The sequence below is a fragment of the Colletotrichum abscissum genome (assembly GCF_030869225.1).
Source record: "Colletotrichum abscissum strain IMI 504890 chromosome Unknown Scaffold_33.1, whole genome shotgun sequence".
In the NCBI taxonomy this organism is placed as follows: Eukaryota; Fungi; Ascomycota; class Sordariomycetes; order Glomerellales; family Glomerellaceae; genus Colletotrichum; species Colletotrichum abscissum.
The window spans coordinates 1-288,358 of NW_026850243.1; the positions used below are offsets into that span (position 1 = coordinate 1).

General features: G+C 42.0%; 41 protein-coding genes across 41 annotated transcripts; 24 read left to right on the forward strand and 17 right to left on the reverse strand.

The window, feature by feature from the left end:
* Positions 1 to 3,421: 3,421 nt before the first annotated feature.
* Positions 3,422 to 6,321, forward strand: CABS01_11723 (uncharacterized protein; the record flags this gene model as incomplete). Its single annotated transcript, XM_060545077.1, has 14 exons — positions 3,422 to 3,490; positions 3,542 to 3,630; positions 3,687 to 3,789; positions 3,852 to 4,292; positions 4,355 to 4,497; positions 4,563 to 4,689; positions 4,743 to 5,009; positions 5,085 to 5,214; positions 5,265 to 5,359; positions 5,422 to 5,555; positions 5,608 to 5,730; positions 5,804 to 5,933; positions 5,990 to 6,147; positions 6,210 to 6,321. 14 exons carry the CDS (start codon positions 3,422 to 3,424, stop codon positions 6,319 to 6,321), a joined length of 2,121 nt encoding a protein of 706 aa, XP_060397194.1.
* A 3,491-nt stretch (positions 6,322 to 9,812) lies between these two features.
* CABS01_11724 (uncharacterized protein) lies at positions 9,813 to 12,310 on the forward strand (the record flags this gene model as incomplete). Its single annotated transcript, XM_060545078.1, has 10 exons — positions 9,813 to 9,861; positions 9,924 to 10,441; positions 10,503 to 10,547; positions 10,609 to 10,650; positions 10,734 to 11,041; positions 11,115 to 11,217; positions 11,279 to 11,629; positions 11,703 to 11,844; positions 11,904 to 12,098; positions 12,243 to 12,310. 10 exons carry the CDS (start codon positions 9,813 to 9,815, stop codon positions 12,308 to 12,310), a joined length of 1,821 nt encoding a protein of 606 aa, XP_060397195.1.
* A 145-nt stretch (positions 12,311 to 12,455) lies between these two features.
* Positions 12,456 to 13,825, reverse strand: CABS01_11725 (uncharacterized protein; the record flags this gene model as incomplete). The annotated part of the gene is made up of 2 exons (XM_060545079.1): positions 12,456 to 13,531; positions 13,621 to 13,825. 2 exons carry the CDS (start codon positions 13,823 to 13,825, stop codon positions 12,456 to 12,458), a joined length of 1,281 nt encoding a protein of 426 aa, XP_060397196.1.
* A 1,819-nt stretch (positions 13,826 to 15,644) lies between these two features.
* On the forward strand, positions 15,645 to 17,288 carry CABS01_11726 (uncharacterized protein; the record flags this gene model as incomplete). The annotated part of the gene is made up of 2 exons (XM_060545080.1): positions 15,645 to 16,044; positions 16,354 to 17,288. The coding sequence occupies 2 exons, from the start codon at positions 15,645 to 15,647 to the stop codon at positions 17,286 to 17,288; spliced, it is 1,335 nt and encodes a 444-aa protein (XP_060397197.1).
* Positions 17,289 to 24,156: 6,868 nt separating this feature from the next.
* Positions 24,157 to 25,034, reverse strand: CABS01_11727 (uncharacterized protein; the record flags this gene model as incomplete). Its single annotated transcript, XM_060545081.1, has 3 exons — positions 24,157 to 24,563; positions 24,707 to 24,791; positions 24,840 to 25,034. 3 exons carry the CDS (start codon positions 25,032 to 25,034, stop codon positions 24,157 to 24,159), a joined length of 687 nt encoding a protein of 228 aa, XP_060397198.1.
* Positions 25,035 to 26,648: 1,614 nt separating this feature from the next.
* Positions 26,649 to 29,421, reverse strand: CABS01_11728 (uncharacterized protein; the record flags this gene model as incomplete). The annotated part of the gene is made up of 4 exons (XM_060545082.1): positions 26,649 to 27,470; positions 27,556 to 28,172; positions 28,404 to 28,832; positions 28,911 to 29,421. 4 exons carry the CDS (start codon positions 29,419 to 29,421, stop codon positions 26,649 to 26,651), a joined length of 2,379 nt encoding a protein of 792 aa, XP_060397199.1.
* A 1,955-nt stretch (positions 29,422 to 31,376) lies between these two features.
* On the forward strand, positions 31,377 to 32,698 carry CABS01_11729 (uncharacterized protein; the record flags this gene model as incomplete). The annotated part of the gene is made up of 2 exons (XM_060545083.1): positions 31,377 to 31,998; positions 32,070 to 32,698. The coding sequence occupies 2 exons, from the start codon at positions 31,377 to 31,379 to the stop codon at positions 32,696 to 32,698; spliced, it is 1,251 nt and encodes a 416-aa protein (XP_060397200.1).
* Positions 32,699 to 37,707: 5,009 nt separating this feature from the next.
* CABS01_11730 (uncharacterized protein) lies at positions 37,708 to 38,241 on the forward strand (the record flags this gene model as incomplete). The annotated part of the gene is made up of 2 exons (XM_060545084.1): positions 37,708 to 37,928; positions 38,112 to 38,241. 2 exons carry the CDS (start codon positions 37,708 to 37,710, stop codon positions 38,239 to 38,241), a joined length of 351 nt encoding a protein of 116 aa, XP_060397201.1.
* Positions 38,242 to 38,541: 300 nt separating this feature from the next.
* CABS01_11731 (uncharacterized protein) lies at positions 38,542 to 39,707 on the reverse strand (the record flags this gene model as incomplete). Its single annotated transcript, XM_060545085.1, has 4 exons — positions 38,542 to 38,745; positions 38,837 to 39,099; positions 39,454 to 39,566; positions 39,640 to 39,707. The coding sequence occupies 4 exons, from the start codon at positions 39,705 to 39,707 to the stop codon at positions 38,542 to 38,544; spliced, it is 648 nt and encodes a 215-aa protein (XP_060397202.1).
* An 8,052-nt stretch (positions 39,708 to 47,759) lies between these two features.
* On the reverse strand, positions 47,760 to 48,927 carry CABS01_11732 (uncharacterized protein; the record flags this gene model as incomplete). The annotated part of the gene is made up of 3 exons (XM_060545086.1): positions 47,760 to 48,060; positions 48,153 to 48,366; positions 48,894 to 48,927. 3 exons carry the CDS (start codon positions 48,925 to 48,927, stop codon positions 47,760 to 47,762), a joined length of 549 nt encoding a protein of 182 aa, XP_060397203.1.
* A 3,747-nt stretch (positions 48,928 to 52,674) lies between these two features.
* Positions 52,675 to 53,374, forward strand: CABS01_11733 (uncharacterized protein; the record flags this gene model as incomplete). The annotated part of the gene is made up of 3 exons (XM_060545087.1): positions 52,675 to 52,748; positions 52,995 to 53,124; positions 53,318 to 53,374. The coding sequence occupies 3 exons, from the start codon at positions 52,675 to 52,677 to the stop codon at positions 53,372 to 53,374; spliced, it is 261 nt and encodes an 86-aa protein (XP_060397204.1).
* Positions 53,375 to 53,424: 50 nt separating this feature from the next.
* CABS01_11734 (uncharacterized protein) lies at positions 53,425 to 54,424 on the forward strand (the record flags this gene model as incomplete). Its single annotated transcript, XM_060545088.1, has 4 exons — positions 53,425 to 53,508; positions 53,570 to 53,659; positions 53,780 to 54,000; positions 54,091 to 54,424. 4 exons carry the CDS (start codon positions 53,425 to 53,427, stop codon positions 54,422 to 54,424), a joined length of 729 nt encoding a protein of 242 aa, XP_060397205.1.
* A 254-nt stretch (positions 54,425 to 54,678) lies between these two features.
* On the reverse strand, positions 54,679 to 58,466 carry CABS01_11735 (uncharacterized protein; the record flags this gene model as incomplete). The annotated part of the gene is made up of 12 exons (XM_060545089.1): positions 54,679 to 54,865; positions 54,942 to 55,445; positions 55,622 to 55,756; positions 55,829 to 56,058; positions 56,330 to 56,619; positions 56,894 to 57,040; positions 57,178 to 57,239; positions 57,304 to 57,442; positions 57,632 to 57,684; positions 57,760 to 57,880; positions 58,040 to 58,258; positions 58,394 to 58,466. The coding sequence occupies 12 exons, from the start codon at positions 58,464 to 58,466 to the stop codon at positions 54,679 to 54,681; spliced, it is 2,160 nt and encodes a 719-aa protein (XP_060397206.1).
* A 509-nt stretch (positions 58,467 to 58,975) lies between these two features.
* On the forward strand, positions 58,976 to 61,788 carry CABS01_11736 (sey1; the record flags this gene model as incomplete). Its single annotated transcript, XM_060545090.1, has 7 exons — positions 58,976 to 59,143; positions 59,316 to 59,448; positions 59,971 to 60,151; positions 60,764 to 60,975; positions 61,229 to 61,319; positions 61,509 to 61,645; positions 61,778 to 61,788. 7 exons carry the CDS (start codon positions 58,976 to 58,978, stop codon positions 61,786 to 61,788), a joined length of 933 nt encoding a protein of 310 aa, XP_060397207.1.
* A 1,089-nt stretch (positions 61,789 to 62,877) lies between these two features.
* On the forward strand, positions 62,878 to 63,216 carry CABS01_11737 (uncharacterized protein; the record flags this gene model as incomplete). Its single annotated transcript, XM_060545091.1, has 2 exons — positions 62,878 to 62,886; positions 63,022 to 63,216. The coding sequence occupies 2 exons, from the start codon at positions 62,878 to 62,880 to the stop codon at positions 63,214 to 63,216; spliced, it is 204 nt and encodes a 67-aa protein (XP_060397208.1).
* An 815-nt stretch (positions 63,217 to 64,031) lies between these two features.
* Positions 64,032 to 65,979, forward strand: CABS01_11738 (uncharacterized protein; the record flags this gene model as incomplete). Its single annotated transcript, XM_060545092.1, has 4 exons — positions 64,032 to 64,335; positions 64,388 to 64,428; positions 65,021 to 65,307; positions 65,484 to 65,979. 4 exons carry the CDS (start codon positions 64,032 to 64,034, stop codon positions 65,977 to 65,979), a joined length of 1,128 nt encoding a protein of 375 aa, XP_060397209.1.
* Positions 65,980 to 76,019: 10,040 nt separating this feature from the next.
* Positions 76,020 to 76,166, forward strand: CABS01_11739 (uncharacterized protein; the record flags this gene model as incomplete). The annotated part of the gene is made up of 1 exon (XM_060545093.1): positions 76,020 to 76,166. A coding segment is annotated over one exon (147 nt), but the record flags the coding sequence as incomplete, so codon positions are not given.
* A 4,006-nt stretch (positions 76,167 to 80,172) lies between these two features.
* Positions 80,173 to 80,689, reverse strand: CABS01_11740 (uncharacterized protein; the record flags this gene model as incomplete). The annotated part of the gene is made up of 2 exons (XM_060545094.1): positions 80,173 to 80,240; positions 80,425 to 80,689. The coding sequence occupies 2 exons, from the start codon at positions 80,687 to 80,689 to the stop codon at positions 80,173 to 80,175; spliced, it is 333 nt and encodes a 110-aa protein (XP_060397211.1).
* Positions 80,690 to 82,720: 2,031 nt separating this feature from the next.
* CABS01_11741 (uncharacterized protein) lies at positions 82,721 to 84,197 on the reverse strand (the record flags this gene model as incomplete). The annotated part of the gene is made up of 3 exons (XM_060545095.1): positions 82,721 to 83,254; positions 83,391 to 83,497; positions 84,182 to 84,197. 3 exons carry the CDS (start codon positions 84,195 to 84,197, stop codon positions 82,721 to 82,723), a joined length of 657 nt encoding a protein of 218 aa, XP_060397212.1.
* A 3,023-nt stretch (positions 84,198 to 87,220) lies between these two features.
* Positions 87,221 to 89,845, reverse strand: CABS01_11742 (ATP synthase F1; the record flags this gene model as incomplete). Its single annotated transcript, XM_060545096.1, has 4 exons — positions 87,221 to 88,716; positions 88,780 to 88,983; positions 89,047 to 89,580; positions 89,656 to 89,845. The coding sequence occupies 4 exons, from the start codon at positions 89,843 to 89,845 to the stop codon at positions 87,221 to 87,223; spliced, it is 2,424 nt and encodes an 807-aa protein (XP_060397213.1).
* A 5,258-nt stretch (positions 89,846 to 95,103) lies between these two features.
* CABS01_11743 (uncharacterized protein) lies at positions 95,104 to 98,546 on the reverse strand (the record flags this gene model as incomplete). Its single annotated transcript, XM_060545097.1, has 8 exons — positions 95,104 to 95,177; positions 95,398 to 96,315; positions 96,389 to 96,622; positions 96,914 to 97,216; positions 97,295 to 97,782; positions 97,980 to 98,023; positions 98,094 to 98,304; positions 98,377 to 98,546. 8 exons carry the CDS (start codon positions 98,544 to 98,546, stop codon positions 95,104 to 95,106), a joined length of 2,442 nt encoding a protein of 813 aa, XP_060397214.1.
* Positions 98,547 to 107,614: 9,068 nt separating this feature from the next.
* Positions 107,615 to 108,560, reverse strand: CABS01_11744 (uncharacterized protein; the record flags this gene model as incomplete). The annotated part of the gene is made up of 3 exons (XM_060545098.1): positions 107,615 to 107,789; positions 108,088 to 108,212; positions 108,360 to 108,560. The coding sequence occupies 3 exons, from the start codon at positions 108,558 to 108,560 to the stop codon at positions 107,615 to 107,617; spliced, it is 501 nt and encodes a 166-aa protein (XP_060397215.1).
* Positions 108,561 to 110,586: 2,026 nt separating this feature from the next.
* CABS01_11745 (uncharacterized protein) lies at positions 110,587 to 111,594 on the forward strand (the record flags this gene model as incomplete). Its single annotated transcript, XM_060545099.1, has 3 exons — positions 110,587 to 110,668; positions 110,774 to 111,062; positions 111,450 to 111,594. The coding sequence occupies 3 exons, from the start codon at positions 110,587 to 110,589 to the stop codon at positions 111,592 to 111,594; spliced, it is 516 nt and encodes a 171-aa protein (XP_060397216.1).
* Positions 111,595 to 113,671: 2,077 nt separating this feature from the next.
* CABS01_11746 (uncharacterized protein) lies at positions 113,672 to 114,195 on the reverse strand (the record flags this gene model as incomplete). The annotated part of the gene is made up of 2 exons (XM_060545100.1): positions 113,672 to 113,877; positions 114,048 to 114,195. The coding sequence occupies 2 exons, from the start codon at positions 114,193 to 114,195 to the stop codon at positions 113,672 to 113,674; spliced, it is 354 nt and encodes a 117-aa protein (XP_060397217.1).
* A 2,007-nt stretch (positions 114,196 to 116,202) lies between these two features.
* CABS01_11747 (VID27 cytoplasmic protein) lies at positions 116,203 to 116,964 on the forward strand (the record flags this gene model as incomplete). Its single annotated transcript, XM_060545101.1, has 3 exons — positions 116,203 to 116,312; positions 116,501 to 116,696; positions 116,764 to 116,964. 3 exons carry the CDS (start codon positions 116,203 to 116,205, stop codon positions 116,962 to 116,964), a joined length of 507 nt encoding a protein of 168 aa, XP_060397218.1.
* A 55-nt stretch (positions 116,965 to 117,019) lies between these two features.
* CABS01_11748 (uncharacterized protein) lies at positions 117,020 to 117,298 on the reverse strand (the record flags this gene model as incomplete). Its single annotated transcript, XM_060545102.1, has 1 exon — positions 117,020 to 117,298. One exon carries the CDS (start codon positions 117,296 to 117,298, stop codon positions 117,020 to 117,022), a length of 279 nt encoding a protein of 92 aa, XP_060397219.1.
* A 6,339-nt stretch (positions 117,299 to 123,637) lies between these two features.
* Positions 123,638 to 123,871, forward strand: CABS01_11749 (uncharacterized protein; the record flags this gene model as incomplete). Its single annotated transcript, XM_060545103.1, has 1 exon — positions 123,638 to 123,871. The coding sequence occupies one exon, from the start codon at positions 123,638 to 123,640 to the stop codon at positions 123,869 to 123,871; it is 234 nt and encodes a 77-aa protein (XP_060397220.1).
* A 30,645-nt stretch (positions 123,872 to 154,516) lies between these two features.
* On the forward strand, positions 154,517 to 155,533 carry CABS01_11750 (uncharacterized protein; the record flags this gene model as incomplete). The annotated part of the gene is made up of 3 exons (XM_060545104.1): positions 154,517 to 154,525; positions 154,737 to 155,032; positions 155,134 to 155,533. 3 exons carry the CDS (start codon positions 154,517 to 154,519, stop codon positions 155,531 to 155,533), a joined length of 705 nt encoding a protein of 234 aa, XP_060397221.1.
* Positions 155,534 to 178,231: 22,698 nt separating this feature from the next.
* Positions 178,232 to 180,788, forward strand: CABS01_11751 (VID27 cytoplasmic protein; the record flags this gene model as incomplete). Its single annotated transcript, XM_060545105.1, has 6 exons — positions 178,232 to 178,242; positions 178,303 to 178,411; positions 178,484 to 178,529; positions 178,694 to 178,891; positions 179,300 to 179,663; positions 180,584 to 180,788. 6 exons carry the CDS (start codon positions 178,232 to 178,234, stop codon positions 180,786 to 180,788), a joined length of 933 nt encoding a protein of 310 aa, XP_060397222.1.
* A 10,146-nt stretch (positions 180,789 to 190,934) lies between these two features.
* CABS01_11752 (uncharacterized protein) lies at positions 190,935 to 194,169 on the forward strand (the record flags this gene model as incomplete). The annotated part of the gene is made up of 9 exons (XM_060545106.1): positions 190,935 to 191,556; positions 191,696 to 192,095; positions 192,188 to 192,344; positions 192,489 to 192,565; positions 192,761 to 193,208; positions 193,288 to 193,383; positions 193,504 to 193,646; positions 193,905 to 193,948; positions 194,048 to 194,169. The coding sequence occupies 9 exons, from the start codon at positions 190,935 to 190,937 to the stop codon at positions 194,167 to 194,169; spliced, it is 2,109 nt and encodes a 702-aa protein (XP_060397223.1).
* Positions 194,170 to 200,547: 6,378 nt separating this feature from the next.
* On the forward strand, positions 200,548 to 201,348 carry CABS01_11753 (uncharacterized protein; the record flags this gene model as incomplete). Its single annotated transcript, XM_060545107.1, has 4 exons — positions 200,548 to 200,731; positions 200,858 to 201,015; positions 201,094 to 201,117; positions 201,322 to 201,348. 4 exons carry the CDS (start codon positions 200,548 to 200,550, stop codon positions 201,346 to 201,348), a joined length of 393 nt encoding a protein of 130 aa, XP_060397224.1.
* Positions 201,349 to 206,188: 4,840 nt separating this feature from the next.
* Positions 206,189 to 207,254, reverse strand: CABS01_11754 (uncharacterized protein; the record flags this gene model as incomplete). The annotated part of the gene is made up of 2 exons (XM_060545108.1): positions 206,189 to 206,395; positions 206,451 to 207,254. 2 exons carry the CDS (start codon positions 207,252 to 207,254, stop codon positions 206,189 to 206,191), a joined length of 1,011 nt encoding a protein of 336 aa, XP_060397225.1.
* Positions 207,255 to 209,046: 1,792 nt separating this feature from the next.
* CABS01_11755 (uncharacterized protein) lies at positions 209,047 to 210,273 on the reverse strand (the record flags this gene model as incomplete). The annotated part of the gene is made up of 4 exons (XM_060545109.1): positions 209,047 to 209,393; positions 209,555 to 209,691; positions 210,025 to 210,051; positions 210,155 to 210,273. 4 exons carry the CDS (start codon positions 210,271 to 210,273, stop codon positions 209,047 to 209,049), a joined length of 630 nt encoding a protein of 209 aa, XP_060397226.1.
* A 239-nt stretch (positions 210,274 to 210,512) lies between these two features.
* CABS01_11756 (uncharacterized protein) lies at positions 210,513 to 211,321 on the reverse strand (the record flags this gene model as incomplete). The annotated part of the gene is made up of 5 exons (XM_060545110.1): positions 210,513 to 210,534; positions 210,612 to 210,691; positions 210,760 to 210,987; positions 211,090 to 211,129; positions 211,203 to 211,321. The coding sequence occupies 5 exons, from the start codon at positions 211,319 to 211,321 to the stop codon at positions 210,513 to 210,515; spliced, it is 489 nt and encodes a 162-aa protein (XP_060397227.1).
* A 2,873-nt stretch (positions 211,322 to 214,194) lies between these two features.
* Positions 214,195 to 215,393, forward strand: CABS01_11757 (uncharacterized protein; the record flags this gene model as incomplete). The annotated part of the gene is made up of 3 exons (XM_060545111.1): positions 214,195 to 214,448; positions 214,753 to 215,006; positions 215,290 to 215,393. 3 exons carry the CDS (start codon positions 214,195 to 214,197, stop codon positions 215,391 to 215,393), a joined length of 612 nt encoding a protein of 203 aa, XP_060397228.1.
* Positions 215,394 to 220,467: 5,074 nt separating this feature from the next.
* CABS01_11758 (uncharacterized protein) lies at positions 220,468 to 221,646 on the reverse strand (the record flags this gene model as incomplete). Its single annotated transcript, XM_060545112.1, has 2 exons — positions 220,468 to 220,824; positions 220,885 to 221,646. The coding sequence occupies 2 exons, from the start codon at positions 221,644 to 221,646 to the stop codon at positions 220,468 to 220,470; spliced, it is 1,119 nt and encodes a 372-aa protein (XP_060397229.1).
* A 626-nt stretch (positions 221,647 to 222,272) lies between these two features.
* Positions 222,273 to 223,999, forward strand: CABS01_11759 (uncharacterized protein; the record flags this gene model as incomplete). Its single annotated transcript, XM_060545113.1, has 5 exons — positions 222,273 to 222,374; positions 222,465 to 222,684; positions 222,745 to 223,387; positions 223,466 to 223,659; positions 223,911 to 223,999. 5 exons carry the CDS (start codon positions 222,273 to 222,275, stop codon positions 223,997 to 223,999), a joined length of 1,248 nt encoding a protein of 415 aa, XP_060397230.1.
* An 8,480-nt stretch (positions 224,000 to 232,479) lies between these two features.
* Positions 232,480 to 232,935, forward strand: CABS01_11760 (uncharacterized protein; the record flags this gene model as incomplete). The annotated part of the gene is made up of 1 exon (XM_060545114.1): positions 232,480 to 232,935. The coding sequence occupies one exon, from the start codon at positions 232,480 to 232,482 to the stop codon at positions 232,933 to 232,935; it is 456 nt and encodes a 151-aa protein (XP_060397231.1).
* Positions 232,936 to 235,020: 2,085 nt separating this feature from the next.
* On the forward strand, positions 235,021 to 235,680 carry CABS01_11761 (AT hook domain-containing protein; the record flags this gene model as incomplete). Its single annotated transcript, XM_060545115.1, has 2 exons — positions 235,021 to 235,112; positions 235,284 to 235,680. The coding sequence occupies 2 exons, from the start codon at positions 235,021 to 235,023 to the stop codon at positions 235,678 to 235,680; spliced, it is 489 nt and encodes a 162-aa protein (XP_060397232.1).
* A 689-nt stretch (positions 235,681 to 236,369) lies between these two features.
* On the forward strand, positions 236,370 to 246,019 carry CABS01_11762 (uncharacterized protein; the record flags this gene model as incomplete). The annotated part of the gene is made up of 2 exons (XM_060545116.1): positions 236,370 to 236,497; positions 246,001 to 246,019. The coding sequence occupies 2 exons, from the start codon at positions 236,370 to 236,372 to the stop codon at positions 246,017 to 246,019; spliced, it is 147 nt and encodes a 48-aa protein (XP_060397233.1).
* Positions 246,020 to 248,050: 2,031 nt separating this feature from the next.
* CABS01_11763 (uncharacterized protein) lies at positions 248,051 to 248,200 on the forward strand (the record flags this gene model as incomplete). The annotated part of the gene is made up of 1 exon (XM_060545117.1): positions 248,051 to 248,200. A coding segment is annotated over one exon (150 nt), but the record flags the coding sequence as incomplete, so codon positions are not given.
* Between the last annotated feature and the right edge of the window lie 40,158 nt (positions 248,201 to 288,358).

Sequence of the window (288,358 nt, forward strand, 5' to 3'; positions counted from 1 at the left end):
CCCTAACCCTAACCCTAACCCTAACCCTAACCCTAACCCTAACCCTAACCCTAACCCTAACCCTAACCCTAACCCTAACCCTAACCCTAACTAACCCTAACCCTAAGTAACCCTAACCCTAACGAACTTTTCTGTTACTAAATATTTAAAAAAACTTTTAAAAATCGTTTATATTACTTATTAACTAAGTATAAAGTAGGTTCCTTTTTAATAAGTAACGGAGTTTTAAAAGTTAAAGGACTTATAGAAACGCTTATTAAATTAGAGTACTTAAAATTAGCTTCTTTAGTTAAATAATAGGAGAGTATTATAAATATATCTACTAAGATAAGGACAGCTTCTATATAAATCCGAATATATGTATAATAATATAAGTTTTAGAAATTATAAGTCGATTTAAAAAATCTTTATTTATAAAGCGGGCCTAAAGTACTACGATTATAAAGCTTTTTATAAAAAATAGTTTTATAACTAGCTAAAAGAAGGGTATTAATAGCTACTTAGCGAGCTATTTTATAAAAAAGCTAAGCTTAAAAAAGGAGCGAGGATTTTTAAATACGATTTATTAGTTTATTATACTAGGGATTCTAATTAATATATTAAGATTAAGTATTTTAATATTTTTACTAAAAAATATTAATTCGTAGTATAAATAATTAAAAACTAAAAAAATATAGGGAGGTCTTAGTTTATTAAAAAAAAAAAATAGAGTTAGTTTATAGTTTATTAATAAAAAGAGTACCGTTTATATAAAACCTATATAATATAATAAAAACGAGTATAATAAATAGGATTTTAATAAAAAAAAATCTTAAAATAATAAAGGTTTTATAGTAAATTTAAAAAGGAAAATCAAAACGAAAGGTAATAGATTTACTATTACTTTTATTTATTAAGGGGATTAGAATAAGAAATATAATTAAAGTTAACTAGGTTATAGATTCTAAACTTCTTTTACTCGCTAATAGTAAGTAAAAGGCTAGCTCGGCTAGTTAAATAAGGTATTTAATACCTAAATTCTTTTACTCGCTAATAATAAGTAAAAAACTAGCTCGGCTAGTTAAACGAGGTATTTAATACTTAAATTCTTTTACTTACTAATAATAAGTAAAAGGCTAGCTTAGCTAGTTAAACGAGGTATTTAATACCTAAATTTCTTTACTTATTAATAGTAAGTAAAAGGTTAGCCTAGGTATTTAGGGTTTATAAATCTTAAATATTTTTTTATCTCGCTAATAATATATAAAAGGTTAGTAAAAGTAGTAGGTAGTTAGGGTTGATAAATCCTAAATTATTTTTTAACTCGTTAATAGCAAGTAAAAGGTTAGCTTAAGTAGTTAATATAGGTATTTAGGATTAAACTCTTTTTATTTACTATTAGTAAGTAAAAAGCTAGCTAAGGTAGTAGGTATTTAAGATTTATAAATTTCAAATTTTTTTTTTAAGCCTAACCCTTTAGCACTTAATTAATAAATCTTAATAATAGGTCGTATACTAACCGATCGCTCGCTACTAATTTTTTATAGCTATAAATCTCGAGATAGGAGAGCTATACGCTTACTAATCGCTTACTATTAATTTTTTATAACCATAAATCTTAATAGCGAGCTATATAGTCGCTCACTATTAATTTTTTATAACTATAAATCTTAATAGCGAACTATATAGTCGCTCGTAGTTAATTTTTTATAGCTATAAATTTTAATAATAAGCTATACGGTTACTTATAATTAATTTTTTATAACTATAAATTCCGGGCAGAGGGGTTTAGTAATAGCGCACGCCGTAGATTTTTTATAGCTATAAATCTTACCTACTACCCATAATTTTTTACAACTATAAAAAATCGCACCGCTACTGCCCGCGCGCCCGCACCCTAATAAATAAAAAAAAAGAACCTAAAAACCCCTAAGTACGTACTTTAATAGAGTACGACGTTCACGCTTACCTAAGATTACATATACCTAGGCTTCCCAAGAGGTAGAAAAATTAGGCGACTTAAGTTTAGCTTAGAATAAAATCTCTAGCTCGATTTAGAAGAGGAAGTAGGAGCAAAGTTATTATCTTAAGACTATAATTAGAAAATATAATAAAGACGTGCGAGGTGCGTATTTAGGGCGCCTTAACTATATTATACTTTTAGCGCAGGTTAAACTAACTAAATTAATAATAAGCCCCTAGCTAATATAGCTAGGCGCTAGCGCTTTAGCTAGCTACTAAGTTAATTTAAGCTCTTAGTTATAAGTCTTAACTATAAGTAATATATCTAAATAATAACTTAAATATTATACTATAATAACTAGCTAATTACTATAGTATAAAGCAGACTTTAGCTAGCCACATAGTATCCCTAGTATCGCTTTTGTATAGCTAAATCCTATTTTAAGAATAGCGCGGTTTAGATAGGTCAGCCTCATAAACATAGGTCTTAGTACTTATAGCTTTTTACCCCCAGACTTCTAATTATAATCATCTTAAGCAACTTAACATATACGTCACTCAGATATATAACTCGTCTGAGACAATTTAGTTCTATCTTAATACCATAGTCCGGTTATAGATCTATGCTATTAACTAATTAGATAGTACACTCGTATTATAATAAGATTAGAAAAGTCTTAATAAGGACGTAGATTCCAGTGGACACTCATCATCTACGTCCAAGATGAGAGTATCCGCTAGCAAAGCAACTTCCTAAGAGGAATGAACTACCAGTCCATGTCGAAGCACCCTCTAACCGGAAAGATTATCCAGACTCGGAAATCTATACATAAGCACCCACAATTGTGGTCAGATCATTTCGTTCTCGTAGACAATTCATGGCCTACTCAGCCAGCCACCTAGGTCCACGAGATACGCAGTGTTGAGGGCCTCAGTGAGGCAAGCCAACGACGCACTTCGCAAAAGCATTCCTGGTTTAGGCGACTTATCCCTTTCTCGGTCAAGGCAGGTCCTTTTGCGCATGGACGACAGGAATTCTGTCCCCTCCCGGACTGATACCTAACCGGGGCCTTCACTATGACCTAGACCGTTCTATCACATCTCGGTGACAGATTGACCTCAGCCATAGTGATGATGAGGATGTAGAGATCCGGAGGACTTGACGAACATGGTTAGCATACTGAAAATGGACTTCTTGAGGTAAGTAGGGGCGACCACGCGCCGATCACGAAGACACGTTTAGACTACGATTAGGGTCCCATAACATCTTATTCCTGGGCAAGGCAATTCCCACCTGAAGACTCTTGATGAGATACGTGGGTGGAGAACTCATATTGAGGTATAAAGGCAGGCGACATCGCGGTCGCAATGCCCTACCTTTGTTTTTGGAGCAGACCCCAAGCACCACTCACATATTCTCAACCCAAATTTATTTATCTCCACCACCCTCGTATTCTCAATCGCCTCTATTATAGGCATTATGTCGGACGCGCCATCAACCGAGACCCAGGCCAAGGGGGTTTTGGCGGCCATGACTAACGCTTCTGAGGTAACGTGTAACTCCCTGTGTAACTTTATGATGGTAGGCTGATCGATGCAGACCGTTCGAGGCGCCATCGCGTCCTCCATTCCCGTTGCCAGCAACCAAGTTCTTACTGTCTCGCTACCTGGGACTGTAATTGATTGGAAGTGAGTAAATGCAGACATCACCGCATTCAACACAGGTGCACTAACCACAATTCTAGGGACTACTACTACAATGTCTCGAAGAATATTAAACCGCCGTTGGATGTCCAGGTGAAGGAGGCACGACTCGTTGATGGCATGATACCTTTGTCAAAGTATACAGTAAGTCTCCCAACCGGTCTCCAAGAAAGGCCAGCAACTGACCCAGTGGCACTGTCTTATAGGCCGGTAAAACGGGCAAGTCTGTTGCTCGAAGCTATCTCGCAGCTCTTGATCTCCTGGTACCTGTTGAGGCCTCTGTCTCTGGTGTTGTATCCAACGAGACTGGAAATATCACCGATCCGCGCCTCAAAACAATCCGAGAGCGCTACAAGTACTCAATGGGTTATTTGACTTCATCGGACGACACTCCCAGTGGTAACGGCCGAACCAAGGTTGAGACATATGTTATGAAACAGTCAGCGTGGGCAAAGGAAGTAGCTGAATACCAGAGGGCTCAAGCTGAAACCTTGAGGGGCCTCACACCACCCGCTGGCGCTACGACTGCCCAGGTCAAGGCCTCTCAGGAGAAGTACAATGAATGGATTCAAGAGCACGCGCGAGAATACAAGAACACGATCCAAACGAAGTATATGGACTGGGTAGTTCATGGTTACAAGTTCATGGTAGGGCTTTACTTGCCACAATACATTACTTGAAGCTATGCTGATGGCCGTGGGCTACCTAGGTGGATTTTCATTTTGGGATCGTTGACATCTCGTCGGGCATGAAGCGTATTGAGAACAGCAAGGAGGCCTACAGAAACCTTACTGTCATCGCTTCTGATGGGTCCAGTGAGTACAACGGCGTTGTACTTACGCCGGTCAGCTGGTACGCCTTTCACTCCTTTCACTTGTTTCCACACACAAGTACCGCCAGGATTAACATGAGCGCAGGGCAACGATGGTTGCGAAGAAGACTCTCAATTGGAAAAAGGATCATGCCAAGCCCAACCCAGCAGAGATCCGTGCGGAAATTCGTCGCTTGCAAGGTCTGCTTGTTTCACACGAAACTCTTGCAGATGTCAGTCAACCATGTACTTGGGTATTATAATCAAGAACTGATGATTGTTTCAGGCTATCGATAAAAACGCCTTCTTCCCAGTGATGTCCAGCGATTCGACGGCCGACAACAAAAAGGTTAAGGAAGCTTACGCCCATGTTTACAACGACATGGACACCAAGAATGCCAAAAGCCGGGGCCAGGACGAGAACGGGTCAAACAAGAGCCACTGGCTAAAGGAAGCATTCGATGCTGCCCCTCTTACCGAAAATGTGCTCAAGAACTTGACCGACGAGCAGAAAAAACATGATGAAGCCAGCTTGAAACGAAACAACAGATCTGTCCGTGACAATGAGGACTAGAACAAGAACAAGGCTAAGAGCTGGATCGGCGCGCGGGTCACACAGATCACACAGGATATCGAGGATCTCAAGAAACAGTTGAGCGCTGCCGAGGCTGCTCCTTTGATCAGTGCACCACCGTTATTGCCGGTCGTCAATGCTGAGGGCATTGTTGTGACAGGAGATGAGCTTCTGGCTAACCCAAGTAAGTCAAGCGCTGCCGTTCTGGAGTTCGGCCCACTGACATCATTCAAGGTCTCAAGAACCCAGGCCTTGGCAATGTGATCGATCTCGACAACGAAGAAACCTGGCGCAATGCCGCCGAGGATGGTCCTGATTCCTGGACAAAGGTTGGTTATACCAGAAAGGAAACGTTTGTGTATGTCGATATAGTTGCTGATGGGCCTTTCAGATTTCGTGCAAGGTGACAAGCAAGAGCAGCGACTCCGAGTCTTCGACATCTCAGAGTGCATCCTCCATCTGCGGCAAGGCCGGTTGGGGTTGGTGGCGCGCCTCGGCTAGTGCAAGCCATACAGAAAGCAGCGCGTAAGCTCTACAGACCCACGCTTTGTGCAATTTAATGACTAACAACTTTTAGGGAGGCTATGTCATCCATGTCAAACCTCGATGTTGAGGTTAGTATGAGCTGTATGGTTGTTGAGATTGAAAGGCCTTGGCTTCACGCAGAGCTTTTTGCTGACGCTGAGCTCGATTCTGGAGAGTAAGTTGACCAATTGCTTGCACGTGACAGCTTTTCATCGCAGCGGTGGCAAGTATTGATGAAATCGATGCAGATTCAAAATTTCTCCAGGAGAGGATGTCTTGAGAGACGCTTTCAACAATGGGAAAAACCTCGCGGGCGAATATCAGCAGTTTTCCTCTTACCCAACAGCCTTTGTTATTGCTGCTGACATTGAGCTCAGTGTAAGCATTTTCTGTTTTAACTACGCATCCTGTCTTGATTCTGACTTGAAGCATAGTTCTCGGGAGACACCACCAAGCTCGAGAGTGCAGTCTCGGCTTCTTCTACCCAGGCCAATATCTCCGTCGGGTGGGGCCCCTTCGCAGTCTCGGGATCGCACAGTTCCTCCAAGTCCAAGTCAAAGACCAAAATGGAGTCCACTGCCACCGGTTGCAGGTGAGTTCACGCTCAAGCAGTACTTACAGGTTTACTCATGGAAACTAACAGCACACTTCTAGAATCTCTGTCGAAGCGCCTCAGATCGTGGGCTGGGTTCAGACGCTCCTTCCTATGCTGCCTAAGCCCAAGAATGGTGTTTCCACGATGAGCAGTCCCTTTAGCGTAGCCTGAGCAGGTGGTCCCTCGTGGACATAGAAATCTTTTCAGGCAGCGGCTCTCTTTTCCAAGTTTCTCTATCATGCAAATCATTCTTTATCGTCTGTCGGCTTACTGCTCGACGTCTTGTCACTTACTTAGGCCTATTGGGTTTTTATTTCTTGCTCGAGTATGTTTTTGTGTTTATGTTTAGTAATACCAAATTGTTGGAGCTTTCTCCTCTACATCACACTATCGTATTAGTGCAAAAATACGTCAATCTTAGCCAAAGAGGGCGAACTTTTACTTTCCCCGATGTAATACTCTAGCAGACCTTGATGGACCTCACCCCACCAGGTCGCCCTTATCGACGATGGCGTCGACCGCGCCAACCTGAACTCATACCGAAACCAAGTCGAGGTGATGGGAATGAGCTACTGGACGTCTTTCATGGGAACTTCGCTTTAGAATCCCTCATGGTACTAATCCACCCACGGAAACGGGACGATCATGGCCAATTCCATCATTCGCCTAAACCCTTGGGTCTCACTCTACGCCATGCGGATCCAAGATGAGTCGAACATCGGGTCTCGGAACGAGGTGAATGTATGCATTCATCCTGGCAGCGCAGCAAGGGCTATAGAAGATGCGATAATCTTGAAGGTAGATATCATTTCTATTTCTTGGACAATCTACAACCTGGCCACGTCTAACACGAAACCTCCAGGTAGCCGGAACGGAGACGCTATTAAAGCGCTCAAAACGGCTATCGATCGCGCCAAAGAGCACGGTATCCTTATATTCTGTTCGGCCTCGGATGATATTAAGAAAAAAGGCGCCGATACACTGCCCTACACCTAGGCAAAAGACTATATCTTCCGCATCGGCGCGGCAGACGCCTACGGGTGGAGCGACAAATTGACCGAGGACCACCGCATAATCGATTATTTCCTGCCCGGTAACCAGGTCGCAGACGACGTTAACCCACGCCTGAACCTGGCCGAAAAGCTTAAGTACCGTGACGGCTCGTCGATCGCCACGGTGTTCGCGGACGGGCTGGCATCCCTTCTTCTCTACCTGGTCAACCTGGTGAAGATATATCACACAGGCAACGCCCAAAGACTGAAAAAGATGTCCTAGTATGGCGATTTGTTGCGGACGCGGGATGGTCTGAAAAGGGCATTTGAGAACATCATCACCGACGAGAACTACAGAGACAAGAAGTTCCTCCCTGTGTGGGATCTCTTCGGGTTGAGGGCGAAGGAGATAATAGACAAGAGCAAGGACATAGGCTCGACATGGGACTTGCTAAATGAACTCTGTACTAAATTAGCTACATAATATGGCCAACTTGCACTAGCGCTTCACTTAACTTGACTTTAATAAATACAATAATAAATAAAATAGAAGACTATTATAAATCCACTCTTCATCAACTTAACTTCGAACCTAAAATTAATTATATAAATCAACTAAACTAACTAAATTAACTCATGTTTTAGTATTATAACTTTATTAATTACGCCTTATCAAAATTTATAAAATTACTTACTTTCTATTTATTTCTTGGTTTTATAATCTTTAATAGAGTTTTCCCCTTAAGTTCTATTTACTAAAGTCTTTTTAAATTCTCTAAGGAGGAAAAGACGGCTTAACCTACCAAGTATAGTAATTCTATAAAAGCCGATTTATCCTTTTATAAAGTAATTAAGAATATAATAAACTATAATTATTTATCCTAATTTTTTACAACTTCTAAGACTCTTCTAACTACCTCGCAAAATTCTCTACTACTATTGCCGCCTAATCTTATAAACTCTAAACTAGGATAGATAATAAGTTGCTTGCTTACTTCCCTACTATCCTATACTATAATCGCTTCGTCTGGACTTTTAAAAAGTTTAAGGCCCAGAATAGCAGTGTCTCTTGCTAGCCGCTCGAGGCTGCGTCGGAATCCGTCCTGGCGGCGGTGTTGATTAGGAAGCAAAAGGGCTAGTTCGGTAGCTAAACGATCGACTATTGACCTAGCATGTTTCGTTACAGTCTCGGGAGACATGTATCCGCTAGATATCTGCCGCTAGATGTCGAGATTCTCCGCATGGTTGATCCGGTTTATTTATGCTATTCGTATTAGTGGCAAACTAAGAACCAGTGAGACCGCGTGCGATCTGACTTGGGAGAACGTACCTCTTCTATGTGCGGCTTGTCTGACTCCCTCACGGATTACGCTGTGTATATACAGAAGCTGCGGCGGAAGTAGCGGAGTGTCGACTTGAGAGTTATATCTAATGCCTCCGAATAGCATTCGTGCGACGAGTAATCGGGTTATACTTCGTTGACGGTTCCGATCGAGCAAAGTAGTCGCCCATGAGGATTGATGGTCTGGATACGGCGCTAAGAGTTGTAATCTCTCCTCCGCTTTAGCGCTGATCTGCAGATACTCTCCGTTAATGATGTAGTTGTCGACAATGCTCTTGATCGTCTCCTTGAGGTCCACCATGCGGCGAATGTAGTGATTATCTCCGAGCTGCTCTGGAAGATTTCTAAGATGGCTCGTTGCATAGGGGGGCTCATGGTCTTCTGAAATTCCCATCGTTTCTCTGAGGTCTCTTGGAGGGCGTGTGCCGGTAGCCTTAATCTTTTCCGGCTTGCGATACCTGTAGTGACGGAGGAAGAAAACTACCGCGGAGGCTAAAAGAAGAATGCCCAAGGTAGTACCTATGCTAACACCCGCGGCCCTAGTAGGAGAAAGTTTCTTATTAGAATTATCGGTTTGGTTTGTTTTTTTAGAAGCCGGAGGGTCGGTCTGAGTAGGTGTCGCGAGGCTCACCGTTACGATCGGGCCCTGAAGTGTAAGTGTCGAGTTTATTGGGTTTGTCGGTAATTGCAGACCATTTTGCACGAGAACAGTCCCAGGGAGGGTTACAAGGCTAGTGTTGGCCCCTATAGCTGAGCCAGAAGTGCTGTCTTGGGGGTTTCTTCGAGCGGCCATTGCTTGTTCAACGAGAAAAGGATACCAAAACGTTGTGGTGTTGGAGTACGGGATTGACGACAGAGAATATAAAAGTCGGATCATCCTGATTTTTTGGCTGCGAAAGGGAGTCAGGACTCGGAACTCAGGCAGCCTGCTTATGCTCGGTTAATGAGCAAAGGTAATGGAGGGTGGAGGGGTAAGGGCGACGGTGAGGGTGTGGCAGCAAGGGGTGCGAACTCTCAGTCACTCGAATTTCCCATGTCTCTGCATGAACACTAAAGAGCGCCGCTAAAATTAGGCTGAGGCTGAAGCTATGAGCTAGTCGGCTTCGATACATTCTGGGTACATCCAGGTACTTTGGCTGGGAAATTTGCGCCACCGGGCTTGTATAAACATAAGTCGGGGATGTAGTAGAGCCTGATTGGAAGCGAAAGCATAAAGGGTCCATGGGGCAACCAGCCAGTCTTCTCTCGACTTTGTAAAGTGACGCAAGATATTCCGCTTCCACGAGCCTGTTAACTAATTTGCCGTACAACTTGGGACGATCTTTAAGATGGAAGAAAAGCCCGATCTTCTATTCGGCATTGATGTGGGAATGACCTGTGAGTTCGTTGCCCCAGACATCTCGCATTTGCCAGTCAGCTCACTCCCCCTCGATGTGTAGGCACTGGAGTGTCCTTCGTCAACTTCTTGCAGGGCCCGAGAACATTGCCTTTCAAGGAATGGGGCCCGAGAAAAGTCGCCGATAAAGTCCCCACGCAGCTTCTGTTTCGACATCCGGACAGCTTCAACGTTAAGCCTCTGAACTGGGGGTTTGAGTGCACCCCGGAGAGGGATGGCCACCTCAAGACATTCTTCAAGACCAGCTTCTGCAATCCAGAAGTGGATTCCAAGGCACGGGCAGACGCTACAGTCCTATACAAGCAATTCCTGAAATGCCTGTATGAGAAGCTGGAAGGCCACTTCTCCGGCGGAACGCTGGGGGGCAAGTCGTGGACCAACTGTTGTATTCACTTCCACTTCAGCGTGCCTACTACCTGGGATGCTACTTCGAGATCCGAATTCGTGGCTATTGCCAGGCAAGCTGGTTTCGGGAGTAGTAATCGTTTCACGGTTGAGGCGAGCCTGCCAGAGCCACACGCAGTAGCAGCTTTCACTTTGTCGCAAGATGAGTTCGTCAAGGTGGGTACAAGTTCTGCAAGTCATAGGTTGATGAGCAACTTTGCTAATGCAATATTCTCAGGATGGCCAAAGCATGGTAGTCATCGATGCTGGTGGAGGCACAGTGGTAGGCTTCGGCTGACTATTTCCCCATAATTCCAGACCATAGATGTTCATTTATGTCACAGGACCTTGCCTTCTTTATCGTCGAGAGCTCTGAGCGCATGCAAGTAAGCATGGCTGAAGTCACACCTGTTCAAGGTATGCAGAGGTATCCAGTCGCTGTTGCACTCATATCAAGCATGCTGAACAGCTTCCAGGCAAGAAATGTGGATCAGCGCTGATCGACTGGGGTATTAGAGAGGAAATCCTTACTCGCCTCGAGTCTATCAAGCATAATCTCGTCCTTCCCGATAGACTCACAGGGGAGTTAGATGATACTACATTAGAGGACCTCGGAACCACGATGATGACCAGCGAGACTATCCAGTCGAAAAAGAGGGAAATGACCTCTGACACCCGCGACGACGAAGACTTCTTCTCTATTGTCATCCCTCACCTTGACAAGTCATTCAATAACTCGGACTTGGGAATTTTAAATGGAGAGATGCGGTTCACTATGTAAGCAGCCTCAGTATTCATCCTTGCTGCATTCAGCCTACATCGGCGAAGCCTGTTTTAACAATACACGCAGAGGCGGATTGAGAGCGCTCTTTGATATAAACATCAACAAAATTCTCGACTTGCTAGACCGTATAGTCAATGAACCGGTCAAGAGCGGCAGACAACCCGAGGTCGTAGGTTTGCATTCAGGTCCCTTCTGCTCGAAGTCCTACTTCTGACAAGTTTACTATCTAGAATCATATCTACCTTTCTGGTGGCCTAGGATGCTCGACATACGTCTATGACAGGATCAAGAGGCACGTTCAAGATTCCAATAATCCCAGGCTTGTCAACACAAATATGTGGCAGCCAATTGATGGCCAGATGGTAGTCTGCATGGGAATTGTCGAGTTCTTTCGCCAATCCCTGAACCACGGCAAGAATATGCTCTCCCAGCACCACTCTCGCGTCTCTCTCGGGCTCCCATGTCGGATCAAGCGCAATGGAAGCAACGTCGATTGGCTTGTGAAAGAGGCCAAGCCCTTTTCCAAACTTTCTCAGGACGGAAAGTGGATTGAAGACTATGTCCGTTGGTTTGTGCGAAAGGTGTGTCATGCCATGTCTCATTAGCGTCATTGCCAATCCAGTCTTCGCGGGTGTTCTCTGATAATTCGAATAGAACGACGTTCTAAGAGATAAAAATCCTGTCTCTGTGAACTTCAGCACAACCTTTGATGCCGATATTGAACAGAAGAAGCGTGTCGTTCGGTTGGAAATCATGAAGACCTTCACTGAGCCAATTCCGACCTTTTGGTTTCGTAGTATGTATTATCTCTTAACTTTGAATTCCTAAAGTGTGGACGGTGCCCAACGCCGACAGATGAGCTGATCCAGTTCCTAGACTCGAACTCGGTAACGCCGACCGCGAACCTCATTTTGGACCTTTCCGAGGCATCTCCGAAGAGTCATCGGAAAAAGAAGCCGTTCATGGGTATGGGAAGCAAGAAGGCCCGTGTCATCATCGATTACTGCATTGAAGCAGATGTTGGGCTGTCCACAGCGACTTTCAGATGCCGTAAGTGCAGAGTACACCATTCTATCCCCATTCGCACACGCAGTGCAAGCAGGGGAAGGCGAGAATCGTTCCATTGACGCACTCAAGGTGACCGATATACCAAAACCGTATTGAGCAATGAGGAAACTGTGGTACTGGACACAGTCAGGCGCGAAGGGGGGAAGATGCCGCTCACCAATGCGGCTATTGACTTGGAAGATTTCAAGTCTTGAAGGCATTGGTAGTTCGCGTCGGTTTGTTTTAGGGTTAAACATGTAGTAATGCCAATAGTTGAAAAGATTGATTTACTACCGTCTGAAAGTTGAAAATTCCTTTCTCATATCGTGTAAATGGTCCACGGAAGTAGAAAAGAATTCCTCAAAAAGGCCGGTCCTGCTGGAATCTGCGACCGGTTCTCTTGGGCTCTACACTATTGCCGACGTTGGGACTATCAATTCGGGGCCTGAATGAAGGCGATGAAACATGTGACCGTTCTGAGTTTGCGACACGACCGTTCTCTCCGTGATTTTGAGCCACTGGCTCGGGGGCTGCTTGCTGCGGAGGGGGCACTGGCTGAGGGGACACCCGCGGAGATACTCTCTGTGGAGAATCCTGCGCCATGTGCTTAGCGGGCTGCGATGCCTTGGAGATAGGTGCGTCAGCGTCCTGCGTATCTTGGCATGGAGCAGTTCCCGCCTGGTCGACGTCCTCGCCTTCGTCTTGGGAGGGATGGAGCGGGGTTTCAACCTCAGCAAGTTGGTCGTCTAAATCAGGAACCTTGCGCTCCGTCGCTTTCTCAATGTGCTTGATGATTGTGTCTGGATGCTCCGAAGAGTAATGCGCTAGGACATCGGAAGCATTGGAAAAGTCCCTCGAGGAGCCGGAACCGTAGCAATCGGTGCAACGGTAGCATGCATAGCCATCAGACGACGATGCGACAAGATGGCTTCGGCAAAGCATCATCATCAATTCCTCGATGAATGGCTGCGAGAACTTTGCCAAAGGCTCCTTCTTCTCCTTTTCCGGAAGAGAAATCTTCACATAACAGAACTTGCAGACGAACCATCCCTTGCCTCCCGGGATCTCTTCACTCTGGATGTAGGCAATCTGTCGCGACACCTCCTGTTGACAAATGACGGCCCCGGAGCAAAAGACACGGCTGCCACCCCTATCGGCAATGGGCGTCGGCAACATCATGGTCCCAAAGGTAGGGAAGAGCCCTTTCAAATCAACCGGACTCTGCGTTGACTTATTCTCTTCAACGGCCTCGATTTCTCTTTTGGCGCCTTTGGCATATGCTTCAAGTGCCTTGGTTTCTTTCTCCAATGCAACATAAGCTTCGTTTTTGCCGGATTTCTCGGCCGAGATGGTATTTTGAAGCAAAGCCAAGCGTCGTTTGTCAATGTCGATTGCCTTTTTGATCCACGAGGTCAAATTCCCGTCGTGGCTCCTACCTGTCATAGCAGGTTAGCTCTATCATGTTCAGACGGAAGTCGAGCAGAGCAAAGGCAAATTGTTTTTCCCCTCTGTTCCTCTCACTTACCCAAGGCGGCGTCAAGGGCACGTCTGAGGACGTTTGTTGATACTCTAGCACCATGTTTTACCTGGGCCAGCGACCGCCGAAATGTTGCCAAAAGACGCTGATCAAGCTTGTAGCGTTCGATGATTTCCAATAGCGCCTGAGTTGCGGAGATTGCAGCCGATATGATTCCCATAATAGCCATGACATCGTCGAGACCGACAACCATTGTGGCTTGCTGGGGACAAAAGGTGAGAGAGAAAAGGATAATACACCGCCTTCAAGATACTGTTGTGCATTAATTTCGCTCTTTGACTTTTGGTTCTTGATTTCAGCCAGGAACCCATCAACATATCGGCTATGAGCGAGGAAGATGAACATCAAGGCGAACCGGCGGCACAATGTGAAGGCCGATTACTATCTCTCCGGCGGCTGAAGGCTCGTCTTTGCCTAAGGCTGCTGTGTCTCATGTGCCGATCTGTAGACCGTGAAATTTTGATGTCAAAGTCATGTACAGGTACGACAAGTGCCCTTTGTGGCTTTTTTCCGAATGCAAATGTGAGGAGCTGGAGCTGAAGCTGAGCCATCCGTGCTTTTTAGTGTGTTGCAAAGCGCAAACAAGCAAGTGTGTCTCGAACGTGCATTTCTGCGGAAGCCTCAGCTAGGGGAAGAGTCCGATTGGCCTGTACTAATGTATTAAGTGGCAGCCACTGTGTGAGTAGCGGTTAGCCAACGTCCCAATGCTTCACCGGAATGGAACGCGAATGCCAAGCTGGTGAAGGGAATATGCTGAGGAAAACGACATGGCTGAGACAGGAGAATAATAACGAAACGCTTGCAGACGCTCTCGGCCCAAACTAGTGTTTCTAGCTGAAAGAAACTTTCGAGTTAGAGCCTTGTTAGATGTCGGTGGATATGTTGAGCGGCATACTTCGATGTCTAGGGAGGGCCGGTTGAGATATAGGGACTGGGTTTAACGAATGGCATTGACGGAAAGGCAAGCGAGCTGAGGCAGTCACATTCAATAGTAAGATGAAGAAGCGTCACTATCGTTCCAAGCGCTCATAACTAGAAGGATCAATGCTGTAATACATTTGGGTGATAGGTTTGGAGGCTTGCAGCTGGCGTAACTTGAGGGGCGTGTAAGTTAAGAAGCCCTTTGATCTTGTAGTGTGGATTAGCTTCCCGTGCGTACACTCTTGCTCTACTCTTTGATCGGACGGACCATGTTTGAGAGGAATAATTACCTCCTCTAAGCCTTGACGTAATGAACTATCCATAGTCAGACAGACGTGTCAGGAAGCCAGAAGTGATTAGCCTTGAGAGAGCGAACTCGTCTTGCCACTAAGCGAACCGAGTCGCCCGCAGAAAAGATGGAATACATAGGCACCTCAGCCCTGGGGCTGATAACTACTGCCCCTTGATACTGACGCGATGAGACGCAAAACTGAAGGACCCGGGTCCTCCCCCCGTGCCGGCCGTAAAGAAACTTCGCGACTAAATATTCCCTATTGCCTGTCCGATCTTTTACGCACTCTATCCTCACTTCACAATTATCGCCCTGCTATCCTGCCTTAATGTCTTCTACAGAGAACTCTGATGAAGATGTGGACGGTATCTCGGGCTCATCGCACACGAGCGTTGATACTCCTCGATTACCCAATGAGTTTCTGAAAGCTAGTGAGGATGACCTCAATCTTTCTAAACTTTTTAAAGCTCTCCGAGATGGTAATTCACACACTAAACACGACTTGGAACTCCCTTGGATCATCGTCTGTGGCAGCCAGTCCGCAGGCAAGAGCTCTGTGTTAAGAGCTATTACGAAGATCCCCTTTAAGGTCGGTAATGAGATGTGCACGCGGTTCGTCACCAAGATCATAACTCAACTATCTGAAATTACGGATAAGCTAAGAAAAAGTTAACTTCGGGCTGAGATTGAGCGAGTGGATGATAACGATAATTAACATTTATTATACTTAACCCCTGTTGTTGAGGAATGGGATGGCTAGGATTTCGACGTTGACTTTGAACGGAGGCTTAACGAAATTATGGATAATGCCTCTAAAGACATCCTTGCGGCTGTTCCCGAGGAGCAATACGGGAGATATCGTATTTCTAGCGAGATTCTTAATATTACGCTATCGATGCCTGGTATTAAGAACCTGGCTATCGTTGACCTTCCGGGTCTGATCGGCGACGACGATGATACGGGGGCCAAGGAACAGATTGAATCTATTACTAGGATGTTTATTAGGCGTCACGACTCGCTTGTTGTTACGGTTATTCCAGCCGCCTCCGACGCTGGCGGGGTGGATACGGCGGCACGGACACTGCGTGACCCAGCCGAGAAGAACTTCTACGATCGCTCCGTCTGCGTCATTACTAAGCCCGATGTTGCGAATCTACACGTGGCCACTGAGCAGGCGAAAGCTTGGAAGAATGCTTTGAGTGACTAAGATCGAGGTACTTCATAGTATAAGGGCCGGTTCCACGTGTTGATGAACTGGTCCGAGCAGGGAGTCCCCGACTCCCAAAAGGAGACCGCATGGTTCGAGAATCCGAACAACCCTTGGAGCGAAGTGCCCTATAAGAGACGTGGTGCTGAGCAATTGGCTCTATATCTTGGTACATGGCAGCAGCAAAAGTGGCGCCAGAACCTACCACGATATAGCAACGAACTACGCAGACTGCTCGATCACACTTTGCAATAGCAGAGTGGGCTCACCGCTGACGATTCATTGCAAACCCGTGTCGCAGCCTTTAGATACATGCACTCGACTTTACACAGCAAGATTGTCGAACACTTGTCAGATAACAACCGCTCGGTGAATCAGATCAAGGACGGTAAAGTTGGTCCTACGTTGCTACGGCCGGCAACTGCTCGCCAGGAACAGTTTTTTGTCGATGATTTGATACAGTATGCATTCCGAAATCGAAGCTTTATCTGCCCCGAGGAGTTCGGCCCCAGAGGTGCATCTGTACGCCCTCACGCACTTCACCGCGACGCCGCTCCCACTCCGCCAAAAGAATGGCTAAAATGGCCGGTAGATCAATGGACCACTGAGAAACAAGAGATTGATTTTTTCGTCCAAAAGCTAAAGGACCAAATGGGTCCCGAAGGTCAGGCTCAGGTCAATCATCGCTTTGTTGAGGACCTATATCGCTATATGTCGGTCAGATTCCATGATATTGCGGAGCACCATCGCCTGGTGATTATGAGTACAATCCGCCGCTACTTTGAAGAGACTATCCTGTACTTCCTCGAAAATCCGTATGGTGACACGATTCACAAGCCTTTTATCAACGCGGAAAAGTTGGCCCATAGATTTTACAGCTCTTACATTGATGGCGATGTGGTCAAACGCGGTTCGGAGGCCAAAGCAGAGCTCAAACGACTGGAGCTTGACCGCAAAGACATTATGCTCAGCATCGATGCTGAAGCCTACAAGGACAGAATTGGCTTCAGAAACCTTAAACGTTTTAAGGAGTTACACAGAGCCTCCATAGTTTTGGCTGCGACTGCATTGACAAGCCACGATCCTGAGCCAGCGGACCAGGAGAAACACGCCAGGGCAGCCGGAATGTTCGAGGAGAGGGATATTCTCGCCTCCAATGCGGAAGAAAATGCCTACGTCGCGTATAAGACTTACCAACGAGGGAGATACGTTTGGGGCCAGAACGTGATCTATTAGGTTTTTGAGAGACGCTTGATCCGCGATCTATAGAGAGCCGTCGATTTCACCGTGATAGATAAAGAAATTGAGGAGATTCTGGATGAGACTACGTAAGAGGACAAGAAGAGGAAGAATGAACTTGCTTTGAGAAGGAGATGGTTAGAGGAGCATTTGCGTATGATTGAGAAGTATGCTCCGGAGGTCAGGGGAGGCATCAAGGATGATCTCTATTTGTAATTCCTGGTTTTGATGCACTGAACTTTTGCAAATTAGTAGTGTTTCCATCAATCTCTGGTTCTTAACAGAAACGGTACTCTAGTCACATGTAATCAAAACTGTCTAACATCCTTTTTGCGATAGACTCACGCCGGATTCAATGGCATTTACTTGTCAATCTTGGTCTTTACTCGAGACACGATATGCGGAAACATGAATCACTTGTTTATTTTTTGGGAATCCACGGCTAGCTATCCAACACTAAGGTCTGCTAGCGGAAATTGGGGATTGGCGCTGGAAATCAGATGTCGTAATTAATGTGTTTGTGGGTCGTGGGAAATGAGCTGCAGTAGATCAAATCTTCCAAGGCAAAGGTGTATTAACACATCGTGATTTATAGCTTACTCTCAATTCTTTTGGAATACAGAGCCCGTCTGAGGCCAGGAACAGGTACTTCAAGAGCAGAATAATGTCGAGAATGTCATTGTGCCTCAATTAACATCTGCATATGAACGACTTCATCTCTTGGTTGGCAGGCAGCTCGCTGACGGGAGCCCCTCTTCAGTCCAAAAAAAGATTTTCCTTCGCCAGAAAGACAAAAATTGACGAGACGGCTGCTCTTCACGGATAGCCTATTCTTTCCAGTTCGTGATACGTGTTCATGGGTATTGGAGCGGCTGTCAGGCTTACCGATGCCCAAGAAGTTCACCTTCCGAAAGTTCCGAATCCGAGCATCGTCGAGGCTGTTACCCTTGAAGAAGGAGAAAGCATGATTGGGGTAAACCATGATCTCAGTGTTGACTCGCTGAAGACCACAGACAATTACGACACATCTAACTTCACCATCAACTCTTGTCTTGCCTGAAAAGGTAGTCACATCTTGTTAGCCGCGAGTTTGATTGCCGTCACTTACGGACCCAGTTCGTAGAGACCTTGTCTGCCCCTGACAGAGCCAGCTCATCTGAATAAGTTTATTGTCGATAGGTTCTACATCACGGTCCATGGGATCGGGTACGGGTACTAGACATCAAAGCCTATGGTACCATCAAGCACCATCAACTTGAGGATATAGGTGTGTAACCATCGCCAAATGATGTTATACGCTGCGCCTCTGGATTTCGTGCTCCAGATTTGCATTTGAGCGTACACGCATTGAGTGACAGGCGTCTGCGGGCTCTTCTGGTACCACATGGCATTGGCAGGATCGTACTGAGCTCTTCGGACTCCGACAACTTTTCAGAAGTTTCCAATCTCTCCGGCCAAGCCAAATCTATCTCATCCAACGCAGCAAGCGCGGGTAACAAAGCTGAAGGAGACTTCGAGTTCTTGGATCCCGAGACCCATGTCGCCATGCTAAACATCGAGAGTCTTAGTTTCAGGGAGCTTTCTCTCCCTACCATTGGCCGCTGATAACCACAAGGTGTTCTCGAAATTAAGCCTGCGTCAGCTAAGCCCCAAGGCCTTGCGACTCATATACTGGTACATCAAGTACTTCCGTGATGGCATTACTAATAAAGACAGCAAAAGCGGACTTTTTGCGATTAAGTAACAGAGTCACTTATATGAACACATACCCACCTAGGTCAAGGCTGCCCGTACCGTGTGGTATGAAGCCAAGTGGGATAAGACCGCAAAGGCTGGCTGAAAATACCGCAACTGACTTTGTGGTTAGTACTGTATTTCATGCACTTGTTCCCCTCACCTAAAGAGTCTGTGAAGCCGCCGTGGCAACCGCTGGGAATAACCAGAGCGCTTTTAACTTCATGGAAAAAGACGGCTTGCTCACCGAGCTCCACGGGGAGCCTTGGGCTATGGTGACACATACAACCATATTCAGACAATGCTCGGGCAGACCAACCACTCGTTAAATGACCTGGCAGTCCTAGAAGTCAGCAAGCTCACACTTCCCAGATCCTACATGTAATTAGATTGTCATTTGACAGGTTTGTCTTCACCGACATCTCGGGCGCTCCTTTTAGGCAGGATATCTAAGGGTTTGGAGAGAAACGCAGAGAAGATGGACTTCCGTTTAAGGTACTCGACACATGCCGCCATCCCACGGCGCAGGAGCTCAGGTCCCATTTGTGCGACTAAATCAATGCCTCGATCGTATTCCACGCAACACCAATACTAAGGGAGACTTTGAAGGATGCCCAGACTTTACCGAAGCCTCGCTGTCGCTTGATTGTCATTGAAGTTGCACGCCAGGAACACACTCAAACCGTGTTCATTCCCAGTTTGTTTGTGAATTGATAGGCTTGTTACGACGAGGGCCAGGTATGAGAGCCCTTTGTATCTTGTGATCAGCGAAGTGTTGTCCTGGAAGAGACCGAACTTGTGGCTTCGACGGGCACACTATTGATCCCTATCGTATGAATATCCAGGACGGCGTCTTCCCCGCCCACGCCGTCAACGATCTCGTCTCGCGATTTGTTTCACCGCCAACTGCTCCGGTCAAGGTTTCATATGCTCCTATCGTCGTCATCAGAAATTCTTTTTCCAAGACGGTCGCGCTCGTGAATAGGCTTGTTCGCCATCTCCCTGGCGCGCAAGCTTTTAGCCATTACTTCCGTCATGGGTATCATGGCCTTGACTATCAACCTAGGTCCACGTTCGCTGTACTCTCTGAGATGAACAGAGTCAAATTTTCTGAATGGATAACAAACAGCTTGCCGCGTTGCAAACACTCCTCAACGCCGCATGTAAAATCCTATGGGTGATGAAAGACGTCTGGGTTGAGAACCCTTCGCTGAGTATGACTATTGATTTCCTCTGCACTTCCAGGATGGATTATTCCGATGATAAATTGTCAAAAGTGGATAATGAAGTATTATGCTAAGAATCACGTGACGTACGAAGAAGCTCAAGAAACGAAAGCGCTGAAATACTGTTGGTATCCCTATTACAGGGTAGTTGGTTCGAACCGTGGGTTGACGAAGAGATCAATTGAACTATATGAATTTCTGCGTAGGTGTAAAAAGGAGGTTCCAACCGTAGGTTGGGCTAGCTACGATAATCGTAAATAGGGCCCCCAATTGGCCCCTGCGCAGTTGGCCGTATGCCGCGGTCGAATTGGACTTCCAATCCGACAAATACACATTTAGGAAGGGGAAAGGTTCTCGTGACGCTTCCCGCTTCCCGTAATCTGATGATTAGCTACTCCAAGGTTTATAAAATGTGTGACTTCAAAACTCCGGTTACAGTCGGTCAAGATAGTGCCATCGATTGTTTGGCGACTTTCAATGCTAAACTTTGAGCCACGAGACGCAAGTACATTGCCCTGGCCGCTGTTGCCTGGCGGAGGGGTTCAATTCGGTTCATCTCAGCTATTGTAGCAACTTCACATTCACTCGGATCTGACGACTTGATAGCTGAGCTCGGCAGTCATAGTGATGTCAAAGCCTTGCTTCATAGTTGTACAGTCATTCCTGAGACCATCTCGAACCGCAATGGCATTGGATAGTACGCTTGTTGCCAATAAATCACATAGGAGGATACCATTGGCCCTCTCCAGCAAGTCCGCTGGTGGTGTTCTATGCGGAGGAAACTTGAATAAATGTACACGTAGGATTTAAGTCTTCTACCTATCCAGACCTCCTCCTCACATGCAACTTGGACTCAAGACTGACCAGCCACGCAGTAGAAGAAGAAGGCGGTGGCGGAAATCCCCTTTCGTTGGAACGTTGGAACACTTGAGCTTGTAGTCAGGCATGATTCCGTCAAGACCAGCTTCAAATCGTTCAAAGCAAAGTGGCCTATGCAGGCATGCGAGCTGTGGCCGGAACTTAGATGGTCAGCACTCGTAGAGACAAAGCACGACGCGTTCTCTGTGGCTGATACCCGGTCGCTATCCACCTCAATTATGTTCACGGAGCTATCACCTTGCCACTCTACCGTGTTCTCGCAGACCTACGATACCATTGAAAGTGAGTCATGGCTGCTACCTTGGCTCCTCAAGGTAGGAATGTCTCGTCGGCGAGAATCATATCTTCCGTGACCATACGGCCTCTCGCTACGGTGATGTTCGATCTGTCAATCTCATCGCTTCATGTTTGTTTCTGTCTGGCCTGCCGAAGAACAAAAAGGGGGGCAGGGGGCTTAGACCAATCACGCTTGCAGGCACTACACATAAACCCTAGTCCGGCAGGCTGTGCATCGGCTTCAGTTTGTAGAGTGAGGTCATTTCCTAGCCGTTTGCAGCAAGCCTCGGGACAGCTTCTTCTCTCAGAGGGTCAATTTACTCGGGGTGCTTGCACAAGTCGCTCAGAACATGCCCAGAAGTTCAGAACTCCCATGGAGCGACACGATCGGAATATTAAGCTGAACGTCAACAGGGCCCATTCTTTACCCTTGGAAACTTCATGGATCCATTCGACAGTATCGTTGAGTAGGCATCTTCGCCACACCCTGCTTGGCAAGTTCAATTTGCTTCATGCGCCTCTCGAGGATAGGGGTTGGGAGTGTCGCGGCGTGACTGTACTTCTGCCATAGCTTGATACACCTGAGGAGGAGCCAGAGCAAGATGAGGCTACCCGCGTAATTAAAACAGCAGTCTCTGAGCCAGGCAGAGGTTCACCGTATACCTAGTCTATCATGACGATCAGCCATTCGTCGTCATGAGCGGCCTCCTCGCCGAGAAACGCTCTAGCTAGGAGCATCGTGGCGATCCTACGCGTAGTAGTCAGCGCGTCAAACTTCGGCTATTCCACCTCTGCAGAAAATTTAGCATGTTGATAAGCGTATTGACCTCCAGAGTTGCCCGCACTCTTGGAGTTTGAGTTCGAAATGCTTGCCGTCGTCATCGCCCGATTGTTTGGCCAAGGCATTGCGACTCTATTCCTGCAGAGCCTCTGTAAACCTGCCTATATGTGTCTGAAGTGTTTAAAACCCTTTCGCTGTTGTTACATATCAGCACGACTTCATGTTGGAGTCACTACTACTACTCGTTTAGATCATGGTTCATTGCTTAGCGGAGCACGAGAAAGAACACCTTGTGGTTTCCGTGCCCCGTCGGCTCCAGCAGATCGCCGAAGTCGGGAATGTCAATGGGAACGTACCTCTCAGAACTTTGGAAGAGCTGAGGCGGTCATCGGACTTCAAAGAATCAATCAAGTGGAGATGCAGGATTACGTGATGCCCGACTTGGCTGATAAGCTGGGATGTTTTTCCTTTGTCTCGCGTAACATTTGCGTTAATGATCCACGCTGATAGGCATGTAAATATGATGGAACGTCACATACCTCTGAGAAAGCATCTTTGACTGTTTCCATTGCGTTGATCGGAGTCCGGTCTATAGCCTCCTCGTTAGATTACTCGTCGGGCGTCTTGTTCGTAATCGGGATGTGCCTTAGCCTTCATTGCACTGCTAAATGCAGTAGATAGACGCTCACCAAGAGGCTGATCAATACCGCGGGCTTTAGAGCTCGCAAGACGACGAAGACGGTGTTGACGAGCATGACGAGGCTGGTGTGTCGATAGTAACCCGATTCCCGGCAGCAATGGGTGTGCAGTTCAAACAGTGGCCATCAAGAGATGCGAGTCGTCACCTCGACATATATGACCCACCGGGCATGTTCCTCCAAATGTGTTGTCAGTTCAGGATCTGGAGTTTCGTCCGAAACCATCCTTCTTGTGCCAGGATCGCCGAAAACTTTGGCCTTGGAACTTGGCAGACTTCATGTTGCCAACTACGCTTTTGACTGCTTGACCTGTGTAACAGGTGACAGAAAGCTCCAAGATACATTCTGCGTTTCTAAATAAGACCAGAAAGCGCCGGAATGCCAGCACCGAAGGCAGCGAACATGGTTCCATGCGACCAGACCACACAGGTGAGCGCCCGCCCAAGAAGCCCAATCGCTTGTCGGGTGTTGATATTCTAAAGCCTTTCAGAAAATAAGCTTGTGAACATAACAATTGACTGGGACGGATCACTTGCTATCAGCGGCGATCCGACCAGGATACCTGGCCCGGTTTCCCGTGTCATGCATTCGCCCTTGAGCCGGTGCCAAAACGGCCGCCTGAACAGCCTCAGAGCGCTATATGCTGCTGGTGAGATAGATTGTCGGCCATCCGACTGCCTCTGATAACAAAGAAGACGAAAAGCCACAGGAATCACGCTGATCGAGCCCAGAAACAAAGAGACGCGGTCTTTCGGCATCTTATTTCATCACAGCCGATCTATGAACCTCCCACGTCTTTCTCTGACGCATAAGGCAGGCAGACGGACGAACTCTCGGTCCAGCGGCCTTTTTCAACGATCCATTCTAACTCTCACCAAGACTCGGACATTAACTACCAAAAAAATCTTCAACGATACTGTTTTGGCCCCCGAAGTGGTGAGCCACACTCATGTGGGCGGAGGATCTTGAGATCGACCCATTATTGTTTGCGAGTTCCTACCCAACAACTTTGAAAACCCCAAAAATGGATGACCTTACGAAGATGGGCGACATGCAATGCCGCATCCGTTACAACTTTTAGAGTCTCCTCCTGCTCGTACACATACACTCGCGGTGAGGCAGAGCACATGGCTGCGTTCAGAGGTGGTCAGGATGTCGCAAACCTGGGGCTTGCGTTGTTTCTCATCGACTTCATCATCGAACCGCTGATCTGGGGCCATACGTCAGAGTTTTTTGGCCGCAGAAACCTCATGATCGATACACTTGGCCTTTCAAACACCTTTAACCTCAGCGCGGCCCAATCCAGCGGCGTTCTCGCTGTCATGATTTCTCAGCTCCTGAGCACCTTTGGGTCCTCGCCAATGAGCGAACTCCAGCTGCGCACCTGTTGATTCGTTCTCTGCTGCAGGGAAAGAGATGCAAGTCGCCTCTTTTGCGGCCGGCACTTTCATGAGATGCTTCCTCGGCCCAACTCTCGGTGGATTCGCTGACAAGTATGGAGGTTGGCGCTGGGTACGAGAGTCAGGGCCATCATCTCCAGTATCCTCTAGAATCTGGGCACTGGCCTCATCCCAGAGACGTACGTCCCGTGATCCTCGAACGACGAGCTCAGGCGCTCGAGATGGCGGGGGGTCAGGTCTTACGAACCCGGCTGCAGACGAGCGGCTCGCGGCCAAATCTGACAGTCGATCAGTATTAATCTTTTGCGTCCTTGGGCCCTCATCTTCCGCAGATTCATTGTCACGATTGTCTCCATATACATGACACTCGTATGCGGCGTGCTCTACATGATATTTGGCGCGTTTCTTATCGTCGACCAACCGAATCGCGGATTGAGCCCGAGTGGGGCGGTCTTGCACTTCTCGGCATTGCTGTCGGCATCGTCACGGTCCTCAGGCTTATAAGACTAAACGCCCGGCATAAAGGAATCGAGAAAAGGGCCTTGACACCGAACGATCTGGTAGCGGTTCCGGAAGGCCATCTTCCACCGGGTATCTTCATCGCCAGCGTCACAGTGCCAGCCAGTCTTTTCTGATTCGCATAGATCAACGGAGCCGCCGCGCTCGAGAATGGCTGAGATGCTTGATTTGGAAAACCTTTTGTCGGCACCACCCCGTGGCACGTCAAGGAAGCTCAATGTCGGATGCATCGGCACAATGAATTTGGCGAGCGAGATCGAACTCTAGGAATGCAGACGTATGAAGAGGTCGCCATGGTCCATCAGATTTGAATTGAATGCCGCATCTTGACATCGCCCAGCCTCGACGTAAGTATGGAATCTTGCCGGTGGCCTTGAGTGAAACCCGGATTTGACTGATGGAGCCATTCTGGCTCCTTATGCTCTCTGCGTGGTGCATCTAGCGCTGTAGACACACTGAGTCCCGTTTCGCTGACCTCATGGTCCACCAGCTCAGCATTGTCCAGCCCGCCGATGCAGCAGAGGTTCTGCTGATGGCGTCAGTGGCATGACTTGCGCCGTGCGAGCAAGGTCCGCACCTCGCCCAGCACGATCTTGGGGAAGTCTTCGTGGCCGCAGCTCTGGGGTCACACGGCTGTCCAGGTGCCCGTGTCTAACGCCGGATTCTGAGAATAGGTAGAGGAGACATGGTCGTCGTCCCCCGTGATCAATGCTGCCGAGAAATGTAACGAAGCGGGAGATCGAGCACGGCAGTGGGGTCGCTGGGAGTGTAGTAACAAAAATGAGCAAATTTCTCAATGAGATTCCGACATAACCTAATGTATTCAGCCAGCACAGGTACCTTGCATTGAGATATTGCTGCAATGAGTCCGTGCTGCGACCTGCTCATGACTTCAGCCGCCACATTCCTGCTCTGGCGTGCAGTGAAGTCAACATCGGTAATGTTCCTCAAACTTGCTGAAAAGCAGAATCGTGTCACACAGGGCCTACTGAAGGTGGTTCTCGCGCATGCGCTATTTACTCAAAGCCTCACAATTCGCTTATTGAGCTGGGGTCTGCTTTAAGCGCCATAGCTCGCTCGAGCACTGGCTCTTTGGAGCGATCGGTGACTCGGACGTCGTCTTGATGCCAGGCGAGGCAACGTCTGCCCATTTAACTGCCTCCTCCCTTATCATTTCCGGACCTGGCGGGGTTCTTTTCTTTTCTTTTTCAATGGCTTTGCCGAATGACATTGTCATCTTTCAAGCTACGATGGCTAGAGGGGCGAGCTTTAGAAAAGTGGCTCAACTTATCGGGTCTCACTGGCATGGGCTGGGCCTGTGAACAGAATGAACTCGAGTGACATTCTCAAGACTGCCCTGTATTGATTCTAGGATGGCCACCTTGTACGGCGCATACTAGTGGGATGGTAAAGAAAACTTTGGCATCTGGGGTATTATACTGACCTTCAACAAGGGGAGACTGAAGTTTGCAAACTGGCTGCCACGACAAACCTATACCATGTTTTGCTACTTGGGTTCGCAATCACGATCGATACTTTTAAACTGTGTTCTCAAGCTTCTGACATTGAAAGCCCGGGCAGTGAAAGTTGGCTAATGACTATTTCCCCATTATCAAGCCTTGACAAGCCATTGCTTAAGCACCGAACCACTCCAGACGCTTTGCTTTAATCATACATCATTACCATCTAACGCGTCGTACTAACCTCATCAAATTCCGCTTCCATCCTTCCCTCGTGTGGTCAAGGCATTTCTAACAATGGCCATGGCCCATTTCATTATAAACGATGCAGATGCCGTTGTCTATCGTCGTATGTAGCCATATCCACCGATGAATGGATTTCGATCAAATGTTCCTGCGCATAATTCCCATTGCCTCGGCCTCATCCCTGCTCGCGTCGACCAATTGTACATGGTTGGCATGCCACTGCTTCTGTATTCTGTGGCACAGATTTGTAGCACGCCTTGCCGTTAGCCACCAGACGACACATTTTGTCCAGAGACTCCACTCCAAGGACTGGGTTGGGGCCTGGGCGCTTGACTGAGTATGATCGGGAAACTCATTGATAGCCGTGCCAATGGCAGATCCCATCATCCGAAGAGCCACTTGCTGCTGGGCGGAAAGGTATCTGTTCTGGGTTCCAGAACATTTCGTAAGGAGATCAGCCATCTGACCCCTCATTTGTGTCACAACAGAGAGCGTCCGCCCGGCAGTGGCCGCTCTGGTTGCCTCGTCTATCGCTGTAGCATGCCAATGGTGCATATCGACGAGGCCTGCGGTACAGCAGATTGCTGAAGCCTGGATGAGCTCGGATTGCAGTTGTAGACTGGCGATTCGATTGTCATCAAAGCCTCTAATGGCTCTTAAATGACGGCATTTGTCCCATAATCGCCGTTGGAAGTTAATGACGTTGATGTCCGACCCTAGTAGATCGTTGTGTGGCCCCGGTTGTGATCGTCGAAGAGGGCGGAAGGCAAGAAGGGCCGCTGGAGGACTGGCGAGGGTAGATGTCAGTAGCATCTTTTTGTACCTTTGCCGCAAGACGGGCACGTCGACTTGGTCTTCGAGGCCTGGCGGAGGAAATGTCGTGGCCGGCGCAATCCTCATGGCAAACGCCACGGTAAAGACGCCACAATCGATGTTGTTGCCTTGTTGGGCGCACCGGATCTAGATCAAGTCAAGTCAGCGCGACAAGGCCCCTAGTAAGACGTTGGGAGTCGGGGCCTGGGCGCCCGAGGTTTTCTGTACGAACCTTCTCAACTCTTGTGGGACCGGGAGGGCCACGGATTCGCGCCACCATTGGGATCACTGTGTTGAATCCCTGCTTGTTTGGAAGATTCAGCGAGTCAAGCTCCGCAATGGAGTCTGAACCTCTCAAGTGGATAAAGAGCCGCCAATGATTGCTTTGCCGGTGGAAGCATGGCATGACAAGGATGTTCGTTTCACGCAAGGCCAACAGTCGCATCTGTAGACCCGGGGACGGTTTGAAGGGGCTAGTGAGCTGGAGACTGTCAATGACGCCAACGCTGTCACATGCGAGAGTTCCAATTAGGACATTGATGACGGCGTCGTTCAGCATGTGACCATCGTCTAGACAATGCAGGCCCGCGATCAGAGTGTCCAAAGAGGCCTGCTGAGACTTTGGATGGACGCGGGATTCGGCCGAACCTCGTTGCACGCCATTTGACCTTTCGCCATTCACCGAATCGCCCTGCGGTGGCTTAGCCTCCTTCGTGGGTACCTTGAGCATGTTTGCCACAATGGCCGCTTTGGAGCTCTCTGGCCCGGGTCCTGGCTCTGGCTGTGTATCCCGAGACGTTGGTGTCTGATGGGCGCTGCGTGTCTTTGATTCCTCGTCTCTAGCTGGCCCTATAGCGTGAGGCGACGGTTTCTGGTGAATACTGCCTGTCTGTACCATCTTATCTCCAGCCTCTGGTACTGGCGATAGTCGCGGACGTTTGATTCGGTGTTGGCTGCGGGATTGGACTGTCTCAGGGAGACTGAATTCTTCCTCGACGACTCCCCAGCTCGGTGATCCCTAGACTTTGAGCCGGTTTGCGTCGCCACTGTCGACAGCCAAGTCCTCTCCCCGGCTCTCACTGAATGTTTGCTCGTGTAGTGGGTCCCATTGCTTTCGTTTTGCGGGTGGAAGGTGTTGGTTCTGGGGCGAGTCCGGTGGAAGGAGATCGCTCATTTCGGACAGGCCTTGGTCCTCGAACCACGACCCCGCTCTTCGTCCAGATTCAGGCGAGTTGACTGGCGAGGACCGCCCGCTGCCAGCAAATGAGAATGACTCGTCCTCATTTACAGACTGGTTTGATCCGACAATGGTGTCGGCATTGTCGACAAGCGTGTGTTTGTGGGTTTCAGAAGCCGCCGGCAACGTCTCGCGGGGTGGTTGGCGTAGATTGACCATACTTCCTTTGACGATGTCGTCAGCACACCCGTCCTGGGATGGGTGACGAGCGCCGGGGGGAGGTCCAGGTCGGGCAACGGTGAGCTTCTTTGTCTTGGCAACACCCGGGTTGACTACGGTAGACATGCTGGGTCAGCAAACTGATGCGGGAGCGAGGTGCGCACCAGAAACGACAGGTCGGTAGGACTCACGAGATTCCCTCATGCGCCGTAATAAGGTGATGTCGGCGACCTGGCGCAGTCCCTTGGGGTTGTTGAGCACCTTGGCCTGCTCGTCGTAGAGGAGTTGGAGCAGGTCAGGGAGGCGGAGGTCTGGGCGGACAGAGAGGCAGTCCTGGATATGTCCGATGGCTGTCCGGCTCAAGCATATGTCGCGCCCGAGAAATTCAACAAGGACATGCGGCTGAGTTTCCAGCCCAACAGCAAGACTTTGCAGGCGATTCTTCACGTTGTCAGCCGTGGGGATTCGTTCAATTGTCGATCGATGGAGAAGTCTGCAGAGGGCTTCTACGAGATAAGGTGTGATGTTAGCGAGTGCGAAGATTCGAAAGTCGATAGACGATGTCGAGGATGTTGCCGTTGCACCACAGTAGGAGGTTTTGAAGCGCCCGTAGAGTGAGAGAAGTTGTTGATCGGAGGACTCGCATTTCGCCTCAAAGAGGTTCAGTTCCTCTAGATATTTAGCCGCGGATGGGGACAACATAACGAGAGTGACGCGGTACAAGGTACGTGGGATGAGACGGGCGTGTTGCCGCCACGTGGTGTTCAGGATTGGGGGTGATGTCCGGCCGAAAGCGAGTAGGTACGTACTTGAACGTGTTGGTGGAAAAAGGTCATGTGATTGGGAAGTTTTGCCAAAAACACCCAAAAGATTGGGAGAGTTTGGAACGTGTCTGTGTTTGGCGGAAGGTGGCTGGCTGGCCACTCAGACCATCCGCTCCTTCTGCTCCTGCCAACCACTTAGCGCCACCCCGGTTGCTGAGTCGGGGCAGCTGGGGCACCACTCACTGTTGCTTTGATGTCGTTTGGCGCCTTCAAGGCCGCCCTGGGGGCGGGCAATGGCCAAAGAAACAAAAGCGCCCACGATGAACCGCGTAATGACACAATGGGCCCGGGATCTCTGGCTGATTGGTTGCGAGAAAGGCGTACCGCAAAGCTGGGGGATGACTGGTGCTGGGAAATCCCGAGGATGCGGGTATTTTCGTGATTTGAACGAGTCGAGGATGAACGAGTCCAAGTCAAACGACCCCAAATGGAATAGTTGACATGTCAATAGGTGAAGGCTGAACTGGTGGAAATCGAACGAACGGGACTGACTGTATGCGGATTGACGGAATGGAGATTGAGAAATGAGGTTGTGAGGTGGATGACTTTGTGAGGTGTGTGGCATTGGAAGGTGAACGCGATTCGGAGGTTGGCAAGACGTGAATGTGGCGACAGATGCCTTTCGCATGAGAGAGGGGTAATGTGCAGGTACCTTCCTTAGATGTTTCCTTACGTACCTGATCATGTCGGAGGAAGGTACGGATGATCGAAGGGATACCGGGTCCTCGGTTAAGGTAAATGGGAAAGAACCTCACTCCCGTCTCAAGTTACCCAGGAGAGTAAGGCAGTTGCTGACCATACGCCTGCCCATTTAGAAAAGCCTCCAAGATGTCTTGCTTCGCTCGCACAACTCTCGCTACTTTATTGACAGCTAGAACGAAAGGAAGTAGACGCAGTGCTTCCGTGTCTCTCTCGTCGGGCGAGCAACTTCCTCTCCAACATATTTTGACGGCGGGGCACTACGGAGTACTTGCTTTTGTCTCTCGGCATAAGGTACCTCTAGGCTTTTCATTAGCGCCATTTGCCTGTTCCACCCAACTTACCTTACCCACCTCACCTCACCTTACCCAGCGATTACCTCAGCTTTTCACTTGATGCCTCTGTGGGCCAAAGCTTGTGCCGACCACTGCATTGGCGCACACATGCTTGGAAATGAGTTCTGTCTCACAGATGGCATCGAGCTCTTGAACCCGCCCCAGCTGCACCACACCGTACTGAGCAGCTGAATCAGCTGGGCGTCATAACGAGCACCTCCCAATATCAACAACTCACTGACACTTCGCAGGCATTGCCGCATGTGCTTGTAGAAGTAGTGAGACGGTTGTCGATGAGCTCGAGCAAATATTTTCCCATGTCGAACAAGGCACAGCTCAGAATTCACACTTCCGACGAGTGGACTTGAAGTTCGGCTGGCAGTCATTCCTAGAAGGAAGGAACGGATTCTGGGGTGCTTGCATTTATTTTTTCCGGCGCGCCAGCACCTGCCATTTGGCACCAGCACCTCCACTCCCATTCGGGGTCAGCACCTTCCATTCTTATGCCGCCCCACTACCAAACGGATAAACCACGGACCTTTTAGACGCATGTCACCATCCTGTACAAAATACCTTGCCTTAGTAACCTTGTAACCGGGCCATTCGCCTACACACTCCTGCCCGTTGTTACGTCATCACCACCAACTCACAACGGTACGTCCTGCCACCAACAGGCGCCCGGGCGCTCACACACACTCCGACCTCTCGGAGTGTACTCCGGTCGCGTGTCTCAACCTCGCGTCCTCAACCTGGCCCTTTTTTGACTCAGTCCTTCATTTTCGACGACGTTCTCAAGTAAATGGCGCCTAACCCACAAACAACATCCGATTCGACACTATTGCCTTTACCATCACAACAACTACCGCTTCCAGAGGACTCAAGAGCTGCAGCCACACCCTCCCAATCAGGCCCCCACGCAAACGACAATCTCGACGCGGGAATTGGACGCGCCGTAGCGAAACTCAACCGAATCGCCGTTCTGTCCAAGCAAAGCATCCTTGACGCCTGGAATCAACTTCTTCTCGCCTATTCATCCAAGATCAAACGAATTGCCACGCTACCCGCTCGTCTTGAGGCCGAACCGTTCCCCCGGTGGCTAAGGCGTGCCATCCCCCAATCCACGTTAAGCCTGGTCCTAGCATCTGTTTACCAGGACCACTGGGAAGTCCAAGTCAAGTCCAAGCGAAACGAGGTGGCGTACCGCCTCAAGGCGGTTACCCATCTGCATCTCGATTCACACTGGGATCTTTACCTTTTTTTCGGCCCTGCTGCTGTCGCTTCTCGTGCGTGCTGGCTGAAGCTTCCCCCACACATTGACGGCCACGGTCTATTTCATCGACTCGTGTCCATCCGCGGTCTCGGCCCAAGCTACCTCGACCAGTGGTTTTCAGCCCGGGAATTCACGTCCGCGAAGAAACTTGGTGAGTTTCTCTGCCTCGCTCTCCCCCGCCCTGTTGTTCTTACACTAACAACTCTTCTGCGACTTGTCTAGGCCCTGCAGGTGCCACCACTCCCTCAGCAATTCCCGCCGACACATCCTCACGCAACATGGAGAAAGCCACTGCGGCATCGTCGCGAGACCGATCGCGATCAAATAGGCGAAATACGACTCTACCTAGTAGAGGTGGACTGTCGGAGTCGGGCTCAAGCAACAATCCTCAAGACAAGCCAGATTCTACCGGTATGCCCAACCACGAGATCGATGACAGCGGTATTGGCGACATTGACGTCTCGGAAACGGATTTGGGGGAGGGTTCGGGTGCCGGTTTGAACCCCGATGTGTCTCGCCCCAGTGCTGCTGCGGAATCTGCCCACTCCACCCAGAATGCCCTCTGCGAAATAAGTCGTCAAGCCCAACAAACGGTATCGTCACACGAGGGTCTTGAGAATGCAGGTGCAAGCGCAGACATTTTGCAGTGTGTTTTGGACGACATCAAGGATGAAGGCCGTTTCCGGAAAATCCGGACACGGATTGACGCCGATGCCAAGTACGCGACCGACGCGGGTATGGACAAGACAGAATCAGAGAGCAGCATCATCCAGCTGCGCGAGAAGACCCTCGCTCGTCTATGCGCCATCGAGGAGCAGACTGACGGCTGCGTTGACAATGAGGAGGACTAGAACTCTGCCTCACAGGCTCAAGCCGACGCTATTGCGTTACAGTCGCATATCGATCAACAGCTGGCGAGTTCCGTTCGCCGAAAGAGAATGGCTGAGAGGGCGCTCCAGGCAGATAATGCAAAGAGGCCCCGAGTTTTAGCGGCTGCCAAAAAGGCACTTGAGGCCATACGGGAGCTGGAGGAGGCTGTGGACGAGGCTCTGCCTCCAGTTTTTGAGCAGGGCAACCGCCCCTTATAAGAAGCACCATTGAAAGTTTGGGGAGAAAGACCACTTGAAAGGTTCTCGATAACAAGACTCCACGCCGCGACTCATAAAGTAGGCTCGCGAGTATGGCATTCCAGGATGAGGTTCAGGTTCGGGCCAGCAGGCACAAGTTTTGGCCGCTGATTGTTGGAGGATGGTATTCGCTGGTCGAACCAGATAGCGCCTCCCTTGGTGTGCTCATAATGGCACGAAAGATTTAATGAACAACACTTCTTATTGGGCGAAAATTGAGTATTCCATACGTCTACACTGTTGGTGCCTCGAACGATGCTGTCTGGTCATGAACATGCCATGACTACCTTGTGGGCCTTGATGTACATAGACCTTTGGCTCCGTGGTATCTTATGAACAAACCAACCACATCCCACCACTCAAGAAACCTGATAGGACCACCATGATGCGTAAACTTCTTTCGTGATGGCTTAGACGATCTCCACAATCCGCACCGATGCCCTTATTGTAACTGACCATTCAACAACTCCCAGCATGCGTTCCAGACAGGATGGTCTGTCGAGTCAGTGGAGTCGTTGCTTGTTCGGCGGTTCTGGGAGGCCCACTGTATTGAAAAAGGACTGTGATGGGCAAAGGACAGCCACCATTGGGACCACTTGCATGCCCTTGGACTACTATATTCCTTGGAAAGAAGAACAGCATTACGAGATGTCTTGATCGCGGATCTTTGAGTTGCCACTGATGGCGCCTTGGGAAATGGGATCACCGCCTGAGCCGTCTGTTCCCACCAAATTAGTAGTTTGTAGCGCGGTCGGATTGGCGAGCGACAGACTCTTCGAGGATGAGCTGGGGTGATTACTTAACGGGCATCATCCAACAAGCCGGGCGACCTCTGATATTGTAAGGGTGCCGCGACTGAGTGTGCCACGAGTGAGGAAGAGAATGCAATTACATCAGCGCTGGAAAGCCATCACGAGATGCTCGGCGATCTGTTCACGTGAAGGCAGACTCGAGGTACTCGTGCCCTTCCGAGATGTGATTGTCAAGTCTTCAGAGAACCTCAAGTAAACTGTACGGAGCTTCAAGGTCGCATATGATCTGGCATGGAGGGGATAATATGGTACGAGTCCCGGCTGGCTAGAACTTGAATCTCCACTGCCGGATCATTTCTGATCCTGATCAGCTCCATATAGGAACCCTCATGTCTTGATGTGTGTCCGTGAGATGGGCTCGTCAAGTTCAACCAAGACATTAGCTGGTCCTGTCCCAGGCCGCTCGCGTGTGTGAATGAGTTACGAGGCCATCCACTCCTCCCAAATCTTAGCCCCATTCTGTGAAAGGCCCTCTACAATTAGCGCCGGCTCTCCATGTTGCTTTCAAATTGTTTTCATGGGCTTTGCGGCTCGTGATAGGCCGTCTAGGATCCACGCATATTCGCGATCCAGGGCGGCTTTGAGACCATGTGCCTGAGTTGGCGATGGACCTGTCAGTATCACGTGGCACAAGTTATTTGCTCCTCATAGGAGATTCTCCAACTCTTGATACTCCTCCGCTTACCTGCCACCCGCATCCACAGCTGCCTCGGCTTTCCTCCCCGGTGCTTCGTTACATTTTTCGTCATCTCGAATCTGGCGTAGTTGTTTCGTCGCCCAGTCGACCAGTGAGCATGTCTCGTTGTCTACATTGCACAACTTTGGGCCCTTGTGCCAGTCCCTCCGCCCATCATGTTCAGCATCGCGGCTCGTTAGTCAGCTTGCGTTCGCGAAGCTGTGGCGCTAGCTTCTGCAGCTGGTGGTATGCTGCAGCCAATGGCGCAGGCAAGGGTTACGACCAACGCAGCATCGACTAGTCCTAGACGCCGCCGAAGCTGGTGGAGAATGTAGACCGTAGTGTGCATTTCGTGTGAGTCAGGACGGCCGGAGGCAATTTCGTTCGTCAGCTGCGATAGTACCGCCTCCTCCAGCCAAACCACTCGCCATGCCGTCTACCCACCTCCTATCCAGCCTCATTATCGACTCGGCAGTATCAACGGTGTTCTGGACCACCAAGACTCCTTTCGTGGGGGCGCTGGCTGTCTTGTCGACCGTGGCGGGCGTTTCTGACCTACATGATATCTTGCCGGACTGCCCTAGCAAATGTTGCTGCTAGGGCAGTGCCAAACCGGAGTCCAAGCTGGGCCACGTTTTCAAACGCATGGGGCGGCGCTTTGCAGAGCGACAGCGAATTGAAGGAGGCGCAATGCCGGCATGGATAAACCAGAGAATGATGCTAACCACAATGATGGTGATGATGAGAATCGGCGTAGCGGCCACAAAGCAAAATCAGTTGTTGGTTCACACGTCAAAATCAGATGTTCCGGTCACGATGAGATCAATAGTGCTGTGTCGGTCTATTGCGCGTGGTGGAAGGAGGAAGTTTGTGGGCAGAGCCGGCGATTCCTCTACGGAGGTAAGGAGGTAGAAGGGTCCGTCAGCAGGACAGAGACTGCTTACCTAATCTTCACCCACCTGCCACCTACCCACTCCCTTTTCTGCCTTCTGCCTCAGCAATCCAACCTCAATGCGCATGCGGTTGAGCGGCCAAATGAACCCAAGGACCAGAAGAAATCTTACGCCAAACCCTTTTAATATAAGCTAAAGTGAAACAGACATCGGTATGCTATTAAATTATGTCCGCTCCAGCTAGTTTATTGAGACTCTTGTTCACATTCACATTGCCTTGATGGTGAGTGTCGCTCATATGCATCACGCGAACGCTTAACGTGTTGAAGGTGGCGGTGCTTATGGCGATGCTGGCGTTGCTGATAAGCGGCTGTTGGGATGCTGTCATCGACAGAGAGGCATATCCTTGAGCGGGAGCATTGAAATGGGCTCACCCGTTCGTCGGGCCTAAATGGTGGAAGCGTCATTCAGTGGCTTGGAGCCCGTCAAGAAGCGGGAGTGATGTACAATTTCTCGTGACCATGGCCCGCGACGGGCTTCAGACTGAGATGATCTCGAAGAATTGGTCCAGCAGCCGAGGATGATTTCTTGGTCGTAAATTCCAATTACGAGTAGGCCAGAAGACGGATGAACCATATGCGTGAACTGCCGTCTTTCCCGGGACTACAAGGTGCCTTTGACAAGATGATATAACCATAGAGTCTGTGGGATTCAGAAAGTCTCCATAACATGCCGCTCGAGTCTCGTATTTACAAAGTGAATTACTCGGGCAGCAAAATTCGAGCCGCCCTTATGGTGATAAGGCAACAGATTGACGTGTGTTTTGAGTTTGGCTGACCACGAGGAGAAGGTGGAGAGGGGTTAGGTAGAACGAGAATATATGACTCTGTCACAGGCATCAGAAGGTGTAGAAAGACGCAGTCTACTATCCGCACTCTCGTCCCCCCATCACGGCATCATTAGGCGCATTTGACTTGAGCCCACACTCTCTCCTCGAGGTAAGAATCCTTCCAGACAGGACAAGACAAAGTCAATCAACGAGATCGGGAGGATCTCCGCCGCCTATACATACATCAATCAATAGGGCGACTTATGGCAGAAGAGAGGGTGTTGAATTTAGGTCTGCTCCACTTATCCCAACCGTCTCTCGTCTCTTGCCGTCTCCACCATGGCAACTCGATCCGGTCCGGCAACTTACGCAGTAAGCGAACACCAACCATCTCACTCGTCCCACCCGTCTCACTCACGTCACCCGCCCTACATTCTCTCAATGATAGAAGCCCTAACCTTGCATTCGGCATCGTCGTCGTTGTACTTCATGTATGTCTGTACTACTCATCATAGATCCACGCTTCAGCACCGCATCGATATCGATGTGACGCGCGCCGTCGGATTCATTTTCTTCAGAGACCCAGGTGATGATGAGAGCACAGGCTGTGGGGAGACTGCTGCCCCCCTTTGCTCCACTTGGACAGAAGCGACCCCATCGGCGTTACCGCCTGTTCTGAATACATTGTGGAGCAGCTCATTACCATGATTCCATAAGCGTGGATCGAGAAGGTAGGCAAGGAAACCGGAGTTGCCATTAATACTTGGCCGCTGCCGACATTAGTGTGTTTGAGCGTTCACGGTTCTTCATATACAGAATGAAGGCCTTGGTACTGGGGGCCTATTATCTTGGAACGATGCTGCCAACTATAGAGAGAACCCGGGAGAAAGCAGTAGAAGAGCTTTCGAAAAGGGGGCTCAATCGCAAAAGATTTTGATGGTGTCAGGAGGAAGACCGGAAGGGGCTGGTGAGCTGGCGCAGGGAAGCCGGGCCATGGGTCTAACGAGTCATGGTTTTAATCTCTGTGGTGTGTTTGACGATATCAGCGCAAACGTACACATAATTGGACCACTTATGAAAGGCGTAGGTAAAGGAGAAGAGAGGAGAACGAGAGAGAGAAGACTACATCCTTCCTGTATCCAAGCTCATTGTCGTCGCTTTCAGGACGTCACCAAGGTCAAGCCTATTCTCGTGACAGAACAGCAATAAACAGGCCAGTTATGGCCGGGGAGTCCATCGAATCAAATATGTATGGCTCTGCAATCCTCAACAGAGTTTCGTCGCTTTGACTCATATTCTTACTGCCAAGACACAACATGATGTGAGAAGCTCAACGTTGCATGATGTTTCCCTGAAACACGAAATAAAGGCGATATCGCCAATGCCGATATGCCAGCAGAGAAGATCAAACCGAAAGACTCGACGAATAGAGCCCTTCGTGACAACAAGTTCTGCGTTCCCTCGAATTCAACGATACCGACATTAAGAAGCCCCAGACCAACGCAGAGGAGAAACCTCAAGAGATGGACTTCGGACTGGCCAAGACCAACGAGCTTGTAACCTTCGTGGGTGGCAGCGGAGGAGATGGAGGCGAAGACGAAGAGCCCTGGATGAACGACTGGGAGGCCGGTCAAGGCAAGCTTAGGAGTTGGTACAACAGGACCTTTGCGGACTGGATCGGGTGCGTGAGCGATGATGATGGCGCGGTGGACATGGGCCAGATAGACAAGCCGGGCGTCTCCTGGTAGTAAAAGCAGCATCCTTGGAAAATGGCCAGGGATGGTAGATTGGGTGGCGTACCAAATGCAGCTGTCTTGCAGTCTGGTGACACATACGATCTGCTTCTTTCGTCTTTGAACGAGCCAGATACTCCCTCAGCTACGGCTCCTTTAGTCGACGGCATCGACAATGACGGATTTATTCCTAGTGGCAGTGATCCCGCTAGCCTCGAGTTCCAGAAAGAGTACCGAGACGTTGCGGAGGGCTCGCAGCGCGCAACGAACAGCTCTACCACGGGCAGCGCTCCGCCACCAAAAGACAACATTGACGGTGACTGAGGTGCGTGGTGCCAAGGATTCCAACAGCGTAAGAAGGAGCTGACACAGGGCCATGGGAGGGATAGGAAAGAAAGGCCAAGGACAGGCGATTGAGTTGATGAGTTGGAGGAGGCTACCGATCGATGCAAGGTTATGCAGTTTGACTAGACATAGAATGAGATCAGAAGCGAAGCGTGGGGAACTGTGAGTAGAAGAGGAACGAAGAGTCTTTGTGATGCTGGCGGGGGTCATTGGGAGTCGTGGTTCCTGTATCATTGCTTGAAGGGGGTATTTCGAAGATGTAAAAGGCAGAAGAAATGATCAACTACGAGACTGTCCTCTGTGAACTGTAGACTGTCCGTTCTTCTTGTGCCTCGGACGTCTCTTATCAGCAGCCCCTGTGTTCTCGGTGACAATTTTGGCATTGTCGTCATGACCAAAGTCATCATACGAGTCAGACCGACCTTCGCTCATCACCATAAGCTCGAGGTCCATGGCGACGAATGCAGCTTCAGCCTCGATTGTCTGGTGAAGGCAAGGCCCCTAATGAGCCAACAAATCATTGAGACGCGTCCCAACTGTGTCAGCATGGGTTTCATGTCATGCGACTGATGACGAAGGAGGAGAAGGAGACATCGTCGGAGCCCTTGTGTATTTGATACCGCAAGGAGAACGTTTTGAGGATCGGCCGGATGGTATCGTGCATGATGTAGATCTCGTGTGGGATGAGTTGTTGATTTGCTCGAGAACTGCTCTGCAACCGTGCGAAGGGGTGCGGATAAAGGAGAAGGGGAGTCGATGCTAGGCTGCTGCTGCTGTTGCAATGAGGGGGGTTGTTGATGGGATGGAACTGAGCGGTCAAGGATACCGCTGTGATGGCTGTGACCACAGAGTTAGCTTCCTGGACAAGAAAGTGGAATAGGATGATATGTACACGTGCCAGCACCAGACTGATGCTGGGATGAAGCAGGCTGCTAATAAGAGGGACATATCGGATGGCCATATGAGTTTGGCATCGATGCTGTGTTCAATTTTGTTAGCTTTGAGTCGGGAAAGAACCGAACAAGAGTAGCGTACTTCATACAAGGCCCTTGGTGTATTGCTGTTGATCATTACTTCGGCCTGAATTGTAAGGGCTAGGCCTTCTTGCTGATCATGCAAATGCGTCGAAGGAGCACAGCCTTGTCAGAGGTTTTCAGGTTGTACATTTCGAGGAGAATGCCAAGGAAGTACGAATGCTGGGGCACATGCGGTGGTGAAGGCTGCTCTGGCCAGCGGTGGTACCACTACCGCCGCCACCAGCAGCGGCACCCCGCTGATTGCTGTAGGCCATGATCTCGCTGTTGCTGAGGCGGAGAAGAGCTATATTGTCAGTTCCCTCGGCTCCTCGACAAGAGTGACACATTACATGGCACGTACAAGAACCAGCTTGAGGCTGCTGCGGACGCTGCTGCGAAACGCACTATTGGTTTGACGGTTTTGACCATTGTGATGGCTGGATACCATTGTGGTTGGTAGAAAACCAGCCGGTGAAAAGTTGTCGGTTTGGCATAAGGCCGGAGTGTTTGCGGGCTTTCGCTATCGGAAGTGGCAATTGAGAGCTGCGGTGTAGGCCTCATGGAAGTTGCAACGTAAATATAGAAAGTCGGAGGAGCAGGCCTCATAGGGACCGCAAGGTAGATAAAGAGAGTCGGAGGAGCGTATGGCCGCTGCGCATGGGATAGGGATGAGGTCGGATCAGATGCGTGGAGTCCCGCTGGCAGCTTTTAGGGGATTAATAAGAGCCAAGAGCAGAGCGGGATACCTACAGAGTCCATAATCAAGCCAGCGACGGCCAAAGGACTCGCCCTTCAACCTCAGGAGCTTTTCTTTGGGTCTCTTGTGACAAAGAGATTGAAGTATGGGAGGACACAAAGCCAAAGAGCTGTGGCTTGTGATAGAGGCTGAGCGTGCGTTTTGGAAGTACTCGGTGTAGGTGTCGTTGAGTTCCTAGATGCGGTGCTTGCTTGTGTCTGGAAGGGACCTCCACGTGTCATCGGCGACGCTTTGAGGATCGGCATCGGTGGCATTTGGGACTCGGCAATGATGTCTTTGACGTATTCAGGTATGATGAGTGCGACGATGAGGTTAACGAGTGAGGATAGGGGGGACTTATTAGATCTCTGACCAGTTGGCAGGAAAGGTGGACTTGGAAGCCGGTCAGGGCCATACCTTCCACTTACACACCACTTCTGAAGAATCGCAGGTTCTGCCCACTTCCTCCTTCTTCCACCTCCAAACGTAGTAAGAAACACCACTTGTTTGACCCTTCCTGCCAATCGTGCGGGTACACTGCTGACGTTTGTGACAACAGAAAGCCTCAGTGACTTTTTTTCCAGAAGTAGAAAGCACTGCGAATTGGGAGGAAAAGGAATGGGGCGGGGGGATGCGGGAACGTGGAAAGCGGAATGCCCAGCTGCGATGGACGGTGAAGGAAGAAGGTGGTTCCACAGCAGCCAGAGAAAGCTTGAGTTGTCCCTCCCAATTCGTCCCGGGAACACTGAATAACTTTGAACAAACAACATTATCCAGATACAAACACGTGCGGCCGCGGCCTCCCTCCCCCGCGACCAAGTTTGGCCCTCACGATAACAATGAAACCGCTTTTACGATACATGCCAGCCCGAATCAACGAATCTGCTGAATTCCACGAAGTCGTCGCTTGCCCAATTGATCCATGCGACTCTACACCTGCCATTGATGGCGATAGCTAAGCTGGCAATGCATAGACTTGATAGTCAAGGTCTTTGGATTTTATCATTTGCCAGGACGACTTCAGACGGTCGATCAGAACGTCTTAATCCTACGCCACAACCTCATCGAGACCGAGTCTGAGAAGCTTGCCATGGGAGCTCACAAAATGGACTTTTTGGACTTGAGCCATTCTTGCGGCCGTCTCTCATCCATGATCTTGAATGTTAGGCTTACGTTTGAAGGCATCCTTGACGCCACCATCCTGTTATCCAGTCTGTCGAGCTCCTTGCACTAGCTGCCGTTTTCCCCAGGGTGTTGATACAGCGCCGCACTCGGCTTCACTCTACGCCTGTCATCGAGGTCTGGCTGGCGATGTTTCTCTCCTTCAAGTACTCTTTGGACAAGCGGGGCTTATTTCTCGCCTCGCCCCATATTATCATCAGTTTTCGTGTTCTGATTCCGATGCTTAGCGACCTTAGCCATGAAGGATTTGTCTCCATGCCATCTGTCAGCGTCTTCCATCTATTACCTGAGTCTTCCAGGCTTTAGCTCAGTGTTTTCACACATGAGGCCTATCCTGACTTATTTTCTGTTGCTACGGCGCCCTATTCTCAGCATAATCTGCATCAATTCTGACAGGTGACCTCAGAGCGGCTTTGATATTTGTTCCAAGTCGTCTCTCTCTTTTAGACAGGCAGAGATGGCAGATGATCCCTCAGCATGACTTTCGAATTCTGCTTCACTAACCTTGGTACAGTTTTTATGGAAGTCGCTCATTCTCTGAGCTTGCGTCAGGGTGGCTGGCTGTAGCCCGTAGTACATCTGTGTGTTTTCCATCCCAACCTTCCTGAGAAACCATTATCTTTTCAGAACCCGCTGCCTTGGATCTCGACGTACACGAGTCCTGCTTGCTGGACAGAATGTCTGGACTGATGCCGCTCCCGGCCAGTGGGTAAGAAGACCACCGTTCTGATTGAAGGCGAACATGATCAAATAGAGGATCTTCCTTGTCACGCTCAGAATGTGTCTGGAGGTACGTTCTCGCATATTTCTATTCCAACAGAAAGCTTTGCTGCCCAAAGCTGTCTGCCGTTCTTGTTCTTGTTGTTGTTCGGCAAGGCCTTGCTGGCTGCCACCTCGGTTGATTCCTGGGCAGAAGCCAGTACATGCCATTCGAGTGAGCTGGTTTCAAATCACCGGTTCCATTTTTGAAGCCTTGATACAGGCTATGCTTATGGATAGAGAGCTTTTCCTTCGGCACTTTGCCTGCGAGCTTTGCTGTCAGACTGCTTGATCGTTTCGGTTTGCCTCGCTCTGGGCATGCCATCCCTTTCTTCTCTTGTCCTTTGCATGGCCTCGAGCTGAGCGATTTATTGTCTCAACTACCCTTTTACCCCTTGCCGTGTTTGTCCTGCGGTTGGTGGTTCAGCGGGTCAGGCCAGGAAGTTTGTAAGGTCAACATTCAGCCTTCTCTAGCCATCCAAGCCAGTATGGCTTTCTCGTACGTCACATTGCTGTCCGCCCCTTGATTTCTATTTTGATGCCATGATCCGGAGTTGCTTGATGTTGATATTTGAGCTTTTAATGTCCGCTTGAGCTGCCTCTCGAATTCGCTTCTATTCTCCATGGCATTCCTTCTCTGCGTCTCATAGGTTTCCAGCCGGGAATGCAAATATTTGAGACTATCGACCAGCCTTGTCTGTTCTTTCGCCGCGATATCGGCTTGAGCCATCCGATCTTTCTATGCAACAAGTATGGTTTGACTCTTTTGCTAAGCTGTCCAGATTCTTGAGCTTTGTATTTAACCTTCAGACACATTATTTGACTCGCCTAGTGACGGTGTGTCTAGTGGTTTTGCATCATTGGCGAAGTCAACTCCTTCAGTGTGTGCCTTTGTTCGGGCCTGCAACCTTGTCTACCCTTCCAAGGATGCATCCAATCAATCAGAAAGCTACTGGAATTTGCTATCCAGTCTACCGTGAGAGTGACCGTCGGCTTCTATGCACTCTTCCAAAACAATAATCCCTTCCGTATCTTAGTTCTAATCCGCTATGAGGCCGTCATCTGACTGCTTATGATGCCATAGGTCCAAAATAATCTTGGCGATTTGTTCCAACCGAATTGCTTCATTTTGCTACCAGTTACTCATGTCACCATCCCGATCCTTGAGTTATTGCTTTATTTTTCCAATCTAATCGCGTCTGCGCGCCTGCTCGGCTTATTGACGAATCTCCGTTTCTCAATGTTCGAAAAGTTATTTCCTGAACATATTCAGCCATGACTCTAGGTCAGACAATCTTGTGGTCTTCTTCTTGTACATCCATCATGCCATCGTCACTTTCAGCAGCTTGGGAAAAATCCATCTCCATCGGGTCTGTTCGGTAGCTGATATCCACAAATCTGTTGCCATTTCTGTTTCGGGCCTTTCAACTTGTGGCAGCTCAATAAAATGATTTCGGTTCTTGAGGAAAGCAATAATGAATACTGTTATTCGTTGCGGTCGCTTAGAGGTGAGTGGTTAGTTGCTCAACCTTGCGCTGGGCTAAGCTCGGTCAGTTTTCCAGTTCTAGACTTTCTGCCATTGCCCTCGATTATCACCCATCAAACACGCTCAACCAATTCTCAACTTTGCTGCCTGCAGGCGTGACATTAGCGTCTAGCGCCCTATACGTCTCTGAGATCGCTCGAGACCACAGCATGAGACCATCAATGTCTTCGAGTGGACTCCAAGCGACTATTTGTGTGTTCTCCGATGGCCTGGCAGCAGTTTAAATATGTATCCATCGAACTTGGGAAAAGACGCGGAATAGACACATAAAGCTTCCACCTCCTTTTATCCCCCACTGGATCCGCAATCCTTCCCACTCTCACCGACCCGGTTGGGACTTGAGACTTTCATGTATCGAAGCCCAATATAAGACTCCCAGCGAGTTCAGAGTAATGTCCTGGCGAGTCTTGTCGAGAAGATAAGCCTCCGGCGATCTCGTTGTTCTTGCAATCACGGTTGTTTACGTCTTGCTCCAAGAGATGTGGGTTCTAAGCCCTGGATGTGGGCAGATTGCCTGTGCACATCAAGACCAGTCGTTCGCTTCCCTTCACCTGCTTATCATCGTCACACACATCACATACTCCGTCCTGGATGAAATTTCCCAGGCCTCATGGTCTACGAGAGGCTGGCCGGTAATTCGGGGACTGGCGGAGAGGACTTTCTCGCGGGGACGATGCAAGAGCCAAACAAGCCGCCTCATGTGTTGTCTCAATATCATGGTGGCGCCATTTTATGCTGCTGCGTACTTAAAGCATGGCAGGCACATTGATCGATGCTTCAAGCTCCACGCGAGTGTTTAAGCAACTCGCCAAAGCTGAAGTGACCTCATGGGCAATGAATCCCATCATGATTCTCAGGGATTAGTCTTGTCCTGAGATGGTGCTTACCTAAGCTGCCGCTGACATCAGAAGAGGGGCGGGAAGGACCAATCCTGAACAGAAGTGGATCCTTTGTGGAGTCAAGATGCTGGGAATCAATGGAGAAGGAACCAAGGCGGAAGACGGCCTGTAAGAAAATAGCAAACTGCCTGTGGCACGCCGAGGCACGCAGAGGCAACTAGAGGCAAATAGAGGTGAGCAGGCACGATGAGAGACAAAGTCGATTCCGCTCGACACACCCAACAAGCACTACCACCACTTTTATCACCAGAACAGGTATCTTGAGGTTCCTTCAGAAAGAGTGTATCCTTTTACGTATACGAGAAATATGTTGATGGAAAGGGTAGAGTGTCGTATTATCCGCGGGGTGTGCGCACGTAGCCGAAGGACGGTCGTTCGTGTTTGCTGTATGGTCATGGTTTCCTGGCTGTTCTGTCATCCGATTCACTCAGGAGGAGCCGAGGCGCAGTTCAGACCCCGATTGCACGGTGCCCGATCTGCCTTAGAGAGGCCTCAAAGGGGGGGGGGGGGGGGGCGGGAGAGGGGGTGTTTGTTATTTTTTTTGTGGTGGTTTTTGTTGGTGGCGTTGTTGGCCGTCAGCTTGGGGGGGTGGGGGGGGGGCGGTGTGCGGCGGCGCCGCGTGGGGTCGGAGTGGCTTGGAGGGAGGGGGGGGGGGGGGGGGGGGGGGGGGGGGGGGGGAATGTCACGCCCGGGAGAAATGAGTAGCAGCCCGTATCTTCCAGGTTAAGGTAGTTATGATAGTACCTTAGTGATGAAAGAGGTGCTTGCCCGTCTAAATGAGAGATGGCAGGAACTTGATGTTGTCACCCATCTCATTTGGCAGGTGCTCAAAGCACTCCGTAAGGTGGGCACCTGCCTGAGTACGTAGGCAGCTTGAGAAGTGAGGCAGGGATCAGGCCAGGTACTGTACGTTCCTACCGTTACGGATTGAAGATGCTCAAAGTTTTGACTGTGCTCTTTCCTGCTTGAAATTGACAAAGTCCAGCTGATGCTTGTGGCATGCTCCTGCTAGATGTTCATCTCATCCATGGAAGATTCAGGGCAGTCGGCTAAAACGGTGAATCTAGAAGGAGGCCAGGGCCACACCAATGGTCTTTCCACTCACAGACACTCTCTGGAGGACCACCTCTGGAACAATCCTTGGTTTCGCCCAACTCCCCCTCTTCGCAATTCTTCCTCTTCCCACCTCCATACCCAGCACTGCGCACCACTTTATTGGCCCTTCGTGCCAACCGTACAGTTGCGCTGCTGATGTTCACTTCTTCTTTTCTCGCTCTACCTCTCTCTCATACCTGCAACTGGCACATCGCCAATCCCGATGCGGCCAAATAAGTGGAGTAAGACGCATATGGCGTTCTTCCTGTTCCAATGCAAGGTCCTGATCATCATGTATGAGTTCCAGTTTGGAATAAATGCCGGTGTAATGCGGTTTGTCCCGAGAGGTAAACCGTTCTCGTCTGCGCCTCTAGTGTGAATGGATTAACTGAGGATCGTGGCAGGCATTCACTACAGTATTCCTATCACAGTATTCGTAACGGAGGCAAGCCTTTCCTATTTGCGTGACTGCATTTTGAGGACGAATGAATCGACTGATGATCGCGTAGACTTTGGAGATCCGTTGCCCGCTAGTTGTCGTTTTCGCAACTCGGGAACATGCGGCCAAGACATGTTGCCGACGCTCAACTGCTCCCAGTCTGACACCGTAAGTGTGCGTGCCCGTTGGTTTCGTGGCAGGCATGCTCACTGAGGGCCTCGTCGAGGACCATCGACCTTCCTTTTTCTCGCTCTACCCCTCTCACAACCATTGAGCGGATGACACCAGTGCCGATGACCTCCGACTCGACCACCACAGGACCGCAAGTCCGTATAGTGCCGTCCATTCTCTGATTTCCTCCCTTTTCTTGGAATTCACAAAACCACACAGGCCGCGCATTTTGGAGCTGCTCGTTTGCGTTGTTGTTGGAGGACGGGCCTAGGAAGTCATTTCCCTGCTTTGCGACGGCTTCCACACTTGCAGCTGGCCCATCGCCAATCATCATCGTGTTGCTTCCTCCATCAAAACTCACACGCGCAAGCACATTATCCCCAAGACGCACATATTAAGACGCAGAAGAGAGGTCTCGCACCCTGTCGAGAAGCCTAAGGTCAACGAGACGAAGTCCTGCGGACAGAACCAATCACGAGCCTTCTCGAGCAGCTCGACACCGCACCCGAGAGCACGGTTGAGACATTGGCTGTTGTCAACAATACGACAGAGGTAGCGGCAGCAACATAGACGGAGGCACTCCAGATTAGCCAGAGAGATCGCAAGCCAACTCGAGCGACTCGACACTGTCCCTAACGCAGAGGTTCAATATTATACCTAACGGTATAATCGACCCGAACTGAAGGTCAACGCGATGAGACGACGTCCTATGGGATGGAGCTCATCGCGAGGCACCTCAAGCGGCTCGATACCGCACCCAACGGCACGGTCGACGAGACGACATCCACCTTGCCCGAGCCTGTCGTGAGACCACTCCAAAGCGTAAAGCAAGTGAGATCTCAACTCCCACACTTTTTGAGGAGATAATCGAAGCGAACATAACAGCGTTGCAACCGGGGCGCAAGCAATTGCAGAACAGCCCATGATTGGTTCCATTACTTCAGAGCCCACACCGGAGGCACCTCCAAGCTGCTCGACATCGTAGCTAACCGAGCGCCTCGTTATTCTATCTAACGGTGTAATTGACCCGGACCAAAGGTCGACGATACGACGTTCTACGCGTTCGAGCCCATCGCAAGCCATCCCGAGCAGTTTCGAACTATTCTCAACGGCATAGTCGACCGGAATCGATCGAGATCATCTCAAGCTACCTCGAGAGGCTATCAGAAACATCACCAGATGAAGGATAGCTAGCTGGAACGAACTAGTTTTGTCTCACTCCCTGGTACGTCATCTCGTCGCTTTGCTAACTACTGCGGACTCTCCTGCCATCAAGTGACATCGGCTGACTTTTGTGATGGCGGACTTAGCACAAAAGCACTGATCAGTGTCGGCATACATGTCAGTAGGGCAAGCCTTTCGGTCGGTACGAAGCTCAATCATCGTGGTATTGAACTGGGTATGTGTGCTGAAAGAGGATGTTGGTGGGCAGAGCTCACGATTCCTCCATTGGGTGTAAGTGGGTGGAAGGGCCCGTTTGAAACGGCCCGAATCAAATACCACGACCATGGAGCTGCCAGAGAGTCTTAAACGGCAAGTTGATGAGTAATATTTTCTGCAACAGCCCGCTTTGCCTGTTGCACGGTGCAAGTTGTTGGCAAACCGTACTGACGAAGATGTGCTCACAAAGTCGTGCTCGATTGCAACATGCACATCAACAACAGCTGATGTAGGCGCCCTTTAGCCCTTGCGGGGTGGAACCGACGTCAAAAGATTCATCATTATCATCATCATCATCATCATCATCATCATCATCATCATCATCCACGTCATCATCATCGTCCACAACATCATCATAGTCATCATTTTCGTCATCATCAACATGCACATCAACAACCACGGTGCTACTCAAAGAACTTCTCGCGACCGAGGCCGGAGCGCAGCCGACAGCGCAAAAGGAGAAAGTAACAACGACAACATGAGGGAAGGCGAGTAACTCTTTTGCAGACTCTTGGCTGGAGCATGTCATCAGGCCTAGCGAGTTGGGCACGTTTGAGGTCCTTGCGGCTATTCAAGGGCTCATGACCTGGACAACAAAGCAACTGACCTTGGGTCAAGGCCATTGCCCACCGCGGCCGAGCCGTAATCGACAGCGCAAAAGAAGAAACGAATGACGACGACGATAGGAGGCAGGACAACCGATATAGAGCGAGGGGCCACGACCACGAGCAAGAAGGAGGAGTTGTCACCGAAGGAGAAGGCCGCGCTGGCAGCGCACATAATCAATGTTGCCCTCAAGTCACTGACCGAGGCATCTGGGTCTGCAGGAGTTGTAGTGTAAAATCAGCGCTGAAGGAACATGGTTGCAGAAACTTACCCGACCAGCAGACGATGACTTGTCCGTCTCTGACAGCTTATCCAGGTGCTTTGAGTAAACGAAGAGGAGTGGTGGAAGAGAATCCGTCGGGAGTGAGGATACTGTTACACATTCTTCTTGGTTGCTCACTTTTCTTGGTACAAGCGCTTCGTGTGAATAAAATGAGATTGGTGTTCCTGTCTACCACTGCCATTTCCATGAGTGAGTTGGTGCTTGGGGATGGGATCATTGGTTATCGCTTATCTGATCAGAGATAAGTGAGAGTCGGCTGCAGCACAGCGGCGGCACTTAATGGGCACCTCATCTTCTTCCCCGGATCCACCGGTCATCCCAGGAACAGTATGGTAGAGTACGGAGTAGGCTGGCTGTCAAGGCTGGGTAAGGTGAGTGAGCTGCGAATGTCCATCTCGGTCTCCCCCCGCTGGTGCAAGGTAATTACCTTAGCCATCACGAATCATGGCAATCACTCACAGGCATCATATCTGTCCAGGATGCTCCTGCCCATGATACCTTACGCGGTTGTGGGTCATTATCTTTGACACCGTGCTGGTTGCACCTGGTCACCTAAGGTGCTTTGTGAAGAAGTCCATGTTCCTACTCCAGTTCTAGCACATACTACTGCTCTGTGGCGCTGTTCGAGCTCGCCAACTTCTTGCACAAGTGGCAGTCATGGCAGTCGTAGCTACCTTTATCTAACGTACCTGAAGGTATTGGAATATTGATAGCAGAAAAGAGGCTTCCGGCAAGGTGCCCGGTCTGGGTCGCTTCAAACGGCCCTTCCACTCACGCACCTACTTCCACTTTTCATCCAGTCATGTCAACAAAGCCTCCTTCCACATCTGTTTTACTACGCAGTCCAATCAATCCCAGATGATTGAGCTTCGCACCGGCTGAAAGGCCTTCTCCTACTTACGTTTATCTTATACCACCAATCGTCAGTGCTTGAAATCGCACAACTTCGCATGGCCAGGGTACTCATCAGAAGAGCAAGGTGCGTCAACATTTTAGATAGAGAGACCCAATGGCAGTATCGCGACTGGCTCTGTGCCTTCGAAATCGGAAGAATCCTGCTTGAAGATCACCCAGCTTTGCCCACCATGGCACCGAGACTGCCCGCCCCCTTCGATGCTCGGATGATGGCCCAGGGGCAACTCATGAAGGCGCTATTGATACCAAGAGCAGGCCATGCATCGACGATCCCGCGTTTTGTCCACGGAGATCGCTCGCCCCCTTCGACGCTCGGACGACGCGAAAGCCAGAGGCAAGCTACGAGACGAAATCTTACCATGCGAGATTTTCTCAACCCACCAAGGAAGAATCACGTCGTCAAACCCTCCTTCATCGTCCATCACACCCCATTTTCACTAACAACTCGTAGCAGAAGTATCACTTTCACAAGACTCCAGCACGCAACGCTGGCAGCAGTCGGAAAGCATTCTGATATGCCAAATGACGTCCTTCCGCCAGAAAACCACCGACAAGTCCTCCTCCTCCAGCATTTCCCATACCATTTCCTCCGTCAAGCCAAGACTTCGACGGAGAACTGTCACGTGAACAACCTCCATCTTTTTTACCAAAGTAATCTCTCAACACCAAGTCTCCTCCATTGGCCACTCCGACGGCAAGCCTCCTCCAATCACCTCGACGATAAGGACAAGAGCCTTGCCACCTACTCGCGTGGTTGAAGTCGGAACATGATACAGGAGGCAAGTCAACCAGCGAACGTATACGCCTCTCAGGCTTCGGCTCAGGGGACATACGAGTGATTGCAGACGAGAAGTGGGCTACTCGACCAAGATCAGGGAGAACAACAGTGCGAAGGAGGTCGTAAGATGTGTCAGCATTTGGAGGGAGGGGTCAAAGCTCATGTATATCTTCATATCGCAAACAACCAGGTGTCAGCGCTGTTCAGGCACAGGGGTATCCCGATTAACATGCTCACAGAAGCAATCATTGTGTCGTTTAGGATCTCTCATTCATAATCGTGTGCGATAACACTTTCTGGTTCATTCCTCTGCCTGCCTCTGTACCGTGCACCATTTGCATGCCTGGCCTAGAGCTGCGGCGGAGCTTCTCGCCTTCAATCTCTAGTTATACAATGCCTGTCAAGTCTCGTGAACCTCACCCCACGGTACTGTGGTTGTTGGAGTTTGACGGCAGAAAAATGAATTCATCAAGTGGCCCGGCCGGTGCAAACGGCTCTTCCATCCCTCTACTTATGCCCAACGGAAGAATCGTGGCTCTGTCCACCAACGCCTTTCTTCTATACCATGTGCGCAGTCGAAATCCACTGTTGGACTTCGTACCGGCCGAAAGACTTGCCCTGCTGACGTGTATAGCAACAGTAATCGTCCTCATAGCCTCGAGATTACTTGAATAACAGTTCGAAAACCGCCTCCATGTCCTGTTGCGTATGCAGGTACAATTGTGTTCCATGTCATCCATGGGGTGCGGCAACAAAGTTATCAACGTGTTGAGGATGCGACACACAGACGCGCAAACCATGAGTGGTGGGGCTGTTGGTATCCCTATTACAGGGTAGTTGGTTCGAACCGTAGTTGACGAAGAGATCAATTGAACTATATGAATATCTGCGTAGTAGGTGTAAAAAGGAGGTTCCAACCGTAGGTTGGGCTGGCTACGATAATCGTAAATAGGGCCCCCAATTGGCCCCTGCGCAGTCGGCTGTATGCCGCGGTCGAATTGGACTTCCAATCCGACAGGGGCGGTTGGTGCTGCTCGTGACTCGGCTGGCGACGGCCATTGCCCTCGTCGACATATGGGAGGATACTTAAGTCGGAGATGGACGTCCCGACGCACGAGTCCGTCTCAACCTAGGCCTAAGACTCGGTTCAAGATCAAGGTAGGCATTTCCAGGGCGAGGACCACGCATTTGACGTTATACGGGAACGAGGGGGCATGTAGTTCCGGGTATCGCCCAAGGAGATTCCCGCCTAGTACCTAGCCTTAGTGCACATCATCAAGTCGACCATGAAGACGGAGAATATAGCAGTATGAGGTCCCTGAGGAGGATGATAACAACCTGATACAAAGTCCCTAGGGAGATAGCATAAAGATGCTCGTTCTCGTATTCTGACATCGTTTCGTAGAGAATATAGCTTTAGGACGCGACGTATGACTCACTATCCAAAAATCCGCACATTAAACCATCTGGCATCTTTATCACGGGGTACATTCCCCCGTAGGACTTCTCGGAATATTTCCCAAACGTAAAGTTGAGGTACGTTTAGTAGGCATTAGTGGCCGTAGTATCAATCTTGACGCCGTACGGGCAATGTTGCGTGCAGTTTCTGCTGTCGTGGTGACGCCGGAGCCGTAGCCGCCATAAAATCAGGCCCCTGGGCTCGACGTTGAACTTGACCTGGGCGGACGCGGTCCTGGGGCGCTCAGCCATCCACCAAAATGTACCTGCCCCTGCCCATAGATACTTGTCGGCCTCTGTGGTGACGCTTCTGTAACCGCGTCTCCGTCATCGTTCTCCTCCTCCTCTCGTCAGTCACAGTCGTTTACAAATCAGGGGCGTGGCGACATTGCATACTCGGCATGGGAGTCTTGTCAACAAGCCCTCCATATCATCTATCTGCATCTCCCGGTCAAAGGTCATATCATCTATTAAGATAATTCCGAGCGCCGGTCTACTGTCCGCAAAGAAGTTGGCCTTTTACCTGATGTCGGCTGTCGGGGTCCTGCGTCGAGGTCTCGTTCCACCTAATATCTGGCACGTGACCATGAGGCTGGCTCACGCGGCTGCGGGTAGAATCGAAAGTCGCGGAATCATGACCAAAAGTAAGCAGTGTTTAGACAGAATTTCAGACATCTCATATTTCGATTCCTACAATGACAAGGTAAAAAGAGGAGAGGATCATTGTCGATCATGAACTTGGAATGTTACCAAAGGCTAACAGGGCGTGCACAGTAGTCTTTGTCATAACGCAATGGCCTCACGCATCGTGGAGTCGTTTGGGGAAGTGGACCTGACCCAAAGGCATTGGAAGTGAGCAGTGCCCCAGCTGCCCGATCCAGCAACAGTGGTGACGCTAATTGGTTGGCAGCAGGAAGAGGTGGTCTGGGTGGCTGCCGCCACACACAGCCACAATCCAAAATCTCCCAATAATTTGGGTGTTTTTTGCAAAATCTCCCAATCTCCCGCTCGGGGCAGGAGGTTCATCCGGCGTCCACCCGGCGCGCCTGCCCCCACAAAAAAGGAGGTACGTACTACAGAGCCACACCAATGGCTAGAGGAACCCACTTTGCACCTGCAGGGCAGAGCAGGATGGTTCCCAGTGCGACCAGCGGGAAAGGAAAGTGAGAAATGGTCGGGTACCTACCTTACTGTTCATGGGAAGGGACTTCTTCACCGGCAACCGCGAAAGCACGTGATTGCGCGCTGTTCCTCTCTCCACGGAGTATTTGGTCCGGAATTGTCTTCAGCACGTTCCTCTTCCACCGCCTCGCCAAAGCGCGTCTCTGAGACTAACACGCGCGTTGCAGACCACCACGGTCAACTCCATGGGCTTGTTGACGATGGCTCTTTCAAACCTCATTGTGTAGCCCCGCTTTCTTCATCATCTCTACGGTCAACGCCATCAATGCCTCGACCGACTCGCACTTGCATAGTAGCAGCCCCGGCGTCTCGTTCAGCACGATCCTCCGTGGTTATGCTCCGCCTCCCAGCTTCACTGTATGCTCCAGACGCGACCTATTCACTATTCGCGTCATGGAAGCTTGATGCATTCAGGTGAGCCGCAGGTGTCAGGACCCGCAGATGTCGGCTACTTCGTGTGTTCAAGATGTGGACCGCGTCATCCTACGGATTGTTGCAAGTACCCGTGTGCTCCATCGTTCTAGCTGGACTAGACTGACGAGAGACACAGCACGCAGATGTCCGCAACAAAGCACAGACGAGCGCCATCATCAAAACCTTTGACTAATGACTACCACACGGACGACATCTAGTTGAACCACTTCGCCAAGTGTGAATATGATCGAGTTCTGCCCCGCGAATGGGGAGAGCCCTATCAAGAAGGCGACCGTCGGGGACTACAGAACCAAGCTCAAGCTCAACGTATCTAGGTCCATGAACTGCCGTTATCGAAGAGAACTCGCAAGGTATCTCTCTCGAGAAGTATCAAGAGAGCTGCGAGGACGTCAAGACCAAGCCGAGCGTCAGAGGCCACGATCCCAGCTTGACTGTCATCTTGGAGGAGATCCCTCCGGTACGCTGATCTGGGGGACGATTGAGGATTTGTACGACTGCGTTTCGGATAGGACGGCTCGGGCAACACGGCTATACGGAACAACGACGGGAAGGCCTTCCACAATCAAGAGTTGGACAGGACAGCGACGTCTGCAGCTACAACGAGAAAGACGTCTCCGACAACGACAAGAGCAGCTGCGACCCTTGTGAGAGCTTCTCCAGGGCCAAGGCCAAGCACAACTCGAACATGGACCTTCATGCCGTCGACCTTGTGCATGAAGATGCCCCTGAACGACTGGAGGCTCGTCACGTCGTTGACATCGTGGTCCGTGTGACGGACCTAGGAATGTTGCCGTGTCCGTGAGTTCTACCTTGCATCAGAACGAGGGCGGGTCGGGCTCTGCGTGCACCCTCGAATTGATCGTAACCTCCACTGACACGATGGTATAGCCGCAGCTTTCCGAGAGACGTTGGCCATGCGTCGGTTCTTCAAGACGTCGCCAACAAACGTGTACTCGTGCGAGACGACCGCGATCAATCCAGGTATAAATTCGCAGGTCGTAACCTCGTTCCTGACGATGTTCTCGCTTTTGACCACGTTCTCGCTGATGCCTCTCGTCCTGACCTTGACGCTCTTCCTGGAGCACTCTCTCCGCGAAGCCCCTCGACATCACCTCCCCGAACTACCACTCACTTCATGCTATCCCAGGCGTTCCTCAACATCTCTCCTTTGCGGCTGTGTGGCTGCGTGGCCTGCTTCCCGGACACGAACCTATCCGCATAAGGTGACTCTTCTTCCTAAACAGCTACCTCCTGATCGAGCTGATGATGATGGACCAGATCACCGACTAGCCCAATACTTTGGTTGCGTAGATGATGTTGAGCGAGAAACTGGCCTGCCTTGACACCCTGTCGATGGACGAAAAGGTGATTGTCAAGCAGGGGGGGGGGGGCATGTCACCTTGAGAATTACCACTTTTTCGAGGTTCGCTAATGATCGTTAGGACGTTGCGGGATAACTTTGACGACGGGTCAAAGCTAAAGAACCAGCAGAACCTGGCGCACGAGGGCCACGTGTGCATCAGCAAGAACCAGACATTGGGGGATGAAGTTGCCCACACTGGACATGGTCTCCAAGTCTGGGTTGTTGAGGACCATCGACCCGGTGATCCAGGTTTCGTACGCAAAGGCCGGTAAGTCGACAATGAAGGGCGTTGTTATCAAGCTGACCATGTCGAAGCACGAGTTCGGGAACAGCGTCACCTTGTGCAACCCTGTCCCAAGGCTCGTCAATCACAGACCCAATACCCCGGAGATGATCAGGCGCTACATCCTGGCTGCGGTCAGCAACAAGAACGTATCCACTATCCTGTACAACGTCGTGAGCACATCGATCGAGATGAGGAAGATAAGCAGCAACTGCGCAAAGAGCCAGGGGGCCTCGGGCAGGAAGGTCATCCATTGTCTGTGTGGGAATCCTAAAGTTCCAGGAGCTCAAGAACCTGGATCCGAGGAACCGCTCGTACATGGTCGTCGACTTGAATGTCAACACCTCAAGGCTGCTTGCACAGAAGACGAGGCTCAGAATCTTGAACTGCGACGCGGAAACCAGTCTATTGAAGCAGGTCAAGGCCATCATGAGGCCGTTCGGCAACATCATGATCTTTAACGGCACGTTCCAAGACTTCTTGGTGTCAGAAGGCGTGATGGAGTGCCTCATCTCGGGCAGGTTGCGCGTTGCCTTTTCAACATGTTGTACTGCTGACAGGAGATCAATACCCTGCTGTCGAAGAACGTTCCCCCGTCTACGTAGCCGACCTTTCCCACAACGACATCGAGGACGGGATGCTGGGCACGAAGCCGGTGACTTAGTGGTTTTTACCTCAAGGTCATCCCCTTCGCTATACCGCGGTCGCACTCCATTCCTCACGTCGCTGTAGCCGCTCGGCAATCTTGATCTTCTTTCTTTCAGGACACATACGCGGACGGTAACTCAGCGTTATAGTCGGGTTCGTCTTCGTGCGTCAGCGTGGTCCGGGCATCCTCGTTCCTGGTCCCCATCTTGAAGTTGATGATCCCATTGAATGGGTTTAGGTTCGCGTTCAACCCCCCTGATCTGTTCCCCAGTCTCCCGCATTAACTTATTGGTAAAGACAAAGATATTTGGCCGAAATTCGTCCCTCATAACGGGTCCTCGAGGTGCGGCATCTGCGACGTCAGAAGCGTTGAGCCAACCGTGAACGTAAGCCCATACCAGTTCGCCAACTTGTCCCTAATCTCGAGGTTCTTGTTGGAATTGATGGCAGAAGCAAACGGCCCTTCGCTCCACTTCCATACACCTAGCGGAGGATTCTTGGGCTCTGCCCACCAACCTCCTCCTTCCACGTCCCCGTCACGAAGTTCAACACCACAATTACCCTGCTGACTTGTATACCAACAGTTCTTCTTCCACACACACACACACACACACAACCGCGTTCATCACCCCCGAGCCCGTTTCCGTACGTCCTCAGGACCAACTCGGCATCTTAGGCCTCCACCACTCTTCCTAGTCAATACCATGATCCCACTGAACAGACGCCAGGAGTCGGGTAGAGGCAGTCGACTACGCCATACCACGAGACCTGCTCCGACGTAGCGACACTCATCGGAGATCATGCATTCGTCCTCGACTTTTCTGCTGCACGACGTTAAACGTCACTGCCGCATCCACCTCCAGGATAACAACTTTAGACCCCTTGGACTCGTGATGAGCCATGTTTCCCGGCAGCCATGTCATTTCCATGGGCCGACCGTGGCTGTTCGTCAACATGGTATTGTCGCCCTTGGTTGGCAAGGGGCAGGGGCGTGCTTCATCATCCCCATGTCCAAGCTGGTTTTTGGGCTCCACGGAGAACCTGCAGAATGGGATCAGCAGCGCGATTGGGGACGCCACCTGGCCCGGCTTCACGTCGTGGGTCGGGAAGAACTTGTCCAGGTCTCACTCCATCGTGTCGCATTGTTCAACGCAAGTCGTGAAACTTCTTGCCGTCGGCCAAGAGCCTGATGGGCCTGATCAGTACACCGCTGGACAACGAGATCACCAAGGCCTTTGCCTTCCCAAAGACGTGCACCATCGGCATGTTGGGCTCGCACTATATCCTCCATCTGTCAACGATCTCGGTGTGGTACATGTTGGACCCCCACGGCATCTCCCGCGCCACCTGAGATCGTCCCCAACGTTATGAACCTGACGCATACCCCGGCCACGAACATGGGGTGTTGTCTTTGAAAACGGTCCAGCCCAGCCACATAGCCTTGAGCGATAGCTTGACGGAGACAGTGGAGCCGCCAAAGACGTTGACTTCGGACTGGACCACTTGGTCGAAACACTCTTGTACTTCTCTAGCGTCGCTAGCACCTTGGTTGCGGACATGTTCTTGTATTCACCCTGCACAGAACCAAGCTGACGGTCAGGCCCACGCTGTCCACTATTGAGCCGTGACCGACTATCGAGCCCAAGTGGACGTCGCATACATCTGACCGGGCGGGACTCACTGCTGCCATTCTCGGAGATGACGGAATCCACAGCTACAATGACTCCGCCATCGTAGTACGCGCTCGCACAGGACTTGGTGACGAGCAAGAGCTCCAGGTTGGGAATAAGGACTATCCAAGCAGAACTCCGTAGGTAGCTGCTCGATCATGCACATCTCATCGTTGTATATCATGTCGCCAGTCGTATTGGCGTTCCAGGTGTCACCCCAGTCGGTATCCGTCCACCAGCACAGCACGACGATGATGGAGATCTCAACCTCGGACCCTGCTGATCCAGGCCTTCCCGGTCTCGACTACGTCTGCGGCCCCATCTGCCCTTCTGAACCCCTCGGTTCTCGCGGATATCTTTGTTCGCATATTATACACAAAGATCAGCTGCCCGACGTTATCTGTGCCCACGGACACGAGAATGAAGTCGATTCCGACACTATCTTCTACCTCACCCATTTCTTACGCATGTCAAACGGACATATCCTTAACCCGGCCTGCCTCTTCTGCTGCTTCCATCTGCTATCTTCGTAGACATGGTGCGGCTAGCCCGGGATCCTTGTCTCCGAGATGGCTCAGTCCGCGTCCACAAACCCCTCCTGGATGGCCATCATGATTGTCCTGACGATCCCCGAAAGGATATACGCCTCTTTGTTGGCGTCCGACAGATTTCTCCCCGTGGAGGACTGAAACCACTCTGCATAAGTCGCACCCTCTTTACAATCTTCATCGAAAGCCCTCGGTGTCACACATGTCGTCTCAGTTCATGTCTTTGTACTTCTTTTTGGCCGATATGCTTGTGGGCTTGTAGTTCGCCTCGACGCCCGCTCCGACCTCCGCGAAGATGGTCCCCTTTATGTCCTTGACGACGGACTGCGTGATGAGATGGGCCGTATCCTCGCAGCCGTGCTCTGTCTCCATTCGACGCGGACGAGGATCGAATCGATGTCGCCGTAAATGATGTTGAAGCCCAGCTTCCGGGCGACCTTGACCATGTCCCTCATGTAGTATCTGGCAGTGACCATAACAATTATGGCGCACATTGTGGAGTTGCTGACGCCGAAGCTGCTGGCCGCGGCGTCGAAAGCGCTCACTGTCAGTATTTTGTACCCTGCATTCCTGTTCATGTTCCCCTCCGCCTTCATCGTCGCTCTCCCTTTGGTCAAGTCATGTAAGACCTCACCGAATAACGTGGAACAGCCTTTTACAATGTACAAGTACCCTGTACCGTCCATCATCAAGACTTGGTCTCCTTGGTCGATTGTGTTGTTGGTCGTGACGTCGGGTGGGAGCTGCGGCATGTTTATGTATCAGTAGCTTCTACGCAAGACCATCTAGCGTCCTGTTGAAGACATCCTTATCGACATGTATCCCGAGCTCTAAGATGATGTAGCCGTAGACGATGGCTGTCTGAAGACGAAGGTTATCTCAAGACGCCGACTGTCTGAAGACGATGTCTGGCTTAAGACGATGGCTAGGTCAAGACGATAGCTAGCTTAAGACGAGGGCTGCCTTAAGACGATGGCTTTCTGAAGACGCCGACTGTCTCAAGACGCTGACTGTCTCAAGACGATGACTGTCTTAAGACGCTGACTGTCTGGAGGCGATGGCTGTCTCAAGGCGATGGCTAGTTAAAGACGGCGACTGTCTTAAGACGACGGCTGTCTGAAGACGATGGATGGTTTAGGACGATGGCTGTCTTAAGACGAAGTCCGTCTGAGGATATATAGCGAGTAGTTTGCCGGGCCATGTCTAGCGTTATGTTCATGGCCTTGGGCACAGGAGCGGTATAGCAAAAGGCCAAAAGGCCATGAGCTCGGAGTTGCCGGTGATGGTGTCCAGAAACGTGCTCCTCGATATCCTGGCCAGACTGTACAACCCGTCGCATGCCTTCATCTTCCCGGCTACAAGGGCGTGCAAGTCTAAGCCCCTGACGTTTGACATCATCATCTGGACCACGGCGTTAGTTGTCGTCCATGTTCGTCGTCCATGTTCGTCATCATGTTGTCGGGCCCGAGCTTCTTTCTTCTTGGGGAGCCTCAACTCGGTCGAGATGCTATCCAGATAGATGGAGGTTCGACTCGACCCCACGTCCTTGTTCACGTCGTATTTAGAGCCTACGACGACGGTGACGTTCAACGGTCTTCAAGTCGAAGCCGACCGTTGTGGATCGCGATGACATCCGGGCTCAGCATCTCGATCATTTCGTAGACCACCTTGCCGCTGGAGACAGTCCCGTAGATCGAGCACGCTCTCAGCAGCATAACTCGTTCTTAAAGCTCGGTAAGGTCCCGGTTCTGTGGTCGGGATTGTCAGCGTTCACATTTGACATAAACTTCGTTGGGATCGGGATGGTCAAGTCAGTATGAAATACGTGCAGACACAGAGCATAGAGTAAGTAAACGCCGCTCCGGTACGGTGATTCGGAGTCCGGAAAACGACACCCAGAAGTTGGCGTAGGCCCACACCAAGGAGGTCTAGAGCTGGATGCTGGATATGGTCGCGGCTTGACAGACTAGTGATTACACGATCGCGGTCCTCATTATCCACGTCAGCTTTCGCCAAAATCTCAGCCGGGGTGGGAATGGTCAAAATGGTGTGCAATACTATCCTGTTCTTTCCGCGCGCTATCCTGGACCCTACCTACCACATGACATCCAGCCATCTAAGATTCAGTCAGTTCAAGTCCAAAAATTTCTCGTTAGCAACTTAGTCTAGGGACTCTGCAAATCCCATGTCCTTGTCTCCATCCTGTTCCTGACGACTTACAAGATAACGCCGGGGATCGTCCTGCTTGTCCTATAGCTCAGTCCATCTACCTGGATGGTACTCGCACTAGCGTTCAGATCCGCGTTCTGACGCGCAGCGAGTTTTGTAGAGCTATGCGCAGAATCATGCTGAGCATGCTGCATACACAACTGAAGTACATAACCCAGCACACATCCAAGATGCAGCTCTCGGTGAGGGCCGATAAGAACGGCGCCACGTACGTCGTGGACAGCTTCCCTGCGTGGGGTGGGGACTCGTTTGCAATGTCAAACTAGGAGAAGGACCTGACGAGGTTGCCGTGCTTGAAGTTGCTGGCAGTGGCGAACAGCTTGACGTACCTACTTCATCTGATGCACGAGCTCGATGTCGTTGGCAGGTTCACTGGAAGACGGGGTCGTAAAAGCTCATGCAGCACCGCCTCCAGAAGACAAAAGCCCGCTGCAGCAAAGGAAGGGGAAGGCAATGGGATGAATGGACGTTTACGGAAGGATGAGTAACTGGCACCTTCTAAGGCAGTCTCAACCACCAAAGAGCAAAACCAAGGCAAAAAGGCAAGATAAGGTCCGATGACGCAACCACGACAATGGCAGGTACCTACCTTACCTGGAGGTGCACCTGCAGCGAGAAGGAGCAAAGATACGAACATCGCTGGCTGGCAGGTCGGCCTTCCCATCAACTGCGTACCTACCTAGAGGCCGGAAGTCATTGGTACTGTCATGTGGAGAAAATCAGCAAGAGCTCCAACCACAGCTACACCTCATGAGCTGCCCTTTCTTCCACCACCTTCTACGACAGAACCTCAACTTCAACCTCAACCCTACACACACAGACACATCAACCAGACGGCTCACAGGGAAACGTTGTTGTTGACGGAGACCAGCGACAGCATGGACAGCACTACGTTAGACCGTCGCAGTTACGGGACCTACGAGAGGGTCGCGCGCCCAACCTATTCTGACCCTTATGCTTTCCATGCCGTCGCTGGTCACCGTCAACAACAATATTTCCCTGCTGAGCATTACAATCGCTCCAAGCACATACGTCGCAACGCTGACCTTGTCCTTTGTCTTCGTCTACCTATACATCGTTCAGATCTCGTGGAAGCCGACACTGCTATCCAACACCAGCTACTTTGAGTGCTCAGCTGCATGAGTCGAACCACCAAAACCGCAGCTTCCCTTCCTTCCACCCAGGGGCCGTGACTGTGGCGAGGACCAGGATTTCGAGAGGAATGGAGTCCTCTTTGCCCGGGCACTCAGTGGGGTCCTGATTGTCAACCTTTGACCTGTGGAAGACCTGATTGGCCTGTACAACGGTGCCAACATGGGTCTGTTCAAGACCGTTTTCGAGGTCAAAAACATGCAGCTCTTCCTCAAAGACAAGGAGTAAGTTGCCCTTACACTTAGCAAGCCCCGCCGCTCGCTGATACGCGATACAGGTCGAGCCTAAGATTGCTATTCTTCTTCGTTGACCGATATTTTCGGAGCCCTTCGAGGTCCAGCTCTTCATCAGGGACAAGCGGTGAGTCGTCCTTGCATGAGGGAAATTTCACCGCTCGCTAACACGTCACACAGGTCGAGCCTAAGATCACTGCTCTTTCTCGTGATCCGAGACCACCTTGGCACGACGCCCCTTGCGAACCTGCGCAACACCCTGGTCCAGGACCTGACCAAGATCTGGTCCTCCATCTCCAAGACCAAGACCGGCAACTGTTCGTGATGAGTCTCATCATTATGTCGTCCCTCGCCATCACGCCGGTCGAGGTGGACGTACACTTCGTCTGCAAGCAGTAAGTCGCCCTTGCGTCTGGGCCAACCCTATCGCTCGCTAACACAACATACAGGTCGAGCCTGAGGTCGCTGCTCTTCTTCGTTATCCGAGACCCCCACTCATGTGCACGGTCACATGGATAAGAAGGTCATTGATAAGATTCTGTTGCCCGTCGGGGACGACCAGAAGCCCAACTTCATGTGAAGAGTAGGAAGGTCCTTGGCGAACGCCGAGGAGGGCGCTGTTGCGGTAGTGATATTTTTTGGCAGATACGTCCATGAAGGCAAGACCAATATGGTGGATACGTTTGCATTCCTGTACTGACACGTCGATCTAGCGGTCCGGGCCCGTCAATGATCCTGCCTCTCAGCAGTCTTTCGATCTGAATGGCGTGAGAGCCACGAGCCTCAAACAACTTTGATCTTATCTCCCGATGCCCAAAACGATCAGATCATCTGCCTCTGTCCGAAAACAAATACTTCATTCATCGACACGGACGACGAGAGCCAAGACAGGCATCAAGGCCGAGTCTCTGAGCTCTTAGGGCTATGCCCGATCCGACGACGTTCACAGCCTCGCTTGCATCGAGCACACAGATGACATGGCAAACTGTTGATATCCCTGTCACAGGGTAGTCGGTTCGAACTCCGGGTTCTGTGGGTGGTGAAGGGTCAATTGCTGGCTCTTGATTGATTTTGTGTGGTGTGTGAAAATGAGCTTCCAGCCGTAGGTTGGAGGGTCAATTGGAGTCTAGTTGAAGGTCGAATCGGCCGCTGCGCCGCCACTGGGAGTCGACAACTCCAGGAACATCAGCCGGCATATCCCGGCGATGAGCCTTGCGGATGTTGTTAAGGATATTTGGAGAAGGGAGTATAGGAAATATGAGGAGGATAATAAGGTGTAGGGGAACAATTTCTGTGAAGAGGGACACGTCTTATGTGGAAAATTGCCGCTGCATCTGCAAGACTTGGAAATTGGGATTAATGACATACAGGGAAGAAACTTCTCTTTGACGAGTCGAGAGACGCGTCTCTTTCCTTTGGCACCAGAGAACCCTTCCTTCCCTTCGCCTTGAAATATATACCCATTGTTCCAGCACAAACGTCAGCGCAGGGGTTATACGTCTAGGGATGGGCAGATTTCAGTAATTCATCCTTTTGAACCTAACAGCAAATGGCCTCTGTGAGCTTCTGCCCTGTGTCTTACGTCTACTAACAGCCAAGACCGTGCTGTCGGACTTGTAGGTAGTGAACAACATGTCTAGAAGAGGTTCCTGGTCTGCGACAAGTACGTCATCAGCGATGTTCTCTCTCACAGCAACATCAAGAGGTGGACGTCCGGGACGCCGGTGACCCTGGACGACCGGAGAAACGGGGTTCCTGCGACTCGCATCGTCAGCAACCAACTCCGGTCAACGATAAGCCTTTCATCGTCAACACCATCGACAGGAGGCTCGTGGTCTACCACGTGGACAGGGAAATGTCAGAGAAGATGCTCGTGTACATGGGCTAGATCACCAACACCTCCCTTGTCCAGTTCCTGTCCGCGGCTATGACGGTCTACAAGGCCAACACGACATACGCGCTTCTTCAAGAAGGCCGCGAAAAATATCACCGGGGGTTGGGCACACGACTGGATGTCGGCTAAGTTCCAGTGCAAGGCCGCGACGTGAGCGATGGTGTGAAGTGCGGCATGGACGTGAAGACGAGCGACGGCGTTCAAGGCCATGCCATCCAGCCTCTCGAAAACACCGTTAGGGTACAGAGAATACGCGAGGTATCTCGGGCCGTTGAAGACCAGGTGCTGTTGGATTCTGGGCAGTCGGCGGGTAGGGTGGGTCGGGAAGGCGGTCGGGGCCACACCAACGACCCTTCAACCTCCATACGCAGCAATGCACACCACTTTATTGACGTTTCATGCCAATCATACGGTTACCCTGCTAACGTATATGCTGATAGCTACAAAGATTACGGCCCCAATATATGCTTCGGACATGAAGAAAGCCAATTCGCCCGCCATTGACTTGAAGGTCTTCGAATGAACACACACACACGATCACAGGATCGTATAGACCGTCGTTGAGAGCTTGACGCCCGAGTTCACCATCAACTCCAAAACCAGAGATTACTATGCTATGAGGTGGTCAAGAAGAGCTCGTTTAGAAAGAATCTACAACACCCCCAGGCAGACGAATGCCAGGATAATCAACGTCAAGAAGGCTGACCAGGACGCCTCCGCAGCTAGTAACGAGGACGGACGAGATACAGGACGCCATGAGCTTGGGGTAGACGGGTAGGCGCCCGGACCCGGTCCCAGGAAAGCGGAAGATGGAGAAGCCTGTTGAAGATGGCGATGACGAAGAGGGAGAGGACAAGGGAGGATATAAGGAGGGCGAGGACGAACATGGCCATGATCACGGGGACGGTGGCGACGACGTAAGCCGCAAAGATGAGAGCCGCAAAGACGAGAGCCGCAAAGACGAGAATCGCAAAGACGAAAGCAGCGGCGATTATAACGATGACTACGAAAGCGATAATCACTCGGACAAGTTTGCGGATGCGACGTCGGAGGCGAACGGGACTACCGAAACCCTGGGGGCTGAGGAGAAGACGCTGTTACGAGCTTGGCGAAGTTATTTTAGGTCAAGGTCTAGAACATGACCTTGGCAATGCCCATGAAGCAGCCTGCAACGAGCTGAAGCGTGGAGACCGTCAGGCCCATTTAGTACGTCCTGGGCACGAACATCGGGTCGAGCGCTAACGAACCCAAGCAAATGGTGGAGCAGCTCGTCAAGATCAATCACAAATGCATTAGCAGGCCCGCAACTGTCGTCGTCGTCAATGTCATTATCACTACCAAGTGCTCGCTTCCTAACGAGGGGGCCTAAGTCACAAAAAGCCCTCACTTCCTCAAATGACATCCCGCACATGAGGTACGCAATCGGTCTTGGGAAGTTCCAGGGAACCAGAAGGTCAGCAAGGCCAGACTATTCTCCGGCATCATCACGAAGGTTAATGACGCCTGTAGGAGAGCTGCGAGAACGTCGCCATAAAGGACGTCCCAATGAAGATCTTGAACAAGGACCCGAGGATGATAGACACGGGTGTCAACTCTAAGAAGCGAGGGAAGTTAATACCATCCACCGTCAAATGTTACCAGCTAACCGCGTGCCAGCTCAGAGCCTGATACAAGCACCCGGTCGTGGCTAAGAAAGGAACAAACCCCCCCAAAGCCAAACGAAGTATTAATGATACTCGAGGTCAAGAGCTCGTGATGCTACGTAACTGTTGTCATCTCGCTCTTGATGAACGTACAGGTCACGGATTACGACAACGACTTGGAGTTCAGCATCAAGCTCTGCGATATATTCTATACGAAGGTCTTGACGTACAGGAGCCCACCGCAGTGCTCTTTCATGGGCCTTCGGTTGACTGACGAGTTCTTGGTGAACGCCGAGGTAGTCAGCAGTCAAATACAGACAGGCTTCGTTGACGGATTCTTCAGGCGGGATTATATTGCGACAACAAGCGTGGCAATGGCTACCCCAAGACTCTCTCGATCAGGCCGGCCGCCGCCGATTCCTATCCTACCCGAATACTCTCGGTAAAGAGACTAATAACATGCTGACGGAGTAGATGGGCCGATAGAAGGATGTCAGTTGGCGTCTTTTGTGTGACCTGGTCGAGGGTCTGCTCCTTACACTGGATCTAAGATGAGGGCGGGCGCTAAAGGTGGACAGACCATGCCACGAGTGTAGGCTGAGCTTGGCTTTGTCCAAGCACTGTTGGAGCGAGCTATACTGAGGCATATGTGGCGACGATCAAAGGGAAAAGCGGAATCATCACCATACGAGAGCTGCAACTGGGCGCAACTCGGGCGTCGCTGGACGTCCACAAAACCAAGTGCTCCAGGCAGTCTCAAGACTCTCAGCCCAAACTTGGTCTCGTACACCTTATGCGACTCGAGACGGGAGGTCTCCTCGACCATGTCACCAGCGTCTTCACGATCGGAATCGACGAAGATGCGGTTGGTGACGACGTTGTAGTTGACGACGTAGTTGTTGCTCTCTCCCCTTCACTCGTCCCCGAAGCTGTGGAAGATGACGGTGACCTGGTTGATGATGGGATATTCAGCTGCAGGTATCAGACATCAGACGTCAGACATCAGCTAAATCGCTTGAAAGCCCGCGAGCCGCCTTCCTATCGAAAAAACCCCTTCCCAGCCATGGTGTCGAGCATGGACCATGAAAGCAGCTTCTGGTTTTCCGATTGTTGAAATAGCCCCGAATCATGCGTCCTTGTACGTATGGAATAGTGGTTGATTCTGTTATAGGTTAGCCAGAGCACACTCAACAGAAGAGCTAGAGCTCTTTCACCTACTGTCTAGGTCGTTGAGGCTGACTGGTAGGATGACGACGGACTCTGTGTTAATAATCAATACTCGACTGCGGAACACAGATTAAAGCTTCACGAGCGCGTTACATCACGTGAGATTACTTCAGCCAGATCGCTGGCCACCGGGAAAGCTTCCTCCAACAACTCCTCAGCCCGCTGAGAAGACGGCAGTTCAATACGCCATGCGACTTCCTTCCCCCGAAAATCCACTACGGAAGGATCACTTCACAAACTCCTCAGCCTCCCCAGTAGGCTTTCCTCCGAAAGGTCACTTCAGCAAGCTCCTTTCTCCCATAGTTACTTGCGGAGACAGCTCCGCCGACAAGATCTCCACTACCAAACCGCTGGCCGTTGAGACAGGGCGTCCCAGAATGTTTACCCTCATTCCTTCCGCCAGGGCTCTTAGCAGATGGCTTTTGCCCTGATGCACAACCGCCGAGATCCAAATGTTGCCCAGATACCCAACTTCTACCAGATCTCTTTGAGAATATCCATACGAACTGAACAATGACCCTCCTCACTGCCGGTATCTTCCGCTTGCTGCGTGCTTACTGTCAGCTCTGACCCTCGACTTTTCCCCATTTGAGTACCCCGTACCCTTCATTTCGCATCCCGCTCAACGATAGACTTCCTTTCTGTCCTACGCGATCACGAACTTACCACGCCGAAACGGTCCTGTATTTGTACGAAGAGACGCTCTACTTACGGCCGGAAAGCTTCTGTTCGTCAACGGACACAACGGCATCGTTTGCGGGGCATAGCTCCTCGACGCACGCAACGATGAGTACGGTACGGCAAGTCCATCGAGCGGCTCGTCAAACGGGAAAGTGCCAGAACTTCCGTCAGTACGGCAATTTCGTGTTGTCGGGCACCTCCACTCCCACTGACTTTCTCCAGTCAATTTCATCTCCATCCAGTTCGACGGCACCTCTTTTAGCCACTTTTATAGCAAGTTACATCCTACAGCCAACTCGATAGCAGGGCACCTCGTTCTGCAGCTTCAATGGGCAAGAGCCAAGCCACCCATGCGCGTGGCTGGAACAGTATACTGAAGACCGCAGAACACCCAGCGAATTTATTTGCCTCTCAGGATTCGGCTTTGAGAGAAACGCACGTGTTCGGGGCGCAGTCAGACCGACAGAAGATATACGCGTTGGAATGTGGGAATATGAGCAACGAAAATATACGAGTTGGAGGATCAGGGGATAATTTGGAGATGATCAGGACAGTAGCATATCGAAATTTCCGTACAGCAAATATGGCGGAAGCTAAGTCGAATTTGTACCGATAGTATTTTTGGCAGTTCTTGATTTGGAAACGGTCCATTATTGAGTTTGACGGCTACACGGGGCCACGAAGTCTCCCAAATTCGAAAGTTACAACAGCGTCTAAGCCTTGTGGCAGAAAGTCGTTCTCATAATCGTCTGCCACACCCGAAGGATGATCTTTAAAACACATCACTCTCCACGAAATCAATAATTTCCGACACTCATGAGGGGTGACCGTGAGCCAATACCACACGGCAAACGACCCGTCTGATCCTGGTCAGTCCACGGTTCGCCGATCTGGCATGCTCACCAGTCGCATTCTGGCCGATAGCACCGACCTGAAATTTCTGTACTGGATGAATAGCAGCGATGTAGATGCATTGAAGCATAGGGCAGAGAATGGATAATTGGGAGGTGACAGGGTCTGTAAAACAGCCCATTCTGCGCTACCTCAATTTCCCCTCCTTCAAGGCTAGTCGACTACCCATCGTCACTCTGAGACCATCATGAGTCTCAGAACGTCGTCAGTCTCAAGACGTCGTCAGCCTGAGAACGTTGAGAGGGTGTTTTACCATGCAGGGCTTCCAGCGCTTGGAGGTCTGCCAACAAGGCCCCACCGGTCTGTTCTGTTAGGCCTCGCCGGTTAGGCCTCGTCGGTTAAGGGATAGCTCAGGGGGTATAAAAAGGGGGACTAAGTAATAAAGGAGTAGCTTAGGTATATATAAAGTATTAGTAATATACTTTAAAAAAAGGGTAAATTTTAATAATTTATTTTTTAAACCTTAATAATAATTAGCCCCTATAAGCTTTTTTTTTATATTATATATTTATTAATAGTTTAAAGATTTTATTTATAAAGGGGACTAAGTTAGAAGTTTAAAATATTAATAAGAATAAAACGTAATAAAAGAGCGTAATTAGTATTATAATAATAAAAAAAAGACGATTTTTTTTTATTAAACCCCCTATAATTACCTCTTTTTTAATAAATAGTATAAAAACGAAGCGTAATAAAATAAATAATATAATAATAATAAAAAAGAACCGTATTACTAAGAGTATTAACGAATTTTAAATAAAATAGTAAACTTTTTACCCTTATTTATTAATATTTAAACTAAATAATAAATAATAAGCTAATAGAACTATAAGAATAAGAACGATAATTAAAAAAAAAAATCCTTATTATAATATATAAAGAGTATTTATATAAAAAATAAGTAAATTTAAAATACTTATAAAGCTTTTTAAATAGCCCGGCCCTCGTACTAAGGGCTACGGTTTTAATTATAATAATTTTAAATATTAGTTTTAATATAAATAAGAACGTAAACTCCTAGACTAAGAATAGTTTAATAAATAAAGCTATATTTAAAGCGCTACTTAAGTAATAACAAAGCGACAAGTTCGTACTATTTAAGCTCTTATTTACTAATTCTTTTTTAACTTAAATAAGTATTATAAGTAGAACGTTTATATTTAAACTACTATCCCTTCTTAACTTATTATATATTAATAAATTAATACGGGATTAATAGAGCTTTTTTTTTAATTACTATTATTATTTTAATTTATAAGCTTAATAAATAAAAATAAATTATAATAAAATAGTATATATAATTAGCTATTTAAGTAGTAGTATAAAAACCTTTTAAATATATTATATTTTTAATTATTAAAGGACCCCCGGGTTTATAATAAACTAAGTTATATAAGAGGAATTAGAGACCTTTTTATAAAATAACTTATTTAATTTTATTAACTAAGGAATAGTAATAAATATATAACTAAATAATACTTTATAAAATTAAAAAAAAAAGTTAACGAGTTCGTTAGCTATATTAATAAGCTTAAAATAGAATTAGAATATATTTTAATAGAAAAATAAAGGATTTTTATATTAATAAGTAAGCTATGGCCCGAACTATACCTCGTAATAATATTATAAATAGAACTTTTATAAACTTATTTATAATTAATATTATTAATAAGACGTATTAAATAATCCTTATTATTAATAAAGAGCTTACGAACGCTCCCTAAGTAATATTTTAATATAAATTCGAACAAGTTAATAAAACGATATTAAAGTATTAATAAGTTAAATACGTAAAGAATATACTATAACTCGCTTAATAAGGATATTATATATTATAATTATAAAGAGATTAGTAATATTATAAGGGATTATTTATAATTATAGGAGTAGTATTAGTAATATTATAATTATAATAAAACTAAGTACTTTATTAATAACTACCCGAGCGTTATATATTATAAATATAACTAAAAAGGGTATAAAGTTATTAATTATTAATTAGACCTTATTCTAACTAAGTAGCGTAGATTAGTAACGAGCTTGAATACTATTTTAATAAAAAGAGTAGTTAGTAATTAATAAGGGTAGTGCTTAGATATCCTAACTTATATATACCTAAACTACGTATAAGAGAAGCTAAACGCCCTTATTAATTTAGAAATAAAAAGGAATATAATTAGTATCGGGCTGTTTAATAATTTTAATATTAATTTACGAATTTACTTATTATTATAGTTAATAAACGTTAAAAGTAAATAAATAAAAATATTAAGAAGCTATTATTTATAATTTCGAATTATTAATAATAACTACGTAACGGAAATATAGTAATATTACTTCCTAATAATTAATATTATAATACTTATACTTATTTTTAGTTTTTTTTAATTAGAGGATATTAACTTACTAATTAGTTAAAAATAAAAAAAGTAGTAGTATCTAATTTATAAACGATATATTCGCTTAGATACTTTAAAAAAGGGGCTATTAAATAACTTAGTTTTAGTAATACTTATATATATCGTAATTAACTTAGTTATAAATAGCGACGTAGTATTAATAAGCGTAGCTAAGAATTAAAAACTACGTTATTAGGATTTTAATAACTTATTTTTTAAAAAAAAAAGGCTATTTATCATTAAATAAAGTACTATATAACTATTATATTAAGCTAAATAACGCAGCGCTTATTCCCTAGGGACTTATTTATTTATTATTAAATTATAAACTCGAGATTTTATATAACTATTTAATAAAAATAGAGGCTAGGGGCTAAATATGCCCTTTTATAAGCTTAATAAGAGTACTTATCCTTTTTATATTTAAAAAAAGAGGAGAGCTACGATTTTATATTAATTATAAAATAATTAATAAGATTATATAAAAAAATAGAACGCTACTATTATTAATTAAAAAGATATTAAATAGACTATTTAATATTTTTACTTTTATAAAACTAAACTTTAAAAACGCGTACTATTATATATATATAACTAAGGGTAATAAATAAAAAACGGCTTTTTATATTAAATATAAGTAGTTCGAGTATTTAGTCGTACTTTTTAAGCTAACTAACGCGCCCGCGACGTTTTAAGTATATATTAATAACGTTTTAAGCGGCTTAGTTAATACTATTTATATTATATACTTAGATAATATTTTAATATATAATAATAATTACGTAGTATATAAAGAGTTTATACGTAGTATATTATAAAGATTATAATAATAGAACTTATATTTAAATAGTAATAAATACGAGTTTTATATATTATATATAGGATTTTTAGGGTATATTATATTTAATAAAAGCGTAGAAATAGAACCCGTACGTACTAAAGTTATAATAAATTAGCCGCTTTTAAAGAGTATTAAGGATATATAAACGTTCTTTAGATTTATAGGGTTTTATTATAAATTTATTAGTAATTATATTAAAATAATAGTATTTTTAACGGACTTATTAAAGAAGGTAAAACTAGGATAATTAGAGCTATTAATACTAGCCGTAGAGTTATTTAAAAAGCTATTAGTAATATTTATTAACGTATTAATATTATAATATTTTAACCTTACCCTACTTATATAATTATAAATAAACGCTTTAGCTCTAGTTATTAGCTTAGTAATTATATAATTATTTAAAAATAATTAGTACTTAATTATTTATAAGTTAAAGAAATTAATAAATATAGAGAGCTATTATAATATAAAAAATACGGAGTTATTAGCTATTATAAACGTATTAAAAAACTAATAATACTATTTTACTTATAATTAAGATTAGGTCGTAGTATTTATAAATTATTTTAATTTATAGTTCTTAAATATAAAAAAGAGACTAAACGGGAAATAGCTACGTTAGTTAAATAAACTCGTAGCGTTTAATATTAAAATTAAGTTTAAGTTAAGTATAAAGAACTTAGTAAATAAATTATTATAAAAACTTAATTATAATAAAAATAATAATAATAACGGAGCAGAGGAGCTATTATTAAAAATGAAAAAAAGATTTTTATAATATTAAAAATATATAAGAGCTTTTTAAAGTTATAGTAATAAGGTATATAAGGACGAGTTATAAAAGTAGTTTTTAAATAAAAAAGATAATAAGTATTTTAAAAATAGAATTAGTAATAATATAAAGAAATAAATAAAAGAGGTTAAGAGGTCTAGTTTAAAAAAACTTTAAAGAGTATTTTAAAAAGTATAATAGGGCTATAAGCTTAGGGTATTAAAATTATAATATAATATTTAAAGAGCTATTTAAGCTTATTATTAAAACTATAAATTATAAACTACTCGTTTTATAAAACTTTAATATAATAAAAGTACTTAAAATAGTATTTAATAAAAAGGGGTTATTAATAATAAGTTAACTACGGGTTATTTAATAAGAGGACGCTTTTATAAAAAATAGGTAGTAAATTAAAAAGAACTAACGGCTTTATTTAATTAAAAAATAATAATAATAAAGCTAGGTATATAACCTAAGAAGGTTATTATATTATAATAACTATACTTACGTATTATTATATAAAGGGCTAAAAAGGGAGGTTATTAAAATATATTATAATATACTTATAATAGAATATTATAATATAAAGCGGATAATAGCGTTACTAAGACGTTATTATTATTAAAATAGAGTAAGTAGGGATATAAAAAGTTATATTAATATTTATATAGTATATTAGCAAACGAAGCCTTATTATTATAAGTTATATAGTTTATTATACTTCTTATTTATTTTAATTAGGCTATAATAAGAAATATTATTAGATTTTATTACGGGCTTATTTATATTAATTATACTAATTAAGAGGCGCTTTTATAACGTAGTATTTATTATAATAAACCGATTTATAAAATATAGCGTTTATATTATTACGAGGACGACCTTTATAGCTTAGGGATTCGTAGACCTCTTATTTATAAAAATTTTTATTAAGTTTAAAATACTTAAAGGGATCGTTTTTAATAAGGGGTCGTTATTTATAAATAAGTTTTAAACTTATTTTTATTATTTTTTAGTAATAAAGAGGCATCTTATTACTACGTTCTATTCGTAAATAAATAGTTAAATAAAATAATAAAACTAATATTTAGAATAGTACTTTTATTATTTTTATATTTAAAACTAATTAAATTAAGTATAGCGTTTTTACTTAGTTAAGTTTATGTATAATAATACTTAGTATTTAGTAATTTATAAAGCGCTTACTAAGGCCTTATTTAGGTTCTTATTTACGTATTTTATATCGATTTTAATAAGGACTTAAGATAGTATATAAAATATTTTAGTTAAGGAGCGTATAGTTTAATTATAAACTAACTAAGAAGCTTTATAACTGTTTATATAAAAAATATATAAAATATATAAGTAATAAATTAATAAAACTAAAATAGATATATTATATAAAATAGGTAATTAAGTATTATTATTAAAAAAGAATATTAAAAAGTAGCGTCCTAACTAAAAGTTAGTTAATAAGTATTTAAGCTTATTTAAAATTAAATTAATAATTAAAATAGCGGGGGTTATTTATTAACTAAACGTATTAATATAATATAAAATATATAATATATTTTATATATCTTTACTTAAGCCGTATTAATGTTATAAAAAAGCCCTTTAGAAGCCCTTATTTATTAAAAATATAAATAGGGAGCTATTTTATAAAATAAAAAATATTATATAATATAGAGGGCTAAAGAGGAGGCGATAATACTTAATTTAGTAAAAGGGATATAGTAATAATAAAGATATATAAGAGCTAGTTAATTATATTAAAGACGTAGCGTTAATTAGTATATATAAAAAACGAGTTTTAATTAAATAGCGCGCCCTAGTTCTTAAAGAACTTAATAATATAACGAACTAGTTATTAATAATAAAAAAAGGGGGTTATATAGCTATAACTAAGTAATATAAACGCGCTAATTACTAACTATTTTTTTAATTTTTATAATATATAAAAAAACTATTTTTATTTATAAAAAGACTACCCTTATATATAAAAGGGCCGTCTTAGCTATTATCCTAAGGGTTATTATAAAAAAAATAATTTCCTTATTATTAACGAATTTATAAATAATTAGTTATAAATATAGAGTATAAGCGGGGTAATTATATACTAATTAGAATATTATTAGAATAATATACTTTATTATAAATAGTATAAAATAATATAATTATAGTATTATTATAGGACGAAAACGTAGTATAAGAGGAGCTTATAATTACTTTATTATTGTTATTATTAATAATAGGGGTTAAGTAGGCCTCTTTATTAGTATACTTAAGTACCCTTTATATATTATTAATAATAATTTAATAAGTTTATTAAAGTTATAAAGTAATATTAATAACCTAAATAGTAATAATAATAAAGTAATAATAAAGTAATAAATTTCTAAATTATAAACGTCGCTATTTAAAGTAAGTACGGTATTTTAAAAAGTTCGTATTATAAATTCTATAAACTTAAGGACCTAAGACGTTATTAATATAATATTTAAAAAAAGCGATAAAGTAATAACAATACTAAGTACTTATCGTATTTTTATAAAAATAGTTTTATATAATATACTTTAGATAACGTACGCTAAATTTTAAAAAAATATTAAATAAAAGAGCGAACTAGGGGTTATAAATTACTAACTTAACTAATTATAATACTTAGTTTTTAAATTAAGTACTTTATATATAATATAAGCGGGGTAGGGGAGTAGGCGTACTTAGCCGACCCCGATTTTCTTAGTATTTACTTTTTTTTTTCTAATAAGAGTTTATAATAGTTAATATAAATAGTATATAAATAGTAATATATATACGAAGTTAAGGTAAATAAAAGGGATATTAAGCTTTTTAAATAGATTATTATTATTATTATTACTAAGTATATCCGTAGTATTAATAACCGTTTTATTATTAATAATAGTAATATTATAATTAAGGGCTATGTTTATATTAAAATAAGTTAATAATAATTATAAAACGATTTTAAAAAAGACTTATTTAAATACGGGAAGTACATAAGAATAGGGATTTAAGAAATATTCGTTAGTTATAATATTTATGTAACGAGGGAGTAGTATAAACGTTAATAAAAATAAGAAATTATATATTAAAAGGATAATTATAAATAAAAAAAAGAAAAAGAATTCGGAATTATAATAATTTAAAAAGGGGTTAATATTAGCGAATAAAAATAGGGTAACGACTACTTAAGTATTAATAATCGTAAGGACGGCTTATAAATAAGAGCGACTTAAGTATAAAATTATAAAGTTATTATTTAAAATAAGGGGTTTATATTCGGGTTAATAATTACTATTTATACTTACCTTCGTACTATATATTTAAGAACCTCTTAAGTAAAAGATTAATATAGTATATACGAACTATAAATAAGTTTTAAAATAAAGCTTAAGAGAGAGAGTATTTTATTAAGCTTCGCTAATTAAGCCTCGTTAATTAAAAAATAGTTTAAGAAGTATAAAAAGGGGGATTAAATAATAAAAAAATAGTTTAAGTATATATAGAGTATTAATAATATACCTTAAGGAAAGGGTAGATTTTAATAATTTATTTTTTAGACCTTAATAGTAGTTAGCCCCTATAAGCTTTTTCCCTATATTATATACTTATTAATATATTTATATAGATTACTAAGAGAGGTCGTATAATAGTACGGCTATTCTTTTGAATTAGTTACGTAAAAGCATCCTCTAATAAGGCCTTTAGCGTTCCCCCTCAGCTTTCTTCTACCGGACGTCGAACTCGTTATAGAAAGGCCATGTTGATGACATTTTCGTCTTGCCAGAAATCCCTGCGGAAAGAGCTCCTTTGAAAAGCCCTCGGTCGTTACCAGACCCTCAGGCCCGTTATCCCATCAGGCCGTAAGGCCGTCAGCCCGTTAGAGCGCTGGACGCTTGTCACGGGCCCATGGTCGAACGAACCCCTGAGGAGGCCACTGGCCCGGCTATTATCACGTAATAAGGATAGTAATCGCACCTCACGAAGTGCCCGTTACGTGCTAAATTACGTGTCTATCTTAGATATCGTATATATAGACCTTTTCTTTTTATCTATTTCTACTTTAATAGTTAAGCTACTTTTATTATACTCCGTATACTTATTATTATATACTATAACTCGTAATAATTATAAGCCTAGCTCCTATTTACTATTATTATAATAGTTAAAGTACCGTATTATTTATAAATTATATATTTAAAAAGTTAAAAACAGCCGTTTAAGTCTCTATATAAGTAGGTTTTTCTAGTTAATCTACTACTTACGGGGCTAAGGCGTAGTATAGATACTAGGTTTTTCTAACTAGTTTACTACTTACGGGGTTAAGGCGTAGTATAGACGCCTATTATACGGATAATAGCTCTAGGCGTCTGGGGGGTGTGTCACGAGATATGGATGTGGTTAATGCTGCCCACATTGAGTGGGCCCGCTTTTTGTGACAGCTATCGATGTCGACGAGGTTTAGAATAGGCTGCAGGATGTAGCGCCGCCCCCCAGAGCGTCGCCTCTAACAAATGCAGTGCCGAGACCGCGGTGTACAAGCCCGCAAAGGCTGCTGAGACCAAGGTCGAGGAGTCCGAGGCCACTGCGAAGGAAGTTGCTGAGGAGGACATCACCTCTAACTCCACCGCCGAGATCCATCAGTTAAACATATCTCCAAAATCCACCACCAGGTCTCTTCTAGAGCAGCCGTACGGAACGAAAGCTCTGCGCACCAACTCCCTCCTTCCATACTATATTCGCAATCGAATACAATTATTGGACATCGTGCCGGCCGCCGCCAAAGCTTCTCGGGGGCGCCACAATATGCTCGGTTCTCTCAGCCGCCCTTGGGTCAAACTCAGGCCGTGCCAGTCCTGAACCAGTCTCTCGCCGAACCTTTTCCTTTCCAAGCGAGCTTTGAGCCTCACTTCGCCGACTCGCCAAATATTCAGCCGACACGATCACCCAGTATAGCTAGAAAGTCACCTACGATATATATACCCTACCCTGCCGACGTGGGCATCAGCAACAACCGTACACTATGACAGAATCTTTGCAGTGGCAGCGACGCCAACGTGATTCGCACAAGCCGGGTAAACGTTGGCCCAATGGCCAGATTCGATCAGGTAAGCCCATATCACCAGGCAGCCAAAATGTACGAGGCTGGTTTAGGGGACCTTGGAGAACATGATCCCTCACTTGGATTGCGAGATTCGAGGAGGGTCTTGAGACTCGTGGATTATCTATTGAAGATGATCAAGAAGAAGTTAGGTTCCCCACGTCAGAATGTGTCAATAGGTGTACGACACAGGGAAGAAGCTCACAGAGGCCAACTGCTGTTGGGGTCTAGAAGATGAATTACTGGAATCTGCCCCTCCCTCGAGGTGTACTCTCAGCGTTCTATATATACCTGAGCTGCTCCTTTGTTGCTTGGTCCTCCTCTTAATGCCCCTTAGGCTATCCCTTATCCGGCGAGGCCTGACAGAATGAAGCGAGTCTTCCTCTCAAACTCAGAACTTGGATGTCTTCCTGATCCATGGCCAACGAAAATGGCTCCAGACCGATCCGAGGAAGACGGAAATTCCAACTCCGAGATCATACGAACACATGTAGAGAAGTTTCAGATACCATCAGACCAGGGTATTCCGTCCTACGTTTCCATAGAGCTTTTGGTCCGCGTTGTTTCACAGAATTGTAGCATTGGACAACCTGACAAGGTCGACAGCGATGCTGTCGTTTTCGGTAATATAATACTCAAGATTCCGACATCCCCTACATTCAAATGATGCCATTCTGACACGTTTGTAAAGGAATCATTCAGTCGTAACAGAAGCTGGTCACAGCCAAACCAATCAAGAGAGGCTCGAGTGACTACATCCCGATTCCTGCCGGCATCTTTCTCCGCTTGAGACCCCATGGAAAGAATTGCCAAGAAGTTGTTGTTTCCATCAAATGAGAACCTTCAGAAAGACCAGCAACTGGACACTGACGGGAAGATGACTCGCAACACAAGCACCGATAGCTTCCCGGGGCAAGATTCGTCTCAAAGAAGTCAACTACACCTTCTGGAAGTATCAAATTGGAGACAGACAAGAGACAATAACAGCGACGAGAAGATCCCCGGAGCTGAATGGGTCAACGTTTGCCAGACGTACGCAACAAGATATCATTCCTGTCAAGACTCAACTCAAACATGAAGTGCTTCTCACTCAGTCTCGGTCTATCATTGTGCAGAGCTGGGCATAGGATTGAATTTCCTGAGCCTCTCAAAGGGTTTCCAGGTGACAACGCGCTGTTTACGGTGCTACCACTTGTTCCACCATGCTCAGTGCAAGATGCCAAGCGATGGCGAAGTAGATGATATAGAGCGGCAGAAGTGGCACAACTGGACGGCTAGCACCTATGCGGAGTGTCTGGTGCATCTGCAGTTTTCCAAGTTGAAGGAGTCAGTGATAGGGAAGCGTTGAACATGACTGGAGCCATGAGATGAGCTGTTTCGGGTTAATGTGTTCAGTTCATTACTGATTCCACATAATAGGGCATGAGAAGAAGACGGAGACATATGCCGAGATCACTGGCTGCTGAAGAGGGTCTGGTGAGTTGACCCAAGTGAAGAACTGTCAATTACGGGAGCTACAACGAAACAATCTCCCCGCGAATGCCCCTCGCGTCGAAAGAAAGCTAGAGACGATTGAACTGCTATTGAATCGTAGCTAGAATGGTCTGTTCCAATCAAGCTTCCGTCAGGTGGCCTCGCTCTCGCTTTTGGCCCATCCGTATTGATGTATCTGCCGATAAAGTGACTGAAGGGGCCGGAGGGAGCGTCATTGGGCCCAGTCGATGTCATTTGTTGACATGCCGAAACCCGAATACTTTATATTTGTCGAGGAGCTCCGAAGGCGAGGGCGAGTTAAAGATGTTTCTACGTTGTCTCTATTTTCTCTCTCTTCTTCTTCTTCTCGTTGTCAGTTTCCGAACGGCTCTCTCCATCTGACCTTCAGTCTCCAGACTGCTCTATCCTCCTATTATCTTACCTATTCACCCACGGTCTAGGTTTACCAACTCTCTTGCTTGCATTGAACAAATCGATCTTCGGCTAATCATTCAATTCTACTAGATCCAGAACGGGTTGAGTTCGATTCATTGGTTTTCTCGCACGTGTCTCTTCGCCTACTTCAATGGATAAGAAACCCGCTGCATAGCGAGGCACTGAGACATGAGAAGACCTGCAACTGCACATTGCTGCAGAAACACTTTGGGAGGAGTCCGTTCACAAACATACTTTCACGGTGCAATTTCATCTGGCAGGGCTCTGCCAATCGCAACTCCGCGACAGACATATGTCATTAATGTCATCAGAATCCTTTACCCGAATTCAATCCCATATTTTACTTCCCCCTACCACCTCAGCTGAACATCAATAACGCCGCCTGGCAAAACCACATCTAGGACGTTCACGGTGAAGGCTTTCAAGGTAGTTCTCTTGATCCTGATCTTGGCTTGCCCGCATATTGTAGTCTCAGATCAGTTGTTCCACATGTAAGACCATTACATATACTTAATGACAGCTGAAAGAGCTCCTTCGACATGGGACTTGGCACACAGCAATGCTACTGTTGACGTTGGATGCTGTCGTTGCGACTGTCACGTCAGATTAGTCACCAATACTTCACTCGGCGAATTCTCGGGAACTTGCCTTGCTCTCAATGGACCGGGGACCTGACCCACACACACTGGACTTCAGACAGACAGAACACAACAGAGACTGGACTGGCTGTACAGACCACTCATGTGTTTGGCAGGTGCGGTCCCTTCGCAGCTGATGTCAATGCTGCTGGTCGACATGGAACTTGATAGTAGCATTGTTGCTGTTAAATGAGCATTGCTCCTTCCACTCGTCAATTGCTGGCGACTGCTGCTAGTCGTTGGCTGGGTCGCAAAGTCACTCCCTCCTGCCTTTCCAACAACAAGCTCTTTCCTGTCCTCTCACTGTTGCCAATATCGACGATGCACCTTCCTTTTGCCCACTAAAAGATCTTTCCAGAGCTCAGCGCGACTTCCCAGTTCGAAGATTACCTAGGTCGCCGTGTAGTCGTCTCGACCTCCCTTCCTTCCTCAGTCTACCTCACCTAACTTTGCGTCACTCTGGCAAACATGGCTTCCTCCCCATCAACCGGGCGTTCCCTGATGGCATTCCTCGCAGTTAATGTGCTTGTTTGACGGCGCTGTTCTCACTTGCCCCGCTATTGATGATTATCGTCTACCTCTTTCTTGATGGGTGTGGCCCTAAGCGGCGCCGGCCATCGTCTTTCCATCAGCGATACCTCGCTACCATACTATACCCATACAGAAGCTACCTCACGATGCCCCCGCCTTCCCTCCCTCAAAAGGTAACAACAACATCGCACAGATACCCTCCCGAGAGATTCGCTAAATTACATGGGTGGTGGGCATTGACTGTGCTTAGAAAATGGACCGGAGGAACTGGCCCGGACGGACTCGCCAGCGAGAGGCCAGGAATTCAACAGCAGCTGCTGGTATACACGTCAGCACAGCAACCGTACGGATGGCAAGCTTCCCTTGTTCCATATTCCGTCCACACCACAACCATGCGGTGCTACCGAATCGACTTTTGAGACCGTTTCACAACCACTTCACACCAGCCTCCACACTCCAAGGACATCTCGCTGACGCTCGACATCTCCGACTACATACCCGTCAGCTCCGCCACGTCCCCCTCAACCTCATGACGCGATGTCTGGGGTCCCTCTACCCGCATCGCAGCCTCAATAGAGTGGTGGTTGTTGCTGTGTGTGGAGGTGGAATGAAGAGGAAGTGGGTGAAGCTCACGGTATCTTCCGAGGTGGTTCTCCAGAGGCTGTTTGTAAGTAGAAGAGCCGTTCATGTGACCCAGACCGCCTTCCAAGCCCACCTTTTCCGCTGAATGTCGAGAATCCAACAACAGCTGGGCATCGTTCATTTTTCTTTTGACAAGTTCTGCGGCTCTCATCACCCACCCTTGGCAAGACATCGAGTCTCAATTGGATCTATGGGAATCTTGTTGATCAGGCTCGGTCTACTTCTACGTCCGATGCCGGTACAAATGTCACGAAGTCACTATGGCGCCACCTTCGCTCGATTCCACTTGTCCTCCTAACTTCCCCCCTCGAATCGGCGCTCTCGCTTCCGCCTGTCGCCTATCTCACGCTGATAGTAACGAGCGCAGTACCAGTAGACTTGCACAGACTGATTTGTCTCCTAGCGCGCGCGTCGCTGAGTCCTTGCAACCTTCGCTAAAGAAGCATATCGTCACAACAGCGGGCTCGAACGCCTCAGTTGCTGAAGCTTTAGGCAGTGGGCCCAGGGAACGGTAGGTCTTCCAGACTGGCGTTGCAACACTAGAGAACCAATCTCCTCGAGAGGCAGAGCACCTAACATTATGTAGATGATTACCGCCTCGATTTGTCAATCAAAAGTCTTCTCGGAAGTTGTTCGAGGCTGCAAGATGTGCCCAGACGCCCAGGAAGCCGGCAGTACGGCAGGCGGCGACAGAATCTAGAGTCGGAGAGCTGGTACAGATGATATCGACCATTCTTGGATCTTCCTGCCCAACCTCTCCAACGGCGTCCTTTCATCAGCGCATCTGGACTAAAGCGAATGCGATCATTGAGCGGAACAGTAATTTCGAATCAGTGAAAGAGAGGTTAGGAGCCGCAAGCTTGCGTCGCGAAAGAGTGGACGGGACCGACTGCCGCTGCTTCACGTGACCTAAGGAGCTGCTGTTGTACCACCGGCATGGCGCGCAAACTTCAAGCCAGTTGATTGCAATGGGTAGTGAGTTGCTCCCAGCCCTGGTGACACGTTTCTAGGCACCACTTCTGATGTTGGCGAATAGTTCCAGGTCTCGAGATAACGTCAAATTAGGAGTCCGCCGCAATCGACGTTACAATACCGCCCAAGTATGCCAAACACGCTGCTACTGCGGCCGTGGGATGGAAAGGTCGGCTTCGCAGCTAGGATCGTCGTGGCGGTCGTGCTTGTCACAACCCCGGCCAAGGGTGCCTGAGCCTCGCAAGATCAAGTGCCGCAACTACGACGAGGGTCATCTCTCCAAGGATTGCGAGAAGCCCGATGGCAGTAAGTTGCCCAGCCGGCTTCATTGACTTTTAGACACTGACACATACTCGTCAACAGTTACCCGCATTAAGTGCAACAGCTGCGCTCTAGAGCTCCGAAGACGTCCGGCGCAACCCTCCTCCCAATCCCTCCTGTGGCGACGATGCTTGCGACAATTACCTCCGATTAACCTTCCTGACGGAAGCACTATTTCCGATCTCCCGCCGCCGCCACGGTCAGACGTCGAGACATGTACAGGGAGGGCGAACCCACAACCGACATTCAATTGCTTGACCAGATATGTGGGTGATATCGTTACTGACCGAGGATCTCTTCGGATCTTTGTGAGGATTCGATGATGAAAGAGCTGATGGAGAAAGATGGCAATTTACTGGTAATTGGACTATACGAAGGACGCGAGCGTCTCCTGCGCTTGTCGCCTTCTGAGCCATGTGGTACTTTTTGGCAGCCGAGACGATCTCTGCTCAGGCTCTTTCAGTGTTGTATGGTTGGGAGGCTAGGTGGGCTTGCGGCATGACGTACATCTTCCAGCCTGGCAAGGGTCCCTCTGCATCTAGAAATCAATGCACAATAGTTTGAACAGCTGACCATTTGTCGACACCACCCATCCCTCAGAACATTGTCGTGACGATAACCTCTGTAGGAGATGCATTGGGCTTGCGTCTAGTGTCCCTTCCAGTGCCCGCTCTGACCGGCCATACATCCCATCATCAAGACGCAATGCTTTCGAATAGTTAGGCGCGCGAGCACGGCACGTATCCGGTGCGAGGACGTGGTCATCTGCACGAATTCATTCGAGTGATACATGTACTACCTACTGAAAGAGAGTCAATCAACACCTCGGCCCTCGCTGTGCTTTCCCTTTCCATGATGATTAGCTGGTGAAGGTGGAGGCGCTCGCATCTGGGACGGGTGCAACCGTCATGCCGACACGTGTGCCCATGGCAGCGGCGGAGGAATAGTCTACAATGTTCCTTTCTGCCTTGTAGCGCAGCGCTTCAGATGCAAGGATCTTTCTTGGTTTGGGGGCCTCGTGGTGCCGCTTGGAAAACCTATCATTTCTGCTGAGGCAAACTTGGCAAAGCCAGTGCGGGGACGTGACTGTGCCGAGAGCAAGTGATTGTACAAATTGCATCGGTAACCTGATTGAAGAGTCTGTCACATGTGCATTATCAGGCCAGTAGTAGGTAGCAAACATGCCGCGCGCTTCGATGGCAGGCAGCTCATCGCTTTCATCAAATGGATCGGGCTTGAATGCTGTGACTCGATAAAGAAGCACGGGAGCACATGGGATGGATGGGGGCGCAATACGCCACACAAGGTGGGCCGCCTCTGTGGCGCTCTCAAGCCACCGTGCCTTAGCGGGCGCAGCAAGCTCGTCGCAAGGCGCTATGGAAATCTCACCAACCTACCCATCATTCGGGATGGTAGGACCAGAATTGGCTCACTTTTTGTTCTCTGGTCTGGACCGCGGGCTAAGATCGATCACAGCGTTCACAAACAGCCACGGTCATTCGAACTCGCAGTCTTTTCGTCACACCCACTAAGCGCCTCTCAACCCCGAGGTGGCCCGCTGCCATCTGCCATCGTATGCCCGACTGTCGTGTAGCGTAGCCTATCGTGGGCTGGTCTTTGCGACCAGAGCGAGGCCCTGGCCCGAGTTTGTTAGAGGCACATCCAGAGTGTCGGATTGGAAGTGTCATTCAACCCTCAACCAGACACCAATTGTCTCTCTAGCCTACGCTTGGAATCTCCCTGTTACGTCATCACGCAGAATCAAGCAATGGACAGCAATTGTCCCTTCATCACCCACGAACCGAACGGTTTGAACCAGCTATCCTGTGGCAGGGATACCAACAGCCCTGGCCGGAATTTGCTCAACACCATGCAGAGTGCAACCACTCAGGAGCCTCGTCTGAGCTTCTGGAACCCGAACCCTGGATATCTGATTGTTGCGGCACAGCCAGGGTGAAAGTATGATGGGCAATTTTGAGCCAAACAGTGATTAGGCGGATAGTGCACTCCACCGTGGTTCCAGTCTCAATAGACATTCTCAGTTAAGAGATTGCCTGCTGGCTTCCTTTCCACTTCCTTCATAATGAGACGGTGTTGTGCCATGCCCCCACTTCGTATCTATCAACGCAGCCATGCTCAGATCGGTCCCTTTGATTGTTGTCATCCAAATCGCATAGATCTTAGTATGTTTTCCCCTTTGATACGACAGCTTGAAGTAACCACTGGTACATCTAAAGTCTGGAGGGAGAACAATAAAGCGCTGTGCAAATAGATTCCCCTCTCCAGTCTAGCACGTTCATTTCTTCGGGCTTCAACATACGCTTAAAGCGGATCATGTTATTGTCAGGGTGTCTTGATGGGTAAGTCGAGGTAGACAAGTGCCTATGAACGCCTCAGTGGAGGTCAGAACCGAGGATTCGATGATGTGTCAACATTTACGGCGTGACCTCTCCTGCCTGGCTTGTCTCATCTCTGGCCTATTTCAAAACAGGCACCGATAACGTAGCGCCCGTTCTGCGGGGTTCCTCCAGCGCATCTACTTGCGTCATAATCTATGCGGATGGTGGAATGATGTGGCGAACAATGACACTCGAGTATCTGTTCTTCAACCCAGCCAGGCTTCTCCTCGCTTGCCTGTATGCTGCACACAATCTTTCATGACTTTCGTGACCATCGAACAAGGTACTGAGATCCTAGATACTGAAATAATCAGAGGAGAGGTTGATCTATTGGCGGTGAGGTCAAGGCATGTACTCTTATATTCCGCGAAAGAAACGCATCGTTGAATTTTCTTGAGAGTCTATTCGGGGCCCAGGTTGCACTAGAGCATGCTACACCCCTGGGACGATGCCAATACAGAAACCGATGCGAGAGCGATGATCATTACTTCCATCTTGAACTCATGCCACGCTCTTTGTCCACATCCCTCGTTGCAGAACCCACATCCCTCGTTGCAGAATGTGCCTCATGGGAGCCTCTAGGGGGTCAGGCAACCTTGTAGGAATGGCCGAAGTCTGTGGAAGAATACATCGGGCCTATGCCTTTTGTGTATCTTCCCCAAGATGTCTTGAAGCTTGTCGATATGGTCCATAAGACTCTTCAACAGTGTTTCCGCCGCTGTTCAGGCCTTTTCTTATAGATGCAAAAGATATACGGTAGTAGCGTTTATGATAAGGCCCTTTCGTAATTTCATGGCTTTGTACACCAAGATTCAAGGCTTGTCTTCAAGCTACATACCACTAGGCTCACCACTTTGGCAGTCTAACAATGTGAGGGCAGCGCAAGTCGTAGCTGGAGGTATTTTCAACATGCGCGGAAGCTGAGAGTTATGGGAGAGGCATGAATCTATAGGTTTAGAATGGGACGGTCACGACTTTGGAGAAACAGTGTATGAAGCCAGGAGGTCATGTACATCGAACATCATACAAGACCGTAGGCTCAAACTGGCGGGAGCAAAACTGAGACAGCAAGGGAAAGCTTGAGTTCGAAGAAAATGACTGTACGCCAGCGCGAGGTTAATCCTCGATAGAAGTTTCCACGCAGGTTACAATGCACGTATATATTAAGAACTAGGATGGCAATCCATGGTGAAACTTACGGGATTGTTCTATTCCAAGATACGGTTTCATCTAGTCTCTGGGAAGGGAGGGGGGAGGCACTAGAGGGCTCACACAGTACGTTTGCATCGTATGTATTAATAATCCTGCTTCTTTGATCTCAAGCTATCACTTCACTTGTAATATTGTCTTAAGAGTCAGAGGAAATCTACTTCAGGATCTTGCAGAAATGTGTAAGGTAGGATACAGTATCTTGCATATATTGCTTCGTCTTTGGCAAATTTCTCAGAACAACGTCGCGGTTCCCGACTTTTGAAAAGTGTACTTTGGTAATGACAGTTGGACTCGAGGAGGCAGCCGAGGGATTTTCGTCCCCTTTCTTATACTTTGGCTTCCCAAAGTGAGAGACGCCGTCAATCATGATGCTGAAAAATGTCAGGGATTCTCTTAGTGTAATTAGGGTCGAAGTCTGTCCCGCCACAAGAATTAAGTCACCATTTGCAAGTTCCGACTTGATCCTCGCCTTTGCCGTATGTGTGTCCAATCATCTGGTCCGATGTGGTTGCCGCATATGTGCAGGGAGTGTCCCCTGTCTTCATCTGTTGATCCAGAAGGAGGGACAAGAGAAGAGAGGAACGAATAGAACAAGGAAACAAGGAATTGCCTGACCCAGTATCCAAAACCCTAACTGGACCGGGATTCGCTACCAAACTTGAGCTTGAGCGTTGCTATGATCATGCAAGTAAAAAAATATCTGGTATGCAGGCATAGTAAGAGCTACGTCAAACAGAGAGACATATCGTACAGGACCAATGAGTCTGTGTTTGAACATCACCTGAGCGATGATGAGCAGGGCGTCAAGGACGATTTCTGCAACGATATTGACCAGTTTGGTATTACATGAGTACTTGGGATCGTGAAGCAATCGGTCCTCTCTGGCCCGGATGATTGTATTGATCTCGTCATCGTTGACATAGCCAGCTTTGTCCGTACATCTGCCCTTGTTCGTATTTGGCTCGAGACGAGTGCTGGTAAATTCGCACATTGGCCCCTAACAGCTGTCTGCTATCATTCAGCAAGATCAGCCGTAGCTTACGCGGCAAGAAAGATTTCCTCGATGAGTTTCTACAATGCGAGCAAGGATCCGACTGTCTAGTCCCGATGAGTTCTCCTCGATCTTAGAGCAGAATCGTTAATGATGCTTTTGTTGGCCGAATGACGCGGTGAGATACCGTTGGTTCCCATGGTGGCAAAACTTGAGGTAAGTCCATGAAAAATATACAAATAGGAGTGAAAACGCACCTGGATAGATTAAATCAATGTTGCGGCATTCTATGTAGACCAAAGTTTGGGCATAGAATGCAATTCAACCTGCTTGGCACTCAAATACGACAACAAAGGCTCTGTTTCCCAGCGGCCTTATCCCTTATCCAGCAAAATCAAATAAAAGAGGGGAACAGAACTATCTGAATGTAAGAATTGAGTGTGTTATTGTTTGATACATACATGTACTTGTACCACACAACTTCCACCATAACCAACTCTTGAGACACATTCGAAGCGAGTGACTAGTCAGGGCCATCAAGGTACCCTCAACACACAAAATTGAAATCAGAAAGATAGGGATAGAACTTTCGGCCGTTGAGGGTCTGAAGGTTGATCTCCTAGGAGTTCGAATGGAAGAAAGCGACACCACCTCAGCGAAACTCATTCAAAGATGAAGAATGAGAGTGGGAACATCTCAGCCATGACCATAAATCTTCTAATACCGCGAGGCCAAATGCGTTAGTGAATACCTCTGCTCATAAATATGCTTCGTTCATTGGGTACAGGCCATCCGAGTTTGAATCCCAGGACTTTCGTCCTTCGGGTGAGCGCACCCATGTGCTCTCCCGGGATGTCAAGGTTGCCTCAATGGTGGCCTGCCAAGTACGCTCGTCTTCACTCTCATAGTTGACAGGATTGTTCCTCACCTTTGCGGGCGTGTTGGACTCTTCAAAGTCACCAATGATATCCAAGATCGACTTCTGAGGTCTGACCATATGACGTTGCTTGGACAAGCGGTCGTTGCGGCCAGTATCTTGCTGAGCCTCCTGAGAACTACTTGACTTGAGCGAGCCATCGAGCTTGTTGACAGCCGCCTTAGCGAGCTGGGAGAGGGCTTCGCGGGCGGCTGTCTTTGCAATGTCGATAACAGTGGGCGCCATTCTCTGAACGCTATCCTTAATCGCATCAAAAAGTCCCTCCTCATTGCCTTCAGACTTAACGATGCGAAGACTATCCAAGTCTTTCTTCGGCAGTGCCATAAGCGTTTCGAGAGTAGCCTCAGCAGCGATGGCACGTCTGTAGACCAGACGAACATTGGTATCCCTCGAGTCGGCATTCAGGTCTTCGATGATACTCTCTGAGCCCCCGCTGAGGCTCTTGACAACGCTATGGATCGCATCAACTGCGAAAGTTTTGAGAATAGGCTTGGCAAACTGAAAGCCTTTGACGAGGACTGGTCCAAGGGAGGTGAGAAGACCTTCTTCTCCAGTGACTGGATACGTAGGCTTCATGAGATCCCTGAAGAAAGCTGACTCCTCATCCTCTCGCGAGTACGAACGTGAGTGATCAAGGTGAAGCTTTTGGCGGTGAAGAGGGACCCTGGCCGTCTCTTGAGGCCCGGCCTCCTTCTCCCGCTGAAGCCTCGATATCTCATCAGATGCGAAGTAAAGGGCGCTCTCGGTGAGATAGGGCTTGGTGATCCTGGCAATTTCATTCAAATTGGGCTTGAATGCGTCGTCTTTGTGAGCGATAGTGGCGAGAAGTTGGCGGCTTTGAGGAGTTTCTTCAAGCTTGAGGAGAACTTGAAACGAGGCCTCTGCGAGTATGGCTCTTTCGGCAGCACCTGCTTTGAGAATTTCGTCGACGTCGCGAGATAGATCTCCAGTTCCTCGGATGATTGCACTCTCGGATCCTCCAATTGCTGAGAGAGCAGTCCCAGCGACAATGCCAGCTACTGCTCCAGCAGGTCCAAAGAAGGGACCAACAGTGGAGACAACTGGCCCAGCAATCTTGGCAAGGACTTTGAAGAAGCCTTCTTCATCTCCAAAGGTAGAGGAGTCACCGTGTCCTTTGCGCTCGACGTGTCCGTTGCGTCTGTCCTTGTCGATATGCCCGTTCAACTCCTTGTGTCCCTTGAGATAGGTGTGTCCATTGCCGTTGGCTCGCGTCTTGTTGTTGCCATTGTCATCGAAGCGCTCGCCCACTTCCTCAGATTCGGTTCTCTCCGTATTTCCATTCCTGTCGTATTCCCCTTTGGCAACTTTCTCATAACGACGATGCTAATGCTTAAAGGTTCGCTCAGTAGCGCCAGTACGGACGATCTTGATGCCCTGATGCGCATGAGGGAATGAGGGAGATTGGAAGAGAACGATAAAGTTATCGTAGTCGACTCCGTAGCGACCTCCTATAGAGTTTCCGGAATTTTGCGTGCCTGGTCCAAAACCATAGCAATGAGTGCCGATTGCAATGTACATTGAACCGCCCTCGACGACTTTCAGAACCGGTCCTCCAGATTGGCCTGCGTTCGAGATTGAATCAGAATAATGATTCCTGTCAGACTAGAAGAGGGGGAATACTTCACCTCCATAGGTTGAGACTCGATATTCGATCATATGCAGAGTGCTGTCTTGGAGATCGTACTCGGTACGAGCGAACTCTTGATACATCAAGGCACCCCCTTCACCATCTTCACCCCTTGACCCGGGGAGCTCTTTGTCTCCAGGATATCCTACAACGCCGAGTCTGACTTCGTCAGAAACAGGAGTCGGGTCTTGGACAGGGAACATATTGAGATCACCCTCGAACGGACGGTCGAGCTTGATGAATGCAACATCATGCGTCCTAATTCGTGGGCCCGACTGAACCCACTCCAAGGTAGTGATCACTCGCTCACCCAGACGAGCCTGAACATCGTGCTTCTCGCTATCAACCGAAGCACGTCCAGCATACCCGATGAAGCATTTGATCTCCTTCGCACGCTGGTAGCCAAATTTCCAATCGTAGACAACGTGTCCTGCAGTGACAACAGTTTCAGGACTGATGAGCCAGCCGGAGCCCATCATCCATTCTGTTCCACCGCTACCATTGTTGAATGCGGCTAAGATTTTGACAACAGCTGGGAGACGTCAGTCAAGATACTCGAGCTATTTGTAAATGCGAAAAAGCTCCTGATGATTATTTCGCAACTTACATCGAAACTTGCCACCATCGGCAAAGTCTCCGCGATCAACAGGACGGCGATGATCCTTTTCAAGAACGGTTTCCTGGTCATCGGCTCCGGGCTTGTATGGATTGGCTACAATAGCGGACTCCACCTTGGTAGAGGACGGTCGGTAGAGACTCCAAACCGCCGCCTGAGGATGGTGGTTACGAGAATCCATTGCTTCTGTGGAAACGTCGGAAGTGGGAAGAGTAAGTGTGCTTTAGGACTATCAAAATGGTTGTGAGAGCGATGAATGCAGTGGTCGTGATTGTGATGACTTTGAATGAGCCTATGAATTGGACTATTAACCTGGATGATAGATGATGCTTTATATTCTCAGGGCTCACGGAAAGACTGTTTTTTCTTTTTTTTTTTTTTTTCTTTTTGAGAGAGAACCCTTTTATTCAAAATTCTTCTGTGAGCAAAATGCTACGATCTAGAATCTAATTCAACTTGGCTGTCGCTCTTGGCATTCTTCAACTGAGGCCATGGAGACCTATGATGGCTTGTAGCTCTCATCCCTTTTCTCTGGATTGGTTGGATTACGAAGTAAGTTTTGAGGCCTTTGTCCTGACCCTTCCGTACTGGAAGCTTACACCCAACATCACATTCTTGGCATGTGGAGGACTCACAAAGGGGAATTCCTTCTCAGAGTTAATCTTGGAGAATGTGTCAGACCGCAAGTGACCTGTCAAACTCAGCCGCACGCCGGAACTAGCAGCTATGATATATCAAAGTCACTATTTCGTGACTCGAATATCTTTTATCAGTACAGTGCATCAGAATCAGTCTGACAGGGAGTTGGGTAGCAAGACTTCTTGCATGTAGCTCACATCGCTCATGAAGAGTTCTGCAGCGCATACTCATTATCTAAAGAATTACTTTAGAATTCAATAGCCAGTGAGTCTAATGAATATAGTAAGTGGTGAAGAAGACTGTCCCAGTTGCGAAGACCCAGAGCGCGGCCGCCAGCTAGAAAAACTATGTGCTCTCGACGTCGAAGTCAAATGTTAGCATGAATTCATCAGGTGTCCCGGTTTCCCGGACACGAGAGTAAATCAACTTAAGAGACACTACTGATCTCTCAACGGAACTTATCCGCATCATACAGCGAATGACACCCCGAAGATCGTGTCGTTGAAGGTTTCTAGTTACTAGGGAGCATCGTTTACGTTCCTTCATTCGCCTACTACATCTTTGCGCAGGCGATGTTTTGAAGCATGAGAGGCGAAACTTTCGAGTCTTCCACATTGCCAAGAAATGGAAGTAGGCGCATCTGGTCTCATCTAATGCTTGGCGACATAGCAAAAGACGATAAATACCAGAGTCAGCAAAACTCTTCGGCCAATTCGCCACGACTTTTACCAGGTAACATACCTGACCTTTCAGCTGAGCCAGCCGCTAACGACTACGCTAAAAGAATGGGGTCAAAATTTCCAATACGAGCTATGCAGTGGCTTTTCTGCGTTGCATGGATAGCAAGGGCGATAATGCTGGGAAATCAATTGGTCAAAAGTTCTATGCGCGGTGTATGCGATCTTGTCATCGAGAACATGGGGAAGGCGGAACAGGGCCAAACAGCCCGCCCTCTGGTCAGTCGTGATGAACGACTGTCGGACTCAACAGACTCGGTTCCTTAGGCCGAGAGCCCCCAAGATAGGCTCTAATTGTGAGACCAAGTTCAAAAAGTAATCTCTTTGAACTTTCTGAAGATCCTTGTACTGGGTCAAGCCAGGCCCTAAAATTGAGGGACGGTTGCATACGATCATGGACTCTTCGTTAACGATGGATCGAGGCTAATTCAAGAGATAAAGCTCAGAAATCTCCACCAGAGTAGCTCATGTCTTCCAAAAGACATTGAACCTTACACCTTCCTCATCGCATTCATCAGCTCAAGGCTTCCCCCCCTCCTCCAGGTGAATGAAAGGCCTACAATAGGTCACTACGGCATCATCTTGTCCAGACATTTACTATGCTATAATTCGCATGCCTAGACCGCATCTGTCTGCTCCAACTCCTCGACTGGCTGACTTTAGTGACTAGCTTCACCCGTCAGACTAGATCCTTAGTACCGACTCACGAGCTATAAGTTTGATCGCGTCGGGGACAGAAAGTGTCTCCACTTGGAGGCCGTGCGGAGGAACATGCGCACGTTGCGCGCCAGAAATCCTCATCATCCCTTGCTTGGCTGGTGGGAATACGAAATCGGCACTCAGTTCAGCGACCCTGGGCGTGAGTCAAAAGCTGTTCAGCCGGCCCCTCCCGCAGCCCCTCCCGCCGCCCATTCCGTTGCCACTCACATTCCACATGGGGTCATCCCGTCAGCCGCAGAAGATACATCTGACAGGAATGTATGTCTTCCATCGACCGTATGGGCCGCCATTCTGGAACATATTGATCGAAACTCAACTCCCAATTTGCGGAGAAAGTGAGTCAACCTTCTCGTACGTAATATGCCATGTCTGTTTATGGCGCAAATATGTGGGAACCGAAGGTGGCCAGATTGCATGTTGGCATTGAAGTCTTGGCCACGTGAGGTGACTTCGTGAGGGAATTTGGAGGAGGCCGAACTAGTCAGGATGGATGCTACGTCAACGTGGGAAGACCTCGCAGCCTCTCGGTTTTGATTAACGTAATCTAACTTCAAAGGCTTGAATATCTTATCATCTATCCCGGGCCATTCCCATCGTCTATCAGGTGGCTGAAAGGTACACATCACATCTCTCAGCAGCAATTTTTGTGACTTAGGCTATGGGTGAGAAACAGTGATTTTATACCAAAGCTGACAGTAAGGACTGAATTCCGAGAGACAAGTCGAACTTGACCAGTGAGAGTTTCAAATTTTCAAGTCATCTAGCGGCAAACGACGATGCTTGAAATGGGGAACAGGACCCAGAGACGCCTCCATCTTGGTATGTAGTCATTCTCAAATTTGGAAGTAGATATTTAGGTAGGTCCACTTCGTGTGACATCTTAGTCCTCCAGTCTCATGCAACAATCTGTCATGGCGCTTCCATCGTATGTGGCAATAAAGGGATGAGCCCGGAATTTTGGTGGCGCACCTCCTTGAACGCTGTGTTTATGCGTCGTAATTAGCCCTTCCATGTCGTTACTTGGCATGTCTGGTTTTGCGATTGTGTAAGGGTGTGTCAGATAAGGTAGTTCGAAGTCGGCTTGTGGGGGGATTGAGTGGATTATTACCTACTGGGAGTCGAACGAGCCGAAGGCGTTCGGTTCCTCGTAGTCTCACTAGATGAGAACCGTAGGTCCTTTTGATATGGAATTAAGAATCAGTATCAAGCGACAGACTTGATTCCAATCGAGAGAGTGGGAGAAGAGGAAAACACCAAGAACGGGATGAGCCTGCTAGCGTAAGCAATGCATCGCGAGCTGCGTCGAGCAGAGTGACATATTCACGTACATGAAATATTATTGATCACCACAACACTCCTATCAAAAGGGAATACTCTCAAGTAATAGTTCGAGGCCGAGGTTGCCATTAATCAGATTTTGACGTCAGTCTCTGCTCAAGCACTGTAAGAATCTGAGAAAGACTAAAACTTCTCCTGGCTGATTTACAGGCTCGTATTATACCCCGGTAGCGGGTATCTACGAGCGTAGTTTGTCATTGTCATGAATCCCTTGTAAAAGGTGTTGAGAGACTTGAAACAGAGATTTCTAATTGATATCAACGCCACCAATACCCTAATCTTTGGCGAAATTGACCACGATTTCAGTAAAGGTCTCCCGGCTGGTGAAGTCGACCTAATAGATGATGTTCACCTTGCAGACTCGGTCAAGTAGGCCCAGCCACCGAGAGAGGCAATATTCTTAACAGTGAGCAGACTCTTCAAGGCCTGCCACTTCTTGTAAGAATCATTGATCATGACCTTCCATGTCTTTGGTTCTATGGCCGCGAAGACCCCGTGAATGTGGGTGTATGTGTCGTCAGTATTGGCGTTTTCCTAGGCCAGAGGCACTTGCGGCCGAGGTTCCACGACTCTTGACGAACGATGCGGGAGAATACGGCTGGCGGCTTAGAGTCTGCTTGATCCATACTCCGCACTTGGGGATGCAGGCGCTTGCGGTCTCGGACAATTTGGTACCCGACCAGCCAAGGATGGGAGCTTGGACGTTGCAGTGCATAGTAGCGGGCTTTGCAGAGGTTCTAGTTGCTGCACATCTTAAGTGAGGTTGGGGTCCGTCATGAGTACCGACTTGTACCAAGGCTTGCCGGGGTACGAGAATCCTACGCAGACCTTTGGCCTGACGATGGCTGATATCGATCTCTTCATCAAGAGGAAGACCTAGGACTGAATCAAAGATGGGAGCATACCGGCACCGTACAACATGTCGCCCTGGTAGGCTGCCAAGTGCGGCCTGGTGATCCTTTGTGACGCCCGTCACGCAGCTCTGCCGAGCGTTCGACTGCGGGCGTTCTGACTTCGTCTCTTCGTAGGAGATACATGCGAAGCAGCGGATATACTCCCCTGGTATGAAAGTCGGGCGGAGGCTGGGCCTTGCGCGGTGTTTGAGGACGTCCACGCCCGTTCTGCCGCACTTGGATGAGAGAGAAGCACAGCCATCCCCCGGTCTGACTCGGCGATAATAGCGGGACGTCGCGCTTTTGCCGAGGAAACCCGGCCAAGCACGGGACCTGGTTAAGCCGTTATCTGAGCCTCAGATATCACGCAAAATGCTGTTTTTTGTGGTCTTGCTTTCTTGAACCACGTTCGTCAGGGGCGCCGAGGTGATATCCTGGACCCGACTATCTAGAGTCTTGGTGGTAGGCTGGATATAGCTAGCGACAACGGGACAATGTCCTTGATTCCACACCACGGAGGTCTTTTGAATTGTAGTAGTATTGTCAAGGGTGTCAAAATAGAGACCAAAAATCATTTACTGGCCTGGTCCGCCGGGACGGATCTGGGAAATTGAGCGGTTGCATAGGAGGTCGCTGACGCCTCCAAATTGGCCTCAGTCTGTCTGTATAGCAAACTCAGTAGGTTGCTTGCTCAGAAAAATGTCATTATAGATGCTTTCAACCGACTCTCTGTGCCACGCAAGCGAGATGTTCTGTTGCAGCTGTCGTTTGAGTCGGAAGGATTCCTTTATGCTGTCAGGCTCTGCCCATATAGAGGATAGTACGAGGGCGACGAAAAGTGTCCAAGAAATAAAGGAGCAGCTCAGGTATACATAGAGCGCAGGGAGTACACTTTGAGGGAGGGGTAGATTTCAGTAATTCATCGCTTTGACCCTAACAGTAGTTGGCCTCTGTGAGCTTCTCCCCTACGTCGTATACCTATTGACACATGTCGTCCAGCAAATGATGCAATTCCCCACTGTAATGCTGCCTACTGTCAGCCATAGTCAGCCTGGGCGCAACACTGATTTCTTAGCCGTCGATAACACATATTGTAGCGACTCTATCAATGACTAAGTGGGTGCGTTCTTGGTGTCGTCCATAAGTATAGAAGTTGCATTGATGACAACCATATCTCTAGCGGAGGCTGAATTAGCACCCATTGTACAACTCCATATAAGAACTTTGGCATCAGGGGCCGTCAAAGGCACGAACAGGGCGAAGTAAAGACGCATGAGCAGCTTGCAGCACTTTAGAAGATAAACCAAGTGGTAGGATATCTACTTAATATAAGCCATGCTACCTTCTTGTATGTGCCATTACCTTGACTCCTTATTTTATTTCATGCCCAGCATCTTTCCTCTTACGCATCGCCTCCATTAACTCGCGCATGACCGTCTTCATACTCTGCATATCAAACAAAGATGCGGAATCACTCCTATCCGCTTGCCCCACAATATCTTCACCTGTTTGCTCAATGGTCGTAATATCCTCCGTGATTGTATCTTGCAAACTCGCAAGCTCGTTCCACGAGTCTGACGAGGGCCTGGGTGTGGCTGGAGGCGCTGCGTTATCTCCAGCAAAGAACTGTCTTGAATCCTGCAGAATCTCCTTGATTCCAAGCTTGATTTTGTCCATCCTGAAGCACATGCTGACACCTGGAACAAGAGCCTTGACCATTTTATGGACTCGCGGAGAGTGTGCCTGATATGCAGCCGCGGCTTTCTCCAAGTCTGCCAACTGAGGTTGAGTGTTGCATTTTCCTGATGCCTCCTGAAATCCTCTGCTGAACATAAGGATCAGATCGCATGCCAGCATCAGTATGAGTCTTGCTGTGGTTGGTACAACAAGAGGAACATTGGAACCGGCGGAAATTAGAAAGAATGGTATCCCTAAAAAGATTCCGGTCGTGATAGCTGAGACGGCAGCGATCGCTTCAGCTGTCGCTGTCGCGATACTGTTGCCTTCTTTGTCGAATATGTTCCGCCCGTAAACATCGAAAGCAGTCTTTCCATCGACTCCTGGGATCCCGAAGCAGGAGAGAATAGCTTCACAAAGCTTGATTGCGGCTAACTTTCGGTTCACGGGGGTTGCTGCGGGCAATCCGGCCGTCAAAGTGGATCTGCGTACGACGTTCTTGTAGATGGCCATAACACTCTCCAGGGCTAGATCCACCTTCAGATCAAGGCGCGCAACCTGAGCCCGAATGTATAGGAGTCTGATCTTCTCATGAGAAAAGCATTCCGCGGTATCACATACCAGGCTTTGAATCGATTTATCATCGTCTGTTGATGTGAGCTTAGGTGTCAGAGGCCTATCTGCGTGGGTACTCTTTAGAATACTCTTTAGAACACAGACCTTTTGACACTGCAACGCAAACATCGAAGCGGCCGCCATCCAAATTCATGATCAGCTTCTCGAGATCGCGGAGCCGCCTATTGACTTGGTCGCGCGCAAATTGAGCCAGATTCTCATAATCAGGCGTCTGGCCCTGGGCCAACGCTGACATCACTCCGTCACTGAAATGAATCTTTTCGAAGTCATCCTTCTTCGTGGCAATCACAATGACTGGAATATCTTTCGCATATTCGGCTATGATTCGAAAAAGTTCCTGAGTCGCTTCTTGCACTGGGCGCTGATTGTTGACTTCGAGACAAAACCTGATGCTGTATTAGAGCTCGCAACAACGGGAGGCGAAGGCATGGAAATATTACCAGATAGCATGAAGACGCTTGTTAATCTCAGTATTCCTCTGTTTCTTTCTCAAAAACTCCCTCACAGCTTGGAGCTCAGCGGTAGCAGCCGCTTCGAAGCCCCTAGAATCGTGTATGACGAGATCCGGCCTTCCAGGCCAAGTGAGTTCATCCTGGACATTATGCTCACCTCGAACGTTGTTAGAGCTTTTGGTCACCTCTTCACTATCAGGCACGCCAAATACCTTATTGATCAGTGAGGATTTCCCGACCCCAGTGTTGCCGCAAACTAAAATGCGAAGAGGTCCGAAGTCTTTGTAGTCCTGTATTGCCGCGTCGTTCCAGAACCCTTGATTCGGAAAATCCACATCCTGTCCCAAAATTTTGTACCTCCACTTTTCCAAGTTGTCATAGAAGGGGAACTTCTGCATGTCCAATCCAATGCCAATGTACCTGTCGAGAAGGAGGTAGACGGAGGGGTGAATAGTAGTGCCTTGAGGCTCTGTCAGCATCCCGTTTATCTATCACACGTGATCCTAATAGTGGAGAGATAGATTAGTTAAAAACATACCTGAAGAATAGCTCTGCAGTCCGCCACCCTTATCAAAGGGGGTCCGGATTCTCTCTTTCTGAACACCGCCCTTGGGCTTCGCTAGACCGTGTCGAACACTGTATCTTTCATCCTCATGCAACATTTGGATATCCGCCATTTCGAAACGTATCCCATTGTCCGTAGTACAACTCCAAGGATTGCCATGGCCTTCGAGAATTCTGAGCAGGATAGGATCCATAAGACTGGCCCGATCGCCGGCGAATTCAGCAGATCCAAACTTCAGACCTAGCATCTTGCTTTCGCTGACCATCCACTGAAGTGGATACAGCGACAACCCATCTCTTGCAGAGGATCCCCCGATGTCTTTATGGCTACCTACAAACCAGGCTTGCCCAGCCAGGTTCCGTTGCAGTTCCTGGTTCATATTGAATCGGGGGGTGTTGAATACGTGTTCTGCAAGCGTAAGTTCATTCAAAGCCAATGCATGGCGAAAGTTCTGAATCACGCTGTTGAAAGAGATGTCAAAGCTTTTGTCGCTACTCATATCCATTTCCATGTCGAATACTCCAACGAATTGGATTGTTGGTGCAGCCCGAGTTGTAGCTTGAAATATCTTCGAAGTCCGGGAAACCGATCAGCAACAGGAGACATGAGCAATGAAATCAACAGCTTTGCTGTTAGAATGTCAAGGCGGACTGCTTACCTGACCATCTCCAAGGCCTGCTCTCCCTTGCCTTCTGCGATACTCTCTGAGAGTTTTTTCGTAGTCGGTTTTGAACTCTCTTTCAGTGTTATCGGCTGATACCAGAGCTCGTACATGGTAAAGTAACCCCGCCACAGCCTGGACGACAAAGCCGCCCCGCCCGAAGCCAAAGAGCCATACTTCATCTTCAGGCCCGGTCAATCGACAACAGTCTCGGTAGACTTCCCTGATATTATCCGAAATCCCGGATGCGATTGCACTAGGCATCGTTAAGCCGCGGTCATGAGATTTGATCCCATTGAAGTAACGCTTCTGCTGTAGGAATCTTTCGCATAATTGATAATTAGACGTCAATTTCGAGACTCAGACTCATATATGTATTCTCGCAGCAGCGTACCTTTTCCCATTGTCATCGGTGATTTCCCCGCCGTAGACGGAGGCGAATAGACGGTACACGTTCGTCGTGTTTTGGTTGTCGCTGGCAGATAGCAAGGACTGGTCTGTATCGCACCATATGCCATCTACACAGACAACGAGACGTTGAGGAACTGGTCGCTCGCCCGCCATAATGGATGCAAGGACAGCAGCGAGATGATTCAATCTCTGGATAACGCACTGCTGTTGCTTCAAAAAGACGTAAGGGAAATTGCAGGAGAAGAAAGAGGATGGCCTTCCGATTGATAAAGACCAAACAAGACCCTGAGGACGCAAGTGCAGCAAAGTTCTGAAATCTGAGAGGTACTCTAAGAGGTATATATCCTAGAGGCGGTAGGCCTCGGCCACTCGAAGGGGCGTCGCAACAAGGCTCCTGGTAGTCGAGTCGATTAACTGCACATGGATTTCAGGCTCCCCCTCTGGACGACAATCTTGCCCAAGTATTGACAGCCAGTAGCCTGAATATATGATGAGAAAGACCATAAACAAGTTGTCTTCTAATCAGGTGCGAATCAAAAGTGCAGTTGAGAGCCCGGGCTACTGTCACGTTGCAGGTGCCGAACGTTCACCGAGTCCTACTTTTGAAAATGCTTTCCTATGATTCGCCAGCTCTGACTGATGGTGGGCAAGATTAAAGAGGAGAATTGGTTGAAAGCCTGGGAACGCGATTGGCAGGTCCATGGTTTGTCTCAGCCTGCGCCGTAGCCTGCTTTAGACACTTGCATTCCTGCGTTGCGTTACCAACTATAGAGAACCTGCACCAATCGTCAATCAATGTAGGCCTCAAGATGACTCTAATATCGTCCCACCGGCATGATACCACCGCCTATCAATCATCAACTGCAAGCTGGACTGGCGCCCGCTCTTGTGTAACTCAACTCTGGTGGTAGTTCTGGGCCCTTTGCTGCCTTGGCAATCAATTCCGGGCTTTCAATTCGCTGAAAGGCCAACGACAAACATGGCTGCAGAGAGGTGCTGGCAAAGCCATTCTTCTCTCTGAGGGTGTCGTCAATCAATGGGTCCCATCGATGAAAGGCACATCGCCACAGCTCGTATCTTTACCCCACGACCCGATCTGGCATCTATGCCTGTACCATCTTCTTATGCGCATTTTCCATTCTATCATCTTGATTGGACGGCGACGCAAGAGCCCGTCGCGCCTTGCTCGTCATGTCTGTTCATCTCTAGATTTTTGTCGGCCCACAAGCCCGAAGATGACACCTTTGGACTTCGAAATCTGTATATCTCTTCTCCGAACCAAACGTCCCTAGGCTTTCTCGCTCAAAGGTGGTTCTTGAAGCTCTCAACATTGAACATGACATGGAATCGTCACCCCCTTCCGGAAAACCCCAATCGGCCCTCAGGCGATGACCTGGAATCACAATCTATTGATCATTCAACATGCGACTACGGCGGTTGGCCATACGTCTTTTGGGTTGAGTGGCTTGGGTGACTGGTTTCGCTTTAATGAGCATGGTAAGAGTTGTCACCTGCCCCAATATTAACCAGTGATCTGTTGATTCGCATGTTAGGAGTAGTTAATTGGAGGTATTAGGTGTGGTATCGAGATCGCACTATCAACGATCTTATCATCTTTCTCGCAAAGCAATAGCACTTTCGCAACGGCTTCGGGAACACCATCCTGGGTGGCTGGATTCTCGTAAAACCGCTGCAGCTGCGGTGGAAACGATTTTGTTCCTGTCCACGGCCCTGCAGAGCCAAGCACCGCCTTTGTCTTTCTCTCCGGCGAACACCAACCTTTTGCTACTTTAGTCCACTCTCTCTTTCAGCTCCTCTTTTAATCGGTAGAGCCACGCTGCCTGATGCTTATGAAGATACCGTTCGCTCTGGTATGTCTATCACCAAGGAATACTTTCTTCAGAGGCGCTTCACGCTGACTCTAGCCCTCAATACTTCCACAGGCCTTGCTTGTGCCTTTTTGATCACCTTACGTTGGCAAGGTCGACTCAGCGACTAATCCTCCGGCTGGGAGGGCGCAATAATCGAGCATGGCTAGCATAGCAAACGCAGACAGGCCATCGCATATCAATTTTCCATAAAATAAGGAGCAACTCATATCGCGCATTGAAGATTTCCTTCCGGCCTTTCCGCGATATCCTCTGGGAGGGAGTTGGTTTGGAGTTCCGCGCACCATAGTTGACTTTGCTGCCTTATGGTTTTGCGGCATGTGACCAATTAAGACATCTGTATTACCGTCTTCGAGTTAAAATTATAGATCAGACTAGAAAACCGATAGTATCTCAGTGAGAAAGATTCTGGTGGGATGTGCGAGCGTGTACTATTTAATGCTGGGACAGAGATCCCCTACGTAAGCATTGCTTCTTTCAATGGATTCACGTATCAACCAGACTTTCGGGGCCGATTGAAGCAAATCAGACTATATTCCAGCCTGATGGCACAGGTCAAAGTCGGAGTTTGTCTTTCCCTCTTCGTTCTTTCGACCAGGAGAAGGTTTCTCTTTGTCCTAACTCCCGCCGAAGCTTTCTAACTACTCCGAAACCCTGGTGGCATCTTGTTGTGACAACGAGAGCGATCCCAGGGTGAGTAACGACATGGTGTTTGATGACCTGCAGTCTGCTGCGAAACAGCATAACACACTACGCCGCATCACATTCAACACCTCTGTTACAAAGGCCATATTGACATCCCTCCAGAGTAGTTTTGAGCTGGAAAATTCAGAAAACTATTTTTTTGCCCTTAAGGCTGATTGCCGTGGCCAGAGTCACATCGATACTCTTAATGCCGGAGCCTGTCAATAGATGTACGACGTAGGGAAGAAGCTCACAGAGACCAACTGCTGTTATGGTCAAAGAAATAAATTACTATAATCTGTACCCCCTACGAAGCGTACTCCTTGCGCTCCATATATACCTTACCTGCTCCTTTGTTGCTTGGATCTTTCCTGTCGCCCTCGTACAATCCCCTATTCGGGCAGAGCTGACAGAGCCTTTCTAGCCAGGAGACTCTGTCTATCCCCCATATCCGCTCGTGGAGTTTTGACACATGCTACAGCGCCTTGAGTCTTCGATAATTGAATCCGTCATCATTGCTGGCTCCGCCAATTCGGTATGTGGTGCCGTATATTTGTTGCTCAAGATGGTCAAGGGAATGACGTGAGTCATCACTACCAAGGGTGCTGGTTCTCTTGTCATTCTGTTTTTGATGATCCTGGGTACAGTGAACTTCATCGCCTTCACCCCTAGATGGCTCCTATCGCTCCTGAGCTACTCAAATCTCAATGCAGAGAGCAACATATTAGGATGTTCCAGAGGACCGAACCAGGTTGTTGATAAGTTGTTCAAATCTGGGACTTTCTCGATCTTGCAAGCCAGAACCACGCTGGTTAATTCGTGGCTAGTGACCACGTGAATATTCTCAGGCCCGAGATCGACAGAAATGGTATCATCCTAGGCCCATTTTATTTTAGGTGTCGTTATACTGTCCGATTTCCGGCCGATGCTCCGTGGCGATCGCTTGTCTGTGATTTACGATAAGCTCCTTGAGCCCAAAAACAGCGCGGCACTACTGAGGCTCAGCAAGCCTATCGGGAACGGCAACGGCGACCCGTCATATGCACTAGTTTGGACGACCGCTTCGGAATTTACGGTCAACACTAGAAGCCCGACCTTGGACTTCATCATTAGTCTTCTGATGACAATAGCATTATTGACCGGAAAGCTACGAGGCGGCTGCTAACGAAGACGTCAACCAAATTCTATCATTTTCTGCTTCATTGCTCTAGCTGGCTTATGAGCAACTCTCGTCCCCGGATCGACAGCAATTGTGGCGCCTTTATTGTCTCATGGTCCCTATTGAAATGGGCAACGGTGAGAATTGTCTTGCCATCATGGGACAAATCCACATGGTTCCAACGTCACTGGACTCTGCGGTTCAATCTATCTAGTCTTTATTGTATTGTCAAGGTCGAACCAAACTCCTGGATATGGTGTTAATGAACAAAGAGGCTTCACTACGAGATACGTGGATACTAAAGCGGTCTCTCAGTCAGGGACGAGAGTTTCATTACCCGCGGCATGGTTTTCTTCTGGTGAGAGTGTTCCTTCCAAGACCCATACCTAGTCTTGAGAACCGCTTGAAGTGATCATAAATGGACTCTATCGTAACAGCTCGAGCGCGGCCTTGCTGGAGTAAGATTAGTAAAAGCTAATGTAGGCGAGCTGAGTATCTTCGAACTATCCCGATGTCTCTCGCTTGGTTTTGATCATCAGCAGATCTACTCCGTTGTTCATCGTTGCCTAGGTCATCTCTTTTCATAAGGTTTGTTGCAGGAGGTGGATCCTTTGACTGGAATAAGAATCGAACATGCGGAGCGCCTGTTTGTGATGAGTCAGAGATTGTCGTCATTCATTTACCGCTTTATTTAGAAGACTCTCAGCCGCCAGGCTCTCGCGCATCATGGGCCATCTAATTCGTGGCTTAACCGAGTGATGTTAGGGCCCAGCTAGCTTGAATGAACTGTGTATAGACCGAGATGCGTGGAATGAGTTTGACGGCACGAGAAGACTGCGTAAAGCCTCGGACTCGAGGCTTGGACTCGAGGGATTTCATTAATCGGAAGTTCCATGAAATAAAAGGTATCATTCACTGCGTCTAGTACTCAAGTTCTGTTATAGATGCAGAGCGTTTGGGGTCACCTTTTAGTTTCGTAGTGGTCGGTTTATTTGTGATGGGTTCGGCTTGCGTTAAGTTGAATGGGTTGCAGCGGGCTCCAGTCAGGAGAACAAGCTAGTGGTGCACGAAATGAACAAGAAGGCTCTGGTTTGTTTTCACTATTCAGTGGTTACATATTCATCACCCAGATTAAGGATAATCTGAGGTCTTCTTGACCTTGCTCGGCCTCTATTTAGGTTGAGCTTACTAGAACGTATGAGGCGCGAGTCCGTGTCGCTTTCCTTAACTGATATTAATATGGATGACCTCTTGAGAATCTAACGAAGACCCGGTCTTATGTAAATATGCTACTCGTATTTTTTAATTCGATAAGGGTCTTGTTGCGAGAGTAGCGGGAGAAGAAGTCATTGGAAATTCAAACTGCGTTGTTGCTGGCGCTCATCCTGCAGCATTGCTTAGTTAAAATGGCCCTGATGTCAAAGAAAGGAATGATGTAACCGATGGTCCTTTTTGCTAATGTGATGAGGATAGAAATAGATAGGATAGGAATAGAAATAAGGCCTTGCACAACCGATATTCTTGCACGGGCAACTGGAACTTCATGATTTTACCTGCGCATCTCCGGGTTCCTAGCTAATGATGCGGCCTTGATAAAACCTGATTATTACGTGATATTAGCGAGCCCGAAGTTGTAATATGGAATGCGATACTGCCGTTGATCTGGGCGACTTACCTACCCTCCTTTTGGGCGCACCAGTCGTAATCTCTGCCCCGTTGCTGTTCTTATGCTTGTTAAATTGCCAAAATGCCTAGAAATGACGCTAACTCGGAAGAAAAGAATACGTTTGGCGTTTTGCGTAATTCTTGATGATCTGCTACTTCCATTGAGAGCTGGTATACTGTTCCGGTCAACGCACAGAATGCCTCAAGCCCCACTCTGTTGGGGTCTTTGATGTCTTTTGGAAAGTCTCTGCGTCTCTGGAAGCCCCCTTTTCTTCTCTTCTGGAAGGCTCCATTACGTACGGATTCTGAACTGGTTCCTGTCATCTAGTCCTGAATGGCAAGCACTTAGACGGGCTGAGCAGCGGGGAGGGCCGTTTTACTGGTAATGTCAGGTATGGTTATCTCGTTTTTATGTGGAATCCGGTGCCAAGGTTTGAAGTAATGACTCCTACAGCTGGCTTTCACCCGCTATGCTCTTAACAATGCAGATGAATCTCTCAATACTGCTGGCGGCCACCGCAAGGCCATAAGGCTGGCTCATTCCCACTTGATCCATGAACAGTACCCAAACCCGGCGCATGGTTCTCTCTCATTAAAAACCCTGTTGTTGAAATATGTGGTGGCAGAAAGCACAAAGGCGTGATGCAGCATATTAGGTGAGAAGGCTATGCAGGGAGAGCGGATGGATGTTGCGCAGCAGTCATCGAGATATTTGACTTCAAGCTTGGTGTCAAGCCTGTTTCCTCTCTCCTTGTCTTGCGTCGCTTTCTCATGCTGTTCGTGACTAGTAGAGTTCGGCTGTGCCACGGGTGATGTCTAAAAAGGTAGTCTTGGTGTCGGTAAATCCATACTTTAAGTACCTTGTTATCGAAGTAATAGATTCTTTGTAAGTCATAAGTATACTCGGTGCGTTGTGCCCAAGAATTTGGAAATCCCAACATACTCCTGCCAAAGAGACTGGAGTGAGCGCGGGCGAGTCTCGAAACCTTCGGGCGGGTTGCTGAACCCAGGAGCCTCCCGGTCATGATGATTGAAGCATGGCAACCTGTCTTGTGTTTCCTACATGCGCCCGAGGCCTCGGGATCTTGCCACTTCGCCCAATTGTGTTGAATTCCACCAACCTCGTCGACTTGATGATTGATATCGAAGATTAGATACGGCGGTATGTCGGTTCCAGGGGCGTGGCAGGCGGCCATCAAGTGAAACATCAAGCCAGACAGCGAGATTGTATTTCCGGCGGGAAAAGGGTGCTGAGGTAGGCTGGTCTTTGCAGCCGAGGAAGGAGATTAGGAGGCGGGCACCGAGATTCCAATCGTCAGGGCCGAATCATGTGAAGTTTGACATGATTCCGTAAGAGCAACGGTGAAGGAATAGCATGAGGGGGTGAGTGTATATGGATTTGGATTGAAGTCCAAAGATTCTGCGCGCTTGAAATGAGTTAGGATACGATGGCACCGAGACCGGCAAGGTGTGCTGTGAATGCGCAATGGCGACCAGTGAAGTGGGCAAGGCTGACGGTGGCGCTTGGGATGACAAGGCTGAGGAATGAGAAGGTGGAATATGTAACTGCAACGATGATGAAGGCGCGTAATCAATGTATGGCAAAGGTTGGGAGCCTGTTGCTCTGGCCTGGTCTCATTGTCAGTCGCGCGAAGCAGTAGGTACCGCGCCACGGCAACATTGATAGCCGAGCGGATACAGGTGGAGGGAGACGTAGGACCAAGCAATCCAGCACCCAGATCAAAGGAGCCCAGCATGTGCTAGAGTACTCAGCAGATGTCGGGCAGCCATTTTTCGTGATTAACTAGAAAGGAATACGCCCGGGCATTTTGCCCGTGTGCCGCTGTCAATCGCTGGCCTGAAAGCTGTCACGAGATATGGATGTGGTTAATGCTGCCCACATTGAGTGGGCCTGCTTTTTGTGACAAAAGCACTTACGAAGTTGCGCCTCTTCGACTCGCAACTTCCTCCGTAATACCGGGCGCAATCGACGACTTCTGCGACCATAATTGACAATGAACTGCGGGTTCAAGTGGCGAATTTTGAACCCGCACTTGGCCATTGCCTACAGTCGCATTTAGCTGGGCGTAATTGACAATATCTCACGGTCGCAATCGACGATTTCCTACGAGCGCAAGGTGACGGCTTTTGCGGTCGCACTTGATTGGGCGTAAGTGGGCGTTTTGCGACAGCACGCGCGATGGGTTACGTAAGCGCCCGTCCCAAGCGTTAGCAGTGGCACGCAATCAAGCTATCCGCAATCATAGAAACTCCTGCATGTGAGGTCGCAGTTGAGTTGGCGTATCCGAATATTTCCGAGACCACAAACGTTGACGGGCGCAATTGATTGATCATCCATGTGAGCCTGGAGAAAGTCGTTAATTGCGGCGAGATGCAACCGAGGTAAGCCTGGCACATGGGCAACGTAGGCCAACGACTTAACCAAGATGACCACTCGCGATTAAGAGGGGATGATAAATGATCCAGTGTACAAGAGTGGTGATAACATGCGATAGCTATTGGAGATCATGAGATGATGGCGTGCAAGTCGTCAACTGAGGTGCATTACCAATGAAATGTTATCAGTGTACTACAAAGATAAGCGATAAGAGATAAGATGAACCTGGGAGACCTTACCTAGGTAGGAGCGGGCAGAAGGGTTCTGTTGTGGCCGATGCTTATAAGTGGGGCTGTGCGCTCGGGCCATGTGTATCTCACGGATACATGCATGGTCTTGTTGCATCTTGTAACCCGACTATGCTAATGCAGGGTGTACCGTACTGAAGGGGGTCTGTGCCATACATTACATGTGCGACTGAGTCAGCGTCCTCGGACCACTTCACGATGTTGGCGATGTCCCTTTTGTCCATGTTAACGGGCTGGCACCTGGCCAACCGGCGCCAGTATATCTCTGGCCTTCCCAATAATCTCCTAATTGATGAGACAGAAACCAAAGGGTGCAAAACTTTCCTCTAATTGGCCAATTCCAGATGCCCGCAGCACCGCTAATCTGAGTTTCGCTGGGATGCATCTGCAATCTCGGATCGTTGACACGTCTAAGGTTGGACAAGTCCCAGAGATGACCCAAGCAGCCCGGGCCAGTGCATCGATATTGGTGCCATAGCTTTTCCCCTTGGCGCCGACAAAAGCAGTCGACAGCTCGGTGATCCTGATGGCCTCAAAAGTGGTGCTGCGTTCAGCTGGCATCGGGCGTACGAGACCTCAATTCTTCTAACAACGAGGGGCGCTCAGTATACAGCGGCTATGGTGGTGATGCCCTGGTGATATGATGCTTATGACGAAGATGTGGCCACGAGCGATGGATGTCTCCGATACGTCAATGTCCATAGTTCCTGCCCCCCACTGCTCATCTTCTTTTCAAGTGGCCACTGAAGTGCTGTCAGTGACAAGGACCCTGGACTGGAAAAATGGGATGTGTGGCATTGCACCCAGTGTAGCCCGCATCCAACCATGGCGTGGCCGAGACTACCAGTCTTTGTGATAGTGCTTCCTCGTCTTCAATGACACCGCATCGGCCGAGGGAAAGCGTGCCGTAATGGTCGCATTGTGATATTAGTCCATAATTGAGTTACAGAAAACCTGCTATCTCCAACTGCCTCATCAACAACAGCGACAAATTTCACAAGCCTAGTTCCAGCCTCCGCGATTGCTCTTAGCATGCCCATGTTCTCCTCTGTCTCTACTAGCCTGAGCTTGCCGTCTTGGCGACCACCTGCTCATCGCTTAACTGCACTCTGACGGCTGGTGTCCAAAAGCCCAAGCGGGATCCCGGCTGTGTTAAAGGCCCAAACCTTAGTGATCACTCAACTTCCATCAACCAGTCCGGCACGACACAGATACCGAATCAGCAGCCATGCGAACGAGCAGATCTCGCTGCCGTATTTGGTGATGATACTACTGGTGACGGCGTTCGTGATACGGTTCCTGTTCTTCTTGCCGGCCCCGCCACCGGCGTCGCAATAGAGCGCTGCAGCGGTACTACGCACGCGTGAGGCGGCGGTAGAGAGGGTGTAGCAGATGTTTTCTCAAGTGGGCCGGCGGACGATTCTGTGAGATCTACAGAGAAATAGCGGGAATATCTAGGCGACGTTTGAGAGTAATCACGCAGGACGGATCCGTCGGCTACTTGCTATCTTAGTGGCGACTTGTTCAGCGCTCGATTGCGATCTGACTGCTGGTTTTCAGGTTTTAGAATGGGATCTTGGCTGGTTTGAAGAGGCCAAGTCCGTTCTCGTGGTCCTTCATCTCTCCAACGATGAAAAGCTTATCTCCTTACAGGACTGCTGCGTGTCCTGATCGCCGCCGCTCGGCTTCGAGACCTCTGCGCCGGAACATCGTCGTAGTATTAACCAATCTCCGCTGGTGGCTGACCACATCCGGTTTGAGGACACGGTCATTTTCCTGCAGAGCCGTATTCGAGTCAATATACTTGGAAGAAAGAAAGCAAGAATGGACCTTACCTACTCTACTCGGAGTTAGCGTACGTGAGCTGGTGTCAATGTTGGCGCCTTTGCCTTGCCTACAACGTGCTTGGTCTTCTTTCCTCACTGCCATTCCCGATGGCGGACCGTTCTTCCGCTCGTTGTCGAGACCACGGGAAATCACGGTGACCTGGTTGACGTTGGGACACTTCAACTGGTTCACGTCGGTGCTGTCGAGAGGCTTCTTGTGGAGGAAGCTGTGGTACAAGAGCGAGTACTCATGCTTGCCGGTCCAGGCGCTGAAATCTTCCATGACAATACGTACCATTTTGAGCTAGGATTTGATGTTGTCTCCAACTATCGCCAGCTAATCGGCCAACCCAGACCTCGGCACGACTTTCCACAATTACATCACAATCTTCATGGCCTTCCTCTGAATCCTTTATCCGTCAGCCGATCGCGACGCACATCTTACAGCAACCCATACACCGGCATCTTAGCCAGTCAGACGGCGGCGTTTTCGCCTCAACCAGAACCCTCCCGTCCTAGGCCCAGGCCAACTTCATTGGCAGGCAATTAGCCGACAGCTTTAAGCGTCCTTGCATCGCTCATCTCACGCTGAACTACATACACGGCGGTGTGCTCACGATCTCATGCCCTTCCAACAGACACAACGCACAATCAATTTGTCCAAGCACACACATGGATGGATCGCATTAAGAGGCGTCAGGGCGGCGGATCGGATTGTTCAATGATATGCCAGGAATTCAACGGCAGGCGAGCATCAACATTTTGGTTGCCAATAGGCGTACGATACAGGGAGGGAGACCACAGAGGCCAACTGCTGTTTAGGATCAAAGAGATGGGTTACTAAATCTGCTCCTGCATAGAGGTATACTCCCTGGCTATGAATCGATCCGAGCAGCTCCTTCGTTGCTTCGACCCTCCTGTTCTCCCTGACTAACCCATGTCCGAGAGGGCTCTGACACTGGTCGACTCTACAGTTTTTCGCCTCATTGGCCCACTTCGATGCTTTCTAAGAAAGTTTTTTCAGAATTTAAACGATTGAATTTGTGATCCTCTTGATCTCCACCTACTTTCGCGTCGCCAGTCTCGATAACACAAGGTCGACCAACATCGGAACCTGCGCCACAGTGGCCTTGTGAGATCTGTACTTGCGCCAAACGTAAAAGGGGCTCGGCGAGGAAGACATTGATACTACTTGGCTCTTCCTGCCCGTTCTCTGCCATACTGTATCTAGGTCGGTATACTCTCTCGCTGGCGACGGTCGATGCACAAAGGAGCTCGACGAGGAAGACATAAATGATCCATTGGCTCTTCCTACCCAGCCCCCACGATGATGTGCTCCAACCGGTACACTCACTCGGAGAGAGAGACCGTATTTGGATCTATTTGGATCAGAGTCAAGGCAGTCCCTGAGAAGAATAGCAACATTTATGCCACCTCGTTCAATGAGAGGGAAGGAGCGGCGAGGCTGATAGCACTTACGGACTTGTATCTTAGTGGGAGTACGTGAATTGGAAGCCTTAGACTCATTACCTAGGTGGAAACAGTATGACGGCAACGATTGCAGCCATTGGCCCCGCCGGAGATATTGGCGCAGGGTGGGGGTGGCGTCAGAGAACTGGAGGGGTAGTGGGGCTAAGTAATTTATGTAGTGTGGCTAGGTAGACTGTCAGGCTTTGTCTCAATATGAAAGCGACTCGGACGATCTGGTTAGGTCACCGGCAGTGCAACTTGCTCTGCGGGTGCGGGTGGGTAGGATTACGTGAATCACATCGGCAGCAGTGCCTGCCTCAACGTACCTCAGGTCGCGTCCGGGTTCTGTTGAAGCTTCCCAGCTAGAGGTAGGTAGGTACCTGAGGTGCTAAGGTAGTTCGGGCGGGTAGTGGTGGTTGTGGCTGCCTGATGTGCGAGCCGTAGTACGTACCTACCACCCGCCCGCCGAAGTGGACCTGAGGTCGGAGGTCCAAGTAAGCTGTGGTCCAAGCTCCTTCCCGTCCAGCCCTTGCATCGGGTCCTGGCCTGCGTCTCTCGATTCGTCTTCTACACACCTCACACCTCATACCTCTTTTTCTCTCCCACTTTTCTCTATTACACAATCACCTCCCACACATACACACATACACACACACACACACACACACAATCGCACATGACCATCCACATCAGAAGTCACCCAAATTGTTGAACCTCGTCATCAAACTCAAATCATTCGACTGTGCGCTCCGCGACCGCGTGTTCCACGCCCAAATTCTTTCAACTCAAGCGTAAGCTATTTCTCCTCGATGCTACAATCACTCCCCATGTGCTAATCTAAACGCAGCGCAGAAATGTTCGCGCAATACCGTTCTCAACACCTTGATCGCCACTATGCGCGCCTTCACTGGGATGCCGAGTTGGAAGCCATGAATGGTAAGTCGCTCCGCATCTACGACACAGTACTCCTCCTGCTTGAGCACTATTTCTAACATCAGAAAATAGCCAGAGATGACAAAGCCGCTTCAGACTAGCAGTCAGGCAACGGCGATGACATCCAATTTAACCCGACAATGTCCAACCTTGTGCCTGAGTCCGACCACGACGACGACCAAAGTGCGATTCTTCGTCAGGCTGCATACTACCAGAGCCGGTTTCCAGTCAATTTCCCCTACAGAGACAACGTTTCCGACGAAGACTCCGACAGGACATCAAACCAGCGCTATGCGCCGAGCTCCCCTTACGATCTCGAACCTCCGCCTTCATTGTTGGTGGAGACAGCCATGGACAATGAGGAAAGCCTGACCGGCAGTCCGACGTTTGATTGGGTGTGCGGTTTTATAGATAATTCTTTGAACACAATCGATTACTTAATGCCAGAGCAAGTTCGGGAGGTGGTGCGCTTCGTGATCGACCATGTGTGGGCATTCTGGTGTGGGGTTGATGATAGAGAGGGCTTTTTAGTCTGACAAATGAAGAAAACGGAAACCAGTTGTCCCCATTGGGGGCTAATAAAACTTTTTGGGACCGGCAACGTCTCCTCGCCATGAGCAATGTCCAGCATGATAGTGTAATTATCCCTTGATGTCATGGTGACAAGCTTGACCGGGTGTTCAATGGCTGTCAGCGCATTAAATTATACAGTGGTCTCTCTCGTGTTGTTTGCAGATCTGTTGCATATTTACGCTGTTGGCTCTTCCGTGTGCGCTCCACACAGTCATGCATGGCATCAAAAGTCCATTGTACTTGAAGATGATGTTGCGCGGCTTGCTTGCTTCCAGAAGATGGACGCGACAATGGAGTGTCCAGAGCTCATCGCATCACGACACGCCATGATAATGTCTCTTACCTCACCTTCCTAACTTCCCCACCGATAAGACACGAGTGATGAGGAAAGTAGAGAGTGAGTGGTTCTCAATTCCTAGGGAAGACTTAACTTTCCTTGCAAGAACTTCCCGTTGGTCGCCATCTTGCCGAAATCACGAGCAAGTTGAACCACTTGCTTCTTTCATTAATCTTCATCCTCATCGGCGATCACCTGTTTTGGACTTGCCCTCCGTCACTCGAGCGGATGATCGGCTAGCTTGGCCACAAGAGCGAGCTTGCGTCGTCATTTCGCCATCAAAAGTGAGCAGCTGCTTTGTTTCCGTCTCCGTCGCGGGGCATGCAATTCTCACCACAGCTCCTTCAGGTGCCCACCTAAACCTCGAAGGCTTCCTGCCTCGTACTTTTCTGCTCGAGAATCTTGTCCCAAAGGGTCTAACAACTCCCTATGCAACATCTTTTCGAATTTGTTCAATTTGCCACTCATATCGCATATCGCCTTCATAGCATTGATTTCACGCTCAAGTTTGCAACGCGAAAGTCTCGTTTCGAGTACAACAAAGATACCGTCCTCAAACAATCGTATACCCTGTCATCAAAAACGATCGCATCTTCCTTTTCCCGGGTGCATATCCCACCATTCCTCTTGGCCCTTTTCCCAACCTCTGCGTCGCCATCAAAATCCAGAACCCTTGCGCTTCGACTTGTGTACCCGACTTCTGCGGTCGAATTTCCCGGCTAGCACCGGTGCATGAGTCAACTTTTCCATCCCGAGTTACATGGCGGTTTTGGATCGAAATCGCTATATTGAGTGTTGCGCGTGGAGTCAAAGAGTACACCATACTGTGCGATTTCATTTAAGAATCTGATCCTACTAGGGCCGATGTTTTGGAAGTATGAGGTTGGAAAGTGAAAAAGGAAAAAAGACAACCACATATCCCACCATTCAATTCACAATGGCCCTTGCTCCCCACCTTGCCCAGGGAATGGTCTCCCCGTCGTGTTTCCCGTCGTTTCCCGTCGTGTCCACACCGAGAACCTTTGTCCCGAGGACATCAGAAGCTTGTTCCAGCTTCACACTCCTGTCGACTTGTCGAAGAGAGTTCCCATTAGACCTGTCCCACTTGGACAATACTCTTTCTCTTCAGCACGTACAGAACTACTAGTAGACGACATCCAGGAATTGCATGCGTTCATTGACTGTGACCTTAAGACTATTAAGAAGAGTCCACCACGAGTGCACACGGCCGGTGGGAGCAGGACGGACTCGAATATCTTGGACAATGTGGTTCGCGTGATGTTGGATGTTGATCAAGCCGTTGATTGCTTCGCAAGGTGAGGGTTCGAAATTGGTGATGAGAAGCAACGAGTAGGAACCCAAAGGTTTGTGGCCCGCGCGCTGTGCGTGTGTGTGGGGCTCAGGCACCCGGTTGTGGCAGGACTTCGCCATCGCGTGGGAGAGTCAGGATACCGGACATGCGGCAGCAAAGACTAGTTTTGTGTAGAATCCAACACCGGGCCGCACGGGCGAACGGACGTGTCTTCTGGCAATCTGCTGAAGGCCATCATGATCAGCATTTGTGTCAAGGACAATAAGGGTAGGTCTTTTGAGTCGAAAGCTCGCAGATCCTTTCATGGATGATGACGGCGATGCAAACAAAGACGCTGCCAAGAATGAACACGCGGAGGACAAGACGTCGGAAAAATGCGGGCAGCGACAGCGAACTCAAAAGCCAGAAAATGGTGCTGAACATTGACATCAGAGACTATAAAATGCTGCATACCTGCTTCTGTTGCTATACGATCTGAGCCTCATCATCATGACTCGTCACCATTGCCGCACTTGTCGGCCTCCCGGGGCCATGTAGGTCCTTCGTCTCCGTTTCCTCATGTTCCTTCCCAGACGTGCCCCGTGATGCACTCCGAGCACCTCTGGACCCGGACCCACCGGCTAGCTGTTGTTGTTGTTGTTGTTACTGTAATAGTTTGCGCTGCTTCATCTTCTCCTTGGCAGATGCGGACGGCTGGAAATCTCGGCCCACCTTGGCTGGGTCTAGGACTGAGGGTCTCGCGAGATCTGAACTTGTGAGGGCCATATCCGAGCGCAATGGGTGCTCAGATTATCATCCTGTCGTTGGCACCTCTTAGGTCAGATTTAAGGACGTGATCGTGTAGAGTCCGCGTATCTGCATCGAGGGGGATGTCCGTCGCTCGGGCGTTGCCAGCAGCGACATCGGGGTACTTTGCAGGTCCCGATCGGGTATAGTTGACAATATTGCCCTCGACAGCGAGATGAATGTCGCGGGAAGAGCAGGGAGCAGCTACGGGCGTGACGTAGTGTGTGTGGGGGAGGTTTTCGTAGAGGGTCCAAGGGTTCGTAGCGCGGGTGTAGTAAGGAGTCGATTGTGTGCCATGTAGATTGGTATGGCGGAACAGGAGGCTGTGTAATATGTCAAATATTTGGCTTCAAAGCAAAGACAGGATTACTTACAAATGTGAGTACGCTCGGGGGTCTTCTTATTTGTGCAGCTGGGTGATGATACGACGGGCTTTCGAATCCCGGTGGGCTGCTTCGGAAGGAGGTCAGTCAAGATGATGATGACGATTGCTGTTGGCGTACACGTCAGCAGGACAAACATACGGTTGGAACGAAGTGTAACAATAGTTCTATTGGCACTGCAGCCCGGAGCCTCCGTTTCTCATCGAAGCCTTTTTGGTACTGTCGTTGTCCTATAGTGCTGTGAACCAGAGACCCATAGGGAACCGTGTGTTTCGAGTCTCTAAAGCCCCTGGTTTCTTTGTTTTGTTATCGTACTCGACGCGTATGCGAGCGGAAGGAGAATGAGTTGGGCAGGGCCCTCGACCCCGCTAAGGGAGGTAGATAGGTGAAAGAGTCGCTTGTGTAGCCTTGACCGCCTTTCAAGCCCACCTTGTCTGCCGACTGCTCAGAGAGCCAGAAATGGTGATGATGGTCAAGGCGGGAATTATAGCTAAGAGGAAAATTTAATTATGGAGACAAAATTTGGGAGAAGGATGTTGAATCTCGGGGTTCGAGAGGCTGAGGAAAGCCACGTGCCACGGTCGACTCAGTATTGATGTTGTGCACTCTCTCGACGCTCACAAGCGCTGGGTAAACGGGGTCCCAAGTCATGCCGTTGGCCAAGGTTGATGCATTTCTGTATGTGTACCGAAGACGGAAATCTAGACAGAGACTTGAGCGAAGCTCCAAGAAAATCTTGGCCCAAAATTCCAACCGCCAGCAAGAGCTTAGCGGGAAGTGGTGGGTTAGACCCTCTTTGAGATATCGTGACAGAACATGAAAATACGAAATGCTCCCCTGAATCACAAGCCGCCGTGTGCGCTTGTTTGTTGCCCCTCATCTCCAGCCCTTTTCTTATCGTCCGCTTCTGTTCGACTGACATGTTCCACCAGGCACTCATATCTACAGCGAAAGCTATATCGTGAGCCATGGGCCAAGTTAAAGGCTCCTGAAGTATTCAGACGGTCGCTATATCCATGTCAATAGGTGAAAAACACAGAGAGGAAGATCACAAAGGTCAACTGCTGTTTGTGTCAAAAGGATGGATTACTGGAATCTGCCCCCTCCTAGATATGTACACCCTGCGCTGTGTAACTGATGCATCCAAGCTACTCCTCTGTTGCTTAGAACCTTCCATATCCCCAACTAATCTCCATCCGGAAGGGCTCTGACAATCCATGTGTTGGTATACTGTCAACCGGGCGAGTCCACGATTCCCCCCGTTGGATCCAGTGCACATGGACGGTGTAAGGCGGGGAGAGGTCGGTGATTGGCTGGATGTCGATGCCAAACTTGAGAATATCGCCCTTTGTAAGCTCTTTCGAAGTATGCAGAGGCAGTTCTAGAGAGGGATCATAGGTTCCGTGTAGTGAGCCGATGTCTTTGACGAATAGTTTCTGGTCGTTGTGTTAGTATTCAGCGTAAAAATGGTCGGAGTAGAGCATATACCTTGTGGTACCAATCGACCGTGGTTTGGTCTGCTCTCGATCCATGGCGAGGCTGTCCAAGTAGCAATTGTCGGCTTCTGCTCCAAGTTGTTAAATCGCTGGCTCGCTCGCGAGTGGGAGAAACGGCCATTTGAAACCGCCCGAGCACCTTCCACATCCCTCTTCCTACCGTCAATATGAGTTGCGGGTTCGAGCTCTGTTTTCCGGCAAGAAGCGTCTTCAGTGGGCTTGACTTGTCTTTGGCGATGATTGTCTCTCCAATGGATCTCTTCGGCAACGGCATGGCCGTTTGTGCCTTCCGTAAGGTCGACATCCTTCCACGTACTTGCAGTAAGGAAAGAATCCTGGGCTCCGCCCACCAACTTCCTTCCATACCATATTCGGAGGCGAATACGATGGTTCGACTTCGTACTGACCGAAGGTGTTTGCCCTGCTGAGCGTCACCATCGCTTCAAGCCAGGCACATACATCGCAACGCTGACCTCGTACCGGCCGAAAGGCTTTGCCCTGCTGAGCATCGCAATCGCTCCAAGCACATACACTGCTGTATTCTGTAAGATACGGGGCGTTCAATCGCTGTGCTGCTTTTGTACAGCGCACTGGGGCCCCAAAGTCAGCGGAGGCCCCAGAGGCTCTCGATACTTATGCAACCGAGAGCTATGGGTAGCATAAGTATCGAGAGCCGTGAGCTTCACTTCTACGACCATGCCTCCGGCTCCTTCATCCAGCAAGCTGCCGCTGTCACTGCCACCGTCACCGAGGTCGGAAAGTGGGAGTACTACGACCGATTCTAACAAAGCTCGTTCGGCGTCGACTTCAAACTAGTTGAGGTCTTTATTATCGCGATCTCTCAACCTTTAAAGACGAAGGATATTGTCAGTGTTACACATGTAAGTCTGACGTCCTAAAGATCGCTGCAAGGACACGCTGACTGACTGTTCTCTGTGTGCGTACTAGCACCACGCTTCATACGCAGAGACAGATCCATCCAATTCAAACTCCCAAACACATCGCCGACGAAACCGCGAGCCAATTATACGGTGCTGGGCTCCAGACCCAAGCCAGTGTAGACGAGGCCGAAAGAGAAAGGAATGGCCACCTGACACATCGAATAATCACGGGGGCGAGCTTTCCGTGGGAGAAAGTTACTGTTGTGAGTTTCCTTGTTGCACTTACGCCCAAAGCGATTGACATACTGACAGACAGTCTGCCATGGTCAGGCATATGTTGCGAAACAGTCTACAAAGACCACTGCTAGTGGAAAACGCGATGACGGCCAGCAGGCGGCAAAAGAAGTTGAGACGAAGTGGGGCAAGCAGCACGAGCGGCAGAAGCAGCAGAAGCAGTACGGAACAAAAATACGCAGGTTCAACCGAAACGATTGTGGGAGATCTCAACAGACTCTGGAGTTGAAATATTGACGGCAGAGGAGGGGATTCGGAATGTGGTCGGGCCATTGTAAACAAAGTAGGGGTCCTAGCAGTCGTCATACTCATCATCGTCCGCGGTCTCGACGGAGCTCGCGTGCTGATTACAAGGCTTGATGACGCGACGAGGTTTCTCGTGCTGCTGCTGTTGTTGCTGTGCGGTGGGAGAGCGGGCAACTTGGCCAGCAGGGCCAGCAAGCTTGCTGCCCTCGTTCTTGGTATCGACCATCTGTAGAGTCTTCTTCTCTCTCTGCTTGGTATTCTGATCGACAGTCTGGTTACTCTGCCCTTCACTTTCTCGCACATCTACACTCAGCAGAGGAAACATGAGCTCTGCTCACAACGTTCTTCTCGGGCACACATACGCAGTTCAGTGCTACAATTATTCAGTCTTGCACCAACCGAAAGATCCAACATCGCTGACGTCGGGTGGACACCAACGACCGACGTCACCCGGCCAAGATGGGAGAGCTCGCCGACTTCCTCGTCGAACACGACCAAAACTTCCGCAAGTCCGTGCCTCACTCTCTTCCCCCCCCCCCCCCTCCCCCCCCCCCCCCCCCCCCCACCTCCCCCACCGCCCACCCCACCCCCCCCCCCCCCACCCCCACCCACCCACCCCCCCCCCCCCCCCCGCCCCTCCCCCCCCCCCCCCCTCCCCCCCCCCCCCCCCCCCCCCCCTCCACTCATTACCTCGTCTTCCAAGCTTTGAGCTCAATTGTATACTAACGCCCTTGCCTGCGCAGAGCCCATTTGCCCGCCCTCTACTCCGACTTCCGCCCCCAACAGACCATCAATCCAGACAGCTTCCAAGCCAACTGTTGAATTCTAGGCAGTCGGCAGAATAGGTGGATCTAGGAGGCATTCTGGGCCATGCAAACGGCCCTTCCACTGACTTACCATCTTTGGAGAAATCCTTCGCCCACTTCTTCCTCCTTCCGCTTCCATACGCAGCAATAAACCGCCATGTTATTGCCCTTCGTAACAATCTTGGATGTGTATACCAACACTAATATCGGCGCCTGGCGCCATGACCTCGTCCGCGCAGCATGGGAAGGCCGAATCGCCTCGCAGCTCTCAGCGGCGAATGTCCTGGTCATCAACGTCGACGACCAGAGAAGGATCAGATGGAGCAGCAGGAGCCTGCGAGTGAGCAATGCGTTGCGGTTCTCACTGAGCAGAACCAGCAAGATACCAAAGAAGGCAGCTACAGCGATCAGAACCAGAAATGCCAGGACTCATGTAAGATGGTGGCACCATCTAAGTCTGTCATTGCCGGCGTGCTCGCATCACTCCCGATGAACGATGTTGTAAAGATGCTCCCGTACAGCCCATCCTCCAGCTTACCCGCCTGTCCTGCAAAAGGAACCCGTCGCTGTGCGTATAAAGAGACTTTCACCTTGGGCACACCTCATGGCACGCAAGCCCTTGTATCGTGAAGTGTCTGGGCCCTCTCTCGACACGCAGCCATCCGCTGGCACTTTGTGGCATCACGGCTTTCAAGAGGTTCCATTGGAATGAAGAGACACAAATTCCACCCCGTCGGCGTCTTATGGCGGACCAAGGCTTTCTGGGAGGATAGGCACTTGAATCAAAGGTGGTGGTAATGGCGGTGGCAACGCAGACAGCCGTCAGTTCCGTGATTGCTTCCGTTCTCGTGTACTTGCTTGCAGCAGATCTAGCCCCAAAAGCAGAACTGTTGATCCGACCAATTTCTCGCAGCAGGAGCTGCAACAGTTTCGGACGGGTTGTCTCGAGGGGAGAGAAAGAAGGCCAGGGAAGCGGGTGGAAATGGTCAGGTATCGTCATCACGTGGATGACGAATGTCCGTGTCACTCAGGTTTTGAGAGCAAGCCTCACTTCTGTCCTTTGTCCGGTTGAATCTCACTGGTCATGTGCACACCGCCCCCTAGGTGGTCCTTACCTCAGTAAGGTAGACGGCAAGTAAGGTAGATAGCCTCAGTGTGGCTTCAACTTATGAGGTGATTACACATGGAAAGCACGCCGCAACGAGCAGGGCAAGTAAACACCGTAGTGGGCAGGCGCCGTACCTACTTGAAACCCAGGCAATTTCTCCTAGGTAGAAACTAAATGGCAATGGGAAAGTGCAGTTCCATTGGCAGTGGGTAGTTGCCTTTGGAAGCGAGCAAGTTCAATGGCAGGAATCTACGGTAGGCCCGCATAAAATGTACCCACTTGAACTGGCACCGGGCACCCTCTGGGCAACTGTCTACTCTCAACTGCGCTTCCGACTGCGCTTTCAGTTCCCCACCCTCGATCAGGCTAGGTACTTCCTTCCACCTGTGATCATCCGGGCACGTACTCCCCCGCTGGGCATCTTCCAATGAGATAACGCATCAGAGCTTGCCTCCGAGAGCCGCCAGCTGTGGCCCACGACATCATCCAATAAGCCAGAAGGGAAGGAGTCTCGGACATGTCCTTCCATCTCAGAGTGTCGGATTGGAGGTCCAATTCGATCCCGAGTGACCATTCAACTTACGGTTGGAATCTCTCTTTTAAATCACTACACAGAATCAATCAATCTCTCCGTCGTGGCTGGAATTCGACGCCTTGAGCTGGGGAGAGCTCATTCTCCGGCAAATGACGTTTGACATGATGAAGCTCTGGGAGGGAGATGGGACAGCCACTTCTGCCAAGAACATGGCTCTTGAACTTCTCGGTGTAATGAGTGCTGCAGTCTCCAAGCTTCGCTCACACGTTCGTAAGGTCACTTATTCCATGGATGGAAGCGATTCCAACGAGTTATCGCGGTACCTGTCTGAGCCTGAAGGTGATCCCCCCCTCTTCATCTTATATCTTGACGGGTCAGTTCAGCTAACCAGCCCACGAAAGGTAATTTCATTACGACCATTCCGCAATCATCTACTAGTCCGTCGCTCAAGATGTTCGCAACATTACTCACGTGCTGAACTACGACTACCCCAACAACTCGGATAACTATATCCATCTCGTATGCTCGTTCTTTGGTCTTGCGGCCCGCTGCTTAGGTTGCTCGATGTCTTCTGGAATCATCGTACGGTGTGTTAACATGCGCGACGCCCGTATCTGGTACCTCCCATCTTTGGATTGCCTTTATACGAATGATCTCCTGACTTAAAGGCAGACGTAGTACGGATGTTGTGGTTAACCCATAGTAACACTCGGAACGAACAATACACGGCTCGTCTGGAGCCTGCAATGCTCACTCGTCATGCCTCCATCAAGGCGACAAATCAAGTATCAGGGGTGGCATTCCCAAGGCATAGCACCCCTGGTTGTAATATTCCGAGCCTCATTTACAACACATCTTCTTTTCTCCTCTATCTTCGGCCTACGAGCAGCACAGCGCGACGTTTCCATCCCAGCACGTAATAGTGGTGTCGACTGCGCTGTAGAAAAGCAGCGCAGCCTCATGTCGCCATCTTCTACGTCACAGAAGATGTTGAGGAGGCTGTTAGAGGTACCTTGAGTGCTGCGTGGAACTTCATGCAAAGGCATGCTGTGCCTAGCATTCTCATCTCAAACGACGAGGTCTACCACCAACTTACTGCAATGTGGGACGACAGGATCAACCAGCACGCTATGAACATCTGCGTGGAGTCTTCAGGATGACAAGGGGATATCGAAGCAAGAAAGAGCAGCTCAAATGTATGTACAGTGCAGGGAGTACAGGTCGAAGCAGGGGCAAATTTTGGTAGTTCATCTCTTTGACTCAAACAGCATTTGGCCTATGTGAGCTTCCTCTGTGTCGTACGCCTACTTACAGGAGGAGTCGCTTAACCGCTCAGTCCTTCTCTTAAGCTCTCAATCAATCTGGCCTCAATCGAACGTCCCGCATCGTACAGATCAGAACGTCGTGACCTCCCAACGGGCCTTGCAGGCAATTACGTCTCGGCCGGTGGCGGCTCCTAACATTTGGACAAGTATGGAATAGGTCACGCTCGATCTCCTCCCGCAAGTGAGGGTCATTGATGGTCGAGTGGACAATGCTTCGGAGGCTTTGGTACCGGAAGTTCGGGGGGCATGGGTGTGGAAGATCAATGTTGATGAGGTTCTATACACGACGCGGAGCTTGAAGCGGGCATGGAGTGGTGTCAGTTCTGGCACAGCGTACGACAAGACTGTGTCGAAATGTTCTTTGTCAAATAGAAAGAAGGTTAGCAGCGGGAACAAGGATGAGGATGACGATGATGATAATGACCAAGAGGATAGCGACGACGATGGGACGGACGATGAGGACGCGGAAGACGATGATGGCACTAATCAGAAAGGGGAAGGAAGGCAAAAAGGAATGGCAGTGGAGGGAAGTCTGGGCTACTGAAGGTTGTGGATAATGACAAGGACACGGCAGCTATGAGGCTAGAGAACTCGGCATCGTAGGTGTTTATCAATATACCACCGACGCCTCAGCATTCAATTGTCCGGCTGCCGTGACTGCCGGGGTGGGCCTGATTCTCGCCCTGAAGCGTTGGTGGGTGCTTTGGCTGCCTAGTCGGTCGGTCGTTTGTATGGAAAAGCGAGCTGATGCCAAGCGTGGCGGCCAACCTTGTGAACTTGAGGTGGCTCATTGGGTTTTGAGAGCACGGCGTACACTGCACACGAATCAGCAAGGAGCCCAATGCGAGGAATGATCTTGTAGTTTGGTTGCTGTCTGGGTACGGCGAGAAATTGTCGAATTCTGGCACTAGTGATACAGTCTGACAATGTCATGAAATGCGAGGCGAGGCGGGATGGCGTCGAAATAGACCGGATAATTGGGACAACGGTGCCTGGAAGAGCTACAACTGATGAACAGGGCATTAGCCTGGGCGGCAGCAAAGAATTCAGGCATCTCCGAGGAAGAGATGGAGGCCTCACCACCTCCGATGGGAATGGGGGAAATCCGGAATCAATTGCTTGGAGGACTGTGTACGGGAGCCTGGCTTTGGGAGGGTAAGTCGCGACGGCTTGTGGAGATGACAGACTCTGAAAATTGATATCATTGATTATGTGTCGGGAAGAGTGGGCGATCCCTGCTTGCTTCTGGTCAGTATCTGAGTTCAATGTGCGCAGGATGGGTTTGGTCAGAGAAGTCCTATCTCGCAATTTGAAGTCGGCAAATAACTCGAGGCAAGCTCGAAGAAGCAAGTCTGTAGAAGAACCTGGTGTCTTGGATACACCTAAGGAGGAATTTACAGTGTCTCGGCTGTACGTTAGTCGATACCAAAAATGCATCGGCTCTCGATCATGGCCCAAGCCACCCGGGTCTTGTCTTCATCCTGCATTCATACCAAGGCAATTTCTACAGTCCATCATCGCCGTCAACATCGCTTTTTCGAATACCTTGACTGACCTAGTGCAGTGCATGGTCGACAAGCAAGCTGCTGGAGAGAAGCCAACGCGTAGCCGGCCAGACATTTTTCGCCCAGAACGTTCCTCGACCTAGCCGAGAAGGCCAAGGAAAAACCCCGCCAAGGCTGCCAACGTCACTGATGCCAATGTCGATGCCCGACTTGCCATCTGACGTTGCCTCATATGGTCCTGCTCGGTTTCTCTTGGATCAATGCATGCCAAGTGCGCACATTTGGCGCGCGTCTACCTTACCTACCTTGGGTAGGTACATAGATAACGGAGATGCGATACTGCAGTGGCGCTACCTAGGTAGGAGTCAGTCCAGGCCGTCAGAATGGGCCACGTCAAGTTTGGCGCGTGATGTGTGGTCCTGAGGCTGCCGCCTTGGACCCGGGCAGAACCTCGGGAGCACCTTCTCATGGGCACTTCAATCGCGCCTGACGCTTGCGAGGTTGGGATAAGGTACGCGCTAATTGAACAAGGTTCGGGGGCTGGTCGACTACCCTATCCTGCCCGAGGTGGAGTGTGCCCTGGCACCTGGTAGGTACCCATTGGAAAATGTGCCAACTGGGGCAGTTTCATGGTTGGCGCCGTGCTACGCCTCTCAGAATCTAGTGGAAGTCACCGAGGTAATACCAGAGACACCATGGTCTTGGATTCTGGGCAGTCGGAAGAAAACGTGGACCTGGAAGGCGGTCTGAGGTGGGCCACACAAACGTCCCTTCCACTTACATACTGGATACTCCTGCAGGACCACGTCAAGACGAATCGTGGGCTTTGCCTACTTCTTCCTTCTTCCACTCCCATACACAGCAAGAAACACCACTTTGTTAACCCTTCGTGCCAATCAAACGGCTGCCGTGCTGATATAGATATCGACACATAGAGTGGGTACGTCTGACATCTGAAAGTTGACTTCAGATTTGGATTCTCCCTGCTCAATGGGGCCATCTGCCCTTTTGCACTTTGCACTTCATGTTTCCTTCAGTCACGTCCTTCAATATGCATTTGTACACACATGTTTGTTATTGACAACAGGTGTCAAATATTAGTACCATTCTCCCTCGTCCCAAGAGGCTGCCTCACCGAGCGCCCAACAGCGCATTCCCCTTCTCGCGTGGTTGTCGTTCCCAGATCCAGGCGTTGCCTGTCACATCTCCTCCCGTTCATATATATCCCTCATGGACCAAAATGCATCATCATCACGATGACAGACATGGTTTTCAGGTAGGTCAGCAGCCTCCCATTTTCTCATGACAGCATCTGACAGCCTTCCAAAGAAAAACCAAATACCCCTGAATTAGTCCTGTTCAAAGAGGCATCACCCAAAAAAAGCATGATGCAGCAGCGGAGACTTGTCGAGGACAGCGTCGAGGACAGCAACGAGGACGGCGACGAGGATTCCAACGAGAATGCCAACGAGGATGCAAACGAGGACACTAACGACGACGCTCCTGTTGCCCATACTACCCAACTCAATTTGCCCCTCGTATTCTTACCACCGATTGGCCGCGAGCTTCACTCTATCTGTTTCCACTCTCCTGACGCCTTCACCTTCGTCTGCGTCTGAATTCCAGCAATATTAACAATGTCCCCCTCGACAATAATGACGATGATAATGATGGGATTCTTTCGGAGGGCAGCAGCAAGCTTTCCGGCGCCTATGTCGATACTAGCCCCAATCATAACTCTCTCGTCATGGCCACCTGCGACGCTATCGTTGTTGCATCTTTCGACACGTCTTCGGGCGCATCTGCTTCGCGCTGTGTTTTGCCCGCCGCTCTCATTCTTGTCATAATTTCTGCTCCGCGATCGTTCTCAAGTTCCCCACCTCTATACGATACTCCAGACCATTCGACACTTCCACAAAAGCAGGGATAGCAGAAATCGTCTTTCGTAATCTTGTGGATATTGTTCAACCCTATGCAAAGTTCGTTCGGCTTCTCGACAAGCTAAACAAAACGACCCTCGATGCCATCTAGCGCGACCTCTCTGAGCTCTGCCTCGCCGGCGTGGGCCTAAGCCATTGAGCCCGCATCATGTTACCGAGTCGTGCACCTTCTCGAGAATGCCAACGCCCGATTATCGCAAATGTCGCGAATTTTCGTCGGCATTTTCTCGCAAAAGGTGTCCGCAATCCCGTCTGTTCTGAATGCAACACTTCTTCCCATGGCCCCCGCCGTTGACCGGCGCCAGGAATAGTATCAGATGACACATCCCGAGGGCGAAAGCGAAGACGGCGACAGTTGGAACCAGATAGTCGAGGGTATTTTCCATCCCGTCATCTCGCAAGTACCAAACCGGTGGGACGACCACAACTCCGTCGCTACACCATCACGCACAACCACGGAGTCCCTGCTGGAGGTACGCAGTCTGGAAGACGGTGTGAGTTCAATGTTCAAGCCAGCTATGTTCCATGAAGATCTGAATATCTTGTAAGTGATGCTTATTTCACTACATTGACTGTTTGCGTCAGAGACTGACCGCAAAATTCGCTCGGCGCTAGCTTTGCCCAAGACGTACTCTGAGCCCTCGACCGACTTTTTGACCTCCTCGTTTCACGTCGCCATACCCAGTTCACTTCATGCAAAAAGAAGCCGTCATTCCGTCTTCATCCAAAACAACGGCCCAACCCACGGATACTATTCTTACCCCACCTTGCCGACCTAATCTTGCTTACCTTACTTATTAATATCCCTATTATAGGGTAGTTAGTTCGAACCGTAGGTTAATAAAAAGATTAATTAAATTATATAAATATTTATATAGTAAGTATAAAAAGGAGGTTCTAACTATAAGTTAAGTTAGCTATAATAATTATAAATAGGGCCTCTAATTAGCCCCTATATAGTCGGCTATATACCGTAGTTAAATTAAATTTCTAATCTAATACTAATTTTCTTTCTTTTTTATTAATTTAATTATTATAGTTAGAAATATAATTTAACCTCGGGCCCGTTTACTAAGTTATCTTTTTTTTTTTTTTTTTTTATATAACCTATCCCTCTATTTATATAATAACTTTTTTATTATTTATAAATTACTTTAATCCCTTATTTAGTACTACTTTTATAAAAATATTTACGAAGTTATTTTTATTATTAATCTAATAGATCTCGAGTATTTCGCGCTTTTTATATAATTACCTAAGGGCTATAATATTAATTATAAGCCTCTTTTTTTTTATTATTTTTAATTTAATAAAGTATTTATATAGCGAGTAAGAATTAGTATTAATAACCGTTAAAATAAGTAAAAAGCTAAGTTAATTAGTAATTTTTTTAGTATTATTAAAATTATATATAAGAGGTTAACGTTATTAATTATACTATAAACCTCTAATATTAGTACGCTTCTCATTATTCGCTTATTTTTAGTTAATAAGTAGTAAATTATATTATTATATATAATAAATTCGCTCTTATTTATACTTTCGTTAGCTAGGATAATAATATACTTTAATTATAAAATAAGGTTATTATTATTTATAAATAACTTATTAATAAAAACGTAAAGCTTATTAATTATAAAATTAATTAGGTAATAAACGAGGCCTTAATTAAGATTTATTTATTATTATTTAAGTTACTTATTAAGTATTTTAATATTTTATTTAGTTAGATTTATAACTTATACTACTTTAGCATAGTTAAAAATTACTTCGGGCTAATAAATATTTATAATATATACTCTTTATATAAGCTTAGTTTTATATTACTTTTTAATATTAGCTATATTTAAATTAACGAGGTTAATCTTTTTATTTTACCCTTTTTATTAAAAAATAATAGTTTTTTTTTTTAATTATAAGAATCTTATTATTAAATATTAGGGGGTTATTTATTATAAGGACCTTTTTTAGTTTTGTTATAAAGCCCGCTTTTTAGAGCTCCTTATTTTTTTTTTTATAAAGTTAATATTAAATAGGTTTAATATATTATTAGTTTATATTCTAATAATCCTAAATTAGTTATTTTTATACTTAAAGATTAATAAGTACGGGTCGTACGTAGAGGTAACTATTAATAGTTAATTAATATAGAAATCGTAATAAGTAACTTATTAATAAGTACTCGATTTTACGAGCTTATATAGTAACTTAAGTATTTTAATAATCGTACTTTTTAAGTACTTACTAGCTATTTTTTTTAGTAAATGGGCTAGGATTTCTTTTAGAAGCCCTATAACTAATTAGGTATAGGCCTAGGTAATATTATAGTTCTAAATCTTATATTCCTTTGTTTATAATAATATTATTAATATTATTATTAATCGTTAATTATAGCGCTATATAATAAGTAATTATATAAGTAGTATCGCTTTTTTAATATTATTATACCCCTAAATTATATATCTAAATTTCTTATATAGCTAGGGTATTCTTTTTTTTTTAATTTTACGAACTATTTACGATTTAAATATACGAAGGTTTATATATTTTTTAAAGTTATAGAGGATAAATCGATAGACCCCTCGATTATAAAGAGTATTTATTTTAATAAGATCTAATCCTTTATACGGCTTTTTAGTAATTATAATTACGTCTTTTTTACGTAATTTAATTACTAATTTACAATTAGCTTTTCTTTTTTATTATATAAAAAGTATTAATTACCTCGTTATTAATAATAAATTATTACGTTAGGGCTTATTATCGTAGTTTTTTATAATATCTTATTAATAGGATTAGTACCCTTTTAATATATTTTTTTTTTCGTTATTTATTAATACTATTACGATAGTTTCGTTAAGGATAATGTTTTATACTTTTATTATAGGTTATATAGTTTCCCTTAGTTCTTTTTTTTTTATAAGTTAGAAATTACCTCGTTAAGATTTATATAATACGGTTTAATTATTATAATTAATATTTTAAGTAGCTAATTACGATTTTTTATAACTACATAAGAGCGCTTATTAACGGAAATTAACTTATATAGCCCAGCTTATTATTAAGTAATTTTATATTATATTTGTATATTCGAATTTAATAGTATATTTAAATTACCTCTTATATTAGGCCTATTATACGTAATAATTACCTTATTAACTTATTTTTTTATATTTACTTTATATAGTACTTATATTATTTTTTTAATTACTCGGGCTCGTTAATTTATATTTAGTAATAATAGCGAGGCTAAGGTCGTTCTTAAATATATTTTAAATATTAATAGTTTTAGTATAAGCCCGTTAGGCCCTATAATATTATTATAATATTTAAGTACTATTTAAAAGTATTCGTTATTAATAAAATTAGGATTTTCCTTTTTAATAATTTTAAACGCCCTTTTTAGTTATTAATATACTCTTTTAACTTTTTTAATACTATAATACGCTTTAATAAGTACGACTTTTAGTTATATATTATAAGCTATTATATTTTTTCTAAATTTTACTAACTTAAAACTAATACTAGCGTCGGTTTTAATACTATTTAATAATCTCTAATATATATTAATCTATCCCTTTTATAAAGCTACTTATATTATTTTTATTTATAGATCCTAAAAGAATTACCCTATTTAAAAAAATATAGTTACGTTAATTATATATAAGACTAGCCGACTATTTAAATAGAAAATATTAATAACAATTTTTTAATTAAAATTAAGCTTATTATATAATTTAAATTTAAATCTGCGTGGGCTTTATATATTTATTTAGTATTAATAATATACTTTTATTAACTACTTTAGCGCCCCTATTTTAATATTATTATTACTTAATTATTTTAAAAGGTTATATAGTTTTATAACTAATAGGTACTTAAATCTCTAATATAATTATCTAAGCTTATTTTTTATTAAATAATTAATTAATTTTAAGTCGTTAATAAGCTTTATAAACGTATACCCCTATCGTTATTTAACTATTTTAAAATACTTATTACTAAAGATTTTATTTCTTATATTATTAAATATAATACTTAGTTAATTTATATTTTTTAAGTATAAGAGAAATAGGGTATTAATAAGTAAAATATAAAAGGTTATCGTTCCGAAGTACGTTTTTATTTTTGCTATACTTAGGGTAACGATTTTTTTACTTAGGCCGAAGCTAATTTTTATAATACTCATTATTAACGTATTAAGTATTATTAGTACGATTTTTTATAGCGCTTAGAATTACCCTTTTCCTTTTATTAATTATTATAATATTTTAGTATTTAGGATAATCTTATAGAAATTATTTAGGCCGTACCTTTTACTCGTATAAAATACTTATACGAGCTTAGTATTTAAATAATTTAAGTAGTTTAAAAAGGACCCCTCTAATTACCCCTAGATTTACTTAGTATTTTATTTCTTTTTTTTAAATATTAAAAGAAATAGCGTTTTTTTTTTAAACGTTAAAAAAATAAACTTTGGCCTTATTAGAATTACTTTTTTAACTATTTTTATATTTATTATCTAAGGGACCTTTTTTTACTATTTATAAATAAAAGCTTATTTATTAAGAGCTTTTATTACCCTTTATTTATTTAGCTTTATATATCCTCTAAAAACTAACGGAATAAAAAAAGAGTAGTTAATATTATTAATTTTATTATAATTTAATTCGTTAGTATAGGAGGTAAGATCTTTTTTATTTTCAAAATTTTTTATAGGGGGTAGATATTTTAAGCTATTATTTTAGCTATTATTACTAAGTTCTATACTCTTAAATTTATTTTTATATATAACGAGGAATTAGTTAAACCGACGAGGGCTAGTTTTATTATTTATTATTCTTAACTTTTTATACTATTTATATAATTTAATACGCTTTTTTTTTAAAATAGTTATTTAATTAATATTTATTTTTTTTATAAATATAATATTATTTTTTTTATTACTTTATTTACGAGTTAAATCTCGGCCTATTTAATAAATTTAGGCCTCTTTACTAGCGATTACTATATCTAGCTTCTTTTTTTTTATTATATATTTAATTAACTTAATATTATTAATAAGGGCCATCGTATACTTAGAAATAGGTTTAGTATAATATTTTTATTTTAATATTAAAGTTAGATCTTAGCCTTAAATAGAGCGTTTCGTAGTCTTTAAGTACTTAATATAAGGTTATTTTTATTTTTAATATATACTAAATTATAATATAAAAATATTTGATTTTTTACTTATTAATTCCCTTATTTAGCTAGGTTTTTACTAGTTTATTAATTTAATTAATAAGCTTTTTAAAGATTTTTATTTATAATTTACTTTTTATTATTTTAGTTATAGATATAAAAAAAAACGCTTATAGTTTAAATAAGAGCTCTAGGTTCTTATTATAGGTTTTAAAGCAGCTTTAAATTATATTAATAATATTAAAAAAGTCGTTTTAATTAAGATTACGTATTACTTCGTAGTAATAATTAAAAGCTTTATTTATAAATATAATATTAATTATTAAATAATATTAGTATTCCCTAATCCCGACCTTTTTATAATAGTTATAAAATATTATTAGGGTTTTTTATAAGACCTTATACTTCCCCCTAAAATATAATTTCTTTTTTAAAAAGATCTTTTTAAAGTCCGTAAATTACTTCGTATTTATTATTATATTTTTAGTATTTATATACGATCCTTACGTAGCTACGTATTATTAATAACTTCGGGTCGTTTATTTTTTTTTATTAACTAATTAGTGCCGAATTTCGTATTAATAATAATAACGAGCTATAAATTAAAATAAGTAGAATTATTAATTATTATATTTTTAGTATTATATTTTATTTTTATATATCCTTTTATAACAATAAATTGTTATTAGTAATTATAAGGAGGAAATTTACGTTATTTACCCTTTTTTTAAATTCATTAAAGTAATTATATGCCCTATTAACTTATACTTAGTTTTATAGTATAAATTCTTTTTTTATAATTATTATTATTAGGATTTTATATAGTTCTTATGATTATAATTACGCTAGTAATACCCCTTACCCATAAAAGAATTTATTAACTATTTTTATAATTTTTAAGCTTATACTTACGAACTATTTATCTAGCTAGTAATTAAGGTTATTTATAATCTTATAAAATAAGAATTATTCTTATAGCCCCTTTTTTTTATAAACCTTAGTTAAATAGATTAATACTACGTTAATTTATTTATTATTAAATTAATCTGCGATTTTATATATTTACGTCCCCTAATAGTCTAGGTTAATATTTATTTACTTATAAGGGATTAGGATTTTATTTAAGATCGGGTTTTATCCTCTTTTTTTTTACTCTAACTTACTAAGGGTCGTACTCTAGTTTATACTTATATTAATAATTATTAATATATTTAATCTTAATAAGGATATATTTAATTTACGTATTAGTTATAATAAATCCGTATTTTTATTACTTAACGAATTTATTAAAGTCTAAGAAATTCCCGCTTTTTTTTATTATCTCGCTACTACTCTTATTTTTACTATTTTTAATAATTACTACTACCCTTTTAAATTACTAATTATTATACTTATTAAGATCCTCTTTTTTATTTAATATAAAAAAATGGGTTTTAATAGTTCTTTTTTTTAATAATAATAATAAACGTTTATATTACTATAGGATAATATAATCATTAATTTTAAAATCTTTATTAATTACCGATTTTTATTATTTTATATATTTCTAGCTTCTTAAGCCTCGTGCTTTTTATAATTTCTAAATAGCTTTTTTTTTTAACTTATCTCTTTTAGAATAGTATTTTATAAAAATAGTTAAAAATAAATACTAAGTAGCTCGTAAAGGAGCTATATAGGCTATTAAGTATAGTTAACGAAGTTAAGCCCTCTTTTTTATAAAATCGTAGACTTTAAAGATTTATTAAAAATACTTACTTATTACTTATACATAATAGGGTTAGATATTTTAGAAATCTCAGTTTTTATAGTATCTTAGTACCCTATTTTATATTTTTAAAGTAGTTTTTTTTATAACTTAATTACGATTAAGTAATTATTATTTACTAATAATTCCTTTTATTATTTAGTTAATTTTTTAAAATTAATAATTTTATACTAAGAGCTAGTATAAAAAGAAGCTTTTTAATAACCTTTTAAAAAAAAAAAAAATTTTTTTTAAATCTTCGTTTTTTTAGCTTTTTCTTAGGCTAATAATAACTTTATTAAGACGTCGTAGGACTACTTTAAGGTAGCTACTTTTTTTTTAAATTAATTTTTAAAATTTATAATACTCTTAACTTAATATTATTAAGATTTCTAAATCCCCTCTTTTTTTATTAAACCGTCCTTTATATTATATTTTTAAAAAATATTTAGAGGGTAGTTAAGGGAGTTATAAAGAGGTTATTTAGATTATAAATTTAAAGTCGTATTTATAAAATCCTTATAATAATAGACTTTTTTATATATTATAAATCTCTTAGCTTAATAACTTTTATACGCTTTTTATTATACTAATTAAGAATATTTACGTTTAGAGATCCCTTTTTTAAATTATATAGTACTTTTTTATATTATATTATTAAGCTTACTTATTATATTAATTAATTATGTAAGTAGTTACTACGTAAGTATTTTCTTTTACTAATTTAACTAGTTAATTTTTAATTATAAGCTAGTTATAAAAAAGTTATTTAGTAAAAAAAACTACTTAAAATAATAATAAAAGTTTAGTTATTTAAGTAATTTTATTAATTAACGTAGTTTAATATAATAAACGTCGACTTTTTATAAATAGTAAAGGGCTATAATTACTCGATTTTATATAATATTTAAGAATTACTCCTTTTTTTATCTATTTTTATAAAGTTAATTAGTACGAATTTCTTATTTTATATAGTATTAAAAGGTCGTTTTTTTTACGTAGCGAGATACTTTACTAATTTATAATAATAGAATTTAATTATTAATTAGTATTAGTATTTTTATTATAAAATAATTAGTTTAAATTATAAATTAACGAAAAGATTAATTAAATTATATAAATATTTACGTAGTAAGTATAAAAAGGAGGTTCTAACTATAGGTTAGGCTAGTTACGATAATTATAAATAGGGCCCCTAATTGGCCCCTGCGCAGTTGGCTGTATGCTGCGGTCGAATTGGACTTCTAATCTGACATTACCTGACTATTAACTCTGTACTTTATCATCTCTAGACTTCGAACCCGGGTTTCCTTGTCTTCCATTCCGCAATCCTTCCGCGAGCTCAAAGTGTTGATCTTTAACTCCCATCTCCACAAGGTCCAGTACGCATGCTTGAGACCTTTGACGCCTTGTTGACAGGGCTTTCGAATCTAGTCGGCGAGTTGACTAGCGACCTCAAAGTCGGGAGTGTCGACAAGAGGAAGAGGCGAAGACACGCAAGGCTTTTGGAGGAGTCTAATGCTGCCTAAAAGGCTGTGGAAGAGGCCACGAGGCCGGGACACAAGAGGCCACTGGAACGGAGAAGGTAGCATGAGCCTCAACAGGCACGATGCCTTTGTTGGAAATTGGTCAACATTTTGACTATCAACTGCTCGAAGGCGTTGGTACATGCGTCTTAGTCTTTCTCAGCCTTTGTCTCTCTCTGTGTTTCTGACCTATTCACAGGCGAACATGAGGGAGACGGAAGGGGAAAGTACGCAGACATGCTTTGACGCCACCTAGCAGTCAAGAGGCGAGGTTTACTTGGCTGGTGGCATGAAATCGGATTTGAAGCGATTAAGTCACTCGCTTCTACTTCGGATGGCTGCCAGGAAGGCCTAGATTCCGCAAGATGACGCTATGCCTCTTGCTGAGTAGGCAGCAGGGAAGTGAAGATGAGTGTTTTGAAGTCATCGCACAGCTAACCAACCAACTGGTAAAGGTCAAACACTGTCCTCCTCCAACTCCTCGTCGCGCTCTCCAACGACCCTCGGCTCTTCCCTCAGCCCCCGACATTGGCTCCGTCAACGTGTCTTCAAACCCTGATTCAGACTATGCCGTGGTTTTTTCCATGTACGAGGTGTACGCAGACATCCTCTGACGTCACCGAGCAGTTGATGGGTACTGTCTGCTTGGCTGCTGGCATAGAATCGGCGCTGGAGGCGACCACGTCTATCGCTTCCACTTCAGAAGGCTGCCAGAGATATCTGGCTTTCCCAGACCACGCCCTGACTCTCGCTGGGGAAAGAGACACGACACGTCAGTCAAGAGAGGAACTGCCGGTGCGCAGGAAGGCAACAGGCCGCAGGGCCAAGTCATGTGCTTGGATGTGGTTGAGAGGATGCGTCAACATGGATTTGACTTGAAGTTGAGTTTAGTCAAATGGTCGCAATAGAGGCATCGACGAGTATTGTAGAAGACGGTTATTGGGCTCAGGAAATGGGCACAAAGCCCGCCCTGACTATAGAGGGTGCAAGCGAGTGTGGACCTCGGTGATTACGTAGACAAAGATCAGGTGAAATTCGGTGAGGCCATGGATGATTGAAGCCATCACGAAAACCTTGATATTGAGCGAAGTCACCTCGAAGCTACCTAGAGTGAAGCAGAAAAGCGTACCTGAATGGCAGGCTTGTCAGGTGGCGACATCTTCTGCGTCACAGAGAATGACGATGAATAGAAGTGTTCGGAATGGGCTGCCGGCAGGTAAAGTCGGTTAACATGTTAGATAAAACCCGAGAAAAAATAGCTTTTAGTCTATACGTGCTGTAATCTTTCGGGGAGGGCTGTCGCGGCACGGCCTACTCCTCCCCCGCCCAGCGCTTATACCTAAACAAACAAATCAAATATAAAGTTCATATTTAATTATTTAGCTAATTTCTCGCGCCATATTTAATTATTTAATTTATTTAATAAATATTTAATTAATTTAATTAATTTTTCTATAGCTTATTTAGAGGTATAAATAATATAATAAATTCTAGGCCGGAGGTGCGGAGTTTTTTTAGCTAGGTCTACTTTAATTCCGGAGGTTTAGTATTCGAATCCGGGTCTAAGCGGCCCCTTTTTTCCGGATTTTTTTAGTATATTATTAGTATATTCGGGCCTACCCTTAAATTCTAAATTTAATTAAATATACTAAATATACGGGCTAAAATATTTAATTATTTAACTTGCTGAAATTCCTATATTTGACTGTTTGTTTGACTTGTTTATTTGTTTGATTTGAATGGGTATGTGGACTGCCCCCGCCCCCGTCTCCAAGGCTCCCTCTTACTCGTGGACGGACTTCTCATCTCGATTGACTCATTTGCATGGCCACTCTGTGCTTCGCGCTTGAGGTGAGCAGTGACGACACAATGGTCATGTCAATGGAGAAAAAGAGTGTGTTCATGACCCAGTTGCCCACCAGTCTCGGAGCAATCATGCCATCCCAAGGTCGTGAAGCGCTGGCTTGCTAAAAAGGCAAACGCCTCCACCCTAGCAAGGTACCGGCGTTTTCTCATTGTTCCATATGCACATGAGCAGCCGCGCATAGACAGGCGAATGATCTATATGCAGACGGATAAGTAGGACGAAGAGGTGAAGGTAGATATGGCAACCAGGGTCGTCGAAGTTGAACCGGTGGAGGAGACCACGGTTTTTACGCGGAATTGGACCTTGGGGGGCCGGCAATTTCCGCATCAGCGGACTCGACCATGACCCTGGGACAGCAGAGACAGAATCAACAACAGATGGTGGATATTGGTTCACACGTCAGCAGGGCAAGCCTTCCAGTCGGTACGAAGCTCAATAAACGTTATGTTGAATTGCGAATGTGAATTAGGGGGGAAGAAGTTGGTGGGCAAAGCCCATGATTCCTGTGTCAGTTGCAAATGGGTGGAAGGGCGGTATGCAAGGGCTCGATCACCTACCGGATCCCCTTTCTCTGCCTCAACATTCCAATCGTGGCTGTGGTCCCCCGTGAAGACAGAAGACCAATCACCTGGGCAGTTCGCAACAGGAAGAAAGCAGAGAAAGCAGAGAAAGCAAGCCACGGTCGAAGGCAAAAGCCACTGATTCTGTTACTTGAATGGATGGGTACGGTTGCTCATGGGCCTCTGGGATGCATAGATATTCCTCCGGGAATCGCGAGGAGGGCCGCGGTACTGAACAGGTGGGCACCGGGCTAGAGCATGATACCTTGCTGCGCGAGAACGCAGGTGATGGAGAGGAGAAAGTGAGACAGAAGAACAAGTGACGATCTCCTTGGGCGCCGGGTGGATGAGTCTGATAAAGTACGTAAAGAAGGATTATGTGGTCTGATCGGTTGGCAGACTTGTCTCGCAACGGCATCGGGGGAGATTCTCTCATTCTTTCCACCATGATGACATGTCTCGACTGCCCGGAAGGCAAAAGTACTCGCTTCAGCAAGCACCTCATACAATGCTTCACGCAACGCCTCAAGCAAGGATAGATAAGGTACGCTCCAAGGATGAGGTGAAGTACGGTTGCCAGTGGACCTGAGTTCGCCTCGGGCCTGGGGCCCACTGCACTGCACTGCACTGTACCTTCTGAAGTATGAGGTGAGTCAGGTCGGTGGTGTTGTTCAACACCGGGGTGTAAATGCAAGGCAACAGGTCACTGCGGAGCTGTCGAAAGCGCGTGACAAGACATTCTCACGGCAGGGAATGAAAAAGACAGCGGCTGCAGATTTGCTGCAGTTGAATGGCATGAGATGGTGCGTGGGCAGCCCGGCAGCCGGAGGATGAAGAAATCTCTGTTGTAACCTGCCCTGGGCAGAAGGACTTGGAATGCGGACGGGGCTTTCCTTCCAGGTGGAGTACTCAGTACTTGTCGACTTTAAGGAAGGTGAGGCGGACGAGGTGGCCCTGAGATCGGCACGACTGGAACAGACCGGGAATCAGCCACATCAGCACTACGTATACGAGGTAGGTACTCGGTGACGTACATTAGTCCAGTCATGCCAGGAGCAAGTCAGTCCATGCCAAAGAACAAGGAAGCTGTGAGGTTCAATTAAGGTTGACTCCTCACCTTACCCACTTAGTGTAGACCAAATGGAAGGTAACAGTGGGTCCTGGAACGGTCAGGTAGGCACGTGCTCACGTACCGGTCGGTACGTACGCGGGAAGTGGCCCCGATCCCCCATCGTCGGAGCAGTCGATCACCTTGAACCGGAACTCAGCAGAGGCAGATGACGAAGAATCACAGAGAAAGAATACTTGATACTCGGCAAGCAAGTAATCTCAACCGTGCCCACTGATCGTCGAAGGAACCACCCTGTTGTCGCGATTGGAAGTGTTGGCCCTCGCTCAGATTCGAGAATATTTGAGCGCGAGAGGAGAAGGAAAGCAGGTTGACTAAAATCTGTCTGACAATGTCATTGTGTAATCAGTAGAGCTGTATCGCGGAGAAACCACCTCAAGCATCAATCATGGAAGGTAGCACAATTTTCCAGGTTGGAGCGCCCCTGGCACCATCAAGGTTGTTGAGCATGTCAGGTGAGTCGCAAACAATGGAACCTTAAGATTTGCCTGAAGGTACCTTATGCAGTTGACCTGGCGTGGGTGGGGCGTCGACTGCCGACTCCAAAAGCTGCCGGGCGCACGGTTGGATTTGGCCGACTCACTCTCAAACCTACCGCGGGCACGGTTGAATGTGGAGTTTGGCATGGTTATCTTTCAGGGTCCCACACTAAGGCACTCATCACCTCATTCCTTCAACCAGACCCCCTCGCCTTGTTCACGTAGCGCAGACCTTAACCCAACCTCTCAAGAGTCAGGTCCGATTGGAAGCTCGGTGTTTCGGACAAGAGCAACATCAATGGAAGCTTCCTGTTCCGGTGACATGGAAGGCGGAAACCAGGGGATGCCTTCTAATGGTTACACGGTACCTACCTTACCTTCCATTGCCTTCCATGCCGGGTAAGTAGCTGAACACTGCGTAAGGTAGGTGCGGAAATTGCACACTCTCTGATTGCTCTTTCGAAAGTTTCATCTCCCATCACACCTGCTCTTCGTGAACTGGGGAAGTCGTCACCCCTGCCCACAATCAGGCGCAGACGCAGTTCCTTCTCCATCAAGTGTTTCGGCATCTGTGCCTGCACCATGGCTTCTCACCTCGGTTTGCACCAGCTCTCACCAGCAACAGCATCACCGCCAATATCGGCGTCAACGACCACCTCACCCGCGATTACTTATCCTCTCTGGTGTTCCGGTCATGAACGAATCTCCAGTGGCAGCCGCAGCCAACCAGCATCCACGAGGCATGTTCCGGCATTGCGTCGCTCCAAGAGACAACATTGGCCCGCAGGACCTCGCACCAGCATCGTCGCTGCCATACCGCCGTCACTGCCAAGAGCGGCCTGACCGCTCAACTTTCGCCTGGACCTAGGTGATTGTGAACGAGCAGTGACGAGACGACGAGATGTCGAATTCCTTCCAAAGCGTGTTGCAGCATTGGATGCCAACACCGCGGGCACTGTATGGGCACTTACTCCCTTGGATGGCAGTCACTCCACTACCGGGATTCTACCGCCGCGGGTGGCAACTACTTGGTAACGCAACTCCTCGCGAACTGTTTCGCCATTTCCGAGCATGCGCAGACAAGCTCAAGCGGCTACGCATATTCCAAGGCCAGCCGGGATACAAATGAACAGTGCACAACCCCAAACTCGTACGAAGTGTCTCAGCAATCCCCTCGTGCTAGCAGCCAGGCTCCATTCATCCAGAGCCAGTCCATATCTGCTCGTATGGACTTCCGATCACAAGCAATCTCTGTCGCATTGGAAGACCAATTCGACCTTGAGGCCGCGGGCCCGCGCAGGGGCCACTTACAGACCATACTTATGATCATTGTAGCCTGCCCAACCTACGGTTTGAGCCTCCCTTTTCCACCTCATGCAGAGATCATATAGTTCAATTGACCTCTTCGTCAGCCCACGGTTCGAGCCAATTACTCTGTGATAGGGATACCAACAGTCTCTTTGGAGCAGTACATGATTCCTCATCCACCAAAGTCGCAGCGCAAAGCAGGACATGGTTCTCAGTCCGAAGCGGTAGCCGATTCAACTGTTCCAATCCCCACTGCAGACCAAGTCACTCTACTGCAGGAGAAGATTGAACGGCTCGAAGACGTATTTGTCGCCCAGTGGTTCATGCACCATGGTTTTTTGTATTGGCTTGCACAGTCTCGCGACATCTCCACCACCTCCACCACCACCACCATCGTCATCATTATTATCATCATCGCCGCCAATCAACATCCCACGGTAACGTCTTCCCCTTCGCCATATTTCGGCAGTCGGAGACGGAGAAGGCCCAGCCTCTCGCCATCGGCTATGCCCACACAGAGAGCGCGCCCTTGACAAACGGAAATCACTCTCAGCCTGCTGAAGCCCTCTTGTCCTTGTCAAACAAGGGCATTGCCGTGGGCCATGGCAGCAAAGCAGAGGCGTCAAGGTACGGTAACAACAACGGCAGTTTATCAGATTCTTCTCAGCGCGCACACCTGCTAATACATCTTTGTGGCCAGAACTTAGTTAGTGAGTCTCCCATCGACGACATTCCGTACCCTGAATTTCGTCTGCGCGCACTCTTCCAACGGCGAGGAGACATCGGCCCAACCACTCAGCCTTTGTCCAGAAGAACCTAAAGGCGCGGTGGCGAGATGGTGAGAAATCAGACGCTCTACCCGGCGCCTTTGGCTATGAGCATTAGTTAAGGACACCGTGTGCATGCCATGCTCCCCCAAGACACCACCAGAACCAGAAACTCCCGTCCTTTGCCCAAGTCGACGAATCTGGTCTTCCCACCTATCAGGCCTCGCCGGTCAGGCCTCGTCGGTTAAGGGATAGCTCAGGGGGCATAAAGAGGGGGACTAAGTAACAAAGGAGTAGCTCAGGTATATATAGAGCGCTAATAATATACCTTAAAAAAAAGGTAGATTTTAGTAATTTATTTTTTAAACCTTAATAATAATTAGCCCTTATAAACTTCTTTTTTACGTTATATACTTATTAATAATTTAAAATCTCTATTTATAAAAAAGACTAAGCTAAAAGCTTAAAATATTAATAAGAATAAAACGTAATAAGAGAGCGTAATTAGTATTATAATAATAAAAAAAAATAACTTTTTTTTATTAAACCCCCTAGAATTACTTTTTTTTTAATAAATAATATAAAAATAAAACGTAATAAAATAAATAATGTAATAATAATAAAAAAGGACCGTATTACTAAAATTATTAATAAATTTTAAATAAAATAACGAACCTCTTACCCTTACTTACTAATACCTAAACCGAATAATAAATAATAAGCTAATAAAACTATAAAAATAAGAATAATAATTGAAAAAAAAATCCTTATTATAATATATAAAGAGCGTTTATATAAAAAATAAGTAAATTTAAAATACTTATAGAGCTTTTTAAATAGCCCGGCCCCCGTATTAAGGGCTATAGTCTTAGTTATAATAACTTTAAATATTAATTTTAATATAAATAAGAATATAAACCCCTAGATTAAAAATAGTTTAATAAGTAAAGCTATATTTAAAGCGCTACTTAAATAATAATAAAATAATAAGTTCGTACTATTTAAGCCCTTATTTACTAACTCCTTTTTAATTTATATTATAAAAGGGATCTCGAAGTAGGTTAAAACGCTACTATATTAACTTAATTAACTAAAGACTTAACGTAAAAAAAGAAAAAATAGAATAATAAGTAAAAACTAATAAGCTAACCCTTTAGGCCTAGTAGTTTAGCTCGTTACGTAATTATTAAGAGCTTAGCTTCGTAGTTTAAAGCTAAGTTATAGGGCTTATAAAGCCCTAGTATTTATTATTATAATATTACCCCCCCCTTTATATTAAAGGGCGCTATTTATAATACTAAAAAATAAACTTCTAAATTACTTTTTATTTTAATAAATTTATAACCGTAATTATTATTATTATATTATTATTATTTTTTAGTAATAATAAATCGCTAGCCGTAGCGGCTTTTATTTATATATTTAAGTTCTATAACGAGCTTTTAATAATTAAGTATTAGTAATAAAACGCTTAGAATATTACTAATATATACTTAAAGCTCTTTATATCGTACTAAGTCGGGTCCGTATTATACCCTTTTTAATTTACTTAGTATTATAGTTTTCCCTTATATAAGCGTAATTTAATAATTTTTAAAACCTCGTACTCTAGTTTATTATTATTATTAATAATTAGTAATAGTAGGTCTTAGTTTTACCTAGGTAGTAAGTTATTAGTAGCTTTTTTTAGCTTATTTAGATAGAAAACTAGGTATATTTAATTACTTATTAGTAATTTTATAATTTATATACCCCCCTATTTAGTACTAATAATAAGCTATAGCCTAGCCTACGGCTATTATAACTTATTTATATTAGTAAACTTTTAATACGAAATATTAATAAAGACCTGGTTTCTTAGTTTTAAATTATCTAGGTACTAGTAATAGTTAATATACCTCTTATATTATACTTAAATAACCTTTATATTACCCCTAGCGGTCTCTTAAGCCTCGTATATTCCCTAAGTTATACGCTACGCATTAGTATAATTTAGCTTTTTTTTTATAAAACTAAATTAGCGGGTTTATTTAGACTAGTTAAAAAAGAGCCGTAGCTAATAACTAAATTTAACTTTATATAATAATAGCCCTATAATCTTACTAAGCTAAGTAGTATAAGTAAAGTTAACTATAGGTAATATATTACTCTAATTATTTTAGTATTAGTTAATTAGTAATCTTAATTATTATAAAATATATTAATTTAATACCTCTATTTAGCCGTTTATTTAGGGGTAGTTAGTTATTAATAATTATAGCTTAACTTTATAAATCTTATAGAGCTCTTTTTAAAAATTAAAAATAAATTAGGGGCTTCGGTTTAATATAATAGTTTTTAATAGGCCGAAGATAAGTAGTACTTATTTATAAAATATTTAGCTTATATTTTTTATTATAGTAGTTTTATAATAAAGAATAAATATTACCTTTTTACTTAGGTAGTTTATTATTATTTAAATATTATTAAAATTTTTTTAATTAGTAAGGATAGTTATAAAGTTAGTAAAAAATATATTATTATAGGTAGTTAAGTATTAAAAGTAGCCTTAGCTCCCCTAGGAGCTTATTATTATAAGAGATTAGGCTATAAGTACTTAACTAGCGAGGCTATAATATAGGTATAAGTATATTATAAGACTAAAGCTTATAAAGTCCTTCGTAAGGGCTCTGCCTCTTAGAAAGTTCTTTCGTGATGCGAACTATGTACTGGTCGCTAAGTTATCGGTATCCTATCGCTAGCCGCATCCTAAATCTATTATAATTGCTCCCCCCTCGCGTGACTTTAGTCCCCAAAGTCATCACGTAATATCCTCCTTTAATACCAAGCTTTAGAATTATAAGAGATTAGGCTATGAGCACTTAACCAGCGAGGCTACAATGTAGGTATGGGTATATTATAAGACTAAAGCTTGCAGAGTCCTTCGTAAGGGCTCTACCTCCTAGAAAATTCTTTCGTAATACGAACCGTACACTAGTCGCTAAGTCATCGGCGTCCTATCGCCAGCCGCATCCCGAATCCATTATAATTACGTAGTTTTTATAATTAATAATAAGTATAATAGTTTTATATATATTAATAAATATCCGCTATTAGGCCTAGTTAGTAATATTACTATTTAATTATTTTTATAACTTTATTATACTCTAAGTAAGCGAGGAGTTTTTACTTATAGACCTCGTAAATAATTATAATACAAAAGTTCTCTTTTTTAAGTACTATAAGCTTCTCGTTTATTATTAATAATCCGTTATTTTAAATAAATTAGCGCTCGTACCCTTTAGCTATTAGCGCTCGTATTAATATAAAGGATATTATAATAAGGTCTTTATTAAGCTTTAAAATTTCCTTTATTAATAAGTACTTTTAAAGCTCGTTTTTTAGTAAGAGCGAGCTAATTATAAACTATAATTAACTAATTATAGTACTTAATAGTACTTATAGCTTTATTATAATATTAAAAAATAGTAATCTTAATAATAAGAGGACTTAGGTCTTATTAGCCTCTTTTAGTACTTATTAAGTATAAATATTTTCTATTTTCTATAATAAGGTATTAATTAGTACGTTCTCTTTTTTTAAGTAATAATAGATCTAAAAGTTAAAGTCTATTAATATACCGGCTTAGTAAGCTTATTATAAGTTAAATAAGCGCTTAGTTATAAAAAATAGTAGTAATTAATAGTTTATAATAACGTCGAACTTATACTTATAGCTTATAAACTCCGCACGTTATTCCTCTAAATATAGTATTATTATTAATATTTTTTTATTATAAATAGTATAATTAAGCTCTATACTACTTATTATTTTTAAATAAAAGGTTACTAAGTATTATAATTTATTATCCTCTTATTATTATAGTAGCGCTTTAGTATATACTAAGTTAGAAGCGTTAGTTTTTAGCCGTATTAATAGCTCTAGCTTAAAATAATAAAAAATTAGTACCGACGTTAGTACTAGCTTTATAATTATAAAGGCCGTTTTATAATTAGTACTAAAATTAAAAAAAACTCCCTTACTTATTAGTTTTATAAGAGGCCTAGTTAAGCGGCCGTAATTTTTTATAAATCTCTTATAAAAATTATAAAACTTAAGGAAGGACTAAATACCCTTAAATAATATAAGTAGCTTCTAATCTCTAATTATAAAGACTTTTTTTTTATTAAGCTATATACTTTTTATAAAAACTATAAAACCTAGGTACTTTATAGAAGTAATATTAAATTCGTACTTCTTAATATCCGCTTATAAACTTACTTTTTATAAGTAATTTAATATTTTAATAATGTACTTTTAATACTAAAGGGGGTCGTTAAAAAAAATTAGGATATTATTTATATATACTATATAAAAATTGTTTAAATATTCTATTAATATTTCGTTTATATATTATTAATATATAATAAGCCTATTATAAAGCCCTAAGGGTACTATTTTATATTTATATACTCCGTAGCGAGTTCTAAACGTTATTAAATCTTTAGAAACTAAGTCGAGGTAAATATAATAAAAGGCTTACTTAATATTTAGTTTAATAAATACTTTTATTTTACTTAGTTACGCGAGAGTCTTATTAATAAATAGTAATAAATAGTAGTCTTTTTTTATAACTTTATTAAGCTTATAAAAGTTAACGTAAAAACGTAAATTACTATTATACTTTTTTATAAATAGTATTAATAATACGAAAAGAGTATTACTTAGTTTAATAAATCCCTTTTATAAGTACTCTAATAAATAAGCTCTTATAGCCTCTAGCTTAGGTACTAACTACTTATATAAAGGGTAATAAGTTAGCTTCTTTTTATTACTATTTAAGAACTCGATTTTATAATTATATAGCTTATAAAGTATTAGTATATTACTAACTATCTTACTAAAAACGTCGGTCTAGGGCTATAAATATTCTAATAAGTTTATTATTATAAAGTTATAAATAACTTAATTATTATTAAATAAGAGGTCTACTTCTTTTTTTTTATCTTTTATAATATAGTTAAGTTTATAAAGTAATATAGAACTTATCTCAACGTCGTTCTATTTAAAGTTCTTTTTAAAAATAAAAGCGCTAATAAAAATAATATTTATTTATATTATTATTAAGTATAGTTTTTATTACTTAGCCCTTTTTATTAAAGTAATATTAGTATTATTAAGGGCGCGCTCTATTTTTTTTATATTCTTAGCCTTATTTAACTACTATATTTAGTAAGCTATTGTTTTTAATAAGCGTAATAATACCCTAATTAATATACCCTTTACTTATTATTACTAAAGCTTTTAATTATAATAAGTTATATTTATTTTAAATAAGTCCTATTAATAATTAGTATCGATTTAGTATTATATATTAATAACTTTTAAGGTATATAGGTCCTTAATATCCCTAATAATAATAAAAAGCGTTTTTTATAATAATAGGTCCTTAGGTTATATTAGTTATTAATAGCGAATATTAAAGTTTACTCCGTAATACTCGAACTATTTTTATTTTAAAATTAGGTCGTAGTGGCCCGTATTAAGCTAAAAGAGGGGTATTTTTGAAAAAACCCGTTAATTAATATATAAGTTAATAATTTATATTATATTAATATTATTTAATTACTCTTTATTAAACTTAGTAATAGGGATTAAGTATTATAATTTATAAAATAGGGCTATATAGAACTATTATAATAGAGGGGTTATGTAGTTATTTATAAATCCGTACTTATTAATTCCCGTATTAAATAAGGCTCATAAATAAATTCTATATTTATTAAATATTAATATAAGCTCTATTTTAAGGGGCTAGCCCTTTATAAAATCTTATAGGTTTACTAAATTAATTACTAATTTTTTATCCTTTTTATACGTATCCCCTAGTTAAGAGTTTATTTTTATTAAGGGTTTTAGTTTTCTAAGCTTAACTTTATTTTAATAGGGCTTATAGTAGTATTAACTATAACTATAGTAATCTTCGGCTTTTTAAAGTAATTCTTAGAAATATATTTAGTATTATTATAAATAAAATAAGCGCTACTATCCTTAAGCTTTTAATATAAAGCTTTAAAAATCGTTTTATAAATAGAGGTATAACCTCGGTCCTATTTAGTACTTTTAGTACTTTTATTATTTCCGTTATTTTTATTATTTTTACCTAAGGCCTAGCGGGCTTAGTTAAAAACCTTAACTAAGTAGTTTTTTATAAAAGGGGGCTATATTACGTTAACTAGCTAAGTAACGTACTTAGTATATTTTTAAAAAGTAGCTATATTATTTAAATACTTCGATATAGCCTAGTTATAAAAATATATAAGTAGCTTATTATAAAAACGGCGCTTTTATTAAGACTTTAAAAGCTTATTAATACGTATAAGCTTAGTAAATATAAAGCGCTTTTAATAAACGTTTTTAAATATAATTATAAGTACGTTTAGCTTATAACTAGTATTATTTATAATAATCGGGCTAGTATAAGCTAACTTAAGCTCGTAAAATAGTTACTTAATTATAATAATTTTATTAAAAGTTAGTATTAAATATATAAACTCCGTAATATTACTTTTAATCTTATTAATAATATACTCTAAGTAATACTTATTTATATTATAGTTAGTATTTTCTAAGCACTTTATAATATATTAAAGTTAGTAATTAAACTTAAAGTTAGTATTATTATTTATAAAAATAAGTACGTTAAGTATTTTTTAAGAGCTATAAATAGCGAGATAGAACAAGGCTAAAATAGTTTTATAATTATTTTATATTTCTAAGTATACTAACTATTACTTTAGTATACTAAGGGTAGTAATATTTTAAATAGAACTAGCTTAAGAGCCGTTCTTTAACTATTTTAGTTTCTTAGCTATAATTATATTATTAGCGTAAGCTTAGGTAAGGGCTTTTTTTATAATATAAAGCTCTATAATAGTAATATATATAAAGTTAAGGTTTTTATAAGTTATTATATATAAGCGCTTAATATTATTACTTAGTTAGCTAATAATAAAAGCTAGGACCTACTTTAATTAGTATTAAGTAATACGTATTTTTAGTTATTATTCGATCTATTTAAGTAAGGTCTTTTTATTATTTTTAAAATATAGTTCTTAAATAAAGTCGAGGTTAATATACTACTTAGTATTCTTTTTAAAGAGAATATTATTATAAATATAAATAAGTAAAATAAGCTAGTTAGTTATATTATTAAAGTATACTAAGTAATCGGCTTAAGTAGTAAAAAATAAGAAGCGCTTTATTAACTAATTAGATAACGTAATTTTAAAATTAATAATTAAGAGCTTAGCGCCTTTATTAGGGCTTATAACGTTTTATTAAGATTTATAAAAGCGGCGATTTTATTAAAAATTATTAATATAAAGGGAGACCTAGCCTCTTTAGCTATATTCTCTAATTATTATATTTAGTAAAGGGGGTATATACTTAGGGAGTATTAATTATATTAATTATGTACAATTACTTTAGTTAACTATTACTTAGCTCTTTTATATACTTTTTTAATAAGGGTAATTAGTTAGAATAATAAGTAGTTAATTAATTAAAATGTTATTATTTTATTTTTAGAAAATAGTTAGTTAAGTAATATTAAATAGTATTATAAAAGGGATCTTAAAATAAGTTAAAACGTTATTATATTAACTTAATTAACTAAAGACTTAATATAAAGAGGGAAAAAATAGAATAGTAAGTAAAAGCTAATAAGCTAGCCCTTTAAGCCTAGCGGTTTAGCTTATTACGTAATTACTAAGAGCTTAGCCTCGTAGCCTAAGGCTAAGCTATAGGGCCCATAGGGCCCTAGTGCTTATTACTATAATACTTAAATAAGTATTATAAATAAAACGTTTATATTTAAACTACTATCCCTCCCTAACTTATTATATATTAATAAATTAATACGGGATTTATAAAGCTTCTTTTTTAACTATTACTATTACTTCGACTTATAAGCTTAATAAATAAAAATAAACCGTAATAAAGTAGTATATATAATTAGTTATTTAAATAGTAATATAAAAACCTCTTAAATATACTATATCTTTAACTATTAAAAAACCCCCGGGTTTATAATAAACTAAGTTATATAAAAAGAACTAAAAACCTTTTTATAAAATAACTTATCTAATCCCGCTAGTTAAAAAATAACAATAAATATATAACTAAATAATACTTCGTAAAACTAAAAAAAAAAAAGTTAATAAGTTCGTTAGTTATATTAATAAGCTCGAAATAAAACTAAAATATATTTTAATAAAAAAGTAAAAGATCTTTATATTAATAAATAAACTATAACCCGAATTATACCTCATAATAATATTATAAATAGAACTTCTATAGACTCGCTTATAACTAATATTGTTAATAAGACGTATTAAATAATCCTTATTATTAATAAAGAGCCTACGAACGCTCCCTAAATAATATTCTAATATAAACTTAAATAAGTTAATAAGAAAATACTAAGGCGTTAATAAGTTAAGTATATAAAAAACACGCCGTAACTCGCTTAATAAGGATATTATATATTATAATTATAAAAAAACTAGTTATATTATAAGGGATTACTTATAACTACGGGAGTAATATTAATAATATTATAATTATAATAAAACTAAGTACTTTATTAATAACTATTTAAGTATTATATATTATAAATATAATTAAAAAGGGTATAAGGCTACTAATTATTAATTAAACCTCGCTCTAATTAAGTAGTACAGACCCGTAACGAGCTTAAATATTATTTTAATAAAAAGAGTAGTTAGTAATTAATAAAAATAGCGCTTAAACATCCCGACCTATATATATTTAAACTATATATAAAAAAAGCTAAGTACCCTTATTAATTTAAGAATAAAAGGGAATATAGTTAATATCGGGCTATTTAATAACTTTAACGCTAATTTATAAATTTACTTATTATTATAATTAATAAATATTAAAAATAAATAAATAAAAAATACTAAGAAGCTACTACTTACGGCTTTAAATTATTAATAATAACTACGTAATAAAAATATAGCTATATTATTTCGTAATAATTAATATTATAATACCTACGCTTATTCTTAGTTTCCCTTAGCTAGAGGATATTAACCCGCTAATTAGTTAAAAATAAAAAAAATAGTAATGTCTAATTTATAAATAATATATCCGCTTAAATACCCTAAAAAGGGGGCTATTAAAAAACTTAGTTTTAGTAATACTTATATATATTATAATTAACTTAACTATAAATAGTAAAGTAATATTAATAAGTATAGCTAAGGATTAAAAACTACGTTACTAAGACTTTAATAACTTATTTTTAAAAAAAAAGGCTATTTTATTATTAAATAAAGTACTATATAACTATTATATTAAGCTAAATAATATAATACTTATTCTTTAAAGACCTATTTACTTATTATTAAACCATAAGCCTAAGATTTTATATAACTATTTAATAAAAATAGAGGTTAAGAGCTAAATACGCCCCTCTATAAACTTAATAAAAATACTTATCCTCTTTATACTTAAAAAAAAAAGAGAGCTACGACTTTATATTAACTATAGAACGATTAATAAAATTATATAAAAAAATAAAACGCTACTATTACTAATTAAAAAGATATTAAATAGATTATTTAATATCTCTATTTTTATAAAACTAAACCTTAAGAACGCGTATTACTATATATATATAGCTAAAAATAATAAATAAAAAACGGCTTTTAATACTAAATACGGGTAGTTCGAGTACTTAGTTATACTTTTTAAGCTAATTAACGTACTTACGACTTTCTAAGTATATATTAATAACGTTCTAAGCAGCCTAGTTAATACTATTTATATTATATACCTAAATAATATCCTAATATATAATAATAACTACGTAACGTATAAAGAGTACGTATATAGTATATTATAAAAATTATAATAATAAAAGCTATATTTAAATAGTAATAAATACGAGTTCTATATATTATATATAGGATTCTTAAAGTATATCGTATTTTATAAAAATATAAAAATAGAACCCGCGCGTATTAAAACTATAGTAAATTAGTTGTTTTTAAAGAGCGTTAAAAATATATAAACATTCTTTAAATTTAAAAGGTTTTATCATAAATTTATTAATAACTATGCTAAAATAACGGTACTTTTAATAAACTTATTAAAAAAAGTAAAACTAAGATAATTAAAGTTATTAATACTAACTATAAAGTTATTTAAAAAGCTATTAATAGTATTTACTAACGCGCTAATATTACGATATTTTAACCCTACCCTACTTATATAATTATAAATAAACGCTTTAGCTCGAGCTATTAGCTTAGTAATTACGTAATTATTTAAAAATAATTAGTACTTAATTATTTATAAGTTAAGAAAATTAATAAATATAAAGAACTATTATAGTATAAGAGATATAAAGTTACTAGCTATTATAGACGTACTAAAGAACTAATAATACTACCTTATTTATAACTAAAATTAAGTTATAGTATTTATAAATTAATTTAATTTATAGTTCTTAAATATAAAAAAAAGACTAAACGGGAGATAGCTATACTAACTAAACGAACTCGTAGCGTTTAATATTAAAATTAAATTTAAGCTAAGTATAAAAAACTTTATAAATAAACTATTATAAAAACCTAATTATAGTAAAAGTAGTAATAATAATAGAGTAAAAGAGCTATTATTAAAAATAAAAAAAGACTTTTATAATACTAAAAATATATAAGAGCCCCTTAGAATCGTAATAATAAAGTATATAAAAACGAGCTATAAGAGTAGCTCTTAAATAAAAAAAATAATAAGTATTTTAAAAATATAATTAGTAATAATATAGAGAAGTAAGTAAAAGAAGTTAAGAGCTCTAGCTTAAAAAAACTTTAAAAAGTATTTTAAAAAGTATAACGGGGCTATAAGCTTAGGGTATTAAAATTATAATATAATATTAAAAAAGCTACTTAAGTTTATTATTAAAATTATAAATCGTAAACTACTTATTTTATAAAACTCTAATATAATAAGAGTATTTAAAATAGTATTTAGTAAAGAGGGGTTATTAATAATAAGTTAATTACGGGCCGCTTAATAAAAGAACGCTTTTATAAAAAATAAGTAGTAAATTAAGAAAAACTAACGGCCTTATTTAGCTAAGAAAAATTAATAATAGAGCTAAGTATACGATTTTAAAAGGCTATTATATTACGGTAGCTACGCTTATATATTACTATATAAGGGGCTAAGGAGGGAGGTTATTAAAATATATTATAATATACTTATAATAAGATATTATAATATTAAATAAATAATAATACTATTAAAACGCTATTATTATTAAAATAAAGTAAATAAGGATATAAAAAGTTACATTAATATTTATATAATATATTAATAAACGAAACCTTGTTATTATAAGCTATATAGTTTATTATGCCCCCTACCTACCCTAATTAGACTATAATAAAAAATATTACTAAACTTTATTATAAGCTTATTTATATTAACTATACTAATCGGGAGGCGCCCTTATAATATAATGCTTATTATAATAAACTAATTTATAAAGTATAATATTTATATTATTACGAGGACGACCCTTATAACTTAAGGATTTATAAACCTTTTATTTATAAAAATCTTTACTAAGTTTAAAATACTTAAAGGGATCGTTTTTAATAAGGGGTCGTTATTTATAAATAAGTTTTAAACTTATTTCTACTATTTTTTAATAATAAAGAGGTATTTTAGTACTACGTTTTATTTATAAACGGATAGTTAAATAAAATAGTAAAATTAATACTTAAAATAGTACTTTTACTATTTTTATACTTAAAACTAATCGAATTAAGTATAATGTTTTTACTTAGCTAAGTTTATATATAATAACGCTTAGTACTTAGTAATTTATAAAGCGCTTACTAAGGCCCTACTTAGGTTTTTATTTACGTACTTTATATCGATTTTAATAAGTACTTAAAATAGTAAATAAAATATTTTAATTAAGGAGCGTATAGCTTAATTACGAGCTAATTAAAAAGCTTTATAACCTTTTATATAAAAAGTACGTAAAATATATAAGTAATAAGTTCCCCCTAACGGAGCAATCTGCCGGGGCCGTACTATGTATTACGTATTAGGGAAAACTGGGTATATTGCGCTCTATACCTAATTACTAATTAAAATAGTAGTTAACTAACTCGACTATTATTTTCCTTTTATTAACTCCTAACCTTCCGCCGCAGTCCTCTTAAGTTCTAGCTACCTATAGGGTAAGCTTTACCTACTCTAACGTATATAGGACCTCTTAGTACTAGCCCGCGTAAGTAGCTAGGTCTAGTATAATTTATTTTTTTATATAAGTATTATTGTTACCCAGGGGGTCCTATAAGAGCTATTTAAAGTACTAGCTTATTACTCTAACCCTATATACCTCTAGCCCGTTTATTATAGTTATTATAGCTAAGCTAGTATTAATATACTAGATTTTAATATTTATACCGGCCTAGCTATTTATAGCACTTATAATATTACTTAGCTAAATTCCGTACTACTAAAAAGTACTTTACTATTTCTTAAGCGTACTTATATTAATTATAATAATTATAGCGTCGAGCTAGCTAAAAAGGGCGCCTAGCCCGAGAGGGGTAGACTTATTAATAGGTATTTTTAGAGTAAGTTCTTATTAAAGTAGTAGTTTTTATATTAATAAGTTTATTTAGTAGATTTATTTAATAAATTTATTTAGTTTAAATAGAGAGTAGCTTTAGGCAATATTAGAAGCGATAAGGATAGAAAGAATCTTTACGAGTTTTAAAAAGTAATAAATATTAGCCTATTTAGCCCTTTTTCTAAAAACCTCTATATTATTATTAAAGTTTAGAACCTTTATAGTTAAAGAAGGCCGCTTCTAACTATTATAGCTAACTATAATAGCTAATTAATATAGCTAATTATTATAGCTAACTTTTATTATTAACCTTTTTAGCTAGCGTTATTATTAAAAAGAGTAGCTTACTTATCCCGAACTAAATAGCAGTTTTCGTATCGAAATTATTATATTACGTTAAGCGCATACTTAGGATATATTATACGTATTATATAATTAAAAAGTATATTATATTATATAATTTCCCTTAAAGGCGTAATCCCGTTAAGGTCGATTTTTTATATTTATAAAGCCGGAAAAAAAACCACTATATAAGTAATAAGTTAATAAAACTAAAATAAATATATTATATAAAATAAGTAACTAAGTACTATTATTAAAAAAGAATATTAAGAAGTAGTATCCTAGTTAAAAGTTAGTTAATAAGTATTTAGGCCTATTTAAAATTAAATTAATAATTAGAACGGCGGGGGTTACTTATTAACTAAACGTATTAACGTAATATAAAATATATAATATATTCTATATATCCTTACTCGAGCTATATTAATACTATAAAAAAGCCCCTTAAAAGCCCTTATTTATTGTAAATATAAACGGGGAGCTATTTTATAAAATAGAAAATATTATATAATATAAAAAGCTAAAAAAGAAGTAATAATACTTAATTTAGTAAAAGGGATATAATAATAATAAAAATACGTAAGAGCTAGCTAAGTATATTAAAAACGTAGTATTAATTAGTATATATAAAAAACGAGTTTTAATTAAGTAGCGCGCCCTAGCTTTTAAAAAGCTTAATAACGTAGTAAACTAGTTATTAATAATAAAAAAAGGGGGCTATATAACTATAACTAAGTAGTATAAACGCGCTAATTACTAACCGTTTTTTTAATTTTTATAATATATAAAAAGACCGCCCTTATTTATAAAAAAACCGCCTTTATATATAAAAGGGCTACCTTAGTTATTATCCTAGGGGTCGTTATAAAAAAAATAATCTCTTTATTATTAATAAATTTATAAATAATCAATTATAAATATAGAGCATAAGCGGGGCGACTATATACTAATTAAAATATTATTAAAGCGGTATACTTTGTTAAAAATAGTACGAAGTAATACGATTATAGCGTCGTTATAAAATAAAAATATAATATAAAAAGAGCTTATAGTTACTTTATTATCGTTATTATTAATAATAAAAGTTAAATAGGCCTTTTTATTAGCGTACTTAAGTACCCTTTATATATTATTAATAACGATTTAGTAAGTTTATTAAAGTTATAAAATAATATTAATAACCTAAGTAATAATAATAATAAAATAATAATAAAATAATAAACTTTTAAATTATAAACGTTATTATTAAAAATAAGTATAGTATTTTAAAGAGTTCGTATTATAAATTTTATAAACTTAAGGACTTAAAATATTATTAATATAATACTTAAAAAAAATAATAAAATAGTAATAGTATTAAGCGCTTACCGTATTTTTATAAAAATAGTTCTACGTAATATACTTAATATAACGTATACTAAATCCTAAAAAAGTATTAAATAAAAGAGCGAACTAAGGGTTATAAATTACTAACTTAGCTAATTATAATACTTAGTTTTTAAATTAAGTACTTTATATATAACATAAGCAGGGTAAGGGAGCGGACGTACTTAGCTAACCCTAATTTTTTTAACGTTCGCTTTTTTTTTTTTTAATAAGAGTTTATAATAGTTAGTATAAATAGTATATAAATAGTAATATACGTACGAAATTAGGGCGAGTAAAGGAGATATTAAGCTTTTTAAGTAAATTATTATTACTATTATTACTAAGTATACTTATAATATTAATAACCGTTTTATTATTAATAATAATAATATTATAATTAGAAGCTATAGTTATATTAAAACGAGTTAGTAATAATTATAAAATAACTTTAAAAAAGACTTATTTAAATATAGAGAGTATATAAAAATAGGGATCTAAGAAATATTTATTAACTATAATATCTACGTAATAAAAGAGTAGCGTAAATATTAATAAAAATAAAAAACTATATATAAAAAAAATAATTATAAATAAAAAAAAAAGGAATTTAGAATTATAATAATTTAAAAAGGGGTTAATATTAGTAAATAAAAGTAAAACGACGACTACTTAAATATTAATAATTATAAGGACGGCCTATAAATAAAAGTAACTTAGGTATAAAATTATAAAATTATTATTTAAAATAAGGAGTTTATACTTAAGCTAATAAGTACTATTTATACTTACCCTCGTACTATATATCTAAAGATTTTTTAAATAAAAAATTAATATAGTATATATAAATTATAAATAAGTTTTAAAACGAAGCTTAGAAAAGGGAGTATTTTATTAAGCCTTATTAATTAGGCCTTGTTAGTTAAAAAATAGCTTAGGGAGTATAAAAAAGGGGACTAAGTAATAAAAAAGTAGCTTAGGTATATATAAAGCGTTAGTAATATACTTCGAGGGAAGGGTAGATTTTAGTAATTCATCTTTTAGACCCTAATAGCAGTTAGCCCCTATGAGCTTCTTCTCTGCGTCACATACCTATTGACACTACCTTCTTCTCGCCACATCACTGTCTAATTTCGTAGCATGGTTTCATCATCGATCCTCAGCCACCATATGCCGCAACAATAGCTCGACGGTATGTTGCCAGCCTCTCATCACAACATCGTGTGTTCCACCATTGATAACTTTCTGATGCAATCTAGTAAATCGGTGGCAACCGTATGGCCTATTACGTCCCAACGGTCAAGAAGCAACGCGACTTCTGCTGTTGCGTTCGCATTTCTGCCATCATTCCGTATTCCCAGCACCGTCGACGCTTCCTCTCCTCCAATGCCGACCGTGAGTTCACTACCTCCACTCAAATAACGAGCTGATACCCCGTCTCTAAACTGATTGCAGCATCCTCGTCCACGACTCGGTCTGAGTCGTTGTAATCCTCCACTTTGACAGTCTCGTAAGCCACCACGCAACATAGTGGATGACAGATACCCGCCACGGACCGCTCATTACTTGGTGCCCCGTCTCATACTGACAATGGGACGAGAACAAGACGGCGACATGGGATACCGGCGTCGTTGATGCTATTGAGCTGAAGATGCGCCAGGACCTCGGCAAGAGTGACTCGTGGCGGAGAGATAAGACATCTCGCATAACACACTCCCATCGTTTGCAAACATTTGGCCGGCACTCACGCCCTCACTTGAGAGCATTCCAGGGAGGACAATCCGATGCTCTGGTCAACCAGGTGAACAAACTGTTGCTGGAGATGGGTCTCATGGGACACCGTCAGATCCCTGAGACGATGACCGTCAAGACAATGGTGCCGTTAAGCGCCGAGATTGTTCCGTACGTCCAAAACCCACCGTTCCAATGTGGCCATTGACCAATCTTCCAAATCTCAAGCCTTCGGCAGCATAACCCTCAGATCCCCCGGTAGAACCCTCAAGGGGTCCCACCCGCCCGGGCTTTCCGAGCATAGTCATGTCCGCCCCAAACAACAACACCCTCTGCGCGGCGAACAACATCGTGTGGGCAATCCGGGCAGATGACCTAGCATTCAACCCCGCCTTCAATCTCCAGGCCGGTGACGATAGCAACGACCCAATCGAGCCTCCGCCACAGGAGACCTCTGCAATCTACTCAGCTCTCGCGGTCTCCACATGGAATGCCGGTCTATCACCGTCGCCGCCGCTCCTCATCAGCCTCAGCATCCCGTCTTCAACTCCCCAGTTTCCCGACTTCTTGACTTCACGGTTTTCTTCTCCTCTGCAGCTCGCAAACCCATCGGCCAGTCTCGTGGGCAATAGCACCATAGTCTCTGGGCTCAGCAATCCACCTCCACCTTAAATGGTTTGGGAGCTTCTCCTTCCTTGTTTCTTCCTCAACATTTCACACTTCAGAGAGTATCGCAAAATCCTGCGACATTGCTCTTCATTTTTATCGTCAGGCCACCTGGACGCGACGTACACTGAGCGCCATCCAGCTTTTGAGATCCTGGAGGATGCACTTCAACATCTTATTGAATCGCCATCCTCCCCATCCCTTCCATCCTCTCCGTCCTCCCTGTCCCCCTCATCCTCTCTATCCTCCTCATTCTCCTCGTCCTCGTATAACCTAAATGCTCTATACATCTCCCTTCACGTCTACCAAAACGGACAATTCCACCCCGGACCACCAGAGAATGCAGAAATACCGGAAGGAGGCCTCGAGCACTGCGGTACAGGGCCTGGATTGGGAAAGAATTCGAAATCGTATGGCATGATCAGGGAATGGGGGATGGCGAGTACACTGCCGCCTTCCAAAAGATCATCATGCCCATCGCCAAGGAGTTCAACCCCGACTTGATCGTTCCCATCCCCCCATCGTCCCCATCCTCGTGAAAGGCTTTCAAGCTGGAATCTTTGATGGATCAGGACGACTGTCAACGCATTTTTCAGGCTCTGCCCGGATAGGGGATAGCATAAGGGACAACAGGAGGAGGACCAAGCAACAAAGGAGCAGCTCGGGTACATATAGGGCGCTGAGAGTACACTTCGAGGGAGGGGGCAGATTACAGTAATTCATCTTCTAGACCCTAACAGCAGTTGGCCTCTGTGACCTTCTTCCCTGTGTCATACACCTATTGACAGCATTCCACCCTCGACACTTGAATTCCTTGCCCTGAAGAACAGACAATACAAACGTTGAACCTGACGCAAAGTTTGACTTTGACATGGAGGCTTAAAGCGTGGCAACTGCGCTACGGGGTTTAAGTCGTCAGTCCTCCTTCTCTGCCACCTGAGGTCGACGCTGCGTGCTTTTCGAATCAACTGACGTCTCGACTTGGGTAGACACCCCCACCTCTTGTTTTCGTCTAAGTCTGGTCGCAGATGCCAGCAAGACCAGCCCATACACGACTTGCCGTGCCACACCGGATGCCTTTCGAAGCCGTCTGATACGGGGTATTACGGCCTAGAATGTGGACGAGCGAGCACACAGTTCCATTGACCAGTCAACCTCCCGTCCCTGGGATCGCTCGCCGGTGATTCCACCAGGACGATTTGGGTAGAAGAGGACCGAGAGTGTGTTTCTTATAATATCTCACAGCCAATAGTTGCTACGTGCTATTCACAATGGCTACAATCATCGTTCCTTTTCGAAATGTTGTTATACACATGGTCAAGCAAATCTTTCTCCGAGATAGGCCCCGATAGCTACTTATCTCTTGTCAAAGCAGCCATTTGGCCGACACACAGTCCTGAGGCGCTTCTTAGCCTGATGAATAATCGCAACGCAGCAATCCACACACAGTCGTGATGCAGGACAGTCAAGCCCAGTGCCATTGCATCAGACTTCCTCTACAGCTCCTATTGCGTGTATCTTGAACTTTGCATCGCCCTGCTTGGATCCGACGACTTGAATACCGCCGCAGATATCGACTACAACAAAAGGAGAGCTTTGGAATTCAGTGACTTGGCGCCTTCTTTCCAGGTCTTTGTGAAGGAGTAAATAAATCAGAGCAAGCTTCCACTAACGTACAGCGGTTGCCCGACTTTATGTACCGCTCAAGTAAATGGCTAAAACCACAAAGACAGAAGCAAACATGGATGTTATCGGACATAGTCGACTCCCTCAGAGGCCCATGTGAAACGTTTGGGGGACACATTGCTCCATGTACTAGATCAAGTTCCATCGGGTTGTGTTCAAAACGAGGGATCGATTTGGTGACACCGTCCACAAGTAAACAGCCTGAGGGTATGTTCTCCCGATTCCCAAGCTGGTACTTCTGGCTGATCAACACTCCTCTGCTTCTCTCCACGGAGACTTGACCAGCCACATACTGGTGTTCTGGATCGCCTACGTGTCTCGAACAGGCCACATCCATCCTAATTCTACACAACGAACATCAAGTCCAAGGGTCAGAGCTCCGTAGCCCAGGAATTGCACTGGAAATTTCGACGAGCTTTCTAACATAATGGACTTCATCCAGGCTCACACAGCCAAACGCAGACTCTACCAGCCGTTGGCCCTGAGGCGTTTGAGATTGTCGTTCCAGGCACAAACCCTGAATGGCCCCGTGGAACAGGAATCATCTTTGCGACAAGGCACGCAGCCGTTTAATGAGCTTCATTAGAATTTAAAGAACAGTCATTCAGGAAGCCTTGAAGAAAGCTTGTCACGGTCTGCGTCATGATTCAACATTCACAAGTGCCTTGACGCTTCCCATTTAAGGTTCGCAAATAGACAATGTCGAGGTCTCTGGTGCGGGCAAGACAGAAGTCAGAGAAAACATGTAAATGATCATCTAAGTTCTCAGCTTTACTTTAAAGCCTTCCTAATGGTTGTCGCACACATCCATCAACCCGGGCCACCAACCCTAAGGGTAAGGGCTTGCGCTACCTTGATATCGGCCTTCGCCATCTTCATCATTGTGCTTCGTCTCTCTGCGACCAACGATTCAAGCTCTCATTTCCTCGGGGGCGATTCTACGTCGATTACGGTCTAACCGTGCTCCTATTAGGCGTGCGAAACCCCTTGGTTTCATTGATGACGGGCCAAGTGAAGACTGGACACCAAAGGAATGACAATTACTAGCAGTTGGCTACTGTATTTTAAGCCACTCACCACCCAATTTCATTGGAGATCAGTCAATTGTGACCAACCCAGTGTAATTCCAAAGGCGACTCTCCTGTCTGGAGGTGTGATTTCAGTAGAAGAAAGCAACGGGAAGCGTATTTCTCAATGCTGAGTCCAGCACTTCTCATCAGCCTTTTTGGTGTTTCAAGTCACAAATACTTTCGCAGCATAGATGCTGGCTCAAGGCCGGACTATTCCAAACAAGCTCGAGATTCGTTGGGTTCTGTGCCTCTAAACCACCTCGTTTGCTGATCTCTCATTAGAAAACGACAGATTTGCAGTAGGATACCTAAATGTAGCCGTGGACCCGAGTGTCAAGATGTAAGTTGCCGTCGCCTCGGTCAGGCGTACCCTTAAGTATACTCATCGTTGACGGGGGTCTGAGGCATCCTTTAGTTGTAGGAAATATCTGGCGTGCTGTAGTTGTCGAGAACCCATTCATCTTAAATGCAAGTGATCATCTACAAAAGTCACGGCTGTCATGGCGGGTTTAGATGACGGTCGACCGCGAGTTTGAAGTGTTTATTATGTTTACTTGCTCATCTACAAAGTAACATATTTATTGCATTGGAAGATAGATCTAAGTTGGTTCAGCAAATGGTCACGGCTTGAAGTGAGACGATGCAAAGAGATGAATGGCCTCAGATGTGCCAATTCCTTTCTGAACTGTGAGAACTTAACAAAAGATACTAATAGGGACAGAACTTGAACTGCCATCAGTGAAGCGGAGACAAATGAGCATCTCGGATTCTACACTTGCTCTTGCGTCACATGATTCGACAGAAATCGCCATCAAAATGCAACAACATCGCAAAAATTGTTGAATCTTTTGTCTAGATGATTCTCTCACTTTGCCGCTCTCCGGCTAAGGTACTTAAAAATCATGAGTTGGGACAGTTCGAAATAAGATGAAGTGAACGCGCCTCCGGAATATGAGACCAGCTCTACTTGACCTCGCAGAGGAGGTAATGTCTTCAATGTCTTAAAGCATTGGATTGAAGGGCGAAGGCTGGTTAGAGACTGGTTCAAATGCAGGGTTCTGGTGACTATCACTGTGGTGCGTGATCCACCACGACATATTGCTCTGTTACTGTTGGTATACACGTAAGCAGGGCAAAGCCTTTCGGCCTGTGAGAAGTCGAATAATCTTATACTGAACTGCGTTCGTATACGGGAAGAGGATGATGGTGAGCAGAGTCTACGATTTCTCTATTGAATGTAACTATGTGGAAGAGCCGTTTATACAGGCCCGATCGCCTTCGGAAGCCCCTTTTTCTGCCTTTAATATTCTAATAACTACTACGACCTCCTTATAAAATACTTTAAGACGCGGTAGAAAATATTATATCCTTAGTGTTACGGTTGTGTGTCTACTTTAAATTAAATATCCAGTTCTTTATAATTTTTCTAGACTCGTAAGAGCGATCTCTACCGTGAGCTACCTTACTAGGAGGAGGGGGCAGGTCGCTTCCCTTATAATGCTCAAAGTACTATTGATAGTAGTAGCTATATATACGATAGTTACTACTTAAATAATCGTCATAGGATAGTTATTAGGAGTTTTAGGAGTTATAAGTAGGTTATGTTCTTCTTATATAAATCTAAGTAACGGTAATATTAAGCGAAAATATATAATTAATAATAGGTATTATATTAATTTGAATGTTATAAACGCCTTTTTTATATTATTATAACCTATATTATTTTCCTCGGAATTATTATAGTACTAGTACTATTAGTATATAGCTATCGTAGTATTACTAATGCCCTTTAGGGCTTTTAGTAGTCTTCTTTTGCTATTAGTAATATTGCTATTATTACTATTATTACTATTACTACTCTAGCTACGCACTTACTAAGTCGATATACTCCTCGTTACTAGGCTCGGGCTAAAAAAAAAAAAAAAGATTATTAGTTAGTCATTTTTTATTAGTAAAAAAGAACTAGAGGAAGACGTATATTTACTATAACTATAATAGTAGTATCGTCCTTCTTAGACTCTGCTTAACTAGGGGGCTATAGTAGCTCCGGGCTCGGACTAGACTCCGGCATAGGGCCTCGGCTAGCTTCCTTAGCTTCTAACTATTATAAAGTAATTATTTAAGCCCTATTAACCCGTGGGCTAGATCCTCTAACTCTAATACCCTAAAGGGCGTAGTGCTCGATTATAATATTAATAATAGTAACAAAAGGGCTCGGGCTATCGCTACTATTAGAGGCTATAATAAGTAAGCGGGTAGTTTAAGTAAAAAGAATTAATATAACTAATATACTATAATTTAGTTTAATAAAAGGGTATTATACTTAGTAAAGAAAAAAAAAAGATATAATATATAATATAATATATTCGACGTAATATATAATATATATATACCTATAAATATCGCGAGATTAGTAAATACGTAAAGTAGAGACCTACTATAGCACCTAATACCTACCCGGCCGCCCGTTTAAAGTACTAAAGTTAAAAGGCTACTCTAAGTAAAAGGCCTAGCGGATTTAAATATTATAAGCATTATATAAAGCTTATCTACGGCTACGTAAGCTATAAAAAGAAAATAAATAGCGAGGATTATTAAGTAGCTAGATAAAAAGAGCTATTATATAGGTCGTTAGTATATTAGTAAATTCACACGTTACTAAGATAAATATCGTATAGTTAGTTTTTATAATTAATATATATATATATATAATTAAGGTTAAATCGGTTACTTATGCCTAATACGTCTCTAGGAGACGGGCCATAAGTAGCGCCGACCTGCTTCTAGGTAAGGGACTATATATTACTTAGTAAATAATATACTACTTATCCTCCTCTATAATAGTCTACCTCGTAACCCTTAAGCCTAAGCCTAAGTTTATATTTTAATATATTATCCCTCCCTCCCTCCCTATAGTCTCTATATTTTCTTATATATCCGTTATATTAGTAATAAGCCGTACTAATCTTTTTATACTAAAGTAAAAGAGTCGAACTTAAATAATATTAATACTATATCGATATTAAAAAAAATAGAGATAGCTAAGTACTTAAATAAGTATATATAAATAAATTAACTATAGCGAGTACTACGCTATGTAAAAAGAGAGCTAAGTAAAATACTAGTTATAATAGTAGTATTAAACTTATTAGCCGACTTATAAGTATTATAAATACTATTTATTTTAAAGTTACGACGAGAGCTACTAATACTAGCGGTATTAATAAAAGGATTATATAGCTTAGTTTGCATAATATTACTAATAGAGTTAGATATAGAGAGACGACTATCTCTAGTACTAATATTTAAAGTAAAAGAACTAGGGGTAAGCCTAAGCAAATAGAAACTAAGAATAAAAGTTTAAATAATATAGTTAATAAAGGGTAGTAGGGGAGCCTTATCGTCCTATATATAGTAGCGAGTATAATACTTAATACCCGAAATATAACTATTAATAATAAGGTCTCTTTCTTTTTAAGTAAAGAGCTCCTTATTAATATTTATAAAGTACTTTATAATAATAAGGCCCTTATAAGTATTATAGATCTTAATATAAAAGTTCTTATTTATAATACGCTTCTCGCTTTTAAGGAGATCCTTATTAAGCTCTTTTTTATAGTTAATATACTTAAATATTATAAAAGCTAAAGTAGTAAAAACGATATAAATAAAATAGTAAAGTAAGAACTACTAATTAAAAAAAGTAACTTCGTAATTAATAAAGGACTTAGTAAAACGCTAAATAGTAATAAAAATAGTCTTACTTAGCTAGCTAAGTAGTAAGTTACGTATAGTTTAATAAGCGCTAGTATCGTTATCTAGATTATTAAGCTTAGGGTATAACTTAAAAACCTTAATATAATTACTAAAAAAGTAATTATACTAATTAAAAAAGTAAGTAAAAAGGAACTTATACTAAAAGTCCTAGTACTAGGTAGCGCATAGCTTATAAAGCTTAATAACCTCCTTAAATAATAAAATATAATTTTTAAATACCTTATAAATAGTATTTATAATAAACTTATTACTATAGAAAAGGAGCTAGTTTTAATAATATTCTAAATCTAACTTATTACGTAATATAGTACGAGTCTCTTTAGGGATATTAATAAAAGCGTATACTATATTAATAATAACTACAAAGTTATTAACCTTCTTAATAGTAGCCTTTTTATTACCCTTCTTAATCTTTTTAGGGAGGGTATTATTATTAAAAAGGGTAAGGGTACTATTATTATTAATAATAAAGCGCTAGTCCGGAGTATTTTTAAAAGTAATATTATTAACGTAATAAGCTTCGAAAAAAAAGCCGGGTTATTAATAACTAAAGTAATAATATACTAATTATAATTAATAACCTTAGTAATTAGAGCATTTTAATAAAATAAGTTAGTTAGATAATATTAAGATAAATAGGAAGAGTAACTATAATATAATATTTATTTAATAAGTAAAAGGGGTTTCTAGGGGAGGTAGTAGAGCAGGGTTAATTTATATAGCCTCGGGCTTAGGCTTAGGCTCCTTATACTTAGACTCCTTATACTTAGGCTCCTTATTATATAGCTATTACTACTTAATAAAGAGGGACTCGTTATACTTAGCTTAAGACTAAGCTTTAGTAAAGCAATGCGTATACTTCTTACGCTTACTACTTTTACTACCTCTTCTAGCTTGACTATAGAGAGGTATAGTAATCGATTATAATAATATAGTAAGTAATAAGTAGTATATTATAAGTAAGTAAGGATGCGTAAAGCGTAATAAGCGGGTTAAGTAATAAAAAGTAAGTAGGCTATTTATATTAATCTAATAAACTAACTTATAGTAATAAATATAGAAAAAAGAAAAAAAGGAAGGTTTAAAAGCGCGGGTAAATAAGTTAATTTTTTTTACTCCTACTTAGCGAGCACGTATAAACACGAGATATAAGCGGTTAAAAAAAAAAAATTAATAAAGGGCCTAGGTAGTAGTAAGTAGGTAAATTAATAATAGAGATATAAATATACGCTAGGCTAGTAGTAATAGAGGCATGCCGGCTCGGTAAGGGCCTAGTTAGCTCGGTAGGCATTACGTAACCCCACTTTCATAACCTCTTTCTACTAGTTAACTAGCTAACCTCTTAACCTCTACCCTTCTAGTACTTATTATAAATATCTTATAAATCTAACCGTATTAAATCCATTATTAAAAAACAATAACACACGAGACGCCTCTACTTACCGTAATAATAAGTAGATACAAAAAGCTTCTCGCTAATATACTTATAGATAATATCGCCCTAGGTTATTATTAAAAAGCCCTTTAGCTTAGCGCTAGTAAGGTATCTTAGTTAAATATTAACTAACTAGTTTCTTAATTATAAAATAATAATAGTAATATTAATATAAAAATAAAAGCCGATATTAGTTACTAAGCAGACGCTAAGATAGATAATAATAATATAGTAAATAATATAAAGGATAAGGTAAACGTATTTAATACCGATTTTATATATATTATAAATAAGCTCGTATTTTAATAAGGATAATTAAGATATAACTAATTATAATCTAAGCGGCGCAATTAATTTTAATAATATCGACCTTAATAAAGTTAATAAAGCTAGGGCTAACGGCGATTTATTAACTAGATTCGATAAAAAAGAAGCTAATATTACTAAGGTATATAATAATCGTATCCTTAAAAAAGATAATATTAATAGCCTAAATACCTAGCCCTTTAATAAGACCAATAACGAGGATAATACTTTCCCTCTTATAGAGGACTATATTACTATCTATACTAGCCCGCCTCTAAAGGAGCGTATAGTAATATAAGGGTTTTAAGAGCTTAATAACGACATTTTAAAATTAATCCCTTATTACTAAAATAAATTAATCTAGCTATTAGACTTCGAGCTCGGGCTTAGCCTTTTTTTTTATATTTTTAATAATAATTATATAGAATATACCGCCCTTTACTAACTTCTTTTTATTTTTTTTAGTATTAAGAGAGCTACTAAGTAGGCTATTAAAAAGCTCCCTATATAGCTAGTATCCTTAAAGAACCGTATTTCTTAAAAGTTCCCCTTAATACTTATATAAAAAGCGGAGGTACTACTAATACCTAAAAAGCTCTCTACGGCGCGAGTATCCCGCAAGTTAAATAAATAAGAGATTATAAAAAGGGGTATTATATCGGACTTATTTATTATTAACCCTTAGGTAATATTTACTAACTTCTTATTATCTAACGTAGCTAATAGTATATATCGAGGGTTAGTATATTTTATTAATATACTTATTAAGCTTTTTAAATTATATAACTAGGTATTATTAGCGCGTATTATATTTAGTAAGTTTATACACATTATTAATAACGAGAATAAAAAGACTAATATAATTTTATTATTAGACTTTATTATATACTAGTACCTCGACCCCTTTTATATTTACTAAGAAGCTAACTAACTAAATAAAAAGAAATTATACTACGGTCGCATTTATATTATTAGCTATAATTATTAAAAAGACTTCTATATTACTAAAAAGGGTAATATCGTAATTTAGATCTAAGAGATCTTTTCCTATATTAATAATTAATACCCAGAGATAATCCCGAAGCATCCCTTTTATAATAATAAAAAAGGTTATACTTAAAACAATAATAAGATAATTATTATAAACGAGGTTATTTTTATCCCCGAGGAGAGCATAGCTAACGTAATTAATAATAATATAATATATAACTACTTTTTTAGCGAGACTATAACTAATCTAAGCCTCGATACTAATACTAGATAGAAATAAAAGTTTAAAAAGTTTATTAAGTACTTAGTACTAAACGACTATAAGCTCGTTATTTAATAAGTATAGCGCTATATATCTAAAGATCTAATTCCTTTAGTATATACGTACCTAATTTACGTAAAGTTAAAGCTTAAAACGTATATTTAAGAGATATTTGAGAATTAGGATAAGTTTAATATAAAGGTCTATAGCTATCCGATTATGTATTTTATTAATAGCTTTAATATATATCGTAACTTATATTATACTTTTATAAGTATATATATAATAATTACTAAGCTCTAAGTAAAAGATTAACTCCGTTAGGCTAATATCTTCCCTCTTATACTTAGTTTATATAATTCGAACTTTAATAATACTATTAAAGCATTTTAATTCCTAACTAAGCTCGATTATAATATTAAGTCGTATATTAATAGTAAGTATTATATTATAGTTATACCGATTCTTTATTATATTAGGGATATACTATAACAAAATAAGAATAGTAAATTTAGAAATACTCGAGCGAACAAGTTTTATTATTTTTATTTCGTTAGTAATTTATAAAAGAATAGTAATAACTTAAAATTAGTTCTAAACTTTAATATAGTTACTTACGGGCGCTATTATTATTAGTATATAATTATATATAAGAATATAAATAATTTTATAACGGCGGCCTCTTATAAATAGTATAAAAAAGCGTAGGGTATTATAAAAAAAATACCTACGCTAGCGTTTATTACCCCTATATTAAACTTAATCTTTTTATATCTTCCGGATCCCGCTTACTCTAAATATTAAGGCCTCGCCGAGCTAATATATAATATACTATTTAATAATATCCTTACTACGTAGGGATATAAGGAGTATACTTATATACTACGTATTTAGCCCTTTTTACTAAACTAGGAGCGCTTATAATTACCGCTTTATTATTTTTATAATTACTCTTTAGTAATAAATACTTATTAATTAGTTATTACTCTAGGTTTACTTCGAAGCTTCTTAATCCCCTATTATATCTACTCTAAATTTATAAATATTATATAAAGCTAGCTTAGTAATATTATTAATAACGATATTATTAACTTTATTATAAAGGCCTATACGAGGTTAGCTAAGTTAAATAGTATCCTAGTTAGTATTAATATTAATAAAGCTAATTATGAGAATATAATAAGTATTATTATTAAAGCTCGTAAGATATATTAATAGCTCTACTAAATTACTAGCTAGGCTATTATTAATAACCCCCGAGCGTAGAGTATTATTAGTAATAATTACTAGGGCTTAATAATACCGCCGTAATAGCCTTTTTATTAACTATAAGTTAGATTAGGGTTAGAATATATATAGCTATTTACTAAGCCTATTTTACGTAATATTTCTTAGTACGTAAGACGATAGTTAACTTAGCTACTAGTCCCTACGATAAAAGATAAGCCTAAGTAAGGACCTATATTACTTAATAAAAGAGCTAAAGGGTATATATTAAATATAGTATACCTGAATATTTATATAAGTATTTATTACGAAGCTATTACTAAGGAGTTTAGTATATTAGTAAATATAAATATATTATTAAGTAAGAATAAGTATAAGTAAGTAAGGGGTATAATATCTTACCGCTTTAACGTCCCTTATTTTATAATATATTTAGCGTTAATAGCCGTATAAATAGTTTAAAATAATAGTAACCTAAACGAACTATACTAATATTAAAAAAATCCTATTATTAAAGGTTAATATATAAATAATATAGCGCTTTCTCCTTCGTAATACTTTTTATTATAATAATAATAAGCTTACTTACTAGATATACTAGCTCTATAATAAGGCTCCGATATTATTTAATAGGGTATTACCTCGTATTAATAAGAAGGATATATAACTATAAGAGGATACTAAAAAAGAAGAGCTAGTAGGTATTATTAGAAGAAACGGAGAGTACCGTAATCCTATTATTATTAGCTAAGTTAATAAAGTATAGTACCTAATTAATAAAAGTAAGCTTTTACTTATTAAGGATACGAATATATTATAGACCTTTAAATAAGCCCTATACTTAGTATATATATAATACTATACTTATAACGAGATTTAGAACTTTAAATATAAAGCTATTTAGTAGTTAAACCGCTTCGGCTTTATAAATAGGTAAGTATTAGTATTTATTATATTTACTTATTTACTATATTTATTATATTTACTTAGTTAAGTCTTATATTTAGTAATTCGAGGCATTTTAAGGGCCCCGGCAAGGCTCGCGAAATAAGGCTATTAATATTTAGGGCCTAGAAAGGGGTTACTAATATTTACTAAGGGGCCTAAAATAACCTTTTTATCTCTTAATTAATAAATTTAAATAATTTTATTAATTAGATATTAAATATTATTTCGTAGCGTCGCCCTCGATTAAAAAAAAAAGCTTTAAATACTGCGTATTTATATACTATTAAGATATACGAGGTATAAAATTTAAAAAAATTATTACTATAATATAGGCCCTAATTTTAGGTTACTTTTATTATAATATTAAGGTTTTTAAAGTACTTTTAATATACCCCCGGGTTTTTTATAAAATCGTAGGATATTTAGTATTACTATAGCATCGCTACCCTATTACTTATTAACTATATAAGTAGTATTCGCAATAGCTTTACGTCTATAAGAATTAATTACTAACATTCTTCTATTTTAGTAATTTCCGTTAGTATATCTTCGCTCGTAACGACTACGTTAAGTATATAGATAGTAACTAGTTTATAATAGGCCGTATTAATTATATCTTTATTTATAAGATATATAATTTATACCGTATTTTTATTATCGTTATGCCTATAGAGATCTTAAATAAGAAGGACTATATACTCGACTTATATAAGGTGCGCTATTTTAAGGATTAACTTACTATTATTAGCGTTAATATTATCTAGCTTAAAAAGCTATACTTCGTTAAGATCCGTAACTATAGTGTCTAGGTTAAGTAGTAGGTTAAGTAGCTATAATATGCTTAACTTAATACTATATAAGTATATCCCTACTATTAGCCCGACCCTATATTATTAGCCCGACTACCTATATACTAATATATTTATATCGTAAGCATCGGTATTATACCTTCGCCCACTTTATATATCCGAGTATTAAATAGGTAAGACTATTTACTTCTAATACTTATAATCGCAAGAGGCTAAATAGCTCACCCGCCTAATACTAAAGAACTTTATAAGTAGTAATAGTAGTAATAGTAATAATAGTAGTAATAATAATAGTAGTAGCGTCTCAATACTACGATTTCTAAATAACAAAACAAGTTAACTATTATAACCGGCTTTATTTTTTATATTAATAGATCTGTATATAGATTATATATTTATATTACCTCGCCCGCTAAACTACTTATTTCTCTAAATTTAATAGGGATAGTAGTATTAGAGTTAGGGGCCTAACTTTAGGGATTTTACTTAGAAGTATAAGTAGCCGTAACATCCGCGCATCTATAGTAATATTATAATATATATAAGTAATAGTATATTAATATATTTGTCTAAATATATTAATATCCGTATACCCCAAGCCCCGGAATACCTATTAGCACGGTCCCCTAATACCCTACCTATAACTCCTAAAACTCTCGGCTACTCTTAGGTAATTATTACTATATATATAACTATTATAAGATCTATTACTACTATATATTAAGTAATAGTATCTTATATTGCGGTAGTAGTGTAAAGTCGCGCGACTATTTTAATATCTCTAATTAATATATCCCCTTATACGCCCCCGGTAAGGTATTATTAAAAGCGGGCCTTAATCCGCAAATCGACGGCTTAAGGTATCTTAATAACCTCGCATAGTACAAAAGTTGCTTGAGCGCGCGTAGTTGTCTTTAATCTATACTACCGGCGGAGGTAGTAGTAGTAGTAAGGAAAGGGGCCATCGGGGCCGGAGCGTGGTTAAGCCTAGACCTGCGAGGTTGCTTAGCTAGGTTAGACGTGAAAGCCCTCTTAATCTTGGAAAACTATGACCGAAGCACTCTCTTGTTGTCTGATTACTTAGAATAGCGAGACACCTGTTTTAATGAGAGTCTAAGTAATGGTCTTGAGTTCTGATACCGTGGAAGTTATCTCGGCCTGAAGATTTATAAAATCGGCTAGCTTTTCCTAGAAAGGTGCTCAGGAAGGTCAAATGGGGTAATTTCAAGAGTGGGTATAAATATTACGACTGAGACTTTCCCTCACAATGTTGTGATGAGTCCCACGACCTGCAACTCTGGCCTTAGGTTCATGAGGCACTGGACTCGACTCGGCGTTCTCCTCCCGAGGCAAAGGCACGTTCTATTGATTTTTGCTGACAGCTGCCCTCGGTCATATGCTGCTATCTTTTATCGCAGTTACCACCATGTGTGAACTTGTTCGATGAGGTGGGAAGGGAGGCTCTGTCATTATCTAGGCGCAGAGTGCCCCGGCGCAGACATCAGGCTTCACTCATCCCTGAAAGAAAACGGGCCCGACCCAGTCGTTGACCTCGACTTCTTCACGGAGACCTACATCCGCCAATCGCCTATCCGCGCTGACTTGCTGGCTATTTGTGAGAGTCGCATTTTCTTTTAAGATGCGCACAAAACAAACCATCCTGTGTTCCGAACCGATACACACCTCGAGCAGCAGATATCTTGAACACGCCGCATAAAGAATACTCTCGGAGAACAAATGCCTTGACACGATATTCCATAACGCGTATTGTTCAAGCTGCTGCTAACACTTTCTCTTGGTAGATGACTTGAGTTTCGCAATCCATAAATACTGTCATACCATAGTCCACCTGATCGTCCCATCAGATCCTCGGACGCACGTTGTTTTTTCTTTTTCTGGAATACTCGATACTGAGTTTGATCTTGTGACCTCTACAGTCGGGCGCAAATCTTGTAATAGGCGTTGATCATCCTTTAGAATGATGCTGCAATAAATCAAATTGCAGAGGCAGGTGGACTTCATCTACCACCATTGTACCAGAGATCTTGATCCTATGCGAGCGACATTACTACTGAGCCCCAAGATATTTATCCATTCAGTATCCAGATCGTCCAAGGCCGCGACGGACGGTTTATGCTTTCTAAATCTTTCTGAGACCCAAGTCTCTATCCAGACATCAGAACTCTACAGAAGACAAGTTCTTCTCTTCCCCCCCAGTCCGTGTCAATTGGAGTACGGCACAAAGAAGAAGTTTATAGAGGCCAAATGCTGTCATGGTCAAAGAGATAAATTACAGAAACCTGCCCCTTTCTAGATGTGTACTCCCTGCGCTAGATATTAGAGCTGCACCTTTGTTGCTTAGGCCCCTCTTATTCTCCCCACCTAACCAGCATCCGGAAGGGCTCTGAGAGTCCGCAACCCGTTTCCAAGAACACAGAGCGATGCTTCCACATCATGATATCCACCACAGACCACATATACAGCAACAATGCAATACGAACCACGAACGTTGAAGGTGGCCTTCCCAGCCTTGTCTCTGGGTCGTCTTAGGTTATCGGGGCTCTCTTACTTGTCCTGGTCATCCATCTGCAATACATGTTACTGCTATTTCATTCCACAACATCAAAATATTCTTTTCCTCTTAACAATAGCCTGCTGTCGATGTGGCCGGCCGTGACAGTGCTCAGCTATTCTCTCACTGCTAGCATGCCCATTGACAATTGCCTGGCGGGGGGAACCCCGTTGACATTTGTGTATCTGGGACATCCAATACAAGGTGGTTATATTGGCAACAAACGTAGCTGAGATAATCGGGGGATAGTCAGTATGTTCATCCTGATATTCAAGCTGCAGAAAACGAGATCGGCACTGTTGAAGGTTTGCAAATAATCAATATGATCATTACCGCAGAAAAATACCTCGAACATGCACATACGCTACGAAAGCTACACGACGTGTCAGACTACTGACTATAGGAACTTGAGCTCGTGTATGATTCTCCTCTTTTGAGACTGGGGATTGAATATAAATGAAAATGCTGGTACAAGCCGAGAGATGTCGGGCCACTAACAGTCAACGTCAGTCCGAGCAGTAAACTGACAGTAACTTCTCATTGGCGTTGGCTTTAGTTAGATTCAAGTTGTGGTGGATGAGCTTCGTTCCGTCACATTGTGACGCTTGTCGGGAATTCAGAAGTTGAGAACTTTTCCTAACCTCCGCTGGAAGTTACGGTTCAACCTTGATATCTCGAGACGGAACGGAACATCACGAGATAGCAGAATTAAAGATCTTCTAAGGTGATGACGGCCCAAGGGTAAAGTGTCTCGGGAACGTACGTATTCATCAGCACGTCTCTGAGTGTCGTCATTGTCCCGATAAGCCAGCAAAGTCCAGCCACCATCAATGCACAGATGCTAACGTTGTGGGAAAAAAGGGTGTTGTGCGACACACCTAGAGGACTAGAACCGGGTGTTGCTTTGAATGTATTATTTATTCCCAGGGGGCGCTGATTTTGTCACTATACCCAGTCTTGTTGAGCTTGTCGTACAGAGGAGTCCAGTTTGCCGCAGCTCTAGGACACGGATTGCACCGTATTCCCAGTCCAGATGTATTCAAAACAGATCTTACAAGAGCACCCCGGCCGTCTTTTACTTCTTCAGACTCATTGGCGGCGACTGGAACAAGAAGCGGCCTCGTGAGATGCGAGTGTTTCTGAGAGTCTGGGTGCGGATTGAGATTGAATCGCTGGGAAGATAAGTCGCGAGGTTGAATGCCTGCGTGGCTGAAAGATGAGCCGCCACAGATCCTCGAGATTCTTATTCAATGTGGCAGTGGCATGATCGTAGTCGTTGAATTCATCGGTGCCCTGAGGGCTTCCAGAGACCATGATTGTGACGGTCTTAGCAGCCTCTGCGCTGCGTCGGCATTCCCTGGACCGTTGGTCTGTTATATCCTCCATAAGAGTCTCCTGGTACCAGCAAACTTGGGTTTTTTTCCATACACCACTGGTCAAACGCTTCAGCTGGGACAGAACTTGATCATCTATCATCTCGTGCGAAACTCTGTGGATGTCACAACAATGGAGATAGGTAGACTGGCACGACTCGTTAGTTCCACTGAATATACACCGCTTTTAGAGATCGATTTGCATGCTCTTCATCATGCACAGCCTCTAGCTGTGTGATTGTGGAGGTTTGGACTACAGCTCTGGGCTAGTAGATGAAACCTGATCAGCCTGAATGGAGCATCGTGTGATCAGGTAAGGCAAGCGCGGATTGAATACCGCGGAATTCTTCTTTGGCTATGATCTTTGCCGAGATGAAGATTGAGTAGCTCCTTTCCTAGACATAACCATAAAATGACAGTGTAGAAGTTACTCTTATGATGAGTAACTGAATACGCCATGCACAGTAAGGTCATTGTCCGTTCTGTGGCTCTATATGACTCATTTCTTGACTCGATATAGAGCATTAATTGTCGTCACTCGCGAAATCGCTTAATAGATAGATACGTGATCAGATAAAGCTCCCTGTGTTTCTGATTGCCCCTCATAGCGTCGCCTTTCCGTCCTGCAAGTTTCTTCGATGATCCTTGGATTTATCAGGGGTTACTTTGTTTGCTGGTGGCTCACCTTCTTGTTAGTTGTTCCTCAAATTTCAATATCATTGTTGCAAAAGGACATTTAAACCAAAAGCGGAAGATGGCAAGCAATGCGCAAGTTCTGAAATAATCTGACATCCCTAGCGCTGCGGCCACCATGGGTATAGTTACGTAGAGCTACAGGGACCTGTCTGGAAAACACAAAGGTACCACAGAATCTGCATATCATGAAATCAACCCCTAGCGTATTTAGTATCCAGACTCTGGTGGGTTCTGGTGAGAGGCAAAAGAGCCTGGCTAGTTTCATCACTTGAAGGCGTCAACCGCAAGATATATGAGTTGGATAACAAACCTAATGGAGTTACTTGCTCATGTCTCAAAAGGTCTGTCATTTACCAGGGCTGGGATGCCATTTCGCATGTCATTGAATATGAGGGGAACAGGGACAAAGAGAATTTTGATGACTTGAAGCTTTTGGCTACATGACTAGCCAACGCGAGTTCAGACAGCCAAGATCTTTTGCCTGCTTGACACTTTATATAGATACCTGAGCAAGAGTTGGGGCTGTTCTGTAGAACCATTCCTGCGAAGTTTCCCAAGCTCGAAGCTGGAAGTCGAGTTTCCTCTACCTTCAGTACCAGGCCTATTGCTGCTCCTCATCCACAATTTTACGTTATAAATTCGTTCATCTAGCTTTCAAGTGTTCTGGTGTCGATCCCGCTGCTGACGAAGAAGCAAAAATAGCTTCTTTGTATTTGTGCAAAGATCACCCGCCTCTTGGAGGCTTACATTCGTCCAAAGGACAGCTCAAAACTCCAAGCAAAGTCAGCGTGAGAAGAAAGGAAAGCAAGCTCAAACTCGGTCTCAAGTCACCTTTCGAGGTTACAGTGTTTTCCGATGGGAACCTCAGTCCATCAATGACCGTTCGAAGTGCCAGATGTCAGCGAAGCCAGCTCGATAAGGCTGGCGCAGTAGCCAGAAAAACCTTGTAACAAGTAGCGGCATTGGTAGCAGCGCTCTGCATCTAGTAGTCATCTTGGTCACTTACTCGAGTACTTGAGCACATTCTTTGTTCTCGAGCATGCTTTTCCCTCTACCTCTAATAGAATATATTTCAGCAGGGCAGGCCTTTCGGTCGCGGCAAAGTCAACGGCTCTGTATCAGCCGACTTTTCGTAGGTGAGGGAGGAAGTTGGTAAGCAGAACCCACGATCACTCTATGGATGTAGGTGAGTGGAAGGGTCCGTCTACACGGGCCTAAACCACCCACCTGCCTAACCCCCTTACCAAATCCTTTTCAGCCTTCTGCCTGAGTGATCCAACGCTCTCCTCCTCCGAAGACAACAGACTACAGCGACTCGTAGGTCGTGTCTTGACGAAGGACAACACAAACCCTGTTCTCTTGTCTTTAACCTCCAAGGCAACAGCTCAAGAGGTTTTGTTTGCGCTCCAGCGCCGAGCCCCTGTGACCTTCTCCTACGAAAACCATCTCCTCACGACACAATAGGTATCTCACGCCCACTAAGGTCGTACCAGTGTTCCTGTAACGGAGCTTGGCGAAGTAGGCGATGGTTCTTTGACCAGGAGACTGCGTGGGCTTCTCGGAGCACTGTCCGGGACTTGACGACGGTGTCGATCTGGTGAGAAAAGATGGCGGCGTGGCGGAGGGGAAATACAGGCACTATGGGCCTGGGTATCCACCCTCGCTGGCAGATAGATTTGTGTTGACTGTCATGACATGTGCGAAAGGAACAGATCAGGTTCTGCTGGGTAGATACTTCAGCTTTCAAGCTCTAGTGAATCGCGTGTTTGCGTGCACTGCAGCTCGAACATTGGCTTCTGAATGATAAGGTGTGAGGCAACAAACGGTTCAACAAACCGCGGGTTCGGCTTGTGTTGAGGGGAGGATCATGGAGATTCTGTCAATTTCGTTCCTTTTACCAGCACGTCAGCGGCCTTCTTGGACCGGCTTTTCAGGATAACTTGCCTAGAAGATGGACTGGTTCAAGCCTCCTACCTACTCAATCATTCCCTTCATAGCCCAATCGACAAATGCAAAGATCAGAGTCTTCCTGGTGATGGTACTTTCCTTGTGCAATATCGTCCAGCTTACGGACAAGAGATAGCTAGGAGAGTTATTTAAGAATAGACAGAGGTGAGTTACACTGGGACGGTGTTGTAGGCGGGGAGCGGTGGGTTGGTGCGGCTCGGCGGTGCTGTCGGTGGTGCAAGTACCAGAAGCCGCAATTACGTCATGGACATGATCAAAGCAATCTGCAGCTGGCCATGAAGACGCACTAACGACGTGACACAAGCGGGGGAGAAAATCATGCCGCAATTTGGCTTCCCCAAGGGGGGAGACAGCATATTCTGCCGTTGGTGAGAGCATTGAATCGCATCTGGACGTTGGGGTGCTGGAGCTTTCCCATTGCCCCACTGCTCCAGCCACAGTCGTCTTGGAACTGCCCTTACCATACACACTCTCACTCACCACCCGGCACTCTTACATGTTCTTGTCTCATTGCTGGTGTTCCAAAATCTCGTGACCTATGTAAGATGGTAAACTTCCACACTCCAGTCAGTCTGTTGGGCATTTCCCAGTCGTTGAAGCTGAGCGACTGGGGTTGCTTTGAAATTGCAACTGGTGCGATAGGAATGCGCTTGCATTATGTAAGCGTGGCGGGTGGTGGCTGAGGACGGCTGTGGCGGGCCGAGTTTGGGCGTTCATTAAATCCAAGGCTTTTTCGTTTTGGAAATAAAATTTACCACTTACGGCTCTTCTCGCGGACTCCCAAGCTCCCTAGTAGGAATTATGGTACATGCAAAGTCATCATAGGCTCTGCAGGCCAAAAAGGACTGGCTGCCAATAGTTGGGAGGTGAAAGGGGTTCTTAAGGCTATTGATATCACACCGCGTCTTTCCTGTCTCTGTTGGATTCTGAGCAGTTTGGCAGAAAAGGTCTGGTGGAACTGGAAGGCGGTCAGGCCCACAAAAACGGCCCTTCCACCTACCTTACCTTCCATATTTGTACACCATCTCTAATCAGGCCACGCCCCACCCACATATCAGGTCACCAGGGAGCCGGGAACGTCAGGTCAGCTACACGTACTTGGTGCCTCTGGAGGAGTGGCTCGCCCACTTCCTCCTTCCAACTGCATAAGGTACTCCGTTCGCAGCAATGAACACCATTTTATTGACCCTTCATGCCAAACGCACGGTTGCTCTGCTAGTGTGTGTACCAATGTGTCTTTTCCTTTCACTTTGTCATTGGTTTGGTGTATTTCCCGCGTTTCCCTGGAAGCTTGTTCGACTCTGGTACCAGTTCTCCACCCCTTCACAATCCGGACCGACATAGTTCTCTCTTTGCCCCGGGCCGAGCCTTAGTGGGTAAGGCACTCGCCGTTCAGAGCCAAAGATGGACGAAGACCCACTCCACTGTTGGCCAACCGCGACCACCATTCGTTTCATTCACCCCAAATGACGGAAGTAATGCACATGATGTTTCCGATTCAATTTTCCTCGCTGTCACAGTTGACCTAGAGCCTAGACAGACAATGAAATGCTTGGGTAGCACTCCTGTCGAGTTGTTGGATCGTCCTAAGATCTCGAAGAAGACCATCTGGGATACCATAGCTACCAGATCATGTCTTGCGTCAAGACTGTATGATCATGAATGATGATTTTCGCCTATCCATACTTGCTGATCATCCTGCCCTCCAAGTCACATCCCTGATACGCGGTGGGTCTAGTTCATAACGAATCGGCCAAGAGATGTGGTTCCAATGTGAGTTCCCAGCGCCCTGCTGCTCGCCTTGCCAACTCCCCACTCCCGCAGTTGCATTCTATTCATTCGTCCGTATCCATACATTCGCAGGTTTCCTCTGGCCCAGAACTCAGAGGAAGCATCTGATTTTCCGTCACCCAAGCCCAAGAGCGATGAACAATTTCAACGCTAGGTTCCAAGGAAACTTCTCCCTTCTTGATCACGGCATCCCAGAGCAGGTGCTAGTCGAGTCGAGTGGCCAGAAAGTGCAGGAAGGTGACTTCACTCAAGAGCCACCAGTCCCTTTCCACAGACCGCAACAACAAAGTTCCGCACCCGGCCGGACGCAAGAGAAGACAAGCAATTACTCACAAGCAACCAGCGAGAGGCCAGAGAAAGACGTAGTAGGAAGGGAAGAAACACGTATGAACAAATCTCTACAAATGCTCTAATCACTCCGACGATACCAAATTTACCGAGAGAAAGCTGAAATCCCCCACCCTAAGAAGGGACAATTTTGAGGTGGTAGGTTCCATTCAAGGGACTCACGCACGAAGCCACTCATTCCTCCTGCGCATAGAAAGGTGCGTCTTCCGAGTACCTGTCAAACTGCAGCTCAAGGAAGGTGGTTTCCTCAAGATCGATCGCGAGGTAAGGTAGATAGGTGGCAGGTGACAGCCCGGTGTGCGGATCGGGTACCTTCCATTCCTTCCACTTTCTTGCAATCAAAGTATTCTGAGGTGGCAGGCGCCAGTGAAGGGACTACCGTTCACACAATGCCACCCGTTCCTGTGTGGGAAGTTGTGCCTTCCGAGGAGTAAACCGCAGCTACCTTCCATGGTTTCCTCAACCTAAAATCGGTCGCAAGGTACCTGCCTTACACACATTAGGAAGCAGGTGCCAGTGGAGTCACCGTCATCCAGCCCAACACAACATCCCGGGTACCTTCCTCCCGCTTTCTTGCAGTCATACCTACCTAATGTCTCAATCAGGTCGATTCCTGAGATAGGTAGGAAAGGCAAGGTCTCTTGGTCATTGTTTCCTTCACCAATTTCATACACTTTTCGTTTTCTTTTCCCGTTTTCTAAGATGTAGATCCCTCAATCCATCCACCAACAACCACATCTCTCTCTGGCCAGCCCTTCGACACCCACGGCATTCATCACGTCACCATACTGAATCTCTTCACTTTGCACATGAGCAGGGCAACCGTACGGTTGGCACAAAGGGTCAGTACAGTAGTGTTCATTGCTGCGGCTGAAGGTGCAAGGGCTGTTTGTATGGCCCAAACCACCTGCCAGATCCACCAGACCTTTTCTAACCGCTGCCCAGAATCCAGCACTTCCAGCACCAATACCTCTTTGACACCTCTCTTGGAGCGGAGTATGCCATGCAGAATATCAGGGTGACAACGCTGAGATGTACCCATACCTCCCGCGAGCCCACCAACATGACTCCCATCTCCAAAACGAGAATCATCGAAGCACAGAGTAATCTGAACAGGACGCCGTCCTGGGCCCTGTCCTGTCCCGCAGCAACATTCATACTCGTTGCACACGATACACAGTACCCCGCGACAGCAGAGAAGCCTTAGCTCTTACCCAGATAAGACTGTCCCTGCCTCAAGCCAAGAAGATTCTGGCGAAACAGGCCAAGGCGAAGAGATCAAGCTACGGCATCGTCGACGCTGGAAGCTCATAGGACAATGATGACTTCGATAATGACTACACATCACTCAGCCTCGTCACACTCAACATCCGATTCCCCGTCACAACCCAGGAGCCTCAGCTCATTCAGCAACCCATTGAAGGGGCCACCCTTTAGTCCATCAATATGCTCGAAAGGTAGGTCAAAGCGAAGAGATTAAGCCATGGTATGAGCACACATGCTAACTTCTGAAACAGTCCTTGGGTTGCCGTCGAATTGAATCCTTCAGACGGTCATGTTGAGAATCCCTTCTTAGCCAGCATGAACCCCGAGCAAATGCACCGTCTGCACCGACGGATTAGGTTGGTATACACGTCAGCAGGGCAGACCTTTCGGTCGCGACGAGGTCAAAAGTTCTTATGGGTCTACTGTGCGTAGTGGGAGGAGGAAGTTCGTAGGCAGAGCCTGCGATTTCTCAGTGGAAGTAAGTAGGTGGAAGGGTCCATCTGCGCGGGTCCAAACCGTCTTCCAGATCCATCTCTTCTGACGACTGACCAGAATCCAACAGCACGCGTCTGCACCGGCGGATTACCTTCTTCAAAGCGAAGGAGTAGCACCACTTCGTGCTTCATGGGAACGGGTTGTGAGGCAAGAAGTTCAGGTCACTGCCAAGACAACTCGAGTCTGTCGGTGAGGGTCATCCCGATAAGATCGCCGATCAGGTCTCTAATGCCTTCCCTCGACTCCTGCTCCGGAGACGATACTTTGGCGGCAACGTTATGTCTCCTGGCCAAGTTGCGCAATTCGAGTGTGTCGCCAAGGAGTGCCAATACGAGCGCACATACCGTAAGCCGCACACAACTTCATCCGGAGTGACCTCAAGTGGTTCGAGTTCCGGGACGAGCGAACGACGAGACCGCAGAAAGACATAATTATGAATACAATGCATTTCAATGGAATGTACAATCACAACAGCCTCAGTCAAGATCTGAACAGAAGCTCCACATGAGTAGTCTCCAATGATTGGATGGATCACGGAGGACAATCTGGTGTTGATTGGCGCTGGACACGATGCCAGATGGGAGAAGTTTGTTTGTTTATTGTTTGTTTGTTTTATTGTTTGTTTTATTGTTTGGTTTTATTGTTTATTCTTTTATCTTATTGTTCATCGCGATGGGAGAAGTTTGTGATATCCAAGGGAGAGGACGGACGCCGATATGTCATGCGAGAAGGCTGGAAGCGATACTTGGGTAGCGCTTCATGACGGGGCGTCCCTCAAGCTGGCTCGTGAGCAGCCTATTCCTCCCGCAAGTCCCATTCGGGACCTCATGTTCAAGGTCGCTTGCGAGACCGCCACCGAGGCCACCCAAACGGTCATGGTTGCTGGAAGCTCCCAGGACACAGAAGATCTCAAAGAGCTTGACTGTATCTCCTGGTCAAGTTGCGGTACTTGCGCTGGTGTTGCCAAGGAGCGCCAATACGAGCGCAAGTACCGCAAGCCGCATACAAAGGCATCAGAAGTCGACCTCAAGCAGTTCGAGTTCCAAAATGAGCAGCCCATTCTTCCTTCAACTGTTTTCTTTTTTGCTGGTCCGCACGTCAGCAGGGGAACCGTTCGGTCGGCACGAAGGGTTAATAAAAGTGGTTTCTATTGTTTCGTACGGGAGTGGAAGGAGAAGGAAGTGGACAGGGCCCACGGTTCCTGCATTGGGTGTGGCTGGTGTCGGGCATCAAAGAAGCACGCTCTCCTACAACGAAAAGTACGCACGCAACCGGAGGCAAGAGACAAATAGCTACAAACTTCCGACACGCCCCATATTATTCTCGTCATTATTCTTCTTCCAGGCATTGTGAGTAGCCTTATTCTTGAAGGAATACACAAGAAGTGAACTGGGGACGAGACAACAGGGACAGCGGCAGTTGTAGAAATAGAGACATAGAGCGGGATGATTGACATTTATCTCCCCATCCGGTGGTCTAGGTATCTTATGGGAAGGTCGAATTATGAGACTCCATCTTGCTTTCTGAACACCGAGCGCCCGTAACTCCTTCACGTATGATTCCACGACGTCGCCTTCTCTAAGATGGACAGTTTACAAATCCGTTGAGTATCCGAGCCAAGAATTGAACCCAACCCAGAGGGAAGCGCGTATTTCACGTTTGATGGTCTGCCGCATGGAAATGGGTTGAGCGGCAAGATCGTTGGGGTCGAAGCAAGTCCTGACTTTTGGCTCATGCCAGCAAGTGGGGTGCACTACGATTTTCCCTGCTCCAACTGCCCGTCTTTCAAGGTCGCGATTACCACAATTGGGAATCCGCAATGCGTTTGAGCTGCTCATCTGTGGAAGCTCCCGGCATACGCCTGATTGCCAGTCCTTGACAGGCTTCAACTGTTCGCCATTAGTAGTTCGTGGCGGGCTGATAATTGCAAATTCTCGTTGTATTGACCAGGCGCGAATAGCCTCTAGCCGGGTTGGTTTGGTTGATTATGAGTGTAAAGTAATCACTGCTCCACATAGTCCCGACCTCGATGCACAGGACCCTCGCCATCACCTCATCACAACCCTTCGTCATCCCCATCAGTGCGGGGCGTGGGCTCTCCATTGAGGCCGAGACGGGTGTCGCTATCCTCGAGCTTCAACTGGTCGAGAGTGTACACAATTTAACAACGTGGATGGCTCAATGCAATGCAAGGCTTGACAATAATCATCTTGCACGTGTCGGAACAGGGTTCAGGACCTGACTAAACAAGGACTGATCCGTCAGCGAATGGATTGTCCCAATGCCAGCCGATTTTGTGTTAGCTCTCATCTGCACTTATTAGTTGCGACAACGCGGCTACGAATCCACCACTGCGTACGCTTTCAAAGACCTTGATATGAACTTGGGCCTGGCAGGGGCCATTAGTTGATCCATCTGTAACTGGCGATGTTGGTCACGATTTGCCCACGCAAGGTCGCGCGCCCATGTTCATATACCGGCATGGTTGAGGTCCAACCCCAACGAACAAAAGTCAGTCATACGCTGTGATCAATCGCTTCAAGATGCTTGATGTGGAAGCATACTAACCGAGGCGGACGCGATAAGACTGTTGAAATATTGACGGCAGAAAAGGGGGTTCGGAAGGTGGTCGATCCATTGCAAACAGCACTTCCATACCCACTTGCACCCAATGGCGGAACCGTGGGATCTGCCCACCGACTTCCTTCCTCCATGCCACATTTGCAGTTCAATGCGATTATTGCACCTCGTGCCGGCCGAAAGGACTTGCCCTGCTGACGTGTATACCAAAAGAGACCTGGATCAGGCCCCAACCGAGTCGAGAACTCTCTGGCGCGTTTGGCCATTTGCATATCCGTAGCCGGAGTCTGTGCACCACGACCCGAGCACTCTCGTATGTAAAATTTTTTGAACTGAAGGAGGGTCGTTCTGAACGATCGCTTGCGAACAAGGCACGGCGTCGTCTTGTTTCGAAGGCGGGAGAGATTGCATGGACTACAATGTGGCATTCGACAGATGTTTTCAAGAGGGCCACTTCTCTTGTAGCTACTTGAAAACAGCTAAGACCCTGTACGAGATGGTGCGAACGTGTAGACGCAGGAGCGCAGGTCTTGCCCGTCCGATAGAATATACATGAAGAGTTATGTGAGACTAAGACCATGCGCGCCATGATCCTCATCTCGACCATGGAATTGAGAAGTGAAGAGCGATAACGAGAAGACCGAGAAGAAGATAATGAAAAAACGCATGTGCCTTGAGCCACTCCCACCTTCATGGTCTACCAAGGACCCCTCGGTGACCTCATCAATCATTCTGGCCATCTTGGCATATAGTCATACCTCCAATATGATGCTGATTGACATTGAACATGTTTTAGGATGACTCATGTCGATCAATACGTAAGTAGGCGCGCCCTCACGCGTGGAAGTTGTGCAAGATGCTTCTATGGCTTGACGAAGAACGCGTGCTTTCGGCAATCTTTCTTTCTAGAATCCAGTCGGGCTATTCTTGTGCACTGATTCATCGAATTGCCAATAGAAATGCTCCCTGTCGCTACTATCACTCACTTTGTATTGCAAGTATATGTCTCTCTCTGGAAATCCTCACCAAGCGAAAGAACACCCAAACTCCTGGTCCAACGTGTCTTACAGTATCCAACAGCACCACTTTGTTACCTTGACTTATCATGGACACATCCCGATGTTCTAGTCCAGCAGGTGATTGTAATTACCTTGGCATGCTCGTGATTCTACAAAGCACATAAGGCCAAGGCCAGCAGCAAGCAGGATATTTTCTTGGAAGGTTTGAGTCGGGCAATGTCGAACAAGTAATGTTCTATGACACCTCTCCTCTCTCATGAGATTTTCTTCTTCTCTCTCACATTTTACTGAAATAAAATTCATTTCAGGCTTGTTTACACCTCAGTCTTGGGATTGGGATTGCTAGGATATCAGGGCTTTCCATATGATTTGTCTAATTCTCGTCCTTATGTCCTCTGTCCTCTATGGTCTTAGCCGCTTGGTCGGTATTTCGTTGGTGGTTGATCGCATAGATCTATATTCCCTGGTGATTCTGGGAGCAAGAAGTGCTTTCCCTGATGATGGATTCGAAGTGATTTGCCTGAACTCTTGCCATCCTCCACATTTCTAGAGATGGCTGTAATGCGCATTTCTCTCCGCCACGGAAATGATTGAGGATGTGACTAGGCCTCGTTGATGGTCGTGATCTTACGCAGACAGTAAGTCACGTTTGTGTCTTCCTTGCTCTCACGGTCATTGTTCTATTCATACTCATAATTGCGGCTACGATGGTCTCATGGGTCAGGCTAAGCTGTGACAAATCAAAGTGACGTAAAAAGTCACTTGTGAAGTCAGTCTATTATAGAATAGCGAGCTGATTCGATTACCTTCCTGTAATGTTGTGATGAGATGTCTGTGTTATCGTGCTTGATCCTCTCTTGTCTAGATAACTTAATGCAAGACGTCTGTCTGAGAGATTCTTTTTCTTTGATAGGAGTTAACTTGTTGAGCTAGGCGATATCTCATGAGCAAGCAATTCAATGCTTATCTCCCTTTGATTCGGCATAGGTCCCCATCATCCAACCTGAAGGCTACCAAGTTTGAGCTCACACATAATAAGTTATTTTAAAGGCTCGGATGACCCGACATACCAAGATCCTTTCCATGTGCACAATGCCAACATATCAACCCACGAAATGCTGGAGAGTCCAGAAAATCAGCCGCTCATCATCCTCGATGGTACTGAATCCCTCTCGGGGTGCGGAACTACAGAATCGCTGCTCAAGAAGAAGCTCAAGGCTGTCAGGGCTGATATTGGACCTTCATTTTGGCCCATGTTGAGTTGAAGAGTGGCCGTCTCGGTTTGGTTTAGACGCTCTTCTCTTGAAAACGCTTGCCGCCTTCTAGGTTTTCGTATGTGGTACTTTGTCTAACTCTCCATTGCCGAATATGAGGTAACGAAAGAATGTGATACAAGCTCTATTATTGGGGAGCATAGCAACGTGTATCATAGTTATCGCAATGTAAAGATTCATAAAAGTGAGAACATGAAATGCTGTGAAACGTGATAGCTTCCGGCGGTCGACCTTATGATTCGTACAATTACACTTCCAGCTTTCAAGCAGTAAACCGTCACTCTCTATCTCTTCAAGCAGTATCAATGATCGCCAGAATTAGCACAGTCATACAGCAGGCACGTATGGAATATTCGCAGCGGTCGAGACCATTGATGAACCTCGGCTTTCACTAACATGAGAACGCACAGCCAAGAAGTTAGCAGTAAACTCAATGAGGTGATTTATGCATTATTTCCATCTAAAGGCTTATAGGAAAGCCTTTGGATGCGTGAGGCAACCTCTTGAGCCAACATTCATAGCGCCATGTTTTTCCGAGAGACGCATCGAGATACGGGTTTTCTTGTTCTTGTCATCTTCTGCGATGTCCATTGGCCAATCATTACGTACAGTCTGCTTGCTAGCCTTTCTCGAATCGTCCGCGAAGCCATCCTCCCCGACTGCGCCTTCGGGTTCAGTTCCCGTGGTCACAAAAGTCCATGCCTGACTCGGACCAAGGCATCAGCCATGACGGAACTGTCATGCTAGCTGTATAAGCCTTTAGCAACGAGAACAAGACTAGGTCGCATGAGTTTGAGCACATAATCAGACGCTTGCAACTCGATCATTCTACGGAATCAACACCGCCCATCATGAGCGTGTTGTATAATTTAGAAGAGATCCGTGGCCTCAAGGCCGTGATAGTGAGCTTCACAAGTCGCACCAGCGCGTCCCCGTGTTCTCTGGGCGCTGATTATGATGTCCTACGCTCCTTATGAGTGAGCGCTTGCAGGTCGCCAGTGTTGCATGAGGCAAGTTGATGTATTCATTATGCCCCATTTACCCTAACCCCGTGCTCGACTTCATGACTCTGACAGAGTCAGTAAACCCGTTGGCGCTGACGGACTTCTCCATGACAATCCCTTTATTTCCTTCCAAACTTACTTCTCAATAACGAGAACAGCTTTCTAGGATATATGAATTCCTTGAAATCACTTGACCTGCTTACCCTTGCGTGAATTAGTCTCACAGAGACCCTATTCCTGACCGAGTTTTGTTGTCAAAAGATGTAAGCAAGGCGAGGTGCGATGGAATAGTAGGAATATTTGGAATCACTGGTGAGCTTCTTCGAGGCATACGAGCACACGGAATCAAAGTGAAGGTAAGCCGTCATGATGTGATAGCTGCACGCTTAGATGAACGACAAGAATGCTTGGTAGCACATCTGGAACGTAGCCTGAAGCAGTAAACCTGGCCACGTCCAGAAAATGCTACATCTAGCCTGGTCTCCTGTCAAGGTAGAGGTGACACCTATGATATGTAAGATTGATCTCGCGCCGCTCTCGCAAGAGTGTTCAAGCTAGTGACAGTATCACCAGCGCAAGGCTGAAGCCGCTCAAATCGTACTCTAGTTGACTGCTGACTGCAGTTTGCTGGCTGGCTGCTGCAGGGATTGCCGACAGCGCTAGCAGTAAATGCCTGATTAAAGCAGCATTATGTACGTGACTGTTGTACTACAAGTCACGCCGGCCTGATTATCATAGTCAAGGTTTCAGAGTCGAGTAGTCAACTTCATCATAACTCACATTCCGTCGTCATGAATACTTTACATAGACTAGAGCGAAACTTCCCAACGTCGTAGAGAGAACTCTGAGTCAATGCTACAACTGATTTGGTATAGAAATTAAGAGCTCAACATGGAGAAGCAGTAGAGCCACACAGAACGCTGACGACCTTACTGAGAAGTCCCTTCCAAAGCTAGAACGACATTCGAGACCCCCTGTAAGAACAAAGTGGAAACTTCTTGACATTCAAGATTCGATTCGATTGAATGACCACTGCGTAAACGCACATGATATTAGGGCACATTGAGCAGTATCATTTGCCTATTGGGGCAACAGTCCAGTTACATAGCTAATTGGAGCTCTTATGAGGAACTTTCAATCCTACATCCTCACTACTACACCCGCCACAGGCGATCAAGCTCACTTGCCTACCAGCGTTCACGTACTTATGTATATATCAGGGCCTGGGTTACAATCGCCCACTCATCGTAACTACATCATACACTTCAAGTACTAATGGTTCCCTGAGCACGGTGCTTAGTAACTGGATCTCGATTATATGTATTGCGCTGTTACGTGTGAGGTGTTGTTGCCCAGCTTCCATTTCAGACCGTGATGTAGGTAGGGGAGGAGTATGCCCTGAAGAAGAAAAAAGGGACAGGCCCATGCAGGAGTTCACAATAAACTGTGGGTCACGATAACCGAGCAAAATCAAAAACATACAACACCAGGTATTCGCTGGTCGTCACCGACCCAACTACTAATCCAGCCCTCATTGGCTTATCTATGGGAGGGCGGACGGGATCCCGAGTTTTCCAATGGGTATGGTCGTATGTGACCGTTTGAAAATGCTAGCTCAAACATGAATCACGGGAGCAAAGTTAGAAGTTCATCATCTCAGCCTTCGCAGGCCACATGGCATCGGATAGGCCACGGCCACTGCCCGAACGCGCGAGTCGGCTCTTCTATTTTGGAACTTAGAGGCGTTGCTGTGGACGGTTTCATTGATTACCTGATACCTCCTTGGTCATGAGATAATACTATCAGCAAGCCCGCCGTAACCCGGCGTTAGCTAATCGATAGCACTCTACCTCTGCAGTCGCGACTGTGTGAAGAGAAACCTTACATTAGACACTAAACAACATCTCATTGGCCACATGTCGTGCTATTACAAGGTAGGCATCGAGATATGTAATCATTGAATTAAAGATCTGCTGCCCAGCAGGAGTAAAGATAGGAACGAGACTCGCCCCAAGGGCGGGTGCGAGCGAATATGATTCTTAGCGCAACCACTGTATAATGATACGACCGAAGTCACATGGCGACAGTAAAGTTAGGGATGGTTGAAGCCATTCCGCCATTATAAGAAGTGATGTTACCCATCGATAGAATGCTACTCGAGTAGTTGAAAAGAGGATATTTCCGCTCTTATTGACGATAATCTCCAACGGCCGATAACCAAAGATGCGTAAACTAGGTCCAATGCTAGCTATACTAGTCGTTCCAGCGAATAGAAGGCTGACTTCGGTCCAGGGTCTTTGCTCAGTTCATGCAGTGCTCATCCTAGATAGTTTACGATCTTTGGTTGTATGAAACTGCTGATGAGGCAGTTCAAGTTCATGATGAGCATTTGGACTAGAACGTGCGGATGTTAGACTGTACGCGATAACTAGTGACCTGACCCATGGTTCAGTCGGTGACGAAGATAGGGTTTGAGCATGACGTAAAACCATCCGCCAGGCTGCGAAACGAGTGGCGGGTGCTCGCTAGTATCTCAACGTTTGTTCTAAAGCTGAGATTCACGTGAAGGAGATCACCGGCACCAATGATGGGTACAGAATCAGAGATGTTCATCGTGAAACTCTTAGTATATACCCCTTTCAATCGACTCGAGGCAGTGACAGAGGTTATGTTGAAATAATCCTGAGAAGAAAAGAAGGATATAGATGGCGGGATGGCCCCACGTCAAGTCCCTACCGAGTTCTCTTTCACCTACATACACCCAACGAAGGAATCGTGGGCTCTGCTCAGCAAGCTTCTCCTTCCAAATTCCCATCACATAGTCAATACACGATTATTGGACTTCCCACTGGCCGCAAAGCTGCCCTGCTAATGCGTATACCAACAGACCGATAGTGTCAGAGCCTCGAAGGCTGATCGAGGTCTCGGTTTTGTCGGAGCCCCGGAGCCGCTATTTTGTTACAACTCACTACCGAGTCGGGGCATGTAGGACCACAACCGTAAGGGCATCCTCCTGGTCCTCATTTCCCTTCTCGGCCTGACTATTGTCAGATGACGACACTCCTACATTGACAAGGCCTAGGACCAGCTTCTTAGGCTTAGAGGAAGAAATAACGCTGGCTTTTGCTCTTAGTACATGGCCTCCTGCTTGGGGATCTCACAGAACTGATTTTGTAGGTCGTTTTTGGTAACTGAGAAAGGGCTGGCTGTGATCAAGAAACGTATGCTTGCCTCCGTTTGGATGGAATCTCATCACCAGTCTATGTTGGCAGGCGTCTCGAAGGAAGTCTATCGGTTTTTGTGGTTTCTTAGCTTTCTACTACAACTTTAGATTTCCACTGGTCTAGGGATGAATGAATTGAAATCCGCTGCTGACGCCTTAAGCTTCTGCACGGCCGAATCCACCTTTTGAATAATGCTAAGTTGGCCGAGGGTCTTTAACTGATCTAGATAATTTGCTTGGAAGAAGACGAGTCTCGCATCCTGTGATTCCTTGTCTCTCATCTCTACCCAGAAGGCGCAAGAGTAAAAATGGGAGACAGTGATTGCAGGTCAACGACAAGTTCTTGTATATGAGTACTGCTGAAACGTTTGGTTTACACAGCCCACGCTGGGGTGTTTGTAAGAGAGATAGTCGTTGGCGACCTCGAGAAGATCGCTTGGTGCTGGTTTGCAGCTCTGCAGGGCAGGATTTGTTCGGACGCCCTACTTTGAAATAAGAAATCTTTGGCCGTATGACATATAAAGTAGATGACGTCACTTCAAAGAGTCAGAGAATAACCACAGGGGTTGACTATTCTTTTCATTCCATGCTGATCGAGGTCACTGACTGACTCAACAAGCGTCTTCGTTACGCCCGAGGTGATTGGCCAGCATACAACAGAGTCTCCAAGGAAACAAAGGCAAATGTCAAAGTAAGCGACAGCAGCCGTCACTGAAACAACGACGGCAAGAAAGACCATAGCAGCATCAACAAAAATACACGAATGAGTAGAACCGCGAAAGTCATTAGATCAACCAGGTGCAACAGCTACAGAAGCAGCGATCACTTTGCCACATTGCAGAACAAGGCGGGAGGCTCGGAGCGGGCAGCCCCATACAAGATCCCGATTCCATCCACCTTGTGCACCCCATCAAATGAGAGGATTGAACACGCCCCAAAGTTTTACCATTTCTTGACTATGGCATTGGCCACATCTTGGAAATGGGTCATCCATATCGCCTAGATTCCGATGCCAGAAACCCCGCACCGCATCTCCCAGCCACCAGCCAAGGCTGCCACATCATTCTGAGGAGAAGCCTTACACTGCAAGCTGAAGCGTTGACGGTGGGTTTGTCGTTGATGAAGATAATTATCATGAGATCACGGAGGTAATGAACATTGACAAGCGCCGCATGGAGAATGGATTCTGGCGATCCCTGGGCACTGAACCCATATTCGATAACAACAGACAGTCCTAGATAAGACTGGGAGCCTTGACTAGAGTGGAAAAGTGTCTCAGGGCTTGCTACGATGCCATACCTAGAGAGAATGGGCATCCCGGGCGCCATTTTGTATGCCCGACTCTTGGGCGCTGACGGACGTCACCACCCTAACAAGGCTACTGTTGTGCAACCTTGCACAGATCGTGCACGGCATCCACAGGCAAGGTGTGGCCGATCGGCTCGGAGTACGTCTTAACCGATGTCTTTGAAGCTCAGGGACACTGCAATACTTAGACTTGCTTCAAGAGAGGCCGGAGCATGATTCAAAGACATGACAGAAAGAACCGCAACATATCGGAGCTGGGTTGAGAAATAGAACGCAGATTCGGCTTCCGTCGAATGCACACAGCGAGCTCCCATTCTGGATAAGGCAAAGGCCCCAATGTTTCTCCACCTTCTGAAACACGTCGAGCTTTTATAATGGGTATAGCAGAACGCTTACGTCTTGGAGGCAGACGTAAATTGAATGTGATTGACGACTACCCGGAAGCAGAGGCAAGAATGGCATGGCGCAACTCACTGCTGAAGAATTCACTGAGATGTGTGCAAAACGCAAGATACGATCCCACACTATCAGCTATGCGAGAGTCAGTCAAATCAACAGGAGGGTTTTCTTTTCGTAACAAACAACAAAAAAGACTTTTTGGAGAGCTGGGATAGCTACACAGATGAAGGGGTAGGCGGCACGCCTACACCTCTCCCTTAGTCTTCCGCCCACACACCGGCGAATATCACAGTCGGCGAGATCGTTGAGGCCTTCGGAGAAAGCTGCGAATAGAATGCAATCTGTGGTCACTTTGAACAAAATTCGAGGTCTTCACAGAGAACGAAACAACGAGATCCAGTCTGAAGTAGAATGTTTATTCTGATGTTTGATTTCATATGACGGTTGGCGAGTTTCCTTTAGTTTCAGACTTGAAGACCCCTGGCGACACTTTTAGGGCTTTTAGAAGATCAGGTTTCGGTTTGGCGTCATTTGAATATTGATTGATGTTTGAACAATCACTTTCATCTGGTTTACTCGGGGGCTTCCTTCTCTTGATATAACTAGAATGGTTCAGTGCGCACACTCCCCATGGCGAATGAAGCAGCCAGATTGGGCTAGATTGCTTGGGGGTAGTGAGACGCGCGATCTACTTATTTGAACCAAGTACTCGCAGGAGGTCTTTGACCGTAAGACTTTGGAGCCTTGGGATGCGTTCATGTTCTTTCTCGAGGCTCGTTATCAGTTTTGTTAGTATACACGTCAGAATTGCAGGCTCTCGACCGGTATGAAGCTGAATATCTAGTTGTATTGAACTGCGTATGTATATGGAATGCGGAAAGTTGGTGAGTAGAGCCTTCGAATCCTCAGTTGGGTGGAAGTGGGTGGAAGGGCCGTTCGCACCCGTCAATATCCCAACAAGTTCTTTGGCAGATCTCCTTGTCACGTATCTGAGCTGAGTGTCATCGTCATATTTCTCATGATGTTATGGAGAGCATGTATGAGTCAATCGCAGCGACTCAGTCCTTTCGGTTACATCCGGCCCTGCGATTCGCTGACCGAGAATTGAGCAAAGTAATTGTACTGGAATTCGTGGTACAAGAGGCTCACAATGATGAAGTGCTTGATCTAGATCATAACACTGCCAGGCGTCGCTGGTCTCATTGCTCATCTTTCGAAAGGCGTGCCAGGTAAACCGGTGTCCTTGACCTTACCGGCACAGAGAGCAAGGTCGAATTGCCCTCATCCACGGCGGTCTTAATTATCAAACACTCACAGGATGGTTTCGATAGCTGCATCCTAGCAGGGTGACAAAGGCGCACGGGAACAACAGAACAAGCTGTGAGTTTCTTTGCAAAAGCTCCATGGCTATCCCTTACTCCTATCGTAACATCAGACACTGTGATGAAAATGAAAATTTTCTCTCTAATGATGAACGGGGCATCAAAGCCATTAGAAATGCTGTACCCATGAGGTGATGACATCGGTTCGCATCTTTCTATTTGTTCAGCCCCGACAGCCTATCCTTCCCAAGCCGCGCCAATGTGCAAGAGTGGCCCGTCGACCAGCGGATCGCGACCGACCCACTACTGCCCTGGCGCCGACATGATGGGTATGACGCTGCGAGACACCGCTGCGTTCGAGTATTGCGCTCTGCCAGCCGATACCGAATGCCGTGTTGTTCGCCCACGCGGCCTGCCTACCGACTGCCTACGGGACGACGCTTCTGATGACGATGACCCACGTACGCATCTCTACCGGCGAGAAGGCGCTGATTGGAATATTGACGGCAGGAAAGGGGATGCGGAAGGTGGTCGGGCGGCTGCAAACGGCCCTTCCACTTATATATCACTTCCTCCTTCTTCCACCTCCAAACGCAGCAATTTGGTCGCGTTCGGCGAGGAAGTCGACATCTTCTGCAATAGTCTCTTTGACAGCAACGTCAACGTCTTTGCCCGCCCCATGCCAACGGGCCCTTCCACCTACTTCCACCCAACAGAGGAATTCTGGTCCCTGCCCACCAACTTCCTTCCATACCACATTCGCAGTCGAATACGACTGCTGGACTTCATGCCGGCCGGAATGGATTGCCTTGCTGACTTGTATACCACCAGAATATCAACATCACTCACCATGACGCCTGCGCCTGCGTCCACGGTGGCCCGTAGGCTTTCAGCTCCGGCAAAATGTGGCAATTGATGGTTGATTCCGCGAAGTCTAGATAGCCCTGGAGCAGTGGGCTGAATACATGCTATGCCTTCGTGAAAGTCTCCTTTGGAGGTGGGTGATGGTATCCAGGGCAGCCTTCTTGCGCCCGCGCCACTTCGGCGACGCGCGCGAACACATTTTGGAGAACGTCGACCCGACGATCCGCCGTGACAGGCAGGCATTTTCCGTCACCCATTTAGAGAGCGGCAACTCCTCGCTCGTCTCCGCTACCATTCGCGCCCAGACGAGCAGATTGACGGGCTGTTGCCGGCCACTTCTATCGAGTAGAAGATCGACCATCTCTAAGAGCCTGCGCTCGACCATCGGCATCGTCACCGCGCTCGGAATGGCCGACAACATTGCGGTGTTAGAGTTCATAGACTGTGTCAAAGGTAAACATGAGCCGCGCCGCATCATCGTGCTGGCCAGCAGCACGGGTATTCAACCTCAGCAACTCCCAAACGCCGACAGACCCGTGAAGCCGCGTCACGCGAGGTACGGCAGTGTTGCGAGATTCATCTGGTTCTCAGGCGGAACGAAGACTAGTAGTGACCGCGGGCCAAACAGGTTTTCGACCTCCTTCCCAGTGTCGCACCCTCAATTACGAACCCCTCGACCCTCATACCGCCAATGACCCCGACTTTACGCCTGACAGCCGCGGTCGGCTATCCGGTTCCCGCCGTTTATCCGGCCGTGTCCGGCTTCATCGTTATGATCGGCCCGATCTGGATGTCGATATCCGAGGTATTTTCCTCAAGAGACGACAGGCGGACATGACCATCGGCTGTCTCGGCATCGACGCCGGCGATCTCCAGCCCCCTAAACAAGAAGATCTAGAATAGATCGGCCAGGGCAGCTACATTGCGTCAACTCAACTCCGGCCCGCAGTTCCGCTTCTCGGCTACGAGCGTTCGTGTCGTCTTTGCAAAGCCGTCTGCGGACGACCAAGACCGCAGGGTCGTCCAGTGAGAATGTGCTATCCCATCGATTGCGACTTGACGTCAGTACAGACACCTCCAGTTTTCTCCAACGTGGGCACTTTTTGGTTGGGTGCATCGGTTGGAACTAAGACGAGTGCTAAACGGATAATTATTGAATAATACGTGATTCTCTGCTCCCTCATAGAAGGTACGTACTAATCTACTGACATTCACTCACAGTCGATGGGATAAACACGGGATGGCGTCGATTCAGGGGCACAACAGGGCACAGAGATCGAGGCTATCGAAGACAGCCGACAGGAGCGCGAGATGGTGGCTCATGCCCGCCGGCCCGACAACGCTGACCCTGACCTCGATACTATGCGAGCGCATGCTGCGCCCCGGTCGACTACTACGCCCAGCACAATTTCGTCCAGTGCGGCTCCGAAGCCGGCTTCACAGCCTGACCCACCGGTACGGCTGGACCGTCCGCAAGACGATTGCGATACCGGGCATCATACTAGCGCTAACGACCGCGACCTTCGTAATGACCAGTCTTCTCTACTACGATATACCGAAGGGCTTCTTTTCGACGGAGGATAACTGCCTTATTACCTCGATGGCTATCGGACCGGACGACGCCTCTTTTAATGCCATCTTGGCCCCTCCTGATCGCGCTCTGACCGAGGTGGGTCGTAAGGACCCCAATGTTATTGCCGTGATGTCGACGGTTGGTGAAAGCGGGCCGGCTTCGACTTGGAACTCAGGCCGAGGGTTCATCGCTCGTCGTAAAGAAAGGCTGGCCCGTCGATGCTGACATGGAGACGCCCATCCACGTGGAGCCGGATCCTGGGACATATATGGTACGTGTTCTGGGCAGAATGGCGCGCCGAATGTTGTCGTCGAGAGGCTGACTGACGATTTGATAGGCCTGAAGCGGTATTGAGGCATTGAGGACCCCCGGAGCGACCCCTTTTGTGTAGGCATTAATCGCGACGACGACATGCCGGGCCCTGACGGCGCCATCGGCGGCGCTGGCCGCCCAGGAACCGGATGCCGCGCCGACACTGGCCGAAAGCGCCTGGCTGTCACCACCACGGCAAAACCGGACACTGCTTCGGCGAGCGTTTTGACGGCGCCTATGTCTATCAAATCTAATATGGAGCATGTTTGCAAAATGACTTCATATCGGCAACCACTTGCCATGGCATGGATGGCTGCAGTGCGATCTCCCTGACTGATCTCTTGGAGTGGAACCGGCCATTTCGCTTCATTCGCGAGGGTCTATAGCTAGAAGCTATTGTCTATGCAAGAGTACTGAGATCCAGCAATACCAAGCCGATTAAGATGAGAAGCTGATAGGTGACTGCGGCTGTCACTACAGCCGTCAGCGGAACCACGACGCCTCCCTCAACCCGGACCAACATGGTCAAGACTCATGATAAGTCCCACCTCGTTCGCAAAATAACTACCTACAAGGGAATCACTGACAACGACCAGATCACAAGTAACGAGTTTCTCAAGCAGAACAAACCATCGGCCCAGGCTGCGAGAGCTTATGGCTCGTGATGAATGCCTGTGATGGTGTCATCGGCATCACCAACCAAGACCATCACCAAGGCCGCGACAACAACGACCTGAGCTCTTAGCAGCAGTCTCGTAATGCCGACTCCCAGTCATTCTGGCATAGTCACGAACTTCGACAAGTCTCACTTCATCAAGACCACGATCATGTGTCCAGGAGATTTGACCCACAACAGCATCACTATAGCCGAGTTCCTCGAGTGGATTCCCGGAGCAAAGACTTGACTTCACGGGTATACAGGCCAGCAGATAAGGTCGCGTCAACGTTTTAGACATGATTAAATACCAATTCCAGCCTGACCGGCCTTCGGCATTGTCACCCTCATTCCGACGCAGGCGGGAATACTTCAAAGGTGCTTCCAGTTCCACCAGGTCAAGGCAACAATCACCTGCCAAGACATTTTGGAGTACAAATGACCACTCTGGACTGTTTCTGACTGCCCAACACTGCAGCTTGGCTTGTAAGAAACCGCTGCCAACTTCATAGGCTCCAAGTATCCAATTACTCCTGCTATCCCCTGTGCTCTTTTGACTTCCACAGACACAGTAGACAGCCGACGAGGGATCGAGTGCTTGAAGGACCTTGGAGAGCAGGTGTCCGTCGAGCAAATTTGGCAAGTTTGCCTCGCTGAACCAGAAGATTGTCGTGGCACTTGGTGTCGAGAGCTGGCTTTTGCTTCATGGCACGGAGAAGGACTGAATACTATTATTGGCATGTGGCCACCTGGCGTTATGCAGAGCACCAACCTGTAACCTTCACGTCTTGTACAACTTGACCGGGACGTTCCCTCCCCCAGGACAGATTGAATGACAGACGTCTGGTGTCTTTAGTTGTGAATAAATTGATGGTTTCACCGAAAGCAAGATTTGTTAGGCTTCCTTGATGTGGGTATGTTGTATTCTATTTGAAGATATCGAGGACAAAAGCGACACCAAAGGCGATGATGAACATGAGAACGACCATGTTTAACCAAGGAGTGAAACAGACAGAAGACTCATCAGATGGACGAGTCGAGCAATAGCTTCCTTACGTTTCACGCCTCGGCAATGGCAACGTACCCTTTCTTCATGTAGGTTCATATTATAGACAATAATTACGTTGTCTGGTACAATAGGTAAGCTTGCGCCGACGGCCCTTGATTGACAAAACGGTTGTGCGACGTATTGTACTTGTAGTTTAATGAGTAAACGCGAGGCGCGGTGCTTCTGCCTGTCCGAAAGACGGCTGCAGTCATTTCCCAGATTCTCTTGAGGGTGAATAAACTAGATATTGGATAGCAACAGGTGCTGATGTGAGATGCATTTGTGTCGCAGGTAAATGAAGTATCCAACAGCTGCAGTGAAGCACATGAACTTTTCTCCCAAAGCACATTAATGCTGCTGCAAGGCACGTAACTGCTGTTATTCACGCACTTAGTTACTGTTGTTGGAGCACGTAGATGCTTAAATCAAGTGCTTTGGCGCTTCATTGCCGCGGTTGATGTTGAGGGCCTGTTGATGACGAAGGGTCAGTTGCTGTATGTTGATTGAATTTGTGCGACGATATGTATGGGAGATTCCAACCATCTAGTGGAGGAACAAGTGAGGTCCGGTTGAGCATCGGACTGGCCCCTATGCTGCCCTTAGCTCGTAGTCGGAATAGACTTTTAATGCGAAAGTTGAGAACTGTACGACGGCATAAGGGGCATATGATCGATCGTGAGACATAAATCAGCCACCTACTTGACGCCAGTTTGGCTATTGAAATTGCCGCTTTGATTATAATCCTGATTTGGATTTCACATGGAAGCCCGAGCCGTCCGGCGCATTGTCCCGTCACTACAAGACCAGAAGCTGCGCAGCCAATGCCGGGGCAATACTTGTGAGATAGCAAACAGATGCGTCCAAAGAAGCCGATGTCGAGGTCGATCTGGTTGCTCGGAGCCTCTGCAATGGCCACAAGGCTCAGCACTGTGTCAAAAGAGCTCTTGTTTGGGATCGCACAGGTACTTTTCTTATCGGTTCCTCCTCTCTAGACCGTAGGCCATATGAAGTGCCGCTAGGATTAGAGGCAAAAGGAAAATGCATCGTATGCTGATGCCGGAGTTAGCTGGTAAATGAGCGCGAAGAATGATGATGATGATGATGATGAAGAGTAAAAGAGATATCCTTTTGCTTAGTTGCTGCCATCACAGAAGAGGGTGGAGGACTGAATGGGGCAAGAGAACTAGGAATGTGTAGAAAGAGAATAGAAAAGAGACAAAGAATGGGAATGGGTGAGAAAGAGGCTGATCTCAACTCAAGACATATTACCAACCACATGATTTGACACGTAAATTTGCTGGAGTCTGATCTATGAAGGTACTCATCAAGACTGGTCTACCTCAACTGTCTCTCAGATAGACGCCTCGAAGCTATCGGCATTGAGGCTTTTGAACAACATGATTTCCTACCTACACATGATGTTTGACTTGAGAAAGATGGGCTTCAGAGAGTCTTGAACGGCCATCACCAAGCACTGATTGAATAGATAAAACGCCCAGGCTCCGGACATGAGTTATAAGTCATCCCATACCAGATGCTGACACCAACAAGAGGCCATAACTCGTAAAGATTAAAGACATCTGTGCATCTGACTGGGGTCTCAGAGCTGAATCACTCTTGTCCATCAAAAGCGCGAGACAAATGTTTTAGAGGACACGAGCATATTCTACGACATTTCCCGAATATCATTCATTTTAGTCACCCAGTTGTAGGGGACTATTGCGGTTGTATAGCCGTCATTTCTGGGTTTAAGACTCGAGTTTTCTGCGCACTGGAGGGCAAGCAACCGGGTTTTTGAATCCCCCGCGTAGGAAAATTCAAGAAAGTGCCCGAGGGAACTTAGAATGTGAAGAGACTCTAGTGCCTCGAGCGGAAGGGCAGCTGAAATTAAGGTCATTGATGGTAGCTGAGTCAAGGATTACAGTCGGTACATCGCCAGCGTCTGACTCAAAGGGGCCGTAGTTTTGCGCTAGCCCAACAACAGCGTGCATGTGAGAAGTCTCACGATCAGGACTTCAGCGTACCGATCTCACAAGCTGAAGCCATCGTCTTCCCTGTCCAACGTAAGGTACCTTGTTGACGGAAGCGGATACACTTCACTTACTTAGTGTCAACAGTCCCACGGTCTGAGTATCGCGCATTGATTCCCGTGGAACTTTTGTATGCCAAAAAGATCGTGGATTGCTAACAGAGCCGTCCTGAGCCGCGTTTTGACACCCCAGTGGGGATTCCTTGACTTCGTTTTCATCCAGACATCTTCTACTTCACTCGCGTTCCACGGGACCTCGCTCTCCAAAAACAGGAATATTTCATATATCCAGTCCTTCACAATAGATAACGAGGAACAAAATGAGAACAAGAGTGGTTAATTGGTCATTCCTGTTAGCCACCGTCTAGGCTATCGTTTCAATCCACCAGATCCCACCTGACGTCTGCCTTCCGATCGTCCGTCGAGATAGGGAGGGTCTCACCGATATCCGCACCATGGGTCTAATTGAACGCTTAACTTTGACCCCTTTCTGGCATGGACGAAAGATGCCGGCAATATTACGACAAGTCTTCGATTGACTTGCGTTGCACATTCAACTGCAGATTGTCCGTTGGTGGGTGTATGCAACAGGTAAACCCCTCCTGTGAACTAACCAAGCCGCTACTCTAGCTCCGACAGCCTCAGCTACCACACAAAAGTGCTCAACTCACTGTCGAGACCCCCGTGCAAGATACCCCTGGCATCTAAAGCCAATCGCTCCAACTGGGAACATTGGAGCGCGTCATCTTGCACGACGAACGCGATCATCACTCCGCCTCCGCTAGCGAGGTCACTCTAGGTACTGCCGCGCCCATCGCAATGTCGACAGCGACGCCTGCATATGCCAGCATAACGTTCATGCTTCAGTACATTGCGGAGAAGCAGCACACGAATATCCTCTAACTCTTGATGGTGAACAGTTAGATAGCTGAAGGCTCAAACCTGCTCACCACTCCCGGCACTGCGCTGTGCATGCACTCTCACTTGCGATCCGTATGTTGTTGTCGAAAGGGTGATACCTTACCGTTATCGCACACGTTGTTAAGACCACTTGGGCCTAGATCATTATCTGGAACGCGGACCTGGCGGTGACCCTGCCTGAATGCTGGACGCTACGGTGGCGTCTAAGTCTGCATCTCGAACCTCAGAGAGTACCCAAGCCGGATCCGGCTTGGGCATCACGGCTTGTGCCACTGTGCCGAGCAAGACGACGACAGTGAAAACTGTAATGGGGCAGACGAAACCCTCCGGCCTTTGAACGCCTTGTTTGTATCTTCGAGGATGGGACGCAAGCGACCTTTTCGGCCACGATGTAAGTTGAATGATGTTTTTTTTCTCTTTCGTGTCTATATCAACGTGTTCACATTTTCAATGATAGCAATCCCAATGGATAAAGAACATAAGACCGTCATCATCCCCGACTTATGGACCTGGAATGGCGAGGAGGAGCTGGGAAACTTCTTCTTCAGCATAGGAACTTCATGAAGAGCATGAAAGTGGAAGACTTTATGTAGGCACGAAGAGATGTTAGCCAAATACCAACATTTAGTTTTGCGAGAAATCTCCATTATAAATTGTGTAATGCCCGAATTTAATGAATTCAGCGATGACATAGCGGACAGCAAGTTCAGAAAAACTCACATCATTCAAGGGCATCAGGAAAATCACACATCAAGACAGGAACGAACATCCCGAGACTAGTACTCACTCATATTCCTAGAAAGTACGCATGGATATCCCGAGGGCTCATTCGTCTATCAAATATCATCGGCTGCATCAGCTAGCATGAACCACGTACAGAGCAATGAGCACAGCATGAGTGGTGAGGGACTCATGTTCATCTATGGGTCCTCAATATTCACGTCCACATTTACATCCACACCAATACCCACTCCTAGTCTGGGCCCACCAAGTCTAAGGCCCTGCAATCAGTTGTCTAACCAGCCGTTAAATCCGATATGGTGTAGTGGCCAACATGATGCCCTCTCATTTTCTCGAGAGGTTAGGCATAGCCCCGAGTTCGATTCTCGGTTTCGGAATACCACCCCTTGATTTTGGGTGTCTCTCTTTTTGAACTGAATACATACTATGTTCTTTCATAGTGGACAGTTCGTGAACGGCCCCATCAATAATCTCCGCCACGCAAGGACAAGGTGGTTGCGGGGATATCCTACCCGCTATAAAAAGTCGTTTCGGTCGCCTTGAGCAAGATAATGGATGTGCAAGTGTCGCTGAAACCAGAGACATGTGAGTTGAGGATGCGCGTTATGACAGAAACCTTTCATTTACAATAGACCCGAGTAGTGCGATGCCAATCCGCCTTTGTCTTTAACCACGCCGCCCCCTATTCCCTACATCGTAATTGCAACTCTCGGAAAAGACGGTGAAAGACGCTCGAATCTTTGCCGTTTTGGTATCAGCTACAACGAACTTTTCACAACAGCAGTTTCAAAAGCAGCATCAATGTGCTTGATAGCAACGTGCTTCACGGCAGCAATGCTGCTGTTGAATTTCCAGTTCAGCCGCGACTCCTCATACGAAAGCAGCACATTTGACAGAGACGAAAGACAGAAGTCAAAGCCTCCTGTTGTCTCTTCGGCCAGACGCCAGGCCTGGGCACCTGTGGTCAGAATCGCCTAGGCAGAGGTTTCAGCCGCTCCTGCGTGCGAAACCTACCAGGTCATCATCACATGTAAGAAGCAGTTCACCAACTATCTATACATCTGTAGAGAACTGCTACTGATTTCACATATCCACTGATTGCTGCGACGCCGTAAAGTTGGTGAACTTGCAAATGACCAGGAGACCAAGCGCGTTGATGTAGTCTCACACAGCGATTGTATCCACGTCGTCTAAGACTTTCCCGCAAGACTCAAGTTGGCGACGTACGCGATAAACGGCTCAGGCCACGGAACCTACCAGGGATACAACAGCATTAACTTCTAGAAGTTTCACTGTTGGAATATTTAGGGCAGAAGAGGAAGTCAGAGGGTGTTCGGACCGTTGCAAACGAACCCTTCACCTACTTACACCTAACGAAGGATTAGTGGGCTCTGCAACTTCTTCCTCCCATATGTATACTCAATTCAATACCATGATTATTGAGCTTCGTATCGGCCGGAAGGCCTTCCTTGCTGATGTGTATACCAACACTTTCTGTTGCGGTCAAGACGCACCGCTCGCACTAGGTAGTCAGGTGTCAACGACTCAGTGGATAGCAGCATGAAAGTATTTGGACCGGCAAAGACATGTCCGTTGAGTAACACTGCCATCACTTCATCCTCTTTAGGTCACAGATTGCAATGCTATCGAGTACATCCGCTGCCTGGGCATCAGCTGGGCCATCTTCGTCAACCACATGCAATAACCCGCGCCCTACGCAGAGTTCAACATGCTGAACAAATCAGAACGCACCAATGCCGCAGAGTGGCTTCTTTCAGCCCAGACTGCCCATGAACAAGCAGAAGTAAACGCCAAGCAAGATCTGATCACGAGCGAGGCCAACCCGCCTTCGGAGACGAGCACCACGGCAGACAAGAGCTTGTCAAGACAGGACATCATATTGGGCTCCGAGTGTGAGCTTTTCTCTTTGAAGAGTGGGAAAGGTTTCACTAGAGGCCTCTTAACTAAGAAATTGGTGCACAACATCAGAAGTACAAGATAGTCTGATCTGTGCGTATCGTCGGACGAGTAACGAGTAGCCTGCTTCCGCTGGCGTGGAGAGGGCAGACGCTACGCAACTGCTTCAAAGGCCCAAGATCTGCTCCAAAATCTCCACAGAAGCGAAATAAGCTTGATAGTCACGCTCGAGGCCACGATTAGTATCGCCATCAGCGACGAATCGATTCCCGACGCTGCTGTTAGTGAATATTTATAGCTTTGGTACCACGGCTAAAGGAGTTGGATTTTGGAAACCATTCTAGTGCCATCTTACCAGATAGAACTTGGCGTTGATGGTGTTGTGAGTCTATACGGCTTGGCTTATTTAAACATACATATTAATACAGCTTGAAAGTGCTATTATGGTATTTACGGTCGAGCCGAGGTCTTTGTTGAGGTGCTGGCCCTGTAGTGTCTTTGAGTCTTTGTGGTTCTCTAAACCAAAAGTAGGAGGACAATTAGGCCCTCTTATCTGCTGAGTCTCGTGTTCTGACTCTTGTCGCAGCAAATTATTGGAGTCGAGTTCGAATGAACGCTGCGATAATGAGGGGACTGGAGCGGCACGTCATCGTGTTTTTCTTATGTCTCTTACGGTGTCAGACTTTTCTTTTCCACGCCAGTAATACCGATGTTCTCTGCACACAGTCTTTCATACTTCACAAGATTTGCGCTGCTGCGACTCTGTCGCCCACGGGAACACCCTTCCGAGCAAGCGTACGGCCAGGCTGGTCAAAAGAGAAAACCTCGCTGAAGCTTCGGTCTACCCAGAAGAGTTGGCGCTGACGACAGAGGCTCCAAACGTCAATTACATTCCGGCATGCAGCCAGAGAAAACGTGCGTCTCTATTGCGATACGTCAAGAGCAGGTAAGGATTCTATTGGAATGTCGACCGCAGAAAAGGTAGGCTAGGCTGTGCCGACGGACCTTTCCACCTGCTAACGCGTCTCCTAACACTGATCAGTGGTCGAATTAGGCAACTCTTTTCATCACGGGGCAGCTTGGGCATGACCGATAGAAAGGGCAGTCTCGATCGGCCGGGCCAGCTATTACGAGACATTGACTTTATTCCGTCTGTTCAACTGGCGATACACGACCCATTTTGACCTATCTCAATCTCTCCTCCGTCATCGCTGACCGACTGCCAGTCTCAGGCCGCCGAGAGAGCGTCCCATCACACAGACCTCTTTCAGCCAGCTCACCGGAGGAGTCGCTCCGACAGGTGCCTCAGTCGTCAGACCGCTAAACGCTGAGAAGACGGTGTTCCAATACACCCACAAGACCAGTTCCTTCCACCAGAAGTCCTCTGCGGAAAGGCTTCCTTCGGCAAGTTGTTTTTCTGCCAGAATTGTTCCCTGTGGAAAGAGCTCCCTCCGCGAGTTCCTGAGACTTTTGACCGTTAATCGTTTCACCGTTGGAGGATGGGCGTTAGACGTTGGGTCATTGGACCGTTGAGAAAATGGCAGTCTGCCCTACGACCTCATTCCGCCAGAAGTCCACCGCGGCGAAGTCATCTCAACAACTCCTTCTCTAGCGGTCCCTTTAGGCTTCCTTCTGCTAGAATCCGACGTCGCTACGGAAGGGCCACATCAACGAGCTTCTTCCTGCCAGAATCTCTCGTGAAAAGACCTTAGTCGACAAGCCCTCAGCCGCCAGATCAACCGCCAGACCACTGGCCGCTGAGAGACAGTGCTCCAGAAGTGTTGGGATATTCACGGCATAAGAGGGATTTGGAATGTGACCGGGCCGTTTCAAACAGCCCTCCTGCCTCCTTCGACCTCCCTGCGCGAGAGTCTCGCCGCGAGAAGGCTCGCTTCAACAAGTCTTCTTTCCACTAGATATCCGCCGTAGAAGGATCACTTCGACAGGACCTCCTTGAGCGGCCGTCACGCTGAATTGCTACTCCTGATCGCCGCGGAAGAAATCCATCTTGGCCACCTTCTGCTGCCAAGGGTCAACCTAGCCGCGGAAGGTTTCCTTCACCAAGCTTTCTCTCTGCCAGAACTCCTTGCGGAAAGAGCTCCTTTGTCAAGCGCCCCGCAACCAGCCGCTGGTTCAGACCGCTGGTATAGGGCTTCCGCGAACCCCTACCTCGATTCCTTCATCCAGAAGCTCGCTGCGGAAGTATCTCATCCTTCTACACCACCGCTGAAACCCAACAGCTTACGACTATCAGAATTCCCAACTTCCACCAAGTCTCTGCTAGGGTAGCCCTTCGTTTCGATAAAGTCTCTGTTGACAGTGCGCATCCCCCGTTTTCTGCGAAATTTGCGGTAAGCCTACATCCCTCCATTTTTCCTCACCCTTTTGCTCCTTCGTCAATAGAACTACAGGTCCGATAAGTAAGACTAAGCAGCTTGACAAAGAGAAAAGTGCCGGGGGGGTTCATCAGTACGGCGAGTTGCCGAGAAGCACGATTGTTTGAGTTATCACCACCACAAGTTCAGCAAAAAACATACAACACCAGGTATTCGCTGGTCGTCACCGACCCAACTACTAATCCGGCCCTCATTGGCTTGTCTATGGGAGAGCGGACGGGATCCCGAATTTTCCAATGGGTATGGTCGTATGTGGTCATCGGAGAAGGTAGGATAGACTAAGCTGACATCTCTGTGTTCAGTCCCTTTGACGGCGGGTCAGCCTTCATCAGCACTTTCATCGAGCCACTTTCACCTACTGCAGCCATCTCAATGGCCCTTCAGCACTGCCTTCAGTCAACTCCACCTCCAGCCAGTTCGACGGCAACCCCTCTGACCACATCCACGACGAGTGACCTCCTTTAGCCGCCTCGACGGGACTTCCTCTAGCTGTCATGACCACAAGACTGCCCTGCTGACGTGTATACCAGCAGATCCTTTCGCGAGAGTACCTGCGCATGTCCCGCGATGAGCAACGAGTTCGGCACGCCTGGCGCCTCTTTGGATATCTCCAACCTTTCCCCTCGATCCCACAACGACACATCACAGTCGTTGTTCTCTTGGACCTTGAAAGAGACGTTTAAGATAGGCTTGAACACCGGTGGGATGACTGTTGACTTTCAGCCGAGTTCGCCCAATTTAGACGCCGAGAGCAAATGAGGAGGCCGCTGTATCCTCGAATGTATTACCGTCATCAAGTTCGAGCCCCAGTGCAACGATGATACTCATCTGGTGGCTAGAGCTGAATGAGATGCGGCGGTCGAAGGAAGCGGGTTCGAGCCAAACTACTTTACGAGTCATAGATGCCGGGGAAATCTCGCAACTGGCTCGGTAGGGCTTCAGGCACTAGTATGAGCGCCTGCTTGATGAGAAAGCCGCACTATCAGGTGAACCCGGGCGGATTCTTCCTGGGCTTGGAGGCTTGGACCAGACAGGTCTGAGCAGTGAGCAAAGCCCTATGTAGATTGCCGTGCCCGATGCCTTCGTGTTGGGATTTGGTCGTTCGAAGAATCAGAAAGAAGACGATTCCATCAAGGAGAGAGATCAACGACCCCAACCTCACCTTAGTGCAGTCGCCCTGGTGCGGTGGAGAGCCATTGATCCGGCACATGATGGCTATCTTCACCGACTTCAAATTCGTGCCGCCTGGTTCGGTAACGGGACTAAAGTATACCAAAATCGATGCCATTTGGAACAGGTATGTGTGTGCTTACACCTGGATTGACTCTGTATTTTGATGATCCGACCGGCGGTTTACCGCCCCCGGGTGGTGGCATGCGCGACGCAGAGCTTCTGTAAACAATGACGCCGGCCGTCTTTCGTCGCGCGTCTTGTACGCACACTTCGCCGATAAGACCCTGGCTGGGGTCGAGACGAAAGTGGCAAGCTTTTATACCTAAATCATGCCTCGGCGGAAGTGATATACCTTATCAAAACGGGCTGCTTGACGTCCACGGCATGCACCAATGTGTTAATCCGACTACTGACCTTGCTCAATAGAACTCTGTCTTCCGGGTGCTGAGGTGCTGCTGCGGTGGCTCAATTCCACGGGAAGGTTCAGCCAACGGCTGATCTGTTTATGGCATCACGGGTCAATTGGATCTGAAGGCGGACGGGGCAGGCAACCTTTGAATGGTCTACCGCCTATCGTATATGGTAAGAGACGTAGTTTTACTTCCATCTTGTCTAGTCTGGGGCTGGACCAATAGCCTCAAATTTACTTTCTCGGCCCCAATTGACACAATGTTGAGCGGTGTAACCCGATTTGATGACTTCAGCCCATAGGTCGTCCTGAGGGAGCCACCTGCCCGATCAAGGGAAAGTTATCACGGTAAAACCAGCGGCCCAATCCACGGATAGCCTTCTTACGACTACAGCACACTTTGTTGGTCTGTCAAATTCTGATGAATTCAAGGCTGTCCACATCAAAGGCTATTTAGCCGCAACCGGGAAGTAAACACGATGCTGCGCATATGAGACAGCCCGTTGAGGAAAGCAGGCCTGCTTGACGTCTTCTGGCTTTCTCGTGCTTTTGTGAAGAGGTATACTAATGCTTTACCTGGGAGATTAACTCGGGAAGAGCCGCACATACACAAAGCAGCGCCTGAACTTGCCGTAGCTTCACTCAAGAATACCCACTGAGACGCATGCCAGCGACTCATCTGGAGCAGTGCATCATCTACACGGTAGGGCCCCGGCGGATTACTCCGTCAGGGGTAAGCGTGAGTAAGTATAGAAGGTGCATTTGGCGGTGCTATATCCTGGCGGACTCAGCTCGTAGTTGCCTAACTGCTTTAAGACTGAGGCATTTGAGGCATTAGCAGTCCTTCAACGTCAGTGTCAATGTACATGCAATAAGGTGGTCCACCATTTGACTAGATGTCCGCGATCGCTCAAGAAGCCTTGCATGAGGTTGAGGCGAGCAGCTTTCCTTCAAAGTCACCGTTCATTGGACCAAAAGAAAACTGACATCGCAGCAGATGCTCTCGGAATACGGGTATCAATGGTGGTTATGAGGTGAACTAAGACTAGGGACTTTTTCCCTGATGAGGACATGCGGTCGGCGTTTGCCTCCGCCCGTGTCACGACTGAAACCTGTTCCATGTCACGATGTCACAGGCTCTGCATATCTAGCAACCCGAAGCTACGAGCCGTCAGAGGACAATTAAAGCCCTCTCGCCTCGTTCTCTGAGACAAGACCATCGTGAGATCTGTCATCATCGCTGGTCTTGAGCAGTTGAGCTCAAATAAATGATACCTCAATGCATCCTAGCTATAAATCCTTACATTAATCAAGTTCGATATACTGTCCAGATAAACGAACGGACGGGGAGCATCTCACCCCTATCTCTGAAGGGAGTACCCGCAGCTAATCTATGTCTAGACTCGCCATTGAGTAGTATTGATGATTCAGGCCCCTCTCCATCTGGCTATGTGCAAATAGACTACGTTGACTCTTCAAAAGCTCGTGCGATATATGTTCCGAAGCAGGTGTCTCAAAACACCTTTGCAATCTTCTCCGTGAAACCTATTGCGAAATATCTTGTTTGTCTCCTTGGTGTAGGCGCGTAGCGTGTTGACGTTTCGAAAGGTCTGAACTCCTTCCTTGTTTCCCCGCCTGCTTTCAATTAGATCCACGATGTTGACATGCGTCCGTCGTGCAGCCTACAATCTTTGTTAAATAGATAGATCAAATCAATATCAGACCACTGACACTAACCTTCTTGCATTGCTCAATGGTAACCGGCAATGGGTTAATCCCAATTGCGCGACAGAGCGCATGCCACGCAGCCAAATCGTCTTCCGCACCAAACCACATTTGAAACTCCTTCTCAAGAGCTTTTTGGTATTTATCCCAGGCTTTGTCTGACTCCGGCTGGCCATGATGCCACCCCATATGTCTCTGTAAGTTGGCATACGAGATATGTGGTGGAAGAGAACGGTCGTAGTCAAAGGCCGCGTATGAACGGAAGAATGCATCTAAAGGTGTTTCCGTGCTTTGCTGATGAATAGAAGAGTCTCGAAGGTGCTGTTGAAGAGCCTCTTCCGTGCCAAAGAATCGATTACAGGTATCACAGTCATAGGACGACCTGTGAGCAGAAGAGTTGCGCAGGTGCTGTTGAAGAGCCTCTTCGTTTCCAAAGGACCGATTGCAACTTTCGCAATCATATGACGGCCTGTGAACAGGTGAGTCACGTCGGTGCTGCTGAAGAGCTTCGTCGTTGCCAAAGGATCGATTGCAGGTATCACAGTCATAGGATGGTTTGTGAACAGGAGAGTCGCGTAAGTGCTGTTCAAGCGCCTCATCGTTGCCAAAAGATCGATCGCAGGTGCTGCAGTCATAAGAACGCTTGTGGACAGGGGAGTCGCGTAGGTGCTGTTGAAGAGCCTCGTCGTTGCCAAAGGAACGATCGCAGATATCACAGTCGTAGGACGGACTATGGATAGGAGAGTCGCGCATGTGTTGTTGAAGAGCCTCTTCGCTGCTGAAGGATCGGTTGCATGTAACACAGCGGGAGCTCATTGTGCCAGAAATGCCGTACGACTAATGTTGATCATGGTACTCAGAGAGATCACACGGAATGGTTGGAAATATGAGCCATCAGTCCAATTATAAACTCGGCACATAGAACGCAAGTAAGCCGTATAAGTGCGGCTTCGCACTATCGTCCAATGAAACTGTGACACATGGTGCTGTTCCTGTCGTAAATTATCTACCTACCTCAACCAGCCCAACATGGGAGAGACAAAGCGGGAGAAGAACTTGCAGTAGCCCAAGAACAACGACAACCACCGATATGCCCCATGACCATTGCTTCTATGAGGCGGTTAGCTGTAGCAGGGATCATGTAATGATGGTGCTATCAATCTATCTCTCAAGGCCGGGGTGGAGCGCGACCCAAGGAGCTCTTTTTGACCTTGATATGAGGAAGGCTTTTGCTGGATAATAGATGTCGGTTGGACGTTTGTTCGCTTCCTCCGGATCATGGGTTGTTTGTGATTCTGGGCCGAGGAACCTGTTCCCATCGGCCAAGCGGGGTTCGTTCATGCGCTATGTATGGTCTCATCCCTTGCATCTTGTCATATGTTGGAGGCGCAGGTTCAGTAATATCGAATCTAGACACATGCATTAAGGCGACAGATGTACTCGTTTGCGCAGAACATAGCCTTGCCGGACACCAATCTTTGATGGGAGAAGAGGTGTAATGCTAGACGAGCGAGCGGGAACGTGTGGGATGGCGTGCCTGCAACGCCCGGGGTTTTAGCCACTCAAACATCCTTGTGCGCCGGTTGATGTGGATTTACCTGCAAATGTTCGCCTCGTTGTTGGTGCATTGCGCAGAGAACAACAACCAACCGCCGTTATGTCCCAACTGGTTCGGCGCACGACATAAAGCTATCGTTGGTTCCGAGCGGGGTTGACATCAGGCAACAATTAGGCACTTATTATCGCTAGTTCGCAAGGCTCCGGCAGGCGAAGTGGACCATGAGCTGATCAATTGGGAACAAGGCATGCTGCATAGGAACGGGGGCATCAAGCGCCGCAGCATCGTGATCAGCGCACTCGTTGCTCGCCACAATGTCGACGTCTGCGACTCGAAAGCGAACCTTGAGCTACCCTGGCAGATGAGGATGCTCGAGTGTTGGTCCGCTCGGTTCTAGCGGAGAACAGCCTGGTTGCAGCTGGTGAGGAGCCACGAGCGCTCCGGCCAATGGTAAAGCCTTCGGTTCGGATCTCCATATTTAGCGACAGAGATTGGGCGCTAAACAGTCCTTAGTACCTCGACCAAAGCAAAGGCTTCTGGGCCATGCCTCGGTCCCTGTCTTGACATGGAAATGCCCGGCCGGGGAGGGCGTCAATCCCAGTGATCACGGAGGCATTCGAACCTCCCTTGTTCTTCTTTGCTTCGTGCCGCTAGATACTTATCTAGTCTCTTGGAAGAAAGTAAGTATGCATGGCTCTTATGACTCTATGGTTTGGGGTCGCGGGTCACGGGTCGCGGGTGGTGCAAAGAACCATGCTGCTTGACGCGGGAACGCAGGGGGCAGGCAGGTCCGGCACGTTGTGCTTCCAGTACCACATCTTGCTGCTGGCACAGCTCGTTGTATTTGTTTGTTCTGCTCGCGGCCACTTGAGCTCGGGTCAGAGCCTGGACAAGACACACGCTGAATATGTATCGATGACTATCACCGTGAATGACTCTTCATGGAGGCGGCTATCTGTTGTGGTCAAAGTAACAACAGCCGTCTTGTCTGCCTACATATATGTGTGTACATATCTTGTTCTTTCCGGAGACTTTGATGCAGCTTTGGAACTAAGCCCATAAGCCTTTGGGATCGTCATCGTCCTCAGAGATGTACTGCAACTCAACACTGTCAGTCAAACTCAAGATCATCGTTTTGCTCAACCGTTGCAGTTCCGGCCAGATGGAACTCGTGCTCTCCATGGTCTCCTCGATCCTGCTACGATACTTAGAAAGATGGTCCATTCGATGCATGTGGACATCGACGGCCAATGCATACACCAATGGTATCAAGTCGCTGACTTCTCTGTGAACAGCCTTTCTCCGTGGACGGCACTTGCAGAAGCGTTCCCCAGCCGCAAGAGGGAGGCCACCGACACCTTTGAACATAGTTGTACAGGCACAGTCGCCCCGGAGGACTGTCATGAATGGAAGAAAGTTCTTCCAGACGACACTGCCGAGAAGGATGCCAGTCTCAGCCACTCTTGCCTCCGGTATACAGAAGCAACCATACGAGACTTTCGACAAAGGCATCTCGAGACAGTCGGCGTCGCGACAAAAGTGTCTGCTCCAAGGATACGAGCGGCGGGCACAGCCGTTCTGAGAAGTCTCAGTGTCTTCTCAATAGCCTGGTCAATCTTGGCCTCGATGTCCGGGATGTGGGCTGCGCAGATCGCCTCCGATACGGCAATGTCATGAGATGAAGCCGTGGCCATACTAATCAGACCTTCGGTAGAGTCTTCGTCATCTAGAAATATGCGAGGGTGATCAGAGAGAGATTAAGGTGCTCTGAAAACGAGGAACCACGTACCTCTGGAGACGAATGCAAACTTCACACACAACTTGGGCCAAAGTTCTCTTATCTCCAGTCTCTATCTGCCTCAAAAGATTACTTTCAACACAATCTGTCTCTCCGCTGATAGTGAAGTCTCATTAACTTATATCAAAGTGGTGTTAGTACCGCGTCTGATCGTACCTGTGCGGTAGGAGAAACTTATCTTTCTTCGTGCCAACGATGATTATGGGGACCAAAGGTGCAGTGGACGCTACCTCTTCCAGCGCACGAGCCAGAGCGGCCTGAATAGGGCGAGCAGTCTCCGCATCGACACAAGTTCTGGTAAATCAAACGCTGAGCTCATGCAATGGAATATTCTTCGCGAATTGATGACACAACGCATACCATATTGCGTGAAAGTTCTCCTCGACCAGCGTCTGGCCTGATCTTTTGACCAGAAACTCCTTGAACGCATTCACTTTCTTTGAGGTTGCCGGCCTGAAACCCTTCAGAATCGTGGCCATGATTCCAGGTGTTCACCTGTCTCGAAAGCTTCGTAGATGTCGTGTATTAATCTTCGACTAGCTTGTTACGGGTCTGGAGGGCGTTAGTGTTGAATCGTAGTTGCTTTCTTCGTCGATGTCTTACCATGGTTATGTCAAAGACACGATTGAGCAAAGTTGAACTTCCGACTCCAGCATTACTGCAGCTCAGGATCTGGCATCCAGTGCTACATATCGGAAGATGACCTCGGATCTGGATATTAAATCTCGCTGTTGTCCTCCCTGTGTCGAAAAATCAGGTCAAGCATACCTTTTCTCGTTCAGACTCTGTGTGACGTTGGAATCCTTTCAAAGCTTACCGTATACCCGAGGTAGCGTATGTGTTCATTAAGAAGTAGATGGACAGGTGAATGACAGTTCCGCCTTTCGCTGGATAGATCTAGGTCAGATCAAACACCAATAATTGTCAGAACAGCTTACAACAGGTACTATAGCCCTACAGCTCACCAAGTGTGCTACCTGCAAACACAGCGCGTTCTCCTCTACCCAGGTGGCCTCAGGTTCTCTTGTTGATGCTGACCCAATTTGTGGCCTTCTCTGGACTATGGCGCTTTTGAAGCTTACTTTCTGTGACCTCTTGAAGATTTCCATGATTTTGTAACTGCGGAGATCGACCATGCTGATTTGAGCACCGTTGGAGTATCGGTATGTCCAGACCTGAGACGGAACGGGGCCCTGATATTAAAGCGTCTCTGTCAGCACTGTGGAATTTTTTGCCATTGGGGTGGCCAATGGTGAGCTTGGGAAATATTAAGTTCAAGGGTTTCTGTATCTGACCTTTAAGATGGCGCGGAGGATCGTGCTTGGATACCACACCCTGGGATCTGCTTTCAATCAACATCCACTGGAGGGGTAACAGAGATAGTCCGTCGTGAACTGCTCCTCCGCACATATCAGCACGAGTGCCCACGAGTCCTGCTTGCTGGTGGCAGTCTTCTTGCCCCCGATTCCCAGAGTTGTCGACGGGCTCGCTTCGAAGGACTGGGAAGTGCTTGCGCTCCTCGTTCATGGCAAGAGCGTGTCTCCCGGGCTCGATTCGGCTGACGTCTGGAGTATCGACCTCCTCGGAAGAGCTGTGTTGTTTGGCAGTGTCAAAAGGCCCCAGAAACTTGACTTTCTGAGGCTCACGTGTGTGTTGACAACCAGATGCAATCGTTAGCTATAGATTCAGCAACCTGAAGGACATGGACGTCCCGACTTCTCCAAAATTGTACTCTCAACCCGGTATGATTGGGCCCTATTGCTTTTCTCCTTACCCACGATCTTCAATCGCTTTAGAAAATGATCTCTCTGGTCTGGCGGCACGTTTTTCGATGGGAACCATTCAATGCGTGCCGCCACGGCGCGGCTACATCTGTGCTCGATCTTCCATAGTCCTATCCTCTCAGGGGTGCAGGGTAAGTGTAAAAGCTCCCCTACTGAATTCAACTAAGTAAATCTCATTGACGGAGGACCTGACTGCGCGGATGCAGAAGTAAGAACACGTGAGTACGCCTTGATCTCGAGGGGATTATGGTAGGAGAATTACAAACAGAATAAACCTCGACTATCTCCTCGGCGCAATCAGCACCAGTGCCGCCATCGTTGGATTAATTCAACGGCCACTTGTCAGCGCCGATTCCGGGACAGTACTTGACAATATTCAAATCTATCAGCGATTACGGCAAACGCAAAATTTGGTTAGGAAGCCCGTACCTGCTCAACTTTGTTTCCCTTCTCGTCAGTATTCTTGCCGTTCTTGAGGAAAGCATAGATACGGAACAGGCTGCTGTAATTGCCACTCCCACGTCCTGAGATGGCGTGCAGCTGTCCTTTAGGTGGCTTAAGTCTCCAGGGTCGCTCACCTTCCTGTGAATCTTCACTGCGCCCTTTCTCATCAACGCAGGCGACGATTCGACGCAATCTACTGGACATGTTTATCTTTGATGTATATATAAGCTAGAATCCCCTCACTCCTTTTGTTGGTATACACTTCAGTAGATCAGCTTTTCGGTGGGTAGGAAGCTCAAGAATCGGGTATTGGACTGCGAATATGGGTGGAGGTAGTTGCTGGGTAGAGCCTATGGTTCCTCTTTCAGGTGTAAGTAGGTGGAATGGCCGTTATAATAGTCTTTCTACCTTTTAACTCCTCTTTTTGCCTCCAAATCTAGCACTGGCAGTGTCTGAATTGTGGGTAGGAAATGCAGCGGCTTCGTACAGCCGTCATGCTCGGTGGTGAGATCCCCTCTTCCCGAATGCTCTTTTTCCTATTTGGCAGCACCTCGGCAGCAGTTGCCATTCATGAAGAATTGAAAGTCCAAAGCCCCCGTATTCCTCCATTCCAACGCGCATTATATAATCGTGGTTGATTCTATTGGTCTGACTGCGCCCAGAACCCGTGCGTTATTACCCAAGCTGAAGCCCAAGAGGCGTATACGTTCGCTGATGACTTGCTGTCTGTAATATGCTGCTGTTTTAATCACGCATGTGAGTGGCTCGTGGCCCTTGCCCTTGAGTTGGCTATGGGAGGTAGCTTGCCATCGAAGTGACTAGAGGAGGTGCTGTTGAACTGGCTGAAGGTATGTTTGACTAGAGATCTGACTGAAAATTTGACTGGAGGAAGTGCTGGTAAGTCGTTGAGGTGGCTGCGGTAGATGTAATTGATTTGGTGGAAGTGCTAGTGGCTGCTGGATCTTACTGTCGAACTGGCTAGAAGAGAAGCTTGCCGTCGTACTGGCTGGAGGAGAGGCCTGTCGTCGAAGTGGCCACTGGAGATGCCTTCGCAGTAGCAGGAGGAAGTGGAAGTGCGTCGACGTGGCGGGAAAAAGCGGGCAAGTGGAAGTGTCCGTCTGCCGTACTGATGAGAACTCTAGCACTTCTCTCTTTATTAAGGCACTTACCGCACTTTCCATTTATCGAAGAGCCCCGAAGGCGGGGAGGAATAGTCAAAGATATAGGCTGACTGTAAGTACGTATCAAACGGAAGATGCCCGCATTGTACAGGACCTTCGTTCAACCCATACAGTTGCCTCAGAAGAGATCCGATGAAGTTGAAGATCTCGGCGACTAATTAATCTCGGCGGTGGTGTAGGAGGGTGAGATCCTTCCACGACGAGCTTCTGGCGGAAGGGAGTGGAAGTGGGCGTGTTGTAAGGCCGTCTCTTGGCGGCCAGCGAAGTGACGGGCCAAAGGCCGAGGGCTTGGTGACGTGACCCTTCCGTGGCGATGTCGACGTCCGGCTGAAGAAAGCCTATAGGGAATGCCGAAAGGCTTGTCGAGATGATTCTGCTACAGTGGATCTCTAACAGAAGGAAGTCTTGTTAGAGAGACTCTTCCGCAGTAGATTCCTGCGGAAGGAGGTCGTACGGCGTGCTGAACTTCCGTCTTCTCAGCGACCACCGGTCTTATGGGCTGTGAGCTTACCGAAATGACCCTTCCGCAGTGGATTTCTAGCGGAGGTCTGCGAGATGGAACGCGCTCTCAAAGATTCCATCTAGCTTCCGCAGTCGGAAGTAGGTAGCACAGCGTTGACCGTGATCCTGCCAGTAAGTCTCAGTCATCTAAGTTAATAGGCAACAGAGCTGTCTGTCTGTTCGATCCTGTCTCTTCTGTTGACTGCGTGGCCTAGCTGACCTGTGATGAACCCTACCACTGATCCGTAGATACTTACAAGCACGTAAAAATCAGAGTCATTCCAAGCACTAATCAATCTTGGTGTCACGTCAGCAGTGCAAGCGCACGTTTGATACGAAGGGCTAATAAAGTGGTGTTGATTACTACGTATGAAGGTGGAAGGAGAGATGGAAGGAGGAGGAAGTGGGCAGAACCTACGACTCCTCAGAAAGGGTATGTAAGTAGAAGGAGCGTTTGTGTGGTCCAGACCACCTTCCAAATCCGCTGTCAATGAATAAAACCTGCAACAACAAGGCCAGTGCAAACAGCAAGAGTGTGGTTGAAAAGATCCTAGTGAACGCTCCTGAAAACATTTTGTATCAAATTTTGAAGCAACTCGAGCTTAACAGTTGCCGCAATTCAGCAACCTTCGTTGTCAGAACTGAGGTGGCAACCATCGCCTGGGACATCCGGCCGAAGTTCATCTACAACCCACTCAACAACAGCAAGTACATACTGCCACGAACTCTGAGTGCAAGAGTCCCGTAGGCCTGGCTCAATCTTTTAGGACTCCTGTATAGAGGAGGTGAATGACCAGCAAAGGGCAATAAATAATTTTCAGTCCAGGAGAGAGATTACCTTCATATTTCCCTTCGATAGGTATGGTGTACATTTTGCCCACGAACTCATTTACCTTGCCGACAACGACAACTTGCGGGCAGTTATAAAACGGCTCAAGAACGAGCTTCTGGCTACTGGATAGAGAGAGCACGCTACTCCGCGATGCACGATGCTTTCGACTTTGATCGCTATCTGTGCGAAGCCCGCAACAACAATCTCCTCCAGCAGAGTGGCAACGGGCCAGTCCCGGGACCTTCGGGGTCGAGTATTCCGCGACATCAGCATGTCAATTGAGAAGAACAAGAAATCTTTGATGATCAAACTCGCCGCTGATTTGACACCGTCTCTATACCAGTATGCGGAGAGCAGGGAAGCGCAGAGTCTCCTGAAGCGATCCGTCGAGCTTGGAAACTCGCCGCTCTCGACGAAGAAGTACGAAGCTAATCAATCTCAGCGGCTTAGACGACAATCATCTCATCCGAGTAGATCCCGAGAGTTATGATCGAAGTAAGACTCAGAGATTCAAAATTCCAGCCCAGGCCCCAAATACCAGGGATTACCATACACCGGCAAGCCAAGAGTACACTTCGACTAGACGCGATCGCAGTCACGTTCGGGGCATCTGGAACTATGATCAATCTTCAACTGACCGGAGAGATGCGCTATGGCCGGTTCTCAAACGCATTGTTTTAATACATTACTCGGATCGATAGCATGGAAAGCCACCAGGTCATGACGCAGCCGGAACTCATACTATCTTAGCAGTGAACGGTGACGGGTCTCGGACATGCTATCAGCAGGCCATGCGCCTTGTCAAAGAAGGTGAAGACTTCCTCATGGAGAGCTACTTCGAGATCGGGGACTTCTAAGAAGATTACGCATGCTTCTTTGGCAATGAACCCGGTGGGTGTTGTGCCAGACCCGACCCTGGCCATGTCTGAAGAAGTAGTACTGAATGATTGTACATAGCGGATGAGGGAATTGGGCCCAATATACAGCTCATCAAGAACTCGGTCAGCCCTCGGAACCTCGATTATTGCAAGGACATCACTGAATGTGCTGAGACGCTGGCGGAGGTGGATTCCAATTTTAACTCGTTATCTGCCAAAGGTTTCGCATCAGTAGAGAAGGAGAAACAACTGCGGATGACGGGAGAATAACATGACCAATGTAAGGGACATCTTCAGAGTTTTGCGCATGAAAGCTGAAAAGAGAATGTCAAAGCTAAAAGTGGAGGATAACAACAAGGCTCCATGCCGCGACGAGGTCATCAGCATTGCATGGCTCCTTTCGACGCGGGGTACCTGGACTGGTAAAAGCCCGACCCATGCGCCAAAGTCGCTCTCTCAGCAGCATTTAACGTCGTCGAGCTGAGTTCACACTCGAGCTGTAGTAATGCAGTGCCCTGCAAGTGGGTTTTCAAGACGGCACCATGCAAGTTGAACAAGGTGCGTCCCTCCATCTCAACGAAGAGATACCTTGTACGCCCGCGTTTGGACCTTCTGTAACGAAAACTACTACAATGAGACTTGACTGATAGTGGGTCCCTTTGGCTGAGACCGCTCTTACTCGATGTCAGAACTTGAAAGGTATGTTGAAGCGCCGGGAACCACAGATGGATCTTGCACACGTTGTCCTCTAAACATTTGAAGACGATCTCTTTACTGATATACAACATCTTGAGTTATTCAGAATCCCGGGGCTTACGATAGATACTTGGCAAACGTTCACTAGTTCATCAAAGACGCGATGGAGAATGTCAAGCTCGCTCACGAGAACACGCTCAAAACATCCCGAAGAATGCATGTCTGCCGGAGGAAGCTAAGCCAATGATTAGCAAACGAAGGATGGGAGAACGAGAAGCAGGGCAATAAATGCCAACTACAACGTCTCTACGCGCTGACCGAGGTGTATGCGAACGCCTGGACGGCGGATCTTTCGACCAGCATTCGGTGTGGTTGAAGACAAGCTAGGCAGATTCCGAAAACTCGCGCAGGGCACGACGGAAACTGACATGTTCGCACCAAGACAAGTTCGAATCACTTGGGAGTCCCGTGAGCATCACAACCATGAAGACTCAGGAGAACTTTCGAAACGAATGAATGCGATGGCGCAGCTAGCTAATGGCGAATCCGCCAGGAGCGAAAGGATGCCCGAAACAACATGCCATCGATGAATTTTAGCTCAACGCAAATCCAAACGATCCATCGAATGAGGAGAGGTACTAAAACCTCCCTTCCTGACCCTTTATCCGGGAGAATGCTAGCGCGGTGTAACAGAAAGTACAGTCATCCATGGAAACAGAATGTGACGCGGTCTAGTAACGAATACATGGAGAGACAGGAGATGCTGAGTCGAAAGAGGATGACGGGCCTGTTTGCGTCAATGACTATCTATGTGACTACCATGGTCAAACTCATCGGAATGGTTTGCCCGCAAGTCGAGTTCTACGTGGCTAAGATTGGTCAATGGTCTAGGGATGGGATGAATCGCGAAGCAGCATTGGGGGAGCACCTCACTGCCAAGATATTTGCCGAAGTAGGTGAATTCCTTTGCTCAGATACCCCGTACTACATATCACACTGCAACCCGGACGTTCAGGGGCAAACGTCAAGTCGAAATAAGGCCGTCAGCGAAACGATGGGCAGGGCGAGCGAGGCCAATTCAGTACGTCAGGCAGTCGATTGGGTCAGGAGGGAGAAGGTTGACGTTATCCCCATGAGTCGGAACCCCATCGAAACGAGAAACAGCATAAAAGAGATCAAAGGCCTATTGGGGAAGTGTTGGGATATTGACGGCAGAAGAGGGGATTCCAAGGTTGGTCGGGCCGTTGTAAACGGCCCTCCCACCCACCTACACCCGACAGAGGAATCGTGGGCTCTGCCCATCCTCTGCCCATCAACTTCCTCCTTCCATATACATACGCAGTTCAATACCAGATTATTGAGCTTCGTACCGGCCAAAAGACTTTGCCCTGCTGACGTGTATACCAACAAAGATCCAGGCATCATCATGTTTTGGGCTGCGGCAGACACAGAGGTACCTATGGCTCGTTCGAACAACTTTGCCCCGTGTCGTCTGATACGGCTTTGATGAAAGCGATGGGGCCTTGGACCGAGATGGTGCGATGTCAAAGTGTGTATATACGCAGAAATTGCATTGCCTTTCCCGGGTCGGGATGTCAAGGAATTGGATGGGGGTGACGGCAATGGAAGCTCGGCTTCCGCGGCGCTGATCTTGTGGTGCTTTGAGAAGGAGAGAAGGAATGGTTCGGCGGACGTCAAGGATGCCAGTAACATGCACAAGACACTCGGGGTTGAAGATGGGCCGTGCTGAAGGTAAGCGAGCTCAAGTCCTGTCAGCCTGTAAAATGCGCATTGGGGGGTCGGCAGCTTTTGGAGTAGGCCAAATTCAACCGTACGCCCGGCAGCTTCTGGAGTCATTAGCTGGTGCCGGGTGTCAGGCTCGCCAGCGACATAGATGCCACCGTATTGCTCGAAGATGGGAAGGACAGAAGCGTAAATATGGTCATGGATTAGTTTGAGACCTGGCTCACTTGGTATTTCGGGGTTTGAGAAGACTGCACTGAACCTTGAGAAATCATCGGCTGTCCTGAGCTGCATTGAGGTAATTGTGTTGAGTGGGGTTAAATTGACTGTGTGCCACTGACAACGGCCGGTAGCACCGATTATGTAATCATGCCCCGTTGCAATCGTTACTTTCCGCCTCCCCAACACTGCAATTGACGGTTTCCAACGGCCGCAGTTGACCAGGCGCAATTGGGCGTATTGTGGTGTTGGGGAGAGGCACACAGTCAAAATAGCCGCACTCTTCTTTACGGTCCGGTCGCCTTGCATCTTGGGACACTCCAGAGTACCTGAGGTGGTCAACCACACCCAGAGCTGCAGAATCTCGCAGATTGTGTCTGACCAGGATGAAAGACCGATAACCAGAGGGATATGCTAATCAAAACTAAGAACACGGATTGATATTAGCTCAAATTCAAACCTCGTAAACTCACGAGGAAAACTTCCTCTCAGTCGTCGCCCTTGTCTTCATCCACGCCATTCCCTCCATCTTCATACCCATCTCCTCCACCAAACGACATTCTCCAGACCAACTCTTTCGTTGCAATTCTGACTTTCTCCTGCATGGATGCCTCACCATCCTATAGCGCACCGGCCACCCCTTTCAAATGCTGCGACGGACCTGGACTTGAGCAACTTTTCTCTCTAAGACATCCTGGGCTTCTCCTCTGTTCAGCCCTGTCAGGTGGTCCCTTGTCTTGATGATGGAGCACTGCAGTCTCAAGCCCCATTCGACCCTCGTTTTCGGTGTTTTGAAGAACTCTCTGACATCACAGTCCAAGAGCTCATGCCGCGAGATTTCCGTTGCTTCGCCCGTACGCTCTTCTCTTGCATTCCCACCTTCATCTTTACCAGCCTACCTACCAGTGCGACCACATAGTACCAACTTTCTCTCGTCAGCATCCCAGCCACGATTTTGGGGACGGAGCACAATATCCACTCGGTCAAGCCACTGTCTTCCTACCGTACCTATGTTGTGTCATCAATGCAAGTGTCGGATTGGATGCCCAAGTCAGGGCAGCCGCAGGGCCACCAAGAGTAGCTTTATTAACTCCCGACCACCCAGAAAACCTGCATTTTGGGAAGAACCTCTCTTCTTCCATTAACACAGACTCTTCATATCTAGTCCATTGACCCTTCGTCACACCACATATCAAATGGTTCTTGCCAATTGCCCAGTGATATGGACACCAACAGGGTCGCAAAGACGGAGATCAGACACCAGCTGCGCACGTGTCACGATGAGGAGAACGCTAAGACCTAGGATGAAGACAAGGAATATACTTTTGAGAGCGAAGACTTGTGGAAATGAGGAACTGGAAGCAACAGGAAATGATCGTGTGCAATTGACGTATCTGTATTGATCTACTAGCCTCTACGGCGGCGAGAATTCCGCAGCGCAGCTTGACCGCCCTGCTGCGAGCTGGCTGCGCTTCCTAATGTGGCTTGCGAACGCCACATAGGCGCACGAGCCAGCTACATGTGGCCAGCCAGTCTGACACTCGGCGCCAGCTGATGGCTCCAAAAGCTGCCGGGGGCACGGTCGAGTTTAGCCAACTCCAAAAGCTGCCGACTTCCCAATGCACATTTCACAGGCTGCAGCAGGCGAAGATGGAAAACAGCACAGTCAACCATTGTGATTACGACTATCCACAACAGTTTGCGTCCGCGGCGGCCGGCCTAGATAGAGGGACTCTTCGTACCGATGGGCACGCGATCCTGAACAAGTATTTGGCAAAGATGGCGACCCCGTGTTGTTGGGATATAGTATCGCAAGACAAACCACGGCTTCGTTTATTGTTACTCTGGTCTCGATGAGAGAGTCATGATAGAAGCTTCGTCAATGTGTTACCGCATAATCGACTGAGGTGGCCGAGAGATTCGCGGCAGCGAGGTCTGCGGCATTGCGACGCGTCGAGAACCCGCCTCTCTCGGGGTGAATTCTTGGCCCGCAGAGTATCAAGTGACTACTCGCTCACAGAGCAAGCTCGTAAGTCTTGAGACTTCGAGACTGACTGTCATCAGCGGGGCATTCTCAAAACAATCCGCTTCTGGTCGCTGGAAGGCGCAAGCAAGTTTGGATGATGGCGACATGGCGCAGCCGCACTTGAGAACCGATCGACATCTGCGAGGAGCACTGAAAGGGTTGTGAAAGAAGAAAGCTTCATCGGTAAGAACAGCTGAAAACAAACAAATCAGAGCAGCCAGATACTGGCTACAGGGTATCATTTCGCGCCACATGTCCATCTCCCAATCCCAAAGTGCCGCATGGGAAGGCAGTCAGCCAAAGGCTGATGCCATTGTTCCCATACAACATAACCACCGTCTTTCACACTAGCCGACTCCCGAGCTCCCATCATTCCCGCCTCACGCGTGCTCTCTTTCGTGGCGCGCTGCCCTCTTCTTCATCCACCTTGTCTTCATTCTGGTCCATGCGCCCACGCTTCCGTATAGTACGACCATCTGTTTCCATGTCTGCGCTGTCTCGGTCGGCACCACTGCCTTGTGGAGGAGGGAGGAGGGCTTCATGGAAGCGCTGTTGGAAGGATTCGAATGGTTGGTAGGCTATCGCGCGGGTGTAGACTTGACACGTTGCGGACGGCAACGGGTGACGTCGGGTGTGTGTGAACTTGTCGAGGAATGATGGCGAGACGTTGGCCGTATATAGAAGCAGCTGCGACGTGTCGTGGTCATCGCTGAGGATAACATGGACCTGGGTCGTTTGTTAGCATGGTGAATGCTGAGAGGCACCGGGAAACGAAAATATGCTCACCTGGATGCTCGCCATGCCTTGCGAGGCCGAGCGCTGTCGGTGGTGCTGGGCAGCGGCAATGATGATGGCAGCAATGTATGGATCGTGGGCCCCCGGGGCAGGCGTCAAGGCGGCAAGACGAGCAGTGAAGAGGGATCGGGTGATTCGATTCCAGTGTCCACATGATTGCTTGAGGAAGCGGCTCCGAGCGGCACGGAGGCCAGATGCGTCGAGGTAGGCTATACAGCCTGGTGTAGTTGAGGTGTTGGCAGCAAGCGTCAGACAAGGTAAGCGAATTCGTTTTGATTCGAAGCTGAGCGTCGTGTGGTCGCTGGTCAATCGGGTATTGAAGAAAGAGGTTGGAAGTAACTTCGTCAGCGCACTCTCCTTCATAGTGAGCAAGTGGCTCCTGGCCAGAGTCCTCGCCCACTGCTCATGCTTGGAGGCCAGTGGGACTGTTTGCTGTTGTGGTGGTGACGGCAGTCGATGCGGCGAGGGGACGGTACTCTCGTGGTTGGCCTTGTTGCTCTGGTGTTTAGGTAGATTTCCGGTAGAGTTTAGACTCTTGTCGGAAAGAGGTTGACGCTGTGCTTGTGACGTCGATGGAGACTGAGGAGGGGAGAGAGGCCCTGGTAATGCTTCAACAAAATCGCAGCGCAGTAGATGGAGATGGCGAGAGGTCCATAACAATGGGTGCACCTGCAGTCGCTCACGTGGATGGCAGTGGAGGATGCGCCGTATTGAGAGACTTGCGAGGTTGGGGGGCAGTTCTGGTGTTGCCATGTCCGGCAAAGTTGGTTTCGTAACTGCTGTGATTGATCGTGAACTGGTGATGCGCCGGGATGGAGTTGTGAACAGAGAAGAGTGACATAAGGTAAGTACGTATGGGAGCCAAAGCTGCGCAGGGGGCAACAGTGCACAAGGGGAAGTGGTGCGCACAAGGAATGTTATGCATAAAGGGAATTTGTGCCACTCATCCACGGATGGATTCCGCTCACCCTCCAGTCACCCTTTTCCAGGGCCAAAAATGGAGGGTACCTACCTACTGTAAAGTAGCCATTGCATTCCTGCCTTGTAGTGCAGCGCAAGCATGTCGTTCATCTGAATTATGTAATGAGCGCGTCTCCTCTCACGTGACCCATCTGCGTCGTGAAGAGGCGCGTTAAGGTACGGGCGCCACTGAGGAACTTGGGCTGCTGACTAACGGGCTGCCCAAAGTCGGGCAGCTCGCTCTACACTGTGCCCCCACTCTACTCCCTGCTCCTGCCCGCTCCTGCACAAGTACCTCCCCAATTGGAGCTCCCCCGCCAATACAAGGTAGGCAGTACCTTTTGGAGCTTTACCCCTCCACACCTCAATTGCCCCTCCATTCCGCAATTTGTCGCCAGGTGGAAATCGATGGACCCAACATGACGTACAACCACAAGCCCTACTTCCACACTGTCACGACGTCCAAAGCATTCCTTCGCGAACCGCAACAGAAGGAGAACTGGCTCGAGAGCTTGGATGAGGTGAGTGCGAGCCATTGGGGTCGCCATCAGCTGTCTGCACTACGCGTTCTTGTCCCGAAGCCTCAAACGAAGCTCTTGCCGGCATTGCAGGAATGGTCCAACTTGCCCGCCTTTAACTTCGACAGCAAGAACCGTCTCCCCTCGAGATCCGCCTTCTGGCAAGACCATTGTGGTGCCCGGGCAGCCCTCGAGAGACTTGTCCAAGGTCCCGAGCCCAGTGACAACATTAACCGACCGACGCCACGCTCCGAGTACGCGCTGCAGAAAGCCTACGGCACGTCGCTGGGATCAACCTGGGCTGCTCTGAATCGTTTGTGTCAAACAGGTAAAGCCGAAACGAAACATCAGCATGTCGATACTGACGATCCAGGTGACGCAAGCGATGACAACGATGATGCTGAGCTTGCCGGCCATGGCACTTCAACAACAAGCTCACCCCCCGCGCGCTTAACCCCCGAACCAGAGAAGAATCAAAGGGCACCGCCGCCGCTGCATAGCTCACCGGAATCGCTGCCCGAGCAGAGAAGGTCGAAAAGAACGAGACCAAACAACACGGTCACCAACACCTACGAGCCGTTAATCTCCTCAAGCCCCTCTGTTTCGACCAAGCAACCCTCTTCGCCTCCCTACATCAACGAGGAAGAGTCCGTTGTCCACCCGGCTTTGTCTGAGGATCTCACACACCGATTTGCGAGCGCTTTCATTAGGCACATCCTCTACAATATCCCAACCGACGACGAGCATCATGTCGACTTTGACGACCATAGACTTTCGCTGAAATGCAGACTTGAATCAGGAATCTCTTATACATCTATCGACGATGGAGGCCTCCTTCTCGTGGCGGATTCGGCACGCGTTCACGGTCGCATTGCAATCCTCGAGGCAAAGCGGAACCTGGCATCTATTGACAGCGGCAGACACATCCTCACCGACGAGCGTTTCGCACAATTGATTGGCCAGGCATTGGCTATTGCGGTGAATAGGCCACAGAAATGGGCGGGACTGCAGCATACGTGAGTTCAGACCTTTTTGCTTCTCGAAGTACAACAACCGTTAAGAAGGCCGATGGACTGACTGCATCTCTATCTAAGGATCTTCATGATTGCTGTCTCGCGTTACTATATGCAGTTCTTCGAGGTCTGCGTAAGCCCTGAATATCTCGATGAGCTCCAAATACACAGTCTTCATCAAGACGAAAACGCCGATTTCATCAGAGTTCACGCCACAGAAGTGTTTGACCTGAAGGTAGACCGCGGCCGCCAGCATGCCGTGAAGAACCTCGCCGGTATTGCTGACCAATCGCGCCAGTGGGCGACGGGAAACTCTTGAGCGGGACACGTCCAATAATGTCAACATCGAACCATGCTCCATCACCGTACAATTCATGGTCTGGCCGGTCGCAGGCCATGAAGAACCATTTCAAGCACCTCTACGCGTCTGTTGTTGAGTGAGTGTTCTCCTGTCCAACGAGCGTTATTTGTTGTTTCACCGTTCTGAACACAATGGAAGGCATTGAGCACTAATCCAACTTGCTAGCAACGGAGTGGAAAGACGGAGAAGCTTATGACGAAGACGACTATGGCGGTGACGAGGACGAGCCGAGCGCAACCACCATCGATGCGTGAACGCAATGAGCAAAGAATGACGATAATATCCTAACGAGACGAACAGAACAAACGGGGCGAACGAGACGAGTAAAGTAAATGAGATAGACGAGATAAATAAAAGGAACAGAACAAACAAATGAAACGAACGAGACTAACAAGACAAATGAGATGAATCCAACGAATTAAATAAACAAGATAGACGACACGAACGAGATGAACAAGGCGAACGAGATGAAAAAAACGAATAAGACGAACGAAACGAACGAGGCGGATAAACCGAACGATGCGGACGAGAACGAGATTGATAAGATAAATGAAACGAGTAAACCGAGCGAGACGAACAAGATAAACGAGACAAACCAAACGAGCGAGACGAACAAGACAAACAAAACACGGTGCGCAATACTGGTGACCTGGAGCCTTGTTTCGTGACAAGAGAGAACCGCTGGCGTCTGCAGCCGCCAGGTAGACTTCACTTGCCCAAGCCGACCGCGATTCTGGGCCCGCGCCAGATCATCTTGGACGTATCGAGTGATTGACCATGTAAGAATGGTATAGACATTCCCGGAAGAAAGTGGCACCATGGTTTGTCTCTGTTGCGACTACACAGCTTCTACTGCCACTCCAACCCGCAACCCGATGCTAATATAGTCTGCCATATAGGATAGACGTTCGTCTCTCAACCCCATGGCTTTCACCATGTCTGTCAGAGATGTTTTTCTACTTGCTACGCACTCTCCGGTAGAATTAAGAGTCCTCTTCGTTTAGCCCTACCACTCATGTTTAGAATAGCAGCTCTCGTTCTCCATCTCTCGGATGTCTGCTCTACTAACACCGTTGTTCTTTCCTTTTCTTTCCCTTCTCTTCATTTTCATCTGAGTAACTGACTGTCCAGGTCTCTTGATGCATCATTCTCTTGCTTTTCCGCTCTGTATTTTCTCCACTCCCGATCTGTCAACCTCGATCTCTCTCTCTCGCCTGGTCGATTCCCGCCCTCCCTTCTCACTTAGTAACACCCCAAGATCGAACGGTTCATCTCTAAACAACGTGTGCAGGGATAACACCGCCGAGGTACTATATAGCATCGTCTCAGTCCACTCACATCGTTGATCCAGTCTCTCACAGACATGGCCATGCAGCACGTTCAAGGCATGTCCCTTCCATCTCTTCGATAGGGCAATAACAAGCCGCTCGTCTGGGGAAATGCCGCGCTTATCTCGTCGCGTTCCGTCATCTAGCTAAGCACAGGCAAAACAAACGAGCTTCCGGTAAGGTCGGCCATCATACACCTCAAAATGGCTCGAATCTACCTGTGATGGCGACACTCAAGCACCCCCTGTCACCCCTCTAGTCGAAGTCTCAGCTCCCAAAGCAGTCGTCTCGTCCGGAATCCTCTACTCATCGGGAGTCAACATTATCGTCCTTGGTGAGTCTGATTTGAGCATAGATCTGACATACGAGCCTTCTCATGTCCATCAGACTTCATCCGCTACGGAAACGCAAAACGCATAATGTCCCTCTCCAAGCAGACACCTCGTCCCTCTGGAACGCAGTTCAAGATAACAACAACAACTACGCCTCCTTTGCATAAATAAACGCCCTACTCCTCAATGCGCCGACCCCTCTCCGCAACGTGCCCTTTCGCGTGCGTGCTCAAAGCCAAGCTCCTCCACCAACCTCTTCTGGCACCATCACCACAAGCTTTCATCCGTTTTCTCCCCTTCGACGACCTTTTCGGACGGATCTTTTCATGCAAGCAGCATTTGCATCACATCCTGTGACCCTGTGTAAGCTCCCTCCCACCCGTTTGCAAGACAACCTGTCTCATCTGCGTCTAGCGGGGTGTCTATTACCACTGTCGACCTCACATATGCTCCATCAGACTGCACACAAGACGACGTGGGCCCCACCTCCCCGATCCAAGCAGCAATCTCGGCGTTCGGTCCAAGTTGCGACGGCGTCGAAAAACGGATACGGGGGCCAAGTCTTACAGTTTTCCTATCATCCCGGGACCGGAGCATGACGAATGCAAGGGAACGACCCTGCGTCCTGGTCTTCCGTGTGCACACCACGAACAAGACAGAACACAACAGCCCTTCACCAGCCTGTCCGCTCGGCCTCGCGTTCTAGACGGCAAGTCACGGCATGGCTCAATTAGCAACAGAATTTGGGACCAGCACTGCTTCAAGATGAGCCTCCTGAACCACTGGTGAACCCAGCAGCGGCGCCCCTGCAACCGGAGGTGTTGCCGCACAATCCCGAGCAGTGGAAGCACCAACCGCAGCGAAATGCGCTGAGACTTACAAGCATCACTCTTGAGCTCCGGTTCCTGTAATAGCCACACATCATCTCACGCTCATCCGCGCCATCAACGCCGCGGCCTACTGCGGTCAATCCAGTGCCAAACATCTCCCGACTTTGCTGAAATGCGCTGGAGAAATACAAGCAAGAGTTCCGAGCTCATGTTCTCACAAGCTGGCGGCCTCCTCCATACCATGAGTTCGGTACTGTTGTTGGGGGCTTCAGACGAAGCGTCCTGCACAGCTGTAGACATGGTTCCAACAGATACCAATGACGCGGAACAAACACAACTCGGGCTGTTGAACAGTGGGTGCAGCACAATCTTCCAATCATCGATGCCGCCATCTCTGTTGTAAAGTCCTTGCTAACTCATTAGTGAAGGCAAGGGCCCAGCCGATGCTCGTATCAACGCTGCTGACGTCAAGATGTACAGGGATGCTCTCGCGTGGTACCTAACGCTGTAACGCTCAACGTCGAGGTCTAGCATCGAATGAGCGAGCCGTGGAATGATGACGATTCTCGTGTCTTCCAGATCCAGATTCACCCATACCCTCCCAGCTGCAGAGCGCGACGTTGGATTGTATTTCGTTTTCCAGATGGCCTACGGCTTGCCTCAATCCATCGACACCCTTCCACCTTGCGGGCTATCGCGAGCCGATCCTTCGTCCTACCGTCTCCTTTTCCGACAGAAGCCTCTCGAGGGTCACTAGCAGATCGGCCGATAGGCTGGTCACCTATTCCAATACGGACTCGTCGTCCCCGCTGAGAATATCCCCCGGAGCCGTTGTCACACTCTCGATCCCTTCTTCAAACTCGTCTCTAGCCTTTGGTTCCCATTGTACGTTCTTCTCTTCCAGCGTTACTCTCAGCCAGGCCTTTTGCTGCGTCGAGTTCGGCGTCACGTCGGAACAGACTATGAGTGCCCACAAATCAGGTTCGCAGGTTCGTGAGAGTCCTGAGCGCCTGGATTGTGGCGTCCTCCATCACCTTATCGCGGCTCTCCTTCTGCGTCTATTTGCTTCTCTTTTCTACTTTCTCTTCTTCGGCTCCTTTGGCTTTTTTCCCCTCTTCAACTTTCTTCGCCTCGTCAGTCCTCTTCGCCTCCTCGAATCTCGTTGCTTCTTCGACTCTCCTCGCCAACTTCGCCTCTTCGATTCTTTGCACCGCCTCTCTTACTCCAAGTCTGTTCGCCGTCTCCTTCGCCTCAACTATGTTGGACGTATCTTTTGTGATGTTCTCTTTTGAGCCCTTCGCTTCGAATTTCTCCACCGCTCGCCTCTTCATCTGCAACTTGCACCAGTTCCACACCGCCCATGGCCGGTGGTCCCCTTCGCCACCATCCGCCGCCACCACATGCACATGGGAGTCGCCATCATCACCATCAATGCAATCCACGACTACGATTCCTCAATAATATGCCCCGCGAGTCTTCCAGATGCGCCCCGCAACCGCTTGATCTCAAGATACCCGGCAAGCCCGCTGAGCTTCCATAGCTGCTGCTCGAGCTTCACCCCCCTGGCAGCATGTTCGATATGGTTTAATCATTGGCACCGCAAGAACAATTTGTCAGACTATCATGTCCTTGAAGCGAGGGCAGAATTGCACTCTCTTCTGCGAATTGCTACGCATCGAGATTACGTAGCCGCAAATCTGCTTATGGAACCTCAGTGAATGGCCATGGACGCGGGACGGAGGCGCGGATCAAGGAGGCCGATCGCGGCTACAACGCAATTGTCATGCGGATGTTCTTCGGGATTTGATGACGCGGAAGAGGCCTTTAGGGCGCGGAACCTGGGTTAGCTGGTTCTAGCTCGACGCAGTTGGGTCCTTTCTGGTAGTGATTCTGAAGCAATTGGGCCCAAGACTTGGATTGAATGGCTGTGATGAGATGGTATTCTTATGATGATTCTGATTTCTTGTGTCTGCTTCAGTGTGTTATAGGTGCATGGATTGCGGATACTCTGTTCGGGAGTTCGGGAGTAAAGCTTTCATGTCTACGGAGGAACTACACGTTGGCTTTCCGTATGTAATCTACGCCAAGAACTTTCAGACCTCAGACTTGACTTGCTCATCTGCGTCACGGCTGTGACGGATAGGACTAGACATGGCACTTCCCTGAAGACATCAAAGGTCATTTTCGTCTTCGTTGTCACTGTCATCTCTCCTTCGTCTGTGGAGAGGCCATCTCTTATCCAAGTTGTCTTCTCGCTGCTTTTTCTACAGGTATTCTCATCACTTTGCCCGCCAAATGCCACAATCAGCTTTGCAGTCAAACCAGCCTCTGCTTCCTCCCTCTCTCTCTCTCTCTCTTTCTCGTCCCATTTCTCCCGTCGCCTTTCTTTTTGCTTACTCTCTTTCTGGATTTCACCCGTACACCCACTCACTCACTCACACTCTTGCCCTTGGTCGCCTTAGTCCATTGAACGTCCCTCTACTTAAGCTGCGTTGCATATATGATACTATTGCACAAATGTGTCGAAACAATTCTGGCAACGTATGATTTGGACAAAGAAGTCATCATTTCCATGTTCAACCGAAGTGGTGAAAGATTCCAAGTAACCGGGGTTGGACATGAGATAGTCGATCCTAAACCATAGAAACGTTCCGTTCGAAAGGGGTACTTGTACCGCGTACAGTGGACCGGGTCCCGGCCAATATTACGGCGGCTAGAAGTGAGTCTTGCACGGCAACGTAACTGAACGCGGAGACACGGCAGGGGGGGGGGGGGGGGAGGACGAGCAGAGTTCTCTTTGCTTCTTGACGGTCTATCACTCTTGAATCGGTTTGTCCGAAGCTAGACAGCTTAAATAAAGCTCTTCTGGCGTCCCTATAGCTGTTGGAACTAGCCCCCCCCGAACGAACTCGCGTCCACTATTGCGAGCTCACCAAGAAATGGATTGTCCGGGGTGTGGCAATCTATGGCCAACGCCAGGAAGTGATTTCCCGTTTACTCGAGACCGGCAGGTCATCGGCGCAACTTCAATCTCATATCAACATCCTGCGAACACGCTGTCATATGGAACACCCCGGCCTCGATCCCCTCATACAGACATGGCTGGCTCAACATGCTCCTCGATAGCGCCGATGCCTACCGGAAATGCTGCGGCATTCTTGGTTCAGAGCCTGATCCAGCTACAATCGCGGAATGGGAACAGAATCTAGCTCTCGCCGTCGCCTTTTCTTCGTCTACAGAGCGTGGGACGAGAGTAGACTGTTGGAACTGACGGCTGAAAAGGTGAATTCGGAAGGCCGTTGCACCTGCCTACTCAAACCCAACGGAGGATTCGTGAGCTCAGCCCATAACTTCCTCCTAACATTTCTTCGTTACAAAAGAGATCGTTCCATCACGAAGACCTCCTTCCGCCAGAGATCCACCGCAGAAGGGTCGCTTTGATGGGCGCTTCAGCGTTCCCTATAGGCCCCCTTTTGCCTCTCAGACACCAATACTGAGATCCAACAAACAACAACCGGATCTTCCTCTTCCACTAGATCTCTTCTAGGGCAACCGTACGGGTTGAACTTAAACGAGGGTTCTGCCCACTGTCGGTATCTTCCGTTTGCTGCGTAATTACGGTCAGCCCTGATCCTCAAGTTTCCCCCGCCTTCGTGACCCTTCGGCAAAAAGAAATGCGCCAGACTTTTGCCTGTACGGCAGAAGACAGTCGCAGGGCCCCAGGGCGAACACTCTGGCACTTCCACTTCCTCCAGTCACTTCGACGGCCAACTCTTTCTCTAGCCACGTCGACGGCACTTTCACTTCCTTCAACGGCCAACTCGACGGCAACACCTTCCTCAGCCAGGTCTGCGGCAAGGGCAAGTGCAATGGCAAGGGGCAGAGAGCTACTCACACGAGTGGATCAGATAGGAGCATACCATAGGCGGCAAGTCGCCCGCCGATCGTATACGCCTCTCGGACTCAGGCTTGGAGAGAAACGCACGTGTTCGAGACGCAGTCAGACCGACAGAAAGCTCTCTTCAACTATGGTGACATACGCGTTAGAACGGCGGAGTGGGAACCTTGAATTTTCATGTGCGGCAATCACTGCCAAAGTGCTGCCAAAATGGAAAAGGGGCATTCGGTGACGTGTATCCCAACGCAGGCAAAGGCTGCAGGAGTCCAACCAGGCCCTCGACACGACGGACTGAGAGATGATATACCGGCCGAGCCCGAACCTGGACACGGGTCGTGGTTCCGCGAGCTCGTTCTCTGCTTTTCACTCAACGTGTTCGACCTTCTTGCCAGCTAGCACCTGTCTCGATCTCCCCATGAGTCATGGCGAGTACATTCGTCGCGTCGTACAGCATATGCGAGACGGTCAACGATGGAATTCCCGAAGTCAAGGAGTTTCATCACGCGCTGTGAAGTTAGCTCGTCTGCAAATCGTTGAGTTGGCAAGAAACTCAATCGCACCAAGCTCCATCAGGCCGAAGCTGCTTCTCAAGGGGCTGCCGCGAAGCTTTTGAAGATGGAGATAGAGATGCGAAGTGCCGCATGGAGTATTAGGCAGTCAAAAAGCGCTGGAAGTGATCTTAGGCGTTGGCTTCGGATCGTCTCTTGTCTCCGGGATAATAATCATATAAACGGCGCCGCGGAGTGAATGTTTTCGTGGGGATGGATAATGTTGGTATTCAATGATCCCGCCTCCTGTAAACACCTCACACTGCTATCCCGATGAGATGCAATCGATCCTTACACAGACAAAAGGCCTAACTTGTTACATACCATCGACAGTCCAAGCTTGCTAATTTCAAGGCATTGCTTGAAACATCCCTCGTAGAGTCTCCATAGTTTCTGTTCGCTCAGAGCCCCAGCTTTCTTCTTCGCGAGAATCTGGGAAGCCAAATCACTTCCATCACTACCCGAGGAGTAAACACCGTTGCCGGCCTCCACTCGGTGTCCTCGACTTGCCCCAGTACGGCGAGCTCCAGTACGGCGAAGTTGCGCAACACTTCGCTGTCATACTTAGATCGGGATGCCGAGGTCAACAAGATGACGACGGCGCGGTTGGCGAAGACAAGGTCAGTCTATAGACCTATAATTCTGAGTCAGTGCAAACGTCTAGCAGCTCTGTGTGCGAATGCGAGTGCCTCATAGCGGGAGCAACGGCAGCAGCTGCTGGATTAGCTACCGCATTCAGGCCAGCTTCGTTAAGTGCCTTCGAACACGTCTCCAGACCCGTTTTCAGCTCGGCTTAAAGTGTTTGGCAAAGCTTCCATGAATCCGACGCGTGCAATTGTGCGGCCAACGTTGAAATTGCAGAGCGTTCGGTGCCACCCGTGTCTGTAACGAACATCTCGCTGGAGGTAGTATATCGATCTTGTTCAGAGTGCGGCATACCAGCATGTCTGCTTAGCATTGGAGACGTTGCCATTTGGCTCTCAAACCCCTGTATCGTAGAACTAGTGTCAACTGAGACGTGTATTTGGGAGACACAACGTGCTGAGAATCGTGTCGTGTGTACTAGGACTGACAGAATTTCGGAAAGAAGAGGTGACCTAAGTAAGGTTCCCCTTGAGATTCACAAGAAACCCAGAAAGAGACGTGCAAGAAACCCGGCAGCCACGCAGTATCATCCTTAGCATCATCGACTCTCCTCATCTGATGAAGCCACTGGCCCTCCTTCATTGATCATGGTACCCAGCTCAAAGTAATCTGTCAGAACTATAACGACACTTTTGACAGCATCAGCTAGCTTACCCCTTCGTATGGTCTGCGTCTCGGTTTTGAACGACGGCGTCCGGGTCAAGACATCAATTCGCTCAGACAACACACGAGTCTGTTGCTCCAGCAGCAGCCGATATTTTTCCAGTCGTTCTTCCACCCGACTGAGCTCTGTCCTTGCTTCCTTCACAATAGTACATAACGCCCCCAGCAACACTGTCGCGTCGCACAAGTTTTGGTCCAGCACTATCAGAACCAATAGACTCAGCGACTTCGAGTCGAAGAATGCGCCAGTCTATCACCTCATCAGCGACCTAATAAACTGATACAAGATTCTATACTTGATCAGTGCCAGCTTATTGACAGCCAAAACTCTTATTCCACGGGCATGCAATGATATTTGGACCTTCTATGAATGGCCCGTGCAAGGCCTCGAGCGTCCAAACTATTCTATCAGGATAGCCAGAGCAGAGAAAGACAACGATATCCACCCATACACCTGACGACTAAAGCAACCCTTCACTCATCGCGAACTATGCCGGGTCACCGCAGCTTTGTCCTTCAAGTCGGGGACTCCAATTCAAGAGACCCCGAGGCTGTCATCGTTGAGGGTCTCGGAAAGACTACCATTATGGCGAATTGCGCCAGTAATGAAGGTAATGGGAATGGCACCTTCAGAGAGCGTTCCACCACGCAGATCTCCGCCAGAAATTCACCGCGGAAGGGTGACTTTGACAAACCCACAGCTGCCAGACCGCTGGCCATCACGGAAAGCTCCATTCAACAACGTCTCATCCTGCCAGATCGACCGTCAGACCGAGCGCTAGCCATTGAGAAGACGGCAGTTCAGTACGCCGTACGACCTCCTTCCGCCAAAAGTCTACTGCAAAAGAGTCACTTCGACAAGCTTCTTTCTGCCGGAATACCCTGCGGCAAGAGCTCCTTCAACAAGTCCCTCAGCTCACCAGACCTCAGGCCGCTGGCGGCTTGAACGGCGTTCCAATACATCTCATTCGACTTTCTTCCGCCAGAAACTCGCAGCGGAAGGATCTTACCCTTTTAACTCACCGTCGAGATCAAACAGCCAGCAACCGCTCTGGTCTCCAACTTCCACCATACCAGATTCCAGATCTATTCTGGGGCAACCGCACGGGGTTGAACGAATGTCCTGCCGACTGCGGATATCATTCAATTGCTACGTGCTTGTGGTCAGCTCAGATCTTCGATTCTTCCCCGTCTTCGTGGCTTCTCGACAAACGTAACAAACAAGGAATACGGCAAGTGGCTCGACAAACGGGAAAATGCTAGAATTTCCGTCGGCACGGCCGGCGCTTCCATTTGACTGCTTTCTCCAGCCACATCGACGGCACTTCAACCACCTCCAGTCACTTTCACCTCCAGTCAGTTCGGCGGCAAGTTGCCTCCTACAGCCAGCTCGGCGGTAAGTCACCTCGTTCTACCGCTTTGACAGGCAAGATTTAAGTCATCCGCGTGTTAAGATGGCAGCATACTACAAGCAGTAAGTAGCCCGCGACCGTATACGCCTCTCAGGCTTCGGCCTAAAGAGAGACACACGAGTTTGGGGCGTGGTCAAACCGATAAAAAGCTCTTTCTCATGTACTCTAGATTCGTCGATTTCTGGGGAATTTGGGCAATAGGGTTATAAGTATCAAACCTACATTACCTGCTGTGGGCTCTTAAACGAGCAAGCAATCAGATCGCTGTTCTCAGCGCAAATACCATGCCGTTTGGTGAGGAGTTGACCCTCGAGATCAGTCCAGGAGCTGATGAAGCTTGAAGTATTGCTTCTTAACTCTGCTTCTCAACGATACCACTTTCGGTTGCTGCTTGTTGTCAACAGAACTACTGTTCAGACGTCAAGTCCTGCGACGAGAAGTAGGTTCTGCTTAGTTAGAAAGCAACTGGGAAAACCTGCACAGTGGAAGTTGTACTTCTTCATCCAGAGAATCCGGCAGATGATGCAGTAAAGTAATGGTTACTACATGGTAATGAGATGCAACAGGGCGACCAGAAGTGTAGCCCATTGGCAACTCACAGACTCAAGCGATGCCAGTTGATCTTCGTTCGATTTTTGGCGGGTTGTGACAAGTAAAGACACCGCGATGTCCATGCTGTCATCTAGGCTTATTCTAGTGCATGACAAAGCAATTCGCCACTCTGACGACAAACAGGCTCTACAACGGGCTCGGGTTAGACATTCTCAAATTGCATTGTGGGGTAGATCAGGAGATCATCATTAGGCCTGTCGATCAATGTCATAAGATAGCGATAATGAGCGCTCTTACGGCTTGAGTAGCTCTAGTCAACAGGCAGACAGGACAAGTCGACGATGTGTGGAATAGCTACTACGAAGTCCAGTACCAATTTAACAAAGGAAGCATCCCCGGGGCGGTCCATTGGCCTCAATTAGGTCTCGAGCAAGAGAATATTTGCGACCAAGAGACAGTGCTCGCATGCTACTCGAGGAATCTAGGGGATAGGTTTCCGGGGCCCAGATGAACTCTAGGGGCAGCATCCAGGTTTACCGTCATTTCGAATGCTCTGAAAGGAGCTACTCATTCTTGTATGTAGGCACATGAGGGACATCTTGAGCAATTCAGACTTTTCCAGGCTCCAAATTCTGATATACATGACAACCTCACGAGGCGATCATCATGTGGTCATTCATTACCATTGTTCAACAGCCAACTGCGGTGAGCTCTCTGGAGACGATGAATTCAATGTTAGCATCATTGCTTGCTGAAAACACGATCAACGGTGCCGCCGCAAGACCACCGGTCGTTGACTATTCCCTCACAGGCCCTTCAAGAGCCAGACTCGTGACATGGCCAATTGACGCAAGTGATCTAATATCGCGGCACGAAACCATTCACAAAGAAGACTCTACAACCGCTTCAGCATTTAGAGTCACTGCACCAGCAGATATTCCAGTCGTCGCCCTTCGGGCCGAGGGTTGCCCGACGACTGACAGGCATACGGGATAATTAGGTAAGCTACTTCTATGACCTTCCGGACGCGACTCTCCAAGTTCCATCACGTGATATCGCGTTGAGCAATGGATCCAGCTGCCTCCAGCGGCACGACATCGGCAGTGGTGACGCGCTTCGTGGCGTCAGCTACCCCGCGCGACCACTGCCGTCTTCGAAGGTAAGTAAATAATTGTCACTAAGATAGGTTTGCCATCCCGCAACCCACCCCACTTCACTCCTCCTATACGATGTCGCTTGTCGTCGTTTGTGGCACAATCAACAATGGCATCATTAAAACTGTTTTCTCGTACTTGTGACTCACAAAGAATTTACTTTCATCCATTATCAGTATTTTTCGATGTTCCGTCCCGCCGCCGAAGCGTCCGTCAGCGAGTGCAGAAACTCATCATGGAAACAACTTCCGCTTCGAAGTAGCGATTCCGTCCAAGAAATCCGATCCTAGCACATATGTAGAGGTTCCCGATCAATCCGCTCCACAGCCAGCTACCGTCAACCCATCCGACGTCACGAGAGTTGTCACCCCGACCCAGACTGTATTTACTACCGACTATCGTTATCGCATCATTTCCGGCGTCTCCCCAAGCCAAGCGTCCACAAAACCCTCCCATATGATCGCGCATCCTGTGATCGCAAACGTCGTCTCCTTTGACACCCACTTCGTCCGACAAGACGGCTTCGCCTCTGAAAAGACAGCAAGCGAGCGCTTCTTCGACGTCATCAGATAGATTGCCCGTCAACCTACATGAACTGACGCCACGTCCCGCCAAGTCCCACCGGTCAGATACTCGGCCCGGCCTTCTCAACCGTGCATCTTCCACCCGAAGCGGTGCCAGTCCGTCGCGTGCCTCGCCCAGAAAGTAACTTGCCGATAGGCAGTATAGATGGCGCCTATCGCGATTCACCAATCTTGGCCCAATGAAGAGAGCGTTCCCTCTTCGTTGCATGACGTGTGGGGGACACTCGCAAGGTTTACCAAAGGGTACCAACGTGATATCCGTGAGGAACAAGGTTTGACTCTTTCATCCCAGAGCAACCTTTCGCGAGACCTTACTGATTGCTGACTGCTTCGCCGCAGGCCGACGTTGCTGCTGCCACGGAGTTATTACTCAAAGGACAAATAGTCAAGAGGTGGTACTACGATGACGCCCCGGCCCGAGACGATATTGGGGATTCGCCGTCTATTGAGCAAATTATGAATATACTGGAGAATTCCAGGTTTTATTCCGATGTGGGCTATTACGAAGCTTCGTGGAATCAAGTCATCTACGGCGAAGTGTTGCGGCTGGCGGTGCCATTGCCATGTCGAGGGTCCGAGGTAATAGTGTCATACGTACTGTGGTGAGTACATCTTGGGACGGGCACTTCTGCCAACAACAGGGGGCCCAGTGACACGAGTTTCTGTCCATCCCGACTAATGCAAAACGGCCCGACTGCTAAGATCATCGATTACTATGTTGACACCGGAGGATTCTCCCGCAAGATCGACTATTACATGCTCATCAACCCCGAGGCGCCATACGCGAGCGCGATCCAGGAACTCCGGTATTAGGATGACCTGTCTCTCAGTCAATCACACCGGCTACCAGCCCTTGTGCCGAAGACCCGTCGACTGAGCATCGAGACCAAGGGTCCCGACGAAGAGCTCATCGATGCCAAGACATAACTTTTGATCCGGCCAGATGCTTAGTGGGTTATCCTCAACGGCTTGCCAATCACAACGAAGCCCCCCCGGCCTCTGCCAGACTTCATACCCGGCGTCACAGCCGAGGGTCACAAGTGATATCTCGTAGCCAGCACTCGCAATGATACCGAAACGGTGTGTTACGTCTCGGGCCGTGTTATGACTTGGTTAGACACATGTGAGCTAATTTGCGGCAGATATCTTAGGTGAGCCAAGAGTTGGGCACAACCGAGAAAGCCATCGGCGTCTGCTCCATCGTGCGACCTGGCGCGATAGGCACGTATGGTATCCTGGCCTACCTTTCAGCGATATTTCATCCCGCCACAAACGTCGATCGCCGCAAGTTGACAATCAGGGCGTCAAGTCATTATGCGCTTGGCGGAGGAAGGCCTGCCGCTGCTCTAGGACTTTATAGACGTTGTCATAGATGGAATTTGAGGCAATGCCGTTATGGCTTTGGGTCGGGCAACCTTGGAACATCGTTCATGTCATGGAGAATACGTCTGCATTGATTGCTTAGGTAGACTGAGATGCGGGTGAGATAGAGCGAGAGCTAGACTGTCGTAATGGAGGGATTACCGGTCATTCATGCGAGCCTTTGTGCCTCTTGTCCAATCAGTCACCACACGAGAACGTGCCAAGCAGGAGCCGGTTCTCGTGCTGTGTCCTCAGGAAATGCGGCGGGTCTGATAGATGCACTCGTGGTGCGTATGGTCGGGTTGTTGTTTAGGTATATGATGAATGAGCTTGACGAGAGATGTAGAAACATGTCGCTGAATGAGATGCCCGGTGCGCTTTCTCTCTTCTCCTCGATTGTGGGAATCGGATGATAGAGTTGAAGTGGGATTGTCAATTTAGTCGCTGGTTAGTGTCGGCGTACTTTACTTGGGATCTTGGACCTAGGTACTTAGGCTGACTTACCTGACCCGGGGTAAGTTCCTTCTGTACCTTGAGGAATCGCGAGCTTAGATAAGATGGCTAAGGTACTGATAACCTTGCCCGACGGTGTCCGGGCAAGCTGACCATTCTAGGCACCTTGGGCTGCCTGCGCGGCCTTGGGCGAGGTGCTTTTGTAAGGTGCTCCAAACTTCCACCTAGGCAGTTTGATGAGATACCTTAGGGATAAGAATGCTTATCCGATGCACTGCCAACCCGAAAATTCAAAGACACCCCCGCTCACTCATTGCCGCCGTTCATATTTGGTTTGGTCCTTGCTCGGACGGGCTCCAGGCAAAGGCGAATCTAAGAATTTGGCGACATAGCGGGCGACATCAGGTAATCATTCGTTGTCTATTGATGAGACAAGCAGCAGAGCTTAACCACTTTACTGCTCCTAACACCTTAGCAGGTACCTACACGGGAGGGGGGCGCTCTCAACAGAGGTCCTTTTCAATGCTGCTTAAGGGGGGTATGTCCGTAGGGGACCAGTCCGCTGGTTGAGTGACCCTTCGTCTTGAAGGCGGACGCTCTATATGCCAAGGTGCCCCTTTTCCCCTCGTTGACTGTTCTTGATAATGCCCCGAATCCCTCGGGCTTTGAGATCTCTACCTACTGGAATTTCCGGTCTAAGGTATTCAAGGAAATCCGCCCTGCTAGCATAGCGGGCTAAGATATGAGAGGAAGGGGCGCACTTGCCGTTAAGTCAATATCAATACTGCATTGTGAACACGGGGTGGTATCTATCTTGGGCTACTACCCAATTAAGCGATCTTCTAAGCGAATTCAGCCAGCAGAAAGAACGACCTCTGCCGTGCGCCCCTCCTCCACTAGTCTTTGAGGGTCTGCGCAGCGGTAGGTAAGGTACGTTCCTTGTGCCTAGGTATCTTACCTAGGTAGTAAGATAGGTATCCCGCCGTGCCCGCGACTCCCTTGTTACTCAGCCAACGGCCCCCAGTCCATCCGTCTACATCATCAAATCAATCGCATCGGCTAAACCTCAACCCAATCGACGCGCATACTGTCATACTGTCGACAATCATGTGGGAGTCAATCGCTTCTTGGATACAGACGCTCCCCGGCGCCTGTGCTCACAACTTCGACTGCGACTATGACTGCGACTGCGCCTCGAATCCCTAACCTCCTCAAAACTCTCTAAAATCCTCACCGGCAAAGTCATTTACTATGTGTGATCGCACTGAAACCATGGTCGACAGCTCCGATACCATGAGCTATCGCTCGGGCACCATGATTGAATGCTCCAAGTCGGTGGCCGGAAGAAAAATGTCGTTTGCGCAAATAAAACTTGTGAAGCTTCCACTGGGAAACGAGAGCACTATCAAGCGATGATTCTCTGGCCATCCCACCAGCCCGGAATCTCTCTCAGTTCGAGGCCTTGAGGCAGGAGCTTGATCTGAACGACAGCGTGTTCGTCTCAGATGCAGCTCAAGGTAACCTCCCGTCATGACCCTTTGGGCATCCAATGTACTCCATGTCTAACTTCTCTCGCTCTGTCAGTACCACTGCTCCTATCACCAAGGACTACGTGCCTGGAGGTATACCGCACGGACAAATCGACTTTTGCATCTATCTTGACCCGACAGCCGACGCACAAGCAAGGTACTGGCTTTGCGACAAATACTACCCAGCGCGAGTCTGTCTCATACGTTCTACGGCGCCCTGTGTCAGACCCAATCTCCGCCGGTCTAGATACTGAGAGACCTGGCCATAACTTGTATGGGGCTGTGTTGCGAATTAGCGTCTGGAAGGCGGCGCTTGAGAAAATGCTCCGTCGCGAGCTCTGGGGCGGCTCATGAAGGGGATATTTCTCTCTTCTACAGTAGATGATGTCGAGCGGAATGTCCAGCCAGATAGACTGGCCTTGGGTTGAAAAACGGACCTGCACGTCTGATTAGTTTATTGCAGCACTTCAAATTACCCAACAACCAATGCGACATGTTTTGCAGCATTTTTGTTTCCTTCAGAATCTCAAGTCCGGCATACCGGTGCCTCAATGCTGTCTGTGATGCCGAGGCTTCAATGAACGCGCAAACCAATGGTAGCGGCAACCTGCAAGGAGCTGGCTGCCTGAGAATAGCATCCCACACGCGTCAAGATTTGACCCGTATGAGTTACAATCCATCTGCTTTTGCTTGCTGCCTTGAAACGTCTACAATGGTTATCCGTATCGGATTGGAGTCAAAAACGGAATACATTGGTGATGAAATGTGCTCGTAGTACCACGGTTGAAGGGGGTGAACAATCGTCATAAGACAGTGTGGTCGGATTCCAACTGTCAAATTGGCCACGGCGGGCTCAAGCCACCTTACTAAGCGCGGCGAGCTCACCCATCGGCGCGAATCGCGCAGCAGAACTTTTACTATAGTATAAAGTAGAAAGGTCTATAAATATATATTAATTAAGAGACCAATCGGCCCTACACAGTAGTTCAACTTCGTTACGAGCTACTCAATCTAAATAACTTTCTTATTAATTACTTCTTATTATAAGTATTATAAATTAAATTAGTAATATAATACTAAGAATAAGTTATTTTAATTAAGTTCTTTATATTAACTTAATTATATAATATTATTAATTTAAGCTTATTTTAAGAAAAAAAGTAAGAGTAGCTATTATGAAACTTTATAAAATATTTATTAGTATCCTTATTATAAAATAATTAGTTCGAACTGTAAGTTAATAAAGAGATTAATTAAATTATATAAATTTTTATATAAGTATAAAAAAGAAGTTCTAACTATAAGTTAAATAAGTATTACGACTTAATATATATAACTAAAACTAGGGCCCGCCCCGTAGGCTTATAATAGTTATAATATACTATATATATAAAAGTATAGAATATAAAGTAACTCTTATAAAATAAAAAAACTATAAATAAGTTATATATAAATAAGAAATAATAATTATATAATAAGGTAATTACTATAATTACTCTAAATAAGCGCTTATTAATATTTATTAAGTAATTACCTAAATAAATAAAAGTAATTATAATAAAAAATATATTTATAAATAAACTTATATATAGTATAAACTTAAGCCGAGCTTAAGGATAGACTTTTATAACTTTTTTAATAATTAAGTTAGTATTAAATCTTACGATCGCTTTTAACTATTTTTATTAAAAACTCTTTTTAATAAAACTATAATTAATTATTAAAGCCTTACTTACTTTATAATTTATAAATATAGCTTTAAAAAAACTATTTATAATTATAATATTATTTACTTAGTACTTATAACCTTAACTTTTATTAATATATTTACTATAACTAGCTAGTTATAATACTTTAATTACTCCTATTTAATAAGTTTATTTTATAAAAAACTAACTAAATAATACGAATATTTGTTTTTTTATTTCTACCTTTACTAGCTGCTCGGGCGATTCTCAATATCGTTTACACGGTATTAATACACGGTATCAGTAAATACTCACACTATCTCGCTAGACTATTTTTTTAGATTTTCTAACTTTTTAACTTTCCCTCCTGCAAAGTTCACAACCACGGATCATAATACGAATATATTAATTATTAATAATAATAATATAGCATAGCCTATTAAAGTAGTTATACTTACTATTTAATAACTATATAATATAATATTTAAACTTAAAAACGAGAATAAGTAACTTTATTTATTTTAGTATTTTGCTTTTACTAACTACTCGGGCGATTCTTAATATCCTTTATATAGTATTAATATATAGTATTAATAAATACTCCTACTATCTTAATAAAGTATTTTTTTATAGACTTTTTACTTTTTTAACTTTCCTTTTTATAAAGTTCATAACTACGGATTATTAACGGTATAAGTAACTTTATACTTAGCTTATAATACCCTAACCTCCTTTAGTACTTAGAGCTAAGTACCCTAAACCAGAACCTTATAATAGGTCCCCAGATATTTTTTAAAGGTTTTTTATTTAAGCTAGGGCCTATTTATACTATTATAAGACCTTTTTTATTATTAAAACCGATAAGGTTTATTACGTAGCTTTATTTTTTAAAATAAATACCCTTATTTAGTTTAAACCTTTAATAAAAAACTATTTTAAAAACGAACGTAATATCTAAAATAAAAATACTAAGAAGATTTTTAATAATTATAATAAGTTTAAAAGAAAACTTAAAAAGACTTTTAATAACCCCGATAAAAAACGAATTACTAAATAAAAACTTATAACCCTTATATAACCCCCTAATAGAGTAATCCGCCGGGGCCGTACCGTATATTACGTATTAAAAAAACTAAGTATATTACGCTCTATACTTAACTATTAATTAAAATAGCTCCTAACTTTTTCCTATATAAAGTCCTCTAAGTTTTAGCTATTTAAAAAACGAGCTATACCTATTTTAATATATATAAGACCTTTTAATACTAACTTACGTAAATAACTAGATCTTATATTATATATTCTTTTTTATTAAAAATTATGGGGCCTTTTATATATTTTTTTATATTTATAATATAGCTTATATTAAAAGGATTTTTAGTTTTATAAAATATAATTTTTAAATTAATATTAATATATTAAATCTTAATATTTATATTAACCCGGCTATTTATAATATTTATATTATTACTTAGCTAAATTCCGTATTATTAAAAAGTACTTTACTAATTCTCGGGCGTATTTATATTAGTTATAATAATTATAGCGTCGAGCTAATTAAAGAGGGCGCCTAGCCTAAGAGGGGTAGACTTATTAATAAGTATTTTTAAAATAGTAGTTTATATATTAATAAGTTTATTGAATAGATTTATTTAGTACATTTATTTAGTTTAAATAGAGAGTAGTTTTAAGTAATATTAGAAGCGATAAAAATAAAAAGAATTTTTATAAGCTCTAAGTAATAAATATTAGCCTATTTAGCCCTTTTTTTTTAAAAAACCTCTACGTTACTATTAAAATTTAGAACTTCTATAATTAAGGGCCGCTTTTAACTATTACGGCCGACTATTATAACTAATTATTATAGCTAATTTTTATTATTAACTTTTTTAACTAGTATTATTATATAAAGGGTAGCTTACTTATCCTAAATTATATAGCGGTTTTTATATCGAAATTACTATATTATATTAAGTACGTACTTAGGGTATATTATACGTATTATATAGTTAAAAAGTATACCGTATTATATAATTTCTTTTAAAAGCGTAATTCTATTAAGGTCGATCTTTTGTGCCTATAAAGCCGGAAAAAAAACTACTATATAACCCTTATATAAAAAGGGTTAGTTAGTAAGTATATATCTAAATTTAAATAGATTACTTTTAAGCTCGATTAGGGTAATAATACGCTTATAATAGCCTTTTATTATAGCTTAAAAAAAAGTTAAAAATAACCTCTCTTAATAAACAACTAAATAAGCTTTATAATTATATTAATATAATAGTTAAGATCAATAACTAACTTTATAAACGACGTTTTAAATAAAAAAAATAGAATACTTAGAATAACCGAGCTAAACTTAATAATAAACGTAAGTATAAACTAACGACTACTATAATAAAGTATTATAGCGGACTAATAAATCTTAGTATTATTAAAAAAGAATAACCTCGCTAAAAAAAAGGACTTTAAGTATTATAATTATAATAAAATAAGATATATAACTAAAAATTATTAATAACCTAAGTATATTTAATATTAACCTATTTTAAAAAAGCGAGCTAATATTATAAATAAAGAAGTCCCTTATAAGTAACTCTTATAAACGGCTTATTATAATAATAATTATCTTACTTATTAAGATAGTAAAAAATAAATAGGATAGTACCTAAAGCGACCTAAAAATAAGGGATAATCTAGATATAATATTATACTATTTATTAAGACCTTAGTAATAATAATAAAAAAAATATATCTACTTACTAACCCTATACTCTTAAAAAAAAAATATTAAATATATTACTACGCTCTCTTAGATTTATAAAAATATGAAAAAAAAAGCTAAAATAGACCCCGTTATAAAAAATATATTTTACTTTTTTAAAAAACAAATTAAGTAAAAACTCTTAGCTAATATAAAAGAATAACTCCTTAAATTTTTAAAAAAAGGACCCGATACTAAAACAATTATAAGTAGCCTTATTTATATAATATAACGAAACTATATAAACTAAAAATAATTTACTAAGTCTAAAAAAGGACTTAATTTAAATAAAATCCTAACTAAGTCTATTTATATAATATAGAAAATAAATAGTAATAGAAAATTTATTCGTAAAGTTAAAAAGTAGCTTAAAAACCTCTTATATAAAAATAAGATTAAAGTATTTAAAAAACTAATTCTTAATTCTAGAGTTATAAAAAAAAATTTTAATTTTAAAAAAGAAAATATTAAAGTAAGAACTAGTTCTTTTTATTTTAATAAAATAGAATTATTTTATAATTCGAACGAACTTTATAATATTACTTAATAACATATTTAAATAGAGATCGATTATAAAATACTACTTAGTATTAATAATATTAGCTTTAAAAAGGATAATAACGAACTATAGTATAGATATATTTATTTATTTAAAAATAACTAAACCGTTTAGTTTTATAAAACTAAAGAACGTAAAAAGGTTATAATAACCCCTTATATAAATAAAAACTACTCTTTACTCGACCCTAAAAACCCCTTTTATAAGAAATTATTTTAAATAAAATACTTAAATTATAAATACTTTTAGTACTTTATATATAAATAAAATAGTTACTTCTACTTATAAAAATACGATAATAAGCTTATTAAGGATATTTATATAAAAAACTAACTACTTAGTTAGATATTACTAAGCTTTAATAATAATAATAAAGTAATATTTAGCCCAAACCCTAGCTTTTTTATAAAGTACTTTAATAATAAATATATAGAATAAGAAAACTATAAATATAACTAATATTAAGTTTATTATATTAGAAAAGCTAAGGCCTAGAGAGAATAATAAGAACTATATAAATAAGGTACTTAATAAAAAAAGTATATAATAAAAGACTAAAAAAGCTAATTATAAAAAAACGATAAAAATTAAAAATAAAAAAAAAGTTCTTATATATAATTAGATAACGTAACGACGTATGTTTATAAATTAACTTTAATATTTACGGACGAGGATTAAATATTATTATTAATAATAGTATATAAAAAACCTATATTTTACTAAGAATAGTAAATAAACTTAATCTATCATAAATATAAAAAGATAACCTATATTAATTATAAATAATAAAAAAAGAACGAATTAAATATAATTATAAATATATTAATTAAAAGACCGTATACTTCTTAATATATATTAATAATTAGTAAGAATAATTATAATACAATATTATAAAAATCGAAAATATTAATATCATCCTAGGAATTTTATAGTTATAAAAGCATAATTTATAAATAAATTAGATTACTAACTAGGTCCTCTAAGAAAATCTAGTTATTAAATAACATAAAAAAAAAGGGTTTAAACGGATTTTTAATAACTTTTAAAAAATAAGAATAAATATAATATATAGCTTTTATTAAGATAATAAAAAGCTTTAAGAAGTTTATAATTAATATTAATAATCAGAGATCGTAACGACTTTAAACTATACTTAAAAAATACTAAATATATATAGAACTATTTATAAAACCTAAAGAAATAGGATTATTAGAATATAGTAACTAGAATATAAAAATCGAACTTAAAAAAGGAACGTAACCTAGGTTCTTTTTAATATATTTAATAAATTAAAAAGAATAAGAATATCTTAATAAGTATATTAATAAGAAACTTAAAAAAGGACTTATTTAACTATCGAATTCTCTTATAAAATTACTTTTATTTCTTATATTAAAAAAAGGAGTAAAGAAACGAAAACTAGTTATTAACTATAAAAAACTTAATAAAATTGTAAAAAAAAATTACTATCCCTTACTACTTATTACTAAGCTTAGAAATCTATTTTATAAAACTAATTAGTTTATTATTATAAATCTTAAAAAAGTATTTAACTAAATTCGGATTAAAAAAAAAAGATAAATAAAAAACGGTATTCTAAACTTATAAAGAACTCTTTAAGTACTTTATTATACCCTTTAGACTTACTAACGCTCTAATAACTTTTTAAATAATAATTAATTACGTACTCTAGGAGTATATTAATATCTTTATTATTATTTATATTAATAATATTCTTATTTTCTTTCCTAATTTTAAGATATATAAAAAGTATATTTATATAATATTCTAAAAGCTTTAAAACGCTAAGCTATTTACCAAACCTTCTAAATATAAGTTTTATATAAAAAAAATAAACTTCTTTAAATATATTATTATACTAAGATAAATCTATATATAAATATTAAAAATAAAAGTAGTTAGGGACTAGCTTATATTATAAAACATTAAGGACGTATAAGGATTTTTAGGATTCGTTAATTTTTATTAATAATTCCTTAAAAACTATATTAATATAATTAAACTTTTTAATAACCTAATATAAAAAAATACCCTATTTATTTAGGATCCTAAGTATAAAAAAGTATTTATTAAAATTAAAAATATAGTCGTCTCTAAACTAATTACTATAATCCTAGACCCTTAAAAACCTTTTAAAATTAAGATTAATACTTTAAATTTATTATAAAAACGGTCCTAAGATAACGAAATAAGTAAAAAAAAGCTCTATTTATATTACTTCTACTCTAAAATATTCTATAAAACAAAATTAAATTAATAAATCTATAATAAAGAACTAATAATTATTATCGAAGTATTTTAAAAATAGAGGCTATAGTTATTTAGAACTAAGTACGAAATTATAATTTATATAAACTATAAGAACTTTATAAACTTTATAATAAATAAGAACCCCTTTGGGGTCCGGTCTGCCTTATTAGGGGCTATCTTCGCCTTCACGGGTAAGCTAGTTTATTAGGGTTAATATTGAGTTTTTATTACGTATTTTAATAAGACTTTATAACTAACTATAGCCGGCTATAGCCGTTATTAATTATTAATACTAACTAAACTTAAGATATTAATAACCCCGCTACTATAATATATTAATTACTTTCTTAATAACTAAATATTACCCCTTATTTTCTCTTTTTATCTTATTTAATAATAACCTCTTTTTATTAATATTCTTATTTAATACGCTTACTTACGCTCTTTTTAAGTTATTAATTATATTATTAAGTCTAAGCTTATTTATATTTTTTTATTATATTAAAAGGGCGCTAATAAGGGCGACGCTTATTATAATATATTTATTTATTTTTTATAAATTAATATTATTAATATAATATTTATTAAAGTAGTCTTTTTATAGCTCGGGGTCGTTTAGTATAATATTTATAAGATCGAACTTCTAGTTTTTAAAAAAGCCCTAAGGGTCGATAGGTTATTAATAACGTCTTAGTATTTTAATAAAGTATACTTAAAGTAGATAGTTAAATAGTAATAACGATAGTAATAGCAAGGGAAGCGTTTTTAACTTTAATAAAAGAAACGAGGTAATAAATATATATATATATATAAGTAAAGTTAAGAGTACTAGGGTAGATATCGTAAGGTCGGGATTATTCTTAACGATAGTAACGAGGGTATTTCTAATACTATTATTATAAGCTATTATTACTTAGAAAAGTAGCTAACTTAGCTAGATACGTAATAAGCTTATAAAGTAGTAATATTAGGTACTTAATATTACTATTAATAATCCGTAGTTATAAACTTTATAAGAGGGAGAGTTAAAAAGTTAAAAAATTAAAAAAAAATAGTTTAGTAAGATAGTATAAGTATTTACTAATACCGTATATTAATATTATATAATCGATATCGAAAATCGCCCGAGTAGCTAGTAAAAGTAGAATATTAAAATAAATATAACAAATAAGAACCTAAATAAATAATAAGTTAAATAGAGCGAATTTCTATTTAAATTTAATTTCTAAAATATTTATTAAAAAGGTTTAGAAAATAATAAGATAAACGCTCTTAATAAAAGACCTAACTATAAAATCGCAGTCCCTAAAAAAACATAAATTATTCTTAAATAAAAGAAAAATAGTAGCTTTGTATTAATTATAAAACTCTTTATAATAACTAAAAAGATTAGTACTAGCCTAATTATAAAAATAACCCCTAAGCTTATTATAAAAATTTATAATATATTAGTATACGGTTATTAAGAAATTATTAAAACGTAAAAACGGATTCGTTAGTATTATAATAAATCTACTATATATACTAAAATTATAAAAGTAATTAAGGATTATACAACTTATAAAAAAAGTAAGAATAGCTTATATAAACTTTATAACGAGCTATAATTACTATAACTACTAATAAAAATATAATAATTAATTATATAAGACTTTATTATTAAATTACTAAAGTCTAGAGAACTATTTACTAAAGTATAGTATAATAGTATTTTAGTTATAGTTAACTAACTTACTAAGTTTACTTACTTTATTCTTTATAAAGAATTTAGTACTATAAAAAACCTAGTATACGTATTTACTAAAGTTATATTCTTAAACTACGGTTTATTAAAAGAAATCATTTTTAATAAAAATAAGCTATTTATTTCGAAATTTTAAAAATCTCTAATTTCGTAACTTAGTATAGACTATAAACTATTAATATTATTTTATCTATAACCCGATAAATAAATAAAAAGAATTAACTAGATCTTTAAAATATATTTTTATTATTATATAAACTATGACTAGGATAATTAAGTAATATTTCTATTAATAGCCTAGTTCGTATATAATAATATAATTAATAAAAATATAAAAAAATCTCCGTTTTACTTTAATTATGGATTTTAGTTAATAGTATATAGAGAAGTATAATAAGGATTATAAGCTATAAAAACTATAATAAACGTAAATAAACTTAAAGAAATCTATAAATAAGTATTAATAGACCTCGGGTTCGTATAATAATATATAAAGAAAAACGCGGATAAATTAAAAATTAAAGGATTATTTTTAAAAAAAGGGGATAGTACTTATCTCTTTTATTATAATGTTAAAATAAAATAACTAAGTAATAAATTAAATTATAAAAAACTCAAACCTTTCGAAATTATTAAAAAAGTCTTATTAATTAATTACGAACTAAGATTACTAAATACGATATAATACTATCCCGTCTTTTATATCTTATTACTCGAACTTATACTAAAAGAATCATATACAAAAGATTATATTATTATTAAACTAAATTAACTAAAATATAAAATTAAATATATTATTAACTATAGAATTAAAAATAAAACATAAGAATTCTTTATTAAATAGAAGGGTTATAAATATAAAAAAAATATATAAAAACTTATTATAAACTTTTAGAACTCTTAGGAATCCTTTTTAAAATACTAAAGTTAAAATTAAAACTAGAACTCTTAGTTATTATAATATCCTAATTAATTACTCTAAAAATATTACTAAATTACGCTTTTTATATAGTAGCTAACTTATTCTCGTTAATAATATTAAGAGGATTAAGAATCGCTTTCCCCCTTTTAAATAATATCTTTTTTTTAAAAAAAAATAATTTAATTTTAATAAAGACTAATTTAATTTAATTTATATATAACGTAAAGCTTTTACCTATTTTTTTAAAAAAAAGCTCCTCTATTTCCTCTTTATGTTCTAACTTATTAGTTTTAAATAAAAAACGATTTATTATAAATATAATTAATATAAAAAAAATACTAATAAGAAAAAAAAAACTTACGATTATATATAGTACTAGTAGTTACGTTATGAGAACGACTACGACGTATATATTTATAATACCTTAATTTACTTTTTAATATTTTATATCTTCGCCCTAATAAATAATAAAATAAGTAAGGTATTACGATTTTAAATCCTCGCTCCTTAATTTCAAAAATAAGCTTTAGTTAATAATATATTAAAAATTTAAGAAATATCTTAGTATTTTTAGAAAAATCACTTAATAAGCCCTAACTTAGGCCATAACGACTTATTTATAAGTTTATAAAAATAAGACTTCTAAAAAAGAGACCTAATATTACGACTTAATATATATAACTAAAACTAGGGCCCGCCCTATAAGCTTATAACGGCTATAATATATTATATATATAAAAATATAGAATATAGGGTAACTCTTATAGAATAAAAGAACTATAAATAAGTTATATATAAATAAAAAATAGTAATTACGTAATAGAATAATTATTATAATTACTTTAAATAAGCGCTTATTAATATTTACTAAGTAATTACTTAAATAAATAAAAATAATTATAATAAAAAATATATTTATAAATAAACTTATATATAGTATAAACGTAAGCTAAGCTTAAAGATAGACTTCTATAGCTTCTTTAATAATTAACTTAATATTAAATCTTATAATTATTTTTAACTATTTTTATTAAAAACCCTTTTTAATAAAACTATAATTAATTACTAAAGCCTTACTTATTTTATAACTTATAAATATAGTTTTAAAAAAGCTATTTATAATTATAATACTATTTACTTAGTACTCGTAGCCTTAACTTCTGCTAATATACTTATTATAACTAGCTAGCCGTAATAATAAGCTATAATAATTAAAAATAAAGGCCGTAATTAGCCGTTACTTAATTAACTATATTTCTTTTTATTTATTTTTTTACTTTTACTAGCTACTTAGGCAATTCTTAATATCGGTTAAATAGTATTAATATATAATATTAATAAATATTCTTACTATCTCGTTAAAGTATCTTTTTTTAAATATTCTTCTATCTTTTTAAACTTTCCCTCTTATAAAGTTTGTAATTATAGAGTATTAATAATAATATTAAGTACTTAATATTACTACTTTATAAACCGTTTACTTAGCTAAGTTTACGGCCTTTTAAGTAATAATAACTTATAATAGTAGTATTAAAAATACTATTATTATTATTACTAAGAACAGTTAGCACTAACCTTTTTATTATTAGTATTTAATATACGTTAACTTATTTATTTTTAATATTCTACCTTTACTAGCTACTCGGGCGATTCTCGATATCGTTTATATAATATTAATATATAATATTAATAAATACTCCCACTATCTCGATAGAATATTTATATTAGCCCGGCTATTTATAACGTTTATACTATTACTTAGCTAAATTCTATACTATTAAAAAGTACTTTACTAATCCTTAGGTATATTTATATTAGTTATAATAGCTATAGCGTCGAGCTAGTTAAAGAGGGCGCCTAGCCCGAGAGGGGTAGACTTATTAATGGGCATTTTTAGAGAGTTCTAACTTATTAATTACTAACTTAGAGTAGTAATTTATATATTAATAGGTTTATTTAATAAATATATTTAGTAAATTTATTTAGTTTAAATAGAGCTTTAGGTAATATTAAAAGTAATAAGGATAAAAAGAATCTTTATAAGCTCTAAGTAATAGATATTAGCCTATTTAGTTCTTTTTTTAAAAACGTCTACGTTATTATTAAAATTTAGAACTTCTATAGTTAAGGAAGGCTACCTCTAACTATTATAACCGACTATTATAACTAACTATTATAGCTAACTTTTATTATTAACCTTTCTAGCCGGCGCCGCTACGTAAGTATATTACTTAGCTTATCGTTAGTAAATAGTTAAAGAGGGTAGCTTATCTATTCTAAATTATATAACGGTTTTCGTATTAAAATTATTATATTATATTAAGTACGTACTTAGGGTATATTATACGTATTATATAGTTAAAAAGTATACTATATTATATAATTTCTTTTAAAAGCGTAATCTTATTAACGTTAATCTTTTATACTTATAAAGTCGAAAAAAAACTACTATATAGTATATTAATTACTTTTTTAATAACTAAATACTACCCCTTGCTTTCTCTTTTTATTTTATTTAATAATAACCTCTCTTTAATATTCTTATTTAATATGCTTACCTATACTCTTTCTAAGTTCTTAATTATATTATTAAGTCTAGGCTTATTTATACTACTTTATTATATTAAAAAGGCGCTAATAAGAGTAATACTTATTATAATATATTTATTTATTTTTTGTAAATCGATATTATTAATATAGTATCTATTAAAGCGGCCTTTTTATAGCTTAGGGTCGTTAAATATAATACTTATATAGTAGTTTTTTTCTAGATTTATAAGTATAAAAAATCGACCTTAACGGGATTACGCTTTTAAAAGAAATTATATAATATAATATACTTTTTAATTATATAATATACGTAATATACCCTAAGTACGCGCTTAACGTAATATAGTAATTTTAATATAAAAACTATTATATAATTTAGGATAGGTAAGCTGCCCTCTTTATTACGTAGTAGCGCTAGTTAAAAAGGTTAATAATAAAGGTCGGCTATAATAATTAGCCGTAATAATCGGCCGTAATAATTAGAAGCGGCCCTTAATTATAGAGGTTCTAAACTTTAATAGTAACGTAGAGGTTTTTAAAAAAAGGGCTAAATAGACTAATATTTACTACTCTTTATATTAGAGCTTATAAAGATTTTTTCTATTCTTATCGCTTTTAATATTACTTAAAGCTACTTTTTATTTAAACTAAATAAATTTACTAAATAAACTTATTAATATATAAACTACTACCTAAATAGCTAGTTAAATAACTAATTAAGAAGTTAGTTAGTTAAAATACTACTTTAATAAGAACCTACTCTATTCTTAGTATATAGTTAGTAATTAATAAGCTAAAAATGCCCATTAATAAGTCTACTCTTCTTAAGCTAGGCGCCCTCTTTAGTAAGCTCGATACTATAATTATCGTAGCTAATATAAATATATTTAAAAATTAGTAAAGTATTTTTTAATAATATAGAATTTAGCTAAGTAATAATATAAACGTTATAAATAATTAGGCTAATATAGACGTTAAGATTTAGTATATTAATATTAATTTAAAAATTATACTTTATAAAGCTAGAAATCCCTTTAATATAAGCTATATTATAAATATAAGGGAATATATAAAAGGCCCCCTAACTTTTAATAAAAAGGAGTATATAATATAAAATTTAGTTACTTATATAGGTTAGTATTAGGAGGTCTTATATACGTTAAAGTAAGTATAGCTCGCCCTCTAAACGGCTAGAACTTAGAGGATTATGGGGGAAGGTTAGGAGCTATTTTAATTAGTAATTAAGTATAGAGCGTAATATACCTAGTTTTCTTTAATATATAATATATAGTATAGCCCCGGCGGATTGCTCCGTTAGAGGGAAGTATAATACTTATATAGTAGTTTTTTTCCGGCTTTATAAGCGCAAAAGATCGACCTTAACGGGATTACGCTTTTAAAAAAAATTATATAATACGGTATACTTTTTAATTATATAATATACGTAATATGCCCTAAATACGTACTTAACGTAATATAGTAATTTCGATACGAAAACTACTATATAATTCGGGATAAATAAGCTGCCCTTTACGTAGCGGCGCTAATTAGAAAGGTCGATAGTAAAAGTTAGCCGTAATAATTAGCTATAATAGTTAGCTATAATAGTTAGAAACGGCCCTTAACCGCAGAGGTTCTAAACCTTAATAGCGACGTAGAGGTTTTTAGAGAAAGGGCTAAATAGGCTAATATCTACTATTTATACTAGAGCTTATAAAAATTCTTTTTATCCTCATTACTTCTAATATTACCTAAAGCTACTCTTTATTTAAACTAAATAAATTTACTAAATAAATTTACTAAATAAACCTATTAATATATAAACTACTACTTAAATAGCTAGTTAAATAACTAGTTAAGAGGTTAGCTAGTTAAAATACTACCTCGATAAGAACTTAAAAATGCTTATTAATAAGTTTACCCCTCTCGGGCTAGGCGCCCTTTTCGGCTAGCTCGACGCTATAGCTATCGTAATTAACGTAAATATACTTAAGAAATAATAAAGTACTTTTTAATAATATAGAATTTAGCTAAATAATAATATAAATACTATAAATAGCTAGGCTAATACGGACGTTAAGATTTAGTAAATTAACGTTAGTTTAGAAATTATATTTTATAGAGCTAAAAATCCTTTTAATATAGGCTATATTATAAACGTAAGGGAATATATAAGGGGCCCCCTAACCCTTAATAAAAAGGAGTATATAATATAAGATCTAGCTACTTATATAGGCTAATATTAAGAGGTCTTATATATATTAAAGTAGGTATAGCTCGCTCTCTAAATAATTAGAACTTAGAGAACTACGGGGGAAGGTTAGGAGCTATTTTAATTAATAATTAGGTATAGAGCGTAATATACTTAGTTTTCTTTAATACGTAATATACGGTACGGCCCCGGCGGATTGCTCCGTCGGGGGGGTATAATACTTATAAAATCGAACTTTTAGTTATTAAAAAAGCCTTAAGGGTTAATAAGTTATTAATAATATCTTAGTATTTTAATAAGGTATACTTAAAGTAAATAGTTAAATAGTAATAGTAATAATAATAATAATAATAAGGGAAGTAGTATTTTTAACTTTAATAAAAAAAAAAAACGAAGTAATAAATATATATATATATATATATATAAGTGAAAGTTAAAAGTATTAAGGTAAATATTAATAAGGTTAGTATTATTCTTAATAGTAATAAAGAGGGTATTTTTAATACTATATTATTATAAGCTATTATTACTTAAAAAGGTAGCTTACTTAGCTAGGTATGCGAGCTTATAGGGTAGTAGTATCGGGCGCCTAATATTACTATTAATAATCCGTAGTTATAAACTTTATAAGAGGGAAAGTTAAGAAGGTAAAAGAATTTAATAAAAAGGAAATGGTCTATTAAAATAGTAGCAGTATTTACTAATACTAAATATTAATACTATATATTTAATATCGAGAACTGCCCGAGTAGCTAGTAAAGGCAGAATATAAAAATAAATAATATTAATAAAAAACCTTTATTTAAAAAGTCTTTATTCATAAAATAATAAGTTTTTTTTAAAAACTAGTATACTCTATTTACGAAGTAAATATACTCTTAGCTTATTAATTATAATATAAGCTTTTATTAATTACAATATATAGAACTTAATTTTAGTTTATTACTTTTAACGAGCTTTTTAATTTTTAATAAGAGATAAGAAGTAAATACTATTTTACTACCTATAAGCTCTTTTATAATAAGATATAAAATATACTATTTAATATAATAACCTTAGCTTTATTTAACTCCTTTTTATTTATATTAAACTATTATTAAGTATTTATTAATAATCCTCTTACCTTTTTATTTTAAGTTATTATAGTAGTAATAGTATAGTTTATTAAGATAGTAAGTGTATCTATTAATACTGTGTATTAAGACTATGTAATCGATATTAATAATCGCCCGAGCAACTAGTAAAGGTAGAAAACGTAAACAAATAGTAGTAGTTATTATTATTTTATTAATATATTTTATAATATATTACTAATATAAAAAAGAAGATTCCCTATACTTAGAACTAGTTAATACTAAGCTAAGATTATAAAGGGAGGTTTTAACTATTTAAATATATACCTTAGTAATATCATTTTTTCTTCTTAAGCTAATTATCCTTTATTAAACATTAAGTAGTAGTTTATTAATAAAACGTAGTTTTTAAATTAGTATAAAGAGGACGTTTTAAAAAATACTTCCCCCTCTAAATAATCTAGCTTTTTAAATAAACCGTTTACTAAGTTTAATTTTTTGAATTAGTATTTTAAATTAAAATTGAATATTAATAGCTTATATACTTACTTTACGAGCCTTTTTTCAAAGGTCTTTTATTAATATCTTGATTATTTCTTTAAGTATTTAGTAGTTTATTAAAACTATAAACTCTTATAAAAAGCTTTAAACCCCCTAACGGAGCAATCCGCCGGGGCCGTACTATATATTACGTATTTAGAAAAACTAGGTATATTGCGCTCTATACCTAACTACTAATTAAAATAGTAATTAACTAATTTAATTATTATCTTCTTTTTATTAATAACTCTTAACTTTTTACTACTTTTAGCTATTTATAGGGCGAGCTTTATTTATTTTAATATATATAAGACCTCTTAATACTAGCTTATATAAGTAGCTAAGTTTATCATAATCTCTTTTTTTATATAAGTATTATTACTATTTAGGGGGTTTTATAAGAGCTATTTAAAGTACTAACTTATTATCTTAACTTTATATATTTCTAGCCCGTTTATTATAATTATTATAGCTAAGTTAGTATTAATATATTAAATCTTAGTATTTATATTAGCCTAGCTATTTATAATATTTATTATATTACTTAGCTAAATTCTATACTATAAAAAAGTACTTTATTACTTTTTAAACGTACTTACGTTAGTTACGATAGTTATAGCGTTGAGCTAGCCGAGGGCGCCTAGCCTAAGAGAAGTAGACTTATTAACGGGTATTTTTAGTAAAGTAGTAGTTTATATATAGTGGTTTTTTTCCGGCTTTATAGGCATAAAAGATCGACCTTAACGGGATTACGCTTTTAAAAAAATTTATATAATACGGTATACTTTTTAATTATATAATATATATAATATACCCTAAGTATGCGCTTAACGTAATATAGTAATTTTAATATAAAAATTACTATATAATTCGAGATAAGTAAGCTACTTTATATAGTAGCGCTAGTTAAAAAGGTTAATAATAAAGGTCGGCCGTAATAATTAGCTATATAGTGGTTTTTTTTCCGGCTTTATAGGCGCAAAAGATTAACCTTAACGGGATTACGCTTTTAAAGGAAATTATATAATATAGTATACTTTTTAACTATATAATATATATAATATACCCTAAGTACGCGCTTAACGTAATATAGTAATTTTAATATAAAAACCGCTATATAATTCGGGATAGGTAAGCTACTTTATAGCGGCGCTAGCTAAAAAGGTTAATAATAGAGGTCGGCTATAATAGTTAGCTATAATAGTCGGCCGTAATAATTAGAGGCGGCCCTTAATTATAGAGGTTCTAAACTTTAATAGTAACGTAAAGGTTTCTAAAGAAAGTACTAAATAGGCTAATATTTACTACTTATACTAGAGCTCATAAAGATTCTTTTTATTTTTATCGTTTTTAATATTACCCAAAGCTACTCTCTATTTAAACTAAATAAATTTACTAAATAAATCTACTAAATAAACTTATTAATATATAAACTACTACCTTAACGAGAACTTACTCTATTCTTAGTATATAATTAGTAATTAGTAGGCTAAAGATACTTATTAATAAGTCTACCCCTCTTAAGCTAAGCACCCTCTTTAATTAACTCGACGCTATAGCTATTATAATTAATATAAGTATACTTAAAAAGTAGTAAAATACTTTTTAATAATATAGAATTTAGCTAGGTAATAGTACGAATATTATAAATAGTTAGGCTAGTACGGACGTTAAGATTTAGTATATTAACGTTAGTTTAGAAATTATGCTTTATAGAGCTAGAAATCCCTCCGATATAGGCTATATTATAAATATAAGGGAATATATAAGGGGCCCCCTAACCCTTAATAAAAAAGAGTATATAATATAAGATCTAGCTACTTACGCGGGCTAGTACTAGGAGGTCTTATATATATTAAAATAAGTATAGCTCGCCCTTTAAATAGCTAGAACTTAGAGGACTTTATATAAAGGAAAGTCAGGAGTTAATAAAAAAAAGATAATAGTCGAGTTAGTTAACTACTATTTTAATTAGTAGTTAAGTATAGAGCGCAATATACCTAGTTTTCCCTAATACGTAATATACGGTACGGCCCCGGCAGATTGCTCTATCGGGGGGTAATAATTAGCTATAATAATCGGCTATAATAATTAAAGGCGGCCCTTAATTATAGAGGTTCTAAACTTTAATAATAATATAAAGGTTTTTTTAAAAAGGGCTAAATAGGCTAATATTTACTACTTATATTAAAGTTCGTAAAGATTCTTTTTATTCTTATTATTTTTAATATTACTTAAAGCTACTTTATTTAAACTAAATAAATTTATTAAATAAATTTACTAAATAAACTTATTAATATATAAACTACTAATCTACTCTTAATATATAGTTAATAATTAGTAGGCTAAAGATGCCCGTTAATAAGTCTACTCATCTTAGGCTAAGCGCCCTTTTTAACTAGCTTAATATTATAACTATTATAATTAATATAAATATACTTAAGAATTAGTAAAATACTTTTTAATAATATAATATTTAGCTAAATAATAGTATAAATATTATAAATAGCTAGGCTAATATAGATATTAAGATTTAATATATTAATACTAATTTAAAAATTATACTTTATAAATCTAAAAATCTTTTTAATATAAGCTATATTATAAATATAAAAGAATATATAAGGGGCTTTTTAATTTTTAATAAAAAAGAGTATATATTATAAGATCTAATTATTTACGTAAGTTAGTACTAAGAGGTTTTATATATATAAAAAAAGGTATAGCTCGCCCTCTAAACGGCTAAAACTTAGAGGACTTTATATAAGAAAAAGTTAGGAGCTATTTTAATTAATAATTAAGTATAGAGCGTAATATACTTAGTTTTCCTTAATACGTAATATACGGTACGGCCCCGGCGGATTGCTCCGTCGGGGGGGTAGTAGTTTATATATTAATAGGTTTATTTAATAGATTTATTTAATAAATCTATTTAGTAAATTTATTTAGTTTAAATAGAGAGTAGCTTTAGGTAATATTAAAAGCGATAAGCATAAAAATAATTTTTACGAGCTCTAATATAAATAATAAATATTAGCTTATTTAGCCCTTTTTTTAAAAAACCTCTATATTATTATCAAAGTTTAAAACCTCTATAGTTAAAAAAAGCTGCCTCTAATTATTACGGCTAATTATTATAGCTAACTATTATAACTAACTTTTATTATTAACCTTTTTAACTAGCGCCGCTACGTAAAGGGCAGCTTACCTATCCTAAATCTTATAATAGTTTTTATATCGAAATTATTATATTATATTAAGCGCGTACTTAGGGTATATTATACGTATTATATAATTAAAAAGTATACCGTATTATATAATTTCCTTTAAAAACGTAATCCCGTTAAGGTCGATTTTTTATACTTATAAAGCTAAAAAAAAAACTACTATATAAAAAGCTTTAGAAATAATACGCTTAGTACCCTAACCTTTCTATTATAACAAATATTCTTTATTAGCCCATAACCTATTATTACTTTATATTTAAAGACTTTTCTAACTAATGAATAGTAAGTTATTATTTTTTATTACTTATTATAATAAGATTATTATAATAACTTTAACTAAAGTATTAGTTTCTATTTATATAATAGATTATAGGTTTTAATACGTAAATATTATTATTAAAATAAAAGCGACATTTAACTAATTAAATACCTTATTTATTTCTTTAATATACTGGAATTCCTTTACTAACATCTTTTTTATTGTTAATAAAGTTATTATTAATATAATAATACCTAAGTATTTACCAATAAACTTTTAATAAAAATTATAAAACCTTAGAAATACTTAGATATTTCTAATAGACTCTAGCGGTTTTTAATGAATAATCGTTCGTACTGATTTATTTATATTTTCTACCTTTATTAGCTACTCAGGCAGTTCTTAATATCGATTATATAGCATTAATATATAGTATTAATAAACACTCTTACTATCTTAATAAACTATTTCTTTTTAACTTTTCATTTTTTTAACTTTCCCTCTTATAAAGTTCATAACTATGGATTATTAACGGCGATTCGTTCGTACTTATTTATTTATTATATATTATTTTTAATAGCTACTCGGGCAGATCTTAATATTAATTATATAGTATTAATATATAATATTAATTATATAGTATTAATATATAATATTAATATATAGTATTAATAAATACTCTTACTATCTTAATAAACTATTTATTTTATATTCTTTACTTTTTTAACTTTCCCTTCTATAAAGTTTATAACTACGGATTATTAATAATAATATTAAACGCCCGATGCTACTATTTTATAAGCCGCTTATTTAGCTAAGTTTATTACTCTTTAAGTAATAGTAGCTTATAATAATATAGTATTAAAGATACCCTCGTCGCTATTATTAAGAATAATACCGACCTTATTAATATTTACTATACTTTTAACTTTATTTATGTATATATATATATATATATTCGTTACCTTATTTCTTTTATTAAAGTTAAAAAACGCTTCCCTCGCCGTTTATTATTATTACCCTATTACTATCGCCCTATCACTATTACCTTATTATTATTACTATCGAACTATCTATTTACTTAAATATATACTATTAAAATACTTAGACGCCTAGTTATTATTAACCCCTAGGACTTCCTTAATAACTAAAAGTTTAATCTTATAAGTATTATACTAGAGGACCCCGAACTATAGTATAATCGTCTTAAGGAATATAAATTAAATACTATCGATTTAAAAATTAGAAAAATATATATTAATATAGCTATTACCCTAATTAGTACTTAGTTTATATAATATAGTAGCCTTAAAATACTTAATTAACTTTGAAATACTATTAATACTTTAAAAACGTAGTATAAAAATAAAATAAGAAGGATTAAAAAGAATATTTTAAAGTTATTAAATGGGATAAAAAATAGGGGGTAGTTTTTAATTATTTAGAGGGCGATTAATATACTATAGCGGCGGGGTTATTAATATTTTAAGTTTAGTTAATATTAATTATTAATAACGGCTACGGCTAGCTATAGTTAGTTATGAAATTTCATTAAAGTACGTAATAAAAATACTTAATATTAACTTTAATAAACTAGCTTACTTATAACGGTAAAGATGGCCCTTAATAAGGCGGACCGGACCCTAAACGATCGTTCGTATTTATAATAAATTAATTTTAATTCTTTTTAAAGTAATAATATAACCTAGTAGTTCGACCCTTTTTAATAACACGAGTACTTCGATAGCTTAATAAAAAGTCTTTATAACTATAAATATTAAAAGACTTTTTAATATTCTTTATATTCTACTCCCTTATTATTAAATAAATTATTGAATTATTTATATATATTATATAATAAGTATTTAAAAAGTTAGCGAGCGTTTAGTAAATATATACTTAGAACGTTATAAGTACGTTCGTTAATCTAAAGGGTATAATAATATATTTAAAATAATTATATTAGCTCTTAAACGCTATTTTCTATTGGTTTTCTTTTTTAATTTAAATTAATAATAAGTATTTTTAATATCTATTTTTAAAATTTATTTCATTTTATAAAGCTTATTTAAGAGCTCGTTAATAAGTACTAATAAGTATTAATTTTTATAATTACCTTATTAAGCTTATAGTAGTTTATATAAAAGCGTAGTGTACTATGCTCTTTTAATATAAAAAAGATTAGTACTCTAGCCTTATTAACTAAGTGTTTTACTAGGGGGCCTATGTTAGTTAGCTAGGTAGGCTATGTCCTACTTTTCTTAAGCTAATCTACCTAATAAGAGGCTAGGGATTATTCTAACCGATTTTTATTATGACTAATTACCTACTTATACTTTTATTTCTATTTCTACTTACTTACTTTAACCTACTTACTTTAACTTACTTATTTTAACTTACCTATTTTAACCTACTTACTTTATTTTACTTATTTTAACCTCGCTATTATTATTTATAAAAAGTAAAGCTATTATAACTGTTTAATAAAGGAACTACTAATTAACTTAGTTACCCCTATGAAATTAGAAAAGTACGATATACCTATCTTATTATATCTCGTATTAATTATAATGATTAAAGAGCTTTTAGATTAATTATAGCCCTATATACGTAACTATAGCTTTATTATAATTTAATAAAACGTTAGTAACTACTAAAAAGAGCTTAGACTACTTACGTACTTTAAAATTACTTATAACTATAATACTACTTACTAACCTCGTAACTTTAGTACTTATACTACGTTTACTTAAAAAAATAATTACCTTTAATATAAAGTTATTTGTTTTAATATTCTACCTTTGCTAGCTACTCGGGCGATTCTTAATATCATTTTTATAATATTAATATATAGTATTAATAAATACTCTTACTAACTCGATAGACTATTTTTTTAAATTTTCTAACTTTTTAACTTTTCCTTTAATAAAGTTTATAACTACGGATCTAATATGAAGTTATTTCTACCCAAGTCTTTAATAATTAATAATAGCCTTTTATTATTAAGTATACTATTTATAGCTACGTACCTTCTTTAGACCTCTCTATTTATAAGCTTTATTAAAAGCTTATTATTATGTAATAAACCTTATTTAAAACCGTCTCTAAGTATAAGGTTATTAAGTTATATAAAGTAATTATTATTATTTAAGATACTAAGCCTAGGTTTTTAATTAAGTAAAAGGATATTAATAATACTTATTAAAACTTTACTTAAAAAAACTTAATAATTACTTTATTATTTAATAATTCGTAAGTATTTTAATAAGTATAAGATATAAATACTATATTTAATAATTGTTTAAAAATCCTAACCGGCCTATAAGCTTGATTCAGACCTACCCATAGTATATAATTATATAAAAACGGGTTTTTAAAGTTATTAAGCTTAATAATATATATAAAACTAACTAGTTTAATATATTATTAACGTATTTATTTTTATATTCTACCTTTACTAGCTACTCGGGCAGTTCTTAATATCGATTATATAATATTGATATAGAGTTTTGCTATCCGGGTAGTACTATTTAGCTATCCGGATAGTAATATATTTTTTAAACTACTAAGGGCTCATAGCTATAAATCTCGGGCTATGGCCCTATATTTATATTTACTATACTTACCTATAGGCTACCTAGCGTAGTTACGTAAAATAGCCGTAAGTACGTTTAGTTATAATTACTTATAGTTATAATTACCTACGATTTTAATTACTTATAGTAGTAATTACTTACTTAATTACCTACTTAATTACTTACTTAACTACTTACTTAATTATCTATTTTTATACATAATTACAACCGTAAGTAATTACGACTATAAGTAATTATAACCGTAAATAATTATAGCTATTTTATATAATTACGGTATATATATACTAAGTAGCCCGTGGGTAGGTATAGCGGGGTAAAAAAGTTTAAAGTTTAAATAACAGGCTCTAATTAGTTTAAAAAATAAATTACTGCCCAGATAGCTAAATAGTACTACCCAGATAGCAAAACTCTTAATATGTAGTATTAGTAAATACTTATATTATCTTAGTAAAGTATTTTTCTTTTTAAATTTCCTTTTTTTTTTTTTCCTCTTATAAAGTTTATAACTACGGATTGTTAATAATAATATTAAGTACCTAACGCTACTACTTTATTAGCCCGCGTACTTAGCTAAGTTAGCTACTTTTCTAAGTATAATAGCTTATAATAATAGTATTAAAAATACCCTTATTACCGGTATTAAATAATATTGGCCTCACGATATTTACCCTAATACTTTTAACTTTAACTTATATATATATATATATTTTCGTTACCTCGTTTGTTTTATTAAAATTAAAAACGCTATTTCCCTTATTATTACTATTACTATTACTATCTAACTATTTATTTTAAATATACTTTATTAAAATACTAAAACGTTATTAATAACTTATTAACCCTTAGGGGTTTATTAGTAACTAAAAGTTTAAATTTATAAGTATTATACTCCCCCTAATAAAGCAATCCGCCAGGGCCGTACTATGTATTACGTATTAAAGAAAACTAGGTATATTACGCTCTATACCTAACTACTAATTAAAATAGTAATTAACTAATTCGACCGTTATTTTCTTTTTATTAATAGCTCCCGACCTTCCCCCGCTTCTAGCCGTTTAGAGGGAGCTATACCTATTTTAACGTATATAAAACCTCCTAATATTAGCCTATATAAATAGCTAGATCTTATATTATATACTCCTTTTTATTAAGAGTTAGGGGGCCCCTTATATATTTTTTTATATTTATAATATAGCCCGTATTAAAAGGATTTCTAACTCTATAAAGTATAATTTTTAAATTAATATTAATATATTAAATCTTAATATCCGTATTAGCCCGGTTATTTACAGTATTTATACTATTACCTAGCCGAATTTTATATTATTAAAAAGTATTTTACTAATCCTTAGGTATACTTATATTAGCTATAATAATTATAGTATTAAGCTAGCTAAAGAGGGCGCTTAGCTCGAGAGGAGTAAACTTATTAACGGGCATCTTTAGCTTACTAATTACTAATTATATATTAAAAAAGTAGGTTCTTATTAAAGTAGTAGTTTATATATTAATAAGTTTATTTAGTAAATTTGTTTAGTAAATTTATTTAGTTTAAATAGAGCTTTAAGTAATATTAGAAATAATAAGAATAAAAAAAATCTTTACGAGCTCTAAGTAATAAATATTAGCCTATTTAGCCCTTTTTTTAAAAACCTCTACGTTATTCTTAAAGTTTAGAACCTCTATAGTTAAAAAAGGTTACCTCTAACTATTATAGCTAATTATTATAGCTAACTATTATAGCCGACCTCTATTATTAACTTTTTTAACTAGCGCCGTTATATAATAAAGAGGGTAGCTTACCTATCCCGAATTATATAGTAGTTTTCGTATTAAAATTATTATATTATATTAAGCGCGTACTTAGGGTATATTACGTATATTATATAGTTAAAAAGTATATTATATTATACAATTTCCTTTAAAAGCATAATCCTATTAAAGTTAATCTTTTATACTTATAAAGCTAGAAAAAAACCACTATATAAGTATTATACTAAGTAATCCCGAGCTATAGAAAAACCGCCTTAATAAATACTATATTTATAATATTAATTTATAAAATAAATAAATAAATATATTATTATAAACGTCGCCCTTATTAATGCCTTTTTAATATAATAAAGTATAAATAAGCTTAAATTTAATAATATAATTAAGAGCTTAAATAGAGCATAAGCGAGCGTATTAAATAAGAATATTAGGGAGAGGTTATTATTAAATAAAATAGAGGGAAAAAGTAAGGGGTAGTATTTAGTTATTAAAAAGGTAATTAATATATTATAATAGGATTATTAATATCTTAAGTTTAGTTAGTATTAATAATTAATAACGGCTATAGCTAGTTATAGTTAGTTATAAAGTTTTAAAAAGTACGTAATAAAAATACTTAATATTAACTTTAATAAACTAGCTTGCTTATAAAGGCGAAAATAGCCCCTAATGAGGCGGACCGGACCCCAAAAGGAAATATTATATTATAAAGTCTAATATTTATAACTTTAACGAGACTAGTTTTATAATAAGCAAGATTATATTTAGAATAGTTATTATAAATATAAAAAGGCGTTTAAATACGAAAACAATATAGCTTAGTAATTATAAATAAGTTATAATTACTTAGGCTATTAGCTTTTTAAGTTATAGTATTTTACTATATAGTAGTTTTTTTTTTTTAGCTTTATAAGCATAAAAGATCGACCTTAACGGGATTACGTTTCTAAAAGAAATTAATATAATATAGTATACTTTTTAATTATATAATATATGTAGTGGTTTTTTTCCGGCTTTACAGGCACAAAAGATCGACCTTAACGGGATCACGCTTTCAAGGGAAATTACACAATATAATATACTTTTTAACTACACAATACGCGTAATATATCCTAATTTATATAATATATATAACATACCCTAAGTACGCGCTTAATATAATATAATAATTTTAATACGAAAACCGCTATATAATTCGGGATAAGTAAGCTACTTTACCATTTGTTAATAATAAGCTAAGTAATATACTTATATAGCGGTGCTAGCTAAAAAAGTTAATAATAAAGGTTAGCCGTAATAGTTAATTATACTAATCGGCTATAATAATTAGAGGCGGCCTTTTTTAATTATAAAGGTTCTAAATTTTAATAATAACGTAGAGGTTTTTTTAAAAAAAAGGGCTAAATAAGCTAATATTTATTACTCTTCGTACTAAAGCTCGTAAAGATTCTTTTTATCCTTATCGTTTTTAATATTACTCAAAACTACTCTTTATTTAAACTAAATAAATTTACTAAGCAAATTTACTAAATAAATTTACTAAATAAACCTATTAATATAGAAATTATTACTTAGATAGCTAGTTAAATAACTAGTTAAGAAGTTAGCTAATTAAAATACTACTTTAATAAGAACCTATTTTCTTAGTATTTGTTTTTTTATTTTTACTTTTGCTAGCTGCTCGGGCGATTCTCGATATCGATTATATAGTATTAATATATAGTATTAATAGATACTCCTAATCTCTCAATAGACTATTTTTTTTAGATTTTTTACTTTTTTAACTTTTTTATAAAGTTTATAACTATGGATTATTAATAGCGATATTAAGCGCTAGACGCTATTTTATAAGCCTGCGCACTTAGCTAAGTTAGCTACCCTTCTAAGTATAGTAGCTTATAACGGTAGTATTAGAGATGCCCTCGTTACTATTATTAAATAATATTAACTTTACGATATCTACCCTAATACTTTTAATTTTAACTTATATATATATATATATATATATATATATATACTCGTTACTTCGTTTTTTTTATTAAAATTAAAAACGCTTTTCTCGCTAGTATTATTATTATTATTATTTGACTATTTATTTTAAATATACTTTATTAAAATACTAAGATATTAATAGCTCGTTAACCCTTAGGGCTTTTTTAATAGCTAGAAGTTCGATCTTATAAGTATTATACTAAACGACCCCGAGCTATAAAAAGACCGTTTTAATAAATACTATATTAATAATATTAATTTATAAAAAATAAATAAAGATATTATAATAAGTATTACTTTTCTTAATATTCTTTTAATATAATAAAATAGTATAAATAAGCCTAGACTTAATAATATAATTAGGAGCTTAGAAAGAGCGTAGTTAAGTATATTAAATAAGAATATTAAGGAGAGGTTATTATTAAATAAGATAAAAAGAGAAAGTAAGGGGTAATATTCGGCTATTAAAAAGGTAATTAATATATTATAGTAGCGGGGTCGTTGGTATTTAGTAACGGCTATGGCCGGCTATAGTTAGTTATAAAGTCTTATTAAAGTACGTAATAAAAACTTAATATTAACCCTAATAGACTAGCTTATTTATAAAAGTAAAAATAGCCCCTAATAAGGCGGACCGGACCCTAAAGGGATTCTCTTAGTATATAATTAATAATTAATAAGCTAGAACTTTTTAAAAATATTTATTAATAACTCTACCCCTCTTAAGCTAGGCGCCCTCTTTAGCTAGCTTAATACTATAACTATTATAACTAATATAAATGTACTTTAAAAATAGTAAAGTACTTTTTAATAATACGGAATTTAATTAAGTAATATTATAAGTATTATAAATCCCCCCGACGGAGCAATTTACCGGGGCCGTACCGTATATTACGTATTAAGGAAAACTAAGTATATTATGCTCTATACCTAATTACTAATTAAAATTAACTAACTTAACTATTATCTTCTTTTTATTAATAGCTCCTGACCTTCCCCTACATTCCTCTAAGTTTTAATTATTTAGAGAATAAGCTATACCTATTTTAATATATATAAAACGTCTTAGTACTAGCTTATATAAATAGCTAGATCTCGTATTATATACTCTTTCTTATTAAGGGTTAAGGGGCCCCTTATATATTCCTTTATATTTATAATATAACTTATATTAAAAAGATTTTTAACTTTATAAAATATAATTTCTAAACTAATATTAATATATTAAATTTTAATATCTGTATTAACCCGGCTATTTATAATATTTATATTATTACTAAGCTAAATTCTATATTATTAAAAGGTATTCTATTAATCCTTAGGCGTACTTATATTAATTATAATAGCTATAGTATTAAGCTAACTAAGGGTACCTAGCCCGAGAGGGGTAGACTTATTAATAGGTATTTTTAGAGAGTTTTAGTTTATTAATTATTAACTATATACTAAGAGTAGAGTAGTAGTTTATATGTTAATAGGTTTATTTAATAGATTTATTTAAATTAAATAAAGCTTTAAGTAATACTTAAAGCGATAAGGATAAAAAGAATCTTTATAAGCTCTAAAAAGTAATAAATATTAGCCTATTTAGCCCTTTCTTTAGAAACCTCTATATTATTATTAAAGTTTAGAACCTCTATAGTTAAAAAAGGCCGCCTCTAACTATTATAGCCGATTATTATAACTAATTATTATAGCCGACCTTTATTATTAACCTTTTTAACTAGCGCCGCTATATAAAGTAGCTTACTTATCTCGAATTATATAGTAATTTTCGTATTAAAATTACTATATTACGTTAAGCGCGTACTTAAGGTATATTATAGATAGTATATAATTAAAAAGTATACTATATTATATAATTTTTTTAAAAGCGTAATCCCGTTAAGGTCGATCTCTTGCGCCTATAAAGCCGGAAAAAAACTACTACATAAGACCCCCTGGATAACGATAATACTTATATAAAAAAAAGATTATATTAGACCTAGCTATTTATATAAGCTAGTACTAAGAGGTCCTATACGTATTAAAATAAGTAAAGCTCGCCCTATAAGTAGTTAAAAGTAATAAAAAGTTAAGAACTATTAATAAAAAAAAGATAATAATCGAGTTAGTTAACTATTATTTTAGTTAGTAATTAGGTATAGAGCGTATTATACCTAGTTTTCCTTTATATATAATATATAATACGGCTCCGGCAGATTGCTCTGTCGGGGGGATAAAATTATGTATAAAAACTTAATATTACTTTTTTATTATTAACGAATACGACAGTTATTATTTTATAAATTTTAAATTATATTATAAGAAAATTAATATCGTTACCTTTTATATACTCACTTATTTATCTTATTTATTATAGCCCTCAAATATTGAATATTTTAAACTTTTAAAAATAATATATAACTAAGAAAAGTCTATTGAGATAGTGGGAGTATCTATTGATACTATGTATTAATACCGTGTAATTAATATCGAGAACCGCCCGAGTAGCTAGTAAAGGTAGAATATTAAAATAAATATAACTAAGATATTAAAAAAAAATATAATAGGGTAATACTTATATTATAAAAAAGCACTTTTTCCTTACGTTTTATTAAGTATTTACGTAAGTAATTATAAAAAATCATATTTAAAGAGGATTTAGAGGAGCCAGGCTTATACTTTTTAATATAAAGAGTATATAATTTAAACTTATCCCCCCGATAGAGCAATCCGCCGGGGCCGTACTATATATTATATATTAAAGAAAACTAGGTATATTACGCTCTATACCTAACTACTAATTAAAATAGCTCCTAACCTTCCCCCGCCCGTTTAGAGGGCGAGCTATACCTATTTTAACATATATAAAACCTCCTAATACTAGCCCGTATAAGTAGCTAGATCCTATATTATATACTCCTTCTTATTAAAAGTTAGGGGGCCCTTTATATATTCCTTTACGTTTATAATATAACCCGTATTAAAAGAATTTCTAACTTTATAAAATATAATTTCTAAATTAACGTTAGTATATTAAATTTTAATATTTATATTAGCCTAGCTATTTATAGTATTTATATTATTACTTAGCTAAATTCCGTATTATTAAAAAGCACTATACTACTTCTTAAGTATACTTACGTTAGTTATAATAACTAGGGCGTTAAAGGGGCCTAAGAATCTATCGAGCCCTAGAGGGGGGGACCTATCGAGGGGCATCTTTAGTCCTAGCCCGCTAGTTATTAACTATATACTCAGAGGTTCTTAATAAAATAGTAGTTTATATATTAATAAGTTCGTTTAATAAGTTCGTTTAATAAATTATTTAATAAATTTATTTAGTTTAAATAGAGAGCAGTTTTAAGTAATATTAAAAATAATAAGGATAAAAAGAATTTTTACGAGCTCTAAAAAGTAGCTAAATACTAGCCCTTTTAGCCCTTTCTTTAGAAACCTCTACGTCGCTATTAAAGTTTAGAACCTCTATAGTTAAAAAAGGCTATTTCCGACCTTTATAACTAACCTCTACTATTAACCTTTCTAATTAGTACCGCTATAAAGTAGCTTACTTATCCTAAATTATATAATAGTTTTTATATTAAAATTACTATATTACGTTAAGTACGTACTTAGGGTATATTATATATATTATATAATTAAAAAATATACTATATTACATAATTTCCTTTAAAAGCGTAATCCCGTTAAAGTCGATCTTTTGCGCTTATAAAGCTAAAAAAAAACCACTATATAATTTAAACTTATTATAAAGTTATATATTCTAATACCTCTAAGATCCTTCTTAATAATATTATTAACTTGGACTTTTTAAATACTAAATAACTTAATAAAAGTATTATTATAATCGTAGCTTATTAAAAATCGAATTATTTATTATTAAAATAGCTCTTTAACTTTAATTATTAAAATTATTAAGTATTTATTAAAGGGGGTAAAAAGATTTATATACTAAACTACCTTATTAAGTCTAGAGTATTAGATCTTTTAAAAAGAGAATAACCTACTTAGTTAATATAAGAGGGCTTAGAAAATATGTTATTAATAAAAAAGAAGTTTTATAATAGTTAATAAGGAAGACCTTTAGTTATAAAAAGAGGTAATAACTTAAATTAAAAAGGAAATGCGCTAAAGTAGTAGTTATTAGCTAAGGACTAAGATAGATTAATAATAATATAGTATTTATAAAAATACTAATTATAATATATAAGTATATTAGATTACTAAAAATATATCTAAAAAGAAAAGGATACTAAATAGTTTTAATTAATTTACTTTTCTTAGTACTATTTATTAATTACGAATATAATATAGTCGCGGTCGGGTAGCTAGCTCGCTTATCTAGCTAGCTTGCTTATTATATATATTATTCTAAATAAGAATTAATATTTACAAAACCTCTTTATCTCTCTTAAACTCTATTTCTTCTTTTAAAGTATATTTTAATACTTCTTAAGTTATTAAAATTACTTATATTAGCTCTCTATATAACTATGCCCTTAATTTTATTTTAATAAAACATTATAAGGGCTAAAACTCTTTTATTAAGTTTATTAAATCTATTTAGGTTAAGATTAATATTAAGCAGCTTAAATAAGCTATTACTAACTTAAAGAATATAATAAAGTTAGTAATAATAAAGGTCTAGCCTAATACCTAGCTTTAGCTTTATATTTTTTATATTAATTAAAATATTAGTTTTAATATTAAGTATAAGTAAAAGGGCCCTAATAGGCTTATTAATAAGCTCGATATTAATTATAATAAGGAGGCTATTAAAAATAAAACTATTTAGAACTTAAATAATAAGGCCCGGGCTAATAAGACCTTTAGCCTTAATTAATAGCCTTTAAAAATTCTTTATATACTTACTAGCTTAGTCTATTAAGATAGTAGGAGTATTTATTAATACTATATATTAATACTATATAACCGATATTAAGAATTGCCCGAGTAGTTAGTAAAAGTAAAAATAAAAAAATAAATAAGAACTTTAGTATTAGGACTAATAGTCTTACTAGGACTATTTATAAGGACTTAGAGTTATTTACTTTTATATACTACTCTTACTAGCTACTCGGGCTATTCTCGATATTAATTATATAATATTAATATATAATATTAATAAATACTCCTACTATCTCGATAGACTAGTTTTTTTAAATTTTCCTTAACTTTCCCTCTTATAAAGTTTATAACTACGGATTATTAATAGTAATATTAAGTACCTAACGCTACTACTTTATAAGCTTTACGGCCCGCTAAGTAATAGTAATTTATAATAATAATATCCCTTTGGGGTCCGGTCCGCCTCATTAGGGGCCATCTTCGCCTTCACAGATAAGCTAGTCTATTAGGGTTAATATCGAGTATCTTTATTACGTAATAAACTTTATAACTAATAATAGCCGGCCGTAGCCGTTACTAAATACTAATAATCCCGCCGTAATATATTAATCGCCCTCTAAATAGCTAAAAACTACCCCCTACTTTCTACCTTATTTAATAACTCTAAAATATCCCTTTTAGTCTTTCTTAACCTACTCCTACGCTACGTTTTTAAAGTATTAATAATACTCTAAAGTTAGTTAAGTATTTCGAGGCTACTATATTATATAAACTAAGCGCTTATTAGGGTAATAGTTATATTAATATATATTTTTCTAATTTTTAAATTAATAATATTTAATCCGTATTCTTTAAGACGGCCGTACTATAGTCCGGGGTCCTCTAATATAATATTTATAAAATCGAACTTCTAACTATCGAGGAAGCCCTAGGGGTCGATAATAACTACGTATCTCGGTATTTCGATAGTATATATTTAAGAATAAGTAGACGATTTAATAGCGATAGTAATAGCGATAGTAATAGGGTAATAGTAATAGGGCGATAGTAATAGGGTAATAGCGATAGGGTAATAGTAATAGACGGCGAGGGAAGCGTTTTTCGACTTTAATAAAGGAAATAAGGTAACGTATATATATATATATAAATAAAGTTAAAACAGGGCAGATATCGTAAGATCGGTATTATTCTTAATAATAGTAACGAGGGCATTTTTAATACTACCGTTATAAGCTACTATTACTTAAAAAGGTAGCTAACTTAGCTAGGTACGTAATAAGCTTATAAGGTAGTAGCGCCCATTATCGCCGTTAATAATCCGTAGTTATAAACTTTATAAGAGGGAAAGTTAAAAAGTTAGAAAATTTAAAAAAATAGTCTAGGGAGATAGTATAAGTATTTACTAATACTATATATTAATACCGTATAAACGATATTGAGAATCGCCCGAGCAGCTAGTAAAAGTAAAAATAAAAAAACAAATAATAATAGTATTAGAAATATCCTCGTTACTATTATTAAGAATAATATTAACCTTATAATATTTACTCTAATACTTTTAACTTTATTTATATATATATATATATATATATATATATATATTCGTTACCTCGTTTCTTTTATTAAAATTAAAAAACGCTACTTCTTTTATTATTTATTATTATTACTATTGAACCGTCTATTTTAAGAATATTTAGAATATTAAAATACTAACGCGTCGACTTATAAAAATACTTTAAGGGCTAGTAGTTCGATCTTATTAATATTATACTTAACGATCCCCCTTTAGAGTCCGGTCCGCTTTATTAGGGGCTATCTTCGCCTTTATAAATAAGCTAGTTTATTAAGGTTAATATCGAGTATTTTTATTACGTACTTTAATAAAACTTTATAACTAATTATAGCCGGCCGTAGCCGTTACTAAATACTAACGATCCTATTATAATATATTAATCACTCTCTAAATAGCTAAAACCTACTTCCTATTTTCTAACTTATTTAATAACTCTAAAATATCCTTTTTAGTCTCTTTAAACCTCTTATTCTATTATTATAATACTAAGGTATTAATTATATTTTATAATAAATTAGGTATTTTATCAAGGTTATATTATATTAGTTAGGTACTAATAAAAGTAATACTTATATTAATATACGTATTTTAGATTTTTAAGTTAATAGTATCTAATTTGTATTTCTAAAAACGACTTTATTATAGTTCGGGGTCTTTTAGTATAATATTAATAAGATTAAATTACTAAATATATCCCCTAAGGTATCCCTATAAGTCGACGAGTTATTAACGTCTCGGTATTTTAATAATATATATTTAAAAATAAAATATTGCCGTTAATAATATATCTAGCCGTAGATATAAACTTTACAAGAGGGAAAGTTAAAAAGTTAGAAAATGTAAAAAAAATAGTCTATCGAGATAGTAAGAGTATTTATTAATACTATATTAATACTATGTAATTAATATTAAGAATCGCCCGAGTAGTTAGTAAAGGCAAAAATAAAAAACAAATAGTTCGGGGTCCTTTAGTATAATACTTATAAAATCGAACTTCTAGCTATTAAAAAAGCCCTAGGGATTAATAATAACTATACGTCTTAGTATTTTAATAATATATAGTGTTCTTTTTTTTTTAACTTTATAAGTACAAAAGATCGACCTTAACGGGATTACGTTTTTAAAGGAAATTATATAATACGGTATATTTTTTAATTATATAATATACATAATATACCCTAAGTACGTACTTAACGTAATATAATAATTTTAACCCTTTAGGGTCCGGTACGCCTCATTAGGGGCCATCTTCGCCTTTATAAGTAAGCTAGTTTATTAGGGTTAATATTAAGTATTTTAATTACGTAATAAACTTTATAATTAATAATAGCTAGCTATAGCCGTTAATAAATATTAATAATCTTATTATAATATATTAATTACCCTCTAAATAGCTAAAAACTACCCCCTACTTTTTACTTTATTTAATAACTCTAAAATATCCTTTTTAGTTTTTTTAACCTACTTTTATACTACGTTTTTAGAGTATTAATAATATTTAAGAATTAGTTAAGTATTTTAAAGTTATTATATTATATAAACTAGGCGCTTATTAAGGTAATAGCTATATTAATATATATCTTTTTAATTTTTAAGTTAGTAATATTTAATCCGTATTTTTTAAAACGGCTATATTATAGTTCGGGGTCTTATAATATAATACTTATAAAATCGAACTTTGAGTTATTAAAGAAGCCCTAGGGGTTAATAATAACTACGTATCTTAGTATTTTAATAGTATATATTTAAAATAAACGATTTAATAATAATAATAATAATAGTAATAATAATAGGGCGATAGTAATAGGGCAATGGTAATAGGGCGATAGTAATAAATAGCGAGAGAAGTAGCGTTTTTTAATTTTAATAAAAGAAACGAAGTAATGAATATATATATATATATACGAGTTAAAGTTAAAAGCGTGTATTAATAAAGTTAGTATTATTCTTAATAATAGCGACGAGGGTATTTCTAATACTATACTATTATAAGCTACTATTACTTAGAGGGTAATATACTTAGCTAAGTAAGTAGTTTATAAAGTAGTAGTGTTGGGCGCTAAATATTACTATTAATAATCCGTAGTTATAAACTTTATAAGAAGGAAAGTTAAAAAGTTAAAAAATTTAAAAGAAAATAGTTTATTAAGATAATAGGAGTATTTATTAATACTATATATTAATACTATATAATTAATAAAGTTTTGCTATTAGGGTAGTACCGTTTGGCTATTAGGGCAGTAATCTACTTTTATCTAGCCCGTGTAGCTAACTAGAGGCTACTAATTTTTAATATACCTTCCCCGACCTACTTCTTATACTTACTACGCGGGCCTAAGCTTAAAATACTTATATTAATTTAGTATATACTACTACCTTAACTTTTAATTATATTTCTACCTACCTACTTCTACTTTTACTTACTTAATTACCTACTTACTTATTTTAACTTACTTTTATTTATAATATAATTACTACTTCTATTTCTAACCTCTATTATTATATCGTTACTATTACGTAGTTAATTAGTAATAGATTTATTACGACTTTTAATACTAACGGTCGATTTAGAAAACTCTTACGATACTACTAGTATTTTTCTACGTATTAAAAACTTATTAAAAAACTATATACCCATTAATTTAATTAACGATTTTATAGCTAATTTCTAATTATTTATTTATAATTATAGCTTTATAATTATTTATTATAACGGATCTAATTATATTAATAATAAGGCTACTTATTATACTCTATAATATAACTATAATATTATTTATTAAACCCGTACTATTAGCCTTTATTAATTAAAAATATAAAAAGTTGGCTACCCTTAGTAAAGTATAGCTACTACTTATACCTAAAACGGAAGGAAGTAGACGTTTAGAATTAAAATAAGAGAATATAATTACGGCCTATCCCTATACCTATCGGTCTACCCTACTTATTATTAGCTTTTTTTTAACTAAACCGCCCTTATTAATAACTTATCTAAGTATAATATTATTAAGCCTCATAAGATCTTTATAATAGTTTATAATTATATACTTAACGTATTATTATATTTTAAATTAAAAGACGTTTATAATATATAATAAAAATAGTACCTCGACTACTTAGTTAATAAGACCCTTATTTAAATAGTCTTTTATAATATTTAAACCCGTAGCTTTTATTATTACGTTTTATAAAATAAAAAAAACCCCGACTTACCTAAGGCTATACTATAAACCTATTTATAATATAAATACATATAAAAGCGCTTTTTATAAGTAGTTAGTTTTAGTAATATATATAAAATAAATAAGTTTAAAATACTTCTTTTTTAAGTTATTAATATTATAAATACTAACTTACTATTTAATTATACTTTTACTATTATCTTGTTAAAACGCTACGAAATATATAACTTCTTTATATAATTATTTAATATAATTCGATAGGAGGTAGGAGCCGAGGTACTACGTATAGCTATTACTAACTTCGAAAATACCCTGCGCTCGGCCCTACTTAAGGTCCTATTTACTATTTAATTTTAACTTTATATTTTCTATATTAATACAAATATAGACCTTAATATTAAATATAAATAGCTAAGTAATAGCGCTATAGAAGTTTAAAATAAGTTTAATATTAATAAGGATAAGGGATTTATTAAAGCTTTTATATTAGCCTATAAAAAATAAAAAACTACTATTACTACCCTCCTTTATAACTTATAAACTATAGTACTTAATAAGATTTTATATATTAATAAATTATTTACTACTTAATAACTCGAGGTTACTAAGTTTAAATATATATTTATAAGCTTTTATTAACTATAAATATACGTACTCTACGTAAATTTAGAGTTTAATTTTAATACTACCTAGGGAAAGCTATAAGCGGATTTCGCTAACTAGACTCTAGCTCTTTTATACTTAGTTAATATATATATTCCCCTCTATTATTAATAAGCCTAATACTTTATTAATAAGTATAAGAACTTCGGTATATATACGAACTTACTTACTAAGACTACTTATAAAAACCTAAAGTCTTATATTATTACTAATTATATAAACTTCTATACTATTTTTTAAATAGTTAACGAGATATTAACTAATAAAAAAAGGGGGTACGTCGAGGCTACTATTATAATAAAATCTCGTACTTATTACGAGTATTTTTATTAATTATAACTTAGTAACATAACTAAGTAAATAGGATATAAGGCTCTAGATTTTATAGCTTATTAATACTAAATTACCCTTATTACGATACTATTACTTATTAATAAGAACTTACTTAATCTCTAGCCTTACTATAGGCGCTTTATAAACTAATATAAACTACTTTATAACTAAAAAATTTTTAAAATCCTAAAAACGTTTAAAGGTTAATTAACGAAGTATAATATTTACTTATATTAATAACTTAAGTAGCCCTTAGTACGTTAATCTATCCTATTTATAAAATATATACTAACCTCTTTAAGATTTTAATAATACTTTAATACGAATTAAGGATCCCTATATTATAATTAGTTTATATAAGCGGCTATATAACTAAAAGATGTTAAATTTAATATTTATATTAATAAATAGTATTTTATTATTAAATAGCCTCTTATTAAGTAGCTTATGCTTATTAAATAAATAACTTAAATAGCCTTATAAAGCTACGAACCTAGCCCCGTAGCTAATAAGGGTAGGTATTTATTATAACTATTTAATATTTAAATATAATATAAAAGATAAATTAATAGCCGAGCTATTATAAGAGATTATTTAGAACTATATTATAGTTAAAAAAGACGTTTCGATATTAACGAGACGTAGTAAACGTCGTACTAAGTAGTTATTAGTATTTATAATACTAAGGAATTTCTAACCTAGTTAATTAATTAATAAAAGGCCGTAATTAAAGATAGTTTTAATAATTTTAAAAACAAATCGAGATTTAATAAGATCTCTCGATTACTATAATAAAAACTAAAATAATTTTTAAATTATATTACTTTATATAAGTAAGTAAAAGTAGTCTAAGTACTTAGGTAGAGTATAGGGTAATTATACTAGTTATAGCTAATACGGGACGCGCAGGCTAATAAAAAAACTCTAATAATCTAAATACTCTAATTAGCTAAAAAAGTAGATTACTACCCTAATAGCTAAATGGTACTACCCCAATAGCAAAACTTAATTAATATTAAGAACCACCTAAATAACTAATAAAGGTAGAATAAAAAAAAATAGTAATTTTAATACGAAAACCGCTATATAATTCGGGATAAATAAGCTACTTTTTATATAGTAGCGCTAGTTAGAAAGGTTAATAATAGAGGTTAGTTATAATAATTAGTTATAATAATTAGCTATAATAGTTAAAAATAGCCTTCTTTAACTATAGAGGTTCTAAACTTTAATAGCGATATAGAGGTTTTTTTAAAAAAAAAGGGCTAAATAGGCTAATATTTATTATTTATACTAGAGCTCGTAAAAATTCTTTTTATTCTTATCGCTTTTAATATTACCTAAACCTACTCTCTATTTAAACTAAATAAATTTATTAAATAAATTTACTAAATAAACTTATTAATATATAAACTACTACTTAAATAGCTAGTTAAATAACTATTTAAAAAGTTAGCTAGTTAAAATACTACTTTAATAAGAACCTATTTTATTCTTAGTATATAATTAGTAATTAACCCCCCGACGGAGCAATCCGCCGGGGCCGTACCGTGTATTACGTATTGGGGAAAACTGGGTATATTGCGCTCTATGCTAACTATTACGGCCGACCTCTGCCGTCGACCTTTCCGGCCGGCGCCGCCGCGTGAAGGGCAGCTTGCCCATCCCGAATTGTATAGCGGTTTTTGTATCGAAATTACTATATTGCGTTAAGCGCGTACTTAGGGTATATTATGCGTATTATATAGTTAAAAAGTGTACTATATCGTATGATTTCCCTTAAAAGCGTGATCCCGTTAAGGTCGATCTTTTGCGCCTATAAAGCCGGAAAAAAAACCACTACATAATTAGTAATTAATAAGCTAAAAATGCCCGTTAATAAGTCTATTCCTCTTAAGCTAGGTACTCTTTTTAACTAACTTAATACTATAGCTATTATAATTAATATAAATATACTTAAGGATTAGTAAAGTACTTTTTAATAATATAGAATTTAGCTAAATAATAGTATAAACGCTATAAATAGCTAGGTTAATACGGACGTTAAGATTTAATATATTAATATTAATTTAGAAATTATACTTTATAAAATTAATAATCCCTTTAATACGAGCTATATTATAAATATAAGGGAATATATAAGGGGCTCCCTAACCCTTAATAAAAAAAAGTATATAATATAGAATTTAGCTACTTATATAGGCTAGTATTAAAAAGTTTTATATATATTAAAATAAGTATAGCTCGCTTTTTAAACGGGCGGGGGAAGGTTAGGAGCTATTTTAAGTAATAATTAGGTATAGAGCGCAATATACTTAGTTTTCCTTAATACGTAATATATAGTACGGCCCCGGCGGATTGCTCCGTTAGGGGGGTATTTTAATAATATATATTTAAAAATAAGTAAATAATTTAATAATAATAATAATAGGGTAATAGTAATTAATAGTAAAAAAGCGTGTTTCGATTTTAATAAAAAAAGCGAGGTAATAAATATATATATATATATATACGAGTCGAAGTTAAAAGCGTAGTAAATATTAATAAGGTCGGCGCTAACTATTTTTAATAATAATAATAATAATAGTATTTTTAATATTATTATTATAAGCTATTATTATATAAAGAGCCGCAAACTTAGCTAAGTAGACGGCTTATAAAGTAGTAGTATTATGCTTAATATTACTATTAATTCGTAATTATAAACTTTATAAGAGGGAAAGTTTAAAAAGGTAGAAGAATATTTAAAAAAAAATAGTCTAACGAGATAGTAGGAGTATTTACTAATACTATATATTAATATTATATAACTAATATTAAGAATCGCCCGAGCAGCTAGTAAAAGTAGAAATTAAAAAATAAAAAAAAACAAAGAATATTATAATATTAATCGTTTTAAGCTCCCTCTTTTTTAAGTTACTAAGTAGACTTATTTTAGATCTATTTATAATACTACGTTTAGTCTTATTAATAATAAAGAACTAAAGGGTTTTTAGTTTCTTTTAATAAGTATTTATTAACTTATAAACTAATACTTAGTCCGTTACCTTATTATTATTCTTATAAATTACGATAAGTAAATAAAGGCTATACTAAACGAGCAGTTCTTAAACGTTTAGTAATAACTTTATATTTATTATATTAACTTTAATATTATACTTAGAGCTAAGTAGAAGTAAGTTAAGGACCGTAGTTATAATAGTAATAATAATAAGTTTAATAATAAAAGATATTAGTTATTAATATAAGTAATAGCAATACTAAGTAATAAGAATAAAGCTTATATTAATATACTTATTAATAAGCCCCCTTTTAATACGTATTATAAGGTTTTTATAATATAAAAGCTTATTACTTTCGTTAAAACTAAGTATATTTTTAAAAAAGCTTAGACTAAGCTCTATAGAAGGTTTAATAACTAACGCTTAATTTTTAATACCTCTATATAATATACTTATTTTTAAGAGTATAATAAGCTCGTTATTTTATTTAAAAATATTATAACTTTAGTACTCGTATTATTTCTAATACTAAGTTAAGTAATAATAATATTAAAAGTTATTTTTTTAATAATCTTAGTTACTTATATTAGTTTATTAATATTATATAGGATATAATTAGTAATTAAGAGCTATATTTTTACTAAGTTTATATATAAGACGAGGTATTTATAAGCTAGGAGTATATAAGTACTCGCTTTAAGTACCTAAATAAACTTTAAATAATACTTTTTTAAAAGTATTTTACCTTAATTAAGACATAAGGCCGGCTTATAAAAAAGGTAATACTATTTAATAAAAGGCTATTATTAGAACCCTTTAGATTTTATAGTCTAAATTATACTACTTAAATTAAGTTAAGTATCCTATATTATTATAAAGTATATTTTAAAATATTAAATTTAGTTATTTTTAGTAAGTAAGAGGTATAACCTTAGTAACGTTTTTTAAAAACGTCTTTTTTAAATTTATATTACTAAATCCTTAATCCTAAGATTACTATATTCCTTTATAATAAGCTAAAGAATATAATATAGCTTATTTTATCCCTTTGTCCCTTTGGGGTCTGGTCTGCCTTATTAGGGGCCATTTTCGCTTTTATAGGTAAGCTAGTCTATTAGGGTTAATATTAAGTATCTTTATTACGTACTTTAATAAAACTTTATAACTAACTATAGCCGGCCGTAGCCGTTACTAAGATACTTACTAAACTTAAGATACTAGCGACCCCGCTATTATAATATATTAATCGCCCTTTTAATAACTAAATACTACCCCTTACTTTTTTTTTTTTTTTTTAATAATAATCTCTCCCTAATATTCTTATTTAATACGCTCACTTACGCTCTTTTTAAGCTCCTAATTACATTATTAAATTTAGGCTTATTTATATTTTATTATATTAAAAAGGTACTAATAAGGGTAACGCTTATAATAATATATCTATTTATTTTTTATAAGTTAATATTATTAATATAATATTTATTAAAGTAATCTCTCTATAACTCGGGGTTATTTAATATGATATTCGTAGAATCGAACTTTTAGTTATTAAGGAAACCCTAAGGGTTAATAAGCTATTAGTATCTTAGTATTTTAATAAAGTATACTTAATAATAAGTAAACGGTTAAATAGTAATAGTAATAGTAATAGCGAGGGAAGCGTTTTTAACTTTAATAAAAGAAACGAGGTAATAAATATATTTATATATATATATGATAAACATCGTACTTATAGAGGTTAGTATTATTTAATAACGGTAACGAGGGCATTTCTAATACTACCGTTATAAACTACTATACTTAAAAGGGCAGCCAACTTAGCTAGGTGCGCAGGCTTATAAAGTAGTAGCGTTAGGCGCCTAATATCGCCGTTTATTAATAATCCGTAGTTATAAACTTTATAAGAGGGAAAGTTAAAAAAGTAAAAAGTTTAAAAAAAAAAATAGTCTATTAAGATAGTATAAGTATTTATTAATACTATATATTAATACTATATAATCGATTTTAAGAACTGCCTAAGTAGCTAGCAAAAGTAAAATACAAAAACAAATAGCTTATTTTATTATAACTAGCCTTATTTAAAAAAAGCTAGTTAGCTATTTAAGCCCGTATTACTTATAGTAATTAAAGTATTAATAATAATAAACGAGGCTACTTATTTAAAAATAAGAATAAGTTAATACTAGCTAGGCTTATAAAAAGAGCTTTACTATCCGGGTAGTACCATTTAGCTAACCGGGCAGTACTCCATTTTAATATAGCCCGTATAACTAACTAAAGGCTAAGAAAATTTTAGTACACCTTTTTTAATTTACCTCTCGCACTTACTATAGGCCTAAGCTTAAAATCTCTACTTTCTAAGTACGTACTTCTATTACTACTTAATACGTATATTTCTAATTATACTTTTACTTACCTATTTCTATTTCTATTTAACTATTTACTTACCTACTTACTTACTTACTTCTATTTCTATTTAACTACTTCTATTTCTAACCTTTATTAATACGTTATTACTATTACGTAGTTAATTAATAATAAATTTATTATAACTTTTAATACTAAAAGTTAATTTAATAAGCCCTCGTAATAATACTACTCTTTTTCTATATATTAAAACCCCTCTTATAAATAGGGGCCTTATTAATTCGATTAACGCCCTTATAGCTACTCTCTAAGCCTTTACTTATAACTACGGCTTTATAATTATTTATTATAATAGTTCTAATTATATTAATAACTAAGCTATGTATTATATTTTATAATATAACTAAGACTTAGTCCGTTAAACTAAAAGTATTAGTTTTTATTAATTAAAAACGTAAAAAATTGGCTACTCTTAGTAAAATATAGCTACTACTTATACTTAAAACGAAAGAAAATAGATATTTAGAATTAAAATAGGAGATTATAACTTCGGCCCGCCCCCCAACGGAGTAATCTACCGGGGCCGTACCGTATATTACGTATTAAAGAAAACTAGGTATATTACGCTCTATACCTAATTACTAATTAAAATAGTAGTTAACTAACTTAACCGTTATCTTCTTTTTATTAACTCCCGACCTTCCCCTATATAAAGTCCTCTAAGTTCTAGCTATTTAGAGGGCGAGCTATACCTATTTTAATATATATAAAACCTCTTAATACTAGCCTACGTAAGTAACTAAATCCTATATTATATACTCCTTTTTATTAAGGGTTAGGGGGCCCCTTATATATTCCCTTATGTTTATAATTTAGCCCGTATTAAAAGGATTTTTAACTCCGTAAAATATAATTTCTAAGCTAGTATTAATATATTAAATTTTAATATCCGTATTAGCCCGGCTATTTATAATATTTACATTATTATTTAGCTAGATTCCGTATTATTAAAAAGTATTATATTACTTTTTAAGTATATTTATATTAGTTACGATAGCTAGGGCGTCGAGGGGGCCTAAGAATCTATCGAGCCTTAGAGGGGGGGACCTATCGAGGGGTATTTTTAATAAAATAAGTTCTTAATAAGTAGTAGTTTATATATTAATAAGTTCGTTTAATAAGTTTATTTAATAAGTTATTTAGTAAATTTATTTAGTTTAAATAAAAAGTAGCTTTAAGTAATATTAAAAATAATAAGGATAGAAAAATTTTTTATAAGCTTTAGTATAAGTAATTAAATATTAGCCCTTTTAGCCCTTTTTTTAAAAACCTCTATGTTATTATTAAAGTTTAGAACCTCTATAATTAAAAAAGGCCGCCTCTAACCTTTATAGCCGACCTTTACCGTCGACTTTTTTAACTAGTACTATTATAGGGCAGCTTACTTATCCTAAATTATATAGTAGTTTTTATATTAAAATTACTATATTACGTTAAGCGCGTACTTAGGGTATATTATATATATTATATAGTTAAAAAGTATACCGTATTATATACTTTCTTTTAAAAGCGTAATCCTGTTAAGGTCGATCTTTTATACTTATAAAGCTAGAAAAAAACTACTATATAACTTCGGCCCGTTTTTATACCTATCGGTTTACCCTACTTATTATTAGCTTTTTTCTAACTAAACTACCCTTATTAATAACTTATTAAAATATAATACTATTAAGTTTTATAAAATCTTTATAATAGTCCGTAACTATATAAATATACTATCGTATTTTAAATAAAAAGACGTTTATAATAAATAGTAAAAGTAATACTTTAATTACCTTACTAATAGGACTACTATTCAAATAGGTTTTTATAATATTTAGACCTATAGCCTCTATTATTACGTTTTATAAAAAAAAGAAAACCCCGACTTACCTAAGGCTATATTATAAACCTACTTATAATATAAATAAATATAAAAGCGCTTTTTATAAATAATTAGCTTTAATAATATACATAAAACTAATAAGTTTAAAATACCTCTTTTTTAAGTTATTAATATTATAAATACTAGCTCGCTATTTAATTACGCTTTAATTATTATCTTATTAAAACGCTATAAATCGTATAACTTCTTTATATAGTTATTTAATATAATTTAATAAGAAATAAGAGCCTAGGTATTATATATAGCTATTATTAACTACGAAAATACCCTATACTCGGCCCTACTTAAGGTCCTATTTACTACTTAATTCCAACTTTATATTTTTTATATTAATACGAATATTTATTTAACTATTCTACTTTTACTAGCTACTCGGGCGATTCTTAATATCGGTTATATAGTATTAGTATATAGTATTAATAAATACTTATACTATCTCGTTAGACTATTTTTTCGATTTTCTTCTACTTTTTAAACTTTCCCTCTTATAAAGTTTATTAATATAGATTAATAGTAATATTAAGTATAGGATACTACTACTTTATAAGCCTGCGTACTTAGCTAAGTTTATAGCCTATCTAAGTAACGGCCTTATAATAGTAATATTAAAAATGCCCTTATTACTATTATTAAGAATAATACCGACCTATATAAGTAGTAATTTTTTTAACTTTACTTTATAAATATATATATATATTCGTTACCTCGTTTCCTTTATTAAAGTTAAAACCGCTACTTATCTTACTATTTATTACTATTACTATTACTATTATTATTACTATTATTATTATTATTAAACCGTTTCCTTATTTAAAAATACTTAAAATACCGAGACGTTAATAACTTAATAACTCATAGGGATGCCTTAGGGGCTAGTATTTTAATCCTATTAGTATTATACTTAATAATCCCGATTTATAAAAGAATTACCTAGAGGAGTATAAACTAGTTATTATTAACTTAAAGATCTAAAATAATAATACCTTTATAAGAATTATTATTATTAGTACCGAACTTATATAATATTAATATAGCTCTAAAATACTTAGTTACCTCTAGAGTATAATTAATATTTTAATATTATAATAGTAAAATAGGAAGTCTAGAGAGATTAAAAAAAGAAATTTAGAGTTATTAAAAAAGGTAAAGAATAGAAAGTAGTTTTTAGCTATTTAAAAAGTAATTAATATATTATAACGGGGTAATTAGTATCTATCACTATTTATTATTAGTTATAAAGTTTACTACGTAATAAAAACTCGGTATTAGCCCTAATAAGACTAGCTTACCCGTAGGGCGAGAATGGCCCCTAATGAGGCGGGCCGTACCCTAAAGGGATTAATACGAATATAAACCTTAATATTAAACGTAAAAAGCTAACTAACGGCGCTATAAAAGTTTAAAATAAGTTTAATATTAATAAGGATAAGGAATTTATTAAAATATTTACGTAAGCTTATAAGGAATAAAAAGCTACTACTATTACTACCCTCTTATATAACTTATAAATTATATACTTAATAAGATCTTATATACTAATAAATTATTTATTACTTAATAACTCGAGGCTACTAAGTTCGAGTATATACCTACGGGCTTTTACTAGTTCTAAATATACGTACTTTATATAAATTTAAAAGTTAATTTTAATACTACTTAAAGAAAGCTCTAAGCGGATTTTATTAACTAAACTTTAGTTCTTATATAGTTAATTAATATATATTTATTTATTTTAATATTCTATTTTTACTAGTTATTCAGGCGGTTCTTAATATTATTTATATAATATTAATACATAGTATAAATAGATATTCCTATGTTCTTAATAGATTTTTTTTTTAAAATTTTCTACCTTTTTAACTTTCCCTTTTATAAAGTTTATAACTACGGATTATTAATAGTAATATTAGGCGCCCGACGCTACTACTTTATAAGCTACTTACTTAGCTAAATTTACGGCCCGCTAAGAAATAGTAGCTTATAATAGTAGTATTAGAAATACCCTCGTTACTGTTATTAAGTATAATACCGACCTCTATAAGCACAATATCTACCCTAGTACTTTTAACTTTATTTATATATATATATATTCGTTACTTCGTTTTTTTTATTAAAATTAAAGACGTTATTTCCCTCGCTATTACTATTATTATTACTATTTAACTATCTACTTTAAATATACTTTATTAAAATACTAAGATACCTAATACTCGTCGACCCTTAGGGCTTCCTTAATGGCTAGAAGTTATTTAATTTTATAAGTATTATATTAACTAACCCCGAGTTATAAAAAGACTGCCTTAATAAATACTATATTAGTAATATCGACTTATAAAAAATGGATAAATATATTATAATAAGTATTACCCTTATTAGCGCCCTTTTAATATAATAAAATATAAATAAGCCTAAACTTAATAGTATAATTAGGAGCTTAAAAAGAGCGTAAGCGAGCATATTAAATAGGAATATTAAGGAAAAGTTATTATTAAAAAAAAAAAAAGTAAGGGGTAGTATTTAGTTATTAAAAGGGCGATTAATATATTATAGCGGCGGGGTTATTAGTATTGAGTAACGGCTACGGCTAGCTATAGTTAGTTATAAAGTTTTATTATATAATAAAGATACTTAATATTAACCCTAATAGACTAGTTTGCTCGTAAAGGCGAAGATAGCCCCTAATGAGGCGGACCGGACCCCAAAGGGTTAATTAATATATATATTCCCTTTTATTATTATTAAGCCTAGTACTTTATTAATAAGTATAAGAACTTTAGTATATATACGAACTTACTTACTAAGACTACTTGTATAGTGGTTTTTTTTTAGCTTTATAAATATAAAAGATCGACCTTAATAGGATAACGCTTTTAAGGGAAATTATATAATATAATATACTTTTTAATTATATAATATACGTAATATATCTTAAGTACGTGCTTAACGTAATATAATAATTTTAATATAAAAACCGCTATTTAATTTAGGATAAGTAAGCTACCCTTTACGTAGTAATACTAATTAGAAGGGTTAATAATAGAAGTTAGCCGTAATAATTAGCTATAATAATTAGTTATAATAGTTAATTATAATAGTTAGAAGCAGCCCTTAACTATAGAGGTTTTAAACTTTAATAATAACGTAGAGGTTTTTTAAAAAAGGGCTAAATAGGCTAATATTTACTACTTTTTTACTATACTAAAGCTTATAAAGATTCTTTTTATCCTTATTACTTTTAATATTACCTAAAGTTACTCTTTATTTAAATTAAATAAATTTACTAAATAAATTTACTAAATAAACTTATTAAATAAACTTATTAATATATAAACTACTACCTAAATAGCTAATTAAATAACTAATTAAGAAGTTAGCTAATTAAAATATTATTTTAATAAGAACTTACTCTCTTAGTATATAGTTAGTAATTAATAAGCTAAAAATACTTATTAATAAGTTTACCCCTCTTAAGCTAGGCGCCCTCTTTAGCTAGTTTAATATTATAACTATTATAACTAACGTTAATATACTTAAGGATTAGTAAAATACTTTTTAATAATATAGAATTTAGGTAAGTAATATTATAAGTACTATAAATAGCTAAGCTTATATAAATATTAAGATTTAGTATATTAATATTAACTTAGTTATAATAGTTATAATAAATAGGCTAAAAGTATATAAAATTAGGATAATAAGCTAGCGCTTTAAATAGCTCCTATAAGACCCCTAGGATAATAATAATACTTATATAAAAAAATAGATTATACTAAACCTAACTATTTATATAAGCTAATATTAAGAGGTTTTATATATATTAAAATAAATAAAGCTCGTTTTATAAGCGGGTAATAAAAGATTAAGAGCTATTAATAAAAAGGAGATAATAGTCGAGTTAGTTAATTATTATTTTAGTTAATAGTTAGGTATAGAGCGTATTATACCTAGTTTTCCTTAATACGTAATATATAATACGGCCCCGGCGGATTGCTCCGTCGGGGGGCTAAGACTACTTATAAAAACCTAAAGTCTTATGTTATTACTAATAACGTAAACCTTTATATTATTTTCTAAGTAATTAACGAGATACTAATTAATAAAAAAGGGGGTACGTTAAAACTATTATTATTAAAAAATCTCGTACCTACTATAAGTATCTTTATTAGTCATGGTTTAGTAATATAACTAAGTAAATAGGATATAAAGCTCTAGATTTTATATAGTGGTTTTTTTC